This window comes from Hemitrygon akajei, chromosome 7 (genome assembly GCF_048418815.1).
Source record: "Hemitrygon akajei chromosome 7, sHemAka1.3, whole genome shotgun sequence".
NCBI classification, from domain to species: Eukaryota; Metazoa; Chordata; class Chondrichthyes; order Myliobatiformes; family Dasyatidae; genus Hemitrygon; species Hemitrygon akajei.
In genome coordinates this window covers 80,758,656-81,047,013 of record NC_133130.1, presented here as the reverse complement: position 1 = coordinate 81,047,013, position 288,358 = coordinate 80,758,656, and the positions used below count along the sequence as shown (strand labels likewise).

At 40.8% G+C, this 288,358-nt stretch overlaps 5 protein-coding genes across 9 annotated transcripts; 1 reads left to right on the top strand and 4 right to left on the bottom strand.

Annotated features, from left to right (window-relative positions):
- Window positions 1-47,068: 47,068 nt before the first annotated feature.
- mkks (MKKS centrosomal shuttling protein) lies at window positions 47,069-58,412 on the bottom strand. The gene is made up of 4 exons (XM_073051285.1): window positions 57,426-58,412; window positions 54,500-54,681; window positions 49,897-50,007; window positions 47,069-49,003 (listed from the first exon to the last, which is right to left on the bottom strand). Exons 1-4 carry the CDS (start codon window positions 58,408-58,410, stop codon window positions 48,563-48,565), a joined length of 1,719 nt encoding a protein of 572 aa, XP_072907386.1. The 5' UTR covers window positions 58,411-58,412; the 3' UTR covers window positions 47,069-48,562.
- A 37-nt stretch (window positions 58,413-58,449) lies between these two features.
- Window positions 58,450-58,827, bottom strand: LOC140730609 (uncharacterized). Its single transcript, XM_073051292.1, has one exon. The coding sequence runs from the start codon at window positions 58,825-58,827 to the stop codon at window positions 58,675-58,677; it is 153 nt and encodes a 50-aa protein (XP_072907393.1). The 3' UTR covers window positions 58,450-58,674.
- Window positions 58,828-60,280: 1,453 nt separating this feature from the next.
- Window positions 60,281-67,392, bottom strand: LOC140730608 (uncharacterized). Of its 3 annotated transcripts, XM_073051289.1 has the most exons (3): window positions 67,257-67,382; window positions 60,905-60,964; window positions 60,281-60,494 (listed from the first exon to the last, which is right to left on the bottom strand). In XM_073051289.1, the coding sequence occupies exon 3, from the start codon at window positions 60,473-60,475 to the stop codon at window positions 60,281-60,283; it is 195 nt and encodes a 64-aa protein (XP_072907390.1). In that variant the 5' UTR covers window positions 60,476-60,494; window positions 60,905-60,964; window positions 67,257-67,382. The 3 variants fall into 3 exon arrangements, with proteins under 3 accessions (XP_072907390.1, XP_072907389.1, XP_072907392.1); XM_073051288.1 differs by lacking the exon at window positions 60,905-60,964 and having other exon boundaries at window positions 67,257-67,392; XM_073051291.1 differs by lacking the exons at window positions 60,905-60,964; window positions 67,257-67,382 and adding an exon at window positions 67,141-67,227.
- A 224-nt stretch (window positions 67,393-67,616) lies between these two features.
- On the top strand, window positions 67,617-210,538 carry slx4ip (SLX4 interacting protein). 2 transcript variants are annotated; one of them, XM_073051287.1, is made up of 8 exons: window positions 67,637-67,768; window positions 95,421-95,476; window positions 122,626-122,715; window positions 145,847-145,976; window positions 170,226-170,303; window positions 175,876-175,964; window positions 203,100-203,206; window positions 209,320-210,538. In XM_073051287.1, the coding sequence occupies exons 2-8, from the start codon at window positions 95,450-95,452 to the stop codon at window positions 210,173-210,175; spliced, it is 1,377 nt and encodes a 458-aa protein (XP_072907388.1). In that variant the 5' UTR covers window positions 67,637-67,768; window positions 95,421-95,449; the 3' UTR covers window positions 210,176-210,538. The 2 variants fall into 2 exon arrangements, with proteins under 2 accessions (XP_072907387.1, XP_072907388.1); XM_073051286.1 differs by lacking the exon at window positions 95,421-95,476 and having other exon boundaries at window positions 67,617-67,768.
- Window positions 210,539-239,193: 28,655 nt separating this feature from the next.
- LOC140730605 (protein jagged-1-like) lies at window positions 239,194-288,149 on the bottom strand. Of its 2 annotated transcripts, none has more exons than XM_073051283.1 (26): window positions 287,883-288,149; window positions 287,320-287,622; window positions 277,896-277,944; window positions 273,939-274,193; window positions 273,212-273,272; window positions 262,321-262,451; window positions 261,613-261,732; window positions 259,006-259,119; window positions 258,702-258,815; window positions 257,795-257,908; window positions 257,347-257,393; window positions 256,806-256,979; window positions 256,121-256,271; window positions 254,915-255,079; window positions 254,308-254,421; window positions 252,340-252,453; window positions 252,125-252,238; window positions 251,919-252,035; window positions 249,413-249,440; window positions 249,243-249,328; window positions 244,808-244,921; window positions 244,103-244,212; window positions 242,520-242,756; window positions 241,879-242,007; window positions 241,639-241,789; window positions 239,194-240,169 (listed from the first exon to the last, which is right to left on the bottom strand). In XM_073051283.1, exons 1-26 carry the CDS (start codon window positions 287,946-287,948, stop codon window positions 239,712-239,714), a joined length of 3,636 nt encoding a protein of 1,211 aa, XP_072907384.1. In that variant the 5' UTR covers window positions 287,949-288,149; the 3' UTR covers window positions 239,194-239,711. The 2 variants fall into 2 exon arrangements, with proteins under 2 accessions (XP_072907384.1, XP_072907385.1); XM_073051284.1 differs by having other exon boundaries at window positions 239,194-240,166.
- Window positions 288,150-288,358: the final 209 nt, after the last annotated feature.

Below are 288,358 nucleotides of genomic sequence, written 5' to 3'. Positions count from 1 at the left end.
GTTATTCACTACCTCCACCAACACATCTGCTGAGCCAAAATCAGAAGAGAAACATTGGAAGAACTCAGCCAGTCAAGCATGATCTGTGGAAAGAGAAACCAGTTAATATTTTGAGTTTCTTATTTATTAATACCAGCTAGGTCTCTGTGTTTGCCAAATCAGAAACAAAATCAGGTTTAATATCACTGGCATATGTTATGATTTTTTTTTGCAGTAGCACTACTCTGCAATATATAATGAGAAAGCTATTAATAACAATAAGTATATATAAAAAGATTAAATTAAATTAGTGCAAAAAAGGAAGAAGTAAAAACCGAGGCAGTGTTATGAGTTCATTGTCCATTTGGAAATCTGATAGTGGAGGGGAAGAAGCTGTTCCTGAAATGTTGAAAGTATGTCACCAGGCTCCTGTACCTCCTCCATTGATGGTAGCATGACAGGGGTCCTTAATGATGGATACTGCCTTTTGAAAGTGTCCTGGATGCTGGGGAAGCTGGTGCCCATGGTAGAGCTGACTGGGTTTGCAACTTTCTACAGCTTTTTCTGATCTTCTCCAGTGGCCCCTCCATACCAGATGGTGATTGAACCAGTTAGAATGTTCTCCTCTTCGCATCTGTAGAAATTAGTGAGTGTCTTCAGTGACATACCAAGTCACCTCAAACTCCTAATGAAATACAGCGCCTGTCATGCCTTCTTTGTAATTACATCAATATGCTAGGCCCTATAGATAGATCCTCAGAGATGTTGACACTCAGGATCTTGATGTTGCTCACTCTTTCCATTTCTGATCCCTCCGTAAAGACTGGTGTGTGCTCCCTCGATTTCCCCTTCCCGAAGTCCACAATCTATTCCTTGGTCTTACTGATGTTGAGTGCAATGTTATTGCTGTGACACAGCTTAGCCAGCTGATCTATCTTGCTCTTGTATGACTCATCATCACCATCTGAAATTCTGCCAACAATAGCTGTGTTGTCAGCTGATAGTTGTGCAGGCCACCTGATTCTCCCCATCTCCAGTCTTCATTTCTTAGCAAAAATTTGTTAAAGCTCTGCTTGTCTAATCTTACCAGTTAGTCCTAACCAAAGTGATAAGTAGCTTCCAGTGTGTCCATAAACATAGCATACCAATCATTTTTGTTCCACTGGAGCTTTCTGCAGTCTTTGACGGGCAGGAAAACCTTTCCTTAATTCCTTATCTTTGTAGTCCAGCTCAGAGGGATTTCACTTATATTTGGCTTTAGTCTTTAATACATGTTTTGCTTGAATCATTGTACTTCTTACTAGTGCAAGCAACTGGTTGAACATTGTACTAGTGTCCTCCAACTACTCATCCTTGTTCCCTTCTCTTCCTTACCTGATCTTTTGAATACATGTAGTGAGCTTCCACATGTACAGTTACGACACCCAACTCTATCATTACTTCTATCAATTATTTTCCTTATCTCTGTCACTTCAAATGGGCTGCTTTGACATTCAGTTGTGAATGAGATATAATTTCCATGTCCTTAGCACTGGGAAGATTAAAATTCTTTGTGTTTCACCCACATTGATACTTTCCTTATCTCTGTATTTCATCAGCTGTGAATGAGATATAGCTTCCTCATGTTCATTACGGGGAAGATTTGGATGATGGAATTGATGGCTTTGTGGCCAAATCTGCAGATGATAGAAAGATAGGTGGAGCAGAAGGTAGTGTTGAGGAAGCAGGGAGTCTGCAGAAGGGCTTGGACAGCTTGGAAGAATGTGCAAAGAAGAAGCAGATGGAATATAGTGTAGGGAATTGTATGTTCTTGCACTTCGGTAGAAGGAATAAAGGCGTAGACTATTCTAAGCGGAAAGAAAACTCAAAAATCAGAGGTGCAAAGGAACTTGGGAGTCCTCGTGCAGGATTCTCTAAAAATTAACTTGCAGGTTGAGTCAGTGGTCCGGAAGGCAAATGCAATGTCAGCATTCATTCCAAAAGGACTAGAATATAAGAGTGATGCTGAGGCTTCAAGAGGCATTGGTCAGACCAATTTTGGAGTACTGTGAGCAGTTCTGCGCACCTTATCGAAGAAAAGATGAGCTGGCATTGGAGACGTTTCAGAGGAGGTTCATGAGAATGATTTTGGGAATACGAGGAGTATTTGATAGCTCTGGGCCTGTACTCACCGGAGTTCAGAAGAATGAGGAGGGATCTCATTGAACCCTATCGAATACTGAGTGGCCTAGACAGAGTGGATATGCAGAGTTGTTTCCTATAGTAGGATCATCTAGGTCCAGAGGGCACAGCCTCATAATAGAAGAACGTCCATTTAGAGCAGAGATTAGAAGGAATTTCTTTAGCCAGAGGGTGGTGCCATGGATTGCTGTGCAGGCTAAGTCATTGAGTATATTTAAAGCAGATTCTTGGTTAGTCAAAGGTTATGGGGAGAAGCTGTGAGAATGGGGTTGAGAGGGATAATAGATCAGCCATGGCGTAATGGTAGAGGTGACTCAATGGGCCGAGAGGATGCTACTCCAATGTCAATGTCTTATCGTATCTCCTTCTTGGTGAGAACATCTGGCTGGAGTTTGAATGTGCAAAAATGCCAATGCTACTGGTCATTAACAAAAGAAAGTGCCTAATTAGCAGTGTGATTTCCCAATCAGGCCATTTAGTGAACAATAGCAATGCCCAGTACTGTAATTGGAATGGCTCTTCCCCAACATGACTGTGTGCCTTCCAAATAACTTCCAGACCTCCTGCCTGCTGATGAATGGTGGGGGAGGGGTGGGAAGGAGAAACTGCAGTTGTTATTTCTCCTTGGCAGATGCAGGAATTTCTCATTTATAAATAACACTGAGCGTCTGATATTGCAGACATACCTGTACTGATCTTGCTTTGGCTTCGGTAGCAAGCAAAGAAATCCTCCACTTCCATACATCAAGTCAGTTATGGGTAACCTAAAACTACCATTGATTTTCTCAAAATTTTCTCATGGACACACCATCTGGTTCGACTTTCTCACTTACACATAATTAGACAGTAATTTCCTTGTTTCTTACTAAAAGATCTCTCAAGATAAAAATTGATACAGGGAATTAATACAAAGGAAGATGGTGAGCTTGACATGACCCCTGTCTAAACCGATACTGAATAGAATGAAGTTGAGTGACACTGGTGCCATTATTTAAGGGATGTCTGAGTACTCATAACTTCACCTGCATTAAGCATCTTGGTGAGGCCTTTACAGTATTTAAAGTATTTCTGCCAATCTGCTTAGTTTCTGGCATGGATTGGCAGTGTGGAGTGGGGAATGACTGCACTATAATCTCTCCTCAGAATGCATGCATACTCTTTTCCAGGTACTTTCCCCCCAAAAAGGTTTTTTCGTCTATTTGTCATTTTCTTTTCCGAGTCTTCATCACAGCTTGTTGACACAATTTGACTTTTTTCATTCCTGACTGGATTGCTGACTCTTTAAGCAATGCTGCCCTTTCAACCATTTTAAATTTGCTTCAGAACCAGAATCAGGTTTATTATCACTGACGTATGTCGGGAAGTTTGTTGTTTTGTGAAAGCAGTGCAGTGCAAGACACAAAAAATTACTGTTAAGTTACAATGAAAACAAATAAATAAATAAGGTCGTGTTCTTGAGTCCATTGTCTGTCAGAAATCTGATTGTTGAGGGGAAGAAGCACTCCTAACATATTAAATGTGTATCTTCAAGGCTCCTGTACCTCCTCCCTGATGGTAGTAATGAGAAGACTACATGTCCTAGATGGTGATGGTCATGGATGCAGACTTCTCTTAGATGATGTCCTCCATAGTGAGGGGACGTGTGCCTGTAATTGGGCCGGCTGAGTCTACAATCCTTTGCAGCCTCTCTTCGATCTTGTGCATTGGAGCCTCCTTACCAGGTGGTGATGCTACCAGTCAGAATTCTCTCCCCAGTACATCTGTAGAAACTTGCTCGAGTCTTTGCTTACATACCAAATCTCCTCAAGCTCCTAATGAGGTATAGTGTTTCGAGCTGTAGTTACATTTCCTCTCTATTTCACCCTTATTCCCGCTGTCCCACCTTGCACCAACTTGTCCAGCTATCCATTAAATCACTGCAGCAAACTTTGATTAGCCTTGCTCATATAGTTTAAGCCAAAACATTAACAAACAGCCGAGCTGACAATTCATAGTACCAGGCTTGTGCTGATGTTACTGATGTCCTCGTCAGAGGGCCAAAGACTTCTTGAAGGCTAGGCCCACCAACCTGATTTGTGGAAATCAGGCAGCAAAAAAGAAACTCCTGAGGCTTTCTAGCCAAGGTTTGGTGGGATGTTTGGATCTGGGATAGACTGCAGTTTTCAGGCGGTGCCATTGCTGGAATTGGGTACGGTGGAGGTAACAGCAATCAGGGAGCAGCCCTACAGAAGGTATGTGGAGTGGGCTTGCTCTGGGAGAGAATCAGCAACTGGAGAATGGTGTTGGGGGGGGGGGGGGAGGCTAGGATGGGCTTGATAGGATGGGGAGAGGAAGAAGGCAGGGAAAAGGAGTAAGGAAGGAGGGAAAGGGGCTGAGAGTGAAGAAGGTGGATGGTACAGAGAGCGGAGGGTGAGCAGGAGTGGAGAGACTAAGGTAGCAAATAAGGGATGGGGGAACAGTAGGCTGCAGTGGGAAGGGAGTCAGGGAAACCAGAAAATGATGGTATGTACATAACACTGCCAGGGCAATCAGAAACCATGGCGGACAACAGAGGTCCTTGCTCTGCTTAGTGATTGGGGTGCTGCCTTCATACTGGGCAATAAGACGTCTCTAATGTCAGCAAGAGCCACTTTCTTCAAATGCCATCAGGAAGGCAAAGCGAGAGTACTCAGATAAAATTCACTGGGACATGCAACTCGTGTCAAAGTATACAAACAATAACAGATTACAAATCCATTCTACACATAATGACAATGACACTTCCCTTCCTGATAGGCTGAATGCCTTCTATCGACAACTTGATGCAATGGATGATGTAACATTGAGGAAAGCCCCCTCTCTTCCTAAGAAACAGACACCCTTTGGCCACAGCTGAATTGAGGAGGATCCTAGCCAGGGTAAACGCACACAAAACAGTAGAGCTGGACAACTTATTTAGTCAGGTGCTAAGGGATTGTGTAGCCCAGGTAACAGAGGTTTCAGCAGAGATCTTTAGCCTTGACCTTCCTCTCTGTCCAGTCACACCCAGGAAATGATGCCTCGAATATCAGGATGTTGTTCATCGACTTCCGGTAAGATGGTGGTACATGTGAACACTGGCCTCTATGGGGCCAACCAAAAGAGTTACTGTCTTTTTTAAATGTCTTTTTTATGATTGCAAGACACTGAGTCAGAGGCCAATCTGCAATAAGAAACGTGACAGGACGTTGCTCACTCACATTCGCCAATTGAGTACATGAGACATTGATTCATGACATTTTGGTGTCTCAACAGAGGCCAATCTGTGATTGGGATTGATTGGCAAGAGCAAATAAAATTAAGGTAAGGGCAAGTGGAGGGGCCTTTGCTGGAGTGGACAGTTTTAGAGTGGGGATTTGAGGCTTTAGCACTTCAAGACTTCAATGAGAGAAGGCAAAAAGTTGAAGGCAGATTTTTTTTCCAGTTTATTTATTGTTTCCTTATTCGTATTTGCAGTTAGAACAGTAGGGATGCCAGGCAGCATAGTTGAAAACTCCTCTTGTGTGATGTGGGAAGGCAGGGAGACCTCTAGTGTCCCTAACGACTACACCTGCAAGAAGTGCATCGAGCTGCATGTTAAGGAGATGGAGCTGGAACTGGATGAACTGTGAATCATTCAGGAGTCTGAGGGGGTGATAGATAGGACATATAGAGAGGTAGCTATACCTGAGGTGCAGGTCACAGGAGACTGGGTGACAGACAGGAAAGGGAAAGGGGTTAAATTGCCCAGTACCCCTGTCAACATCCCCCTCAACAACAGGTACACCACTTGGATACTGTTGGGAGGGTGACCTAACAGAGGAAAGTCACAGCAGTCAGGGCTCGACGCTGAATCTGGCTCTGTTACGCAGAAGGGAAGTGGGTAGAAGAGGAGAGCTTGGTGATAGGGGATTTGTTAGAGGAATGGATAGGAGGTTCTGTGGATGAGAATGAAATTTATGGATGGTGTGTTGCCTCCCAGGTTCCAGGACATCTCGAATCAAGTCCTCAGTGTTCTTAAGTGGGAGGTTGAGCAGCAAGAAGTCATGGTCCATGTATAAGGCCATAAGACCTAGGAGCAAAATTAGGCCATTTGGCCCATCAAGTTTTCTCCCACATTCAATCATGGCTGATATCTTTTCCCCTTCCTCAGCCCCACTCCTGGGCCTTCTTCGTGTAACCTTTGATGCTATGTCCAACCAAGAACCTGTCAATCTCTGCTTTAAATTAACCCAAGGATCTGGCCTCTACAGCTACCTGTGGTAAGAAAGTCCACAGATTCACCACCCACTGGCTGAAGAAATTTCTCCGCACCTGTCTATTTTAAGTGGACACCTCTCTATCCTCAGGCTGTGCCCTTTTGTCCTAGACTCCCCCACCGTGGGAAACATCCTTTCTACATCTACTCAGTCTAGGTCTTTCAACATTCGTAAGGTTTCAATGAGATCCCCTCCCATCCTTCTGAATTTCAGCAAGTTCAGAACCAGAGCCATCAAACATTCCTCGTATGATAAACCTTTCATTCCTGAAATCATCTTTATGAACCTCCTCTGAACCCTCTCCAATGCCAGCATATATTATCTTAGATGAGGAGCCCAAAACTGTTCACAATACTCAAAGTGAGGCCTCACCAGAGCCTTATCAAGCCTTGGCATCACATTCTTGCTCTTCTATTCTAGACCTCTTGAAATGAATGCTAACATTTAACATTGTATTTGTCTTCCTCTCTACTGACTCTCCCTGCAGGTTAGCCGGTAGGGTGTTCTGCACAAGGACTCTGAAGTACCTTTGCATCTCAGATTTTTGGATTTCCTCCCCAATAAGAAAATAGTCTGCACGTTTATTTGTGCTATCTAAGTGCATGACCATGCATTTTCCAACATTGTATTTTATTTGCCCATTCTCCTTATCTGTCTAAGTCCTTCTGCATCCTACCAGTTTTCTCAACACTACCTGACCTTCTGCTAGTCTTCATATCATTTGCAAACCTGGCACCTATTCCATCATTTAAGTTATTGATATACAGCATTAAAAGAAACAGTTGCAACACCGGCCCCTGTGGAAAACCACTAGTCACTGGCAGCCAACCAGAAAAGGATCATTTTATTCCCACTCACTGCTTCCTGCCAATCAGCCAATGCTCTAACCATGCCAATAACTTTCCTGTAAGACCATGGGCTCTTAAATTGGGAAGCAGCCTCATGTGTGGTACATTGTCAAAGGCCTTCTGAAAGTCCAAATATACAACACCCACTGCATCCCCTTTTATCTATCCTATGTGTAAACTCCTCATATAATTCCTACAGGTTTGTGATGCAAGATTTTCCCTTAAGGAAACCATGCTGACTTTGTCCTATCTTGCCCAGTGTCACCAAGTACTCCAACATCTTCCCAAACACTAATTGATCTACAATTTCCTTTCTGCTGTTTTCTTTCTTAAAGAGTGGACTGACATTTGCAATTTTCCAGTCCCCCGGCACCATGCCAGAGTCCAATGATTTTTTTTTAAAGATCATTACTAATACCTCCACAATCTCTACTGCTACCTCTTTCAGAACCCTAGGGTGCAGTTCAGCTGGTCCCATGTGACTTATGGACCCTTAGGCCTTTCAGCTTTTCAAGCTCCTTCTCTCTTGTAATAGTAACTGTACTCGCTTCTCTTCCCTCACACCCTTCAACATCTGGCACACTGCTACGGTCTTCCACAGTGAAGACAGATGCAAAATATTCATCTGCCATCTCCTAGGCTCCCATTATTATTTCTCCAGCCTCATTTTCTAGCAGTCCAAAACCCACTCCCATCTCTTTTTTTTCCACATACTTGAAAAATCTTTCACTATCCACTTGGATATTGTTTGCAAGCTTGCTTTCATATTTCATCTTTTCCCTCCTAATGATTCTTTTCGTTGCTCTCTGTAGGGTTTTAAAAGCTTCCCAATGCTCTGTCTTCCCACTAATTTTTGCTTTGTTGTATGCCCTCTCTTTTGCTTTTACTTTAGCTTTGACTTCCCTTGTCAGCCACAGTTTTATATTTTGCCATTTGAGTACTTCATTTTTGGAATGCATCTTTCCTGCACCTTCCTCATTTTTCCCAGAAGCACACGCCAATGCTGTTCTGTTGTCAACCTTGCCAGTAGCTCCTTCCAGTTTACTTTGGCCAACTCCTCTCAGACTACTGTAATTTTCTTTACTCCACTGAAAAACTGCTACATCAGACTTTACTTTCTACCTTTCAAAGTTCAAGTTGAACTGAATCATAGGTACCAATGACATAGGGAGGAAGAGTGATGAAGTTCTGCAAAGTGAGTTCAGACACTAAGTTAAAGGACAGGATCTCCAGGGTTGCGATCTCAGGATTGCTATCTGTGCCATGTGCTAGTGAAGCCAGAAAAAACAAGATCACACAGTTTAACATGTAGCTGAGGAGTTGGTGTAGAAGGGAGGGTGCCAGAATTTTTTTGATTTTTGGGCTCTTTTCCAGGGAAAGTGGGACCTGTACAGAAGTGGTTTGCATCTGAACTGGAAAGGAACTAATATCCTAATGGGAAGGTTTGCTGATGCTGCATGGTGAGGTTTAAACTAGAGTTGCTGGGGTATAGGAACCAGAGTGCCAGAACAGATAGTGGATAGGTTGTGGAGATAGATGTTGCTAAGTCTTCAGACAAAGTCAGGAATCAAATAGTTGAGCATAGTACAACTAACGTTCATTGTATATTTCAATGCGAGAAGTATTGTAGGAAAGGCAGATGAGCTTAGGGCATGGATCAGCACATGGAATTATGATAATATTAGCCATTGGTGAGACTTGATTGAAGGAGGGGGAGGACTGGTAGCTCAATATTCCAGAGGTTCTGTTGCTTTAGATGTGACAGAGTGGGAGGGATTAAAGGGGAAGGGGTGGCATTACTAGTCAGGGAAAATGTCACAGCAGCGCTCAGTCAGGACAGACTGGAGAACTCATCTAGTGAGACTTTATGGGTGAAAATGAGGTATAAGAAAGGTATGTCCTCATGAAGCACCATCCAGAGACAGAGAAGCAGTTTCAGCGACAGGTTACTATCGATGCAATGTTCCTCAGACAGGATGAAGAGGTCAATACTCCCCAATGCCATTAGGCTTTACAATTCTACCGCCAGGACTTAAGAACTTTTTAAAAGCTATTATTAATGCTTTTTGAGATAGTGATTTAGATGCATATCATATTTTTTACTGAGTTAAGTATTGTATGTAATTAGTTTTGCTACAACAAGTGTATGGGACATTGGAAAAAAAGTTGAATTTCCCCATGGGGATGAATAAAGTATCTATCTATCTATCTATCTATCTATCTATATAATAGACCACTCAACAGCCCAGGTGATTTAAAGGAACAAATCTGGAGTTTGGTTACAGACTTGTTGCAAGAAACTTAAGGTTGTTATAGTAGGTGATTTTAACTTTCCACATATTAATTGGGACTCCCGTACTGTAAAAGGACTGGTAGGGATAGATCTTGTCAAATGTCTTCAGGAAAGTTTCTTTAATCAATACATAGAGGTCCCAACTAGAGAGAGTATGTGATATTTGATCTCCTATTAGGGAATGAGATAGGGCAGGTGATGGAGGTTTGTGTCAGAGAACAATTTGTAGCTAGTGATCATAATGCCATTAGTTTCAGAAAAAAACATGGGAGTAGGAAGGTCTAGTCTGTCGGTTGAGATTCTAAATTGGAGAAAGGCCAATTTAGATAATATCAGAAATAATCTGGCAAGTGTAGATTGGGACAGAAACAAGAGAAAATCAAAGCAACACACACAAAATGCTGGAGGAACTCAGCAGGCTACACAGGCCAGGAGAGACCCAGTACTCCTGGTGTGGCCTCCTGTATGTCGGTGAGACCTGACGTGGATAAGGAGACTGCTTCGCCGAGCACCTACGCTCTGTCCGCTAGAAAAAGTGGGATCTCCCAATGGCCACTCGTTTTAATTCCACTTCCCATTCTCATCCCAATGTATCTATCCATGGCCTCCTCTACTCTCGTGATGAGGCCACACTCAGGTTTGAGGAACAACACCTTATATTCCGTCTGGGTAGCCTCCAACCTGATGGCATGAACATTGATTTCTCAAACTTCTGGTAATGACCCCCCCTCTCCTTCACCATTTCCCATCCCCTTTTTCCTCTCTCACCTTATCTCCTTGCCTGTCCATCGCCTCCCTCTGTTGCTCCTCTTCCCTTTTTTTCCTTCTATGGCCTTCTGTCCTCTCCTATGAGTCTCCCCCTTCTCCTGACCTGTATCTCTTTTACCAATCAACTTCTCAGCTCTTTACTTCACCCCACCCCACTCCTGGTTTCACCCATCACCTTGTGTTTCTCTCTCCCCTCCCCCCACCTTTTAAATCAGCTCCTCATCTTTTTTTCTCCAGTCCTGCTGAAGGGTCTTGGCCTGAAAAGTCAACTGTACTCTTTTCCATGGATGCTGCCTTGCCTGCTCAGTTCCTCCAGCATTGTTTGTGTGGGTTGGGACAGGCTGTTTTATGGCAAAGGTGTACTCGGTTAGTGGGAGGCCTTCAAAAATGAAATGTTGAGAGTACAAAGCTTGTATGTGCCTGTCTAATAAAAGGTAAAGATAACAAACCTTGATTTTTGAGAGATATCGAGGACCTGGTTAAGAAAAAAAATAGGTGTGTTGCAAGTATGGGCAGGTAGGAACAAGTGGGGTACTTGTGGAGTACAGGAAATGCAAAAAGAACACTTAAGAAGGAAATCAGGAGGCCAAAAGAAGGCATATGGTTGCCCAGGCAGACAAGGTGAAGCAGAATCCTAAGGGATTATACAGATAGGTTAAGAGCAAAAGGATTGCAAGGACAAAATTAACCTTCTGGAGAATGGTAATTGTGGAGCCAAAAGAGATGGGGAATATCTTAAATGGATTTTTTGCATTTATATTTACTCTGGAGATGGACACAGAGTCTATAGGTGTGAGGGAAAGCTGCAGCAATGACATGGACCCTATACAGGTTACAAAGGAGGAGGTGTTTGCTGTCTTGAGACAAATTAGGGTGGATAAATCCCCTTGGCCTGACAAGGTCCAGACCCTATGGGAGGCAAGTACAGAAACTGCAGGGACCCTAGTAGAGGTACTTAAATTATCCTTTGTGACAGGTGAGATATAAGAGGATTGGAGGATAATTAACGCACACAAAATGCTTGTGGAACGCAGCAGGCCAGGCAGCATCTATAGGCAGAAGTACAGTCGACGTTTTGTGTGTGTTGCTTGAATTTCCAGCATCTGCAGATTTCCTCGTGTGTTGAAGGATAATTAATGTTGTTCTGCTGTTTAAGAAAGGCTCTAAACATAAACCAGGAAATTATAGGCTGGTGAGCCTGACATCAGCAATGGTAAAGTTATCAGAAGGTATTCTAAATATATGAGTACTTGGATAGGCAGGGACTGATTAGGGATAGTCAGCATGGCTTCATACGTGGTAGGTTGTGTCTAAGAGTTTTTTGAAGAAGTTAGCAGAAAAATTTAATGAAGACAAGGCAATGGATGTTGTCTTGCATGGGAGGTTGGTCCAGAAGGTCCAGTTCCTTGGCATTCAGGATGAGGTATTAAATTGGATTAGACATTTGCTTTGTGGGAGAAGCCAGAGAATGGAAGTAGGTGGCTCCCTCTCTGACTGGAGGACTGTGACTAGTGGAGTGCCCCAGGAACCAGTGCTAGGTCTGCTGTTGTTTGTCTTCTGTATCAATGATCTGGATGATAATGTGGTTAGCTGGATAAGCAAATTTGCTGATGACACCAAGATTGGGAGTGTAGTGGACACCAAGGAAGTCTATTGGACGTTGTATCTGGACCAGCTGGAAAAATGGGCTGAAAAATGTCAGATAAAATGTAATGCAGACAAAAGTGAGGTATTGCACTTCAGTAGGACCAACCAAGGTACCTGAGGAGTATGGTAGAACAAGGGGACTTGGGAATACAGGTCCATTTCATTGAAAGTGGCATCACCAGTAGATAGGGTCATAAAGAAAGCTTTTGGCACATTGGTCTTCATAAATCAAAGTATTGAGTACATGAGATGGAATGTTATGTTGAAGTTGTATAAGATGTTGATGACGCTTAATTTTAGTATTGTGTGCAGTTTGGGTCACAGACATACAGTAAAGATGTAGTAAGGTTGATAGAGTACAGAGAAAAGGTACAAGGATGTTGCCAGGTCTGGAGGATCTGAGTTATAAGGAAAGATTAATAGATAAGGATTTTATTCCATATGACCATAATACCCTAGGACATATATGTCAAACTCAAGGCCCGTGGGCCAAATCCGGCCCGCGGTGGAATTATCTTTGGCCGGCGAGATAATATCTAATTACTATTAAAGCTGGCCCCAGTAATCGAAGCACCTATGGCGTATGATATGGCTAATGCTGAGTTTATTCAGGTACCAGGTTTTCAGGGTTTTTAGTGTTTATTCGGCAGTCTTGCTCGGCAGTCTTCTTCATAAGAAACGGAATTTGTAAAGTGAAACACTTTGTAGTTATAGCAGAGACTGAGACACATGAGAGCAGGCTGGAAAAACGGAGGCAACGAAAGCTGCGTTCGCACGCGTCCGACTGATCCGGCCCACATGAAGCTGCATTTTGCTCAATCCGGCCCGTGACCTAAGATGAGTTTGACACCCCTGCCCCTGGATATAAGAAACAATTAGGCCATTTTGTGCATCATGTCTGTTCCACTATTTCATCATGGCTGATCCTTTTTTCCCTTTCAGACCCAATCTCCTGCCTGCTCCTGTCTCCTTCAAGTCTTAACTAATCAAAGATTTATCAACCTCTGCCTTAAATATACCCAATGACATAACCTCCAGAGGTGGCTGTGGCAACAAATTCCACAGGTTACCAGTCTCTGGCTAAAGAAATTTCCCCTCATCTCCATTCTAAAAGAATACCCCTCTATTCTGAGGCTGTACCCTCTGGTCTGAGACTCCCTCACCAGAGGAACGTAAAAGATTGAGGGAAATTTGATAGAGGCCTAGACAATTATGAGGGGTATAGATAGGAGTGCAAGCAGGCTGAGGTTGGGTTGGACTACAGCTAGAGATCATGGGTTAAGGGTGAAAAGTGAAAAGTTTAAGGGGAACATGAGGGGAAACTTCTTCACTCAGAACAAACTGCCAGGGCAAGTGAGGTATGTGAGCTCGATTTCAACATTTAAGAGAAGTTTGGATCGGTACATGGATGGCATTGTTATGGAGGGCTATGGTCCTGGTGCAGGTCGATGGGACTAGGCAGTTTTATTGGTTCGACACAGACTAGATGGACTGAATGACCTCTTTCTGTGCTGTATTTTACTATGACTCTATTAAGAACTTCAAATACTGCTGGTTTACCCCATCAGTGAGTTTCTAGTTGGTGGAGGAGCTGGACCTGGTTCGGACCATGTTGCTGCCTGCTTCAGGGAGGCTCTGGTGTCAGTTTGCAAAATCAGTGTGGAGTCTAATGGTTTAGATGGGGCAGAGTTTGTCAAGTGTGTCCAGACGGATTCCTGTCACAGTATGTTGACAGGCCAACTAGGGGGAATGCCATTCTAGATCTAGTATTAGGTAATGAACCGGGTCAGGTCACAGATCTGTCAGTGGGTGAGCATCTGGGGGACAGTGACCACTGCTCCCTGGCCTTTAACATGATCATGGAAAAGAATAGAATCAGAGGGGACAGGAAAATACTTAATTGGGGAAGGGCAAATTATGAGGCTATAAGGCTAGAACTTGCGGGTGTGAATTGGATGATGTTTTTGCAGGGAAATGTACTATGGACATGTAGTCGATGTTTAGGGATCTCTTGCAGGATGTTAGGGATAAATTTGTCCTGGTGAGGAAGATAAAGAATGGTAGGGTGAAAGAACCATGGGTGACAAGTGAGGTGGAAAATCTAGTCAGATTACATGAGCATACGTGAGATTTAGGAAGTAAGGATCAGATGAGTCTATTGAGGAATATAGGGTAGCAAGAAAGGAGCTTAAGAAGGGGCTGAGGAGAGCAAAAAGGGGGCATGAGAAGGCCTTGGCGAGTAGGGTAAAGGAAAACCCCAAGGCATTCTTCAATTATGTGAAGAACAAAAGGTTGACAGGAGTGAAGATAGGACTGATTAGAGATAAAGGTGGGAAGATGTGGCTGGAGGCTGTGGAAGTGAGCGAGGTCCTCAATGAATACTTCTCTTCGGTATTCACCACTGAGTGGGAACTTGATGACGGTGAGGACAATATGAGTGAGGCTGATATTCTGGAGCATGTTGATATTAAGTGAGAGAAGGTGTTGGAGTTGTTAAAATACATTAGGACGGATAAGTCCCCGGGGCCCGACGGAATATTCCCCAGGCTGCTCCATTAGGCGAGGGAAGAGATTGCTGAACCTCTGGCTAGGATCTTTATGTCTTTGTTGTTCACGGGAATGGTGCCAGAGGATTGGAGGGAGGTGAATATTGTCCCCTTGTTCAAAAAAGGTAGTAGGGATAGTCCGGGTAATTGTAAACCTGTGAGCCTTACGTCTGTGGTGGGAAAGCTGTTGGAAATGATTCTTAGAGATAGGATCTATGGGCATTTAGAGAATCATGGTCCAATCAGGGACAGTCAGCATGGCCTTGTGAAGGGCAGATCGTGTCTAACAAGCCTGATAATGTTACGAACCCCGTAACTGGGTGTCTTACCAGCAAAGATAGGAGTATCCGTTGGAGTCTGATGATACTATTTTTAACAGTATTTATTAGTAAAAATACACAAAAATAATATCAATGCAAATATACAGATAATATACGACATCAATACTAAACCTAAAAGTGCAGGTGTAATAATAATCAATAAGAAATCAGCTCTATCGTTGTCTAGGGGATAATGAATTGTCCGATGGAAATATAAAGTTCAGTTCAGTTCATGCAGGCTGTGGTAGTTGTAGGTCGCTGTTGCAATTGTTGAAGAGTGAGAGAGTAACAGCTATTGACTTGCCAACTTTCCTTTATGATCTTGATCCGTCGATGCGTTGTTGTTGTGGCCATTCACGTATGACCCCCTCCGTCCTTTAGCTAGACCATTCTTCCGTGGCGGACTCATCACCCAGGCAAGGGTGGACACACACACAAGCCCCCACCGGTCTCGTAGCATCTCTCCTGGTGCGTCTGAGGGGTGTTCCCCAGACCTTACTTTTATCCCCACTCACGGGGTCTCAGGTGTCAATCAGGTTGGGATGATGCAACCCATCAACCAGACCACTCTGGTTGCCCCTGAGGGGTTTCAATGAATAGAACAGTACTCAATACACAATTCCTTCTCCAAGAGACAATAGCAGTAATCAGTGGTTCCATTCCGCTTTTGTTAGGAGGAGCCATTCCACTTTTGTGTATCTCTGCGTTGTCTCTCTCTCATTTCCTTGGTATCAGACCCAAAATAGTAGCGATTTTGCAATTCTCAAAAGGGGGGGGGGCGACTTTGCACCCTTCTGCCCATCAGAGTTGCTCCTCATTCGTAACACCCCCATCCTTCTAAGAATTTTCACCCAAAAGGGGAAAATTAACTAATACAGAGTCTTACAGAATTATAGAATCTAACACAATACAAAAGAGTTTTTCACTACAGAGTAATACAGATATACATTCAACTTAGCATCTAAACAGTTAGCGATTACATTGTCACTTCCTTTAATATCTTAATATCTTGTACCTTAATAAATTCCTGTAGCATCAGACTCCAATTTAATAACCACCCATTTTTATTCCTTTTTCTTCAGCAAAAACAAAACTAAAGGGTTGTGATCTTAAGTATATATTATAAAATGTGAACCAATACATGTGTGATTATTCTGTAGTACATTACAAAAGTTTATGCAAATACTAATCTTTATTTTACTTTTAAACTCAACAGTCAATCTTCCATGATGTTGTCTTTATTATTTACATGCTTTGTCAAAATCCCTCAAAACCAGATCCTGCTATTTAAAGTGGCATTTTGTCAACCTTCGCCTCTTTTCCACTTAACTCTCACGGGGTTAGCTTGCTCACCAGTGTGGAATAGGCTTTTGCATGCTCCTTTCATAGGAGTTATTTTATCAACAATGGTTTCCAAACTTAGCCCATCTTCTGAACTTACACACAATTCTTTATTTTTAAGCAAGTCGTTAGTTTTATCTTCAGGACCCTTCATTCTATTAGTTTTCAGTTTAACATCTGCAAGTGATCCCTCTTTGTCCAAACAACATTTCAAATTCTGTCTCTTCACAGCACACCCTTGAATAACATTAACGAGTAGGGCACCTTTACATTCCAAATCAAACTGTAATTGATTCACAGGCACCTTGTTAACAAGCCATTGTTCCTTCAGCCTGGTTACTGCTTCTGACACCAATCCAGACTTTAAATTTTCTTCATTCAATTTAGGAACTACACTTTTCCCTTCTCCTTCAATAATAATATCCACATCACCACCTTTTATCTCCTCACTAACTTTTAACACACCTTCTAACACAAACAACTGGGAATTCTCACTTCCCACTAGTACCAAGGTTAACCCTTTCTTCACTGAACCAAGTCCATCTGACCCAAAAGGACTGCATTCCTTTTCAACTAAATCAGATACCTCAGACTTTTCCTGAGTTTCATTACTAGGTTCAGTACCACGTGCATCCACATCTTGAACACACTCAAACGGGACATCTGCCTCTTCCAGGCTTTCAATACCCATCCCCTTTTCAAATTCTAAGTTCCCCTGATCCTCCCAGTTACTCTCTGGGCAACTCCCTTCCGGAGTAAACTCAACCCTGCAGGTTAAAACAATTTCATCTGCTAATCCAGCAGACTCCTTCAAGGTAACGGCATCCTTTTCATCTAGGACTGCCCTTATATCATTATCGGGAACACATTTAAATTCTTCAACTTCTTCAAACAGTTCTGTCAAGCCAGACAGATCATCCATGTCCAACCCTGGACCTTCTAACAGCCTTTTCTGTTTCTCATTTTTACTCCGTGCCTCTATAAATTCCCTCTTGGCTAAGGGTAGGTCAACCTCCTCTCCTTTACTCTCTTTCACCTCCCTATTCTCCGTTTTACCACCCTCTAACCCCTCTTGGTACAGGGTCGGTAAAAATGTCTCAGCTAAATCAACACAGGACTCATTTAAACTGGTCTCTTTCTCAGCTGCCTTACTCGACATGTTGCGAGTGATCGCGCATGCGGGATAGATCTTGGAACCTAGGGGCGGGTCCTCAGCCTTCACAGGCTTGCTCGTCAGCTTCATTGCTGAACACACGTCACCACCTGCTAAATCATTACCAAGAAGGACGTCCACGCCAGCTCTCGGTAATTCTGATCGCACCCCTATTTCAACTGGTCCAGATAACAGATCACAATTTATAATGATCCCATGCAAAGGTACAGCTTCTGTCCCTTTTCCTATGCCTCTCAAAACTACCTCTCCAGTCTCAGGACCAAAATCTAGTACCTTACCGAGAATCAATGACTGCTCAGCTCCAGTATCTCTCCAGATCCGCACTGGAACTGGTGTTTCTCCCTCTTTCACAGACACGGTCCCTTCTGAAATAAATTTCTCACACCCCTCTCATATTTTATCTACCTGGGGCTTTCTCGTCGATCTGCTGATCGACACAATACACCCTGTAGGGACTTCTGCGTTCCCTTTTCCTGTCTCCTTCCTCGGAGCAAAGCACTTAGACGCAATATGACCAACCTTTCCACAATTAAAACAGGTCAAGCCAGGAACCCTCCTGCCAGCTTGCCTTTCTTCCTCCTTACTTTTACCACTAGCTCCCGGCTGAATTTCTGCCTCAGCCGGTGGGCTTTCTCTACCGTTCCTACGGTCTTTCTGGTAACTCTTATTTGAGGAAAACTTTGTCTTGTGGGTTAGGGCATTTTCATCTGTGAACCTGGCAAATTCTGATATGGACTTATTCGGCTTCTCGTTCAAGTACATCCAGATATCATCCGAAACACAACCTTTAAATTCCTCAATCAGAATTAACTCTCTGAAACGCTGAAAATCCTCTTCCACCCTTTCTGACGCACACCAGCGATCCAAGAGCACACCCTTCTCATAGGCAAACTCTGCATACGTCTGATTCCACACTTTCTTTAAATCTCTGAACTTTTGTCTATAGGCCTCAGGTACCAATTCGTAGGTCCGAAGAATGGCCTGTTTTATTTCCTCGTAATTCTCATACTCCTCCTCTTCCACAGACAACGCCGCATATGCCCGTTGTGCCTTCCCTTTTAACACACTTTGTAACAACGCCACCCACTGATCTCTGGGCCACTTCTGATTCACTGCCACCTTTTCAAAACGCAAGAAATAACTATCAACATCCGTCTCCTCGAATGGAGGTACTAACCTAAACTCCCTACTAACATTAAACCTCTCCTCTCGGTCTGACCCTTGGACCCTTCTCTCTTGCTTTAACTTCTCCATGTCCAGCTCATGCTGCCTGTTTCTCCTTCTCCTCATATTCCCTCTGTTTTTCAGCTCTTTCCTTCTCCTTTTCAGCTGCTTCCAGCTGTTTTAACTTAATTTCATGCTCCCTCTTCACCTCTAACTCCTTTAGCTGGAGCTCATACTCTCTTTTCTTCTGTTCCAACCTTAACTTTTCCAACTCTAACTGAGCCGTCCCAATAGCTGGTACCTTTTCAGGGATCTGTTCCAATACCTCAGTCGAAAACACATTCTTCTCAATATAATACTAAGTTATGGCCCTCCACATCTCCCACTTTTTCATTGACGACCTCACCTCTGCGAGATTTAGTCCTTTCGCAATATTTACCAAGTCCGTCTTTGTGGCCTCCTCTAGCGCCTTCAAAGTCGGGTTTTGTGTAAATTTGTCTATGTCCATCTTTGCTGGTTTCCCGTCTGGTTACCCGCGCAACCAGATCCAAGTCTGGACTTAAAAGCCTGATTCACTGGCCCTCCAATTTGGTATCAAATCTCGAGACGAGGCTCCAAGTTGTTACGAATCCCGTAACTGGGTATCTTACCAGCAAAGATAGGAGTATTCGTTGGAGTCTGGTGATACTATTTTTAACAGTATTTATTAGTAAAAATACACAAAAATAATATCAATGCAAATATACAGATAATATACATCATCAATACTAAACCTAAAAGTGCGGGTATAATAATAATCAATAAGAAATCAGCTCTATCGTTGTCTAGGGGATAATGAATTGTCCGATGGAAATATAAAGTTCAGTTCAGTTCATGCAGGCTGTGGTAGTTGTTGTTCATGGTGTTGCAATTGTTGGAGAAAGACAGAGAGAGAGTAACAGCTATTGACTTGCCGACTTTCCTTTACGATCTTGATCCGTCGATGCGTTGTTGTTGTGGCCATTCACGTATGACTCCTCCGTCCTTTAGCTAGACCATTCTTCCGTGGTGGACTCGTCACCCAGGCAAGGGTGGACACACACACAAGCCCCCACCGGTCTCGTAGCATCTCTCCTGGTGCATCTGAGGGGTGTTCCCTAGACCTTACTTTTATCCCCACTTACGGGGTCTCAGGTGTCAATCAGGTTGGGATGATGCAACCCATCAACCAGACCACTCTGGTTGCCCCGAGGGGTTTCAATGAATAGAACAGTACTCAATACACAATTCCTTCTCCAAGAGACAATAGCAGTAATCAGTGGTTCCGTTCCGCTTTTGTTAGGAGGAGCCATTCCACTTTTGTGTATCTCTGCATTGTCTCTCTCTCATTTCCTTGGTATCAGACCCAAAATAGTAGCGATTTTGCGATTCTCAAAAGGTGGGGGGCGACTTTGCACCCTTCTGCCCATCAGAGTTGCTCCTCATTCGTAACAATAGAGTTCTTTGAGGAGGTGACCAGGCATATAGATGAGGGTAGTGCAGTGGATGTGATCTACATGGATTTTAGTAAGGCATTTGACAAGGTACCACGCAGTAGGCTTATTCAGAAAGTCAGAAGGCATGGGATCCAGGGAAGTTTGGCCAGGTGGATTTAGAATTGACTTGCCTGTAGAAAGCAGAGGGTCGTGGTGGAGGGAGTACATTCATATTGGAGGGTTGTGACTAGTGGTGTCCCACAAGGATCTGTTCTGGGACCTCTACTTTTTATGATTTTTATTAACGACCTGGATGTGGCGGTAGAAGGGTGAGTTGGCAAGTTTGCAGATGACACAAAGGTTGGTGGTGTTGTGGATAATGTTGAGGATTGTCGAAGATTGCAGAGAGACATTGATAGGATGCAGAAGTGGGCTGAGAAGTGGCAAATGGAGTTCAACCCGGAGAAGTGTGAGGTGGTACACTTTGGAAGGACAAACTCCAAGGCAGAGTACAAAGTAAATGGCAGGATACTTGGGAGTGTGCAGGAGCAGAGGGATCTGGGGGTACGTGTCCACAGATCCCTAAAAGTTGCCTCACAGGTAGATAGGGTAGTTAAGAAACCTTATGGAGTGTTAGCTTTCATAAGTCGAGGAATAGAGTTTAAGAGTTTCAGGGTAATGATGCAGCTGTATAAAACTCTAGTTAGGCCACACTTGGAGTACTGTGTCCAGTTCTGGTTGCTTCACTATAGGAAGGATGTGGAAGCATCTGCCTGGTTTAGAGAGTATGGATTATGATCAGAGATTAAGAGAGCTAGGGCTTTACTCTCTGGAGAGAAGAAGCATGAGAGGAGACATGATGGAGGTATACAAGATATTAAGAGGAATAGACAGAGTGGACAGCCAGTGCCTCTTCCCCAGGGCATCACTGCTCAATACAAGAGGACATGGCTTTAAGGTGGGGGGGGGGGGGGGAGTTCAAGGGGGATATTAGAGGAAGGTTTTTCACTCAGAGAGTGGTTGGTGCGTGGAATGCACTGCCTGAGTCAGTGGTGGAGGCAGATACACTAGTGAAATTTAAGAGACTACTAGACAGGTATATGGAGAAATTTAAGGTGGGGGGGGGTTATTTGGGGTTTAAGGGTCGACACAAAATTGTGGGCCAAAAGGCCTGTACTGTACTGTTTTGTTCTTCTAACAGACAGTGATTGCCTCAGTCAGTTTTCTTGTGATTGCTAGATACTATTGGGCATTGGTCATGTGTAGTGCTGCAAGTCTGGCTCACTGGCTCATTGGTGATGTAGTGGTGTGCTACACACAGCGCTGGAATAACGACACGCAAACGGTGAGATGCAGTTGCGTAAAAGATTTATTCAAACTTCGCGGCCTCGCTTTTAAGCCTTCCCGTTTCCCCCCTCCCCGGGCGGGAATGCTGTAGGGGGCGCATATTCACAGTCCCTTCCCACGCACAGGCTTTTCCTCTTGCTGGTGAAGAAGGCCTGGCGCCTTTTTGGGGCCGGCCTCCCTGCTGGCGTGCACCATTTTGTGAGCTGGTTCAAGTGCGCTGGAAAGTGGGTCACCACAGTGGGACTGACGGCAGGATTGCTGCGTAGCATTGGTTGTAGTGGGGAACTGGGCCTCATGCATGGGGTCGCTTATTTGCAGCCACCAGGAGAAAGGCATTAGAATTGGTACCCAGAGGCAGAGTGGCACAGCATCCACGCTGGCCTCAGTGCTGCCCTCTAATGTTCACTCAGTGTAAAACAAGCTTGATTGCAATTGTCTGCTGTGGGTTTGCTCTTGCCAACCACCTTGATGAACTCAATGACTTAGACTATACTGTATTATATTTTTTGTGTAACTGTATGTTTACTGCTATTTTTGTGCTATACATGTCTTATGCTGGGTATCACTATCGGTGCTGTGTTTTGCACATTGGCCTCGGAGGAATGCTGTATTGTTTGGCTGAATTCATGGGTATGTTTTCATGTATTCTTCAATGACAATTTAACTTGAACTTAAAAATCTCCCTGTAATAGTTCACTGTCCCTGCAGGCTTCAAGGTAGCCATCATCATTCCAGGAGGGTAACCAGCCTAAAATAATACTGTTCAGTGGCACTGACCTCAACAATCACGAAGTGCTTTGAGCAGCTGGTAATGAGTCGTATAAAATCCAACCTTCCAGTTACAATGGATCCTTTCCAGTTCCTCTGCTGCTCAAATTGCTCCACTGATGATGTCATAGCCTTGGCCCCCTACTTAGTCCTGTTCCACTGAGAAAATGATGCCTCATATGCCAGCATTTAACATGATCATCCTTCAGAGGCTGGTGGGTGAACTGTCCTTGTTTGGATTTATCTGCCCTCTCTGGAACTGGGTCTTGGACTTTTTGATGGAAAGACCCCAACTCACAGAGTTGACAGAAGATCTTAAGCTCCATCATGCTGAAAGCTGATGCCCCCTGCCCCGGGATATGTGCTCAGCCGGCTGCTGTTAATGCTGCTGGTTTCCGATTACAGGGCCAGACCCAGCTCAATCCATATCATCAAGTTTGCTGATGATAGAGCAGCAACTGGTCTCATCGGCAAAAATGCTGTATCGGTCACCATACAGAGAGTAGAGGATTGTCAAATAGTGAGATCCTCAACAAGGAAAAGACAAGAGAAATGACTGTGGGCTTCAGGAAACTGCAACTCAGCCACTCTCCATTGCAAATCAATGGTTCTTCCATGGAGATAGTGAAGAGCACAAAGTCCCTTGATGTGCACACAGCAAGGCTCCCTGCCCCCGTTCTAATAACTTTCTTCAGGAGCACCATCGAGTGTGTCCTGTGTGGCTGCATCATAGCGTGGCATCGGACCTCAAGACACTACAGAGGGTGGGGAAAAACTCCTGAGAGGATCACCAGGGATTCCCTCTTCCTTATTTGTGACATTTACCGGGAACAGCTTCTTCCCCCAGTCTGTGAGATGAATGAATACCCTACCATCACCAAGGTCTCGTCACTAGGACAGCGAGATAACTCCTTACCTGTGCTGTGCACTTCACATACATATTGAATTGTATTTTATTAACTTATTTATGGTAATATTCTGGTTTAAAATTGAAACACTAAAGGAAGCTCGACAATTGTGGCAGGCCTCGAATACTATTGCCTCTTACAAAGTTAAATCACATGACACAGACAACAGCAGGTCGTCACCTCCAGATGAGCTGAATGCGTTCTATGTTCCCTTTGGCCATCAAAGCATGGAGAAACCATTACGAACTCCCACAGGCCCCTTGTGATAATATGATTTCAGTCTCTGAGGCTGACGTGCGAGCAGTCTTCAGAAGGGTGAACCGACAAAAAGCATCTGGCCCAGACACGGTACCTGGCCCAGTACTAAACCCTGTGATGATCAACTGGCTGGCATCTTCACTGAGATCTTTAACCTCTCACGTCAGCTGAGCTGAGCTACCCTCCTGGTTCAAGCAAGCTTCAGTTATACCACTGGCCAAGAAGAACATGGCAACCTGACTCAGTGACTACAGTATCATCCAGTAGCATTTACATCCACAGTGATGCAGTGTTTTATGAGGCTGGTGATGAACGTACCAACCCTTGCCTGGGAACCAACTTAGATCCACTCCAATTTGCCTACTGGAGCAATAGCTCCACAACAGATGCCATCTCATTGGCTCTTCACTCAACCCTGAAACATCTGGACAGCAAAGGTGCATATATCAGGATGCTCTTTATTGACCACTGCTCAGCATTTAATACCATCATTCCCTCAAAGCTAATCTATAAGCTCCTAGACCTTGGACTCAATACATTCTGAAGCAAATGGATCCTCAATTTCCTCACTTACAGTTCAGATTGGCAACGACATCTCCTCTGCAATCACCATTAGCGCAGGTGCATCACAAAGCTGTGTGCTTAGTCATTTTCCACTTATGACTGTGCGGCTAAGCACAGCTCCAATGCCATATTCAAGTTTGTTGATGACACCACTATCACAGGCTGAATCAAAGGTGGTGACGAATCAGCACATAGGAAGGAGACTGAAAATTTGGCTGAGAGGTGCCATAACAGTAACCTCTTACTCGATGTCAGCAAGATCAAGGAGCTGGTAATTAAGGATGAGGTCTCAGGGTACCTGGTGGTACACAATAAAACAGGTCATAGTCAGCATGGTTTCCTTAAGGGAGAATCTTGCCTGCCAAATCTGTTGGAATTCTTTGATGAAATAAGCAGGATAGACAAAGGAGAATCAGTGATATTGTGTACTTGGATTTTCAGAAGGCCTTTGACAAGATGCCACACATGAGGATAGTTAATACACGAGTTTGCGAAGATTTGGCATGAAATCTAAAACTTTGATAAACTTCTATAGAAGCAGTGGATTGACTGGCTGCATCGCAGCCTGGGATGGATAACTCCAATGCCCTTGAATGGAAAATCTGACAAGAAGTAGTTGATAAGATTCTGTCTATAACAGGTAAAGCCCTTTCTACATTGAGCACATCTACACGAAACACTATTACAGGAGAACGGCATCCATTATCAGGGAGCCCATTACCCAGGGCATGCTCCCTTCCCTCTACTGCCATCAAGATGAAGGCACTGGCTCCTCAGGACTCACACCACCAGTTTCAGGAACAGTTACTACCCCTCAACCATCAGGCTCTTGAACCAAAGGGGATAACTTCACCGAACTTCACTTGCCCCATCATTGAAATATTCCCACAACCAATCGACTCACTTTTAAGAACACTTCACCTCATGTTCTCAATACTTATTGCTTATTTATGTATTATTATTTCTTTCTTTTTGTATTTACACAGTTTGTTGTCTTTCGTACACTGGTTGAATGGTCTTTAATTGATTCTGTTATGGTTAATACTCCATGGATTTATTGAGTATGCCCACAAGCAAATGAGTCTCAGGGTTGTATATGGTAACATATGTAATTTGATAATAAATTTACTTTGAACTTTTATATGCTATGTGTGATATATGTATTGAGAGTGCACTGTAGTCTGGAGGGTTACTGTTTCATTTGTCTGTATTTTTGTATGGTCAGATGACAATAAATGTGACCTTGAACTTGAACTTGGATGTGCAAGCATGTGTGTGTTTGAAGTGCTTCTACGTGGGCTTAACGAGAGAGTGTATATCCATGCTAAATCTGTGTAACAGAATGTTTTAAGCCTCTTTGCTCTCGGACTAAGACTTGGCTCCATTAAGACCGAGGTAACTGATGTACAACAGCCATTTGATGTTAAGATTTTATGTGCAAGCATCTTCTACTCCTCAAAACTAGAGTGGAAGCAAGTCATCATTGAAGGTTTGCTAAAGAAGACGACATTCGTGAAATGCTGAGATACCTGCACTGTCAGAAGCATTGTCCTGAAAAACAAATGATAAAATTGATTTAATAGAAATTTTCCAGCTTTCTTTCCAATTAACTGCTTGAAAACCAAATTAACTGGTCGTTTGAATTTGTTTCTGTGCATATGAGCAGGGCGAGTACAAAATAGCTATTGTGTTTCCTTGCATATCAATATTGCACCTATTTTAATCTAAAGAGCAATGTGCATTATATATGTATTATGTCTATTATGCCATGTTTTTGGACATTTCTGAGAGAAATGCATTTGTGGTTCTGAAGATGATAGTAAATCTAATAGAAAATATAGACTTTTCTTCAACAAAACAAAATAAAATCTGATTGTTAAAGCTTTAACACCTCTAATTAACTTCCCTTTATGTTAAGGATCTGTTATGATGTTTTGCTGTACTGTCAGAACGAGAAATTATACTACACAGACACTGGTGGTGCCCTCTGCTGTCTGTTACCCCTCATGATTCCTTTAAGTGTTGAATCTTGGTCTAAGTGCCTTCGTTTGCCATAACACACAAGATGCAGAATTAAGCCATTTGGCCCATCAAGTTTATTCTGCCATTCTTTCATGGCTGATTTATTTTCCCTTTCCCATAACCTTTGATGCCTTTACTACCTATCAACCTCCACTTTCAATGTACCCATTGAGTTGGCCTCCACAGCCATCTGTGGCGATGAATTTATCATTCCCTCGCAAAATAAATTCCTCCTCATCTCTGTTCTAAAGGGGTACTCTTCTATTTTTAGTGAGTGCTCTCTGGTCCTGGATTCTCCCACTCTTGGAAACATCCTCTCCACGTACACTCCAAGTAGACCTTTCAATATTCAGTAGTTTTCAATGAGGTGCCAAACCCCCTCCTCCATTCTTTTAAACTCCGGTGAGTAAAGACTAGAGGCATTAAACGTTGCTCATGTGTTAATCCTTTCACTCTCAGGATCATTCTCATTAACCTTCTCTGGACCCTCTTCATCCCAGGACCTTTTTTTCTTTAAGACTCACAATATTCCAAATGTGCTCAGACCAACTCCTTATAAAGACTCTGCATTACTGTACATGCTTGGTTTTATATTCTAGTCCTTTGAAGTGAATTGCACGTTAACCTTTAGGACAAGGGTGGTGAACATGTAGCATACATTCCCAGGATGGTACATGCAAAATCTCGTTGGCATATGACATGACCCTTAATTCTTTAAACCATAACCATAATAAAGGGATACATAATGGCTGAAACTGAAGAAGTGAATGATTTTGGAAACCGGAAAGCAGTGAGGTATTTTCACAAGATAGTCTTGCGCCACTTGGCATCAGCTAGATAGTTAAGAGAACATCTAGTATACGATAATAAATTTTGAAATGCTCGCAGATATGGTATACACATGAGTATTTTGATCATAAATGGTTACAATAGCAATACTATTTTGAAATTGTTATTTTTCAATTGTCTTTTAAAAGACGAATATTAATAATTTTTGAATAGGTTTCCTAAAATGTTTCATTTATTTCAATCTGTCTCTGTTATATTTTTATTAATAGTAAAATGATGAATATTTATAAATAAGAAACAGGACTCATCCTTTTCCTTAAAAAAATCCTTAATTATTACTAATTCATTAATCAATTATAATCTCTGCTGAAAACTACAGTGCCATGTCAGAGAATCTTTTATAAGACTGAGGACATGCTCCCAAAAAGGTTTGCCACCCCTGCTTTAGGGAATCCTGCACTAGGGCTTACAAATACCTTTCCAATTTCTGAATTTGCTACCCATTTTGAAAATAGTAGAATTACTCCTTTTACAAAAGTGCATGACCATACACTATATTCCATCTGCCAATTCTTTGCCCATTCTCATAATCTGTCTAAGTCCCTTCAGCAGACTCCCTGTTTCCTCAACACTACCTGCCCCTCCACCTATCTTTGTATCATCTACAAACCTGGCCATAAAAATATCATTTTCATCATCCAGTTAATTAACATAGTGTGCAAAGTAGTGGATCCACATCAATCCCTGAGGAACATCATTCGTTACTGGCAGCCAATGACACTTTACTATGTGCACCGGGATCTTCAAACCCATCATCTGGCTTAATCAAGCCCTGTGCAGTTTGCAAACCCAGGCAAGGGTTGATCAAAAGGACGGCTACAGCAGGTTACAGCCCTGATACTTTGATTTTATAATTAAGACTGTAATCAGTGCTAGAACAACCAGTGTCAATATCCCAAGCAATGAAAAAGGAACTGGCAGATGCTGTATTTAAGACATGAATACCAGAATGGGAATGCCTGATGTCTCATTAATAATTTGTATATGGTGACATATGTGTACTTTGGTAATAAATTTACTTTGAACGTTACCTCTTTCAGCTTCCCAAACACCTCCTTCTTAGTAATAGAAACTACACTCAATTCTGCCTCCTGACATTCCTGAGTTTCTGGCATGCTGCTGGTTTTTTAAGCATTGAAGACAATGTAAGCTACTGATTGAGTCACACATGTCTGACCATATGGCTTAAAGGGAAGCATCATAGTCAAAGCATAGAATGAGTCAGAGGAGAAGAACCCAGGAGCAGGGGTAGGCTACTCAGCCTCTCAATCCTCCTCAACATTCAACGTGCTCGTGGCTGATATATGCTGACCTCACCTCCAATGTGCAAGTTCCTTAATCTTTCAAATATTTGCCTATCTCCACCTTAAGTACTTAATGATCTAGTCTTCAGTGACAAAGAATTCCAGAGACTCACTATTCTCCGAGAAAAGTTTCTATCCTGTTCATTTTAAAATGACTGTCCCCATTTTTGTAACAATGTCCCCTTGTTCAAAACTCTTCCACTAGTGGAAGCATCTCAACATTGACCAGGTCAAGCCCCTTCAGATCTTACGTGTTTGAATAGGTCACTGTTTATTTTTCTAAATTCCAAGGAATAAAACCAACTAGCCTCACTTGACAGGACAACTCTCTCATCCTGGGAACTAGCTTGGTGAATCTCCTTTTGCCTACAATGCTATTATATCCTTTTTTATGCAAATAGCCCAGAAATGAGTATATATTTCCAGGTGTGGCCTAACCAACACCCTGTACAAACTAACAAAACATCGTTATACTTAAAAACTCACCCTTTTATAATAAAGATCCATGTTGTTTTTCTTCTTAACTACTTGCTGGACCTGTCTATTAACTTTTGTGATTCATGTACAAAATATGGATGAACTTCTGTCATCCAAATTTTGCTGATACAAATTTTCCAGAAGATCAAACTTTATTTCTCTTTTACAATACATGTGAACTGCACCATTTTGAGCTTTGAGTTTATTTTTTTCAACTAAAATCAATAAAAGTGAGTTGAGGGAGATTTTGCTTATGGGTGATATACAATATAATACAATGCACTGGTTGATCTATGATGACTTTGAACTTGATCTAAACTCAGTGTTAGTAAATGCTTTCTTCCTATTCATTAATTCTTTTTCACTGAGGTATCACTATTACATTGTCTGACACATTGTAATTGCTTCTGTCTCACACGCACCTTTTAGATGATTTAGCTCAATGAATCTCTAGAATCACAAGAGAACTCAGATGGGCTAATTTTGAGATGTTAGCACATTATATATTTCCAGCATCTGTTATATTGTGATTTTCATCAACTATCATATTTTGGCACTGATAGTTGATGAAAATCACAATATAGCAGATGCTAGGAATCTTAAACAATATGCAGGAAACACTTAGCAGATCAGTCAAATGTTCAGATCCAGAAACCTTCATCAAAACTTGTAAGACAATAAACAAGTTGGCAGAAGTGGTGAAGGTGTGGTAGAAAAAAGGGAATACCCGTGAGAGGGCAAAACCCAGCGAGTCAAAATATTAGGAGTAGAAACCAGGATCGGATGATGTTTTCTTGTTTCTGTTGCTAATAGCGAGGTTGTGGGACATGCCTCACAGCCTAATTGCATAAAATAGTGAAATAAAACTGGGCCAATATGATGATAGGCAGAAATGGCTAAATCTGAAAAAGAGAAAAAGAGTGAGATACTTAAACTTGGAGAATTTTATGAGTTCAGAAGGTTGCTATATGCTCAGATGGAAGATAAGGTGTTGTTCCTTAAGTTTGTGTGAGGCTTCATTTTGTGGAAAATGTGTGGAAACACACAAGCAGAAAGGTCAGGGTTGAAGGAAAATGCTAAATTAAAAGGCAGGCATCAGGGTCTCTCCAGTGGATTAAATGCAGGTGCTCCAGAAAATGATCACAAAAATCTGGACTCTATAATCTAGATGCAGTTAAATGAATAACTCCATCATGGACAGACCCGAGCCTGGCTGTGAAAGGAGGAGGGTTAAACATGAGGTTGACAACCCATTCTAGTGGGATAGGGTGATGGACAGGGAAAGAGAAACTAGGAGCTGGAATGCTGGGTGAGGGTGTCTTGGGAAGGAGGGTGTTTCTGAGAGAGTCAGGAGTGGCTGTACACCTCTTTCATCATTACCATCTAGGGATTTAAATAGCCCAGCTGAGGCAGAGACTTACCAGCACTTCTCTAACCTTCTCAGTCACATTTGGTGCTCTCAATGTTACCTACTTTTTGTTGCAAGGACAAGGCTGAGGATGAACCCAGGTGCAGGACACAGGCACGGAGACAGAGTCGGGAGGCATTCTTGATGTAAGAAGCGTGGAATCGGTATCCAGGAGCAATGCTGGACTTGGAACTGGCAGTCCTAAGAACCATGAAACAAGGTTACTCACATCAGAATCAACCAACAAACTGGCAGCTCCTTGTTGTAATCATAGGGTTTTTATACTGCATTTGCTGATGGAAAGCAGGTGTGTGTAGTTCGTGGAAGCTGGGAATGATTGGAAACTAAACGAGGGGATTGAGGCCCAATTCCTGAGGTAAATAGCCAGGTGGGGGATTGCCAGAAGGGACCGTGACAACTTTACATTAGTAGGGTTAAGGACAGATAAGGCAGCTGTTTTGCTGAGTAAGGGAAATGTTGGTGCTTCAGGTCAAGAACCTGATTGAGGAGTGTATTGTTACATACCCCGTAACTGGGTGTCTGACCAGCAGAGAAAGAAGAATCCGTTGGAGTCTGGTGGTACTATATTTAAAGGTGTTTATTAATAAAAATAAGCAAAACCATATCAATAATGCAAATATACATATAACACAAGGTAGCAGTAATAAACCTAAAAGTGTAGGAATAATAATAATAAGCAATAATAAACAAGCTCTATCGATGTCTAGGGGTAAATGAATTGTCATAGAATATAAAGTTTAGTTAAGTTCATGAGTGCTGAGGTAGTTAATGCTTGTTGAGTGGTAATCGTTGGAGAGAGAGAGAGAGAGAGAGATTAAGCAGTTGCAGTCAGCAAACCTTCCTGTTGCCTTTTGATTACATTGCACCGTTGTTGTGGTGGTCATTCAGCTATAACCCCTCCGTCCTTCTGCTAGACCGTTCTTCTGTGGTGGGCTCGTCACTCGGGCATGAGTGGACACACACACAAGTCCCTACTGGCCCTGCTGTAACACTATGAGTTTTACTGACCGATCTCCTGGTTCGGTCTCTGAAGCCCCCACCTTTCTTGTGGGTTTCAACACTCAATCAGTGTCCACTGGCGTGTCTGAAGGGTGTCTCTCCAAACCTATCTTTTTATCCCTACTAATGGGGTCTCAACTATCCATCAATTCTGAATGACTGTGTCCATCAAATCATGCCACTCCTACAGTCCACTGAGGAATGTTAACGAGCAAACTATTGTCCTTGCAGCCAAACAGTAAATAATTCAAAAGGAGTCACAATACAGTTAATCAGCAATCTCCCTCTCTCTCTTATCTGTCGCAGATGTTCTTGCCTGTTTTTGTCTCTTTTTCTCATGGTCAGCATAGCAACAGTAATAGTTTGTGGTTCTCAGGGGGGGGGATGGTTAACTCTGTACCCCATTGTCCATCAGGTCTGTTCATCACTCATAACAGTATGAAGGAAGATAGCCAGTATGTAGAAGTGAGAGGAAGGGCAAAGATAGAGGCTGGTAGGTGATAGGTGGAATCAGATAAGGGAGGGATGAGAGGCAGATAGAAACAGGAGGGAGAGGGGAGAGGAAAGATGAACCAAGGGAGAAGAAACCAAGGTAGTCAGCTACATGGGTGATTGTAGTGTATTTAATATTTCAGCAATATTTGAATTAATTGAAAATATCATGTTTGATTAAGAATTCTTTGTTTACATAATTCATTCTGGGTTGTACAATACATAAGAAGTACAGGAATGATATACCTCATTAGGCCACGAGGTCAAATGTGGGCACCTCATTAAAAAAAAAGGTAAAGAAAAGCTAAGTAGGCAAGTATTCCAGCTTCTGTGTTTTTCTTTTGATTAGTTTCTGGAGTTACAAAACGTAACAGTGGCGACAAGGAAGTCTTAAAGTGAACCCAAGATGACTACCTACTTGTTGAAGCACAGACATTTCTCTTTGGAAGGGAAGAGATATTCAAGTAAAAGCAAAGGCAGAAATTAACAAGCAACGAGTACAGCCATGGGTTCAAAGTCCCGCAAGGGGAGCTGGTCAAGAAAGTCCAGTTCACTTGGCATTCAGGATGAGGACGTAAATTGGATTTAACATTGGCTTTCTGGGAGAAGCCAGAGAGTGGTAGTACCCTCTCTGACTGCAGGCCTGTGCCTCATGGTGTGCCGTAGGGATCGATGCTGGGTCCTTTGTTGTTTGTCGTCTATATCAATGATCTGAAAGATAATGTGATCAATCGGATCAGCAAATTTGCAGATGACACCAAGACTGGGGCTGTAAGTGAACAGTGAGGAGGGCTATCATGGCTTGCAGAGGGATCTGCATCAGCTGGAAAAATTTGTTGAAAAGTTGCAAATGGAATTTAATGCAGGCAAGTGCAAAGTTTGCACTTCGATAGGACCACCCAGAGTTGATCTTGCACAGTGAAAGGTAGGGCACTCAGGAATGTGGTAGAACAAAGGGTTCTGGGAATACAGATCCATAATTCGTTGAAAGTGGCATCACAGGTAGATCGGATCATAAGGAAAGCTTTCGGCACATTGGCCTTCATAAATCAATGTATTCAGTACAGGAGACAGGATGTTATGTTGAAGTTGTACAAGATGTCAGTGAGGCCTAATATGGAGTATTGTAGCAACACACACAAAATGCTGGTGGAACGCAGCAGGCCAGGCAGCATCTATAAGGAGAAGCGCTGTCGACGTTTCGGGCCGAGACCCTTTGTCAGGACTAACTGAAAGGAAAGATAGTAAGAGATTTGAAAGTAGGAGGGGGAGGGGAAATGCAAAATTATAGGAGAAGACCGGAGGGGGTGGGGTGGAGCTGAGAGCCAGAAAGGTGATTGGCAAAAGGGATACAGAGCTGGAGAAGGGAAAGGATCATGGGATGGGAGGCCTAGGGAAAAAGAAAGGGGGAGGGGAGCACCAGAGGGAGATGGAGAACAGGCAGAGTGATGAGCAGAGAGAGAAAAAAAGGAGGGTGAAAAAAACTAAATATATCAGGGATGGGGTAAGAAGGGGAGGAGGGGCATTAACGGAAGTTAGAGAAGTCAATGTTCATGCCATCAGGTTGAAGGCTACCCAGCCGGTATATAAGGTGTTGTTCCTCCAACCTGAGTGTGGCTTCATCTTGACAGTAGAGGGGGCCATGGATAGATGTATCAGAATGGGAATAGGATGTGGAATTAAAACGTGTGGCCACTGGGAGATCCTGATTTCTCTGGTGGACAGAGTGTAGGTGTTCAGAGAAACGGTCTCCCAGTTTGCATCGGGTCTCACCAATATATAAAAGGCCACACCGGGAGCACCGGACGCAGTATACCACATCAGCCAACTCACAGGTGAAGTGTTGCTTCACCTGGAAGGACTGTCTGGGGCCCTGAATGGTGGTGAGGGAGGAAGTGTAAAGGAAGTGTAAAGGCAGGTGTAGCACTTGTTCCGCTTACAAGGATAAGTGCCAGGAGGGAGATCGGTGGGAAGGGATGGGGAGAACAAATGGACAAGGGAGTCGTTTAGGGAGCGATCCCTGCGGAAAGCAGAAAGGAGGGGAGGGAAAGATGTGCTTGGTAGTGGGATCCCATTGGAGGTGGTGGAAGTTACAGAGAATTATACGTTGGACCCGGAAGCTGGTGGGGTGGTAGGTGAGGACAAGGGGAACCCTATCCCGAGTGGGGTGGTATACTGAACGAATTGAGCATTATGTTGAAGCAAATGAAACAGCCAAAGGAAAACCAGTGCCAGTGTTGCTGTGTGCAATAGGTGGAACAGCATACAGTTTGCTTAGAGGTTTAACTGCAGCAGCCAAACCTGCCAAAATGAGCTTTGCTAATATCATGACCATAATGCAGGAACATTTAGAACCAAAAGCATTGTTGATTGCAGAAATCTTTGGGTTTCATAAGTGGAATCAAATTGAAGGAGAGTCCATTTCAGCATATGTGGCTGAATTGAAGAAATGTTTTGAGCATTGTCAGTTCAATGACGGGCTTAAACTAAACTAAGATTCATTTAGTTCACAGAATCTTACAAGGAAGCATTCAAGAATGGCTCTTAACTGAAGAACAATGCACATTTAAAAGAGCAGTTTAAATCTCTGTATCAATGGAAACAGCAGCCAGAGATGCAATTGAGATGCAGTCAGGAATGAAAGTGAGCATGAACAAAATTGCAACGTCTCACAGAAGCCTGCCAGGCTGAACAAATTGTGTTACTGTTGTGGCAGGGGCTCACATACTCCAGATCAATGCAGAATTAACGGCAAAAATTACAAAAAAAGCAACAAAGTAGGGCACATACAAAGAGCTTATCGGGCAGACAAAAAGTAAATGACAACACAGGGAAGAAATAAAGATAAAAAGTCAAGTTGCTGTTTCAAAAAGAACACTAATCTGTATGCTGTTGATGAAAAATCTGATAAGGATGACAGTGACACAGCACTATGTAGCCTTGAGATTTACAATGTGAAATCTAACAAGGGACAAGAAATATGGCAAATTAATGAAAATGGAATTGGTCACTGGTTCAGCTGTTTTATTCATTCTACAAAATGAGCTTGAATGGCATTTCAAAGATACTGAACTGAAGCCTGCAGATATCCAACTAAGAACTTATACTGGAGAAAAGCTAACTCCTGTGGGAATGGCATTCATAACAGTGAAATACAACAACCAACAAGAAGGCTGAAGGAATTCTTTTGAAGGTTGAATGGAGGCCATGGGCAGTGCTAGCGGTCCCAGTTGCCAAGAAGAATGGGTCTGTCAGGATCTGTGGTGATTTTAAGGCCACCATAAACCTAATACTAAAAGTAGATCGACCAAAAGAGGATACTGTATTTTTGCAAACCTTTTAGAGGGAAATACTTCAGCAAAGTGAACTTAGCTGAGGCCTACCTACAGATTGAGAAGGAAGAAGAGTCCAAGGTGTTTCTCCCCAGAAACACTCATAAAGAGCTTTATCACTTATTTTTGGAGTATTGAACTGACTTTATTCCTTACATCCTTCACATACATGAGGAGTAAATATCTTTATGTTATGTCTCCATCTAAATGTGCAATCATACTAATTTATAATAAATAGAACTGTCAATAGAGTAGACTCAAGTCAGTGTGAGTTCATCAGTCTGATGGCCTGGTGGAAGAAGCCTGTTGATCCTGGCTTTTATGCTGCAGTATCGCTTGCCGGATGGTAGCAGCTGGAATAGATTGTGGTTGGGGTGACTCGGGTCCCCAATGATCCTACAGGCCCTTTTTACACACCTGTCCTTGTAAATGTCCTGAATCTTGGGAAGTTCACAACTACAGATGTGCTGGGCTGTCCACACCGCTCTCTGCAGAGTCCTGTAATTAAGGGAGGTACAGTTCCCATACCAGGCAGTGATGCAGCCAGTCAGGATGCTCTCAATTATGTCCCTGTAGAAAGTTCTTAGGATTTGGGGGCCCATTCCAAACTTCCTCAACCGTCTGAGGTGAAAGAGATCCTTGGTGATGTGGATGCCGAGGAACTTGAAGCTGTTTACCCTCTCAACCCCAGATCCATTGATGTCAATAGGGGTTAGCCCATCTGTATTCCTCCTGTAATCCACAACCACTTCCTTTGCTTTTGCAACATTGAGGGTGAGGTTGTTTTCTTGACATCACTGTGTTAGAGAGATGACTTCTCAGTAGCATCTACACCTGCATGCTGGTGGACATCTGTGGACCAGGTGCTGCAAGGCTGCCCAGGCACTCAGTATCACCTGGATGACATCACTGTTGCCGGTGAGGATGACAAGGAGCATCTCCAAAATCTCAGTGTTAAAAAAGATAAGAAGATTATGGACTTAGAGCACAACACGACAAGTGTGAATTCTTTAAACCAAACATCACTTAGTGTGCTCACACCATTGATGAACAAGGTTTACACAAGTGTGCTGAGGAAATTCAAGGCCAAAGGGCGTGTCACAGTTGCGGTCCTTTTTAGGATTTCTCAATTACTATAACAGGTTTCTGCCAAACCTGGCTACTGTGCTCCAGCCCTTGAACTCATTACTACAAATCAGAAAGAAATGAACGTGGACAAAGCAGTGTGAGGTGGATTTCCAAAAGGCAAAGGAAATTGTAATGTTAGACACTGTACTCCCACATTATGATCCACATCATCCAGTGAAACTCGCCTGTGATGCCTCGCCTTATGGTTTAGGTACAGTCATGTTACATGTTATGAGTTGCGGAAGTGGATGCTCCAAACGCAGTCTCAGAAGGAGTACGCAGGACAAACAGCTGAGACAAATCGAGGGCTCCTCAAACAAGGAGTTTCAATCTTTCACTCTTGGACAAGCAGTCCTAGGCAGGAACTTCAGAGATGATCAAAAATGGGTACTTAAAAGATTAGGGACAGAACTGGACCATTCTCTTACACAGTGAGTTTGAGTTTGATGTCAACTGGAGATGATGCATTGATTAGCTGAGGAGAACAGAGTCAATTGTTGGAGAAGGTGTCCACAGCTGTTAGAACTTCTTCCTGTAGTCTCAGAGTCGACCCCTACAACCACTACAGAGGAGGGCCCAGAACATGAGATTGTTTCACAGCCACAAGTCTCTCCCCACCCCCTTGGCAGGAAAGACATTATCCCAAAAGAGAAAGAAATCTTCCACAGCAATTAAATCTTTAGGCCTGAATGGGACAATTTAAAATTTACAATTAAGTGGATATAGTAGTTCTATTATATAATATACTGTGCATATGATGACTGGAGAGCAATACGTTACATACTTGAGTTGAGATGCATTCTAATTTGAATTGGAGTATTTAATTAATATTGTAGATATAGAGTTTGATTGAACATTCTTTTTTGTTTACCTAGTTTATAATGGGTTACATGGAAGAAGTACTTGAATGGCATACATCATTATGCCACTACATCATATGTAAGCACCTTACTAAAAAAACAGGATAAGGAAAACTAAGTAGGCAAGAATCACGGCTTCTGCGTTTTTCTTTTGATTACTTTCTGGCATCACAAAACATAACCGTGATAAGCAGATAGTACAAGCTGGGAGATGGTGGAGGGAAGAGGGGAGATGGAATATGAGAAGAGAAGAAAAGGAGAGACCCTGGGTAAACTGATAGAGTGGAAAAGGAACACAGAAGGGAAGAGTAGTGAAGCAGGAGTCTCCCTTTATTTCAAAATTACCTCGTTTTTGAAACAAAGAGGACTTGTAGATTAGTAAGTTACTCAAACTTTAGAAGAGTCTGACTCTGACAACAATTTTGAAGGATCATGAGCTTTGAAATTTTATAGTGACATGTTTGAGGTTTGAGAGTTCTGGAGATATAGGTTGTGCTTGGGAGTAAAGAATTGGAGGATAATATTCTGCTATAATATGACCAAGAGAGCAAGAGTCTGGGAAAAATGAGGATCTGAATTATAGCATGGCTTGAAATGTAGAGCTGGGAAAGGGGAAAGCAATGTTGAGACAAAATAATCAGAAATTTAAGTGTGAAATGAGTTCTGGAAGTACACTGCAGGGAAATAAACATTGAGAAATCTCAGTAAGAAACTGGGAGCAGTGGGGCAGCATATGAACATAACAGCTTGAAGATAAGGACACAGGGGAGAGTATATTAATGCCTACCTTAAATTGTTCACATAATTGTCTATATTTTTGTTTCTATTTGGCTCTGTATCACTTCAATGCAATTGCTATTAAAACCGATAATTTGAAATTTGTCTACACTTCTTTACAAACGTTCCTTTGCCTATCTCTACCTTACTATTACTGCGACTTAAAGTTGTCTTCTCACTTTTCCAATTCCAACAAAATGTCCTTGACCCAGAACTTTGATTTTTATCTTGCCTCATTGATGCCACTTTAACGAGTGCTTCGTTAATGCATTTTATAGTAAGGAGCAGCTTCTGAATTTGCTTTTCAAATCAGAGACCTGCTTGTTATCATATAAATCAGATATCAAGGCACAGCGCATGTGCAAATTTCCAGTAGGAATTGTTCACAGATAAGGCTATTGTTGGAAGGAGAAAGCTGGATAGTTTTCTCTTAATATAAGAAAACATAATTTGCTGGAAACACTCAATGAATCAGACAGAACGTCTTGATGGAGCACAAAGTTGACAGTTCAGGCCAACAAGGTTAGATCACAACACATTTATACTGTCTGATTCGCTGAATAGTTCAAACATTCTCTGTTTCTATTTTCATTACCAACTTCTGTAGTATTTGTTTGATAAATGTTCTCACAAATATTAATTGCTTAAACAGCTTTCTTTTTTCAGTTGTCTGTATTCCTCTGAGGCCTATCATATTACATTTTGAGTCTGCAATGAAACTGTCAAGGTCACATAATAAAAGTGTAAATTTCTTAAATGAAAAGAATTGAGGAATTGCTTTATGTTCTGTCATCTGTGCAAGTTTATCTCACTCCCTGGTTTCTTATTAATAATTTTAGACTCATCACTTTAATTCCACTGCCCTTGCTGTTCTCAAAATTTCTCACAGGGATTTGATGATTCGTTTATTTCACATGCCAAAATGGTGCATTTTTTTCCACAGAATTTTGAACATTCTGCCATTAACATTGGTAATCTTTAAATTGTTGTTTTATTTTAGTAATCATGCTATTGAAGATATCAAGAAATGTGCTGCTTCTTCTATTGCCAAATTCATTAAACTATTTTAATGTTTGGTTTCTGTTTAAATAAGGTTTAAATTAGCTTTTTAAACACTGGAAGGGTTGGAAAGTCCAATCAAGTTGCTCCATGGTGGTGAGTTAGCTATTATAAATACAATAGAGGAAAAGTAATTCCAGAAGAATTCTAAGAAGGGTAAGGTAGATTTCTCTATGAAATGCTTGTAATGGTGGCAGAGAAAGCTAGAAAGTGACCAAGAAGAAACAACAGGAAGAAAGGTGGGAAAATTGTAAACCATTCTTTTTCACCAAGCTGCTGTACTTATTCTACAATATTTGAACCAACCATACTACAAAAGACAGATTAGTACATTCAGTTAAGTGAACCTTGATTCAACCAAGCAGCTATCTGTTACTATAATTTCAAAATAAAAGTCAGAAGACTGTCAAATATTACCATAAATATGCCTAGCGCTGTCTCCACCTAATATTTATACAAAAGCATTTCAATCAGGGGGTTAATGAAATCAACAAGCACTGTAAATACTTACAATACTTAGAAATGCTGATACCAACTGTGGCATTGCACTGACCCTAGGCTGAAATCAGCTAATTCTGCACAGACTGAGGATCAAACTGGGATCCTGCCAATCTCCATGGCTCAGCACCTCAACGTGTAAAACTGACGCATTGGGGGAAGCTATAAGCTCTCAAGCATTTCAGCAAAAGTTCAGACACAATTTTGACAATTCACAGAATACACATTTATAAACAACCATGACAGGAAGTTGCTTCTCTAGTTGTTTAAGATCTCAATTAAACACCTTAAGTCACTTAGGCAGTTAGTCAAATATTTATGGATGCTCAGACACATAACACAGAGTTCTGAACGTGCTCAATTTGAAAACAAACAGTGTTTGATGACAGGAAGTCCATTACGAAGGTTAAAACACCATGTCTTTTGAAGTTAATGGCCTGGAAAGTCAGAGTTGGTGGATATATACAGGTTTTGGCATGCCCACTTATCGAAGAAACTTACTGCTTCATCAGCTATTCATTTATGGTTAAGAGTCTGACAAAGCATTTTAACTATTTGTGACCAGTTAGTCCATAGCATGGTTGCCCAATCTGATGGAAGGGATAGTGTCCTTTTTAGACCTGAAGATGTATATAATACCTAAAGTACAAAATTATATCTGAAGGGATATTCTAATTTGTTTTCTCTCAGGCTTTTCATAAGTTGTGCATTTTGTGTTATGAATATCAATGTTATGTTCTGCCAAACAGTGACTCTTCTGGATTACCATGTAACAATTCTTGTACTTCAGCCATCAATTACTCATCCTCAGACAAAGTTCCCACACTTTTTCTAAAATTCATTGAAGCTTGTACCGTATAAATCATTTAGTTTTTTTTTGGAACATGGCCTCTGCGTTACAAAAAAAAACTGTAAAAAAAAAGTGTGGTTGTCATGTACCAGACAGAAACAAATCCAAAAGGATTAGGCATTTTTAATAGTGGCAGTCACTTGTGAAACACACTGCATGTCAGAACATAGTTTGAAAAAAGAGCTGATACAAGAGTTTTCTTCACAGCCATTATATCTCTACAACATTTCTAGGGGGGAAATTATTTATGCAATTGTTGGAGATTTTCATTCACATTATTTCTGAGAAATTTGAGATTTAGAATAAAATCTATTGAAACCTTATTCCCTACAAATGGACAGATTTATGAATAGGTCACATATTTGGGTATCATGATCTTAATGCATTAATCCTAAGAAACTTTTTTTTAAAATTGTTTGAATTGGAGATAACTTCTTTCTAATGTTCCCACAGTTCTGAATGGCAATATGTTTTCCATAACAAAACATGGTTCTCACAAATAAATCATTTGTGAGCTATACACATTGTCATCTGTAACAAACACTGACAGATCACACTATCCCAGCAGGTCTTTCAGGCATGATGTGATTTTTGTATCTAAGAAATTCAGAAGTGCTACACATGACTGATCAGTAGAAATATCGGCAGAATGCATCTGTAATAAAGAAACCATTATAAGATACAAGCAACAGGGAAAACATAAAATTTACTGTATGTGTTGAAGCCCCCAATAGCATATTTTTTCCATCAATTCAAGTATTTATGAACTTAGCAGCTCTCATGAAATTGTTCTCTTTCATTTTAGGCATAATCTTAATGGCATGTTGAAAAGAAGCACTAGAATAGTGCGAAGATTATTGTTTTGGAATACTGATAAAAAGTGGAAATATATTAAGAGTTGATACAAAGGAAGTAGCAGGTTAACTGAAACTTAAAAATAGGCCAGCTAAGGAAGCCGATACAGCCAGAAGTGAGATAAAAACCAAAACAAAGCCAAAGGAAAAGCCTTTGATAAAGTGCTGCAGAACAGTTTTGTTGCAAGAATTAAGTTTTAAAAAAGGGGCAGGAGTAGTACTGGTAGGGAATTGGCTGTGTCAGAAAAGAGTAGTGATGAACATTTGAGTTCTCCTTGATGGAAGTGGCAATGGTATTAGGACAACTCTCTTTCTTAATATATATTAATATCTTTGTTATAGATATACTGATCACAATTTCCATGATTACTGGAATGAATGGCCATGTAGCAGAAACAATTCAGCATGGAAAATGTCCAGAATCAGGTTCAATATCACTGGCAATCAGTATATCATGAAATTTGTTGTTTAATGACAATACATAATAATAAAAATTATAAGTAGATATAAAAAATAAGTAAGTAATGCAAAAAGAGAGGAGAAAAACGTGAGGTAGTGTTTATGGATTCATCGTCTGATGGCAGAGGGGAAGAAGCCATTTCTGAAACATTGTGTTTCTTCGGACTCCAGTACCTCTTCCTTAATTGTAGCACCAAGAAGAGTGCTGGGTATCCTGGATGATGGAGATCATTCATGATGGATGCTGCCTTTTTGAGGCATTACTTTTTGAAGGTGTCCTTGGCGCTAGGAAGGTTGATGCCCATGATGGAGCTGGCTGAATTTACAACTTTCTTCAGCTTTTTTTGATCCTGTGCAGTGCCCCTCTGTAACAGGCAGTGAATCAAAAAGTTAGAATATTCTCCATAATATATCTGTAGAAATTTGTGAGTGTCCTTGATGATATACCAAGTCTCCTTAAACTCCTAATGAAATATATCCCCTGTCATGCCTTCTTTGAAATTGCATCAATACGTTGGGTCCAAGAGAGATCTTCAGAGACGTTGACACCGAGGAACTTGAAACTGCACACCCTTTCCACTGCTGACCCCTTGATGAGGACTGGGGTGTGTTACCTTGCCTTCACCTTTCTGAGGTCTACAATCAATTCCTTGTCATTGAGTGCAAGGTTGTTCTAACAACATTACTCAATCATCTGATCTATCTTACTCCTATACGCCTCCTCTTCACCATCTGAAATTCTGCCAACAATGGTTGAATTATCAGCAAATTTATAGATGTGTTTTGAGCTGTGCCTAGCCACAGTTGTGGGTGTAGAAAGAGTAGAGCAGTGGGCTAAGAACACATCACATTCTTGAAGTGCACCAGTGTTGATTGTCAGTGAGGTTGAGATGCTCCAATCTGCACAGGCTGTGGTCTCCCAGTGAGGAACACAAGGATCCAGTTACAGAGGCCCAGGTTTTAGAGCTTGTTGATTAGAACTGAGGGTATGATTGTGTTGAACATTGAGTCGTAATCAATAAACAGCAGCCTGACATAGGAATTACTATTGTCCGATTGTCCAGGTGATCCAAGGCTATATGGAGAGCCGGTGAGATTGCATCTTCAGCAATAGGCAAATTGCAACGGGTTCAGGTCCTTACTTAGGCAGGAATTGACTCTAGCCATGACTGACCTCTTACAGGACTTCATGACATTAGGTGTGAGTGCCACCAGGTGATTGTCATTGAGGCACAGTTCACCCTTCCCTTCTTGGTCTCTGGTACCTCTTTGAAGCAGATGGGAACTTCTGACAACAGCAGTGAGAGATTTAATAAGTCCTTGAACACTCCTATCAGTTTGTTGGCACAGGTTTTCTGGGTACACCATCAAGGCCTGATATCTTATGAAGATTGAAAAATGTTCTGACATCAGCCTCTGAGACAAAGATCACAGGATCACAGGATGCTGTAGGGATTCACAGGTGTAGTTTTACTCTCCCTTTCAAAGAGTGCATAAAAGGCTTTGAACTCATCTGGGAGTGAAACATCACAGCCACTCACGATGTTAGGTTTCGTTTTGTAGGAAATAATAGCGTGCAAACCCTGCCAGAGATGATGTACATACAATTCCATCTCTAACCTCCATCAGAATAGTTTTTATCACTCCTACCTGGACTTCTTGTATAGTTCTGGATAACTGGTCTAGAATGCCAGAGAACTGTCCCTCAGGAGGTTACACCTCTCCTGGTTCATCCACAACTTTTGGTTTAGAAAATATTAAAATCTTGCACGTTAGTAGGAGGAATGCGAAGAAGCAATATAAACCAAAGGACACAATACTAAAAAGGGCATTAAAACTGAGATCTGAAAGCATATATGCAAATATTATTAAGTATGGCACTGGTGGTTCAAAAACCAGGTAAATGAGATTCTATGCTTTGTAATGCTAAAGTAATCACAATGAATTTTTATAAGATGCTGGTTCAGTCACAACAGAAATTTAATTTAGCCTAGTACCCAGCACCTCAGTCTAGGACAGATGAAGACTTTAGAGATGGTGCAGATGTTCTGCAATATGATGATGAAACATGTTGGTTACTTGGATAGATCAGAGAAGACAAGATTGTCCTCCAGGCAACGAAGGATAACTGATAAAGGTATTTAAAATCATTAGGAATCTAGTCAGAGCAGACTGAAACTGTTCCCATGCTCGAGGTGTCAACAGCAAAAGTGAAGGTGATCAGCATAAGTCCTCAGGGGCAGGAAGGTTAGTCATTCAGTGAGTGGTTGGATTCTGAAATATATAGTCAGAAGGAGCAATGAAGGCAGATTCAATGCAGTGTCCAAGACAACTTTAATGAAAAGAAATACAAGGGTGTGAGTGTGGGTTTTGTTTAATTACTCTTACAGAGCTGAAGCAATATGTTATGATTGAGAACATTATTTTATTACATTAATTAAAGTAATGTGGATTTTGCAGGCTGAACCAGCATCTAATCGCCCATCTCTAGTTGTCCTTGAGAAGATAGTGGTGAACCACCTTTTAAGCCACACAAACCTTGAGGAGTTCCAGGATTTTGATCCAGCAGCAGTGAAGGAATGGCGATACATTTCCAGTTCAGCATGGTCTGAGGCCAGATGTTAGTGTTTCTACGCTTTTACTGTCCTTGTTCTCCTAGTTGTTAGAGGTAATGGGATTGAAAGGTGCGGTCTCAGGTGTCTTAGTAAGATGCTACATTCCATCCTGTAGATTGTATAAACTGCTGTTACTGTGTTTTGATGTAGTGTGAGCAAATGTTATTGGATTGGGTTCCTATGAAGCAGGCTGCTATATAGTGTACAGCTTCTTAATTGCTACTTAAGTTGCATTCATCTAGGCAAGTAAAGAGTATTCTATCACACTTCTAACCTGAGCTTTGTAAAAGGTTCACAGGCTTTCTTGAGTTAGGAGTTGAGTTACTTGGCACACGGTTCCTAACCTCTGGCCTGCTCTTGTATCTATATTTAGTTAACACTTACAGAAAATTTATGAATTATAAGAGATTTCTGAATTACAGAAGATTTCCAAACACAGGTAAAATTCTTCCAAACTAAAAGAACATACCAAGAAGTTGCAGATGAATGTTGCCCATTGCAGAAACTGAAGAATGAATTCTAGTTCTTTTCTGTCACCCTGTCTTTCTGTTATTCTCTGTCATTTCTAACTGTTGCCAATGCTTTCTAAAATGTGCATTTGGTGTTTTCAAGATATTTTTGCTGGCCCCTGGAAAGTGAATATCCATCACACTATCAGCCCAGGTCTAGATATTGTCCAGGTCTTTCTGCATTTGTTTGTGGCTTGCTCCATTTCTGAGGAGCGTGGAAGGTGTAATCGTCAGCAACTATCCTTACTTCTGACCTTTTGAAGAAAGGTCATTGCTGAAGCAGCTGGGCCTAGGTCATCACGATGAGGAATTGCTGCAGAGGTGTTACGTTGATGAGAGGCTTGACCTTCAACCATATGTCATCTTTGTTATGTGCTAGGTACGATGACCTGCTTGAATAGAAATGGGCCCCCTTTAAGTAGCAACTTTTAAAAAGGAATTACCATCTTTGGAAAAAAAGACAATGAACAAGCAAGGAAATGTGAAGAATGGGAAGAGGGCCACAGAAAAAATGGACTGAACAACCATCTTCTGTGCTATGTTTTAAAAATATTTACATAAAAACAACTTCCTATAATTCCTTTTCTGTTTACTTTCTTGCTCTAATAGCAGATATAAAAATGCAAGTAATCTGTCACCCAACCTATCATAATTTCAGAAGTTTTTAGTTCATTATTGTAATAACTGCTGTGCAAGTAGCATGTGTTCTACTAATGGGAACTTAATCTAAGACTCTTACTGTTTCATCTGTCTCAGATCCACATCTCATAGCAATATTTACAACAGGCTGGAGGAACTCAGCAGGTTGGGCAGCATCCGTGGAAATGAACAGTCAACCTTTCGGGCCCAGACCCTTCGTCAGGACTCATGAGTCCTGACAAAGGGTCTCAGCCCAAAATGCTGTCTGTTCGTTTCCATGGATGCTGCCCGAGCTGCTGAGTTGTTCCAGCATGTTGTGCGTGTTGCTTTGACCCCAGCATCAGCAGAGTATTTTGTGTTCATAACAATACTTAATTTGTGATATGCTTCATAAGAAGCATTACACCATAAAATAAAATGCAATGCAAAATTACTGTTGTATTTTTTCAGCATACGCTCAAATAAAGTGTAATTTAATTGTTGATTGTTCAAAAAGCTTTGCAAGTTTTACAGATATTGTAAAGATTGTCCTGAATTTTGAGAACATTCCAAATTTGGGATGAATAGTTATTTCATGATTTGTTTGAATGTGAACTGCAACAAATATCCAGGATGTTCCCTCAAATTCAGACTTACTTATCAAATATATATCAAGCATACAAAGGAATGTGTTGTTTGCATTAACAACCAACACACCTAAGGGTCTCCTGGAGGCAGCCCGCAAGGGTCGCCACACATTCCAGTGCCAACGTAACATGCCCATAATGATCAGCAGAACAACACAGAAAATATCAGATTGGAACACAACGAGCAAGAAAACAAGTCCCTTTCCTCTCCTACCCACACACACGGACTGTCCTCCAATTTCAAGGTCTTCAGGTTTCAGCCATTGTGCTATGACTTTTGATCAATATTCACGCTTTGATCTCAATATTGACCCCTGAACTAGCTGATGAAGGGACCCCATGGGGCAAACTACGAGTTGACTGGCCCCGTACTTCCTCGTGCTTCTTACTTGCACAGGTATGCACTGACTGACCTGGGACAGCCCGACAGCCACAGGTATCCCTTCATCCCCTATGTCCACATCATTGGCCATTGAGCAAGGAGTGGAGATCTGGAACTCCAGATTTCTTTTGTCCCAAATCCACATCGTCGGCCTTTTGACCATGGAGTAGAGGTCTGGACTCCAGATATCTTTCATCACACATCCACATCACTGGGCTTTTGAGCATGGAGCAGAGGCCTTGACTCATCACCCAGCCACATCGCTGGCCGTTGTACACAGAGAAGACTCCTGTCTTTTCACTTCTTCACATCCCTGTCCCTAAACCTTTGACCCTTAACTCTCTTCTCTATCCACAAAACCATCCTTATGAACTTAAAAAGTCTGAGTGACAGCTCAGTGCCACCTTGAAGCCCTAGAGGAACATGAGCTATAAATTCTTGTATTACAGCAAACAGGAAGTGCATTACAAGTATAACAATTCCTAACATGTGTTGCTATTGTGATGAAGCAAGGAGGACAATGTGGAGAATTAGCATTGGCATTGGAAGACAAACCAACTCTCTATCTCTCTCCCCAACTCTACTCAAATCAAATTCCAGAACTGAATTGATTACTTACTATACCACCGTAAGACTGTATCACCTAATCACCTGAGCTGGGGAAGCTTGGGAACCTTATTTACTCACCTACAAACATGCATATACTTTGCTAACCTGTTACCTTATCTTGTTTTATATCACTTTATTCACGTAGTTACTAATAAAATAGAGTCAATAACGGAAGACTCAGACTCCAGGTGTGCCCATTTCTGCTGGTTCATTTTAACCCGTTACAGGGTTCATAACACTATTTACAAAGTTCAGGGAAGTTGCAAGCTAGGGCCATTGAATATTGTGTCAGTTCTTCACTTAGTTTAAATTTTCCTTTATTATTAGAAGTACTTGGGCATTATTGTTGTAGATACATTTTGATTGATATGTATAAAGGAGACACAACAATTGAACACAACTTCTTACATGTTAAATCTTACACAAACTATTGCTTTTGAAAATATTCCATGATAAAGATAATTGAAAATTTAAGCAGATTACTTCATGTTTATTCAAATTTATTTTGCACCAAAAGTGGAATTTAATTAATACTAAAATACCAATAAATTGATAATCTAATCACTTTCTGGAATCCTATTAGAACACAAACACTGCATTTCCCTTTCAAAAATAGCTGTATTTCAAATGTACTTTGTTGACAATGAAGTACTTGGAGATATTCTGATTTTATGAAAGGCACAATTACAAATGACCATTTTCTTTTAATAACATTCTAAAGCAAAAGAATATATATTTCACATCTCAGACAGAACAAGTCTTCACATTTTCTAATAATTGTGCATTGTTAAGTATGAAGTTCTTTGTTCATAATTACAAGCCATTTGTTCAAATGTGTTGATCTCTTCCTAAGGTAATCCTTTCACAATAGATAAGTTTAAAGAGCCTTTTGGCTCTTATCTACATTATAGAACAAAGAACTAATAATCAACAAACCATCAAAGGGATGTGTAGTTCCCTAGCTGATCTGTGTTTGAACATAGTGGCTAAACTTGCTAAGAGTCAATTTTTGGATGGTTGCCCACTATTAGGTCTCGAAATATGAAAAACACAAAAGGCAATGAATAACAAAGATTGACTTTATCACAATTAAATTAAGGTAGTCAATTAAAAGACAGTTATGATTACAATTAGATTTCAGTCAACAAGCTTTGACAAGATAATTTTACATGTTGAAAGTGTAGAAAGATCTGCTAAAATCAAATTTTAAGTTTGTGAACATTATAAAATCCTTGTTAAACATAAACAAATCAACAACTAATAAGCAAAGAATTCAGATTTTTCCCAATGCATTTTTCCAACAACTTGTATGCAAAATTAGCATAGTATCTCCCACATAAGTACTCCAATTAATTTAAACCAACAATCACTGGTATGCTATTTCCAAAAATACAGCTTAACTGTATCTTGTCTAGCACTTTTGCACAGTACTGTAATTTTATGTATTGCACTGTACTACTGCAAAAAAAATTTGTGACATGTGAGCAATGACAAACCTGATTCTGATAAGCGTCTTGAATGCTGGCAGGGAGTGGGAAGGGGGCAGGGAGAGGGGAATCATGGCTAGGAGAAGGGAGAGGTGAGGGAGCAGGAAGCACCAGAGAGGCACTCTGTAATGATGAAGAAATTAATTGTTTGGAATTATATGACCTTGCCTGGTGTCTCAGGGCTGAATGTGCCTGCACCCGTGCCAGGCCCTGGCACTCCTTCTTTACCACCTGTTTCAGACCCCTCCAGTGGCACTCCACCCTCACCATTCCCAACATCTTTTCTCCCTCCAGATTTACAAACTCGCTCTCCACTCCACGTTGGCAAATACAGTAATGCAAAAACATGCATAATTTCCCCAGTATTTATCCACAACTTTATCAGAACGTTTTAACTCATTACAGCTATGACACTAGGTTGAAAGCTATATCTTAAGTCTGAAATTGAGTAGGATAGAAAAGAGGCTTTAATTATAGAAGGTATGCAAATTTAATTCTGATCTTGAATAACATATTGCAATTCCACTAACAAATTAGCGGTTTCTACTGCTACTTGTACAGCATTAAGTTTTGTACTGTACGAGTCCAATATTGATTGATTTGGGGAGTATTCACTAGGCTTCTCAAGCGATGTTTCTAAGCTAAATTTTGTTGACTTATTACCTAAAATAGTCCAGTTCAGGTTTTGGTGTGCTGTATAAAATCCACAAGCACATCTAGAAAATACTTCAGACCAGTGAATATGCAGAGGCATATTGGGCAGGACTAACCAACGATGGCCATATTTGGCATCAATGAAGTTTTGTCCACCATCATGTTCCAATGAAGATGCAGTACGTGCAAGTGAGTGACAGAAACCATCAGCAACAACTCTGTATTCTGTTCTGGAGCAGCCCAGCTCTGCTAATTTTTCATCAGTCACATAGCGGCTCTGTGAAGAAAGTTCAGCTTAAAAAGTATTCCAGTGTTCCATTAAATCATGGTTTACATGCGTAAGTGCAACAATCATATAATTAGCAAAACTCGAACTCATTGATGATTTCTCGTCTCTCTCTCTCTCTCTCATACAGTTACATTCCACCTCTCTCCTCCCCTTCCAAATTCTCAAGGTATCTCATTGTCGGTGTGTCCCCCTTTCTCTCTGACCCACTTTATCTTCCTCTCATGCTTTTCTTTCTGCATTTCTGCCTTTTCCCTTCTCTTTTTCTCTCAGTTCCTTCTTGCTCTGTGACTCTGTCAATACCCATCTGTATGTTTCCCTCCCTCACTGTCACAATTGCTCCTTCCCTTTCCATCCACTGTAACTCTCATGTGTCTCTTTCTCTCTACCTCCCCGTTGCCTTCCTCTATTCATCCTCCCCTCTTTCTCCCTCTGCTAATCACTTTACACATCCTTCTCTGCCCTTCACTGTCTGGAGACATAAGGGGCATAAACGCTAGCACTGATAACAAAAAAATTCAAACTGCTGAAGGAAATTTGGGGTCAGGGCAGAATCTGTGGGTGCAAAGGGGTCAGGTCCTAATACAGCTACCCTATTGCCACTACTGATGCTACCTGACAGCAGCTTGCTTTTGTTTCCATGCCACATGAATACATGTACGAAATGGTGGTATACCATATACAGGCAGAATGGATTAGTTTAATTTGGCAGCGTGCAAGGCACAGACAACGTGTGTCAAAGAGCCTGATCCTGTTCTGTACTGTTCTATATTCTATGTATAAACCTTTTCCACTGTTTTGTATTTCAATGACAATATTATGAAAAAACTTTCATTAAAGGCAACAAACAGTTAACTTTAATGAACTGCAGATACAGCACAAACCTTATATTCTATGGTAGAAGCTAGATGATATTCAGTGCACCCTCCTCCAAGGAAGGCAAAAGGCTCCTTGAGCGCCAGTTTCAGGACACATTCTGCTGATCGACAGACAACCTAAAACAAACAAATAGATAATCTTTGTAAGAGTGCATACAAATGTAATAAAGGAAATCATGATATACTTAACTGTCCATTGTAACAACTGCCCTTTATATTATTACCACATTCAGATAGGTATATTTGAAAAAAAATATACACTGCATCATAATTACAAATAGAAAATCACATTATATTAGAAAATGTTTAATTCAAATAATCAGCATCAGGTACAATATCACAGGCATATGTTGTGAAATAAGTTGTTTTGCTTCAGCAGTACTATATATATATATATATATATATAACTTATTGCAATTTATTTTTTTATTACTATGTATTATAATTTTTCCCCCTCCTTTTGTACATATATATATATTTAAAACAATATATAAATGAATTAAGTAAGTGATGCAAAAAGAGGAGAAAAATACTGAGGTAGTGTTCATGGATTCATTGTCCATTCAGAAATCTGATGGCAGAGGGGAAGAAGCTGCTCCTGAAACATTGAGCCTATGCCTTCAGGCTCCTGTACATCCTCCTTGATGACAGCAATGAGAAGAGGGTTTGTCCTGGGTGATGAGGATCCTTAAAGAAGGATGTGGCCTTTTGAGGCATCGCCTTTTGAAGGTGTCTTGGGTGCTGCAGGGAATAGTGCCCGTGATGGAGCTGGCTGAGTTTATAACTTTCTGCAGCTTCTTCCAACCCTGTGCAGTGGCCCCTCCATACCAGACAGCGATGAAACCAGCTAGAATGCTCTCCATGGTACATCTGTAGAAATTTAGGAATGACCTTGGTGACACTAAAGTCAGCTGTATCAGTATTACAATGGAGTAAAGAAATTACTGAGGCATGAGAGAGGAGTTGGCCAGAATTGATTGGAAAAGAACACTGGCAGGGATGACGGCACAATGGCTGGAATTTCTGGAAGCAATTCGGAAGGCACACGATATGTACATCCCAAAGGAAGAAATATTCTAAAGGCAAGATTTTACAACCGTGGCTAACAAGGGAAGTCAAAGCCACCATAAAAGACAAAGAGTATTGGAAAGCAGGCAACTAAAATGTCATTGCGAAGGTAAGGATGGAATATGAAAGTAACTAGCCAATAATATTAAAGAGGACACCAAAAGTTTCTTCAAATACATAAAGAGTAAAAGAAAGGCGGGAGTGGATATTGGTCTGCTGGAAAATGATGCTGAAGAGGTAGTAATGGGGGAACAAGGAAATGGCAGGCAAATTGAATGAGTATTTTGCACCAGTCTCACTGTGGAAGACACTAGCTGTATGGTAGAGTTTCAGGTGTCAGGGGTCATGGAATGTGTGAAATTACCTTAATTGGACAGAAGGTTCTTGGGACACTGAAAGATCGGAAGGTAGCTAAGTCAAATGGAGCAGATGATGTCCATGTCAGGGTTCAGAAAGGGGTGGGTGAAGAGATTGTGGAGGCAGTAGTAATGATCTTTCAATAATCACTAGATTCTGGAATGGTTCTGAAAGACTGGAAAATTGCAAATGTCACTCCACGCTTCAAGAAGGGAGAGAGGCAGAAAAAGAAAAAAAAATGTCTGACCTCAGAGGTCAGGAAGATGTTGGAGTCAGTTGTTAAGGGTGTGGTTTCAGGGCACTTGAAGGCACATGATAAAATAGGCCATAGCATGGTTTCCTCAAGGGAGGATATAAAAGCAAGGATGTAATGTTAGGACTTTATAAAGCACCAGTGAAACCTCACTTGGAGTATTGTGAGCAGTTTTGGGCTCCTTATTTTAGAAAGGATATGCTGGAACTGGAGAGGGTTCAAAGGAATTCATGAAAATTATTCCAGGATTAAATGGCTTGTTTTATGAAGAGCGTTTGATGGCCCTGGGCCTGTATTCACCAGAATTCATTAGAATGAGGGGTGACTTCATTAAAGTCTATTGAATAGTGAAAAGCCTTGATAGAGTGGATGTGGAGAGTATGTTTCTATGGCGGGAGTGTCTAAGACCAGAGGACACATCCTCAGAATAGAGGCGTGTCGTTTTAGAACGGAGGAGGAATTTCTTTAGTTAGTGAGTGGTTAATCTGTGGAATTCATTGCCACAGGCAGCTTTGGAGGGCAAGTCTTTATGTATATTTAAGGCAGAGGTTGATAGATTCTCGATTGGTCAGGGCAAGAAGGGATATGGGGAGGAAGATAGAAGATTGGGGCCGAGAGGAAAAATAGATCAGCCAAAATGAAATGGCAGAGCAGATTCAATGAACCAAATGGACTATTTCTGCTCCTATATCTTATGGACATTCCAATTGTTCTCAAGTTTCTAACAAAACATATCCACTGTTGTGCGAACACAACAAAATCTGCAGATGCAGGAAATTCAAGCAACACACACAAAATGCTGGTGGAATGCAGCAGGCCAGGCAGCATCTACAGGAAGAAGCACTGTCGACGTTTCGGGCCGAGACCCTTTGTTAGGACTAACTGAAAGGAAAGATAGTAAGAGATTTGAAAGTAGGAGGGGGAGGGGGAAATGCGAAATGATAGGAGAAGACCGGAGGGGGTGGGGTGAAGCTGAGAGCCGGAAAGGTAATTGGCCAAAGGGATCCAGAGCTGCAGAAGGGAAAGGATCATGGGACCAGAGGCCTAGGCAGAAAGAAAGGGGGAGGGGAGCACCAGAGGGAGATGGAGAACAGGCAGAGTGATGGGCAGAGAGAGAAAAAAAGAGGAGGGGGGGAAAAACTAAATATATCAGGGATGGGGTAAGAAGGGGAGGAGGGGCATTAACAGAAGTGAGAGAAATCAATGTTCATGCCATCGTAGCCTCCAACCTGATGGCATGAACATTGACTTGATGGGCCAAATGGCCTAATTCTGCTCCAATGTCTTATGGTTTAATCATGGGAAAATTTGCAATGGCCAATTAACCTACCAACCAGTACGTTTTTGGCCTCTGGGAGGAAACTTGAGTATCTGGACCAAACCCATACTGTCACAGGAAGTATGTACAAACTTCTTACAGACAGCATCAGAATTGTACTCCGACGTCCCAAGCTGTAATAGTGTCAAACTAACCATTACGATACCGTGGTATCCTGAGATTCTCTAATTATTTCATAACATGAGAGCAGCTGTCTTATTCTCTATCCTTTGCTATTCCTCTGCCCCACTGATTTACTAATTGTTAGTTTCCACTTCATCTGATTTTTGTATGCTAAAAATTCCATTATTTATTTTACAAAGAGAATATTTTTATTCTCTTAATGTGTCATCAGATCTGAATGGTCCAAAATATTATTATAGCTTTATACTTCTTTCTAATGGAGAATTCTCCACTGGAGATCTGTTGATTAACTTTGGATACAACCATTTAAGCAAGGTTTTGTCAGCATATTACACAGAACTAAACAGACTTCCTAAAAAAAAATTATACCCAAAATTTTAAACTTTGCTACATCAATCAACAAAAGTAAATGGTTCTTTTTCCTATAGTTAGTTCTTCATAATAATAAAAATTGGCTACTGTTTGTCGATATGAGGAGCACCTCTAAATATCTCAGGTAAGCTCAGGTAAACATTCAACATCCTACACTTTAAAAAAAATAATTTATCAGCAAATTTGAAAATTCTAATCTAGCTCATTCGCTTATTGTTAAGCGTGTAAATCAAATCACTGGGCCATGGCATTGTTCCCTGGACATTTCCCAGATCAAATAATACATTCATAAATAGTCTGAGTTTCCTTTTGTCTAACCAATTTTCTGTTCATTTTTTTTTGTGTGCCATACTCTGTCAGAACCTCGGCAACTGCTTTTTTTTCCCCAAGTGGTCGTCTTGGACAAAGATTCTGTGAGTGGTCCCCCACGTCCTTCTCACAGCGCAGTTTTGTTTCGAGGCTGAGTTGCGAGTTCGACACTCAAGCCGGCACAGATGGAAAGAGTGCCTGGGAGCAGCTTGACTGGATTCGAACTCGGGAACCTTCGCTCCGGAGTCCAGCGCCGATGTCACTGCGCCACCAGCTGGCTTTCTGTTCATTACTTCTGTAAATACTCAATTTTCTTAAGCCGCTAAAACAAATGTTTTTCAAAATCAAGAAACTTAGTTCCACAGGGTGCCACACACTCTAAAGTTAATATCACAGGTCACTGATTTTTCATCAGAGAAAATTTAGAACATTGTTTTATTTTTAAGCCTAATTATGTTACTCTCAATGACATCTCAATTCAAAGATTTTCAATATATTTTTCATGCTTATATGATCCCTTTCTCTATCCTTTGCTATTCCTCTGCCCCATTGACTTACTGCTATTTTGGCTCAATTTCTCGGTTATCTTTCTAAGTTTGTTTTAAACAATTAAGAAAATAAAATACACCCAGAAAACAAAGCTGGTTTTGCAAACTGCAAAATTTGGATTCACTTTTAATTAGAAATTTAGTAATGGGTGCTCCTTGTACTAATATAGTTGCTATGAAAAGGTATGATATCATTGGAACTGAAAAATTCCATGCTGGTGTGGAAAAGATGGGGCTTACCTTTAACTCATTCAGTCCAGCTTCACTCCTATTGCAGAGTAATAAACTACATATAGGCTTGTTCTCATTTGGAATGAGATGCAGAAATTGCCTGGAACCACACTTCATAAACAACAGTTTCTTAATATTGCCATAACAGCTTGGTGAAATGGGATGATAATACGAACTAATAGGCTGTGCACCTGGTAAATTCAAAGAGGGCAGAAATTACAAATTGTAGGCAATACAAGTGGATAATCACATTAAACATATTACCGGTACATTTGGGAAAAAAGTCCAACTAAACTTAGCACCACAAACTTTTTATTGTCAAACTCTTATCTTTTTGTATTAATATACAAGGCCAGAATATTTGGACTGTCTCAGAAATGTACCTCAACTTCAAAAAAATTTCCCTGCCATAACTTAATCAACTTTATATGAACATGTGTTTTGGACAATGTTTAAGAATATTACATTTTAATTATCAATAAAGTAATACATTTATTCTTCCTCTAATGAATTAAGTTTCAAAAAATGTTCTGAAGTTGACAGTACTCAGAATACTCATGGTTAGCAATGTATAGGCTTGAATAACACACATTTGGCTTGAGTAATTGCACAAACTTTGTTTTTCTAGATTTCAGAAATATACTATTTCTCCATTATTGACAATGACCTGGATTTTGAGGGAAAATTATGTCATAACTCCTGACATATCCCCATAAAGTTGTTAGCAACTTCAGCATTTTCATATGTGAGCATGCGATTTAAGAAGTTATAATATAAGCCATTCTGCTGACTGTACTTTAATGCTCATTTCTTTGACTTCAGGATGGGACATGGAATATATTCACCATTTAGTGGGCAGAATTTGATTCAGGTCAAATGTTTTGGAGAGCATTTCCCCAATCTTTTTAGTGAGTCTCAAGTTACTGGCCTCCAAGAGGACCAAACCTTGTCGTCATTTGGATGCTTGCGTGCCTCAGTGACCTAGAGAACTATGTCGGCTGGAGTCAGGGCTTTACGTGATGGCTTTTGGTAGGGTCACCCATACCAAACAAGTCAAAGGATAGAGGCCAGACTAAGAAAGGTCCACCAGTGCTCCAGGTTTGGGGTTCGTGAATTGTTATGGAAACAGCAATGAAGAATCCTTCTACATCTGAGTGCGATGGTATTCCTGAGTCTCCCCCCGGGACTTAAATGTCTGACAGTAGTGAAAACAGAGAGGAAGCTACTGACGTGATGAAGGAAGCCTTGAACACCACCAGAGATGGAGGACCTTCATCGCTGAACTAAATACCAGTAGCATAACGGTCAGTGACACACAAGTGACTGGAAAAAGTATTTATTAATTTAGTTATTTTTAAAATTATTACATATTGAATATATCCTTAATAGTATTTATCACATCCTGGGAAGATAATCAAACTTAATTTCAAAGTTTTCAGAATCTGATGCAAAAAATAATGACTTGCCATTGACTGCAAATTCTGGCTCAATGACCTATATTTAAAGTCAGTTACTATTGCTTTATAAGTAACTGAGACATCCAGTGTTGCACCCAGATGAAATCTCGAATCAGGTGAAAGCCTCATAACTTATGGTATCCATTCTTGAATTAATGTCAAGATTTTCTATTCCATCACTATTTGTACTTTTATCTATTACTTTTACTATATTTAATATTCAAATATATGAAAAGCATTCCAGATCAGATTTTATACATATCTGGAGCAACTTCAATGGTCCAATTTAATATCAGACAATGTATACAGTATACAACCTGAAATTCTTACTTCTCACAGAAATCCACAAAACAGGAGGAAACCCCCAAAGAATGAATGACAGAAAAATGTTAGAACCTCAAAGACCTCCTCCCCTTCCGTCCCCAAGCAACGGCAAGCATCAACCCACCCCCTTCACCTACCAGCCTTAGCCAAAGCATCAGCCCCCACCACCCACCATGCAAGCAATAGCAAAGCTCCCAAAGAGACCATGATGTACAGTCCACCAAAAAAACTGTCCATCTCAACACTTCGACATTCCACAGGCTCCCTCTCTCTCACTAAACATGGGAGAGAGAGAGAGGCATCATCTGCTCTAGTAATTGTAGAGGTCTACAATATATTTCCTTTGAAAGTAACATAATTCATTCCAATGTAACATTTCTATATTGGAACTATTAGCTCAATTCATATTTCAACCCCTCTATTTCAGGGGTTGCCAACTTTTTTTTACACTGTGGACCAATATTACAGATCTGGGAACCGCTTCTCTATTTAGATTCATTCCTCTAACATATACACAGCTGCATAACCAACTGCCAAGAATCTCTGTGCTGGTCATGGGTGTTATGAACTGCAAGTATGATTAACTTCATAATGTTGGCATGAACACATTGTCATTGGTTGCAACTTAAGAATTTACGACGTAGGCTGCAGTAGAGGAACTTGATAATTATCTTGTCGTGGCACTTGGGAAATATTTTAAAATATATTTATTCAGTTATACAAATATGAAATTCTCTAGACCACAACTCTGGATTGCAATTGCCTTGATAAATTTTATTTATCAAACAAGGTCATGTATGTGAATTCTCTAAAAATTACCATTTTGCACAGCTGAAATAAAAATTGACTGCTGCATTTTCTACAGAAGTTACAGTATTTCAAAAGTACATTTACAATATCTTTGAGTCATCTTGAAGTAATAAAAGGATAGCTGAATGAACATTAATTTCTTAAAACTGTCACATTAGGAGGTAGATTTCCACTCACCTCCCCACACCAGTCATCCCTCAATACATCACCTCATAGCTATGTCATCTTGAGAGTTTAAGAAATGCACAATTGAGTCAACTTTTGTATGCTTTCTAAGAAACAATATGTGCATAACATCACATCTTAGCGTTAGACACTAGAACAAACGTGCACATCATTCTGACCTGTCATTTGGGCCAGTGGCTCCATTAGGGCAATTCCGAGGCGATCTTCCACTATTACATGTTGCTCCTGGAGATATTGTTTTAGAACTGGATGAATTACTTTCTGGCAGACCACAAGATGAACTTGATCACAAACAAGCTGTTCTCCCACCTTCAGTAGCTGTACAAGCGATTCATCTTCTGGGCAAAAACCCGATGCCACCTCCCAATGCCCACTCCCACTGTCAACAACATCTCCTGACATGGAGACACTGAATATTGCAATCTTAATACAACCAAATGTCAACTTTGCAGTATCAATTTTCATTGAACAAGATGTAAAGATTTCTATAAGGATTCCATGAAGTACACAGGAGTCAGTAACATTTTGTCCCTCAATAGGAACAATCAGCATCTTTCCCAAGGTTATGTTATCTCCAATTACCGAAGGAATTGTATGGAAGAATGCTTTTAACACCATTGAACTGATGTAGTCAGTTTCTTTGATGGTCAACATGCAAGTGGGTTTATTTATCACTGTGCCAACAAGTGAAAGCAACATTTTTGTGTTACTAAAATCTATTTGTATTTTGCAGCTACAATCCTCAGAACTCAGATAGCTGATGCAAATATCCAGAAGATCTTTCTGGATTTTGACTATGTGATTGGTTGGTACATTAAGTTGTTTTGCACTTTCAGTCAAATTGCAGCATAGAATTGTTGCAAATAGTCCAGAATCAGTAAATCGAGAAATGTGATTCAACATAGAAGCTATTAGCAGCTTTATCACAGGATGGGACAGAGAAAGATTACTCAAAAGGACTGAAGAGTGTGATGTGGTTATAACGTTGCCTCCAACAGCATTATGTATTAGTTTTAGTCTACCAAAAGGGCCGTAACAGGATTCCACAATTCCTCTGACAACAGAAAGTGCTTGACAAAGCACATTGCTATCTAAGGGTCCAGAACTACACGTGGATGATACTTTCGGTACAATGCGGGACATTGTTCAGGTGGGGCAAAGGTTTATAGACAGAAATCTGTGTTAAAGAATGACTCTTTTATTTTTATGAGGAAACTAAAGTTTACATACAATATTTCATATCTGATTTATAAGCATGATGCTTATATCTTTGCTGCATAGGGCAGTCATATTATTAAAGTGATGAATAATTATTAGCAATTTCTAGATGCAGATTTCCATATTAACTGAACTAGGGAATAAAATCTGGACACAGATGTGACAAAATCTGGACACAGATGTCCTGTATTATTTATCACCAATCTTCTTCTTAAGTTCTATATTTGATTGAGTTGATTTCTTTACAAACTTCTGCATCAAATAGGTGACTGAATGAATTCCAAATAAGGACAGTCCTGCCACAAGAAGCCAGTTTTGCCGTAACCACCTTTTATTCTTCATTCTTCAATCAGGATTTTGCAATTAAAGTACCTGTAACTGGAAAATACAGGAAGTTAAAAAATTTTAATTATACAAAGAATCAAATAAGCTTTCAGCATTTAGCTCACTGCACCTGTGCTAGCTTTTAAAAATGTTTCCTTTTTAAGTCATACTTATTTGCAAATTATTCCTCTTTAAGTACATGCCTTTTTAAGGTTGCTGTGAAATCTGAATGTGTTAACCTTTCAGATAGAGCATTCTAGAGGACTTCTTTATATCCTCTCTTGTTCTCAAGCCATTTATTTTAAAACTATGACATCTGGCAAACTATCAACTTTCCAAAAGAAACAAGAAATCGTCTCTTCCTATATGGTCTATCAAAACCACTCATAATTTTAAATACAACACGAGTGAATCTGCAGATGCTGGAAATAAATAAAAAACAAAAAAACACAAAATGCTGGCAGAACTCAGCAGGCCAGACAGCATCTATGGGAGGAGGTAATAACGACGTTTCGGGCCAAAACCCTTCATCCCGAAACGTCGTTATTACCTCCTCCCATAGATGCTGTCTGGCCTGCTGAGTTCTGCCAGCATTTTGTGTTTTTTTAATAAATTTAAATACCTCTTCTTTGTCTCCTTATAGTCTCTCTTATAAGAAAAGATTCCAGTCACTCACATAACTGAACTTCCTCATCCCTGGTATTTTCATGGTAAACCACCTCTGTTCCACTCAAGTGTTCTGGCATCCTTTATGTGGTACCCAGAATTAGAGATAATTAAAGCCTAATCATGTAGCTCTAAAGGTTTAGCAGACTGCACTCTTTTACTTAATATCACTATTTACTAAGCCCCATACCTTACATGTTTTAAATGCTATTGTAACTTAATGCCTTCATTATAGATTTGTAAATATTGTTCTTGTAATCCTATAAAAGTTGTATCAATTTGCTTCTGCGTGTTTTAGTTTCTAAAGTACACTCCGACTTAGCTGCACTGAACTGAACTCTGCTGTTATCATGCTATTTATTACATTGCCAAAGTTAGTCTTAGCTTCACATACAAAATGCTGGTGGAACGCAACAGGCCAGGCAGCATCTATAGGAAGAAGTACAGTCAACGTTTCGGGCCGAGACCCTTCGTCAGGACTAACTGAAAGAAAACATAGTAAGAGGTTTGAAAGTGGGAGGGGGAGGGGGAAATCTGAAATTATAGGAGAAGACAGGAGGGGGTGGGATGAAGCCGAGAGCTGGAAAGTTGATCGGCAAAAGGGATACAGAGCTGGAGAAGGGAAAGAATCATGGGACGGGAGGCCTAGGGAGAAAGAAAGGGGGAGGGGAGCACCAGAGGGAGATGGAGAACAAGCAAGGAGTGATTTTTCTCTCTCTGCCCCTCTCACAGTCACTCCTTGCCTGTTCTTTGAAATACAAATTGTTTTATGTAATTAATGGAACACGTTACCTAACAAATCCAGTTACTGTTTTCTTTCAGGCTGATTTTCCTGCTGTATGATGTGTGTCACAATTCCAGGTTCTGGAATATAACTTTCATTTTTGTTCTTGAAAATTTCACTAGACTTGATGTTATACCATCCCCAATGAATCATTGCAAGACTTGTTCCCATAACAATTAAAAACCTGTAATTCTTCCACACAGTTTTAAGGCTCATGTTGAATTTAAACAATTACCTGCAGATAAAATAATATTCATTCAATTAATATATAGAACATATTGCTTAAAGCTATTTTCTTCTCTAAAAGTTTCATAATGAAACTCTTAAACTAATAGTTACAAAACATTAAACAGAGAATATAATAACAAATAGCTGAAAAATTCCATGCTAATATTTATACCATGGGAACCTCCATCCATCTCTTATCAGGATACCCTTCATTGTCTTTTTTCCTTGTACAGTACTCATCTAGCTTACCATTAAATGTATCTTGACATTTAAAACAAAGCAAAACAACAAAACAATTAAAATAGAATTCTTACAAAAACACTATTTGCTTATAATTGTGTGTTGTGAAATTTCTTGGTTAAGGACTACATCTGCAGCATGCTACCACCCACACTGGATCCCCTACAATTCGCCTACCATCACAACTGATCGACAGATGATGCAACGGCCACAGCTCTACACACTGTCCGGACATACCTAGAGAAGGAGGACGCTTATGTGAAAATGCTGTTCTTGGACTACAGTTCAGCATTCAACACCACAATTCCCTCCAGGCTCAACAAGAAGATCAGGGACCTAGGCCTTCACACTGCCTTATGTAGCTGGATCCTGGACTTCCTGTCAGATCACCAGCAGGTGGTTAAAAGTGGGCTCCTTCATCTTTGTCACTCTGCACCCTCAACACAGGAGCCTCTCAGAGCTGTGTCCTAAGCTCCCTCCTTTACTCTCTGTATACCCATGACTATGTCACCACCCACAGCTCCAATCTGCTAATTAACTTTGCTGATGATACTACATTGACTGGCCTTATCTCAAATAATAACGAGGTAGCATACAGAGAAGAAGTCATCACTCTGACACAATGGTCAAGAAAACAGCCTCTCCTTCAATGTTGTGTAAACAAAGGAGCTGGTTGTGGACTACAGGAAGAATGGAGACAGACTAACCCCTATTGACATCAATGGATCTGGGGTTGAGACGGTGAACAGCATTAAGTTCCTTGGCAAACACATCACCGAGGATCTCATTTGGTCTGTACATACTGGCTGTGTGATGAAAAAAGCACTACAGTGCCTCTTTCATCTCAGACGGTTGAAGAAGTTTGGCATAAGTCCCCAAATCCTAAGGACCTTTACAGGGGCACAATTGAGAGCATCCTGACTGGCTGCATCACTGAATGGTATGAGAACTGTACTTCCCTCAATAACAGGACTCTGCAGACAGTGGTTCGAACAGCCCAGCACATCTGTAGATACAAACTTTCCACTATTCAGGACATTTTTACAGAGACAGGTGTGTAAAAAGGATCATTGGGGACCAGATTTACCCCAACCACAAACTGTTCCAGCTGCTCCCATTCAGGAAACGGTACCACAGCATTAAAGCCAGGACCAACAGGCTCCAGGACAACTTCTTCCACCAGGCCATCAGACTGATTAATTCATGCTGATGCAATTGTATTTCTATGCTATATGACTGTTGCACAGTCAATTTATTGTTGTACATACAATTTATTACAAATTACTATAAATTGCACATTGCATATTCAGGCGAAGATGTAACGTAAAGATTTTTACTCCTCATATATGCAACGGATGTAAGAAATAAAAGTCAATTCAATTCTTGTATGCTACATAATTGTGACACCATTTCTTTTTGAGTGAAGAATGATTTGAGAACACAATGTCTTAAAAATTGAGATTTTCTTCTTTCAGAATCAGAATCAGATTTAATATCTCCGGCTTATGCTGTGAAAGTTGTTAACTCAGTGGTAGCAGTACAATGTAATACGTGATAATATAGGAAAAAAAAGAAAATCAATTACTGCAATCAGTTATGGTATGTAGTTACATTAAAACGAGAACAGAAAAACAGAAATAATAAAGTGAGATGTGCAGTAACACATGCCCCCCCCTCATTCCAGACAGTGATGCAGCCTGTCAGAATGCTCTCCATGGTACATCTGTATAAGTTTTCGAGCATCTTAGGTGACAAACCAAATCTCCTCAAATTTCTAATGAAATAAAGTTGCTGTCTTGCCTTCTTGATAGCTGCATTGATATGTTGGGACCAGGTTAGGTCCTCTGAGATTTTGACACCCAGGAACTTGAAATTGCTCACTCTCTCCACTTCTGATCCCTCTATGAGGATTGGTTCATGTTCACTCATCCTATCCTTTCTGAAGTCCACAGTCGACTCTTTGGTCATACTGACGTTCAGTGCTACGTTGCTGCTGCAACACCACTCAATTAGCTGGTATATCTTGGTGCTGTACACCCTCTTGCCTCCATCTGAGATTCTGCCAACAATGGCTGTATCATCGCAAATTTATAGATGCCATTTGAGCTATGCCTAGCCACACAGTCATGTAGAGCAGTGGGCCCAGCACACACCCCTCAGGTACAGCATTGTTGATCCTCAGGAATGAGACTTAGAAAGGGTATTTGCCTTTTCTACCTTTGAACAACCTTTCTTACAAAGTCAGGTTATTCAGATTTCTTCAAACAGAAATATTTCAATTTGACTATCTTCATACCAGCTTTATCTATATACTACTAAAACTCTCACGCTCTGTTTGTCTGTTAGTGACCTCCAATTAGCACAAACGGTGCATTACAGCGGTACTATTTTTGGCTAAATCGACTTAAAATGTGCTAACTTACAGAATGCAAGTAAAGTTCAGGGTTATATATTTGTATAAAATTGATCACTCGCCAAAATCAACAGCCCTGCTTTCACCCGAGAGCCGATGTCAGCCATGATGGAAACAGCGATGCGACACCAACCGGAGCAAAAGGGCAGGGCAGCTCTATTTCAAGCGGTCACATTCTGCTAATCACCATCAGCCTGTGCAGGATTGGTACAGATCTAACTGCCACCCATCAATAAGAGATAATTAAATCTTATTGTAATGACGTACTTCGAGACACCCATCAAATCCTTTGCTGCAGTCAAAGGACAGCGGTGTCTATATCACGTCCATTTAGGACAGCGCCAACCACATCATCAAGAATAATCAGCATCCTGGAGGCTTTGGTGTTACTGCTTCATACTTTCTATTTAGCATTAGGGTAAACAAAAATATGGTCAGCCTAATTATGCCGTGTGGAAAGAGAAGGGGGACATTATAGTTAAGAGGTGACGCCAAACATCGTTGGGAAGCAGCAAGGAGAGGGAGAGAACAAGGATCAGATGAGGCCAGGGCCGCACAACTCCAGGATCAAAGAGCCAGGACAAAAAAGATGAGAGAAGAAGAGACAGAGGAGAGGCATGCACGTCTCTAGAATGACATCTGGCATAGAAGGAGGAGAGAGGAAGAGACAAAGGAGCTGAGAAATCCACATCTCCAGGATCAGAGACAGACAACAAACAGCAGAAGAAATGAAGAGACGGGGGATGAAAGGGCGGTGCATCTCCAGAATGACAAAAACAGGCACAGAAGGAGGAGAGAGGAAGAGACAAAGGAGCTGAGAAATGCACGTCTTCAAGATCAGAGACAATGAATAAACAGTAGAAGAGATGACAAGGTGTATGGAAGGACTGCACGTCTCCAGAATGACAACGAGGCACACCCTTGTCCCTTGGCAGATCAACCAGAAATGATGCCATCAAAAGTGTCCTTTGTTAAATGAGGAGGAGCTATATTTGCCTTGCTACGCATCGTTCTTCTTTAATAAACTGAGGTTTTCTTCAATTTCCAAAGCAAAGTGATACCAATAGCGTTCATGAAAATGTAATGTTCATTCTGGTCACATCAGACTGCACTACCTGTTGTCTAGTTTAATATAAACCCGCAGTTCAAAAAGTCAAGAATGTTTCAAATTTCCTCAATTTTCTGTATTCTGATTTTGGGTCATTAAGTCTTGATTTTATGATATAACTTGTAGAAGAGTGTGCAAGTAACACATCCAGCAAAGCTTTGGCCAAATACATAAGTAAGAAGATTTGGAAAGGCATTGTGGTTATGGACAGTGAGCATGGCTTTGTGCAGGACAGGCCATGCCTTACAAACTTAAGTATTTTGAGGAGATGACAAAGGTACTTGATGAAGGCAAGGCAATGGATATTATCATTTGGACATTTGAAAAAGTCCCTCGTGGTAGTTTAATTCAGAACACAGAGATGCATGGGAACCAGGGTAAACTACAAACTTGGATACAGAAACGGCTTGCCTACAAAAGACAGAGTAGGGGTGGAAGGTGTTATTCTGGCTGGAATTCCATGAACAGCAGTGTTCCAAAAAAACACTGGGCCTCTATTGTTTGCAATGTTTAGCAATGATTTCTATGTAGAAGGGTGGATTAACAAGTATGTGGATGACACCAATATTAGTGATATTAGTCTCCCAAACCATCGCAGAAACCAAAACAATTTGGTACCAGTAGCGTTGCAGGAGTTGCCAGTCAGCATTGAACTCAATGTAGGACTGCCTTAGGGATTCCAGCTCTGGATTTACTCCTGAAGCCTTCCCCATGAGTGGGTATAGCCGCAAGGCAACAGAGGTTTGAGACAGAACTTTCCTTCTGCTAGGTGAGCTGCCAACCATGGCTAAGGAGCCCAATATGCTCTGGTATTAAGGTGCCAATATCATGTCTTTGCCCCTTCTTTTGTCAGTACAAACAGTTCTGTGCGCTTAGTAGCTAAGCCACACGTGAAGGCCAGGAACTGGACTTGGTTGTCAGAGGCTATTTGAGGCACATACTATTGGGAGCATTTAATAGGTACTGGGAGCTTATCCCCATTACCACACCCCACTATAACAACCTTAAGGAAAAATGTAAATAAGGTTGAAAGAGTTCAGAGAAAATTTACAAGGATGTTGCTGGGTCTGGAAAAATTATAAGGAAAATTTGAATAGGTTAGGACTTTATTCCTTGGAACGTAGAAGATTGAGAGATTTGACAGAGGTATACAAAATTATGTAGGGTAAAGATAGGGTAAATGCAAGCAGGCTTTTTCCAATGGTGAGGTGAGACTACAATCAGAAGTCATGGGTTAAGAGTGAAAGGTGAAAAGTTTAAGGGGAAAAGGAGGGGAAACTTCTTCACTCAAAGCGTAGTGAGAGTGTGGAAGAAGCTGTGGCACAAGTGGTGCATGTGAGCTCGACTTCAAAAGAGGTACGTGGATGGTAGGGGTATGGAGGGCTAAGGTCCCGGCGCAAGTCGATGGGAGTAGGTAGCTGAAATGGTTCAGCACGGACTAGATAGGATGAAGGGCCTGTTTTTGTGCTGTACTTTTCTATAACACTATGAACTTGAATGACTTACGTAATTCCTAACAGGAAGACCATACTCTGTGCAGGTTGGTGATAACATCTCCTCCTCACTGACCATCAACACTGGTGCACCTCAGGGGTGTGTGCTTAGCCCACTACTCTACTCTCTCTATACCCATGACTGTGTAGCTAGGCATAGCTCAAATACCATCTATAAATTTGCTGACAATGTAACCACTGCTGATAGAATCTCAGGTGGTGACGAGAGGGCGTACAGGAGTGAGATAGGCCAACTAGTGGAATGGTGTTGCGGCAACAACCTTGCACTCAACATCATTAAGACCAAAGAGCTGATTGTGGACTTCCGGAAGGGCAACTCGAAGGAACACATACCAATTCTTATAGAGGGATCAGAAGTGAAGAGAATGAGCAGGTTCAAGTTCCTGGGTGTCAAGATCTCCGAGGATCTAACCTGGTCCCAACATATTGATGCAGTTATAAAGAACACAAGACAGCGGCTAGACTTAATTAAGAGTTTGAATAGATTTGGTATGTCAACAAGTAAACTCAAAAACTTCTATAGATGTACTGTGGAGAGCATTCTGACAGGCTGCATCACTGTCTGGTATGGGGGGGGGGGGGGGGGGCTACTGCACAGGACCTAAATCAGCCGCAGAGGGTTGTAAATTTAGTTGGCTCCATCTTGGGTACTAGCCTACAAATTACCCAGGACATCTTCAAGCAGTGGTGTTTCAGAAACGCAGCGTCCATTATTAAGGACTTCCAACACCCAGGGCATGCCCCTTTCTCGCTGTTACCATTGGGTAGAAGGTACAGAAGCCTGAAGGCACACACTCAGCGATTTAGGAACAGCTTCTTTCCCTCTGCCATCCGATTCCTAAATGGACATTGAATCATTGAACACTACCTCACTTTTTAAATATATAGTATTTGTTTCTTTTTTGCACAATTTTAACCTTTTCAATTAAACGTCTACTGTAATTGATTTACTATTTTTTTTCTATATTCTGCATTGCATTGAACTGCTGCTGCTAAGTTAACAAATTTCACGTCACATGCCGGTGATAATAAACCCGATCCTGATTCTTCCCCTTGCAGCTTCAAGTGTACTCTCCACATAGAATATAAAAGCCAAATTCCAATCAGACTGGCTTAGTTCCAGATGTATGTCTTGAGAGACTGTTTCTTCCTTTATATCTATTTTGAAATAAAAGCAGTTCTACCTTACTCTGCAGCTTGTGCTTTAAAGGCAGGTGTTCTACAGGCCAAATAGATTATGAAGATGTATATTGAACATTTCACGTAAAGCAGAAAGGTGGGTGGGTGGGGGTCACAATACACCAGAGGAACTCAGTGGGCCGTGAGGGGAAGGACGAGGCCGATTGGCAAACAAAGTTCAGCGAGTACTTCCGCCTACCGTTTTCCTTCACCTTTAACAAGCACACCAAGCGCCTTTTCCTAACACTACAGTGCTCAGATCGATGGTTGGGAGATTTCGGTGCCGAGGTTAAATCCCATGCAGGCTTGACTCACCTTCAGTCACGGCAGACGCTCGCCATGGAGCAGCGTGTCGGCCTCGGCCCTACAGCCAGATAGCGGGGGTGGGGGTGGCGGTGGCGGGCCTTACACCTTGGGGCCGTCCGCTACATTCCCTCCTGCCCTATCCAGGCGGAACGCTTCAAATCTCTCCAGGGCTTCGTACGAATAGAAATGGGGCTTGTCATTAAATTGCACTTTCTCGCCAATTCACAGGCGGTACTTTATTTTCATAATTTTAATCCGGCGTCACTGCAGCCCAACCCTGCTATCACTCTTTCTCTCTCTCTATATATATATATATATTATATATTTGCGAGTGTTCGTTTGATTTTGATGATGAGGGAAGAGTGGGAATTATGTTGGGATTTCGACGGCGGCAGCGGCGAACAGGCCCCGCCGTAGCCAAGGACCGGTGGCGCATGCGCGCTGGATTTGAACCGGGCGGCGGTTTGATCGTGCGGGTTAGCTTGGGAGCCGGGGGCGAAACTTCAGTGGACGCGCGGCTGGTAAGTGGACTGCTGCTGCCGTGGGCGAGGGGAAGGAAGGAAGCAAGCAAGCGGCCCGTCTGCTTCTGAACGGACGGCTGCGTGTGGGTACCAATCTAGACTGTGTGCACTCTCGGTCGGAAGATGGGGAAAATTGGACAGCACACCAATCTAGGTTGATTGATTTCCCCCACCCGAAATAGATTTTAGCCATAAAATATGCACAGAACTTGTCATTATTTTAGTTCCCTATACCAAACACTTCACTATATTTACCTACAATATTGTCAATGTCACTGTTTCAGCCCAAACGTTGCATCGGTGAGAGGCTGCTGTACTTCAGAACTTCAGACGGGGTTCTGCCCCTACAACCGTGGTGGTACCTGTACCAAACTTCCCACCTCATGTACTCCTTCACCTTGAAAACTGCTGGCTGTGGGTGCCTTCTTGTACTGGAAAGCCCAAAAAACTTTGGGCGGAAGAGTGCATCTTTATACTAACTGACTTAATAATCATTCAGCCACAGTTGGCACCTGTCTCAGAATGTGATTCTGAGATCATTTTGTGGAACACAAAGTCTTGTATTATTGGGCTGCACATCAAGAAAGACCATTGCTTTCTAAAGAAGTCTCCCAGAACTTCCTCCCTAAAAATAGATGCACAGGTTGAAAGGGTGGTAAAGAAGGCATATAGCATGCTTTCCTTTATCATTTGGGGCATTGAGTTCAAGAGTCTGGAATTTATGTTGCAGCTTCATACAGTTTTGTTTAGGCCGCACCTGGAATATTGTATTCAATTCTGGTTGTCTCATGATGGGATGCAGAGACTTTGGAGAGGGTGCAGAAGAGGTTTACCTGTACATTGCTTGGCGTGGAGGGTGTGTGCTCTGAGGAGAGGCTGGACAAACTTAGGTTGCTTTCTCCAGAGTGATGGAGGCTGAGGGGGAGACCTGATAGAAGTTAATAAGATTATGAGGGTCATAGAGTAAACAGCAAGTATCTTTGTGCCAGGATCTAGTGTTAATTTAGGGCGAGAGTGGGTAGGTTCAAAGGAGGTATGTGGGGCTTTACACAGAGTGTAATGGGTGCCTGGAATGTGCTGCCGGGGTGATACTGGAGGCAGATATAAGATGTTCCTAAATAGACACATGAATATAAAGAGAATGGAGGGATATGGACTCAAAAACAGTTACTTTCCCCAAGCTATAATGATGATCAACACCCCCGCTCACTAATTCCACCACTACTTCATTATTTCCGGCCAGTCACCTTATGTATAGCCTAGCGTCTCTTTATGGACATGCAATCAATCTATTTATATAAGCTATCTTGTGTATTCATACTTTTTTAAATCATCATTGTGTTCTTTATCTTTCATGTTTTGTTTTGTGCTGTATCAGATCCAGAATAACAACTATTTTGTTCTTCTTTACACTTGTGCACAGGAAATGACATTAAACAATCTAATCTTGAGTAAGCAGAAGGGACTACCTCAGTGCACTGTTGTAATTAATTGCTCTGTATGGATTGTAAGTTTTTCACTGTACCTCAGTACATGTGATAATATGAACCAATTTTAATTACTAGTTTAATTTGGCACAACATCATGGTCCAAAGGGCCTGTTCTGTGCTGCACTGTTCTATTGCATCTATTTATGGCAAACTTACAACCTACGAAGCAGTGATTGACTTCAACCACTCCACGGACACCGTTAAGAGCAACTTGCCATATGATTGAAATTCCAGCTGTGCATGAATAATCTTATGGGAAGGTCCTTTCTCTTCATCAGCAGAGCGAGGTTTTGCAATTGTTTATGAGTTCTGGAGATGAAGCCAAATGACTTTGGAAATCAGTCCACAGCAACCACCGCAGGGTCTTGACTGAAGTGCAGACATCTGCCTATATGACTTGTCATCAATCTCCAACTTCCTGCTGCCTTAAAACTGATAGAGTTCCTCCTGTCCTTACACACCACTCCATCAGCCTCTAACACATACTCTGCATTTTCCACTATCACCTAAGGGATTCCACCACTAAACATATCATTGCCACCCCATCACTCTCCACTTTCCTCAGGGATCACTCCCTCCGCCATTCCCTTGTCCATTCATTCCTCCCCACTAATCTTTCTCTTGGCACTTATCCTTGTAAGCAGCCAAAAATGCATTCAGTTCTCCCCCCCCCCCCCCCCCCCCCCCACTCAGGGCCCAAAATAGTCCTTCCAGGTGAGGCAACACTTCACCTCTGAATCTATTGGGGCTGTCTGTTGTGTCTGGTGCTCCTAATGTGGCCTTTGTTACATTGGTGAGACCCATTGTAAATTGGGGGAACCGATTCATTGAGTGAACAAGTGAAACTTTCTTGTGACCAGATATTTTAATTCCAATATACAAAATGCTGGAGGAACTCAGCAGGCCAGCCAGCATCTATGGAAAAGGGTACAGCTGACGATTTGGGCCGAAGCCCTTTGCCAGGCCTGCTGAGTTCCTCCAGCATTTTGTGTGTTTTGCTTGGATTTCCAGCATATGCAGATTTTCTCGTTTGTGATTTTGAATTCAGATTCCCATTTCAGTTCCAATGTGTCAGTCCATGGCCTCCTTGTGCCAAGTTGAGGCCAGCCCAAGGGTGAAGGAGCAACACCTTGTATGCCATCTGGGTAGCCTCTAATCTGATGGCATGAATATCAATTTCTCCTCTGATTTTAAAAAAAAATTACTCTTAAGCCCCCCCCATTTCCACTCTGACCTTTTACCTCTTCTCACCTGCCTGCAACTTCTACTGGGCCCTCTCCTTCCATTTCTCTTGTGGTCTCCTATCAGATTCCTTCTTTTCCAGTCCTTTCCCACCCACTCACCTGGCTTTACCTATCACCTAGCAGCTAGCTTCCTTCCCCTCTCCCCACCTTTTTACTCCGGCTTCCTCATGGGTGTAGCGTTAATGTGACTCGGACACTGCAGTGTTAAACACACACGCTTATTTACCAGACTTCCATTTTACAAAATCCCGCGTTCTGACGTCATACACACTCTGACCTACGAATACTTACATAATACATTACATCCCCCTTCTCAAGTTTTTTTTTACAATACTATGAATTACCAAAACAATGCCTCTAGGTATGACTTTCTAACATTACAACAGCCATGACATAAACTAATAAAAATCTTAACTTCTTATATTGTATTCTACATTGTATCTTACAATACTAACAGCAGTATATTTTCTTTTACTAACATAGACAAATAAACTTTTTATTTCACACCTTGTAACTTATAACATGTGTGATTTTGTCTCAAACTGTGCGAGACTGTAGGTAGATCTAGTCTCTGTATCTCGCTGGAAGTTTGACTTGTCTCCCAGACCTTGTGCGATAGAACTGTGACTGTGCTTGTCCTTCAGAGTCAGTCTCTCAAGCAACCTCTGTGTCTGCATTTCCACCTCGGTCTGTCTGCGCCGAACTTTCACCGTCATTGCGTCATGGGGTTTCGTCACACCCCTCACTGGTTTGTTTCCATGTCTGTATCTGTGGAAATGTCCTGTGTATCTGTACGTGGAAACGCCCTCTCACCTGTCTTCAGCAGATGCTTCCTGTTCCTCCTGTAGACTCTTCCATCTGGCGTGCGAACTATGAAGGATCTTGGTTGCTGATGCCTGTTCACAACCACAGCTGGTTGCCAAGTGTCTCCTCTCTGTATTCTGACATTTTCACCTATATGCAGACTGGACTGCCAACACAGATGCTTTGTGCAGGAAGGCACAGAGCCGACTGTACTTCCTTAGAAGGTTGGCGTCATTCAATGTTTGTAATGAGATGCTGAAGATGTTCTATAGGTCAGTTGTGGAGAGCGCCCTCTTCTTTGTGGTGGAGTGTTGGGGAGGCAGCATTAAGAAGAGGGACGCCTCACGTCTTAATAAGCTGGTAAGGAAGGCGGGCTCTGTCGTGGGCAAAGTACTGGAGAGTATAACATCGGTAGCAGAGTGAAGGGCGCTGAGTAGGCTACGGTCAATTATGGAAAACCCTGAACATCCTCTACATAGCACCATCCAGAGACAGAGAAGTAGTTTCAGCGACAGGTTGCTATCGATGCAATGCTCCTCAGACAGGATGAAGAGATCAATACTCCCCAATGCCATTCGGCTTTACAATTCAACCGCCAGGAGTAAGATATGTTAAAGTGCCGGGGTTAGGACTCAATGTATTTAAGTAAACTACTTAAGAACTTTTTAAAAGCTATTATTAATGCTTTTTGAGAGGGTGATTTTAGATGCATATCATATTTTTACTGAGTTAAGTATTGTATGTAATTAGTTTTGCTACAATAAGTGTATGGGACATTGGAAAAAATGTTGAATTTCCCCATGGGGATGAATAAAGTATCTATCTATCTGGTAACTGTCTTGTATGTCTGTCATAGTAGCTCTTTTGCTTTATTTGCTTGTACTTTAGCTTGTCATGTACTTGAGCATTACCTTCAGGAGTCAGTAGAGTTGTGGATGTTGGCAGCTTGGACTTCAGACGACGTCCCATCAACAGCTGTGCAGGAGAGAACCCCACACCTTCAATTGGTGTGTTGTGGTATTCAAGTAGAGCAACGTACGGGTCACTGTTGCTGCTTTGTTCCTTCTTGAGCATGTTCTTCACAGTTTGTACAGTTCTCTCTGCTTGTCCATTAGACTGAGTGTGCCCAAGACTGGAAGTAACATGTTGAGATTCCCAGCTTTCTGAAAACTCTCTAAACTCACCACTGGCATATTGTGGACCATTGTCACTGACGACAATATCTGGAATACCATGTCTTGCAAATGTCGACTTCATTGCGGTAATGACACCTTGACTGGACGTGTCACTTAACTTGGTGATTTCCGGATATTTTGAATAGTAGTCAACACAAAGCAGATATTCTGCACCATTGTAGCGAAAGAGATCTGTGCCAAGCTTCTCCCATGGTCTTCCTGGTAGTGGATGGGGAAGCAAAGGCTCTCTTGGATTGCTGTTTTTATTTTCATTACAAACAGCATCCTGAGACATACGCCAGTGATCCATAGTGCTCGTGATCCATACGCCACAGGCCTCCCATCCTGCAGTAAAACAGCTTCTATTCCTTCCGAACTGGCATCCACAGACATTGTCACCGGTTTATTGACATCATAGAACTTGAGTGCTGTTGCATTGGTAACCAACTGCTTCAATGTGTCAAAACTTTTCTTTTGTTCATCTTCCCAATGCCATTCAGTGTTGCTCTCTAGTAGCTTTCGAAGTGGAGCACTGACCTCCGATAAGTTGGGAATGAACTTGGCAAGATACTGTATCATGCCCATGAACCTCAAAAGTCCTTGCTTGTCTTCAGGTGGTGGTAGCTGTACCACAGCCCTGACCTTTTCATTATCTGGTTTTAGCCCATCAGCGCTGAGTACGTGACCTATGTATTTGATCTCTGTAGTTCTGATCCTACATTTACTTTTGTTCAGTTTTAGGTTGTACTCACATGCTCTCTCCAGAAGCTTCCTCAATCTCTGATCATGCTCCTCAATGGTGTCACCCCATATCAGCAAATCATCAGTGATACTGACCACTCCATCCAGGCCTTCAATCATTTGTGCCACTGACCTCTGGAATACCTCTGATGCAGAAGAAATCCCAAAGGGTAGATGCAGGAAATGATATCTCCCTATGGGCATGTTGAAAGTGCATAATCTGGAACTTTCTTCATCTAGCTTGATCTGCCAAAAACCTTGATTTGCATCCAATACTGAAAAGTATTTTGCATTAGGCATGCGGGAGACAACCTCTTCAACCGTGAGCAGCGGATAGTGCTCCCTTTTGATGGCTCGGTTGAGATCTTGTGGATCCATGCAAATCCTTTCTTTTCTTTTTAAATCTTTTTATTAATTTTAAGAAAAACATTAGTGAACTATGAATACAAAATGTTTGAGAGTACATAATTAATAGTTTAAATAAACAATCAGATATGTAATAATCAATATATAAGGCCTCCCAAACTCATAGTATTAATGTAAAAGAATCGAAAAAGAGAAAAAAAAACCCCAACAATAACTAAAAGAAAACTTTAAAAAAACTAACCAACATGGGCAATTGCATAATGTTAAATACATACAGTAGTGCCGATAACTCCGAACCTCCATCCAAATAATTAAGGATATTAACAGTAAGGTTTAGGATCAGACCATTTAACTCATATGAAAATGTTGAATAAATGGTCTCCAAGTTTCCTCAAATTTAACTGAAGAATCAAAAACCACACTTCTAATTTTTTCTAAACTCAGACAAGAAATAGTTTGAGAAAACCACTGAAATACAGTTGGAGGGTTAATTTCTTTCCAATTCAGTAAAATAGATCTTCTAGCCATTAATGTAACAAATGCAATCATTCGTTGAGATGAAGCGGATAGACGATTATTATCTATCATTGGTAAACCAAAAATTGCAGTAAAAGGATGCGGTTGGAGATTGATATTTAAAACTCTTGAGATAATATTAAAAATATCTTTCCAATAATTTTGTAAACAAGGACAGGACCAAAACATATGAGTCAGTGAAGCAACATCAGAATGACATCTGTCACAGGTTGAATTAACATAAGAATAAAATCGAGCAAGTTTATCTTTAGACATGTGAGCTCTATGTACAACCTTAAATTGTATTAGGGCATGTTTAGCACAAATAGAGATCGAATTTACCAATGATAAAATTTTTTCCCATTCCTCAGTAGATATAGGACAATGCAATTCTTCTTGCCATTCCTTCTTAATTTTTCCTGATACATCTGGCTGTACACTCATAATCATATTATAAATGATAGCTGCTAAACCCTTTTGACAAGGATTGAGGGCTAAAATTCTTTCTGTAATGTCCAATGGACATTCTTTCGAAAAAGACTTTAATTCATTATACAGAAAATTTCTGACTTGCAAATATCTAAAAAAATGTTTTAGGTAAATTATATTTATTAGATAGCTGTTCAAAGGACATAATGTTATCATCCAAAAACAGATCACGAAAACATGTTATACCTTTTGTTTTCCATAAAAGAAAAGCTTGATCTATAGATGAAGGCCGAAAAACGTAGTTAGATATTATAGGACATGACAGCATAAACTTATTCAAGCCAAAAAATTTACGAAATTGAAACCAAATTCGTAATGTATACTTGACTATAGGATTAGTTATCTGTTTATTCATTTTGAATAATGAAAAAGGAAGTGAAGATCCTAAGATTGAGATCAGTGAAAAATCTTGCACAGATTTACATTCCAAATGTACCCATTGTGGGCAAGCAGCTGTAGTCAATTCTTGTGTCCAGAATATTAAATACCGTATATTAACTTCCCAATAGTAAAATCTTAAGTTTGGTAGAGCCAAGCCGCCCTCCTTCTTAGGCTTCTGTAAATATTTTTTGCCTAGTCTAGGATTTTTGTTCTGCCACAAATAAGATATTTTAGAGTCAACCATATCAAAAAAAGATTTAGGAATAAAAATTGGTAATGCTTGAAATAAATATAAAAATTTAGGTAGTATCATCATCTTAATGGCATTAACTCTGCCTACCAAAGACAAAGATAATGGAGACCACCTATTAACCAGTTGCTTAATTTGATCGATTAAAGGTAGAAAATTAATTTTAAATAAATCTTTGTTTTTTAGTAATTTTAATACCTAAATAAGTAAAATAATCTGTAACAATTCTATATGGTACATGATTATAAATTGGAACATGCATATTTAATGGAAATAGTTCACTCTTATTAAAATTCAATTTATAACCAGAAAAGTTACTAAATTGAGCAAGCAAAGAAGAAATAGCAGGAATAGATCTTTCAGGGTCAGATATGTATAATAACAAGTCATCCGCATATAACGATACCTTATACGTTGTCTCCCCACGGGTAATACCAAAAATATTGGGTGATTCACGAATAGCTATAGCCAAGGGTTCTAAAGCAATGTCAAATAATAAAGGACTTAAAGGACAACCTTGCCTTGTACCACAAAATAGCTGAAAAAAAGGGGATCTTTGATTATTGGTAAAAACCGAAGCTAAGGGTTTATGGTATATTAATTTAATCCATGAAATAAATTTTGAACTAAAATTAAAATGTTGCATTGTATTAAATAAATATGGCCATTCGACTCTATCAAATGCTTTTTCGGCATCTAAAGAAATGACACATTCTGGTATTTTAGATGAAGAGGTATAAATATTAATTAATTTTCTAATATTAAAAGATGAATAGCGATTTTTAATAAATCCAGTCTGATCTTCAGAAATAATTCGAGGTAATATATTTTCTAATCTAATAGCCAAAATTTTACTAAAAATCTTAAAATCCGTATTCAACAATAGGCCGATAAGATGCGCATTCAGTAGGGTCTTTATCTTTTTTAAGAATTAAAGAAATAGAAGCTTCATAAAAAGATTGTGGTAGTTTACCTATACTTAATGCATCTTTAAAAATTTTACAAAGCCAAGGAGAAAGTATGGAAGAAAAAGATTTAAAAAATTCTGCAGAAAAACCATCTGGACCAGAAGCTTTACCCGAATTCATTGAAAAAATAGCCTTTTCTATTTCAGACTCCGTAATAGGTGTGTCCAAAAATACACTATCCTCAACAGTTACTTTTGGAATATTCAATTTCCTTAAAAATTCATTTATTATAGAAGAGTCCTTAGTACATTCTGATTGATATAAGGAATTATAAAAATCTTGAAAGGCTTTATTTATCTCTTTGTGATCGATCGTCAAAGTACCATCTTGTTTACGAATCCTAATAATCTGTCGTTTATCCGAAACAATTTTCAATTGGTTAGCTAGTAATTTACCAGACTTATCTCCATATACATAGAATTGGGCTTTTGATTTAGTTAACTGACTTTCAATCGAGGAGGATAATAGTAAGCTATGCTCCATTTGAAGTTCCACTCTTTCTTTATAAAGTTCTTTGCTAGGGGTCATTGAATAAATCTTGTCAATTGCTTTGATTTTATCAACTAGTGTTAATATTTTAGAATTAGTTCGTTTCCTAACTCCAGCAGAATATGAAATAATCTGTCCATGAATATATGCCTTAAAAGTATCCCACAAAGTTCCACTAGAGATCTCTGCTGTAAAACTTGTTGAGAAAAACAAATCAATTTGCTGTTTAATAAAGTTGACAAAGTCAGGATCCTGCAATAAAACAGGATTAAACCTCCAACCTTTAGTATTAATATATGAATCCGTCGTCTTAATAGATAACTTCAAAGGTGCATGATCAGATATGGTAATAGAGTCATATTTACAATCCATAACATCTGTAATTAAATGGTGATCAATGAAAAAGTAATCAATTCTTGAGTAATTATGGTAAACATGGGAAAAATATGAAAATTCTTTGTCGTTAGGGTGTAAAAAACGCCAAATTTCACAAATAGCTGAATCAATCATAAAAGAGTTAATGAGAGAAGCCGATTTATTCGGAAGAGTTTGGGTGGGCTTGGATCTATCCATCAAAGGGTTTAAACAACAGTTAAAATCCCCACCCATTATCAATCTGTATTGATTCAAATTAGGAAAGGATGTAAATAAACATTTAAAAAATTCAGGACAATCAGTATTTGGAGCAGAAACATTAACTAAAACAACTTTTTGATTAAAAAGTAGACCAGTAATAAGCAAAAATCTACCTTACGGATCTGAAATTGTTTCATAATGTATAAAAGAAGTTGATGAATCTATAAAAATAGAAACACCTCTTACTTTGGCTTGCGAATTTGAGTGATACTGTTGACCCTTCCAAAACCTAAACAACCGTTGACTATCCACCTTCCTTACATGAGTCTCTTGTACAAAAATAACATTAGCATTCATTCTATGGAATACTTTGAATGTTTTTTTCTGTTTGATCGGATGATTTAAACCATTAGTATTCCAAGAAACAAAGTTAATAGTCCTATCCATATTGACAATATTTATTACAATTAACACATAAGTTTGAAAAAAAAGTGAACTCATGAACCCGGAAGAAGGAAGTAAGTTCAAGGAGAAACCGGAAGTCACAGCACTGCGACCATTTTTGTAGTTTCATATAAGCCCATGAAATAAAACTAAGCAGAACGCAGGCAAAAAGAAAAGAAAAAAGAAAAATCCCCCTCCTTCCATCCTCAGAACCCCAGGAAAAAAGCCAAAAAGAGACAAGCGAGCAATCTAATACTAAAATTACCCCCGTGTCTCAAGACGGCAACTCAGACATAACAAAGTTACAAAAAAATACGAACAACCCACATTATAAGAAAGGGTTGGTATAACAAAAGTTAAAATATAAAATTAGTATTATAAATGTATATAAACAAAAGGGTTAAAAAAGAATTAAAACGATAAAACCCATAAATGACTAATACTGGATTGGTATTTTAAATGAAAGTTTAGAACTTTCAAACACATCAAAACAGATATGACGTTCCAAGCACTAAAGTCTGTCGAGAAGAAGAAACGACATTTTATTTTTTTTTAAATCTTAATATTTAAATGTTAAGAGTATAAAAAAGCATATATCAGCTTAAAAAGAAAAGTAAAGAGAAAAGTAAAAAGGAGAAAAAAAAGAAAAACCCTAATAAGTTATTTTCAACGCTAATAGATTAGTTATATGGAAAAATAATAAAGTCAAAATAAACCGAGCAAAAAAAAAGCTTTAACCGTATATAAGAAATACATGTAAGCCATACCCAAAAAAAACCCAAACATCATTCTGTAACAGATCCAAATCTATAGGCTAAATTACATTAGTCAGCCCGATAGAATGTCATTGTTCCAGAAAACTTTGAGCATCCACTGGAGATTTAAACAGCCGAAAAGTTCCGTCGTCAAGAGTGACTCTCAAGTGTGCTGGAAATAACAGCGCTTGCTTGCAGCCTTTCTGGTGAAATTTCGACATAACCGATCTAAAAGCCATTCTAGCCCTTAAAACTTCAGGGCTATAGTCTTCCAGAATGCGAAATTTAAACTCTTGATAGCAAATCATACCCTTTTTTCAAGCCGCCCGAATCAAACGTTCTTTGGTATGAGGGTAATGGATCCGAAGAATTACATGTCGTGGTTTCAAACTTGAATCAGACCGAAAACGGGAAACACGGTGTGCCCGATCGATTACCGGGGGAGAGTCCAGTACCTCTGGACCCAAGACGTCCATTAGAAATTTAGAGAAGAAAACGGTAAGATCACCGCTCTCAAATTTTTCTGGAATCCCAATTAATCGAAGATTTTGTCTTCGAGAGCGATTTTCCAAATCAGTCATTTTAACTTTATAACGATCCATCTGTTGAGAAGTCGAAGTTTGCTCTTCTTGTATTTTTTCAATTATACGATCTTTCTTGCAAGCGGCTTCTTCAAGAACCAAAATACTTGCTTGTTGTTTTTGTGATTCCAATGAAAGGGTCTGGAGCTTTTCTTCAGCTAATTTCAAACGTTCGTCAAACTGAAAAAACTTTACGGTTATTTTTCTCTCCAGTTCTTCAAATTTGTCTTCTATAAGCTTCACAATTGTTTCTAAAGTTATCGGTTCTTTCGTCTGTTTCGATTCTTTTGCTCTAGACATTTCAGCAAGTTGAGAATAATTCAAATTGTTAAAAAGAAAAATTCTGTATGTTTAGACCCCTTTAGAATAAGTATAAGAAGATCCCTTAAGGGGTGTTTGTAGGTTAAAAAGACGTAAAAGGTTTGGAGCAAAGCCTAGAAGCGGTTTACTCCATGAGCGCCATCTTGAGACCCATGCAAATCCTAATCTTTTTCTCTGTGACCACTGTCACCATACTATTCACCCAGTTCTATTTCTCTCGTTATGACTCCCATCTGTTCCATTCTGTGTAGCTCCTCCACTAATCGATCCCTGAAAGCTACTGGAACCTTCCTCGGAGCATGCACGACTGGTGCAACAGTTGGATCAATCTGGATATGGTGTTTCCCTGGTAAACATCCTAGTCCAGAAAACAAGTCAGTAAAGTCTTTGAGAAAGTCATTTTCTTTCTCAACACCATAGATTCGCTTCACCAGGCCGAGCTCTATGCATGTTGCTCTGCCTAGTATTGCCGAAACATGCTGTTGCACAATCTCACACTCTATCTTGTGTTTTTGTCCTTTATACACACAGGTGAGTGTTTTCTTTCCCAATGATGCTGTCTTGTGGCCAAAATATCCAACAAGCTTGCAGGTGGATTTTCCAAGTTTTCCTCTGATGTCCAGTGAGTTGAACGTTTCTGCTGACATTACATTGCACTTTGCCCCAGTGTCAAGTTTAAATGTCATATTCCTCCTGTTTATTATCAGATCTTGAGTCCATTCATCTTCAACATCCATCTCTGCATTATCAATATTCTTGATGCATACCTCCTGTTCCACTTCAATTGTTCCAATGAACATGTCACTGTTGCACTCACTCTGTTCCACAGCATGCATTATCCTTGCTTGCTCCTACAATTTGCACATCTTTGCAAAGTGATTTTTTCCCTGCATAATTTGCATGTCTTACCAAAGGCTGGACATTTTCTGTATCCATGTTTATAACCACATCTGTTGCAGTTAACTTCCTTTTGATTATCCTGTGGAGCTGGCTTTGTCCTACTCTTGTCAGTTTTCACAGCTTTTATTTTGCATACTTCAGTCTCTTCATTAAGCACTTTAACCTGACTCGACGTGATCTCGCTAGCACGGCACATATCAATCGCTTTTTCCAATGTAAGCTCCGCCTCTCTCAATAGCCTGCCTCTCACATGATCATCTCATATGCCACATACAATCCTGTCGTGTATTAAAGAATCATGCAGTTGTCCGAACTCACAGTTTTTTGCCTTGTTCTTCAAATCTGTTACGTAGATGTCTATAGTCTCTGTCGGTCCTTGAGCCCTCGTAAAAAATGTGTCGAATGTACGGTAGGTTTTTTCTTGGCTCGCAGTAATCTTGAAACTTTTTCTTCAACACTTCAATTTTATCTCGCTCACCTTGGAAGACAAACGTGTTGCAAACCTTTATTGCCTTTGCTCCAGCCACATGCAGAAACGTAGCACATTGCACTTTCTCCATCTTGTCATCTACGCCACTAGCGGTGTAAAACAGCTCAAACTGCTGGAGCCGTACCTTCCAATTCTCAGCAATATTACCTCGTAGGCTCAAACTGCTGGAGCCGTACCTTCCAATTCTCAGCAATATTACCTCGTAGGCTTAAACTCGATGGTGGTTGTAACTGTGACATCTTTTTACGTGTCTTCTCTTCCTTTCCTTTCCGCTTTCTTCTGACACCATGTAGCGTTAATGTGACTCGGACACCGCAGTATTAAACACACACGTTTATTCACCAGACTTCCATTTTACAAAACCCCGCGTTCTGACGTCATACACACTCTGACCTACGAATACTCACATAATACATTACAGTGGGGATGAGTATTTGAGGCTGCCTTCAAGAGAGTTAATCCAAGGAAAGCATCCAGTGTACCTGGCTGAGTACTGAAGACCTGTGCTGACTAGCTGACTGGTGTGCTCATGGATATCTTCAGCCTCTCGCTATGGCAATATGTAGTACCCACTTCTTCAAGCAGGCATCAATCATACCGGTGGGCAAAAAGAACGTGGTAACCTGCCTCAATGACTGTCGCCCAGAGGCACTTACATACACAGTGATGAAGTGTTTTGAGAGGCTGGTGTTGAAACATAATCAGCTCCTGTCTCAGTGGCAACTTGGCTCTGTTCCAATATGCCACAGCAGATGCCATCTCATTGGCTCTTCGCACAACCGTGGAACGTCTGAGCAGCATAGATGCATATATCAGGATGCTCTTTATTGATTACTGATCGGAATTTATAACCATCATCGCCTCAAAACTAATCAGTAAACTCTTAAGACCAGGACCTCAATATCCCCTTGTGCATTTGGATCCTGGAGTTCCTCATTTGCGTACCCCAGTTAGTTTGGATTGGCAAAAATATCTCCTCCTCAATCTCCATCAGCACAGGAGCACCGCAGGATGTGTGCTTAACCCCCTGCTCTTCTCACTTTACAGCTATGACTGTGTGGCTATGTACAGCTCCAACAGCATATGCAAGTTTGCTGATGGCACCACTGTTGTGGGCCATATCAAAGGTGGTGATGAATCAGCATACAGGAGGGTGATTGATCATTTGGCTGAGTAGTATAATAACAACAATTTCCCATTCAATGTCAGCAAGGTCAAGAAACTGAATGTAGATTTCAGGAGAGGGAAACCAAAGCCAGTACTCATTGGAGGATCAGAGGTGGACCGAGTCAGTAACTTTAAATTCCTGGGTGTCACCGTCTCGGAGGACCTGTCCTGGACCCATCATATAAATATGATTGCAAAGCAAGCAAGGCTGTGCCTCTACTTCCTCAGGAGTCGGTGGAGATTTGGCATGTCATCTCATCAAAAACCTTGGCAAACTTGTATAGATGTGACGTGGAAAGTGTATTGACCAGCTGCATTGAAGCCTGGTATGGGAACACCAATGCCTTTGAGCAGAAAATCCTCCAAAAGGTACTGGATTCAGCCCAGTACATCACGGGTAAAGCCCTCTAAACCATTGAGCACATCTACGTGAAATGTTGTCATAGGAAAGCAACATCCATCATCAAAGATTCTCACCACCCAGGCCATGCTCTTTTCTCGCTGCTGCCATCAGGTAGAAGGTACAAGTGCTTCAGGACTTGCAAAACCAGGTTCAAAAACAGTTATTACTCTTCAAACAGCAGGCTCTTGAACAAAAGGGGATAACTACACTCATTCTATTTCTGGTGTTCCCACAACCGAAGGTCTTACTTTAAGGACTCTTTATCTTGTTATTTCATGCTCTCTTTATTTAGTAATATTTATTTATACAGTCGGCCCTCCTTATCCGCAGATTCAACCAACCACGGATTGGGAAAACCCGGAAGTTCTCTTTCCAGCACTCGGTGTTTGAGCATGTACAGACTATTTTTTTCTTGTCATTATTCCCTAAACAATACAGTATAACAACTATTTACATAGCATTTACATTGTATTAGGTATTATAAGTAATCTGGAAATGACTTAAAAGTACAGGCAGTCCCCGGGTTACGAATGAGTTCCATTCCTGAGTCTGTCTTTAAGTCGGATTTGAAGTCAGAACAGGTACATCTGGTATTATTTAACATCAGTTAGTCAAACATTTTTCTTAGTATGTAGTACATATTTTACCTTTGTATGCATATAAAACACTTAAGAAACATACGTATTTCAATAATTAAACTACTGTGTTGCTTATTAATAATTGTAGCTTTCATCAGGGCAGGGCCTTTCACATGCTCCATTAAAATTGTTCCGATCGTTGACCGACTGTAGCCTAATGCTTTTCCAGTGACCGATGGTGTTTCACCTCTTTCCAATCGCTTTATTACTTCCACCTTATTTTTGATCGTGATCGTGGCTGCGCCACCGGGTCCTAATGTCCACCGCACTGAGACATGTTAAATAAAGTCCGGGATTCTGCTGGGTCCTAAAGACCACCGCCCTGAGACAGGTTAAATAAGGGACTTGAGCATCTGTGTTTTTTGGTATCCGCGGGGGGATCTCGGAACCAATCCCCCGCAGATAAGGAGGGCCGACTGTATTTGCATTTGTACAGCTTATCATTCATTTTGTTTAATAGTTACTGTTCTATGGTTTGCTAAGTATGCCCGCAGGAAAAAAGAATCTCTGGGTTGTTTGTGGTGACTGGTATGTACTCTGGTGGTAAATTTTACATTGAACTTTAATTCAGACTAATGGCAGATGCTGATGAACAGTCGATCTGGGGAAGCTCTAAAATGAGTGTTCCTGCTGCTTGGGATTCTCATCTCCCTTATATATGTGTCTTTCACATGTATTTGGCAAAAGACTTGGTCATACCAATATGACTGAATAGAGACAGCAACCTTGCCTGACTCTAGATTTGATGGGGAATCTTTGTGTACATATGGGATGTTCTGTTAGAGGCCTTGGGGATGTATCTACACTACCCTAACCCCTATTGTCCTGTGTATAGATGATTGTATTCCTGAGTAGCGCGAGGCTGTTAGAGGCATTTCTACTAGTTACAATGTAGGTCTGGTCTTGGTGAATCATGAGGTATAGAGCAGACTCAACTCAATGCCAACAGTCTTGGACAATCTTGTAATTTGCATTTAACCATGAGATAGGTTGCCAACTCTGATCTCCTCTGACTCTACTTCCAGCAGGTCACTTCTGTCTAGAGTAACACACACAGAATGCTGGAGGAACTCAGCAAGGTAGGCAGTATCTGTGGAAAGGAATAAAGAGTTGACGTTTTGGGCTTAGACCCTTCACCAGGACTGGAAAGGAGGGGGGAAGAAACCCAAAAAAGAAGGTGGGGGGGGGGGGAATGAGTACAAGCTAGCAGGTGATAGGGGTTAGGTGAAGGAGAAGGTAGGTAGGTGAATGATGGAGGAGGGATGAAGTGAGAAGCTGAGAGGTGACTGCTGGAAAAGGGCTGAGAAAGCAGGAATCTGCTAGGAGAAGAGCAGGCCATTGGAGAGGGAAGGAGGAGGGACTGCCTCGGAAGGCAGTAGAGGCCAATTCTCTGGATGCTTTCAAGAAGGAGTTAGATAGGTATTTTATGGATAGGGGAATCAAGGGATATGGGGACGGCAGGAACCGGGTATTGATAGTAGATGATCAGCCATGATCTCAAAATGGTGGTGCAGGCTCGAAGGGCCGAATGGTCTACTTCTGCACCTATTGTCTGTTGTCTATTGGATACCAGCGAGAGGTGATAGACAAGTGAAGAGAAGAGGTAAGAGGGGAGCCAGAATGGGAATGGAAAAGAGAGATGGGGGAAGTGGGGAGAAATTACCGGTAGTCATGCCCTCAGGTTGGAGGCTACCCGGATGGAATATGAGGTGTTGCTCCTCCAACCTAAAAGAGGCTTCACATGGCAGTAGAGGAGGCTGTAGATTGACATGTCAGAATGGGAATGGGGATTGGAATTAAAATGTTTGGCCCCAGGGAAATCCTTTGTATTTCGAGTCTCACTAATGTAGAGGTGGCCACTCTGGGAGAACAGAGTACTGCAACAGACCCACAGGTAAAGTGTTGCCTGACCTGGAAGGACTATTTGGGGCTATGAATGGGCAGATGTAACACTTTTTTCCGTTACAAAGTGTTTACTTCTATCCATTTCTACAGTGCCAACTGGAATTCTGGTGCCTAGCAGGCAATTTCCAGAGATCGGTTCCCTGAACAGAACTTGTCAGGTCCTCCAGGGTCAATGTCATTTCAGACTTGCTGTTGTCTCTCAACCTAGGCTGATGCTGCAGTGCAACAATTGAGGGAATGCTGCACCTTTAGAGATGCTGCCGGTGGCCTGTCAAGGGGGCACTGAAGATGCTATGGCACAATACTGAACAAGGCCTGTGGAGTCTTTCCCAGTATTGTAATTAATATTTATTTCTTAATCAGCTTCTCTGAAATGTCACATTATCTAGTAACTGGTGTACGTGGAAGCTTGCTGTGCTCAAATTTCGTTAAATGCATCCTCAGTGTAGTACACTGATTGTAGAATCTTCAGAGCTTATTAAAAACACTCTTTAAGAAACTGTGTATATTTTACCACCTTGCATTGAGGTGAGGTACATTCTGTATGTGTTAATGTGATGTGGATCAAAAGTACAGGTAGTTCTGCTATACCAGAATAATTGTGTTCCTTTTTCTCTCAGTTAATTTTTCAAGAATTACAGACACAGGAAAGGAGGTGGAAGAGGTTTCTGAGTGATGCAGGATGTGCATGGGGTCACAGACACAATGTGACCTCCTGTACAAGCATAGATTAGGCCACTGTTTCGCAAAGCACTTGCACTCTGCCTGCAGTGGCCATCTTCATTTTCTGGTGCATGTTAATTTAACTCCTTCCTGCTCCCATGCTGACCTTTCTGTCCTCGACATGCTCTTTTGACACAGAAAGGCAAAACGCAATTTGGAATAACAACATCCTTGTATTCTGCTTGGGTAACTCACAAACTGATTATATGAATGTTGACATTTCCCAGTACGGGTAACCAATGCCCTCTCTGCATCCTCCACTTGCTTCACCTGTCTACCCAGTTTTCTATCCCACACCACCTCATACTGCTAAATATTGGCTCTTTCCCTCTCTCTTAGCCTTGATGCACAGTCATGACTTGAAACATCAACGTTTCTCGACCCACTGAGTTCTTCTAGCATTCTGTTATTGCTTGGAAATTGTGTACATGGCTTTAACAAACCATGGGTATTTTTATGCAAGTTAATTTACCTGTTCTGACTGCTTAGATAGAGTTAATCAGAAATCCTTTGACATTACACTATATTTTTACATCAAATTATAAGTTTGATAGTTGACAGGCTGTAGTGGTGAAATGTAATTTGAGACAAGTTGAGACTTGATCAACTTGCTTTCAGCACATCATTATAAAAGTCATTGTATGTGCACTGAACCAGGAAAGGCCATTTCAACAGGAACTTAAACAAATGGGAAGTATTCTTAAGTTTTTCATTCTTCTAAGTGGTTCATTTTTCAATGTAACTGAATATTCAATTGCAGCACTGTCTGAGAAAATCTGAAATATGCTATAATATAGAATGTTATATAATCCAATTGTAAAACCAATTGCTGCCTTTGTTGTTAGTATGTTGCCATCTGAGACCAGAAGAAAAAAGGATTACCACAGTGGTAACTCTTATTTCATCCCTGGTCTCTTCTGCGTAAGTGGGAGGTAATCTCCTCTAAAATCTGGAGGTAAAAAGGCACCTCTAATTGAAAGTGTGGCTTTGAGCAAGTTGCTAAGGATTGCATTGTCAATCGTGTTCTGATTCATGATTGGCAAAATCCATAGGAATTAATGCTGCAACGTGAATGAAGAGAGAAATAATTTAGTACCTTGGTGACTAGTCAGTAATTTCAGAAAGGGAAAGAGGTTTGGAGATAAAGAAAATTACATAAAAATAATCACATGACAGTATTTTCTAAATTGATGTTGGTTACATTCAAGTATGTTATTTTCATTTCTCACAAATGATTTGTAATCAATTTTATACTAATGTAACTCTCGCTTCAGCTAGCGGCTTAATATAGTGGATGATAGCCCCCCCCCCCCCACCCCCAGCCCGGCCAAACTTAAGAAATCTCATTTGGGTGGATGCTACGCAATGTGTCTCCTGTTACAAATCAGTAACATGAAATAACAAACAGTACACAATATGCGATTAAACAATCGAGCTTTATAATTCTTAATTTGACTATATGGTTAGTAAAGAAAAGAAAAAGGGCCCATTCTCATGAAACAGTCTAATGCACAACATTGGAGCTCTCTGATAAGGCCGTTCATCCACCATCGACCTCCTCCAATCGTCGCTGACCTTTGAACCCTCGTTTCAAGTCCACTCCATCTGAGGTCTACCAACTCTCGCCATTCGAGTCTTCTCTCCTCATCTCTCCCTGGCAAAAGACCACGAATTCCTGGCTCCCAGACACACAATAACGAACAACAACCTGCTCATTGGCGAGCATGCCTCGTTATCTCTAGTCATAACCCAAACATTGCTGTTACAGAGAAACCATTACCTCAGCAGTGGAACGTTACAGAGAAGCCATTACATTAGCAGTGAAACCTTACAGCGTGTTACAGTCTCCCCCCCCCCACCAAATTTAGTCATGTCCTTATGAAGTTGAGATGATTCGCCAACCCTTCCTGCAAAACACAAAAGTCCAATCCAGGTCCACTAGGCAGTGACGTTGCTCCCCAAAACGGGAGGGGTCACAGTCTGCTCCCCTGGTGCTACATAGGCCCGACTATCTGGTGGTCTCCTAAATCTCTGAGACCTCAGCTAACTCTTCAGGTTCAGACACTACTGGGGATACTTCGGGTCTACCTGGCAAGGCCTCCCCCGACCTATCACTCCTACCCACCTGCAACCCGGACCCCTGTCTCGTGACCAAACCTGCTTCCTCCCTTTAAGAGTCCTGCTGCAACCCAGGCTGCCCACAGATAGCCCCTCCCCCCACTTCTCCTGGCTCAGCTCAGGTGAAGCTCAGCTCAGAAAGGAAGGAGGGAAAAGAGGAGAGCAGTAGTGATAGGGGATTCGATAGGGGGACAGATAAGAGGTTCTGTGAGAGAGATCGTGAATCCTGGATGGTCTGTTGCCTCCCTTGTGCCAGGGTCGGCGATATCTCGGATCGAGTTCTTGGTATTCTCAGGAGAGAGGGTGAGCAGCCAGATGTCGTGCTCCACGTGGGGACCAATGACATAGATAGGAGTAGGGATGAGGTCCTGAAGAAGGAATATAGGGAGTTAGGAAAGAAGTTAAAAAGCAGGAACTCAAGGGTGGTAATCTCTGGATTACTACCTGTGCCACGAGACAGAGAGGGTAGGAACAGGAAGTTATGGCAGATGAATGTGTGGCTGAAGAGTTGGTGTAGGGGGCAGGGGTTCAGATTTCTGGATCATTGGGATCTCTTCTGGGGAAGGTCTGACCTGTACAGAAAGGATGGGCTGCACCTGAACTGGAAAGGGACCAATATCTTGGTGGGCAGGTTTGCTAGAGATATTGGGCAGGGTTTAAACTAGTTTGGCAGGGGGGTGGGAATCAGAATGTGAGTGCAGAGATTACGGTAGAAGGACAAGGGCATGTTGCTATGTGTTCTGAGTTGGTGAGGAAGGACAGGCAGGGGACAAAACATAAATATAGCCAGTTAGAGGGGTTCAAATGAGTCTATTTCAATGCTAGGAGTATTAGGAATAAAGGGGATGAACTTAGAGTATGGATCAGTACGTGGAACTACGATGTCGTGGCCATTACTGAAACTTGGCTGGAGGAAGGGCAGGATTGGCTGATGCTGGTACCAGGGTTTAGGTGTTTTAAAAGGAATAAGATGGGAGGTAGAAGTGGGGGGGAGTAGTATTACTGGTCAGGGTAGTATCATGGCTATAGAAAGGGAGGACGCTGCAGAGAGAGTGTCCACTGAGTCAGAAATAGGAAGGCATCAATCACTGTGCTGTAGTATTTAGGCTCCCAAATAGCCCTCGGGACACCGAGGAGCAGATAAGCAGGCAGATTTTAGAATTGTGCAGGAAATACAGGGTTGTAGTTATGTGTGATTTCAACTTCCCTCATATTGACTGGCACCTCCTGACTGCAAGGGGGATAGAACGGGCTGCATTTGTCATGTGTGTTCAAGAAGGATTCCTGACACAGTATGTGGACCGCTGACGAGAGGAGAGACCATACTGGATCTAGTTCTGGGTAATGAACCTGGTCAGGTGGCAGACCTCTTGGTGGGGGAGCATATTGGTGAGAGTGACCTCAACTCCCATAGCAGAAAAGGATAAAAACAGACAAAATGGTAAAGTGCTTAACTGGGGAAGGGCTCACTATGAAGGGATGAGGCAGGAACTAGCGAGAGTAAATTGGAAACAGATGTTCAAGGGTGAAAGCACAGAAGTAATGTGGAGGAAGTTTAGGGACCACTTGTGCTGGGTTCAGAATAGGTTTGTCCCACTGAGACAAGGAAAAAATGGTAGGAAAAGGGAACCGTGGCTGACGAAACACATGAGGCAACTCGTCAAGAGGAATAAGGAAGCATATGTTAGATATAAGAAGTGGGGAGCAGGAGGGGTTCATGAGAAATATAGGGTAGCCAGGAAGGAGCGTAAGAAAGGACTTAGGAGAGCTCAAAGTGGGCATGGGAAGGCCTTGGCATGTAGGATTAAGGAGAACCCCAAGGCGTTCTATACGTATGTGAAGAAAAAAAGGATGACAAGAATGAAGGTGGGGCCGCTAAAGGATAAAGAAGGCAACATGTGCCTGGAGGCAGAGGAGATTGGGGAGGTCCTAAATGAATACTTTGCTTCAGTATTCACAAGTGAAAAGGACCTTGATCAGGGTGAGGTCGAAATAGAACAGGCCTGTGTGCTGGACAATGTGGAGATTAAGGAAGAAATACTGTTGGATCTTCTTAAAACATCAAGATTGATGTTCCTCAGGGCCGGATGTGATATACCCCAGGTTGCTGAGGGAAGTGAAAGAAGAGATTGCTGGAGCAGTAGCTATGATCTTTGAATTCTCTTTGGCTGCAGGGGAGGTGCCGGAGGATTGGAGAATGGCAAAAGTAGTTCCCTTGTTTAAAAAAGTAATAGGGAGAATCCTGGGAACTATAGACCGGTGAGTCTTACATTGGTGGTCTGCAAGCCATTGAAGGATAGGATGAACGAGCATTTGGGGAAGTACAGTCTACTCAAGGATAGTCAACATGGCTTTGTGAAGGGAAGATCGTGCCTCACAAGCCTAATTGAGTTTTTTGAAGAGGTAACAAAACAAATTGATGACAGTATGGCGGTAGATGTGGTCTACATGGATTTTAGCAAGGCATTTGACAAGGTCCCCCAAGAGAGACTCGTCCAGAAAGTCATGAGGCATGGGATCAGTGGAACCTTGGCTGTTTAGATAAAAAATTGGTCTACAGGAATAAAGCAGAGGGTAGTAGTGGAAGGGAAGTATCCTGCCTGGAGGTTGGTGACTAGCAGAGTGCCGCAAGGATCTGTCCTGGGACCCCTGCTCTTTGTGATTTTTATAAATGACCTGGATGAAGAGGCGGAAGAATGGGTGAGTAAGTTTGCAGATGACAGGAAGATTGGAGGAGTTGTGGATGGAGCTGTAGTTTGTCGAAAGATACAGACAGGATGCAAAGTTGGGCAAAAAAGTGGCAGATGGAGTACAATCCGGATAAGTGTGAGGTGATGTATTTTGGAAGGACAAACCAGAAGGCTGAGTGAAGGGTTAATGGTCGGTTACTTAAGAGTGTGGATGAAAAGAGGGACCTTGGGGTTCAAATCCATACATCCCTCAAGGTCGCTGCACGGGTTGATAGGATAGTTAAGAAGGCCTGTGGGATGCTAGGCTTCATTAATAAGGGGATTGAGTTCCAGAGTAGAGAGGTCATGTTGCAACTCTACAAATCTCTGGTGAGACCACACTTAGAGTATTGTGTTCAGTTCTGGTTACCTCATTATAGGAAGAATGTGGAAGCTATGGAGAGGGTGCAGAGGAGATTTACCAGGATATTGACTGGATTGGAAAACAATGGGGACACCCAAATTTCCCAGAGTGCCTGAGGGCGAGGCCATCTTAGTGGATACGCTGGAATACAACGAGGGGGAGTCGGGATTTCCTGCTGGGATACTAGTGAGGCCCAAATTGCAGAAGCCCTCAGTCGTACAGGCAAGCAGGATGGCAGTGATTGTCAAGAATGCTACAAAGAGGGAGGTCACCTTCAAGCGGGGGATGCCCCTTAGCGCATTTGTTCCCAGTGACGGTAATGTCTAATGTCCCTGTGAGACAAGCCAGGAAGAAACTATTGGAAAAAGGGGGAAGTTGACAGCTGAGTCATTCAACTTAATGGACTCTCCGGTTCCTGTGGGTTGGAAGAGGAGGTTGGTAGAAAAGATGTTGAAGCTGGAAGGTGTCTTTTCCACTGACGAGTTTGATGTGGGTTGTTCCAAGATCACGTGTCACTCTATCCAGGTGACTAAGGATACCCCGATCAGAGAAAGGTTGTGGCGACTGGCCCCTACAGAGGTGGTGAATGTTCTGCAGCATTTGTGTATGTTGACGGAAGCTGGGTTCATCACCGAGTCTCAAAGCTCCTATGTATCCCCAATAGTAGTGGCCCGAAAGAAGAATGGGAAGGTACAGATGTATGTGGACTATAGGACTTTGAACAGGTGCACCATCCCTGACAAGTCTACTGTCTTAAGGATTGAAATGCACTGGCCTGCCTGAGTGGTGCGAAGTGGTTCAGTGTGCTGGACTTGAGGAGTGGATATTACCAGATCCCCATGAGTGAGGTCGACAAAGGGAAAACGTCATTATATGTCCCCTGGGATTTTTCCAGTCCTGCAACCTTCCAGCAGGTCATGGAGAAGACGGTGGGGGATATGAACTTGCTTGAGGTATTGGTATATCTGGATGACCTCATAGTATTTGGATCCATCTTGGAAGAACATGAAGCGAGGCTACTGAAGGTGCTGGGCCGCCTGAAAGTTGAAGAGTTAAAACTTTCCTTGCATACGTGTCAGTTCTGCAAGATCTCTGTTAGCTATGTTGGGAATATAGTCTCAAGGGATAGAGTAGTTGCAGATCAATCTAAGATAGAGGCTGTCACCAACTGGCCAATGTCCCAGACTGTGAGCGCTCTGCACTCGTTCCTCTGGTTCTGTGGTTACTATCGGAGGTTCGAGAAAGGCTACGCAAAAGTGAGTCACCCGTTGAATCAGCTTCTGTGTGGTTACCCTCCCTTGGGGAAGAAAGGGAGGGGGAAAAAAGGACAGGAAGGTGGACAGTATCTTAGCCTGTCGCTCCTTGGACCGAGGTTGTAAAACGAACGGTACAACAACGTGACCTGCAACCTGGTGTTGAGTATGGCTTTAGCATAAATACCCACTATCCGTAGCGACACACTGGAGCATGGTCCCACTAAGCCTTCAGGAATTGGGCCTTTCACTTTGGGGGGAGTTTCCTTGGTACATTGCTGGCAACGTGCTCCCCCAGAGACACCAGGCCATTCCCTCACTGGGTCTCCTCTAAGTTTTCCCAATGACTCTCTCTGCTTAGGTACCCAGGGGGTCACTCTCCTTCTGGCGTGACACCTGCTGCCACCAGCCCTCCGCATTGTTCTTCCCCTTGGAAGCTCAGCTCCATCATATGGTGGGGAAGGGGTCACACCCGCTGAGAACAGCCGACCTATCTCAGTTCTCAACTCTGCCACAATCTCCTCTACCGCTCCCCGGGGCAGGCTATCCATGGTTACTGCACCGCAGGGAACCAATACCAAGGACTGTACCCTGCTGACGGAGTCCTCCCGTGCTTCCAGTGCATCCTCCTCTTCCCCTACCTCTCTGATCTGCTCAACAAAAGATGGAAGGGGTGCATCTTATGAGACTGTTGGAGGCCTCACGCAATCAGGTCTTGGGACTGGGCGCCCCTGGCTATCTGGTCGATCCTTAACTGATCGACCTCAGCTGCCTGAATGACCCCTCTGTGCTGCAAGCAATTTAGCAGCCTCTCTAGCTGAAAAATAAAAGCAGTAGGCTTCTCTCCCTTCTCCTGACACATGTTCTGAAACCCCACCATGAGCTCCATTGGGCTTCCTGTCGGGCCAAAAGCATTGTTCAGTGTTTGCACGTAATTGCCAGCTGTCGCTATGGGACACTTTAACCTGACGGTTCTCACAACATCAGCAGCCCACCCATTCAAACTTTAAACCAATCTGTGTCGCTTTATGTCATCCAAGCACTGTCACTCATCTAACAACTGAGAGGTCTGCTCCACCCAAGTCTCATACTCCTCCTCCCCTTTAAGGGTGAGCGCGCATAATTCCAGAGAATAGGCGGAGCCTATTGTAGCTGGGGCTTTGAACCTGATCTTTCCATTTATTCATCAGAGAGGTAAGGGCGGATACTAACTCAGAATTCTCACTCTCCCCTGGGGGATGTGGACTAATCAGACATTCCAAATCCGACCACTTCTTCCCCTCACTCCTCAGAAACGATAGAACCCTGTCTTTGAAACCTCTGCCCCCCCCCCCCCCCCCCGCTACTACTACGTTGCCACTGGTCTGCATTAAAACAAGAGCTGCGCCAGCCATTTTATCAAACCTCCGCCAACAATCACAACTTTAACAGTATTAACAGGCAAATTAACAATTCATCCAGAGTACGAATATCTACCCCATTCAGGATAATCACACAGCATCCAACGGAATCAATCCTGAACGTAGCCCCCACAATTGTAACTTGCTTTGGCTAGCAATTTAATATAAGGAATGATAGCCCCCCTGGCCCAGCCAAACTTAAGAAATCTCATTTGGGTGGATGCTGCGCGATGTGTCCCCTGTAACAAATCAGTACCATGAAATAACAAACAGTACCCAATATACGATTAAATGATTGAGCTTTATAATTCTTAATTTGACTATGTGGTTAGTAAAGAAAAAGGGCCCATTCTCATGAAACAGTCAGATATGCAACATTGAAGCTCACTGATAAGGCCGTTTGTCCACCATCGACCTCCTCCGATTGTCACTGACCTTCGGACCCTCGCTCCAAGTCCACTCAGTCCAAGGTCTACCAATTCTCTCCATTTGCGCCTTCTCTCCTCATCTCTCCCTGGCAAAAGACTGTGAATTCCTGGCTCCCAGACACACAAGAAAGAATAACATCCTGCTCATTGGCTAGCATGCCCCTGTTGTCTCTTGGCATAACCCAAGCATTGCTGCTACAGAGAAACCATTACCTCAGCAGTGGGACATTACAGAGAAGTCATTACATTAGCAGTGAAACCTTACAGCGTGTTACACTAAATTATTGAATAACTTCCTTTGAGTACAATTTGATCATTGTTGATGAGTTTGGCATATAATCAGTCTTTTTGGGATCATGTTGTCTCCAAAATAGAATTCCTGGTAGTGTTAGTTTGGAACTGAGTCAATCCTGTTTGGCAAATATCTGCTAATCTTAGTTTATCAGACCTTTAGTGCTTAAAGACTGTTGATGAATGAGCTGCCAGTCTGGCTCATTGATAAGCTTTGAAGTTGGGAAGGGTTAAGATTCTTCACACTTGGCTTCAGATGACTCTGCTGCAAGCCAGTGCCATTATTAGTAGTTAGGACTGATTCAAGTTAGACAAGCACCCTGTATGGATGGATACCATACATTCCATTATATGGAAAAAATAGTGTCTTGATCCATTAAATATGCTTGTGTAAAAGAGCATCGTGGATACTGTACTCATTGATTAAACTGCTCAGGTTTAACTGGCTAAATTCAGAAGTAACTTATACACTGTCTATTTCATAGCAATGATGGTCCATATTAAAAAGCAGAGATTTCAGATGCTGAATGTCTTAATTTCTTTCTTAAAATAAGATTGAGAGTACTAGGGTGTTCTTTATTCTGTGTAAATGCAAGCATGTTGACTACATCACTTATAAAACTTAATAAAAGTTAGTAATAAATTGATTTTCACTGGTTAGAAGCAAGTACCCTATGTGGCACTGAAATATCACCCCACCAGAGAAAAGTGATGCAGTTGATATTTTATTGTTTCTAAATTTTCCAAGACTCAAAGTATTTGAATTGTTTGACATAATTCAAAGGCTTCAGGGAGGAAACTGCTTGCACATATATTGCATCTTTCAAAACTTACAAGTAACAATTTTTATTTGCACATCTGGTTTCCACGAACAGAAAAAATGAACAGTTTGGGTTTCTTTTTTGATGGTCTTGATGAATAAGATAGTCTTGTACATGACTGTGAGAACTCCTTACTCATTAAAAAGAACTAAGTTCTTTTCACATTCATTCAACTACTAACATTCCATTCTCAAATATTGGAGTGGTTCCTTCACAACATTTCAGTTATCAGCCTGGAGCTTGTGCTGCTGTTTTAAAAGTGAAGTAAAATACCCAGTCTTTTTGACTAACAGATGAGTGTTGACTATGAGACAAATTGGCACTGTGTTTAATTAATATTTTGTTCCATCTCATGGTTTTTATGTCTTAACTGAAGTTGGTTGACTGATTCTGTGAATAAGATTATAGTAATTTATTAAACTATCATTGCAGGTTTAGCAGGATATGTTCCTACTGCAGTAATGTCCTCAAATAAATTTGTACTTAAGGTAAGTTTTTGCTTTTTTTCCCCTTGTGATACTTTGTAGCTTATGCAAGTAATCTTTGATTTAAAATTAATGCTGATCTTACCTCATTCTTGTTTCAAATCACATTTTTAGATTCTTTACACATAAAGTAAGTAGTAGTATTTTAAATTGCCACATAGAAGAGTGATTACATTTGTTCAACCCTTTGGCTATTAATTCTTCTAAATAAGAAAAATCTGATTTGGGTTTGCATGCTTTAATAAACTCATTGCAAGCAACTCAAATGGCATTTCTTTAGTTGAGAGCAAACATTGAGCTGGTGGAAAGGGAGAGGGAGAAAGGGATAGGCAGCAATGGAGGAGATTTTAAGAGATTAGCTTTATTTGTCACGTATCAAAACATCGAAGCACATAGTGAAATGTTTGTGTCAGTGACCAACACAGTCTGAGGATGTGCTGCAGGCAGCTAGCAAGTGTTGCCATGCTTCTGATGCCAACAAAGTATGACCTCCATGTACTAATCCTAACCTATATGTCTTTGAAAATGGGAGGAAACCAGAGCATCCAGAGGAAATCCATGCAGTCACATGAGAGAATGTACAAACTCCTTAAAGACATTGTTGGGAATTGAATCCCAATCACTGGCACTGTAAATTGTGTTAATTGCTACGCAACCATGCTACCCACGAGCATCAGCTCACAACTTGGGGCAGGTGCTAAATCTGTAGCATGAGATTTTATTTTATGATGAGACTGTCTATTTCAAGAGTCTGGTATCTTCAAGAGTCCAAGCTCTGCTGTGGTAAAAGACGGGTTGATGGATTAAGAAAAAGATTCAAGGATGTGGTCAAAGCCTCTGTGGGGGGGGGGGGGAGGTAAATGACTCCTGAGAATTTGGCCATGGTCAAGGAGGAGCATTTGGATAATATTGAGACATGAGTGGTGGAATGAGGAAACCAGTTCACAAATTATTCACTCCCCTGTCTGTCACTACTTCAAGTCTCATTTCTAGAAAACTCATTGGTTTCCACATTAGCTCCAATAGTCATCAGTTTCATCTTGCAGGAGAATACGAGAAGTTTTAGGAAATTAAAACGATTTAGGTTTTGGCAGATGAAGGCAATGCCAACAATGGTGGACCAATTAAATTTGGAAATACCCTAGAACTTAAAATTGAAAAGTGCGGGTATCTTGGAGTATTATAATGCTGGAGGATATTACAGAGAGAAGAAGGGAATACCATGGACAGATTTGAAATTAAGGATGATCGTTTTAAAATTGAGTTGTTGCTTAACTGGGAAGCAGTGCAAGTCAGAAAACATGCAAGTGTTGAGTGAACATGTCACAGATTTGAAGGTGTGCAGTTGAGCGTTAGATGGAGAACAGAAGAAAAAAGTGTAGCTAACAGTGAGAAGAAATAGTAATACTTAGAGATAACAAAGGGATGACAGTTTCAGCAGCAGATAAGCTTAGGTGTAGACAGAATTGGGTGATGTTAAGGAAGTGGAAGTTGACAGTCTTTGATTAAATGACCATGAGGTCAGAATGCAAGGTGGGGTTATGTAGAACTAAAACTGAATGGTTTGGATTATTTTAGGACAGTTGCTAGGGAGAAGAGTTAGTGGTAAGGAACAGTTTATAATCAGAATCAGGTTTAATATCACTGGCATATATTGTGAAACTTGTTAATGCAGCAGCAGTACATTGCAATATAATAATAAAAGTGCAAATTACAGTAAGAAGTGCATTTAAAGTTAAATAGAGAGAAAAATAGTTGTGAGGTAGTGTTCATGGGTTCAATGTCCATTCAGAAATCTGGTGGCAAAGGGGAAGAAGCTGTTGCTGAATTGTTGAGTATGTGCCTTCAGGCACCTATACCTCCTCCCTGATGGTAGCAATGAGAAGAAAGCATGTCCTGGGCATAGGGGTCTTAATGATGGATGCTGACTTTTTGAGATATTGCTCCTTGAAAGTGTCCTAGATGCTGGGGAGGCTAGTGCCCATGATGGAGCTGACTGAGTTTACAACTTTCTGCAGCTTATTTCGATCCTGTCTGGTGCCCCCCCCCCCCCCACCATAATAGGTGGTGATGTAGCTAGTTAGAATGCTTTCCATGGTACATCTGTAGAAATTTGCGAGTGTCTTTGGTGACATACCAAATTTCCTCAAATTCCTAATGGAATATAGCTGCTGTTGTGTCTTCTTTGCAACTGGTTCAATATGTTAGGCCCGGGATAGATCATCAGAGATGTTGACACCCAGGATCTGGAAGTTGTTCACCCTTTCCACTTCTGATTCCTCTATGGTTCCCTCGTCCTACCCTTTCTGAAGTTCACAATAAAATCTTTAGTCTTACTGACTGTGAGTGCAAGGTTGTTGCTGTGACATGACTCAACTAGCTGATATATCTTGCTCCTGTACGGCTTCTAGTCGACATCAGAAATTCTGCCAATAATACCAATCGTATTGTGTCAGTACTCAGTATTTAGGAGAAATTTTCTCTCTGATTTTGGATATTGGACGAATAATTTGCTGATTAGAGATGATGATGGTGTCAATTTGTAATGAGGTAAAGCTGGATGTCATCAACATGTATGTTGAAACAGGCTATGAAACAGCCTATATTCTCACTTGGAATAGTTGATCATAGAAACATAGAAAATAGGTGCAGGAGTAGGCCATTCGGCCCTTTGAGCCTGCACTGCCATTCAGTATGATCATGGCTGATCATCCAACTCAGAACCCTGTACCTGCTTTCTCTCCATACCCCCTGATCCCTTTAGCCACAAGGGCCATATCTAACTTCCTCTTAAATATAGCCAATGAACCGGCCTCAACTGTTTCCTGTGGCAGAGAATTCCACAGATTCACCACTCTCTGTGAAGCAGTTTCTCCTCATCTCGGTCCTAAAAGGCTTTCCCCTTTATCCTTAAACTGTGACCCCTCGTTCTGGACTTCCCCAACATCGGAAACAGTCTTCCTGCATCTAGCCTGTCCAATCCATTTAGAATTTTATACGTTTCAATAAGATCCCCCCTCAATCTTCTAAATTCCAGTGAGTATAAGCCTAGTCGATCCAGTCTTTCTTCATATGAAAGTCCTGCCATCCCAGGAATCAATCTGGTGAACCTTCTCTGTACTCCCTCTATGGCAAGAATGTCTTTCCTCAGATTAGGGGACCAAAACTGCACACAATATTCTAGGTGCGGTCTCACCAAGGCCTTGTACAACTGCAGTAGAACCTCCCTGCTCCTGTACTCAAATCCTTTTGCTATGAATGCCATGGAATTTTAATCATTCCTTTTTGTTTTCATTTTGACTTTTTAATCCATCAATTACTTTCACTTGGTGTAGCTGCACTTAAAGTGTGTGATAAATTTTCTGCAGTTGAATTTGAGTCTTGGATGATATGTCTATTATGAGGGAAATCCTAATTTACTGTACACTGCTCTAGCTTTGCACATTATTGATTAACCGGTGTATAAAGCAGCAATGTACCGAGATTATTGTTGGGGTTAGTTGTGATAGCACTCCAAATGTTTAATGTAACAGCCCTTGTTTCATAAATCAAGACTGATCACTTAGCTAAGGTACTGGAAGGCAACCATCATTTATGAAATCAAATTGTAATAGCTATCTGTCTTTAGAGCAGTGATTCAAAGATTCAAAGTATATTGATTATTGAAGTATATACATTACAGTATACAACCCTGAGATTCGAATTCCCACAGGCAGCCACAAAACAAACATCATGGAACCCATTCGAAGAAAACATAAAACACCAAACACGTGAAAAAAAACCAAATCAAGCAGATAACACAAATATTAAGCATCAAACTGCAGAGTCCTCAAAATGATCTAGGAGTGTTCAGTGTTGTTCAGTTCAATTTACCATGTGTCATTTGATGGCTGCAGAGCCATTCTGTGCCGAAGCACCCCAATCAAATCGCACAAAAAAAGAGTAACTAGATACCAGAGCATGAAGCCAAAGCCAGAACATTTTTCAAGAGGGTGAGCCCTCATATGGCATCAGGCTGTAATGGTGTACTTGATAGGGCATTTAAAACCTGTGCCATCCAACTGGCGGGGATTGTTTAAGAACATCTTCAATCTCTCAATACTGCAATCAGAAATTCCCACCTGCTTCAAATCAACTCCTGCCTAAGTTGACCTGGGCTTGCTATAATTTGCCTATCACCAGCATAACTGTACAGCAGATGCAATCTCACTGCCTTTCCACTTGGATCACTTGGACAATAGTAATACATTCCGTAAGTTGCTTTTTATTGGCTACAACTCATCGTTCAACACAATGATACCCTCAGTTTTAATCATTAAGCTCCAGAATCTGAGCCTCTGTTGCTCCCTCAGCAAATGGATCCTTGTCAACCTCAGCGGGAGACCCCATTCTGGGTGAATCAAAAATAACATCTGCTCCTCACTGACAATCAACACTGGCACACCTCAAGGATGTGTGCTTAGCCCACTGCTCCACTTTCTCTACACCCAAAATTATATGACTAGGTACTGCTCAAACACCATCTATAAATTTGCCAGTGACACAACCATTGTTGGCAGATTTCAGATGTTGATGAGGAGGTGTATAGGAGTGGAATAGATCAATTTGTGTCGCAATAGCAATCTTGGACTCTCTGTCAGTAAGACCAAGGAATTGATTGTGGATCTCAGGAAGGGGAAGTTGAGATGACATACACCAATGAATAAGCAGTGGAGCGGTGAGCAGTTTGAAGTTCCTGTGTGTCAACATCTCTGAAGACCTATTCTAGGTCCAACATATTGATGCAATCACAAAGAAGTCATGACAGCACCTTCCTATTTCTTTAGGCATTTGAGGAGACTTGGTTTGCACCAAAGAGTCTTGCAAATTTGTACAGGTATACTGTGGAGAGCATTCTAACTGGTTGCATTGCTGTCTGATATGGAGGGGCCACTGCAAGTCATGGGCACTAGCCTCCCAGTATTGAGGACACCTTCGAAACGCGACACCTTAAGAAGGTGGCATCTGTCATTGAGAACCCTCATTACCCAGAACATTCCCTCTTCTCGTTGCTACCATCAAGGAGGAGATACAGGAGCCTGAAGACACACACTTAATATTTTAGGAACAGCTTCTTCCCCTCGTCCATCAGATTTCTGAATGGACAATGAACCCATGTGTTGCATATTTGAGTAATATTGTACATAGATTGTTTGATTAAGTATTCTTTATTTGTTTAAATAATTCATTATGGGTTATATGTAATAGTACATGAATGGCATATGTCAACCTGCCACCACATCTCACTAAAGTAAAAAAATGAAACTAAGACATGTTATTCCCAGCTTTGTGTATTTCTATCAATTGGTTTAATGTTTTTGAGATGCAACACAACAGTGGTGACAAAGAAGTTATAAACGAACATGAGACAACTACCTACCTGTTGAAGCATAGCAAGATGTTTGAGTATTAAAAAAAGCACAGTGAGATGTTCAAGTTAAAACAAATTGCAAACTTTTTTTTCCTTGCAAGAGGAGAAACACATTTGAGTTTAAAAATAGGCAGAAAGCAATGAATTCAGGGTTCATAAACAGTGAGTTCTGTAAGATAATCATAAATAAAAAATGCAGAAATGGCTGGCTATATTGGAAAGATTGATACATTTGATTGCCCAACAGATTAATTGAATTGAGCAGTATGTTGAATAAATGAAATGAAATAGCCAATGAAAAGCAAGTGCCAGTTTTGTTGAGTGCATTGGGTTTAAAGGCATGCAGTTTGCTTCAACCAAACTGATATTGTGAAAGTAATGCAGGAACATTTATTACCAAAAGCATTGTTGATTGCAAAATGCTTAAGGTTTCATAAGCAGAGTCAAAAGGAAGGGGAGTCTATTTCAATATACATGGCTGAATGGAAGAAATTGAGCATTGTCAGTTCAATAATGGGCTAAGTGAATCACTGAGTGATCCTTTAGTTTGTGGAATTTTACAAGAAAGCAGTCAAAAACTGCTCCTTACTGAAACACAACTTACATTCAACAGAGCAGTTGAAATTGCTGTGTCAATGGAAACAGCAGACAGAGATGCAATTGTGTTGCAGTCAGGAATGCAAGTGAGCATGAACCAAAATGCAACTTCTAAATAGAAACTGGTCTGGCCAAACAAATTGTGTTACTGATGTGGCAGGGGCTCATGTACACCAGACTAATGCGGATTTAAAGGCAAAACTTGAAGAAAATGCAACAAAGAGCATGTCAGGCATGCAAATAATTGGACTGCACAAGGAAAAGAAAAAGATTTTAAAAAAAGTCAAGTTGCAGTTTCAAAAAGAGAATGAACCTGCATAGTGCTGATGAAATTTCTGATAATGATGAAAGTGACACAGGACTGGGTAGATTTGAGGATTATAATGTAAAAGCTAACATGAGACATGCAATATGGCTTACACCAGAAGTGAATGTCAAATTAATTAAAATAGAATTGGACACTGGCTTGGCTGTTTCAGTCATTCCACAAAATGGCATTTCAAAGACACTGAAGCCTGCAAATCTCCAACTAAGAACTTGTACTGGAGAAAGGATAACTCCAGTGGGAATGACATTTGTAACAGTGAAATTCAACAACCAACAAGCTACATTTGGCTTGTATGTGGCAAAAAACAGGAAGTTGGCATTGGCTGAGACAACTACAACTTGATTGGTGATTCATCCAGCATTTGTATGCCACATCTGTTGTGCATAGAGGCGGAAGGAGTTCTTTTCATGGTTGCATTGAGTCCATGGGTAATGCCAGTGGTCCCAGTAGCCAAGAAGAATAGGTCTGTCAGGATCTGTGAAGATTTTAAGGTCACCATCAACCCAGTACTGAAAGTAAATCAGTAATATTTTTTAAGGAAGTTACTGGGAAAGAGGGATGAAGGCAAGGCAGTGGATTTTGTCTACATGAACCTTAGTAAGGCAATTGACAATGTCCTGCATGGGAGCCTTGCCAAGAAGGTTTAGTCACTCAGTATTCAGGACGAGGTAGTAAATTGGATTTGACTTTGACTTTATGGAAGAAGTCAGAGAGTGGTCCTAGAGGGTTACCTCTCTGACTGGTGGCCTGTGATGTGCCGCAGGAATCGGTGCTGGGTCCTTTGTTGTTTGTCATCTATGTCAGTGATCTGGATTATAGGGTCGTGTTGTGCCGCAGGAATCAGTTTAAATAATTCATTATGGGTTATATGTAATAGTACATGAATAGCGTATGTCAACCTGCCACCACATCTCACTGAAGTAAAAAATGAAACTAAGACATGTTATTCCCAGCGTTTACCCTTATTACTGATCATCGACCGCTTGTGTCCATCTTCAAGCCACAGCAGTGTGTTCCACTAATCACAGTAGCACAAATGCAGAGATGGGCTCTTTCTTGGAGGATACAATTACAACATTGAATTCAAGAGGACAACTAATTATGGAAATGCTGATAGATTGTCCCATTTACCCTAGAAAAAGAAATACCTGACAAACTTACAAAAGAGTGCAGTCCTTGTCATATTCTCACCGAAGCAAATCAAAAGTCTCCCTATTATGGCAGAGATGTGTGTGTGTGTTAAATTCAATAAGAAGTGCAAAAATAGGAAATAACAAAAATAGGTAGTGTTCGTGTTTATGGATTCAATGTCCATTCAGAATTCTGACAGCAAAGGGGAAGAAGCTGTTCCAGGATTGTTGAGTGTGTGCCTCTGTACCTCCTTCCTGATGGTAGCAGTGAGAAGAGGGCAAGTCCTGGGTGGTGGAGGTCCTTAATGATGGATGCTGCCTTTCTGAGGCACTACTCCTTGACGATGACCTACATGCTAGAGGCTAGTGCTCATGATGGAGCTGGCTAATTTTACAACTGTCTGCAGCTTACTTCGATCCTGTGCATTAGTGTCCCCCCCCCCCCCCACATACCAGACAGTGTTACAGTCTGTCAGAATGTTCTCTACAGTACATTTGTAGAATTTTTGAGTGTCTGAGGTGGTGGTGACAAACCAAATCTCCTTAAACTCCTAATGAATATAGCTGCTGTCTTGCCTTTTTAATAGCTGCATCGATATGTTGGGACCAGGTTAGATCCTCAGAGATCTTGACACCCAGGAACTTGAAATTGCTTACTCTCTGCACTTCTGATCCCTCTTTGAAGACCGGTATGTGTTCCCCTGTCTTACCCTTACTGAAGTCTAAAATCGATTCTTTGGTCTTACTGATGTTGAGTGCAAGGTTGTTCCTGCAACACCACTCAACTAGCCGGTATATCTCCCAAATCTTGTATGCCCTGTCATCACCATCTGAGATTCTGCTAACAATAGTTGTATCATTGCAAATTTATAGATGCCATTTGAGCTATGCCTTGTCACATAGTCATGGGTGTAGAGAGAGTAGAGCAGTGAGCTAAGCATACATCCCTGATTGTCATTGAGGTGGAGATGCTATTTCCAATCTGCACTGATTATGGTCTTCCAGTTAGGAAATTGAGGGTCCAGTTGCAGAGGGAAATACGGAGAGGCCCAGGTTCTGGAGCTTTTCAATCAGAATTGTAGGAATGATGCTGTTAAACACTGAGCTGTAATCAATAAACTACATCCTAACAGAGTTGCTTGTGCTGTCCAGGTGATCCAGGCTGTGCAGAGAGCCAGTGAGATCATGTCCACCATAGACAATAGGCAAATTGCAGTGGATCCAGGTCCTTGCTGAGGCACAAGTTGACTCTAGCCATAACTAGCCTCTCAAAGCACTTTGTCATCGTAGATGTGAATGCTGCTGGACCATAGTCATTAAGGCAGCTCATCCTGCTCTTCTTTGAGCACTGGTATAATTGTTGGCATGGACAAAATATGTTAAGGGCCTATTTCTCTGCTGTATGACTTTTACTCTGTATTTGCTGCAACTGTAGATAATGTAAACCAAAAGAGGGAGCTGTAGAGCTGCATTTATTTATGATTAAGTAGGCAATATTCTTTTTCAAAATATGTAATATAACTTCATTTTGGAAGTACTTTACTTCTGTTTAACTACTTACTTTCAATATTATTTGTTTGAAATCACAAATTAATTATGTGCAACAAGTTTAAATTTGAGTGGATCCAAACTAGAGATGCATGTGAACAATCAGTCCAGGAATAATACATCTACACAGCAGTTCTGTTACACAGAAGTCCCAACTTCTAATCAACCATTGTTAACTTGGATTTGTCATAATTGCTAAATTCTGGTATAACTACTAAAAGTGCTATATTTACAATTGTGTCCAGTTTACTTTATAGATTCTGTTGCACTGTGGATTTTTTAAATATCCACAAAGTGAACAAACTCAATCCTGTCTGATAATTCAAGTAATGTTACTAAATTTCTTCATTTATTATTTCTGAAGAAAAGCAGATTAGTGTTTTCCGAACCGCCAGTTAGTTGTATTAAAGTTATGTTCCATTGTAATTGTGACACTTCTGCTTTTGGGTCAATCATCACTGTCAATTGTTGCTTGCTTCTGCTCATCAGAAGTAATGATTGACCAACCACTAAATCAAGTGCTTTTGATGGTGGGTTAATTGTTGATTAATAGGTGTTTGTTCACACTATCATTCATGTGCAAGCTATTGTTCAGTTGGTTCCAGCTGTGAAGCTGACTGTGGTTCTTCCCCCCACCCTTTTGAATTAGGCCTTGGTCTACTTATTAGCATTAGCTTGGCTCAGTTGACAAAGTCACATACCTCCAAAGTGCAAAGGAATCAGTATATAAACACATAATGGAGCCTATAAGAAGTAAATACTGGTTATTCATCTCACTGCTGAAACAGTATGCTTGCTCATAAGACATGGAACTCAATGGATATAATTAATTGTGGGAAGAACATTTGATGTATTTCAAACGTGCTATATAAATACAAGTACTTATTATCAATTGGTATTGTAAGGGCACAGCAATACTGTATGATAATTATTTTAAAGCAGCTGCCTTTATTTTGCCATAACAGTTAAATTAGTTCAAAAGAAATGCACACAATATGTTTTCAATCCATTTCTGAAGTGATTGATAACAGGAATTATCGATGGTTTACATTTCACCATTTGTCACATAAAATGTCACAAGGGTGGAATTCAGGTCCCCAGATAGGTCCTCCTATCCTATTTTTGGTACTTCCTTTACTTCTCCAGCAAGTTGTTGAATGTTCTGACAAATGGAATTGTTAATTTGATAAAGTTGTGCTCTTTCTTAACTTGCCACCTCCACCACCTTCATTTGGTGGATATTGCAGCTGTCTTTTTCTCACTTTCTTTCACTCAGCCCAAAATTTTAGTTGCTGGTGGCTTTGGCCCATGCTGAGTCTTTTAGTGGTTGCTTCGTCTGATCAACTGGACCCTTCTATTACTTCAAGATCCCTTGTATCCTGTTGAGAAATGATAGAACTGTAATTTCCACCTTGTCACAAGAAATCCTGCCAGTTACTCCATGGATAAAATAGATTGAGGTTGGATGGATCCAGTGACAGAAGTCACATCCTACTGGAACTCCAACCCAAGCCTCCCGTCCCATGATCCTTTCCCATCTCCAGCTCTGTATCACTTTCACCAATCACCTTTCCAGCTCTTAGCTTTATCCCACCCCTTCCAGTCTTCTCCTATCATTTCACATTTCCCCCTCCCCCCACTACTTTCAAATCTCTTAGTATCTTTCCTTTCAGTTATTCCTGACGAAGGGTCTCGGCCCGAAACATCGACAGTGCTTCTTATAGATGCTGCCTGGCCTGCTGTGTTCCACTAGCATTTTGTATGTGTTGTTGTTTGAATTTCCAGCATCTGCAGATTTCCTCGTGTTTGCTAGTAACTGTGCAACTATCCTTGCCTCTCCAGCTGGAAGCGGTTTCTCTAGATCTAGCCTGTGAAGGTATACATATCACTCTTTAAAAAAACACAAGAAATTCTGGGGATGCTGGAAATCTAGAACAGCACGCACAAAATGCTGGAGGAATTCAGCAAGTCAGGCAATATCTATGGATGGGGATAGACTGTCAAAAAGTTTTGGGCTGGTGAAGGTTCTCAGCCTGAAACACCAACCGTTTATTCTCCTCCATAGAAACTGTCTGATTTGCTGAGATCCTCTAGCATTTTGTGTGTGATGAATATCACTCTCATTGGTTTCTCCATAGTAGCTTTATCTACTTAGATCCCATTTATTAGAATTCTCTCCTGTAATCTTCACATCTCCTGCACCTAATTTTCTGTTGGTTGCAGAAAATTACCATGGGATAGCCAAAATACAGCAAATACTAAAGTGTGGCAAATGCATTGGCACTAGATTTGCCAGCTCCATATTCTTAACCCTGGAATTGGTTTATTATTGTCACATGTGAAAAGATTGTTTTGCATATTGTCCAAGCAGATTTAGGATGGGGTTGCTTTCGAGAGAGTTTTACCAGGATGCTGCCTGGATTGGAGAGCGTGTGTTAGGTGGGTAGATTGAGCAGGCTAAGGCTTTTTCTCTTTGGTGTGAAGGAGAATGAAAGATGACTTGATATAGGTGTACAAGATGATAAGAGACATAAATCGAGTGGACAACCAGAAACTTTTTTCTAGTGCAGAAATGTTGAATATGAGGGGTCATAAGGTAATTTGAGGAACGTATATAGGAGATATCAGAGGAAAGTTTTCTTTACACAGAGAGTGGTGGGTAGGTGGAAGGTCCTGCCAGGAGTAGAGGCAGATATGTTAGTGACATTTAAGAGACTCTTAGATAGGCACTTGGATGATAGAAAACCGGAAAACTATGTGGGAGGGAGGGATTAGATTGATTTTAGAGTCAGTTAAAGGGTCATCACAGCATCCTGGGCTGACCTTTTAACCAGATGTCCTGTAATGTTCTATGTTGTAAATCAAATTACTACTCAGTGCCCTGAGGTAGAACAAAGTAAAACAATAACGGTGCAGGATAAAGTGTAATAGCTACAGAGAAAGTGCAGTGCAGGTAAAAAATAAAGTGGAAGTTCATAACAAGGTCGACTGTAAGGTCAAGAGTCTCTCTTGTCATGAAACCATTTCAATAGAAGAGGAAGATACACGCACACACTCTCTCTCTTTCCCAGATCTGATAAAGGGTTCTTGATTTTAAATGTTCACTGTTTTTCTTTCTACAGACATTGCCTGACCTGCTTTAGTGTTCACCATACTTGCTCTGTTTTTATACCATGAAATTATATTTACAAAGCCACTTATTGATGCCATTTGCTATTTTGAAAAATTACCAGAGGCAGTCATTACATGCTTAATGATATTTCTGAAAATGTTTTAAAAATTGCATTTTCATCAATGTAGTGTAAGTACATTTTTGTATGCTATACAAAAATACTATAAAATAGTAGCATACATTGTACAAGTATATTTCCCATTAAAGTTGTCAAGGGTTGTATAGAGTTCAGAAACAAATGTATTTCTCATCAGGTATCTTATAGCTTTGCAAAGTAACTCTAAATTTTTCTGGCACATGAAAGTATGACCTAGGTATCAGATTTGAAAGCAATATACAAAGAGTTACTATAGTATTTCATTGTTGGGCTTGAAATTGTAAAGGTAAGTGAGTTGTTATAAATTAGGTGGTGTTATCTGTGAACTGTATTTTTCCTCTAGTTCTGTTTATTTGGATCTGTTTTTGGTTACTGGTGCTGCATACAATATGCTCATTATACTAACTGGTTGTGGTTTCTGTAAGACTTCTGACAGTGTGGCAGCCGAAATCCTGTATGTTGATAGTGGTGTCAAAGGGCTCAGAGGTGCTGAGCAATGCTTTCATTTATGTTGTGGATTACAACACTACAAAAACATAGCTTGGTAGTGGGAAACTAAGCCGGAGATAAGAGGTAGTGGAAAGATGCCTGAGAGCTGCGAGTGATGTAGAACAGAGCTGGGACGGGCAAAATGTGAAAAGATTTTTCATTCATGCTATAAATTTGTTTTGACAATTAATAGTGTAACACATAAAGCTGGGAGCAGATGGAGTGTGATCATTAAATATATCATGCAGAATCAAAATCCATTTAATGGGAATATGTAGTACTTTATGCAAAATAACATTATGGAAACTGATTTTGACAAATCTGTTTTTTGAGGATATATGTAGCAACGAAGATGGGAGATTACCAGCAGATCTGAATTCTTTGAAAGGCTTGTGATAATATGCTGTGGAAGAGGTTACCCCATAAGATGAAGTCACATAAATTTGGGATTATATATTAGTTTGATTAGGCCAAAAGTAGCAGATGAAATATAATACAGGGAAATACAAAGCTTCCTTTGTTAGAAAGACTGGGAAAACAGAAACAAATTTCACTCCCTTAATCCTATATACCCTTTTCCTTCTAAACTGCTGATCACCTAATGTTCTTGTCTATTTCACATTACCAAATACTGCTAATGGTTTTCTCTTTTCCGGTGCCTTTTCCAGACTTCTTGCCTTCTTTCCTGTCATTCACTAAACAGAAAATGCTGGAAATATTCAGCAGGTCAGGCCACGTCTATGAGAAGAGAAATAGAGTCAATCTGTCAGGTTGGAGACCCTTGGCCAATCTTGTCATTATGTGTTTCCACAAAAAGAACACTATTAACCCTTCTGTTCTTGCAAACTAACACCTCACCTTCAACTTGGCTATCCACCATGAAGTCCTTGAATGCACTGTGTCTCCCAAACCTATTCAGTTTTTGAATTCTTTCAATTATCTTTCCATCCCAAACAAACTTTGTTCCCTTTCAGACTGTTACTCGCCCTGGTAGGTGTTCTGAGCTTGAACATGAGTATACTCAAACCAGTGATTGATGGATTCTTGGGAATAAATTAAATAATTAGGGATGAGAAAATTAAACTGGGAAGTAATGGCCATGGCATTATAGTATTATTACTATTTCATTGAATGACAGGATAGACTTTTAGGAGGTGAATGGCCTGGACCTTATGCTTTTTTTTCTTTATAAAAAAATTTTTGTTGAATTTTCAAATAGGTTACAGAAGGAAAAAAAATAATAAAAAAAATAATACAAATTATCAACCCTTCCCCCCCCCCCAACATATCCCTGTAGAAAGAGAAAAAAAGAGAGAAGAAAAAAGAAAGAAAGAATGCCTGGATATCGGAAGGTCCCCACATGCTCCATGGAGTTCATAATAGCTTTAGTATATATATTATATACTTATAATAGTATATATATAGTACTTATTATAGTATATATATTTATATACCTTATGCTTTTGTAATGCAATATTAAAATGCTGCAGAATTTCCTTATCTCAATTCAGCAAATTCAGCAAATTATTCTTGATTTCAAGATGTCAGCTAATTGTTATTCCTTACTCAACACTGTTTCACTCATATCCAGAAACTGACTGGCTTTAATTTTAGTGGCTTTTAATTATTTTGTCTTGAGTTGCAGTGAGCATAAATATAGTTTCCAGTTAATAAACAGTACAGTATGTTGTCTCAATGTTTTAACATGAAACATAAAGGACTTGCATCTCTATTGTCTATAGGAAGACAATAGATGGAGGGGGATTTCTCTAACTTCCTTTAATACCCCTCCTCTCCTTCTTACCCCATCCCTTATATATTTATTTATTTATTCATTTTTTTTTTCTCTCTCTGTCCCTCTCACAATCACTACTTGCCTGCTCTCCATCTTCCTCTGGTGCTCCCCTCCCCCTTTCTTTCTCCCTAGGCTGTCCCATGATCCTCTCCCTTCTCCAGCTCTGTATCCCTTTTGCCAAAGAACTTTCCAGCTCTTAGCTTCATCTCTCCCCCTCCTGACTTCTCCTATCATTTCGGATCTCCCCCTCCCACTTTCAAATCTCTTACTATCTCTTCTTTCAGTTAGCCTTGACGAAGGGTCTCGGCCCGAAACGTCAATTGTACTTCTTCCTATAGATGCTGCTTGGCCTGCTGCATTCCACCAGCATTTTGTGTGTGTTGCTTGAATTTCCTGCATCTGCAGATTTCCTCATGTTTGCTTATCTATTGTGCTCATTTTAAAAACATCGGTCTAGAATCAGATCTTATCCACACTATGGGCCGAGGATGCATTCATCACTAATAGACTTATTTGTAGAAATTTGAAGAAGCTTCAAAAAATAAGTTCCTTAGTGCATAAGGATAAAAGTACATAGAAAGCAAAACTTCCCAACTCAGTAATATATTCCATTCTATAGCTAAAATATTTCGTGTTTTAGTGTCACTTCCTGTTTTTTAAGCTGTCTACAGTTGAGGATAATCACTGTGATTAAATTTTTGTTTCATTTCAGCTGCATTAATCAAGCTTTGCCCAGCTAAACTCATTATTTCAAGAAATACGTCAAAAGCACAATTTTGAAACAGCTTTCCAACACAAGTGCAATCTGGGACAGTTCGTATCAGAATCTTTGGATACAGTCTGTCGACTGATATCTTTTGTAAACCCACTGATTCCCACAGGTACCTGAACTATACCTCTTCCCACCCCTTGTAAATATGCCATCCTGTTCTTTCAGTTCCTCCTTCTCCACCTCATCTGTTTTCAAGATGAGGCTTTTCATTTCAGAACTACTGAGATGACCTCCTTCAAAGAAAGGGGCTTCCCTTCCTCCATCATCAACACTGCCCTCACTGCATCTCTTCCATTTTGTGCATGTCTGCCCTAAGCCTACACTGGGGATAAGGTTCATCTTGTCCTCACCTAAAACCACCCCCACTAGTCTCTGCATCCAATACATAATTCTATGTAATTTCTGCCATTTCTAACAGGACCCCACCACCAAGCACGTCTTTCTCTACCCCCCCCCCCCCCACCCCAGTTTCTGCATTCTGCATGGATCGCTCTCTACACAACTGTCTTGTCCACTCATTCCTCCTGCTGGTACTTTAAAGTGGAACAAGTGCTACAACTGCCTCTACACCACCTCCCTCACTACCATTCAGGGTCCCAGATAGTTCTTCCAGGTGAGGCGACGCTTCACCTGTTAGGGCCTGTGATTCTGTTAGGGCCATCTACTGTCTCCAGTGCTCCCAGTGTGGCCTCCTGTATCCTGAGATCTGACATAGACTGGGAGACTGCTTCACTGAGCACCTACGCTCCATCTGCCAGAAAAAGTGGGATCTCCCTGTAGCCGCCTGTTTCAATTCCACTTCCCAGTCCATGGTCTCCTCTATGGCCGCAAAGAGTCCACACTCAGATTGGAGGAGCAACACCTTATGTTCTGTATGGGTAGCCTCCAACCTGATGTCATGAACATTGATTTCTCCAACTGTCCATAATTGCTCCCCTTTCCTCTCCTTCACCATTCCCCATTCCTGTTTCCCTCTCTCACCTTATCTTCTTACCTGCCCATCATCTCCCTCTGGTGCTCCTCCCCCTTCCCTTTCTACCATGGTCTTCTATCCTCTCCTATCAGATTCCCCCTTCTTCAGCCCTGTATCTCTTTCACCAATCAACTTCATCCTCTTCCCTTTTCCTGGTTTCACCTATCACCTGCCAACTTGTACTTCTTCCTCCCTTCTCCCCACCTTCTTACATTGATTTCTCCCCTTCGTTTCCGGTCCTGGAGAAGTGTCTTGGTCCAAAACATTGACTGTTTACTCTTTTCCATAGATGCTGCCTGGTCTACTGAGTTCCTCCAGGAGTTTGTGTGTGTTGCTTTGCATCAGAATTGCTAATCATGGTCAATTGTTCTTAGCATTTACAATTGCATAAACCTGACCAGTTTAGATTGTTTTATAACTAAAAAAGAAAAGAAGTAATCGTTCAGTTGGAGGTTTTGTTAAATAAACCTATCAGATTTGACTTGTTTTCCTTATTGTTGATAGGGAAGTTGCTCTTTTAAAGCCTACAATATGCAGGCTCATTAGTGCTTGTTAAGAATGTAGCCAATGGTGATTTGGTTCATTTTTATGCACAGTATACTGTTATACATTTCTAGTGTAACTCATGCACAGTTTGATTGGAGCATTAGACTATATGTCCCTCTTATATACTGGAAGTTTGCAAATCTGGGCAAAAAAAGGAAAATATCTAGTGGTTGGAATTATACTTATAAGAAGGGGGATGGTTGTGGTTCTTGAAGGTCATTCATTCCAGCCCTAGGATGTCACTGGAAGAGTTCCACAGGGCAGTGTCCTAAGTCTAGGCACCTTCAGATGCATTATCAATAACCTTTCCAAACAGTTGTAGATGAGTGTGTCCCACAAAATCATCCAGAGTCTTCCCCAATCAGAAGCCCTGGATGAAGAATAAAATTCTCAATCTGCTCTGAGCCAGATCAAAGACATTCAAGTCTGGTGACCGAGAAAGTTACAAGAGGTCTAGTACAATCTCTGGAAAGCCATCTCACAGGTGAAGTGGCAATTCCAGACTAAACTTGAATCAATGAAGGATGCTTGAAAGTTATGATAGGACTTGAATGCTATTACGTCTTATAAAGTTAGGTCAAGCTTCGCTTCCAGATGAGCACAGTGAGCAAGGTCCTCAATGAATACTTCTCTTCGGTATTCACCAATGAGAGGGAACTTGATGACGGTGAGGATAATATGAGTGAGGTTGATTTTCTGGAGCATGTTGATATTAAGGGAGAGGAGGTGTTAGAATTGTTAAAATACATTAGGATGGATAAATCCCCGGGGCCTGATGGAATATTCCCCAGGCTGCTCCACGAGGTGAGGGAAGAGATTGCTGAGCCTCTGGCTAGGATCTTTATGTCCTCATCCACGGAAATGACACCGGAGGATTGGAGGGAGGTGAATGTTGTCCCCTTGTTCAAAAAAGGTAGTAGGGATAGTCCGGGTAATTGTAAACCTGTGAGCCTTACGTCTGTGGTGGGAAAGCTGTTGGAAAGGATTCTTAGAGATAGGATCTATAGGCATTTAGAGAATCATGGTCTGATCAGGGACAGTCAGCACGGTGTTGTGAAGGGCAGATCGTGTCTAACAAGCTTGATAGAGTTCTTTGAGGATGTGACCAGGCATATAGATGAGTGTAGTGCAGTGGATGTGATCTACATGAATTTTAGTAAGGCATTTGACAAGGTTCCACACGGTAGGCTTACTCAGAAAGTCAGAAGGCATGGGATCCAGGGAAGTTTAGCCAGGTGGATTCAGAATTGGCTTGCCTGCAGGCAGGGGGTCGTGGTGGAGGGAGTACATTCAGATTGGAGGGTTGTGACTAGTGGTGTCCCACAAGGATCTGTTCTGGGACCTCTACTTTTCATGATTTTTATTAACGACCTGGATGTGGCGGTAGAAGGGTGAGTTGGCAAGTTTGCAGACGACACAAAGGTTGGTGGTGTTGTGGATAGTGTAGAGGATTGTCAAAGATTGCAGAGAGACATTGATAGGATGCAGAAGTGGGCTGAGAAGTGGCAGATGGAGTTCAACCCGGAGAGGTGTGAGGTGGTACACTTTGGTAGGACAAACTCCAAGGCAGAGTACAAAGTAAATGGCAGGATACTTGGGAGTGTGGAGGAGCAGAGGGATCTGGGGGTACGTGTCCACAGATCCCTGAAAGTTGCCTCACAGGTAGATAGGGTAGTTAAGAAAGCTTATGGAGTGTTAGCTTTCATAAGTTGAGGGATAGAGTTTAAGAGACACGATGTAATGATGCAGCTCTATAAAACTCTGGTTAGGCCACACTTGGAGTTCTGTGTCCATTTCTGGTCGCCTCACTATAGGAAAGATGTGGAAGCATTGGAAAGGGTACAGAGGAGATTTACCAGGACACTGCCTGGTTTAGAGAGTATGGATTATGAGATTAAGGGAGCTAGGGCTTTACTCTTTGGAGAGAAGGAGGATGAGAGGAGACATGATAGAGGTGTACAAGATATTAAGAGGAATAGATAGAGTGGCTTGCCAGTGCCTCATCCCCAGGGCACCACTGCTCAGTAGAAGAGGACATGGCTTTAAAGTAAGGGGAGGGGAAGTTCAAGGGGGATATTAGAGGAGGGATTTTTACTCAGAGAGTGGTTGGTGCATGGAATGCACTGCCTGAGTCAGTGGTGGAGGCAGATACACTAGTGAAGTTTAAGAGACTACTAGGCAGGTATATGGAGGAATTTAAGGTGGGGGTTATATGGGAGGCAGGGTTTGAGGGTCAGCACAACCGAAGCCCACAGCCGAAGGGCCTGTAATGTGCTGTACTATTCTATGTTCTATGTTAATGACTTCTATGCTCAATTTGACCATCAACACATGAAGGAACCATCACAAACTCCCACAGCCCCCAGTGATCCTGTGATTTCAGTCTCTGAGGCTGATGTGTGAGCAGCCTTCCGGAGGGTGAATCCACTAAAGACCTGTGCTGATCAACTGGCTGGAGAGTTCACTGAGATCTTCAACCTCTGGTTTCGTCAGTCTGATGGTATTGAGTGTTTTAAGGAGAGTTCGCTTATACCAATACCTAGGAAGAACATAGTAATCTGCCTCAAAGACTATCATCCAGTAGCATTTACATCTACAGTGATGGAAGTGTTTTGAGAGGTTGGTGATGAAGCAACTTGGATCCATTCCTCCCCTCCCCCAACCTTCTTACTATGACTTCTCATCCTTTTTCTACAGTTCTGATGAAGGGTCGCAGGCCAAAACATCGACTGTTACTCTTCCATTGATGCTTTCTGGCCTGCTGAGTTCCTCCAGCATTTTGCTGCTTGGATTTCTAGTATCTGCAGAGTTTCTCTTGTTTGTGATTGGATCTGTTCCAGTTTGTCTACTGGTACAGTAGATCCGCAGCAGATGCCATCTCTTTGACTCTTCACTCAACCCTGGAACATCTGGGCAGCAAAGATGCATACATTAGGATCGCAAACATGAGGAAATCTGCAGATGCTGGAAATTCAAGCAATACACACAAAATTCTGGTGGAACGCAGCAAGCCAGGCAGCATCTATAGGAAGCAGTACAGTCGACGTTTCGGGCCGAGACCTGTCGAAGGGTCTTGGCCTGAAACGTTGACTGTACTTCTTCCTATATATGCTGCCTGGCCTGCTGCGTTCCACCGGCATTTTGTGTGTGTTACACACGTTAGATTGCTCTTTATCGACTACAGCTTGGTATTCAATACCATCATCCCCTTAAAACAAATCAATGAGTTCCTAGACCTTGGCCTCAAAACCAACTTGTGCAATTGGACCCCAGTCAGTTTGGATTGGTAACAGTGTCTCCTCCACAATTTCCATCAGTACAGGTGCACCACAGGGCTGTGTGCTTAGCCCCCTGCTCTATTCACTTTACACTTATGACTGTGTGGCTGAGCACAGCTCCAATGCAGTATACAAGTTTGTTGATGATACCACTGTGAGAGGCTGAATCAAAGGTGGTGACGAATCAGCATATAGGAGAGAGATTGAAAATCTGGCAGAGTAGTAACAAAACAACAACCTCTTACTCAATGTCAGCAAGACCAAGGAACTGATTATTGACTTCAGGAGGATGAAACCACAGGCCCATGAGCAGTCCTCATCAGACCATCGGGGTGGAAAGGGTCAGCAACTTTAAATACCTCTGTTATTATTTTTGCAGGACCAGTCCAGGGTCCAGCACATGAGGGCAATTACAAAGAAAGCACGGCAGTGCCTCTATTTCCATGGGAGTTTTTGAAGATTCAACATGACATTTAAAACTTTGACAAATTTTATAGATGTGTAGTGGAGCGTATATTGACTGGTTGCATCGCGGCCTCAGCATGGAAACACCAATGCCCTTGAATAGAAAATCCTACAAAAAGTAGTGGATGTGGCCCTGTCCATAATGGGTAAAATCGTCCCCCCCATTGAGCACATCTACACAAAGTGTTGTCACAGGAAAGCAGTGTCCATCATCAGGGACACCCATCACTCAGGTCATGCTCTCTATTCGCTGCTGCCATCAGGAAGGTACGGGAGCCTTAGAACTCATGCTACCAGGTTCAGGGCATTACCCCTCAACCATCAGGCTCTTTAACCAAAGGGGATAACTTCACTCAACTTCACTTGCCCCATCTTTGAAATGTTCCCACAACTTATAGACTCATTTTCAAGGACTCTTCATCTCATGTTCTTGATATTAATTAATTATTATTATTTCTTTCTGTTTGTATTTGCATAGTTTGTTGCCTTTTGCACAATGGTTGAATGCCCAAGTTGGCGCAGTCTTTCATTGATTATATTATGGTTATTATTCTATTATGGGTTTATTGAGTATGCCTGCAAGAAAATGAATTTCAAGGTTATATATGTACTTTGGTAATACATTTACTTTGAACCTTTGAACTTTAAACTTATTTGACCAGGCTATTTCAAAAACACTTCTTTGACTTGGCTACCAAAAAGAATAAGATTCCAATACTAATTGGAACAGAGCTATCTGCCAGTTCTCCAAATCACACACCAGACTTTGAAATTTATAGATAGTTCTAAATGCAGGAAAAACTTCACCAGAAGAATTACAGCAGTTTAAAAAAAAGATGCATTACCTCATTTTTAAAGGCAATTGAAGATTGACATAAATGCAAGGGTGCAGTAGCATAGTGGTTAGTGTAATGCTATTACAGGTCCAGCGACCCACATTCAGTTCTGCTGCTGTCTGTAAGGAGTTTATACGTTCTCCCCATGACCACGTGTTTCCTCTGGTGCTCCAGTTTCATTCCACTTTCCCAAGAAGCATGGGTTAGTTGGTTAATTGGACACATGGGTGTAATTGGGCAGTGCAGGCTCATTTGGTGGAAGGGCTTGTTACTGTGATGTATCTCAAAATATATAATTTTTTAAAAATGCATTTTGACCAGCAATACTCAGACCCTAGAATTTTAGCCTCTGTTGGTCAGGGTCGATCATGGATGTTGCGTCCTAGCAGTCTAGATACTATGGAGAACAAGCTGTTGCCCATGTAGTAAGCTCCACCCCCCCCCCCCCCCCCCCCACATCTGATGAACCCAAAGGAATGGCAGAGGTTGTTGCTGGTGCCAAACTGCATCATCGAAAGACTTGTCAGTCAGCATTGATCTCAACGTAGGACTGCCTTTAGGATTCCAACTCTGGATTTTCCCTTGGGGTTTACTCCTGAAGCCTTCCCCATGACTGGGAACAGTCATAAAGCAGCGGAGGTTTGAAATCAGAGTTTTCTTTCTCCTAGTTGAGCTGCTAGCTGTGGCTAACAAGCCCTCTCAGCCTGAAGTGACTGATTTTAAGAAGCCAGTAGCTGGCCTTTGCCCCTTCTCCAGTCAGTAGAAACAGATCTACCGGGCTTAGTGGCTAAGTCACATGTGAAGGCCAGGAGCTGGACTTGGTTGTCAGAGGCTATTTGAGTTGCACACCATTAGGAGCATTTAATAGGTAGTGGGAACTTGTCCACACTTCCATTCCCTGTTATAACAACCTTAAGGAACCAGACCTAAGAAAGGATAAAAAGGCAGATAGACATTAATCAGTTTGTATGGCTAATTTACACCTGTAGTTGCATTACAACATGAGCTACATTTTTTCAAAGTACAGCATACAGCATACTGTACCACAATACCCCAAAGGCATGCTGGAAGCCATCCCAAAACCTGGGTTTTGGTGCTACCATGTGATTTTGATCCCTTTGGTGTGGGGCCCAAGAAATGGAGGTGCATGACCCTTTATTTGCTTCCTCCAATTGATATAGGCTGTTGATCGCACTCTTGACTGTGATAATCTTCAGTGGGACAGTGTATTGTCCTGAGCTGGTTGTCATTGGATGGTTGACCAGTGGTTGATAGTTTCATCCTGCTCTATGGATATTTTGCCAGGTTGTCCTTACCTGAGGGTCTGGAGTCTCAATGGCTGTGCAATTGAGCGAACAGTGATCTGCGTTCTTGCTGAATTGTAACCTTCTCTGCAGAATTCGTTTTAGAAACATCCTATTTTCTTTCTGGAATACACCCTCTTGTAGGTAACATGATCATGATCAAGTTTTCTGGTCATTAATTTAGTAAGCAAAGCTCAACTCATCAGGTCCAGTAAGTAAATGGAACTCATTGGTTTGAGGAACTCCAAGAGAACCAAGCTGTTAAGACAACTCTTGGAGTTTCTTCTGCTACTCCACCAATCACAAAGCTTTTTAAGAGAGGTTTTGGATATTGAAGCTTGAAAATACTGCTCTGTGCAAAGTTATAACCTACTGAATTTTCCCAACATTTTCAGATTTTATTTTATATTTTTAATATCTGCAATATTGTACATTCAATCTGGCTGTTTTGCCAGTGCACTATGCATATTTCGTGCAATTCTGGAGCCAAGAATTAATCTGCTCAATTTCCCTGGTCTGCTTTGGTTAATAATCTGTAAAAGTCTAAAATTAGTATTTGTAAAGAACTAAAGTGAGTATTGGATCTATTAACTAGCAGTTTGTGATAAGATCGCATATCAACATGGCAAATGTATATTTAAAGCTACATTTTTTTCCCTGTGAACTATCAGGATATTAGAAGTGCTCTCATTCTCCCTGACCATTAACTAAAATGTAACTTGAAGCAGCATCTGTTGATAATTTGAAACATTCATGATTATTATCAAGATGTTAGATAAATTCTGGAGAGAAATGCAAAACCATTTCACATGTTGATACATGTTGATTGCTGAAGTATCTTCTTTGCTCTTGTAATTTAGATAAAGCACAATTGATAAAGTAATGAAAATGATTAACAGTATGCAAATCAAAGATATCATCTGAATCACTGGATGAAGTTACTCTTGCAAAATTATTTCCTTGCATCCTTTAATTTTATGATTTTAAGATAAATTTAAGGAGTTTGTGACCTTTTTACGCCTTGAATTAGATGCTTTGTCAGAGATTTGCTATGATGCTTTCTTTAATTGGGGAATATTGACATCCTTTGAAAAATTTTAAAGTTTATTGAATTGTATTTTCAATCTATTAGATAATCATATTTATGCCTCCAACTAACCAATTTTTTTAAAATGTAGTTTTAATTGGCTCAGATACTCATGTAATTCAGTAATATACACAAAGAGGAAAGACTCTGAGCTCATTGTGTTTCTTTAGTTAACATTTTAAGTCTCCACAAACAACAATTTTTAAATAAGCAAATTCACCAATTCTGAAAAATGTGAAATAACTCACCAAATTTGTCATCATCTGTTGCTGGAGTTTATATAATACCATTTAGACTCCATTATTGTGGCTATTCTGCACTGCTGATGATCTGTTGGTTTCGCTCTGAATCTTTAACCATGTAGCATATATCTTAATTTGTGTGCCGTGCATGTGAACTTCAGTTTTCTCTAGCAACTTTCTCTAGCCACTGGACAGTAGTCACTAAGGCAAGTTATTGTTGCCCTTTTGGGCACTAGGATGATGGTGTCTGCCTTGAAACCTGCAGGGAAAGATCAACATCTTTGTTCCAGAAAGATGTTGAAGATGTCTGTTAGAACCTCTGTTGACTGGGCTGTACACTCCCTCAGCAGCCAACCAGGTGTGTTATCAGGCCCCAGATCTTTATGGGTTGACCCTGGCTAGGGCTTTCCTCACATCAGCTGCAGCCAGACAGAGTGCCTGCTCCTCGGGGAGAGCAGGGGCCTTCCTCGCTGGCACATCGTTCTGTACATCAAACTGTGTGTTATATAAAAAAAACACATTCAGCCTACTGGAAGAGAGGCATCACTGTCAGGATGGCTTGTAGTCTGTTATGGTCTGAATGCCCTGCCACACGTCACAGAAATGGCTGTATATTCTCTGTGAGTTTTGCCTTCCTGATGATGCAGAACAGTGCAGCTCTTGCTGACCTAAGAGCTGTCTTGTGCCTAAAGGCAACATCCTGATCTCTCAGCAGTGCCCGGACCTCTGCTGTCAGCCATTGCTTCTAACAGATTAGTTTAATTGCCTCACATAGATTAGTTTAATAATGATGTTTAATAAAATTGGGATGACCAGCACAAATGGTGGTTAATAAAAGCTCTAGTTTGGGATAAATGTTTGGGTCTTGAGCACTATGGATTTTAAGATATGTGCTCGATCATCCCCACAACTTCTTATCTTGCTTAACCTGATTAAATGGAATGGTGTTGGAAATTTATTAATATACAGTAGATACAACTAAATGATGTATCAACTAATGAGAATTCTATTTTTAAAGTGCCTTCATTACTATGGATAGTAACTAATCATGTACAGTATTTGAACAATCTGTCTTGGCTTGTCAAGTCTGCTGGCAAGTTCCCACACTGTCACTGAGTTGACTTCAGTACCATATGGAGGTTGTAAAGAGAAAAACTATCTGCTTGTCTATTGTTTTCTTTATTCTTGAGCACTACCTTCACAATTTTTCTTCTATCTCTGAGCATTGTGAAGAGCTCTTCATTTTTGAATGCAACCTAAATTATCATATGAACCTTTAATGAGCTGTGGGGAATACCATATGAGATGGTGCCAATATAGTAAAAAAAAATCTCAAGTGGAAGCCATCCCTCAAATTATTTCTTAGGCCATGAACCAGGTCTGGCTTCATTCCAGCTATGAGTGGAAATACTTTCTAGCCAAATAGGCTCTACAAGCTAGGTAATCTTCAAATATTTTATAGTTCATAACATGAAAGAAAAAAGGCCACCTAATATTTGGCTACACATCAGCCTGAGGAGTTTTTAAATATGAATAAAGAGAATATGGAGTATAACTTAGGATGTGAGCTACAATCAGCCTGACTTGCTTCATGCAGCATAAATGTTTCATTCTGCATAAGCTTAAATGGGTCCAGTTCATTTTCTGCCCTTGAGGTAGCTTCCAAGATAGATTTTCTGAAGACATCTTTTAGTAAAGCTGGCCTGGTGTAAGTTAAATATCAGGAAATGAGGATTAAGAAAGGAAACATGCCAGACACAACAGAACAAGGAGTTGGATAATGCACATTTTACGTTTAAGTCTGGTGGTTTTCTGGGAACAGATTCCAGGGAAAGCTGTAGGTGGTAAATATAAAAGAATCAGAGACTATTGCATTCCCGAAGAGAGAATCAACTGAGAGATTTAATGAGGAGTACAGATATTAAAGATAAAGATTAAATTTTTTTGTCACATATACATTGAAACATAAAAATTTACAATGAGATGCATTGTTTGCCCCAATGACCAACATGGTCCAAGGATGTGCTGGGGATAGACTGCAAGTGTTGCTGTACTTCCACCACCAACATAGCAAGCCCATAACTTTAGTAGGCCTAATCTGTATATCTTTGGAATGTGGGAGGACGCTGGATCACCTGGAGGAAATCCACGTGGTCATAGCGAGAACTTAAAAACTCCTGACAGAGAGCTGCAGGAACTGAAGCCCATTCATTGTAAAGCATTACGCTAACCGATTTGGTAGGTGGATAGAAGGTGCCTTTCTGTTTAAATTTTCATCATTCTGGTTTGGTTTGGAGTTGATAGTTAGCATTATTTCCTTTAATGTCCCTAAAGTGAAAATTCTTTATATAAAAAAGACTCACTGCAACATTGAGACGAAGGTGTTCATTTTACCCATTGTTTGGGGCTGATGGTATTTTGCTGAAGAGCTAAAATTCAATGCAACTGTATCAACAATATTCATTCACATTCGCTTATTTTTGTGTTATTGTAAGGAATAATTAGAGCGTGGTTTCAAAAGATTATACAAGCATTTTGTAGTGCAAGGAAGTACTGAAATGAACAGTAAATAATGGCACTGTGATCATTATGAACAAAAAGGTTTAAAGCAGCTTTGAAATACGAGATACAACAATTTGGGATTGTATTTCAGTGGGTGAAAGTAACTGAATAAAGCAGTAATGTATTATTCTCGTCTTAGAAGATCTTATGTCTTGTGTTTGCTTTGGTGCTAATCCGGATATACAACTAATTGTATTATAAATAAATTGAAATTTGTTAGCGTTGATTGACTTTGATATTAGTGCTTTGTATAGTTTATGTCTTAGTCTTGGTGCAATCTTATGATGGATATAGCTAATGCTTTATAGCTAATATAACACTTTTTGGAATTAAATTGATTTTCAGTGTATTCTTGTAAAAATTGTCCACTTAAAACATAAATCTTGATTTAAGTTGATGATTATCTAAGGCTAAATATTTTTTATTCAAGAAATCAGCTGTGATAAAGTCTGATAGTAATTTCTTCTATCTATAACACATGTTCTTACCAACAGTCAGTAACATTTCCTTTTGTTTTGTAGTGTGGGAACTTTGCAGTTCTGGTGGATCCTCATATTTTGCCTCAAGGAACAAATAAAGACACCAGCTGGTTTACTGAACACCACAAGGAGGTACAAAATCTGCTTTCCCGATCAAAAAACAGATAGCTGCAAGAAAAAAATGGAACACAATGAAGTATATAAATCTTGAGCATTGTTAGGAGGCTAGCTTGAATTCCCAACAATTCTTGCGATATCAAAAAGTTATGGTATATTTTATTTTGTCTTGTCATATAATACTTTTTAATATATTTAATATTTTGCAAAATGAGATTAGAATAGCAAGCTCATCTAATTTGGCCAATAATGTTTTAAAAATGATAATGATTTTAACTACACAAAAAATGAAAAATAATGGCATGAAAAACCATAGACCTTACTTTGCAGGAGTGAGACTTTTGACATCTATCCAGCTGGACTTTGAACATATAGGTTTGGAAGAAAATTAAAAAGTTGCTGTTTGTGTAAGGTGCTAACATTGCAACAAGGACAACAAAGCATCTGTGTCAAGCTGTCTTTCTTAACCAGTGATTGTAAGAATTGGAAAGTAGTCATGGAGAGACAAAGACTGAGTGAAATAGCTGAAAATTAATGTTAACCATTGTACAAGAAGAAAAGTAAATAATAGCCAGGCTTTTAAAATAATCCCAAATGGTCATCCAGTCAAAAGAGTAAAATTAGAAGCATGAGATCTAAAGTAAGTTGGATCCAGAACTGGTTTAGTGGCAGGAAGCAAAGTAAAATGTTGGCAGTTCTGTATGTTACTGGAAGACTGTTATCAGTGGTGTTTCTTAGTGTTCCTTTTAAGACCATAAAACCATAAGACATAGGAGCAGAATTAGGCCATTTGGCCCATCGAGTCTGTTCTGCCATTCAAGCATGGCTGATCCTTTTTTTTCTCCTCCTCAACCCCATTTTCCGGCCTTCTCCCCGTAATCTTTAATGCCACATCCAATCAAGAACCTATCAATCTCTGCCCTAAATACATCCAACAACCTAGCCTCCACAGTTGCACAATACTTAACTGTACACAATACTTAACGTGAGGCCTCACCGATGTCTTATAAAACCTCAGCATCCCACCCTGTTCCTGTATTCTAGTCCTTTTGAAATGAATGCTAACATTTCATTTGCCTTCCTCAGCAACCTGCAAATCAACCTGCAAATTAACCTTTAGGGTGTTCTGGACAAGGACTTGTGACGGACTTATGCATTCAGTAAACACACTACACTCACTCACACTCTCTCACTCACACTCGTTATTGTGCTGCTGTTGCGTTCAGTGTACACACTTCAATGTCTTCCCTTGGTATATTCTCATAATGGGTCCTAAACTGAGCTGATACTCGGGTTGGCTTTAAAGTGCCTTTCCCATCATACATAGCAGATGGAATATTCCTTTTCTTTAGTGATGGGGATGTGTAAATGTTGTTTGTATATATTATGTAAGGTAGATCATTCTGTTTATTTTGCAATATGATTGTAACTACATTGTGGGGTTACATCATATTCTAATTAACATTTAGTCTTAAGGGAACTTTGGGGGTAATTAAAGATGGTATGTCCTGGTGCCTAATAAAATGGGGTTCTTCACCCTCACTCAGTATGACAGAGAGATCAGGGCTTTCAGGAGTTCACACTGAACAGGTATGGAGCAATAATTTTTTCTGGTATATATCTTTTTGTAAATATTGGCAGTTTTCTTTTCACTATTTTTGCAAGTTTGAATTTTGATGTACCTAACAAACCCACTTGCACTTAAATGCTAAGTGACTCCAGCCACTTTTCCTTTGGATTTAACCTACATATCTCACACCTTTGGTTTTTTTTATATAAATTTATGGCTTAGTTCAAAATGTTAGGATCATAATAAAATAGTTTGCATTTGATTCAGAAATTGGCAGCATAATTAACTGAGAGGAAGAAAACTGCAGAGTGCAACATTGTCTGCCAAATGAAATTTAATCTAGAAACATTTTACTGTAATGAATTTGGGAGATGAAATAAGGGCAGCGTTCGGAGTGAGAGGTGGCAGAGTGATAAGGCTTTGGCTCAGTGGGCTTAAGCGGTAATGGGACGAGCCGAGGTAGGTTTAACTGTGTTAATTGCAGAAAGGAAGTAGTATGTGTGTAAGGCCAGTTTTCTGTGCTCGGTGTCAGATGTGGGAAGTCCTGGAAGTCTCAGTCTCAGTCTCAGTCTCTCTCTCAGTGTCTCTCTCGCTCTCTTCCCCCTCTCTTCCCCCTCTCTTCCCCCCCTCTCTTTCCCCCCCTCTTTCCCCCCTCTCTTTCCCCCCTCTCTTTCCCCCCTCTCTTTCCCCCCTCTCTTTCCCCCCTCTCTTTCCCCCCTCTCTTTCCCCCCTCTCTTTCCCCCCTCTCTTTCCCCCCTCTCTTTCCCCCCTCTCTTTCCCCCCTCTCTTTCCCCCCTCTCTTTCCCCCCTCTCTTTCCCCCCTCTCTTTCCCCCCTCTCCTCTCCTCCCCTCCCCTCCACCCCAAAAAGAGGTGTCCCTGTTTCACAGTGGGAGGTGAGACATAACAAGCAACTCGCTGATTTATTGTGTTAAAATTCTGTTGCGTCGCTTTTTCCAAATTCTGTGCCCAAAGAACTCGGCTGTCTGGACACACAGCCCTCAAAAGCTAGCCCGTTGCTTCCAGTCTTCTGTGTTCTCCCATGATAGACCAGTTTCCTGTGGTGGCACCGACCTCGAGTCCATCTGCCTCCAGAGCCACGAAATCATGGAACACTGAAGGCATGCTAGTCTTCTAGGCTGCGTCCTTGGCATATTGAATATCGGTCAGTCGTGAGACTCAGAGTAGATCCCGTTCCCACAGAACCAAAGTCAGTGTGTAACTCCAGGTCAGGGTCTTCAAGGAAATCTGAAAGGGAAAAATAGAGATATTAGAGATAGAAATAGAGCTGTTTCCAAAGATGTCGCCGTTAGGCACCATCGTTCTCCTAAACTTGTTATTTTGAATATTTTGCACCTTGGCCCTAGAGGCAAGCTGTTTCGTTCAGTTGTATCTTGTATGGTTTGAATGATAATTAAGCTTGATTTGATTGTCAACTGAGATTCTGCCAACAACAGAAGTGTCATTAGCAAGTTTATTGTTAGCTTTTGAGCTATGCCTAGCCATGCAAATATCTACCGTAGATTCCGGATTATAAGCCGCTACTTTTTTCCCACATTTTGAACAGCTTTGAACTCTGCGGCCTTTAATCCAGAGCGGCTAATACATGGTTTTTTTTTCATGCCGCCTCGTAAACATTTTGCCTCGTAACAGTAGACCAATAAAATTGATGAGTAGTTCACAGAGGTCCAATGAAATTGTACGATAAATCAAGCACACTTTCACAATTAAATTATTGTAAATCAGTCATTTGTACTCACCCTCATCAACATGGAAAACACTCGAAGAAAAGCATTGTGCTGCCTTTATGGCAGTTACTTAGTTTATAATATTTTCACTTAGTAATTCATTTGTTAGTTAAAGTTAGAAGTGTTTTAATTATATTTGTTTTCTGTACTACATCCCGGGATGCTATGACGTCACACCCGGTTTCGCCGCGTCTTGTGGGAAAAATACCGGTTTGCGATAAACGGGAAGGTGGGGGCATTACGCGAGCACATCAGACCCGAGCACATTAGCCGAGCTCATTAGACCCGATTAGACCCGATCGCGTTACGCGAGCTCATCAGACCCGAGCACATTAGCCGAGCTCATTAGACCCGATTAGACCCGATCGCGTTATGCGAGCTCATCAGACCCGAGCACATTAACCGAGCTCATTAGACCCGATTAGACCCGATCGCGTTACGCGAGCTCATCAGACCCGAGCACATTAGCCGAGCTCATTAGACCCGATCACGTTACGCGAGCTCATTAGACCTGAACACATCAGACCCGAGCACATTAGCCGAGCTCATTAGACCCGATTGCGTTACGCGAGCTCATCAGACCCGAGCACATCAGACCCGAACACATTAGCCGAGCTCATTAGACCCGATCGCGTTACGCGAGCTCATTAGACCCGAACACATCAGACCCGAACACATTAGCCGAGCTCATTAGACCCGATTAGACCCGATCGCGTTACGCGAGCTCATTAGACCCGAGCACATTAGCCGAGCTCATTAGACCCGAGCGAAAACGCTGCTTTTAAGTTAAAGGCGATCAATAACTTTTCCTGGTAGGCTGCAGTATATATATTTTTACCAGTCGCTAGGAGATATTGGAATGTTGTTCGTGCTGTTCAGTAAAAAAGTATATGCAGCGTAATTTGTGTTACCGATACGTATGTATATTTAAAAGTAGCCGTATTACAAGCACGGTTCGAAAAAAAGCATTTGCAATATATATTTGTTTGTTACCATATGGATTTAATTAAAAGTTAAAAAATCCTCACGTGTAATATCTTTCTGTGTAAATATCTCATATTACAACGTGGGACACCTGCGGCCGAAAATCCGGTGCGGCCTAAAATCCGGTGCGGCCTGTACAAGTAAAAAATTGATTTTATTTCTAAAATTAGAGCCAGCGGCTTTTAATCAGGTGCGCTCTGTAGTCCGGAATCTACGGTAATTGCAGAGGGATGTGAAGCTTTTTGATTCGTACTGAGGGAATGATGGTGATCTGGGTAACTGAGTAAACCACAAATTTCATAAATATACATAAGTAGTCTGGTCAGTACCAGAGCAGTTCAGTAACCTGTCTATTTAAAACTGACAATTGAGGGTGTTGGGGATTAAGATGTTATGGAATTATGTGAATATAGCAGATATTAATTCAAACGAGCCAGTCTTTAGTGTTTAATGTAATTTGCAAGCAGTAATCATTTTGATTTAAACAGCTTTGTTACGAAAGCCTCTGAGGTCTTATGTTTCCCATGACTATCCCATTGACACATGGCATCTTGCGGAAAGATAGACTCCTTGGTTGTGTGGCTATTTTGAGTGATGGTAGAATCAAGAATGTGAATCACAGCCACTGCCGTTTCACTAGGTTCTGCATCTGTGGCCCCAGCATGAAAGCTGGTCTGATAAAAGCCATGTGCTCTTTTAAGGCCTGAGACAGTGCTGCAAGTATCAATGCTGCTGTGGCCTCAAAGCCGGTACACAAGACTATTACACCGAGGAGTAGAATTAGGCCATTTGGCCCCTTGAGTCTACTCCGCCTTTAAATCATGGCTCATTATTATCCCTCTCAACCCCATTCTCCTGCTGTAACCTTTGATGCCCTGCCTAATCAAGAATCTATCAAACTCTGCTTTAAGTATATTCAATGACTTGGCCTCCACAGTTGTCCGTGCAAATTAATTCCACAGATTCACCCACCGCACCCCACTCATCCCCCATCCCAGCTAAAGAAATTCCTCCTCATCTCATTTCTAAATGGACGGCCCTCTAACTGTGCACCTCTGGTCCCAGACTGCTTCCTACTGTAGAAAGCATTCTCTCCACATCCACTCTAGAGTTTAGGCCCTTCAATATTCAATAGGTTTCAATGAGATTCCCCTCCTCATTCCTCTAAACTACAGCAAGTACAAGACCAGAGCCTTCAAACGCTTCTCATACGTTAACCCCTTCATTCCTGGAATCATCCTTGTGAACCTCCTCTGGACCCTCTCCAATGTCAGCACATCTTTCTTTTAAATATGGGGCCCAAAATTGCTCACAAGATCTGTCAATTCTTTATTGATCCCAGAGCCGAAAAGAACAGTGTCAAGATGTGACTCGAGCCTCAGATTAGGAGAGACTGTGTTACTGGTTTTGAGAAGCTCTGTGTTTGACTAGTAATCAGAAGGATTTCATGACATTGCCACAAAGGGAAACTCTAGACCTGAAAAGTGAACCTGTTTGTTGTACAACCGCAGAGATTAATCTCTGAATGTGTACGTTCACCTACTGTTTTTTGAAGATCTTGTCATGTAGAGTATTGCCTATATAGTTTTGCCTCGTGAGTTTGAATGAGTTAGCACTCTCTTGTCTTTTGTGAGAGTGTTGTGTTTTCTGCATAGTGCACCAGTACTATCTATGCACCTCAGGGTAAATTAAACTGGTACCCACAAGTACTGATAGTTTGGGGCAGAAAAGTAAAAGAGAAGCAAATGGAAAGATAAACAGTATTTCTTGTATTGCCATCACTCTCTTTGTTGACTATGTCGACATGAGCCATGCGACCATCTCCTCGATAGAGCCAAGAGTCAGCATTTGGTCTTCTTTGCAGAATAAACCAGAAACAAAGGAGTAAAGCTTTACAAATCCAACAAATGCCTGTTAAACATGAGTAATTGTGGTTTATCCTTTCCAGTTAATAAAATGTCCAGTGCGTGCTTAAGGGTGAGGCTCTGTAATATTTAGTTAATCCTAATGTAAATTAGACAAACTTAACTAACTGGAAGACTGTTTACTCACTTCTCACTTCACTAATGTTTTGACGGAGATTGTACTTTTTTTATTGTATGTGAATTGTATTGTCATGATAAATATGAACTTTATAAATTGAAGTTATTTGACTTTTAATTTCAAATTAACTTCCTTTGCTTTCCCATTAGAACTTTAACAATCCTAGAAAAAAATGTCTGTTGTAATTTAAATACAAAAACTTATATGCCAAAACTAAATTGCAAGAAGTTTATTTTCAAGTTATATTAAAACCTATTCCAGTGTCATTTGTTGGTTGATAATTGTCCAATTCCCCACTCAAGAAAGTTTTAACACAACATTGCCTGAAACTAGCAGGTACTTCTGAAGTGTATGGATAAACTGTTTTTAAATTTTGTTTTCATATCATTTTTTTCTCTTGGTGCTATTTCAAAGTTATGTCCATTCCAGAATCACAGATAGCCCCTCCCTTGTCCCAAGATTGTTGCTGGACTGAGAAATCTATAGAAGGGACCATGTTCCACTTTGCAAGATGTTGCCAAAGACTAGAAACCAAGATAAGACGTAATCTAGAAAACATAATTGGGTTTTATTAAGTAAATGTTTGAACATCTGTAGATTGTAAATGACAGAGGGAAGTTGTGTGCCTGGGAAAGAATGTATTGGAAGTGGTGGAGGCTGGGGAGTTGATTGGGGTTTGACATTCCAAGGCATTTCAATGCCAGTAGGGGAAAGAAAGAGAAAGTGTTTGATGGCATGTTTGTAGTTTAGCGTAAATAGCAACAAAGTTAAAAGGAGCACTGCCTGTAGAGTAGTCAATATAATAAAATGATCATGGTTACACAGAGCGAAAGAGATTTGGGCAACTAACTTCCTTCAGCGGTTCCTCGGTGCTTAACAATAAGCATTGTATAGCATCACAAAATGCATGGTTCAAACACGAGGAAATCTGCAGATGCTGGAAATTCAAACAACAACACACACAAAATGCTGGTAGAACACAGCAGGCCAGGCAGCATCTATAGGGAGAAGCGCTGTCGACGTTTCGGGCCGAGACCCTTCGTCAGGACTAACCGAAAGGAAAGATAGTAAGAGATTTGAAAGTAGTGGGGGGAGGGGGAAATGCGAAATGATAGGAGAAGACCGGAGGGGGTGGGATGAAGCTAAGAGCTGGAAAGGTGATTGGCGAAAGTGATACAGAGCTGGAGAAGGGAAAGGATCATGGGACGGGAGGCCTCAGGAGAAAGAAAGGGTGGGGGGGAAGCACCAAAGGGAGATGGAGATCAGGCCTCCCACTACTTTTAAATCTCTTACTATCTTTCCTTTCGGTTAGTCCTGACAAAGGGTCTCGGCCCGAAACGTCGACAGCGCTTCTCCCTATAGATGCTGCCTGGCCTGCTGTGTTCTACCAGCATTTTGTATGCATGGTTCAGTACGTTTTCAAGTTCAAAGTGAATTTATTATCAAATAATGTATATGTTACTGTGTTGCCTTTATGGCATTCGTTTAGTTTATAATATTTTCGCTTAGTAATTCGTTTGTTAGCATTTTCTAGTTAAAGTTCGGATTGTTTAAAGTAAATTCGTTGTCTGTGATATATCGCGGCATGCAATGACGTCACATCCGGTTTCGCCGCGTCTTGTGGGAAAATACCGGTTTGGAGAAACGGGAAGGAGGGGGCTCACATGTGCAAGATCAGCGCAAGAAAAGTTGTCTCTCTACGCATTAGAAACATAGTGAAGCAACGCCGTAAGTTCATGAGATAATCGATATGTTGAATTAAAATGTTAACGCTGATTCCGTTAATAGTAATGACGGTTGATAAGGTTTATGTTTTCGTTAGTTAAAGAGTTGCGGATAGTTTGTGTTGAAGTGTATTTAAAGCAGTCAATGGCGTAGGTAGATTCCGACTGTATGCTGCATTTTAACGTAATGTAGTTGTTGTAGTTTACTTTTGCAAGTATTTACGATGTAAATGTGATATCAAGAAGGAAACAAATACTGTACAAATCTTGTATTGTTTTATCAACAGTTTTCACCATACGTTAATGTGGAAGAGTGAACAGTAAACGGTTAATCTTACTGCGGTCCTGTTTTCATTGACGACGGTTTACCTTGGTGTTTAGTTCAGCGTTCTCTTACACCTGAGTGAGAACACTACAGTGAAAAGGCGGCATTATCAGGTGTTTCAAGTGCTACAATGACAACTCGATCCAGCATCAAGTCGTTGCCATCCAGCGACAGGGACAGTAGGGCATCATCAAGTAAAGCCGTCCATGCAAGAGCTAAAGCAGAATCCACCAAGGTGTGAGCGCTCTACGCCAAACAAGAAGCAAAATTGAAAATGAAAGCGGCTGCCAGAGAAGCCGAAAACCCAGAAGGAAGCGGCTGCCAGAGAAGCCGAAAACCAGAAGGAAGCGGCTGCCAGAGAAATGGAAAAGGCTGCCAGAAAAGCCAAAAACCAGTTGGAAAGGGCAAGGATAGCGTCAGAGTTAGAAGTGCTGACGCTAGAACGAGAAGCAGAAGCTGCCAGGGTGGAAGCAGAGTTCATAGAAGATGCTGAAGAAATGCATGATCTGGTTGACGTAAAATCTACTTCAGAAAAGATTAGATTGGAACGCACAAGCGACTATGTCCATTCTCAAATAGACTGGAAGATTCGTTCTTCCTCCCCATACTTATTTGATAACGTCCCATATCATGAGGAGTCTCAGAGAGGCCCGATTGCATCACATCCATCCGAGGAAGACAATTTACCCTTGCAACTCCGCGATGAATTCAAGAATGAAAGGGCTCATGACAAGTACTTCTCGATACCAAACTTACCAGATTTGGTGAGAAGAGAGGCAAAGAACGAATTCAGAACAGCAAATTCCATAACAGATGTACGCCCTCAGTCGTATACCCGCCGACATATTTCCCCAGCCCGCATGCCACTTGCAGTTGAACCCATGGCACGGTATTTAGCACGACGGGATCTCGTCACTTCAGGACTATACCAGTTCAACGATAAACCTGAAAATTACCGTGCATGGTACTCCACATTCACCAACGCTATCGACGGAGTCCAGCTCAGAGCAACCCAAGAGTTGGATCTTATGGCGAAATGGCTAGGAAAAGAATCATGCGAACAGGTGAGACGCATATGCTCAGTGTACATCAACAACCCCAAGCTAGCCTTACGCAAAGCATGGGAGAGACTTCGGGAGGGCTATGCGGCCCCCGAAATTATTGAAGCGGCGCTATACCGACGTCTGGAAAATTTTCCTAAGGTGTCAGCCAAGGACCACACTAAGTTAAGAGAGCTCAGAGATTTACTCATGGAGATTCAAGGCGCCAAAGAAGATGGCTACTCAACTGGTCTAGTATACCTAGATACTCCACACGGGATTAGACAAATCGTGGTCAAACTTCCATTTGGGTTGCAGGACAGGTGGGTGTCTGTTGCCTCGGAGTACAAGGAAGACCACAATGGTCGATTTCCTCCCTTTGAGTATTTCACTAGGTTTGTGTGCAAGGAGGCAAAGAAGCGAAACGACCCTAGCCTCATGGGTCCAGGAAGCAGTACAATTTACACCAAGCCAGATAAATCCTCTTCAAATAATTTCAACATTAATAAACCCGTCTCAGTGCTTAAGACTGAAGCCTTTACCACTAACAACGACCCTAGCAAGAATTGTCCATTGCATAACAAACCCCACCCCCTCAAAAAATGCAGAACGTTTAGGGAAAAACCCCTTGAAGAGAGGATGGCCCTTCTCAAGGAGAAAAGAATATGTTTTAAATGCTGTTCCTCTACCTCTCACCTCGCTAGAGAGTGTCCGATCACCGTGAAGTGCCCGGAATGTAATAGCACTAACACGATGCGGCCATGCATCCCGGCCCGTTACCGCAAACCGACAACGCTCCTTCACCCCCACAACAGGATGGCGGGGAGGGAGAGGCTCACTCCAGGACAACTGTTGTCAGCTCGAGCTGTACAGAAGTTTACGGTCAAGCTCAGTCAAGCCATTCTTGTTCAAAGATCTGCCTCACTAAGGTGTACCCTAAGGGAGCCAAAGACAAGGCCATCAAAGCCTATGTAATTCTGGACGATCAGAGCAATCGCTCACTAGTCAGTCCAGAGTTCTTTAACTTGTTCCACATTGAGAGTAATCAGTTCCCATACTACCTTAGAACTTGCTCAGGCAGCGTGGAAACTTATGGAAGGAAGGCAGAAGGCTACCAGCTCGAGTCCCTGGATGGTAAAGTCGTCATCTGTCTCCCTCCACTCTTAGAGTGCAATGAAATTTTGAATAACCGCACTGAGATCCCGACACCAAGTGCAGTGCTACACCAGCCACATCTCCACCACATCGCCAAACACATCCCAGAACTGGATCCAAAAGCAGAAATACTCCTGCTATTAGGAAGAGATGTTCTCCGGGTACACAAGGTTAGGCAGCAGGTCAACGGACCACATGACGCCCCCTTTGCGCAACACCTGGATCTGTGCTGGGTGGTGATAGGAGAGGTGTGTCTTGGCAACATACACAAACCGACAGTTAACACACTCAAGACCAATGTGCTAGAGAGTGGCCGCCATTCAATTTTTCAACCCTGCACAAGTTTCATGTGTATCAAGGAAGCACGACAAGGCTTTAACAAATGTAAAGTAACCGACAAGACGCTGGGTCAGTCAGTCTTCGCTCAAACTGAGCATGATAATAAACTTGCTCCAACAGCTCAAGATGTCATTTTCTTAGAAATAATGGACACCAAGGTCTTCAGAGATGAAGCAAATAATTGGGTCGCCCCACTACCTTTCAGAGAACCACGCCAGTGCTTGCCAAACAACAAAGAGCAGGCAGTCAAGCGGTTCATGTCCTTGCAAAAAACCTTGAAAAGGAAACCTGAGATGCAGCAACAATAGTAGCATTTATGGAGAAGATCTTCGCTAACGGACATGCTGAAGTAGCACCGCCACTGAGGGAAGGCGGGGAGTGCTGGTACCTCCCAACATTTGGGGTTTATCACCCACAAAAGCCCAATCAGATCAGGGTGGGCTTTGACTCCAGTGCTCAGTGCGCTGGTATCTCCCTTAATGACGTGCTCCTTACAGGCCCGGACCTAAGCAATACCCTTCTCGGGGTCCTGCTGCGCTTCCGGAAGGAGAAGGTCGCAATCTTAGCGGACATCCAGCAGATGTTCCATTGCTTCTTAGTACAGGAGGACTATCGCGATTTCCTCCGTTTCTTATGGTACAAGGACAATGACATTAACAAGGAAGTCATCGAGTACCGGATGAAAGTCCACGTTTTCGGCAATAGTCCATCACCTGCCGTGGCCATCAGAGAGGGCGCACAGGAGCACAGCGACGACACCATTAAGTTTGTAGAAAGGCACTTCTATGTCGATGACGGCTTGCTATCACTACAGAAAGAAGAAGAAGCAATCGATTTGCTCCGACGTACACAAGCCTCACTTGCTGAGTCAAACCTCCGCTTGCACAAGTTTGCATCAAACTGTCAGGCAGTAATGGAGGCCTTTCCACACGATGACTGTGCTCCGGCAATCAAAGACCTAGATCTGGATGGAGAAACCATACCCACACAAAGGAGCTTGGGTCTCCTCTGGGAGATTACGACTGACTCATTCACATTCTCCGTGCCAACCGTGATCAAGCCATTTACCCGCCGTGGAGTTCTCTCCACTGTCAACAGTGTTTTCGATCCCTTGGGTCTACCGGCACCAGTTACAATCCAAGGAAGAGTCCTTCTCAGAGAACTTACCTCTGAGCTTTCTGACTGGGATACCACCCTACCGGAAGACAAGCTAAGCAAGTGGGAGGCTTGGAGAGATTCACTTCAAGATCTAAAACAGCTTCATATCCGACGTAGGTACACTGCAACCTCACCCACCGAGGCAGCGCACACAGAATTGTGTGTTTTTTCGGATGCGTCTACCAAGGCCATCCGGGCTGTGGCTTACTTGAAAGTGGTCAGGAAGGATGGTCAAGTCGAAGTAGGATTTGTAACTGGTAAGGCGAAGCTCACTCCCCAGTCTGAGCCGACAATTCCAAGGCTTGAACTGTGCGCAGCTGTCCTGGCTGTGGAAATGGCAGAGCTTATCCAGGACGAGCTAGACCTAGAGTTCGACGATGTCAAGTTCTACACGGATAGCAAAGTAGTACTTGGTTATATTTATAACGAATCAAAACGCTTCTACGTGTATGTTCATAATAGAGTTCAACGTATCCGCCTGTCTTCAAAGCCCGAACAATGGTATTATGTACGTACCAAGGATAACCTTGCAGACCATGCATCGAGATCCTTACCTGCATCCTGCCTGGCTCAGACATCCTGGTTCACCGGACCCCCTTTTCTGTATCAGCCACCAACGGAAGAGACTCAAATGAGCGAGACATTTGAGCTGATCGAACCCGAAAGAGACTCGGAAATTCGGCCGCAAATACAAACAGGAGCCACCTACCTCGAAGAATCGATACGTATTAATGAACGCCTTCAACGGTTCTCCACTTTGCATTCTTTAGTGAGAGGACTTGCGTTCCTCATTCACATGGCCAGATCACACAAACGTTCATCTGGAAACAGTAAAAGTAGGGGATGGCACAAATGTAACTCACCTCGCACTGTGGACGAATTGGCCCAGGCAAAGGACGTCATCTTTAAAGCAACTCAAAGAGCGGCTTTTGCAGGGGAGTTTTCAGCTCTCCAAGTTAATAAACCAATACCAAAGGACAGCCCTTTGAGGAAATTCAGCCCGATCCTGAAGAACGATATCATCTGCATTGGAGGCCGGTTAATCCACTCCCAACTTCCAGCTGCAGAAAGGAGTCCAGTAATCCTGCCCAAAGACAGCCATGTGTCCTTACTGCTCACTCGCCATCACCATGAACAGGTAAAACATCAGGGCCGTCACCTGACGGAAGGAGCAATACAGGCAGTGGGACTGTGGATCTTGGGAGGTAAAACACTGATCAATTCAGTACTTTATAAATGTGTAACCTGCAGGAAACTGCGAGGCAAGTTGGAAGTTCAACGTATGGCGGACCTCCCACCAGAACGCCTCGAAGCCTGTCCTCCTTTTACATATGTGGGGCTCGACGTATTTGTTCCCTGGACTATCACTACGAGACGTACCAGAGGAGGACAAGCAGAGAGCAAGCGGTGGGCCATTATGTTTAGCTGCATGAGTTCAAGAGCGGTACACATTGAGGTCATCGAATCTTTGGATGCATCCAGCTGCACTAACGCTCTCAGGCGCTTCTTTGCGCTAAGAGGCCCTGCAAAACAGTTAAGGTCTGATTGCGGCACGAACTTTGTTGGAGCATCAAAGGAGCTGGGGATGGACAAAATGGTGTAAAAGTACCTCAGTCAGCAGGGATGCAACTGGGAGTTCAACACACCACACGCCTCTCACATGGGAGGCGCATGGGAGCAGATGATTGGTATCGCCAGAAGAATTCTTGATTCAATGTTTCTGCAGCAGCGCACCCAATTGACCCACGAGGTACTGTGCACACTAATGGCAGAGGTCACAGCCATTATAAATGCAGGACCACTCCTACCTGTGTCTTCTGACCCGAAAAACCGTTCATACTCTCGCCATCAATGCTCCTTACGCAGAAGGCAGGAGCCCCCCCTCCACCAGGGGACTTCTCTGATAAGGATTTGTACACAAAGCAATGGAGACAGGTCCAGGCTCTGGCAAATCGGTTCTGGTCTCGTTGGAGACAGGAATATCTACCTTTGTTGCAACACAGACAAAAGTGGACAGAACCCTGCAGGAATCTTCAAGTTGGAGATTTAGTCCTGCTCAGGGACAAGCAAATCGCCCGCAACAGCTGGCCAATGGCCAGAATCACTGCCACATTCCCTAGTAGGGATGGACATGTCAGGAAGGTTGAGTTGAAAACTACCGACCAAGGTGATGTGAAAATTTACCAAAGGCCAGTTACAGAAGTCATTCTACTTCTGCCTAAGGACTGATCTAGAGACTGAAGTTTGTATTATGTTCATTGTGACCTTACGAAGGTCAAGCGGGGAGTGTGTTGCCTTTATGGCATTCGTTTAGTTTATAATATTTTCACTTAGTAATTCGTTTGTTAACATTTTCTAGTTAAAGTTAGGATTGTTTAAAGTAAATTCGTTGTCTGTGATATATCACGGCATGCGATGACGTCACATCCGGTTTCGCTGCGTCTTGTGGGAAAATACCAGTTTAGAGAAACGGGAAGGGGGGGCTCACATGTGCAAGATCGGCGCAAGAAAAGTTGTCTCTCTACGCATTAGAAACATAGTGAAGCAACGCCGTAAGTTCATGAGATAATCGATATGTTGAATTAAAATGTTAACGCTGATTCCGTTAATAGTAATGACGGTTGATAAGGTTTATGTTTTCGTTAGTTAAAGAGTTGCGGATAGTTTGTGTTGAAATGTATTTAAAGCAGTCAATGGCGTAGGTAGATTCCGACTGTATGCTGCATTTTAACGTAATGTAGTTGTTGTAGTTTACTTTTGCAAGTATTTACGATGTAAATGTGATATCAAGAAGGAAACAAATACAGTACAAATCTTGTATTGTTTTATCAACAGTTTTCACCATACGTTAATGTGGAAGAGTGAACAGTAAATGGTTAATCTTACTGCGATCCTGTTTTCATTGACTACGGTTTACCTCGGTGTTTAGTTCAGCGTTCTCTTACACCTGAGCAAGAACACTACAGTTACCATATACTACCTTGCGATTCATTTTCTTGCAAGCATTTACAGGGAAAAAAGAAATACTGTAAAGTTTTAATAGAAGCTGTACATAAAGATTGACAAACAGCAATATGCAAAAGAAGACAAAATGTGCAAATAAGAATGATACTGGGAACGTGTGTTGTAAAAAGTCATTGAAAATGAACACACTAAAATTCAGGCACTGCTCAGGCACTGCTGAGGCCCTGTTGTAGAAGAAGAAAGTGTGATCAAATTTTGAAGGCAAAGAAGCAAGTTATGACAATAGTACAAATTAGTTTGCAAATACAAGGTATAGAGTTTAGAAAACAGCATCCGCTTTTATAGAAAAAAAATTGAAATTATAGCAATTGATTGACTGGACTTTTGCAGGTAATATTATATGCTATAATTGATTTTTTAAAAGTTTTTTGAAGTTATAGAACCATAGAACACTACAGCACAGTACAGACCCTTCAGCCCTCCATGTTGTGCCGACCCATACAATCCTTAAAAAAAAGTACTAAACCCACACTACCCCATAACCCTCCATTTTTCTTTCATCCATGTGCCTGTCCAAGAGGCTCTTAAATAGCCCTAATGTTTTAACTTCCACCACCATCCCTGGCAAGTCATTCCAGGCACTCACAACCCTCTGTGTAAAAAAACAAAAAAAAAACAACACCCCTGATGTCTCCCCTAAAGTTCCCTCCCTTAAATTTGTACATATGCCCTCTGGTGTTTGCTATTGGTGCCCTGGGAAACAGGTACTGACTATCCACCCTATTTATGCCTCTCATAATCTTGTAGACCTCTATCAAGTCCCCTCTCATTCTTCTATGCTCCAAAGAGAAAAATCCCAGCTCTGCTAATCTTGCTTCATATGACTTGTTCTCCAAACCAGGCAACATCTTGGTAAATCTCCTCTGCACCCTCTCCATAGCTTCCACATCCTTCCTATAATAAGGTGACCAGAATTGAAAATACTCTAAGTGTGGTCTCACCAGAGATTTGTAGAGTTGCAACATGACCTCTCTACTCTTGAACTCAATCCCCCTGTTAATGAAGCCTAGCATCCCATAGGCCTTCTTAACTACCCTATCAACCTGTGCAGCAACCTTGAGGGATGTATGGATTTGAACCCCAAGGTCCCTTTGTTCATCCACACTCTTAAGTAACTGACCATTAATCCTGTACTCAGTCTTCTGGTTTGTCCTTCCAAAATGCATCAACTCACACTTGTCCGGATTGAATTCCATCTGCCATTTTTCTGCCCAATTCTGAAGCCTGTCTATATCCTCTTGTAACCTTCGACAACCTACAGCTCCATCCACAACTCCTCTAATCTTCGTGTCATCCGCAAACTTACTCACCCATCCTTCCGCCTCTACATCCAGGTCATTTATAAAAATCACAAATAGCAGGGGTCCCAGGACAGATCTCTGCGGCACTCCACTAGTCACCGACCTCCAGGCAGAATACTTCCCTTCCACAACTACCCTCAGCTTTCTTTCTTTAAGCCAATTTTTTATCCAAACAGCCAAGGTTCCACTTCTCCCATGCCTCATGACTTTCTGGATGAGTCTCTCATGAAGGACCTTGTCAATTGCTTTTCTAAAGTCCTTGTAGACCACATCCACTGCCCTACCCTCATCAATTTCTTTTGTTACCTCTTCAAAAAACTCAATCAGGCTCGTGAGGCACGATCTTCCCTTCACAAAGCCATGTTGACTATCCATGAGTAGACTGTACTTCTCCAAATGCTCGTAGACCCTGTCCTTAAGAATCCTTTCCAGTAGTTTGCATACCACCGACGTAAGACTCACCGGTCTATAGTTCCCAGGTTTCTCCCTATTACCTTTTTTAAACAAGGGAACACATTTGCCATTCTCCAGTCCTCCAGCACTTCCCCTGCAGCCAAAGAGGATTCAAAGATCATAGCTAATGCTCCTGCGATGTCTTCTCTCAATTCCCACAACAACCTGGGGTGTATTATATCTGGCCCTGGGGATTTATCAATCTTAATGTTTTTAAGAAGATTCAGCACTACTTCTTCCTTAATCTCCACATTGTCCAGCACACAGGCCCGCTCTACTTCAACCTCATCCTGATCAAGATCCTTTTCACTTGTGAATACTGAAGCAAAGTATTCATTTAGGACCTCCCCAACCTCCTCTGCTTCCAGGCACATGTTGCCCTCTTTATCCTTTAGCGGTCCAACCTTTGTTCTCGTCATCCTCCTATTCTTCACATACGCATAGAACACCTTGGGGTTCTCCTTAATCCTACATGCCAAGGTCTTCTTATGCCCCCTTTGAGCTGTCCTAAGTCCTTTCCTTTAGCTCCTTCCTGGCTACCCTATATTTCTCATGAGCCCCTCCTACTTCCTGCTTCTTATATCTAACATATGCTTCCTTTTTCCTCTTGACGAGTTGCCTCACGTGTTTTGTCAGCCACGGTTCCCTTTTCCTACCATTTTTTCCTTGCCTCTGTGGGACAAACCTATCCTGAACCCAGCTCAAGAGGTCCCTAAACTTCTCCCACATTACTTCTGTGCTTTCCCCTTTGGACATCTGTTTCCAATTTACTCTCGCTAGTTCCTGCCTCATCCCTTCAAAGTTAGCCCTTCCCCAGTTAAGCACTTTACCATTTCGTCGGATTTTATCCCTTTCCATAGCTATGCTGAAGCTAAGGGAGTTGTGGTCACTCTCACCAAAATGCTCCCCCACCAAGAGGTCTGACACATGACCAGGTTCATTACCCAGAACGAGATCCAGTATAGCCTCTCCTACCGTTGGCCAGTCCACATACTGTGTCAGGAATCCTTCTTGAACACACCTGACAAATTCAGCCCCATCTATCCCCCTTGCACTCAGAAGGTGCCAGTCAATATGAGGGAAGTTGAAATCACCCATAACTACTACCCTGTATTTCCTGCTCCATTCTAAAATAAGCCTGCTTATCTGCTCCTCGGTGTCCCGAGGGCTATTTGGGGGCCTATAGACTACTCTCAGCACAGTGATTGATCCCTTCTTATTTCTAACTTCCACCCAGATTGACTCCGTGGACACTCCTTCTGCAGCGTCCTCCCCTTCTATAGCCGTGATACTATCCCTGACCAGCGATGCCACTTCCCCCCTCCTTTTCTACCTCCCATCCTATTCCTTTTAAAACACCCGAACCCCGGGACCTGCATCATCCAATCCTGCCCTTCCTCCAATCAAGTTTCAGTAACGGCCACAACATTGTAGTTCCACGTACTAATCCATGCTCTAAGTTCATCCTCCTTGTTCCTAATACTCCTAGCATTGAAATAGACACATTTCAAGCCCCTTAACTGGCTACAATCATGTACTGTCCCCTGTCTGACCTTCCTCATCAACTCAGAACTCTTAGCATCATGCCCTTGTCCTTCTACCTTAATCTTTGCACTCACATTCTGATTCCCACCTCCCTGCCAATAGTTTAAACCCTCCCCATCAGTTCTATCAAACCTGCCCGCCAGGATATTGGTCCCCTGGGACCCAAGTGCAACCCATCCTTTTTGTACAGGTCACACCCGCCCCAAAAGAGGTCCCAATGATCCAGAAATCTGAATCCCTGCCCCCGCTCCAATCCCTCAGCCACGCGTTTATCATCCACCTCATTCTATTACTATTCTCACTGTCGCATGGCACAGGCAGAAATCCCGAGATTACTACCTTTGAGGTCCTGCTTTTCAACTTCCTTCCTAACTCCCCGTAGTCTTCTTTCAGGACCTCTTCCCTTTTCCTACCTATGTCATTGGTACCAATATGTACCACAACCTCTGGCTGTTCTCCCTCCCACCGCAGGATATCTTGGACGATATCAGAAACATCCTGGACCCTGGCACCCGGGAGGCAAACTACCATCCGAGTTTCTTTCCTGTGTCCACAGAATCACCTGTCTGAACCCCTGACTATAGAGTCCCCTATCACTACTGCCTTCCTCTTCCTTTCCCTACCCCTCTGAGCCACAGGGATTGACTGTGCCAGAGGCACGGCCACTGTCGCTTCCCCCAGGTAGGCTGTCCCCCCCAACAGTATTCAAACAGGAGTACTTATTGTCAAGGGGTACAGCCACAGGGGTACTCTCTAGTACCTGACTCTTCCCCTTCCCTCTCCTGACTGACCCATTTCTCTGTCCCCTGTGGCCCTGGAGTGACCACCTGTCTGTAATTCCTCTCTATCACCTCCTCACTCTCCCTGACTAGACGAAGGTCATCGAGCTGCAGCTGCAGTTCCCTAACACGGTCACTTAGGAGTTGCATCTCGATGCACCAGGTGCAGATGTGGCCATCCAGGTCGCTGGGAGACTCCAGGACCACCCACATTTGACACCGACCACAGAAAACTGGCCTCACACACATACTACCTCCTTTTGCAATCAACAACTGCCTCACCTCGTCCTGTTATCTCCGAAGCCCATGGAGCCAAAGCCCTATCACTCTGCTGCCCGCTGGATATGGCTGCCTTCTTTTTAAACTATTCGCGCTCAACTGACTGACGTCACGCGCCTGCTCAGTCTGGCCTCTCTCTTCCCCTGAGAACTCAAAATGACTTCCCGCTGGAAATCCTTAGGTGTTCACCCGCTGCCTTCTTGTTCCGAATTATGTGTAAAAGTTAATGAAAAAAATAAAACAAAGAACTCCCCCATTCAGGGCCTCAGAAAGCCCTTCAAGGTGAAGCAACATTTCACATGCAAGTCTTTTGGGATCATCTGTTGTATCCAGTGTGAGACCTGACAGGGATTGGGATACTACTTTGTTGAGCACCTTCATCTCCCACGGCTACCCATTTCTATTCGACTTCTCATTCCTATTCTGACATGTCTGTTCATGGCTGCCTGACAGTATTGCCACAATGAGGTCAAACTCAGGTTGAAGGAACAACACCTCGTATTCTATCTGTAGCCTCCAACCTGGTGACATGAACATTGATTTCTCTAGCGTCCCTTAATTTTTCCTCCCTCCTTCTCTCTTTTTCCATTCCTTTTCTGGTTCCCCCTCACCCCTTATCTTCTCCTCACCTGCCGATCATCTCTCTATGGTTCCTCCCTTCCCTTTCTTCCAAGATCCACTGTCCTCTTTGATTATATTTGCTCTTAGACCATAAGACGTAGGAGCAGAATTAGGCCATTCAGCCCATTGAGTCTGCTCTGCTATTCCATCATGGCTGATCCCGGATCCCATTCAACCCCATACACCTGTCTTCTCACCATATTCTTTTATGCCCAGAGTGACCAGGAAGCGATCAAATTCTACCTTAAATATACCCACAGACTTGGCCTCAACCGCAGTCTGTGGCAGAACATTCCACAGATTCACTACTCTCTGGCTGAAAAAAAAAATCCTCCTTACCTCAAGTTCACCCCTGAATTTTGAGGCTGTGCCCTCTCGTTCTGGAAACCCCCACCTGAGGAAACATCCTCTCCACATCCAATCTATCTAGTCCTTTCAACATTCGGTAAGTTTCAATGAAATCCCCACGCATTCTTCTAAATTCCAGTGAGTACGGGCCCAAAGCTGCAAAATGTTCCTTGTTTCCTAACCCCCTTCCTTCCCAGAATCAACCTCGTGAACCCCCGCTGGACTCTCTCCAATGACGACATATCCTTTCTGAGATATGGGTCCCAAAACTGGTGACAATACTCTTCTTTAGCCTTTACTTTTTCCACCTTCCCCCTCACTGTTTCTCATTTTACCTCCCCTCCCCATCTCTCCCACCTTCACGTATCACCTGCCTGCTTGTACTCCTGCCCTTCTCCCCCCCCCCCCCCCCCCCCGACCTTCTTATTCTGGCTTCCACACCCTTGCATTCCAATCCTGATGAGGGTCTCTGTCCAAAACATCGATAGTTTATTGCCCTCCATAGATGATGCCTGAACTGCTGAGTTCCAACATATTGTGTGTTTTGTTGAAACAAGGAACTTGAAGTTATGCAACAACTTTAATGACTTCAGAACATCTAGTTTGTTTTGTAGATAATGAAAGAATGTGGTTATTGGGAATTGAGTGGGAGGATGCATAATTAAGGTACCCAGGTAAGTTTTTGAGTCTCTGCTAGGACTTAGTAGCAAGAACATAACTAGGTAAATATGATATAGCAAGGAAATAAAAAAAGGTAGTTTCCTAACCAGGATCAGAACCTTGTTTAGAGTAGGGAGGGTTGGATGGTGGTTGGGGTCTCAGCTGAGTTTTAGAAAGGGGTCTTGGGAATGTTAGGTCAAGACCAGAGCCAGAATAAGAGCAGGAAGGAAGCCTACTCATGGGGATTTCAGCCCTGTAATCAGATATGAGTGGCAAATGATATTCTTAAAACAAGCTTGTTCTGAGAGTGCTTAATGACAGTACATTTCAGAACAACATGCTTTTCTGTTTTTAGGCAATACTCTGTACAGGTGTTCCTTGAAGAATTGTATTACTCAATGTTACATTCTGCTGATGCCCATCTTTGAGGTTTCTGATCATAATTTATATTAATTTTACATCTTTACACTGTACTGCCACCTCTAAACAACTGATTTCATGTCATATAAGACAATGATAATATTCGGATGCTGCCCACTTAAGCAGTACTTTGACATATGTACAATAATGTACCCAACCTTTTGCAAAATTTTTATAAAAGTGTAAGTGCATTTTCTGACTTGGTATTTTCCTGTTCCATGTTTTATTCCCTAATGACTTCAAATGTATTATTTATTTTAGTTATGAAGATATTTAAGAAACTGCTTGAACTGCAAAATCAAACCTGATATGTGGAGACTGTAACTGACTGTTTTAGACTCTGGGGTTCCCAGTCCTAAACCCATTGCTATGAAAGGCAATAAATGAAGCCCAGTAGCAAGTTTAAGGCAACTGTACCATTCATCTGGACATTCTCCAACACATTCTGAAGCAGATTGTGTACGATTTGGGAAGATCAAAATGAAACAAGTGAAGTACAATATTAATCATGTGTATTGAAATGTTTAGCAGTTTTAATCATTGACAGGCCAGGAGCATTGTGTATTTGATGATGATTCAGCATGGTGATCAATAAATACATCACGATTTCTGTTGTACTGTCCTTTCTAATATTATGATGCAAGAAAATCAAACCTATTATTTTGCTATTCAGCTGTGAGTTTTATGAACTGAACATTTGACATTTGGAGTAAAAATTTTGTGCATGAATCGCAGAAAAGTTGGCTTGCAGATACGACAGATTATTAAGAAGGCAAATGGAATGTTGGCCTTCATAGCTAGAGGGATTGAATTCAAGAGCAGGGAGGTCATGCTGCAGCTATACAGGGTACTGGTGAAGTCGCACCTGGAGTACTATGTGCATTTCTGGTCTCCATACTTAAAGGATTTACTGGCTTTGGAGGCAATGCAGAGGAGGTTCACTAGGTTGATTCCAGACATGAAAGGGTTAACCTGTGAGGAGATATTAAGTTACCTGGGACTATACTCTCTGGAATTCAGACGAATGAGAGGGGATCTTATAGAAACATACAAAATTTCGAAAGAGATAGATAAGATAGAAGTAGGAAAGTTGTTTCCATTGGTAGGTGAGACTAGAACTAGGGGACATTGCCTCAAGATTCAGTTGAGAAGATTTAGGATGGAGATGTCATGACGAAGGGTCTCGGCCTGAAACGTCGACTGTACTTCTTCCTATCGATGCTGCCTGGCCTGCTGCGTTCCACCAGCATTTTGTGTGTGTTGCTTGGAGATGAGGAGAAACTGTTTTTCCCAGAGAGTGGTGAATCTGTGAAATTCACCACTGCCCAGGGAAGCAGTTGAGGCTTCTTCACTAAATATGTTTAAGATACAGATAGATAGATTTTTACATAGTAGCGGAATTAAGGGTAATAGGGAAAGGTAGGTAGATGGAGCTGAGTTTATGGACAGATCAGCCATGATCTTATTGAATGGCAGGGCAGGCTCAATGGGCCGGATGGCCTACTCCTGCTCCTATTTCTTATGTACTTATGTTAACTACAAATTTCAATGTTTTTTTCAGGGCTTGTATTGGGTATAATATTTTGGATGCTAATTTTAAGGTATAATTGTACCTAATTATTTTCTCTACAGGAGATAAGTGCACTTTTAAAGGAAAATATTGATTTAAGGATCAAGCAATATCTTGAAGCAAGAAAACGTGGAAATACACAAACTAAACCAAAGAAAGAACTCACACCCAATAGTCCGGTTTACATCAAAGGTAAAATAGAATCTGTATTAATGTGTTCATTAATGAAAGTAAAATTTCTGTTGAAATTAAGCTATTGCCAAATCGTAAATCAAAAGCACAAATCTGAGTCCACCAAATTGAAAGAGAAATCTTCTTTTAGGAAGAAGCAGGTTAAATGTGAGATGTTTGATAGGCTGATCCATATTTTGTTCTGGGGCATGCCACTGTAAGATTCCTTTAAAGGATCCAACAAGCTTCAGCACTTGATGAATGGCCTAAAGGGTGGGGTGGGAGGATATATAATTCAGTTTTTTTGACTTACAATGTTGTTTGACAGGACAGGAGACAGAACTTACAGAAGAGAAGGCAGAGTTAATGAAATGCAGAAGTAAAATAGGAGAAAAAGATTTGTCAGAGCTGTATCATTTTTTTCTAAATGTAATATGGGAAAATGGTGATCAGCTAAAACAATTTAATGATGTAAGAGGTTAAAAGGGCTTAAATGGTCAATTCATTTTCCTCTGTCATACTTCTTTCTGCAGTCTATTGGAACCAAGAGTGGTTACTTTGTGTTTCTGTCTGTTGTAGCTCCATAGATTTATTTTATGTGAATACACCCAAAGATAGCCAGCTTTTTAAAGTATGCACTTTCATTCGAACAAAATTCTAATAGCTCATTAAAAGGGCATGGGACTTGTCCTCTCAGATAACATCCTAGGTGATGAAGACAGTCTTATCTGTAAAGGCAGTTTAATCAGCAATTCCCAGTTTAGATGTGCTGATTTTGTAGTGAAATTTATTGCTTTGAAAAAACTTTTTGGCAGCAATTTCTCCTGTGGAATCTGAATGTCTGAGTTTTGCAGTCAGTATTTCTTTTTCATCTTGAATTCAGTATTAGTTTTTAATCTCTAAGAGATGTCAGTTGGAAATAGTGGGACAATCTATCTAATTAATGCTTGGTACATTGTTCCCTCACTATGCTCTGTGATTCTGATTGTTGACCATTGCTCAGTTTACAATACTTCAGTCTCTGTGTTGGAGGGATTTTGGTAAAACTCATACTCAAGAGAGTTGATCTCAAAATTCTTGACTGTTATTTCATTACAATTTTGAAAGACTGCTATAGTGTTGGATGAGATATTAAACCTAGGTTCCATCATTCTCTCAGGAGGGCATAAAAGGCCCAGTACCATTATTTCAAAATAAAAGGAATCTCAACTAATATATTTCCCTTATTCAATATCATTAAAACAGATAATTAGTTACCATGTTGCCATTTCTTTACAACTTGGCAGTATCCTGTTACAATAGTGACCATGTCAAGAACTTAAGTGACTTTGAAGCACTTTGGTATGTATTGTAATATCGCAATGTGTGCCTTAAATGGAAGTCTTTCTTTTTTATGCCTTGGACTTCATGGGAAAAAAACCCTAAAAGTAAGTAGTCTTGGTCATGACAATTGATATAATCTTTTAAAGATAATTTATTCTAAATTGACTAATATGTGATGAATTACTATGCTAGTGCAATGTGTACTCTTATTTGTATGATGCCACACATATGCTAATCTAACCCAATTCTTCTTCACCGCTAGTTCTATTTACTCCACCATGCTTCTGATCTGTTATACTGCTTGCTCAATATTCATTAAGAGACACTGACAGTGAGTGGCCACTTTGTTAGGTACACCTGTACACCTGCCTGTTAATGCAGATATTTAATCAGCCAATCATGCGGCATCAACTCAATGCACGCAGATGTGGTCAAGAGGTTCAATAGTTATTCAAACCAAACATCAGAATCAGAAAGAAATGTGATCTAAGTAACTTTGACTGTGGAATGATTGTTGATACTAGACTGGGTGGATTGAGTGCCTCAGACACTATGGACCTCCTGATACACAACAGTCTAGAGTTTACAGAGAATGGTTCGAAAACAAAGAAACTTCCAGTTGGTGGCAGTGGCATGGGTGAAAACACCTTGTTAATGAGAAAGGTGAGGGTAGAATGGCCAGACTGGTTGAAGCTGACGGGCAGGCGGTAGTAACTTAACTAACTGTGTAACTGTGGTGTGCAGAAAAGCAACTTTGAACATACGTCAATCCTTGAGGTGGATGAGCTGGAGTAGCAGATCATAAACATACACTCAGTGGCCATTTTATTAAGTGACTGAATGTATGTCTTAAGTTTGATAGTTCTTGGGAATGTTATCCGGGTGTACAAATAAATAGAGCCCGAGAATTGAATTTGTTTAGTTGATTTCAGGGGCTACACAGGCAAGGCCAGATTTTGTAGCCCAAACCTAATGGTTTCTGAGGTAGTGGTGGTAAGTTGCTGTTTTGAATAACAACTGGATTGGCAACAACACACACAAAATGTTGGGGGAACTCAGCAGGCCAGGCAGTAACTATGGAGAAGAGCAAACATTTGATACTTTGGTCCAAGCCCTTCATCATGACTGGAAAAAAAGATGAGAAGTTAGAGTGAGAAGATGGGAAGGGGGAGGGGAGGAAGAAGTACAAAGTAATAGGTGAAGCTGGAAGGGGGGAGAAGTGAAGTAAAGAGATAAAGGACTGGAGAAGGGGGATTCTGATAGGACAGGGTAGAAGAGAATGGAAGAAAGGGAAGGGGGAGGAGCACTGGGGAAGTGATGGGCAGGCAAGGAGATAAGGTCAGAGAGGGAAACAAATGGGGAATGGTGAAGGAGAAGGGGGGCAATTAGTGGAAGTTGGAGAAATCAGTATTCATGCCATCAGCTTCGAGGCTACCCAGACAGAATATAAAGTGTTACTCCTCCAACTTGAGTGTGGCCTCATCGAGGCTGTAGAGGAGTCTAAGGACTGATGTGGGAATAGGACGTAGAATTGAAATGGGTGGCTACCAGGAGATCCCACTTTTTTTGGCAGCTGGAGAGTAGGTGCTCCATGAAACGGTCTCCCAGTCTACGTTAGGTCTCACAGGAGGCCACACCAGGAGCACTGAATACAGTAGATCATCTCAGCAGACTCACTTGAAGTGTCACCTCAGCTGGAAGGACTGTTTGGGGCCCTGAATGGTAGTGAAGAAGGAGGTGTAGGGGCAGGTGTGGTACTTGTTCCACTTGCAATGATAAGTATGAGGATGGAGATCAGTGAGGAGGGATGAAGTGAGAAGGGAGTTGTGTAGGGAGCAATACCTGTGGAAAGCAGAAAGTGGGCTGGAGGGAAAGATGTGCTTGTTGGTGGGATCCTGTTGGAGAAGGTGGAGGTTACAGAGAATTATGTGCTGGATGTAGAGGCTAGTGTGGTGGTAGGTGAGTACAAGAGGAATCCTATCTCTGGTGTGGTGACGGGTGAATGGGATGAGTGCAGACATGCGTGAGGGTAGCATTGATGGTGGAGGAAGGGAAGCCTTTATCTTTGAAGAAGGAGGACATCTTTATTCTGGAATGAAAAGCCTCATCTTGAGGGCAGATGTGATGGAGATGGAGGAATTGAGAGAAGGGGATGGTGCTTTTACAAGTAACAAGGTGGGAGGTAGCTGTGAAGCCCATGGGTCTGTAATTGACATCAGTAAATAAGCTGTCTCCAGAGATAGAGACAGAGAGATTGAGAAAGGGGAGGGTGGTGTCGGAAATGGACCAGGTAAATTTGAGGCAGGGTGGGGTGGAAGTTGAAGACAAAGTGGATGAAGTCGACGAGTTCAGCATGGATGCAGGAAGTAGCACCATTGCAGTCATTGATGTAGCATAGGAAAAGTGGCTGATTACCAGTGTAGGCTTGGAATATAGACTGTTTCACGTAGCTGACAAAAAGGCAGGCAGGCATGGCAGTCCAAATACTCTTCACATTTCACCAATTCTTTCATATTCTGGAATTGCATTACTGTACGGATAGCAGCAGTGCCTTCAGCTGCTTTAACACTAAGCTTTGGCATTTGTCTATAAACCTCTCTGGCTCCCTTCTCCCTCCCTAAACCTCTGGCTCTATCCCTCCCTCACTTCCTACATGGGTCTTTACTTCGAATTTCTTTTACCGTGCTTCCTTTAAAATAATTGCTTTCATATCTTATGCAGCTTAAATGTATTTAGTCTATAAACACTCCTGTTATGTAATTTAAATTCAGTTTGTGTAATAGTGGCATAGCAGTTAGGGAAGTGTTATTACAGCTCAGGGCGTTGGGGGTCAGAGTTCAATTCTGGCATACTCATTAAGAAGTTTGCACGTCCTTCCTGTGAGTGTGTGGGTTTCCTCCTACATTCCAAAGATGTACCAGTTAGCAGGTTAATTCGTCATTGTAAATCATCCTGTGATTAAGCTAGTGTTAAATAGATGGGTTGCTGCGTGGTGAGGCTCATTAGATCAGAGCGGCCTGTTCCGAGTTGTATCTCTACATAAAATAAAGAAAAACTTGCAAAGCAGTTCAAACACCTTTATTTTGGCCAGTACTTGAATATGGTTGGTGTTTTATATTTTAAAAAATTGTTTCCTTTGAGGATTAGAAAATTAGAAAACAAATCCGTTGAAATATTTAAGTCTCTTTGCTAAATGAAATTTTGTGATGTGTTCAATCCGCATACATACATCCGCACAAGCACACACACACACATTTACTGCCTATCATAAATTGGCATGTGTGGTCCACTCTCCAACTATTCTATCTGTTCAGACATGACTGATTCCTTCCACAATACAGCATTGCAGAGGTGGAAATCATCAAGTTTTCTATCCTGAGAGAAGTCTTTGGCAGCCCATGCTATACATGTATTGTGATTTCCTTTTCCTGAGATTGTTAACACTGGTTAATCCATTGGTGTACCGTTGCTTTCCTGTCCTTGGTAACTATGAAAATTGTCTGCACCTGTTCTTAAATTATTTGATGTTTATCTGTTGGTGTTTCAATGATACAAAAGGTGCGATGTCTTCAAAGAAGGAAGTTCAAAGTAAATTTATTCTCAAAGTACGTATGTATTACCATATACTACTCTGAGATTCATTTTCTTGCAGGATTCACAGCAGACCAAACTAATACAATAGAACATTGAAAAACTACACACAAAGACTGGCAAACAACCAACATGCAAAAGAAGACAATACCAAAAAAATAATAATAGTTAGAATCAGAGTCTTACAAATTATATAGCGACTGATCCATTATTACAGATAGGGCAATCTATAATAACAGGATTATATTACAGGATAAACAAGGAAGAACAACTTAATCAATATAGTCATTCCAAACACACATAACGTAAAGAAATCAAGAAGTGAAAAACACCAGAAATTGTTGAATTGAAAGAGGGAATTGTTCAAGGTATACATTGTTTACAACTGATAGCATCCCAAAGTCACTACACAATAGCATTTAAACAATTAGATCTACACAGCAATATTTATGTACATCTCCAGAAAGCCGCAATATTAAACATCACTAGAATAGTCCAATTGTTCCTAGCAATTGAGAAATGGGTGTACCTGACTATGGCTGTACCCCAGGTTTTACCAACTTGAGTTGAGAAAAAATAAAAATACAACAATAATAATAATAAATAATACTGAGAAGACGAGTTATAGAGTCCTTGAAAGTGAGTCCATAGGCTGTGGAATTAGTTCAGTGTTTAGGTAATGAAGTTATCTACACTGATTCAGGAGCCTGATGTTTTAAGGGGAATAACTGTTCCTGAACCTGGTGTGTGAGATCGAAAAGAGAGCTTGGCTTGGATGGTGAAGGGTCTTTGATGATGGATGCTGCTTTCCGGTGGCAGCGTGCCATGTAGTTGTGCTCAATGGTGGTGTCATGTACTCTTTAGACCAGTGTTGGGTGCTGGAATGCGTCGGGCCTTGGCGCTCCGACGCACCTGAACATCATTGATTTGTCTTAACTAGAATTGTTACGTGCCTAGTGTAGTCATTATGTTTTCCTTGTGTTTTTCATGATGCTTGTCTTTTGAATGCGAATTCTACGTGTATCCTGCTATTAGTTTACTGAGTTTTGATTTCTGATACACACGGAGTTCCCTTGCTGTGTGCACTACTTAAGTTCATCACAACTGGCGTTCATCGCTGAGTCCAGAATTTGTGTTCCAGGTGCACTAACATTCTGTGTATTGTAGCTCTTTTGAGTAAGTACGCTCTGAGTAATTTGTTACTCCTCTGTTCTTCGATTGAATCCTCGGCATTACTTTCTACGTTCGAGTCTTGAGTTTACTCTGTGCCTAGGTTTGTTTGCCTGAAGATCTAATTACAGATGGAGAGAGCCTTTCCTTTGATGGACTGGGCTCTATCCACTACTTTCTGTAGACTTTACCATTCTTGGGCATTGGTGTTTCCATACCAAGTCATGATGCAGTCAGTCTGGATACTTTGCACTGCACATCTACAGAAGTTTGTCAAAGTTTTAGATGACATGCTAATGCTAACTCTGTGCAAACTTGTGAGAAAATAGTGTCGTATGATATTCAATTATTGTTAAGTTTCATGAAATTAGATTTTGTGTTATCTTACAGATGCTACATATCCATGATGTACAAGTTGTGATTTTTTTTCTTGTTTTATTTACTTGACACCCAGATTCCCATAATTTACTAGTACAATGGTACAATCAAGTAACACAACCTGTCCAAAAGTGTGTGGTGACTTTTTAAAATGGCAAATTACCTTATTCCATACAATTTATCAATTAGATAAATTAAAACCTTGATTTTGCTGTAAGTGACTATGGAAATTTATATTTTTTCTTGTCATGGACAATTGTGATTCATTTGTGGCATTTTATGGTGTGTGGAACTGCGCATCAAAACGTAAATGAGAATTATTAATTTCTTAGTGAGAAGAGATTTGTGAAACAATTTTAGGTAAAATTATTTGAGTATATTTTATAGATGGATTCTATTCTACTCTATTGATTTTTATTTTGTTAAATATTTGCCAGTTCCATAAGAGTAACTGATTAGTTTTTTGTACTGGTTATATTAATGTAAGAGAGCTACAGTGGTTTCTGGCGTCTGTTTGAAAGCCAGTGAGAGAGCAAAGACCAAAGTAAATGTTTGATGTGGTGTGTGGTGCTTTTAAGGTATACAGGGAGATAGTAACATGTTACTGCAATTATTCTAATGGACAAGCACATTTTGATTAAATAATTGATATTGATGGGGCATCCCTGTAGAACTACCTCATATTTTAAGCCTTTTCTCATGGTCTGCGATAGATGTGACCACTTTTTAAATCAGATCTAACAGCACCACAGGGCTTTCAGGCAGCACAGATTCAGCTGCTGATGATATTTGAGCTGTTTTTCCTGGTACTTACCTTGTAAGTAAAAATAAAGAACTAGCTAGGTGATCTTTGAATAGCACAAGCCTAAGTTCTGTCTGAAGTCACGTGATTCAGACTTGTATCCATAATATCCTTACTACATTCTTCCCATGTTTCTGTACATGGACAACAGAAAAAGCAGATCTTTTCAATTCAGAACCTAGAACTTCCAATTCCCTCCAATATATACCAGTTTCTGATATTGAAATTATAGTACATTTTATTTGTATTATTAGTGTTCCAAACTTAATCTTTGAGCCAGAAGAAACTTCTACAGGCCCAAATTTTGGTGACCCAGTTTATAAAATGGAATATAGGTTATGATGGTATAACTTGACTTATTGAAAGCTTCTCCTTATCCTCTCTATCAAAATAACTGTAGATGGATGGTGTAGAAAATAAACTGAAGTGAATTTAATGTTCAGAAACTTGTGTTTCTTTTTCCTTTCTTCATAAAATTAACAAATCAGTATTATTGTGTTAAAACATAAGGCATGGGATGTTTTTCTTCCATCAGACTACCTTAAACTTTGGGATATTTGATTTCTTTTAAACAGGCTTCCACTTAGGTGGTATCTTGGCACTATAGTTGTAATTAATACAAATGGTATCTCTATTTGTAACTTCTTATTGCATCCCTAAATTTAATGCTCAGTATATATGGCTATGCCTAATGAAGTTCAGGTTGAGGAAAGAATGTACTTGATATTAAATAATCTGTTAATAATTGAGGTAATATTACAAAATCTATTGGCGTGTGGCCAAGTGGTTAAGGAGTTGGTCTAGTGATATGAAGGTTGCTAGTTCGAGCATCAGCTGAGGCAGCGTGTTGTGTCCTTGAGCAAGAGACTTAACCACACATTGCTCTGCGACGACACCGGTGCCACGCTGTATCAGCCCTTGCCCTTCCCTTGGAGAACATCGGTGGTGTGGAGAGGGGAGACTTGCAGCATGGGCAACTGCTGGTCTCCCATACAACCCTGCCTGGGCCTGCGCCCTGGAAACTTTCCAAGGCGCCAATCCATGGTCTCTCGAGACTAACGGATGCCTATTACAAAATCTAGGAAATGCATAATTTGGTGTATGAAATTTTCTTGTAGTTTTTTTTTCTCCGCTTATTTAAAAGATTGTGCATTAAAGTATCAGACCAGGAATCTAGGTTAACACATAAATGCAATAAGAATAGAACACAAATTGCTAAAGGTACACTTTTTATGATAAAATGTCAACCAGGCTTCCATATTGAAAAAAGGCAACCTGTTCTTAGGCTACATCCACACTAGACTTGATGATTTTGAAAATGCCAGTTTCGCGTAAAAACGATAGGCGTCCACACTATGCGTTTTAAAAAATATCTCCGTCCACATAGAAACGAAGATTTCAGCGAATCTCTCCTACTGCGCATGCGCAGGACACATCCACCGAAAACAAACGACGTTTGGTGTTGAATCTCGCAGTGAAAGATGGTGCGTGTTTGTTCAGTTACAGACTAGGAAAACTTTAAAAACTTAAACGTTTGTTGGCTCTCATGCAGGAGGATTTAAAAGTAAAAACAAACAAATACTGAAGCTTGTGGAGGCAACCGACAGGGAGTTCATGGACTGTATGACCCGGCTGACAACGAACATTGAAAAATTGACTAACTCTGTTGCATTAATAAAGCCCCTTGTTAAATGTGTAAAACATGTCTGCATCAGTATTATCCTGTATTTCCATACAATGCTACATTAGGCTGTTACACATCTATTGTCAGAGAAGTACTTGCATAAATAGGTAAACCACCTTCATACAAGCAAGGACAGAAAACAGGGCAAAGTGAGTATACTTATTTATTCAGTAAGTTATGGGTCAAAGTATTTGGTGAGTATATTTCTAACTCTTCTGGCTTCAGTCTCGTTGCTGTCTGTTCTGAAATTATTAGGTTGCATTCAAGAAAACAATTAAATGGCGTGCTGCCGTCTGACAAGAGTTTTCAGATTTCTCCGATTACCCCGTCCACACTGATCTGCCCGAGCAGTGTTTTCAAAACTACCCACCCTGGAAAGTGTTTCTGAAAAGCTCTGGTTTCAGGGGACGAAAACGCCGTTTTAGTGTGGACGGAGGGTAAAAACGAAGAGAAAAAGCTTCGGTTACGGATTTATCCGGCGTAGTGTGGATGTAGCAAGTCTACCGGAGACTTTTGAAAACGCTATCAGATAGCAGGGCGCTATTTCATTGTTTTCTTGAACGCAACCTAACAATTTCAGAACAGACGGCAATGAGACTGAAGCCAGAAGAGTTAGAAATGTACTCACCAAATACTTTGACCTATGACTTACTGAATAAATAAGTATACTGTACTCACTTTGCCCTGTTTTCTGTCCTTGCTTGTATGAAGGTGGTTTACCTATTTATACAAGTACTTCTCTGACAATAGATGTGCAACAGCCTAATGTAACATTGTATGGAAATACAAGATAACACTGATACAGACATGTTTTATACATTTAACAAGGTGCTTTATTAATGCAACAGAGTTAGTCAGTTTTTCAAAGTTCGTCGTCAGCCGGGTCAATCTGTCCGTGAACTCCCGGTCGGGAGCCAACAGCTGTCTGCCATTTAAGTTTTTCTAGTCTGTAACTGCACAAATGCGCACTTTTATGGCAAGTTTCGACACCAAACATCGCTTGTTTTTAGTAGATGTGTCCTGCACATGCCCAGTTGGAGGAGATTCACCGAAATCTCTGTTTCAGTGTGGGTAGAGATATTTTCAAAAACGCATAGTGTGGACGCCTATCGTTTTTACGCGAAACCAGCGTTTTCAAAATCATCTGGTCTAGTGTGGATGTAGCCTTAGTGTTCTGGCCAGCAAACTGCCTTGGAAAGTAGAGAATCAATTAGTTGGTCATTTACTGTATTTAGAACCTTCTCACAATTTAATTAGTTGTCACTGTTATCCAAGTGGCAAAGGTGATTGCATTTCAAACGTAACACATGAACATTCTTTTTCGTTTCTGTTTTTACTGATGTTTTTTTCCTTTATCTTTCCCTCTCCCTATTTTTCTTTCACATTTCCTTGTAAACATCAAAAGGAATAAAGTTGTAAGTTTTACCCCCGATTTTCAGAACGGTGGCATAATCTGACAAAGGTATCTTCGCAACCTCAATACAAGTAAGCGTTTTTGCAAAAGTGGTCAAGTGGTCTGAAAACAGGTTCTAGAACAAATCATGAAACAAGTGCGCAGGAGAAAAAAATTTGTATACTCCAAGAGAACTATTTGCAGTGCATCTCATAATTAGTTTCCGATATGTGAGAATCAACAGCAGTTTGAAGATGTCAGTTGGTGGAACAGATATAGATTGGGCATTAAAGTATTTGGGAGTAAGTTGGCTTTAGGCCCCTTGTGTTAATTTCCTTCTGTTGTTGATATTTAACCCATCACAGAAAATTTCTTTCAGAATCATTTAGGTAGCTGTAGGTTGCATGTCATTGGGGAATTTAATTAAAATATTTTTCAAAGCAAATTACCTGTATATCATAAGAAATCATGCAGACTAAGCCTATAATTAAACAGTGGAAAAAATGATTGCTTACATATTTTGAAGTTACAAGGAATTTTGTTTGAAGTAGAGCTGATGGAATTGAGGTAGAAAACATCGAGTAATGTAAAGATGTGATCAAGGTTTGGGGAAAAACCTGCAGAAGTTTTAATCTGAGGTGTATGTTGCTGATACATACAGTAGCTACACTCAACACATTTTTTTCCCTAAGGTTTCAAAATGCTCTGGACAACTCTTAAATTCTTTTCTTGTGGACTTATTATTAAATTTCATTTTCAATTGTACATTGACTTTGTTTCATCTTGTGTACTGTTTTTTAATTGTATCTTGTAGTTTTCAGAAGTAGAAACATTTGCATATGTGTTGATCAGAAAGAAGAAACTTGATAATGATTTTTGGGCATAATTAAAACAAAAAAGATGTGCCATATCATTTTACACTTCACTATGTAATGAGTAGTGTTTATTCTGTAACTAAATTAATGCTGTATTGTTTAGCCACAAAATTAAATATTATTATATATTTTTTTAAAAGGATTAATTTAATCTTTCCACAAGTGACCGTAACATTGGCTTTTTTTAGTCTGAGGGAAAAGCCACTATTCAGTCATCAATTTTCCAATTGCTTGAATAATAATTTTCCAAATCATAGGTTGCGCATTTTGAAATCACCAGATTCAATTCTTTTGTAAGTAATGTGTACTTCAGATTCAGGTATGTCATGATATTCAATACATTTTTCATCCCTGGATGTTGTGTGTTGGCAGACCTTTTGACCTGTAGTTAATACTGATCATATTTTAAACTTCTATCCTGATTAACAAAGACAATTGCAGCATTGTGCTGACTGTGGTCATCTAAAAGGGAATGACTGGAGTTCAACCACTCCCTCCTAACTAAAAGTATTGCAGTGAGACTGCTGTGTTAGGTGGGGAATTGATCTCTGTTCTGCAGCCAGTAAGGATTTGAGTCTTTATTCGCTTGAGCATTAAAAACTAAAAAGCAGGAGGAGGCCACTTACCTTCTTAAATCTACCTTTTCATTCAATCAGTTCATATAATGGCTGAACTGCACCAAGCCTCAACTCCTTTACCATTTTCCTATAACCTCAATTCCCAGATCTTTCAAAAATTTACCTACTTTCTCTTTAAATATTCCCTGTGAATTCTCACTATCTTTTACAAGAAAATGTATCTACCTTTCTCCACTTTCACATTCAGTCCTCCAACTTAAGCTCATTAATGCTCCTTATGCATTCCAAATATATACATTAACAGATTGGCTTATGCACTATGAGCTATACTGAGTGAAGATATTTGCAGTTGCCAAATTTTGGGTGCAATGGGAATAAGACAACCACATTATGTGGTTAACTAGGAAGGCTAGGGTGACCCAAAATAGAGCTGTGGATCTCGGATAAGTCAAAAGTTGACTGTCTGTTGCTCCGTTACAGGCAGTTTGTTCTACAAATAGGACTCTTGAGCATTTGGACTTGCTAGCAGTGGCTTTGGATAAGTGTAGACATTTTGAAGTACAAGAGAAAAGGAATGTTTCATGTCGGGGTGCTATTAGAAACTGTATCTCCTTTTCTAGCTGCATAGCAAAACGAAAAAATGTTTTTACTTACTTTACTGGTGGTATACACTTGTTGGTCTGAATCCAAGTGAATAAAAGGTGAGTGGAGCAGACATCCGATAGATCTATATTCCTAAGAGGTCTTAAAGCTGGTGTTACTCCCTTATTAGGTTTTCTGCATATGTTAATGTCTGTTTAATGTGGCTTCCTCAATGCAACTTGAAAATCTGAACCATGGGTATTGTCCCCGATCAACTTCCTCTGAGCAGGGAATGGTTTTTTAATACAGACAGTTCCAAGGTCACGTCGTCTCTGAGGACTATTGGTAACCTGAAATTACTTTAAAGTTGGAAATACTCTTGGCTGAGATGACAAATATTGTACTGGAAGGTTAATTAGCCTCAGATTAGCAACTGTCTTAATTACTTTTAGCTCTTAGTTAGAATTAATCAATTAGTATTGATTTGTTCTACAGATTGAAAACATGCTGGACCACCAGAGTTGCCAGATCATCAAATGCCGATCAGGAGTTTCAATCTGTCCTACAAATTTCAGTATTGGAATAGAAAGAGCACATCTGTTTCTGAACAAACTTTATGAGAAGAATTCCCAGTCAGGAGTTCATTGCAACTTACAATTTTATGCAGAACACGATTTACATATAATTTGTGTACGTTTAGTATTTGAATGGGAATCCTTTTTAACAGAGGTTAATGAAATTTGGGGTAAAATCTGAGGTCATTTAAATGATTGAAATGCAACATTATTATTTACAGATGGACAGCTTTGTAACGTAAAGCACTTTCAAATCCACACATGCTTCTCATTCTCAAGGGAGATTAAAACCAGGAGCAAGACTGATAGCATAGGCCAGCTTCAGCCATCTAGTTGTCACTATGCCATTTTCAGATTTTTAGTTATCAATTAGAGGATGCCAACCAACAATACGCAGGACACTTTTTATCCATGGCAAAGAGCCACAGAAATTAAGCATGGGGAGTGATTAGAATGATAATCTTTCCAGATGTGCAAGATGTTTGAGGTGGTTTTATCAAAGCACATCTGCTTTATTTCTAGAATAACTTAATATCTGACTGCATGAACTCCATTTTAAGAAAAGTGGTTTTAATTTTCAGCCACCACTTCAAGAAAGCAACTTGGATACCTGTCGTGTTTGCACTACTTCATTCTTGTGTAAGATTTTCAGTACCCTGAGGCTGAAACCTGTTTTTATTCATGATGTTATTTAAGTTAATGCTTAATATACAACTAATAGTTTTAAATCTTGCATGCTAAGCTTATATGACTTTGAAAAAGAATCTGCTGAATTTTGTTTCTGTAATTTCAGCTAAGATGTTTTCAGGAAAACAATGTACCTCCCAAAGTCTGATACGTAGTTCTGAGAAAATATCACTAGTGTTCGTGGTAGAGTTATGCAGGTGCCAGATTCAGTTGGGACAAGAACACCTGCCAGGCTGCTCCAGATAACTCAGCAGCTTTAAGGCATTTTCCCAGGCTCCCAGATGAATGGTCACTAATAGCCGTGGGAGAGGGCTTCCAGTGTCGCATAGTGTACCACATTCTCCACTTGGCAGTGTATGTAGCTGAAGTCTGCTTGGCTGTGATTGCAATTTTTTTAAGAAGTACTGTAGAAATATGTAGCCATGGTTTTTGCTTTATATCTCAAATTATTCTTGAATTCAATAAGCAAAACACAATGATCTAATTTTAAAATGGTAATTTTAAAATGCAAGCAACAGCAGTATCGCCTAAAATGGTGTAACTTGATTACAGTCTGCATATCAGATAAGTATGCTGCTGGAAAAAGGATGAAGGTAGCTGCCAAAAAATGACTCAAAGTAATTGCACATCATTCAGCAGTTGGTGAAGTTATTTTGAAAGTTTACAGGACTTGAAATGCTCAGACTTTCTTGACCACTTCCCACATTCAAGTGGAGACATGTAACTATGCTATCTCCTGGGAAATAAAGACATTCACTGAAAATATTATTACCAAATCCCAGTGTGGTCAGCATTTAAGATTTGTTGGTTAGAGCCATTCTTCATAATTATATTCAGAAATGCATCCTTTATGTTTTCCTGGCTTATTAGTGTAACAAACGATACAGTTTACAGAGTTCTGTTTACCATTGAATAGTGAGGTATATAATTTCTTTCTTAACAAATTGGTAACAGCTTTTTATGTTACACATTTTTGAGGTTGCTAACTTGACTGCCTTGAAAGATGTGTAATATTATGTATGATAATAAAATGTAAAATTTCTCTCCTGAAACCACAGTTGCAGGGGCATCTTCTTCTGTCTCTGTAAGTGTTCCTACTATGATTTTTGTTTTGACCATCTTTCTTACTATGATAATTTTCTAAAAATAATTTTGAGGTAACAGAAATTGGTTTGTAGGGATTCTGGGAATTGTTCAATATAGCTTATGCTATAAGTATTGATTCCTTATTGGGAAAAATGTCTTATTGGTTGATACAGGTTCAAATTGTAATGAGTGATTGGTGAAAGCCTTTTAAATTCTTCTCTCAGAGTGCTTTTGAAGATGATGAGGTTTGAAGAATCCCTAGGGGCACTACCTCCTTAAATCTCTAAGTTTCTCACATGAATGAGTCTCTTGGGGGAGCAGCTAATAAAATCAGCTACAATAGCTTAACTTCTCCCTTACAGCAGACCAACTTGATAACGTGGCTAGACTTAATTCTGTTTACTTCTCTCAGTGGGATCAACGCTGACTGCCATTATACCCATGAGACTAGAGAGGTTATTAAAGGCTCTGGCCTAGAAATTCGGACATGAAACCTTTCAACATGAAATATTTCAACACAATATGTGTGAACTTTTTTTTCCCCAAAGTGGAATCTGATTGTGACTATTTTAGATCAGATCATACCACTCCACACACAGCCAGTTATATTTAAGATTCATTCTTTCACATCTTTTGTGAACCCTGTCAAATCCTAGTTAAATGCTGTTATTTGTCTTTGAACAGTTTTTTTTATCCCGTTATGTATTTGGCATGGCAATTGCTTCTTGTTTTCATTTTAAAATATTCAGAACTCTTCTCTCTCACCTGGTTTTATTTTTTATATGTAAACTAAATTAAGTTTTTAAATGTTAAATTTTTCAGCTAAGTGTCCACTTCATTTTGTTATACTTGTGGGACTTTTGTTTGATGAACCCATTGTGATGTTGTTTGATGAACCTATTTAAATACAGTCCAGTGTTTCAACTTAGCAAACTCTAAGCTGAGATTTCCTCTTTACTCCTGTTTTAGAGGACTAAATACATGTTTTAAATATCTATTTAAAGTAATAAAATAATTGTACACCTTTTTATAAGTATACTTAATATCTTCACAAAATCCTAAAATCCCTTGGGGTACAATTCATGGTAAGGAATGAGTTGCACCCATATGTTGCAGATACATAAATAAGATTTGATCTTACCTTGGCAATCGAGTCAGCTAGCTGGATCCTTTGCAGTGAGAACCCATGTATTACGTCTTCACTGTAATGGAATCGTGGTGATGGAGAGGTAGTACAAGCCCCACCTATAAAGGTGAGGTTTCAGCTAGCACACAAAATTTTGGAAGGACTCAGCAGGTCAGGCAGCATCTGTGGAAATGAGTAACTAGTCGATGTTTTGGGCCGAAACCTTTCTTCAGGACTGGAAAGGAAGGGGGAAGAAGCCAGAATAAAAAGGTGGGGAAGGAGGATAGCTAGAAGGTGATAGGTGAAGCTGGCTGGGTAGGAAAGGCAAAGGCCTGGAGGAGAAGGAATCTGATAGGAGAAGGAGAGTGGGCCGTGGGAGTAAGGGAAGAGGGAAGGGCACCAGGCAGAGGTGATAGGCAAGTGAAGAGAGGAGGTAAAAGGCCAGAATGGGGAGTAGAAGAAGAGGGAAGGGAGGTGAAGAAGATTACTGGAAGGAGAAATCAATGATCCTGAATCAGGTTGGAGGCTACCTAGAGGGAATGTGAGGTGTTAATTCGCCACCCTGAATGTGGCCTCATCGTGGCAAAAGAAGCAGCTATAGATAGACGTGTTGGAACGGGAATGTGCATTGGAATTGAAATGGCTGGCTATCAAGAAATTCTACTTTTGGCGGATGGAGAAGTGTTTGACAAAGCAATCCCCCAGTTTACGCTGGATCTTTCCAGTGCAGAGGAGGCTGCGTCAAATGCACCAGTTGCAATAGGTAATCCCATCAGATTTGCAGGTGAATTTTGCCTCACTTGGAAGGATTGTTTGGGGTTCTGAATAGAGGTAAGGGAGGAGGTGAATGGGCAGGTATAGCATTTCTATTGCTTGCAGGGATATGTGCTCCAAGGGAGTTTAGTGGGCAGGGACGAATGGACCAGGAAATCATGGAGGGAGTGATCTCTGTGGAGATCAGAGATGATGGGGAAGTAAAGATGTATTTGGTGGTAAGACCCTGTTGAAGATGGTGGAAGTTACAGAGAGTGATGTTTTGGATGCAGAGGCTGATGGGTGAGGACAAGAGCGGCAGGAAGAAGGGGTGAATGCAGATGGCTGAGAAATGGAGGAAACGCAGGTGAGAGCAGCATCAATGGTGGAAGAAAGGATACCCTGTTCTTTGAAGAAGGAAGACATTTCTGATATCCTGGAAAGGAAAGCCTCATCCTGGGAACAGATGGAAGACAGGGTGGTATGATGATGAGTTATAGTCAAGATAGCCATGTGAATCAGTGGATTTATAAAAGATCTTGGTAGACAGTTTGTCTCCAGAGACCAAGAATGGGGAGAGAAGTGTCAGAAATGGACCAAGTAAAATTAAGGGCAAAGTGGAAGTTCGAAGCAAAGTTGATGAGATTGATGAGCTCAGCATGGGTACGTGAAGCAGCACCAATGCTGTTGTCGATGTAGTACAGGTAGAGTTGGGGAGCATTATCAGGGAAGGCTTGGAATGTGAACTGTTTTACGTAACCAACAAAAAGGCTGGCATAGCTGGGGCCTATGCAGGTGCCCGTGGCTACCCTATTGAGTTTAGAAGTTTGAAACCCCTTGAGGTTTCATCTGACTAATCTGTGCCTCCTATTTTGTGTGGCACTGCAAAAGTAGTTAAAAACTAACGATTTCTGAATTGTTTCATTCAAAAAAAAGTGTTCAATACTCAATTTTTTCTCTTTATTAATAAAACAAAATACAAATTTATTTTTGAATGTTTTTGTTCCTTTTAAATCCCTCATAATTGTTCCTTTCCAGCAGTGATAACTCTCAACAAGATGTTCATGTGATGGTCTTCTTTAAGTGATTAAGAATTAACACACCTTTGACCCTGTTGCTGCACTCCATGAATCAGATCATTGGCATATGTTGTGAAATTTGTTAACTTTGTGGCAGCAGTATAATGTAATACATGAGAAAAACATCAAAAAACTGAATTACATTTATATTTCTATTAAATAGTTAAATTAAAATAAGTAGTGCAAAAGCAGAAATAAAAATAAAAGAGTGAGATAGTGTTCATGGGTTCAATGTCCATTTAGAAATGGAATGGCAGAGTGGAAGCTGTTCCTGAATTGTTGAGTGTGTGCCTTCAGGCTTCTGTACCTCCTTCCCAATGGTAACAATGAGAAGAGGGAATGTCCTGGGTGGATGGGGTCCTTAATGATGGATGCTACCTTTCTGAGGCACCACTCCTTGAAGATATCTTGGATACTATGAAGGATATGTGCCATGATGGAGCTGGCTAATTTTACCATTCTGCAGTTTACTTCCATCCTGTGCGGTAGCCCCTCCCCCACCCCCCATACCAGACAGTGATGCTGCCACTCAGAATGCTCTCCATGGTACGGCTGTAGAAGTTTGAGTTTTTTAGGTGATAAACAAAATCTTCTCAAGCTGCTAATGAAATATATTCACTGTCTTAACCATATAACATATATAACCATATAACAATTACAGCACGGAAACAGGCTATCTCAACCCTTCTAGTCAGTGCCGAACGCTTACTCTCACCTAGTCCCACCTACCTGCACTCAGCCCATAAACCTCCATTCTTTCCTGTCCATATACCTATCCAATTTTACTTTAAATGACAATATCGAACCTGGCTCTACCACTTTTACTGGAAGCTCATTCCACACAGCTACCACTCTCTGAGTAAAGAAGTTCCCCCTTGTGTTACCCCTAAACTTCTGCCCCTTAACTCTCAACTCATGTCCTCTTGTTTGAACCTCCCCTACTCTCAATGGAAAAAGCCTATCCACGTCAACTCTATCTATTTCCCTCATAATTTTAAATACCTCTATCAAGTCCCCCCTCAACCTTCTATGCTCCAAAGAATAAAGACCTAATTTGTTCAACTTTTCTGTAACTTAGGTGCTGAAACCCAGGTAACATTCTAGTAAATCTCTTCTGTACTCTCTCTAATTTGTTGATATCTTTCCTATAATTCGATAACCAGAACTGTACACAGTACTCCAAATTTGGCCTTACCAATGCCTTGTACAATTTTAACATTACATCCCAACTCCTATACTCAATGCTCTGATTTATAAAGGCCAGCATACCAAAAGCTTTCTTCACCACCCTATCCACATGAGATTTCACCTTCAGGGAACTATACACCATTATTCCTAGATCACTCTGTTCTACTACATTTCTCAATGCCCTACCATTTACCATGAATGTCCTATTTTGATTATTCCTACCAAAATGTAGCAACTCACACTTAACAGCGTTAAACTCCATCTGCCATCTTTCAGCCCACTCTTCTAAATCTCTCTGCAGGCTTTGAAAACCTTCTTCATTATCCACAATGCCACCTATCTTAGTATCATGTGCATACTTACTAATCCAATTTACCATCCCTTCTTGCCTTCTTTATAGCTGCATCAATATGTTGAGACCAAATTATATATGGATATTGACACCCAGGAACTTGAAATTGCTCACTCTCTCCACTTCTGATCCCTCTGTGAGGATTGGTTTGTGTTCCCTCATCTTACCCTTTCTGAATTCCACAATCCGTTCTTTTATGTTACTGACTCTGAGTACCAGATTGTTGCTGTGACTACTCAGTTAGCTGGTACATCTTCAACACACTAGCATTAGTCAGCAGTCTGAGAAATAGCAATGAACCATTGACCAAAATTTGGAGATTTCCATGTTTTAATTTGCATTCACATATATGTGAAATTCAGATGTTACAGTTGTATATTGAAACCTTATCATTTAATTCAAGAAGGCCATAATTGTCTATGAATGCTTACAGTCTGCTGACATTATTTTTTCTTCCTGATGCCAATCCCAGTGGTATTTCATTATTTGCATTTGGATCTCAGCTCATCCCTTACCATCATATTTTTATGCCTTGCTATTTAAGACCATCCTTATGCTTTTTACTTCCAGATTGTATTCTGTATAATAATTAACAAGTAAATCTTGGACAAATTGTTAACACAAACTACACTGCAGATGCTGTGTACAAAGGGTCTCGGCCCGAAACGTTGACTGCTCTTTTTAACAGATGTTGCCCGACCTGCTGAGTTCATCCAGCTTTTTTACATGTTGATTGGACAAATTGTTGCCTGCCCTATTCAGAACTCTGTATCAGAAGATCAGGGTTGGGGGGTGGGATGGAGTTGCCATTTTGTTTCAATTACCATAGAATGAGGTGCATCACCCCACTCACATTTGATAATAGCCCAAATAATGTATAATATTTTGGATGGCATTTTTGATAATACTTGGCCAGCATTCCTTGGTTTATACCGCAGAGGAACACCTTTATATCAATCAATAGTTGTTCTTGAAAAGGTGTTGCTAAAAGTTTGGAAAAAGGGGCCTTCTAGGAAGATTTTTAGAGAAAGAGCAACTGACGTAGGCAGAGATGTTATAGAAAGAAATCTCTGATCTTGGATATACTGCTGAAGACATGGTTACTCATGAGTGATGCCTCAGAAACTGGAGTCAGGGCAGACTTTTCAGAGGAATATATGACTAGAAAAAGCTATGGTTTTAGATGTTTAAACGAGGATAAAAATGTTTAAGTGTAAGGTACAATTTTTTAAAAATGGTATTATTTAACATTAATCATGATCATCAAAGATATTGGATGTACCATTTTCTTAAAATGTTTGCAATGCTCTAATGTAATTAAACATGTTTTATATGCAGTGAAATTTCATCTTTCTCCACTAAAATGCAGTTGCATAATGTACTTGCGTAAATCTAATGATTTGCATACAGATATCTTTTGTTGTCTTAATTCAACACCAACTACACATCATAAGACTATAAGACCATAAGATATGGGAGTAGAAGTAGGCCATTTGGTCCATAGAGTCTGCTCCGCTATTCAATCATGGGCTGATCCAATTCTTCCAGTCATCCCCATTCCCTTGCCTTCACCCCATACCCTTTGATGCCCTGGCTAATCAAGAACCTAACTATCTCTGCCTTAAATACACCCAATGACTTGGCCTCCACAGCCGCTCGTGGTAACAAATTCCACAGATTTACCACCCTCTGAAGTAATTTCTCCATATCTCAGTTCTAAATGGACGTCCTTCAATCTTGAAGTCATGTCCTCTTGTCCTAGAATCCCCTACCATGGGAAATAACTTTGCCATATCTAATCTGTTAAGGCCTTTTAACATTCGGAATGTTTCTATGAGATCCCTCCCATTCTCTTGAACTCCAGGGAATACAGCCCAAGAGCTGCCAGACGTTCCTCATACGGTAATACTTTCATTCCTGGAATCATTCTTGTGAAGCTTCTCTGAACCCTCTCCAATGTCAGTATATCCTTTCTAAAATAAGGAGCCCAAAACTGCACACAGTACTCCAAGTGTGGTCTCACAAGTCACTTATAGAGCCTCAGCATCACATCCCTGCTCTTGTGGTCTATACCTCGAGAAATGAATGTCAACGTTGCATTCGCCTTCTTCACAATTGACTCAACCTGGAGGTTAACCTTTAGGGTATCTTACACAAGGACTCCCAAGCCCCTTTGCATCTCTGCAATTTGAATTCTCTCCCCATCTAAATGATAGACTGCCCGTTTATTTCTTCCACCAAAGTGCATGACCATACACTTTCCAACATTGTATTTCATTTGCCACTTCTTTGCCCATTCCCCTAAACTATCCAAGTCTCTCTGCAGGCTCTCTGTTTCCTCAATGCTATCCACTCTTCCACCTATCTTTGTATCAGTGGCAGATTTAGCCACAAATCCATTAGTACCGTAGTCCAAATCATTGACATACATCGTAAAAAGCAGCAGTCCCAACACCGAACCCTGTAGAACTTGTTAACCAGCAGCCAGCCAGCATAGGATCCCTTTATTCCCAATCTATGTTTACTGCCGACCAGCCAGTGCTCCACCCATGCTAGTAACTTCTCTGTAATTCCATAGGCTCTTATCTTGCTAAGTAGCCGCATGTGCGGCACCTTGTCAAAAGTCTACTGAAAATCCAAGTACATCACATGTACTGCATCTCTTTTGTCTACCCTGCTTGTAATTTCCTCAAAAAACTGTAGTAGATTTGTCAGGCCGGATTTTCCTTTCAGAAAACCATGCTGGCTTTGGCCTATCTTGTTTATGCCTCCAGGTACACCGTAATCTCATCCCTAACAATCGATTCCAAAAAGTTCCCAAGCACTGATGTCAGGCTGACAGGATAGTTTCCAATCTGCTGCCTCCCACCCTTTTTTTTTTATTAGTTTTTCAAAACATTTTACAAAATTAAAAACCCCAAATCCCAATGAGGAGCATTAATACAGTGCAAGATTAAGCATACAATAACAATATGCTACAAAGGAAGAGAATTTAACAAAAAAGCACCTATATTAAAGACAAGTGAGCTTAGTGTCCTCCCCAAGCCCCACAACACAAGAAAAAAACAACAACTCCAGACCAACCACCACACAGTATAAAGAGTATAAGTCCGAACAGTCAAACTCCCAGACTGTGAATACACTTAGCAACAGAGGATAATAATGCCTACTACCAGAAAAAAAAAGGGAGCTGAAAGCAAGGGACCGAAAAGAAGAAAAAAAAAGAAAAAAAAACCCTAGTCAAGAGGAAGGTTATGAAAGTACTCGATAAAAGGTCCCCAGACCTTATGGAACTTTAGATCCGAATTAAGAACTGAATAATGAATTTTTTCGAGGTCCAAGCAGGCCATAATGTCGTTAAGCCATTGCGCATGAGTGGGCGGGGCAACATCTCTCCATCTAAGGAGGATCAAGCGTCTCGCCAGGAGAGAGGCAAAGGATAGTATTCGGCATTTGGTCGGACCCAGACATAAATCTGTCTCGCCCCAAAAACCGAACAGAGCAATTAAGGGGTTAGGTTCTAGGTGCTGATTCAGAATACCCGATAATGTAGTGAAGACATCTTTCCAGAATTTCTCCAAGCTAGGACAGAACCAGTACATATGGATGAGAGAGGCCACGCCCCTCTTGCATTTATCACAGAGCGGACTAATGCCAGGGTAGAATCGAGATAGTTTAGATTTAGACATATGGGCTCTATGAACAATCTTAAACTGTAAGAGGCAATGGCGAGCACAAAGAAAGGTTGAGTTAACCGATTTGAGAACTGAGTCCCAGCTCTCCTCGGATAAGGAGATATTTAAATCCTGCTCCCAGGCCATTTTAATTTTATCCACAGGGGCCCGTCGTAAGGCTGCTAGTTTATCTCGGATAATTGAAATAAAACCTTTCCACTCTTCTTAAATAGCAGAGTAACATTTGCAATTTTCCAGTCATCTAGTACAATGACAGAATCTATTGATTCTTGAAAGATCATTGTTAATGCATCCACAATCTCGCCAGCTACTTTCTTCAGAGCCCGATGGTGCATTCCATCAGGTCCAGGAGATTTACATTAAGCTTCCTGAGCACCTACTCAGTCGTAATTTTCACTGTACAAACTTCACTTCCCTGACACTCTTGAATGTCTGGTATACTGTAGACATCTTCCACTGTGAAGACTGATGCAAAATATGCATTCAGTTCCTCTGCCATCTCAGCATCTCTCATTACAATATCTCTAGTGTCATTTTGCGTTGGTCCTATATCTACTGTCGGCTCTCTTTTACCCTTTCTACACTTAAAAAAGCTTTTAGTATCTTCTTTGATATTAGTCACCAGCTTCCTTTCATAATTCATCTTTTCCTTCCTAATGGCGTTCTTAGTTTCCTTCTGCAAGCTTTTATGATCTCTCGAATTCCAGCACTGACCTGGTTTTCCCAATCCACTTTCATGTTAAAAGCCCCAGTGATTATCATGTAGCTATTGCAACTTTTCTCCCCTTATTGAATTAATGCCTTATTTTTCTCTGTGAACTTCAATGACAATTTGTTAACAAATGTTAGAATCTCATCTTATGGTTGTCTGTCACAAGAATGGGAAAAGGATTTTCAGTCTTCTGTTCATGCTAAGCAAAACAGCTGTGGCAAGCGTTTGAACATGGTATGCTGTCCCCATGTCTTTTGATGAAAGAAACTACTGCATATTAGAATATAATTTCTGAAAGGCAGAGTTTCCATACCATTTGATGGAGAAGAATTTGGTAATGAATGGATATTAGCATCATTTTGTCCTCTTCAAAGAACAACATTTTTTAATGTGTGAGTTAGGATAACTTCACCCACCTACTGCAATGCACCCCTCCCCAAACCCTGTTGTCATTACTGTAAGCTGGATGTCAATAAGTCTGCCATTTCTACTGGTCGTGTATCCTAATATTTGGAATGCCTCACTAAACTTGTTGCCTTCCAGACATACATACAAATAGAAACATGTAATAAGCATGTGATCATTTGTTCAAATGAAAATATATTTTCAAGGTGCACTAATTTGCATAATTTATTTTGTAGGTCAAAATTTCCGTATTGCAGCTTATTTCATGAAGAGGCATGCAAACCTAAGATGTGTCACAGAACAGAAGTTATGTGGTAGGTACTCATTTTGGAATGGTTAAAAGCTAAATCACTTTTAAAAACCCCAAAATATGTATTACTTTCATGCTTTTACCTTTAAGATTGAAAAAAACTAGTTATTCTTGAAAGAATAGCTTTTGTAATCATCTTCAATCATTGTTTTTCCTAATATATTTAATGTATTTTACATAATATTATATTCTCCTTGTAGTTTTGACACAATGGAAGGAAAAGGAATAACTTCAAGAACATAAACTATAAAGAAATAGAAAGGATAACCATTGAATAAAATGTCATTTTGGTGATAGCAGTGCAGACAACATCAAAACATGGCTCTGTATGGAAATAAGAATTGGTTCAGAGCAACCCAATAAACTGGAGGACCACCATTTAGAGGCACAAATAACAATGAAGATTTTGAGGGAAGGTGCAGCTCAGATTTAGGTAGAAGCCCAACCAGGCTAGGTTTTAAAAGACTTAACGTACTCATCACTACAAAAGCTGATGCCAGATTACCAACAATTTTTTACAAAAATTGCTGAAAGCTTGCAGTTAATATTTTAGATTAAAGGCCTATCAGCAAAACTGGAGAAGAGAGAAAGCAAATTTATTTGAAGTTACAGAGATGACATGCATGGGATGGATAAGATGAGGAAAATATAGGATGAGATCATGTTTGTATTGGGGTGAGCTATTGAATTAAACCGCTGATAGATTAGTGAGAGCAATGAGAGAGAGAGATAACACAAACTATGAAGCTATGATATGATGCCAGTGGGGAGAGAGAGAATAAAAGAATGTAATATCTGCTAGTTACAAAGCTGTAAGGAATACTAAGCAGAAACAAGAAAAAAACCTGCAGATGCTGGAAATCCAAGCAACACATACAACATCCTGGAGGAACTCAACAGGCCCACCACCAAGCACATTTCTCTCCACCCCCCCCCCCCCCCACCCACCCACTTTCTGCTTTCCGCAGGGATTGCTCCCTATGCTTTTTCCTTGTCCATTTGTTCCAATCCCACTGATGTCTGGCAGTAAAAGTGGGATTTCCCAGTGGCCATCCATTTTAACTCCAGTTCCCATTCCCATTTCAACATGTCAGTCCATGGCCGCCTCTATTGCCACGATAAGGCCACAATCAGGCTGGAGGAGCAACAGCTTATTTTCCTTTTAGGTAGCCTCCATCCTGATGGCATGAGCATCGCTTTCTTGAATTTCTGGTAATGGCATCTCTCCCCTCCCCCCCACTCACTATTCCCCATTCCCATTTCCCTCTCTCACCTTATCTTCTTATCTGCTCATCACCTCCTTTTGGTGATTCTCCACCTTCACTTTCTTCCATGTCCTCTCCTATCAGATTCCCCCTTCTGCCGTCTTTATCTCTTTCACCAATTGACTTCCCAGCTTTCTACTTCACCCCTGCCCCCGTTTCACCTATCATCTTCTACCTTGTACTTCTTCCTCCCCTCCCCCACCTTCTAGCTCTGACTTCTCACTTTTTTTCTGCAGTTCTGCTGAAGAGTTTCAGCCCAAAACGTCAACTGTTTTACTCTTTTTCATAGCTGCTGCTTGGCCTGTTGAGCTCCTCCAACGCTTTGTATGTGCTGCTAGAAATGCTAAGCAGATTAGGTTATACTAATGAAGAATGAAGGCTGAGACAGTATTATAAAGGAAAGACTGACAGAACTGGATACTTTTGATGTAGGGTGCAAGTTATTTGAAATTATTAAATTCATTATTGAGTCCAGAAAGATGCAGCTTGCCCAAATAGAACATCAGGTGCTGTTCAATGAGCTTACATTGTTGCAGTGTAGGAGGCCATGAAAGGATAGGTTAGAGCGAATAGCCTGCTAAGCTGAGAAGGGTCTGTTTATCCTTGCTGTTTGGTTTCTGTCCAATAATCAATTCCAATTTAATTCAGTATATTATCCCCCAGTTTTGTGTGCTCTAGCCTTGTTGACTGATCTGTTCTGTAAGATCCCACACAAGATGTTGGTCAGCAAGGTTAGAGTACACAGAATTTATTTGTTTGGATTTTCAGAAGGCCTTTGACAAGATGCTGCACATGAGGCTGCTTTACAAGAGCCTATGGTATTACAGGAAAGATGCAAGCATGAATAGATTGGCTGACTGACAGGAGGCAAAAAAAAGTGGAAATAAAGGAACCTTTACAGGTTGGTTGTTGGTGACTAATGGCGTTCCACAGGTGTCAGTACTGGGACCACTTCTTTTTATATTATATGCCAATTATTTGGATAACAGAATTAATAGTTTTGTGGTCAAATTTGCAGACAATACGAAAATAGATGAAGGGGAGGTAGTGTTGAGGAAGCAGGGAGTCCACAGAAGAAGGACTTAGACAGATTGGGAGAATGGTCATGCACTTTGGTAGAAGGAATAAAGGCATAGGCTATTTTCTAAATGAGGAGAAAATTCAAAAATTGTAGGTGCTAAGAGACTTGGGAATTTTCGTGCAGGATTCCCTAAAAGTTAACTTACGGGTTGGGCCTGTGGTAAGGAGGGCAAATGCAATGTCAGCATTTATCTTGATAGGATGAGAATATAAAAGCAAGGATATAATGCTAATGCTTTATAAGGCAATGGTCAGACTGGATTTTAAGTATTGTGAGTAATGTTGGTCCCGTTATCTCAGAAACAATGGGGGGGGGGCAGGGGAATCTCCTTGAAACCTATCAAATATTGAATGACTTAGATAGAGTGGATGTGGGGAGGATGTTTCCTATAGTGGGTGAGTCTTGGACCAGAGGGCATAGCCTCAGAATAGAGGGATACCCACTTAGAACAGAGATGAGGAGGAATTTTAGTCAGAGGGTAGTGAAACTATGGAATTCCATTGCTGCAGATGGCTATGGAGGCCAAGTCATTAGGTTTATTTAAAGCGAAGGTTGACATGTTTTTGATTAGTCTGGGCTTCAAAGGTTACAGGAAGAAGGCAGGAGAATGGGGTTGAGAAGGATAATAAATCAGCCACGATGGAATGAGAGAGCAGACTTAATGGGCCGAATGGCCTATCTCTGCTTCTATGTTTTATGGTCTGATGAATCCTTTCAATCAGAAGTTCTGACTTGTTATTGAAGAAAAAGTGTTCTTTTTCAGTCTATTTAAGGCATTTTAAACATTAACCAACACTCTAATTTTACTTGAAATAATTCCCATAGAAAGCTTAAAATACAACATGATACAAATTTATACCACTAGCCCAAAGCGGTTAGGGGGCAAACATCATGGTATGCAAAAGATAGCTTGTAGAATGAGGAACCTCATAATGATAAGCAATTTTAATTTCTTACTCATTTTCAATATTTCACATACTGTGGGAGTAGGACTGAGCAGTTCAAGAGGAGGATGGCCTGCTTCCTTAGTTACAACAGACCCAATGAAATACAGATTATTCTTGGCTCAAGACTCCCAGACAGCATCTGGTAAAAGAATACTTTTTTTCTGATATGGCAAGCTGAACAGCAGCATTCAACTCCAAATGGTCTAATTCTGCTCCTTGGTCATTGTAAATTGTCCTGTGATTAGGTTAGGTTTAATTGGGGTTTATTAGGGCAGTATGGCTCAAAGGGCCAGAAGGGCCTATTCTGTGCTGCACCACGAAATAAATAAATATAGAGTTTGAAAAAGGTGGGAAAATGGCTTTTGGTGTACGGTACTTTAAGTGTTTTTCACATAAATCGATAATACAAAGTTCAACAGTAAAGTAAAATTTGGATCCATTTATTCAAAAGTGGGATGACAGTAGGAAATGTAGTAGTTATATATAAAGGTTTTGCACAGTGTGCTTAGAACTGTAATCTCAAAGAATATGCTGCACTACTTGATCTGATCTGATTCACTGAATGGAGAAAGTAGGGCCTAAAAGTACAAATGGGAACCAGTGAGCAGAATTATAAGGTTCAGTGCAAGAACAATAAAAAAGAGTAAAAAGAGAGCAAGGGCTCTTGACTAAAAGAAAGTAAATTAGAGCAAAATGAATCAAGGATCTTGCTCATATTATCAAAAAGCACACCTTTGCAAATAAACTTTGCAAATAAACAAACAACATCTACTGACCCTCCTTTGTCTATCCTGATTGTTATTTCCTCAAAGAATTCCAACAGCTTTATTAGGCAAGATTTCCCCTGAAGGAAACCATGTTGTCTTTCTATCCCAAGTACGTCAAAACCCAAGCCTTAATAATGGACTTCAACATCTTCCCAGCCACTGAAATCAGGCTAACTGGCCTATAATTTCCTTTTTTCTGCCTCCATTCCTTTTTAAAGAGTGGAGTGACATTTAAAGAAATGACACCATCTTCTGAAATGAAGTGAACTCTTTGTCGTATTCTGACAATGAAATATCTGTTTGTATGGAAATGTAAGGATGTGTGGAAATGTTATAAATTCCCATCAAATACGTAGCCTAACTGAGAAAACTGATGCTAAATAATCTATGTAGTTGTTATTCTAAAACAACAACTTGCAAATGATTAGCAGTTTTAACATGATTGTTGTCAAATGATATTTGATGCCGTGTATTAGGAAGATGAATAATAAAACCAGGTGAATTTAAGGAATGTCTTAAAGGAATAGAGAACTAGACAAATTTCAGGAGTGAATTACAGAGTTTAGAGTTGAGGTAAATATTTGAGTGCTCAAGATTCATACTGGAAGAATGGAAAGATCTTTGGAAAGAGACGAAGGTTGCTGGAAATTGATTAAAAGTGGAGAGATGTAGGATTAGTGCTGGTTGGTGTTGCTGGTCTGGAGAAAGTCAGTAAAATGGAGGGGGTTAAGACTGAGGCATCATGAGCGGAAACAGTGCTACATTTATTTTGCATGCCTTTTATCATTGGCTAGTTCTACAAGAATTTTTTCCCTTTCCTCTTTCCCCCCTTAATGATCATAATTATGTTTCAGGATTGAAAATTACTTTTAGCAGCCAAGACTTTGAGAACAGAGTTTGCACATCTTAATTTAAAGCTGCTTTTAAAGATTAGTATGGTGCATTGGAGAAGCATAATTTTGCAAATACCTATAAATAAGTCCAAATATGGTCTCTATGCATTAACGATCATACTCGAGATCTTTGATAAAATCGGTACACAGTATGATGGTTAATTATTTTATAACAGTACATTTTATTAAAGGTGATCTAAGTGATGTCATATTACTTTCTGACTGGTAAAATAATTTGTTATTTCAAGATACAGCAATGTGATTTTAAGTCTTTCCTTAAAATATAATGTGCCCGTTATTGATTTTTAATACAAATACTTAAAAACAAAGGTCCTCGTCAGTTTATGAATGCGTAACTTGTGTCTAGCTTGGATGTATGAACAAGCATTTGAGAGATGGGGGAGATGTTTGCAGGTTGATGCCCTGCTGCAGGCATCTTCCGCCATGTGAGGATTCTGTTCCGAGCAGTACTTCTAAGTTGTGAACTGTTAGAGTCATAGACTGTTTTTGGGATCAGAATGCTATCATATCCTGGGAAGAATCTGTATTAGTAACACCAGCAAATTTTGGTGCAGAAATTTAACTTAAACATTAAATAAACAAATGAATCTTTTTCTTTTTAGGACTTACCATGTTACCTGATCGTTTTGTAGTATGTTTGACACCCTGTGAAGCTGGTCCAAAGAAAAGAATGGCTGAGGAACAAATCATTGTATGTATCTTTAATTCTATCAATTGAAATGATAAAATCTATTATCAATCTGTTTTGTAAAACTTCAAAATATTTAGTCATATTTGCCATCATCCCGTAGGATTTTCAATAAGTTGTATCCTGGTAATGAAGTTTAATATTAGAACAAGTACAAAGAAGCAAGGTATTTTCCAAAACGTGGATCCCAAATAACAAACAAGAGAAAATCTGGAAATCCAAACAAAACTCACAAAATGCTGGAGGAACTCAGCAGGCCAGGCAGCATCTACGGAAAAAAGTACAGTCAATAAAAAGGCTAAGGAGTATATTTAAAAGGTGGGGGGAAGGGAGAGAGAAATACCAGGTGATAGGTGAAACCTGGAGAAGGAGGGATGAAGTAAAGAGCTGGGCAGTTGATTGATAGATAGATAGATAGATAGATACTTTATTCATCCCCATGGGGAAATTCAACTTTTTTTCCAATGTCCCATACACTTGTTGTAGCAAAACTAATTACATACAATACTTAACTCAGTAAAAAATATGATATGCATCTAAATCACTATCTCAAAAAGCATTAATAATAGCTTTTAAAAAGTTCTTAAGTCCTGGCGGTAGAATTGTAAAGCCTAATGGCATTGGGGAGTATTGACCTCTTCATCCTGTCTGAGGAGCATTGCATCGATAGTAACCTGTCGCTGAAACTGCTTCTCTGTCTCTGGATGGTGCTATGTAGAGGATGTTCAGAGTTATCCATAATTGACCGTAGCCTACTCAGCGCCCTTCGCTCAGCTACCGATGTTAAACTCTCCAGTACTTTGCCCACGACAGAGCCCGCCTTCCTTACCAGCTTATTAAGATGTGAGGCGTCCCTCTTCTTAATGCTTCCTCCCCAACACGCCACCACAAGAAGAGGGCGCTCTCCACAACTGACCTATAGAACATCTTCAGCATCTCACTACAGACATTGAATGACGCCAACCTTCTTAGGAAGTACAGTCGACTCTGTGCCTTCCTGCACAAGGCATCTGTGTTGGCAGTCCAGTCTAGCTTCTCGTCTAACTGTACTCCCAGATACTTGTAGGTCTTAACCTGCTCCACACATTCTTCATTAATGATCACTGGCTCCATTGGTGAAAGAGACAGAAGGCCATGGAAGAAAGAAAAAGGTGGGGGGGAGGAGCACCAGAGGGAGGCGATAGGCAGGCAAAGAGATGAGATGAGAGAGAGGAAAAGGGGAATTGAAACAGTGAAAAGAGGGGGTGGTGGCAATACTGGTAGTTTAGGAAATCGATGTTCATGCCATCAGGTTGGAGGCTACCCAAACGGAATATGAGGTGTTGTTCCTCCAGCTTAATTTTGGCCTCATCAGGACAATGGAGGAGGCTGTGGATGGACATATCAGAAAGGGAATGAGAAGTGGATTTAAAATGGGTGGCTACTGCGAGATCCTGCTTGTGCTACACTTGCCTCTACACTACAGTTCAGGGTCCTAAACTGTCCTTCCCGTTGAAGCAACACTTCACCTGTAAGTCTGTTGGGGATCATATACTGTGTTCGGTGCTCCTGGTGGTTTCCTGTATATCAGTGAGATCCAATGTAAATTAGGTGACTGATTCGCCAAGCATCTATGCTTTGTCCACCAGAATAAACAGGATCTCCCAGTGGCCACTTAGGACTGTACATTTTTCCATAGATGCTATCGGGCCTGCTGAGTTCCTTCAGCATATTGTATGTCATCCCAAATGACATTTGCTGTCGCTGTTTGAAGGTAAAGGAGGCAGCTCCGTTTGAAGATAGAACTATATTATGTCAGAGCTTTTCTACATTCTGACCCTGCAAAATTTCAAGTTGGGAAGGAGCTGTGTAATATATCTTTAAATGTATCTCATTCTTTACATTAATTAATAAATTGATATCAGAAGCTAAATGATATCAAGGAAATATAAGTGTTATTCCGGCTATATATAGAACATAGCACAGTAGAATAGTAGATTGACCATTCAGCCCGTGCTGTGTCAGTTCTGATGCTAATTTATCTAAACATCATCCTCCTCGGAGTCCTGCCATGTGCAGAAGTTCGCTGATGACACGGCCATAGTGGGGTGTGTCAGGAATGGACAGGAGGAGGAGTATAGGAAACTGATACAGGACTTTGTGATATGGTGCAACTCAAACTACCTGCGTCTCAATATCACCAAGACCAAGGAGATGGTGGTGGACTTTAGGAGATCTAGGCCTCATATGGAGCCAGTGATCATTAATGGAGAATGTGTGGAGCAGGTTAAGACCTACAAGTATCTGGGAGTACAGTTAGACGAGAAGCTAGACTGGACTGCCAACACAGATGCCTTGTGCAGGAAGGCACAGAGTCGACTGTACTTCCTTAGAAGGTTGGCGTCATTCAATGTCTGTAGTGAGATGCTGAAGATGTTCTATAGGTCAGTTGTGGAGAGCGCCCTCTTCTTTGTGGTGGCGTGTTGGGGAGGAAGCATTAAGAAGAGGGACGCCTCATGTCTTAATAAGCTGGTAAGGAAGACGGGCTCTGTCGTGGGCAAAGTACTGGAGAGTTTAACATCGGTAGCTGAGCGAAGGGCGCTGAGTAGGCTACGGTCAATTATGGAAAACTCTGAACATCCTCTACATAGCACCATCCAGAGACAGAGAAGCAGTTTCAGCGACAGGTTACTATCGATGCAATGCTCCTCAGACAGGATGAAGAGGTCAATACTCCCCAATGCCATTAGGCTTTACAATTCTACCGCCAGGACTTAAGAACTTTTTAAAAGCTATTATTAATGCTTTTTGAGATAGTGATTTAGATGCATATCATATTTTTTACTGAGTTAAGTATTGTATGTAATTAGTTTTGCTACAACAAGTGTATGGGACATTGGAAAAAAAGTTGAATTTCCCCATGGGGTTGAATAAAGTATCTATCTATCTATCTATCTATCTATCTAATCCATAAGGCTAAGGAAAAGAAGGGTACTAGCTATCTACTCTTATATATACCTCTCATAATCTTATAAACCTGTCTCAGATCTTCCTTCAGCTTCCACTGCTCCAGAGAAAACAACCCAAGTTTGTCCAATCTCTCTTTATAGTACATGTGGACCAATCCATGCAGTAATCTAGAAAACCTCTACTGCACCTCTCTACAGCCTTAGCATCTATAATAGGGGAAGCAGAACTGAATGCAATACTGCAGGAGTGGGCTAGCTCGAGTTTATAAAGCTGCAGCATAACTTTCAGACACTTGATCTCAATTCTTCTAATAAAGGCAGGCATGCCATATGCATTTTTAACTACCCTATCAACCTGTGTAACCACTTTCAGGGAGCTGTGAACTTGAACAACAGGATCCCTCTGCTCTCATCAACACTGTTAAGGGCCTTGTCTTTAGCCGTGTACTGTCTCCTTATGTTTGATCTCCCAAAGTGCAGCACTTCACTTTGGCTGGATTAAGTTCCATCTGCCATTTCTCCACCTCTGTCTGCAACTTATCTATATCCCACTGTGTCCTTTGCAGTTTTCTCCGCAATCTACAACATAGATAGGATGCTTTCAGATTCTCTTTAATCCTAATTGCCAAGGACTGTTCGTGGCCCCTCCTGGATTTTTAATTCCCTTCTTGAGTTCTTTCCTGGAATCTTTATAATATTGAAAACCTCTGGTTGATTTCAAATTCCTAAACCTTACATATGCTTCCGTTTTCTTCTTGAATTAAACTCACCACCTCTCTTGACTCCAAGGTTCCCTTACCTTGCTGTCCTTGTCCTTCTTACTGGAAAATACCAATTCTGTACTCTGTACAATAAGTCTTTAAACATTTTCCACATGTCCAAAGTGCAATTTCCCAACTGTTTGCAATTAACTGTCCCTGGTAGGTGAGAATAGAACTGGAGGACCTAGCTTCAAGATTCGGTTGAGTAGATTTAGAATAGTGATGAGGAGGAACTGCTTTTCCTTGAGAATAGTGAATCTGTGGACTTCTCTATCCAGAAAAGCAGTCAAGGCTATTTCGCCAAACATATATAGTATTTACTTATTTATTTGGAGATGCATCATGGAACAGGTCTTTCAAGGCCAGTGAGCTGCACTGCCCAGCCACTTGGATATAAGGCACAGATTATTCCACAGTTGGGGAATTAATGTGATGGGGAAAAGGCAGGTAGGTGGAGCTGAGTCCATGTCAAGATCATATTGTGATCTTATTGAACAGCAGAGGAGGTGCAGGAGCAGATGCAGCACTTGTTCTGCTTGCAAGGATAAGTGCCAGGAGGGAGATCAGTGGAGAGGGATGAATGGACAAGGGAGTCGCGTAGGGAGCAATCCCTGCGGAAAGCAGAAAGTGGGGGGAGTGAAAGATGTGCTTGGTGGTGAGATCCCGTTGGAGATAGCAGAGGTTTTGGAGAATTATTTGGTGGTGGTGTGGGAGACAATGGCCTGGTGTTCCTTAGTGGGGTCCTGTTTGAGGGGTAAGTAAGAGGAGGTGTCTGAGAGTTGGCACTGGGCCTCAGCAAGGTAGAGGTCAGTACACCAGACTACTACAGCACCTCCCTTACCTCCAGGTTTGACGGTGAGGTTAGGATTGGTGCGGAAGAAATGGAGAGCTGAGCGTTAGGAAGGAATGCGGTTGGAATTGTAGAGAGGTGTGTTGAAATCTAGGCTGTTGATGTACCGTTGGCAGTTAGCAATGAAAAGGTCTAGAGCAGGCAGAAGACGAGGGTGGGGTGTCCAGGAAGAGGAGGAGGGTTGGAGATGAGAGAAGGTGCAGGGTGGAGAGTCCTTGCCATAGAAATAGGCTCAGAGAAGGAAGCGGCGGAAGAAGAGCTCAGCATCATGGCATGTGTGGAACTCCCTGAGGTGGGAGTGCATAGGGACAAAGGTGAGGCCCTTACCGAGGACAGAATGTTCTGGCTCAGAGAAGGGAGAGTTGGAGGGGATGTTGAGCTGGATGAGAGCTGGGATTGGAGGGGGGAGGGGGTTGGTAGTGTCTGAGGGGGAGGGGGGTTTGGGCTGTTCAGGGATAGTGGGGTGACTGGAAGATGGAGTCTCAGGGCCCAAGAGCTGGCAGTGGGACCTGAGAGCAGGATTATGGAGTGCTGGTGGGGGAAGAGAAGACGGGGATTCCAGCGGCAGCACGTGAAGATCCGGCCTAGACGTCAAGGCTGGAGTCAAAGTTGGAGGTTGTGCATTGGGCACTTTGGGGGTGTTCCAGGTGATTGGAACCTGCATTGATGGCAGTGGTGTCCGGATTTTGAATCTGCTTTGCCCTCATCAAGTTCCTTTTTCACCTTCTCAAAAGACTCGATTTTTTTTTTAAAGGTATAACCTACCCTGCATGATGCCACACTGACTGTCCCTAACAGGCCATGCTTTTTCAAATGCATATAAATCCTATACCTGCGAATCCCTTCCAGTACCTTCCCTATCCCTGATTTGAGGCTCTCTGCGTTATAATTACCTAGATTATCCCTATTTCCTTCCTTGAATGAAGTTATAACATTTGCTACTCTCCGGTCCTTTGGTACCTCAACCATTTCTCATGAGGATACAAATATCTTTATATGTTTTATTTCTTAGTGTTTTTTGTCTTAAATTGCATCCATGTAGAAACACATTTTGGTGTGCTGGGTAGCAGTTTATGGCAAATCAGAGAACATGTGGGAATGATGTGGAGTATGAAACTGGTATGATTAAAAACTAATTGGTGATGCTCTTATGTAAGGGTCATTAGTCCAATAGTTTTAATTTGTTCTATTTTTAACATCAAAAGAGGAAGTTATGATGACCTGTGCGTTTTGAAGGCAAAAGAATGTTTAGTTTTAAATAGAAACAGCTGTCCCTGTTTATTCATGACATGCATAATACTAATACATAAGCTGTTTAGGCCTCATTCTCTAATGTAACTGGAAGAGTATACTTAAGAAAGGTCATCAAGTATATATGGAAATTACTTCATTTGTATATTCAAGGATTATACCAAGATTTTTAAAAATAGTTTTACACAATTGCAAATATCATAGTAGAAGTTTATCAGTTACAAATGCATAAGGGCATAAGAAATACAAGCAGGAGTAGACAATTCTATTCAACAAGGTCTTGGCTGATCTTTTATCCTAGGACCACTTTTTTTTGCACTAACCCTATATTCCTTAATACCAAAAGAAAATTAATCTCTGTCTTCAATGCATCCAGTGACTGAGCACCCACAGCTCAGGGCAGATAATTGTAATCTCTAGCCTCAACATGAAGAAATTTCTTATTACCTCAATCCTGAATGATCTCTTAGTTTGAGACTTAAGCCTGGTTCTAGGTAATCTAGCCAGGGTGAACATTAGTCCTGCATCCATCCTATCAAAACCAATAAAAATTTGGCTCATGTCAATAAGCTCATTTCTGATTTTTCTGAACTCCAGAGTTTAAACACAGTGTGCACATACTCATATTCCAGGAATCAGTCAGTCTGTGAATCTTTGATTCAGTCCTATTAACTAAGGTATGGAGGTTAGACCTGCATGTTGTATTCTAGCTGCAGTCTCCATTAATAGACATTTTCCTAGACCTTGGTTTCTTTCTGATTTTCTTTAAGCATTCATAATGGTAACAGTTGCTAAAAATCCTTTGCCTTTAAACAATTTTTTTCAAATATCTGAGTCCCCATTTAAACTTATTAAGCCTACGTTCATATAACAATTTTTAGATTTCATAATTATAGTGAACAAAAATAAATACATGAAAGTAATGTTTCTGTTTACACTGTTCTGTACAGGTTATATAATCCTCATTTTTTTAAAAGCATTGGAATTAGTAACTCTTAAGCAAAAATGCATTTTTATTTACTTGTATTAAGAGACAAATAATGAAATTATTTTTCCTTCCTCGTGTACATGTATTATATTTAACTATGCTTTGTCTAACTCTAATCTGCTTGGTAAACTGCATAATGAATTATAGACCTAGAAATTAGTTTCTATGAATAAACTGCAACAAAACTCCTTGTTTGAGCTAAAGCCCACTGCAGTGCTATCATCTGCAGACTGATAGATGGGGTTAGAGCAGAATCTGTCCATGTAGTCATGTGTGTACAGGAAGTAGAGTAGGGAGCTGATAACATAGGTTTGTGCACCATTATCGTTGCTGTCTATCCTTACTGATTGTGACCTGTTGGTCAGGAAGTCAAAGATCCAGTAGCAAAGGGAGGGATTGACTCCCAGATTTCAGAATTTGAAGATGAGTTTGATGTGCAATTTTGCTTTGAAGGTGGAACTGTAGTCAATAAACAAAGTAGTCTTTAATGTCCAAACGCTCCAAAGAAGAGTGTAGGGGCAGAGAGATTTTATCTGCATTAGTTTGTTTTAGCAATAGGCAAATTGCAGTGGGTCAAGATTGTCTGGGAGACTGCAGTTAATGCATGCTGTGACCAGCCTCTCGAAGCATTTTATGATTATGGATTTCAGAGCCACTGGGTGGTAGTCATAAAGGCATGTTACTTTGTTTGTCTTAGGTACCAGGATGATAGTGGTCTTCTTAAAGTAGGTGTAAACCTCAAGAGTTAAGCAGGGTGAGGTTAAAAATGTCAGCAAATACACACAGCAGATGATCTGCACAGGACACAACCGGGGACTATCTGGGCCAGATGCTTTCAGGGGGTTCACTCACCAGAAGTTGTAGCTGTGGGTTGAAGTGCATTTGAAGCTGTTGTGCTGGATGGTGACATTCCAGTCCTCTTCTGTTCAAAATGTGCATAGAATGTATTAAGCAAATAGGGAATACTGTTGTCAGCAATACTACTTGCCATTATTTGATGCAGCACATATAAGCCATGTGACAACTGACAGCTGGTCTGGCATTCAATTTTGGGCTGATATTGTCTTTTAGCATCCCTGATAGCTTTATCGAGGTCATATCTTAGTTTCTTGTAAATATCATTGTCATGTGATTTGAACACCACACTCCTAGATTTCAGTAGGGTTATTTGATGGTTATTCCAGACCTCTCTCCTAATCTTTCTGCTTCACTTCCTGCTTCATCCAAAGTACTATGGAGTATTTTCTCTCATGAAAGATATTAAATAAATATGCATTGATACCAGAATTACATTTTCAAATATTCAACAATTCTGAATAATTGAAGTGAAACTATAGACAATTTCTGTTCTTTAATTTGTCATATGTTATTTTCCTCCTGTCCTGATAGTGGAGTCATCTAACTGGGGATTTCCATGAGCATCATTTCCCTCCTGATTGTTAAATAACCCTTCCTCCTGTACAATCCCATGTCGTCACATCTCCTGTTGTGACTTCAGAGTAGAATCTAATTTTGTTTATGCCTGATATTGTGGATTCTCCTTGTGTTTCTTTCCACAACAGGAGTTATTGGGTCAAGAGATGAGGAAAGTCAATGACTCTGAGGCTTCAGCCAAAACTGTCACTGCATTTGCTTGTTGAAGCAGTGTAAGAAATATTCTTTGTTTGTTGAGATACAGCGCAGAATTGACCCTGCTAGCCACACCAGCCATCAATCCCCCGATTTAATCCAAGCTTAATTATGGGACAATTTACAATGACCAATTAACCTACCAACTGGTACGTCTTTGGACTGTGGGAGGAAACCCATGCGATCATGGGAGAGTGTACAAACACTTTACAGGCAGCAGTGGGAATTGAACCCATGACGTCTGTATTATAAAGCATTGTGCTAACTACTACGCTACCTTGCTGCCCAAATATGGGATTATTACTCTGTCTTCTTTCCTCACACAATTTCTTCAGCAATCTCTTTATCAAGCTCCTGTCCAATGTCGTATATTGAGAACTGTAACATATGTCAGTGGATTTGTATCTTACTTCTATACCTACAATTTTATCTCCTTTGGTCAATGTAAAGAACATGGCGGAACTTTAGTTCAAAGAGGGTGGAGAAGGTCTGGATGGGAGTCTGTAATAAGCTCACTGGTGCTAACAACATCAGCTGTCGTTCTCAGGTCAGACAACAGATTGATGAAGCCCGTGCTTTTTGTGCGCTAGTGCTGGCTGCCAGAGGAATGACTCCTTTGATCGTATGTTTATCTCGAATCACGTTATTCAAGCTTCCTTAAGGCAGAACACTCAGGAGAGGTTCTTTTTAGTCAAAATTTTTGCTTGAACAGAAAATGTCAGATCTGTTGAGTGCCATACTTGTCTTTTTGCTTTTTTTTTAAAGAAAATCGTGTGTTCAAATAATGTTTTTGAGAACAGACAAAACCACAATGATGTATTTACTATTACTCGAGTTCAGTCAGAGAATGTTTAAATCAACCCTATTGAGCTACAGTTATGCATGTGGCCAGTTATCTTTCAGGGGAAAAAAAACAAAAATAAGCTGAAATTACTTGCCTTTTGCTAAAACAAGCGTTCTCCGAATGATTATCTCTTCAAACATCTCTGAATTATCACTCTTCTTAATATGTGCTCTTTTAATCTAGAGAAACAATGTGGTATGAAAAATCAGTTTGCTGATTAATGCCCAAGGCAAAATGGACCTGGAGCATTCATCAGGTGATGCTATGCATTTTCATGACTAAATATCCACCTATATACTCGGTGATGGTGACATAGCTCTATACATCTGGATCTTTATAAATAATTGGCAGGTCAGCAGAATATTTGTCATCCATTATGCTTGGCGTAAGGCCTTGCCAAATTCAGCACTGGACCTCATCTGCTTTCACTCAGTGAGCTGTGGGGGTGGTGGGGCACTTGGAATATGGAAGCAGCTTGCTCATGCCATCAGTTTGAGTTGTTATGACATCATCAGCCACTTTCAAGTCAAACTAAGGAATAGTGCAGGCAGTGTTTAGTGGGAACTGATGGTGTTTGTCAGAGGAATGACTGCTGACCCAGTGGAAATTGCATGGTCACCCATAGCAATGTGATAACATCACTAAACCTCTCAGAGAACAATAACAATTTTTGAAATTGGAAGTGTCAGTAATGCAGCATCTTATTTCAGCATTCTCCCTTGGTCATGTTTGCTTATTATCTAATCTTTTGTATGTAATCTAATGTATTAAAGAATATGTTTTGCCTTTCCAATTCTAATTGTTTAAACATGGATGTTATATTGGTTATATTTCAGGAAAATGTCAGTTGAGTAGTAAAAAAATAATATATTTTCCATCCTGTGGAAGATCCTGGGTTAAATTAGAATAAGCAAAATCTGTTAGACTTCAGTTGGTAATGCTGAAAACACCTTGCAACACACACATGATACTGGAGGAACTCAGCAGGCCAGGCAGCATCTATGGAAAAGAGAAAACAGTCAACGTTTCAGGCTGAGACCCTTCATCAGAACTGGGAAAAAAAGATGAGAAGTTATTGCAAGAATGTGGGGGTAAGGTTGGAAGAAATACAGCTTAGTAAATGATAGGTGAAAGAGATAAAGGTCTGGAGGATAGAGAATCTGATAGGAGTGGGTAGAAGACCATGAAAGAAAGGAAAGGGAGAGGAGCACCAGAGGAGGTGATGGGCTGGTAAGGAGATAAAGTGAGGGGGGGAAACAGGAATGGGGAATGGTGGGGCAGGGGGATGGCAATCACTGGAATTTGAGAAATCGATTTTCATGCTACCCGGATGGAATATAAGCTGTTGCTCCTCCAACCTGAGTGTGGCGTCATCGTCGCGGCAGTCGAGGAAGCCATGGACTGACATAATGGAATGGGAATAGGAAATAGAATTGCAATGGGTGGCCACTGGGAGATCCCATTTTTTTGGTGGACAGAGTGTAGGTGCTTGGGGAAGTGGTCTCCCAATCTACATCGTCTCACCTGTTACGGATTCAAGCAACAATAAATATATGAGTTAGGCAGGGGTTTTTATAACAAATAACATGTTTATTAAACACTGAAAACAAACCCCCCCAAAAGTAAACAAATCACTAACGTAACCGGAAATCAGCTGCTCTACGGCAGCTTAAACAGTTCTTAAAGCAATGAAGCTTAAACAGTTCTTAAAGCGATGTTGCAAAAAAAAAGTTCTTCAAAGTAGTATTGCCAAAAGTTCAAAATGCTCACGGTCCATTTAAGGGAGAGACTTTTTAAGACGATTTAAATTCTCTTTCACGTCGTGTTGTTTCGGTTCCCAAATCAAACTTTTCCCACGAAGAATTTACGAAACGAAACGGCTTAAAGGCACTGACCTTTCCTTTACAACACTGTTCCCAATCCTTTCTGATATTTCACAGGGAGTAACACGAGAACAGTCAACGAATTCCTTCCGAATAAGGATCAAACAAGGTCGAACCTGTTTCACTGTCGAAATCGATTCTCCTCCATCTTTTATCTCCCGAACTCCGATCTTCACTCTCCACTGAATCTCAACTAGCAGTGTTATAAAGAAACTGCTGGCAATGACCTTTTAAACTTTAGGCATTAAATAAAACTTCATCTTTCAACTAAACTGCGTCATAACATTAAATCACGCAGTGGCATGAAGTCAACATGGCAAATCCAGCCACGAACTGCCCCTCCTCACAGGGAGGGGTCCTCCTTTTATACCCTGTAAAAAGAACCTGTCACATGACCTCTACTGGCGGGAAAATGACATCACTCCACCATCACAAGACCACTACCTCAAGTCCAGTATAGCTTCAACCCCAGTTACGTGACAAGGGTACCACTGTCACGTGCCACGGGTACGTAACACACCATTATACGGAGGCCACACTGGGAACACCGGATACAGTAGATGATCCCAATGGACTCACAGGTGAAGTATCGCCTCACCTGGATGGAATATTTGGGGCCCCGAATGGTAGTGAGGTAGGATGTGTAGGCACCTGTTCTGCTTGCAAGGATAGGTACCCAGGATGGAGATCAGTGCATAGGGATGAATAGGCAAGGAGTACCGTAGAAGCAATCCCAACAGAAAACAGAACGTGGAGGAGCTTGGTGGTGAGATCCTGTTAGGGATGGCGGAGGTTACGGAGAATTATGTGCTAGATGTGGAGGCTATTGAGGTAATGGGTGAATACAAGAGGAACCCTATCCCTAGAGGTGTGGCAGGAGGATGGGGTGAGGGCAGATCTGTGTGAAATCACTGATTGTGGCTGAAGGATGATTGTAGTTGGGAGCTGAATGTCCAAGGTGACATGTTGTATTGGAGGGATAGGAAAGTAGGAGGTGGGGGTGGCGTGGCTCTGCTGGTAAAAAATGGCATCAAATCAGCAGGAAGATGTGACATAGGGTCAGAAGATGTTGAATTTTTGTGGATTGAATTAAAAAACCGCAAGGGCCAAAGTACCCTGATGACAGTTATATACAGGCCTCCCAACAGTAGCTGGGATGTGGACCACAGATTACAATGGGATATAGAAAAGGGCAATATGATAGTCATGGGAGATTTCAACATGCAGATCGATAAGGTTGGTAATGGATCTTGAGAGTAAGTTTGTTAAATGCCTACAAGATGGCTTTTTAGAGCAGTTTGTTGTTGAGCCTACTAGGGGATCACCTCTACTGGATTGGGTGTTATGTCATGAACCAGAGGTGATTAGGGAACTGAAGGTAAAAAAAACGCTTAGAGATCAGTGATCACAATATGATTGAGTTCAACTTGAAATTTGATAGGGAGAAAGTAAATTCTGACTTAGCAGTATTTCAGTGGAGTAAAGGAAATTACAGTGGTATGCGAGAGCAGTTGGCCAAAGTAAATTGGAAGGAGATGCTGGCAGGGATGTCAACAGAGCAGCAATGGTATGAGTTTCTGGGGGAAATGAGGGAGGTGCAGGATAGATGTATTCCAAAAATGAAGCAATATTCAAATAGCAAAATAGTACAACCATGACTGACATGAGAAGTCAAAGCAAAAGAGAGGGCATACAACAAAGCAAAAATTAGTGGAAAGACAGAGGATGGGGAAGCTCTTAAAAATCTACAGAGAGCAACTTAAAGAATCATTAGGCAGGAAAAGATGAAATATGAAAACAGGCTAGCAAACAATATCGAAGTGGATAGTAAAAGCTTTTTCAAGTATGTAAAAAATAAGAGAGATGAGAGTGGATATAGGACCACTAGAAAATGAGGCCAGAGAAATAATAATGGGGGACAAGGAGATGGCAGATGAACTAAATGAGTATTTTGCATCAGCCTTCACTGTGGAAGACACTAGCAGTGTGCCAGATGTTGAAGGGTGCGAGAGAAGTAAGTGCAGTTACTATTATAATACTCTTTGCATTGAAATATACGTAATATTAGGCCCTCAATGCTCAACCTTTTGATTCATGACATTGTATGTAGCCTAACTACATCTTTCTCCTTAACCAATTCGCTATTGTTCTAGCACTCTGTTTATCACTCCCCTGCAACTATAGTTTAACCCCCCACTGTGCAGCACTAGCAAACCTTCCCACTAGGATATTAGATCTCTCCAGTTCAGGTACAAGCCATCTCTTTTGTACAGGTCCCACCTTCCCAGGAAGAGAGCCTAATGATCCAAAAATATGAAGCCCTTCCTCCAGCACCCTCTCCTTAGCCACATGTTAAAATGTATGATCTTCCTATTTCTGGTTTGTTTCAGGGTTAATCCAGTTCCAGCTCCAACTGGATGTACTTCTTGCACATCAGGGACACTGGAAGTCTCCCTGCCTTTGCAAATGGAGCACTTCACTATCCTGCTGGCATCCCCACTGCTCTAAAGGTTCAATAGGAAAGAAAAGATGCATACATAATGAAAAGAATTACCTATGGCCTACGCCTCTCCTTGCCTAAGCCTCAAATTCCCACTCTAACAATCGCCACTCCGCTTAAACCTAACCTATTTTTATTGGATCATGCCAAGTGCCTAATTATATGAAATCCAATGTCTCCTCTGGAAGTATGGTACGCAAAACATACTGACTGTCCCCGCTTGTTCCTTTTAAATTCTCTCTTTCTCTCTCCCTCTGCACCATCTAATGTCTCCATGGAAACTGTGGTGCACAAAGAATGCTGATTGCCACTGCTCGCTTCTTTTAAATTCTCTCTCCCTCTACGCAATCCAGTGTCTCCTCGGGAACTGTGGCATGCAAAATGTGACAACTGCCCCGCTTGATTCTTTTAAACTCTTACTGTATGCAATCCATTGTCTCCTTGGGAACTGTGGTGTGAAAAATTTAAGAGGTTCTAAGAAAGGCACAAGAATGAAAGAGAAATGGAGGGTTATGGGCTATGCATGAGGGAAGGATTAGATGGGCTGTGGAGTAGGTTAAAACGTTTGCACAACATTGTACGCCAGAAGGCCTGTACTATGCTGTATTGTTGTATGTTCTAACTGAGGATAAATAAAAACAATTAGAAAAGCATGAGATTCAATTGGAAGTAGGGAAAAGGAAGGGAGGCTACAAAATGTACTGTCTCTATTGGCTGTATTTTCACTGCCAGATTGTTCATCAGCAATACAAGGTCAACCACACTCCCCGATTTATCAATTGTCTTTCTTTCTTTGCCTATCTCTTGTTACCGCTGATCATGTTTCTGCCAATAAAAGAACATCTGTAAATAGATGTTAAAACCTGATGTAATACACTCAGAGGCCACTTTATTAGGTACCTCTTCTGCACACCACTATTGTAACATGTTTTTTTATGCTACTGTGAACTTCTTGTCAGCTTAAAACAGTCTGGCCATTCTCCTCTGACCTTTCTCATTAACAAGGCTTTTTCGCCCAACAAACTGCCACTCACTGGATGTTTTTGTTTGTTTTTCATACCATTCTCTGTAAACTTTAGAGCAGTGGTTCCCAAATATTTTGGGGTTACTGCCCCCAGAGCACATTCCTAATGCCCCCTCTCCCTTTCCAGCCATTACATAAAAACTATAAAGAATTTTGTTTTACAATGTACATTGGCAAATAATTGCAAAAATTCTTTAAATTTATTTAAAGGTATAACATTTATTTATTTAATTGCAATAAAAATAAGTTTCATCAACAAGTTTAGAGCTTACATTAATAGTCCAACTATTCACGTGGAAATGAACAAACAGTTGAAGTTTTGGACCAAGCACTTTGTCAGGACTAGAAAGGAAGGGGGAAGATGCCAGAATAGAAAGGTGGGGGGAGGAGAAGGAGGATAACTAGAAGGTGAAAGGTAAAGCCAGGTGGGTGGAAAAGGTAAAGGGCTCAAGATTAGAAGGAGAAATCAATATTAGAAGGCATCTGGTGCCCCATTGTGGCCTCTTCTACATTGTCATAAATTGGAGGTCTACTTTGTCAAGAACCTCTACTCCATCCACCTAAAGTCGAACTTCCCAGTAGCCCAACATTTTAATTCTCATTCTCATTCCCATTCCAGTACATCGGTCCATGGCCTCCTCTTGTGTCACGGTGATGCCACCTCAGGGCAGAGGTGCAACTCTTTATGTTCCTTCTAGATAGGCTCCAACCAGATGATAAGAACATTGATTTCTCCTTTCTAAAAAAAAAATTAACATTCCCTCCCCTTTTCTTCTATTCCCCACTCTGGCCTATTATGTACCTCTTCTCATCTGTCTATCACCTCCCCCTGGTGCTCCTCCTACTTCCCTCCTTGATCCACTCCTCTCCTATCAGATTCCTCCCTCTCCAGCCCTTTATTTTTTCCACCCACATGGTTTCACCTATCATCATCTAGCTATCCTTCTTCTCCTCCCCCCATCTTTTTATTCTGGCATCTTCCCCCTTTCCTGTCCCAAAGAAGGGTCTTGGCTTGAAATGTTGACTATTCGTTCATTTCCATGGATGCTGCCTGACTGCCGGGTTCTCCAACGTTTTGTGTGTGTTGCTTCGGATTTCCAGCGTCTGCAGAATTTCTTATGTTTATATTCACTACATTGATTTTTCATCTATCAATGAGATGGATGGGCTTGGTGCAGTTTATTTACAGATATCTTTTGCAAACCCACTGATTCTCATAGCTAAGTGGGAGATTATACCTCTTCTCACTTGTAAAAAATGGCATCCCCTTCTCTCAGTTCCTCTATCTCTGTTGCATCTGCTCTCAGAATGAGGCTTTTCATTCCAGAACTAATGAGATGTCCTTGTCCTTCAAAGAAAGGGGCTTTCCTTCCTCTGCCATCAACGCTGCCCTCATCCGTATTTCTTCCATTTCGGGCATGCTTGCGTTCATGCCATTCTCCTGCCACCCCACCAGGGATAGGGATCCTCTTGTCCTCACCTACCAACTGTAGTCTCCGTGTCTTGCGCATAATTCTCTGAAGTATCCACCATCTCCAATGGGATTCCACTACCAAGCGCATCTTTCCCTCTCCTCCCCTCCCACTTTCCATTTTCCACAGGACTGCTGCCTGCACGACTCCCTTATCCATTTATCCCTTTCCACTGATTTCCCTCCTGGTACTCTCCCTCTCTCACTACCATTCAGGACCCCAAACAGTACTTCCAGGTGATGCAGCTCTTCAACTGTGAGTCTGTTGGGGTCATCTACTATACCCAGTGCTCTGGGTGTGCCCTGCTGGATATTGGTAACACCCAACATAGATTGGGAGATCGCTTTGCCGAGCACCTACACTCCATCTGCTTGACAAATCAGGATCTCCCAGTGGCCACCCATTTTAATTGTACTTCCCATTCCCATTCAGACGTGTCAGTCCATGGCCTCCTCTACTGCCATGATGAGGCCACACTCGGGTTGATGGAGCAATGCCTTGAATTCAGTTTGGGTAGCCTCCAACCTAATGGCATGAACATTGATTTCGTGAACTTCTGGTAATTGCCGCCCCCCCAACCCCCTTCACCAGTCCTATTCTCATTTCCCTCTCTCACCTTATCTCCTTACCTGCCCATCAGCTTCTCTCCCTTCCCTTTCTCCCATGGCCTTCTACCCTCTCCAATCAGATTCCCCCTTCTCCAGCCTTTTATTTCTTTCACCTATCACCTACGACCTTGTACTTCTTCCTACCTTCACCCCAACTTCTGGCTCTTACTTCTCATCTTTTTTCCTAGTCCTGATGAAGGGTCTCAGCCCAAAATGTCGACTGTTTACTCTTTTCCATAGATGCTTCCTGGCCTGCTGAGTTCCCCCAGCATTTTGTGTGTGTTGCCCAGAATTTTTTTCAGTCCACATTTCTCATGGTATACCAAGTACAGAAGTGTCATATTGCTTTTCAACAACTATAACAAGCTTCAAGCTAAGTCTAAGAGAACTGTGGGTTAGCAGGAGGTGCAGTGATTATGTGATCATTGTAATCAATTATGAGGCACTGAGGATCAAATATAATAAGTAATTCACTTTTTAAGTTAAGCCTGTAATCCTTCATCTGTCCCCCTTGCTACTGAGCATCTCTTCCCCCCCCCCCCCCCCCGCCATGCTCCTTTTATCTTATCGTCCTCTTAGAAACTCTCACCACCCCCAGTGGGAAGATATCACCCACTCTGAGAACCTCTTTTCTAGAGACAATTGAAAATTCCAGGTTTTTTCCAGGTGCTCCAGTTTCCTCCCACAGTCTAGTTCGCAGGTCAATTGATCATCATAAATTGTCCTGTGGTTTGGCTAGGGTTAATTTGGTGAATTGTCACGTGGTGCAGCTCAAAGGGCCAGCAGGGCCTGTTCCATGCTGCATCTCTAAATAAAAAATAGAAAATCTTAGAAGCTGAGCCCTCTTGAAAGAAAGTCAAAAGCAGTTAACATACAGAACTGCTCTGGTGGCCATTTTTAAGTAGCATTGACTAATAGTGCATTCTGTGATTTATAGAATATTCAATTGATCTATTCAGTGATGCAAGCAAGGCAAGTTGTGTGCATCAATCATTGAAATAAATAGGTAATCTTTAATATTTTGCCTTTAGTGCAATGAAAAATTGCTGGTTACTCAGATGGATTGGTCTCTACACCGGTTTTCACATCTTAGCTAGTCTTTAGTCGCACCATAATTCAGTAGTTTAAAAATAGCCAGTGTTAGTTGCTGCATGTAGTGTATTAAATAACAATGGCTGTTACTATTGCAAAGACCATCTGAGTTGGGAGCACAGGGTGATGCTCTGTTTTTATTTCCTTAACATTGAATTTGAAATCCATGAAAAGTATGTGCTTGGATCTGAGAATCTGTTTTAGGTCATTATACTAACCAACCTTCACTTTCAAATAAAATGTAATTTTAATTTCCTTCTGAATATTGACTATTATTTAGTTTTTAAAAGTATGTTTTGCCCTGGCACTTACAGAAATGTGTACAGAAAACAGTAATAAATTAAAGATTCCCTTTCAACATTTATGTTGAAGTTGAGAAGTTGCTGCAGTTTATAATTAAATGTATTATAATGCATATATAGAATTTGTTCCATCATATTCTTTTACTGTTAGTATCGTGTAGCTTTTTTTGTGCTGTGTCACATATGAAATTAAGCAGTTAAAGCTGTGACAAGCCTCAGCTTGCTTTGCATAATCATTGAATGCCAAGCCCAAATACCATACACTTTTATTAATGCAAAATAACTTTTGTTTTATGCACCCTCTTTAGATTTCCTCCTCCTACCTTTTTCGAATGTTGTTTTGTTCATCGCACTTCAGAGGTATTATGATCTGATTTATAGCTGTCCATAATCCTTTGCCATTGTATGGTTTTATCCTTGTAGGTTCAGCTAGAACTATATGACATGCAAATTATTTAAAAGCTCCTAATATATTCATTATGTCAACTAGACATTTAAACTGTGAAACCTCTTTTATTAAATGTTGAGGATTGGACTATTTTGCAAACAATATTTATTTCAGGTTTTTGTATTTGTTAAATCACCTTTGCTATTTTCTTGGAGAATGATTAGAGATTTCATAAATTAAAGCAAAACTACCTGTTCAATTTTGTACTTGATGCATTGGCAATAGGTTAGTTACTTTGCCTGTTTAGAAGTTATGTCTATTTACTTTTGTGGTCCGGAATTTTACTGTCAGCTATAAGGCTATGGTGCTCTCTGTTGAAACGGAATAATAATCCCCATTAAGATCTTGTACCCTGTGTGCTGAGAGTTTAAAATTTGCCAGTGCCACTGCAGTATCAGGTGTCGGTCAGTTTGGTGGGAATTCCTAATGCCTAGCGACTAATATCACCAATCTACTTTACCAATTACATTAACTAATTTTCACAGACTGGAAGGAGTTTTTTCATTAGCTTTTTAAGCTTTATAAAGAGTACCACCTAAAGACTGCATTATGCATATAATTTATTTAAAAAATAGAGGTTAAAAGACTTAAACTTTTTATAAATTGTTAAAATCCCTTGTACTTGAAAATGTAAGAAATAAAACTATAGGTAAAGTCTAGTTCTTTCAGAGTCAGGTAATTTGTCAGAAAATAAAATGTCAATTAAAACTTAAACATTTACAATGAGACTAGATAGCTTAAAGGGCTTAAATTCACATTGTTTCCAGTGATTCTAGTTTGCATCCTTTGAGGAAGACTGCTAACAGCACAGCTTGTTAAGGGTTTTTGGATCTCTGACTCCAGCTTTAATATTTCTGTGTAAAAACACACGCAATCTGCTGACAGTTGATGAAGTATTGATTAAAAAAGCCAGAAGCTTTGCTCTTAATGCTGGTGTAAATTCTGGGCCATGTGACATTTTTATTTGTTTTATTACATTTGATGTAAACTCTAGAATCTGTTGCATTTTGACTAGAAAAATGCTAGTAGAGTTTATTTTCCTTCTTTTTAGTTACCTTGAAGTGATGATTCCACTCTCATCTGAAGCGATTTTAACACCTTGTTGCTATAGTTTTTACTGTTTGGTTAAGAGATTTGAAATGAATTTGTGCTGCCACATAGGACAGATAGCACAATTGAAACAAATGATGGTGGATTCACTTAGGTATTGTTCTTTATTTTATTCGACATTGTTTTCAATAGAAATAAATCTTTTTTGAGAAGAGTACTACTATAGATTTTGTATGAATACGAACAATGCTGTAAAATATGCAAAATGTCACTGGAAAATTGGTATAATAGAAGTTTTGTGGTACAGAATTATATGGTCTAAAAATAGATGCTGACCACCTAATTATGAGATCTAATATTTAGCACATTGCCATATTTTTATCATATGAAGTAAAAATAGAACTTTAAGCAGAACAGTGCATTCCTTTTAATCAACAAACATCTGTGCCCATCATTGTGCTGTTTTGTTTCTTAAAGTTGCTTAATTAATGCTTAGGGGAAGGATTACTATAACAACCAAACTGTTTGTAAAGTTATTTGTTTTGTAGTATATGAGACAGTTGCAGATACTCCAGTTTCATTTATGCATTGGCTATTCTAAACAGTGTCTGATTAAGCTTGAGGAAGATCACAAGATATAGATCCTTATTAGTTCAGTGATTGCATTGACTTATATTCCATGTCATGTCCTTTGACTTTCCTTGCAACAGCTTCCCTTTGTGGCTCTTTTCCAGCCTGAGGGAGTTTACATAATTCCTTCAGTAGAATTTTCAGCAGTTCCCACAGTGTCAAGGGCTGACTCATACACCAGGCTTTTAATTGAACAATTCTGCATCTATTTTGTGTGTTTGTTTCATGTTTTGTTTTGTTTTAAAACTACTCTGGGGAATCAGGAGAGAGAAACACTTTTGACCTACCCAGACTGTGACCACTTGTTTTAAGAACTTGTCTTTGTTAACGCTTTCAGAACTATAGAAATGTTACAGGATTTCTCATTTATAACTTATGCTATAAGTTCACTGCGAATCACTAAGAATTAAGAAACATGCCACATATTTCCTTACGTTCTAAGTTTAGAATTGAAGGAAATCTCATTTTCACTTCATTAAAAAAAGTTTTTGAAGCTGAGCTCAAACTCTGGAAAAGAGCACTTGGAGAATTACAATTGCTCTTTTAATTAGAATGGGAAAAGATACAAGAAACATTTTGAGTTAGTGAGTTGTTGAATGTTGGCGATTTCCCATGACTTACATAGACAAGTAATGGAATAAATAGTGTAACAAGTATCATAGTACGGTGTCGTGTGATTCATTACATAATGTTCAGTGAGAGATTTTGGATGTGAAATGCGTATCACAGTGAGAGGTCACCTGATATTTTAGGTGCATTTAAGAGCCAAAAGGGCATATATGCACAGACTTCAGCTTCAGATGCTAGGAATGTTACATTGATGAAGCCATTAGTAGTTGCTACATAAGAAACGCAGTATGGTGTCTGTATTCCTTAGGATTTCAGATAGTCTGATTTGGCACCAATGCTGCCATTTTAGAGCTCAACTTTCCTAGCCATGCCTTCCCTTAATTTGATAATGAAACATATTTAAGCAGTAAAGACTTATCCCTTGTTTCACCAAGCTTATTCCCTCCCATCCCCAGCACTGTATCCCTCTCAGTCGGAGCAGTGCAAGCTAATGTTGCCCTGATATGGTCTGATTTTATCCAGGTTGGAGCTGGATATATTTCGAGAATCTCGTTATTTGGACCCAGACTGTACAAGGAAGATAATGGGCTCTCCATTTGAAGAAAATTAACCATATTACCTTCACTTACCAAAGATCAAGCAAGAGAGATCTTGGGTTTCCCAATGGTGCTGACCACCTAATTATGAGATCTAATATTTAGCACATTGCCATATTTTTATCACTTGCAGCATGCTGCATGTTGATTGCTATGCACCAGAGCCAAAAGAGATTCCATTCTCTTTGCGTTCAACTGGTGTTTAATCAAAGGCTGGGAATTGTGCAGGTAAGATACCAGGCATTTACCTGTATGATCCTCTAGGCTTGGTCACACACCAACTGAATGTTAAGGGAATTGAATCCCTTTGGATTTGGTACACAAGAGTCAGTGTGTGTGTGTGTGTAGTTATTAATACCATTGTTCTATGGCAGTTCATTGCGTCAGCTGCACTGGAACAGCCATGTCATTCCTCATTTGCTAATGATGTGACAAATTAGAGCACTGTGCATCCCAGGCATACATAGAGGTTGATACATTAAGTACTGTGTGGTATGCAAGCCATTGGGATGCTTTCCTTGCATACACTACTAATTCTGCAAATATGCATAGTGAGCTCTACGATTCACGGTGAACTCTACAAACTGCAAAATCATGCTAGTTAGATGGTCCTTAACATAAGCTTAATAATCAGAGTTCAAAAATAAATTTATTATCAAAGTACATATATGTCACCATATACTATCCAGAGTTAAATTTTCTTGCAGGCATTCACAGTAGAGCAAAGAAATTCAATAGAATCAATGTCAGACTGACAAAGAACCTATGTGCAACAGAAGACAAACTGTGCAAATGCAAAGTAAATAAATTTTACTGAGGACATGAGTTGTAGAGTCTTTGAAAGTGAGTCCATAGGTTGTGTAATCTGTTCAATGTTGAGGTGAGTTATTCACGCTGGTTCAGGAGAGTAATAACTATTCCTGTGTGTGATCAGGAAGGAGGTAGTGCAGGTGTTGAACCATCTTTCTGCCTTTTTCACCTCCAGAGTGTGTGAAGAGCCATTTGAAATAATTCAAGATTCAAAGTTGTTTATTGTCATTCTTCAGTACTCAAGTGAAAAGGAGAACATATTGATTGTTACTCTGGTCCAATGCGGCATAAAAAAGTACAATAAAAATATTTTAAAATATTATTTGTTATTAATTATATGTTATTTATTCTATTAAACATGATTAATCTTAAATTAACTCCCTGTAAGAGGAAAATCTTGCCTGACAAATCCCTTGGAATACTTTGAGGAAATAACAGGCAGAATAGACAAAGGAGAATCAGTGGATGTTACTTATTTGGATTTTCAGAAGGCCTTTGACAAGGTGCCACTCATGAGACTGCTTAACAAGAAAAATGCCTATGGTATTACAGGAAAGATACTAGCATGCGTAAAGGATTGGCTAACTGGCAGGAGGCAAAGAGTGGGAATAAAGGGGGTCTTTTCTGGTTGACTGCCAGTAACTAGTAGTGTGCCGCAAAAGTCAGTGTTAGAACTGCTTCTTTTCATGTTATATGTCAATGATTTGGATGAAGGAATTGATAGCTTTGTGGCCAGATTTGTAGATGATATGAAGATAGGTGGAGACACAGGTAGTGTTGAGGAAGCAGGGTGTCTGCAGAAGAGCTTAGATAGATTTGGGGAATGGCCAGATGGAAGTGCATAGTGTAGATGGAAGTGTAGAGAAGTGTAGAGAAGTGCATAGTCATGCACTTTAGCAGAAGGAATAAAGGTATGCACTACTTTCCAAATGGGGAGAAAATTCAAAAATCAGAGGTACAAAGGAATTTGGGAATTCTCTTGCAGGATTCCCTAAATGTTAATTTGCAGTTTAAATCGATGATAAGGAAGGCAAATGCAATGTTAGCATTCATTTCAAGAGGACTAGAATACAAAAGCTTTATAAGACATTGGTCAGATCATATTTGGAGTAATGTGAGCAGTTTTGGGCCACTTATCTAAGAAAAGAGGTGCTGACATTGGAGAGGGTCCAGATGAGGTTCATGAGAATGATCCCAGGAATGAAAGGATTAACTTAAGAGGAGCATTCAATGGCTCTGGGCCTGTACTCGCTGGAGTTTAGAAGAATGAGGGGGTATCATTAAAACTTATCAAATATTGAAAGGCCTAGAAAGAGTAGTTGTGGAGCAGATGTTTCTCATAGTGGGTGAGTCTAGGACCAGAGGGCACAGCTCAGAATTGAAGTATGTCCATTCAGAACAAAGATGAGGAAATTTTTCTTTGGAAAAATCTGTGGAATTCATTGCCACAGTCACCTGTGCAGGCCAAGTCATTGGGTATATTGAAAGCAGAAGTTGACAGATTATTGATTAATCAGGGTGTCAAAGGTTACGAGGAGAGGACAGAAGAATTGGGTTGAGAGGGATAATAAATCAGCCATGATGGTATTTCAGGGCATGCTCGATGGGCTAAATAGCCGAATTCTGCTCCTACATCTTATTTATTTACAATGAAAAAGTAAAATACACCATAAAATAAATATCTTTAAACAAATATAAGGATGCAATCATGCCTTTTTGCTTTTAAGCATAAACTACATCATATAGGGCATTCATTTAATTTCTCTTAGCAATGCTGCTATGTTTTATATTTTGCTATCCTAGCAGCCTCATCATTTCTACTGCAAGTCACTAACTATTAGTGGAGGAGACTGTTGATGTCCTTGGAGAATGAGCTCCAGTGATTCTAGCCTTGTAGACCTTGTTTCAGATTGTACTGTCCTGGCATGCGCAGCAATAGCCTAAGTTGACCATTGAATTGGTTGAAAGACTGATGGCAGTCAGCAAAAACATCAACAAAGTAGCTCAGATATGATTTTGTGTTTCTCAGAGATTGAATACTGGCATTGAACTCCACAGTTAACTCCTCACACTACCTTTTCAATTGTGCATCTGGAAGGCCTCCTGTTGACACGGGACATCAGTCCTAATATCTGCCGCTTGTTCCTAGGATGTATGTGCAGCCTCAGGAAACTCACCCTCTCTTGGGTTCAGTTATTTGCATTGGTTCCCAGTCTGATTAACTTCCTGTATGATTGCAGTTACCTGCTGCACCCATAGTGCACTTCCCCTTTAAGAGACATATGCTAAGTTTAACTAATGCTGGCAAGTTATAATTTTCAGTTTCCTTATGAAGCCTGCAGTCAATCAACTGTTTATGCTGACTGCATGCAGAAATCATTATAATGAGTATGTAGCTGGCGTATTGCCTACAATGCAATCAATGGACATTGGTTGGTAGCATCTAGTCAGATTCATGCCTGTTCTCGTGTCCAATTTAGACATCAGTATGTTGATGGTTTTGTAGCATATGCTAAGCCCAATCAGACATAATATTGTTGAGATAATGCAAGTCCCGAGAAGTTGTTAAGAAGTATTTCCGTAGTGATGGAGTAAGGATGTAGCCTAATGTGGAGTCCAGTGGAAGCTTGAAATCATTGTGCTGAGCTGACTGTGTGATTGAATTGAGATCTTTTACCACTAGGGCATATTCTATTCTACTAGACAGGAACATTTTGATACGCTCATAGACCTAAATATTTCATGCTTTCCCAATTGGGTCCTACATGAATGAAGTCAGAATTGATCTGAATGACTTCTGAGTGGACCTAGCCTGGCAGCACGAAGTTTCTCCTAGTTGTTTACTAATTGTTCATTTGGTTATTATTTGTTTCCGAGAGCATATACAATGTGGTTGATGTTCAAAATAGGAATCCCAAGTTGATGTATTTCCATGCTCTTATTAGATGGGCATTGAGACTGAGTTTATGTCATCTGGAAAATAAGGATATCAAAGATGCATACATCAGGATTATCTTTATTGACTACAGCTCGGCATTCCATACTATCATCCTCTCAAAACTAATCAATAAGTTTCAAGACCTTGACGTCAATACCTCATTGTGCAATTTGGATCCTCAATTTGCTCACTTCCGGTCTCCAGTCTGTTCAAATTGGCAACATCTCCTCCACAATCTTTGTAAGGACTGGTGCACCACAAGACTGTGCTTAGTCCCCTGCTCTACTCACTTTATACTAACGATTGTGAGGTTAAGCACAGCTCCAATGCTTTGAGATTGCAGACTCCTCACTGGTGTTGGCCAAATCAAAGGTGGTGACGAATCAGCATATAGAAAGGAATTTGAAAATGTGGCTGAGTGGTGCCACAACAACCTCACACTTAATGTCAGCAAGACCAAGAGCTGATTATTGAGTTCAGGAGGAGGAAACCGGAGCTCCCTGAGCCAGTCCTCATCAGAGGATCAGATGTAGAGAAGGTCAGCAGCTTTAAATTCGACCACGTTATCATTTCAGAGAATCTGTACAGGGCCCAGCATATAAGTGCAATTATGAAGAAAGCACTACAGTGCTTCTACTTCCTTAGAAGTTTGCAAAGATTCTAAAACTATGACAAACTTTAATAGATGTATTGTGCAGGATATATTGACTGATTGCATCACAGCCAGGTATGGAAACACCAATGCCCTTGAATGGAAATGCCTACAAAATGTAGTGGATATGGCCAGTCCCTCTTTACCATTGAGCACATCTGCATAGAGCGCTATCACAGGAAGTCAGTATCCTTCATCAAAGACCCCCTCCATCCAGGCCAAGCTCTCTTCTCGCTGCTGTCATCAAGAAGGTGGTACAGGAGCCTCAGTACTTATACCACTGGGTTCATGAACAGTTATTACCCCTTAACCATCAGGCTCTTGAATCACAAGGGCTAACTTCACTCACCCTGTCGCTGAACTATTCCCACAACCTATGGACTCGCTTTCAAGGACGCTTCATCTCATGTTCTCAATACTCATTATTTATTTATCTTTCTGTTTTGTATTTGCACAGTTTGTTGTCTTTTGCACATTGGTTGTTTGCCCTTTTGGGTGTGGTCTTTCATTGATTCAATTATGTTTGGATATACTGAGTATAGCCACAAGGAAATCATTCTCAGGGTTGTATATGGTGACATGTATGTACTTAGATTTTGCTTTGAACTTTGCTTTGAACTTTGATGTGCCTAACTGTGCCTCACCCACATTTAGTATGTTTACTTAACGTAAATGGCAATTGTAGGTGAAATTTGAGATGATGCATCTTGGTAAGAATAATTGTTTTTGTATTAAAAGCAAAATCAGTTATTCTTATCAAGATGATTATTGCACTATTAGGAATATTTTTTTACTCTGTGTCTAGCAATAAACTTAAATTCTTTGAAGATAATGGAAATGTGAAAATTGGGATCAGCTGGGTTTTTATAGTGGATCAGCTCGAGCTGTGGTATGGCGTGCGGCCAAATAAAATTGATTTAGTAAAACGCAGCCAGTTTACTCTGATGCCAACATTCAAGAATTTTAATTATCTTTTTTTTAAAAAGGCACAATGTAACAAATGTGTAGATGGAATATATCCCACTCTAGTCATCACATCAAAGTGAGTGCTACAGGAGCAGTTAATTTTTTTACATTAGTTTGATCATCCCTTTTGTCGATTTTTAAAAAATCTATAATATGACCTCAGCTGTTCTTGACCATACCTGACCTGGGAGAGCTAATGCTGATTGTAGGCGATTTTCCTTGATGGTGCTATGGACATCGCACAGTGTGATAAACAATTGTTTTGTCGATGTTGGTGTAGTTTCTATCAGTTTGTGTTTTTTAATGAAATGCTTTTTTTTTGATAGATTACCAAACATGGAGCTTCAGAATATTTTACCGGTGAATCAGAAATGAAAGAGCCTTGCAATGTCTCTGCCTCAGTTCAGAAGAAGAAAGAAGCTTTGAAACAAATGTACGTATTACTATGTGATTGGATGAGAATTGTTCCTGACTGTAAAATAACAAGCCCAACAATTTGGTCCTTTGCTCAAAGGAAATGTTAAATTATGCAGTTGTTGAAGTGAAGCATAAATTGTTTATTTTAGAATCTGTGCAAATAAGCCAGCATTTTCTGCTCAGTTGAACGAATAAACTCTTCTCAGGCTTCAGGCCGGGTACAGGTATCGATTATAACTGACATTTCAATGACAAACTCTGCCATCTTCTTCAGGGATGAAAGCACTAGATCCTTTTTTTAAACCCTGTTGAATTTCATTCATTTGAAAACACTGTTTTACTAATTCATGTTAGAGATTTAGTTTTATCCTTCTTGGCAAGTATATCAGGTCTTAGATTTTTTTGATCAATAGTTATTGCAGTTCTGTTTTCTTTCCTGATACCAAAAGCAGAGAACGTTTTTCTATATACCCTTTTGCATTTATTGAGCTGTAACTTTTTCATTCAGATAATCTCATCACCTTTTGACCCTTTGAAAGTTATTGTTTGAAATACAACAACTTGAACTTTATGATGCTTCAATGAAATGCTTAATATTTCTCAGCGTTTTGTTCAGCATATTCATCTGCATTTCACTCAGACAAAACCTAAGTCAAATTTAATTTTACTGCCAGCAGGAGTGATAGAACACAATTCTAAATTAATATCTCTCCTCTGCATATTCATTTACTGTTTGACAAATTACAGTACACACTAAGGTCAAAGTATTCCACTACCATGAAAGCTCTTGGAGAGATAACAGCAGTATTATACTCCATTCCCAATTTCACTTGTGTTTAATGTTGTATTGACTGGAAAATGCTTCACCTCCCTCACTACCTTTAAGATTCTCAAAGCTCACCATTTGAGTACCACTCCTAATATTTCCTCAATTAGATTGGCATCTAATTGATTACCTGGGGGAAGCAACAGTGGTCAAGCCTCTGACAGAATCTGGCCCTGTGGCTCAGAAGGGTAGGGAAAGGAAGAGGTTGGCAGCAATGATAAGGGACTGTTTCGTTAGGGGGTCAGACAGGCTATTCTGTGGATGCAGGAAAGAAACATGGATGGTAGTTTGCTTCACAGGTGCCAGCATCTGGGATGTTTCTGATCGCATCCACGATATCCTGAAGTGGGAAGGTGAATAGCCATAGGTCGTGGTACATATTGGTACCAACGACATAGGTAGGAAAGGGGTGGAGGTCCTGAAAACAGACTACAGGGAGTTAGGAAAGAGACTGAGAAGCAAGATCTCAAAGGTAGTAATCTTGGGATTACTGCCTGTGCCATGAGACAGTGAATATAGGAATAGAGTGAGGTGGAGGATAAATGCGTAGCTGAGGGTTTGGAGCAGGGGGCAGGAATCTGAGGGGGACCAGTATCCTGGCAGGGAGGTTTGCTAAGGCTATTGGGGAGAGTTTAAACTACAATTGCTGAGGGATGGAAACCGAGCTGAAGAGATGGAGGAAGGGGCAGTTGGCTCACAGATAGAGAAAGCTTGTAGGGAGTGTTAGAGGGAGGATAGGCAGGTGATAGAGAAGGGATGCGCTCAGACTGATGGTTTGAGATGTGTCTATTTTAATGTAAGAAGCATCATTAACAGAGCAGATGAGCTTAGAGTGTGGATCAGTACTTGGAACTATGATGTTGTGGCCATTACAGAGACTTGAATGACTCAAGGGCAGGAATGGTTACTTAGAGTACCAGGCTTTAGATGTTTCAGAAAGGACAGGGAGGGAGGCAAAAAAGAGGTGGGGGCGTGGTACTGCTTATCAGAGATAGTATCACTGCTGCAGAAAAGGAGGAAGTCATGGAGGGATTGTCTATTGAGTCCCTGGGTGCAAGTTAGGAAAAGGAAGGGGTCAATAACTCTACTGGTTGTTTTTTATAGACCACCCAATAGTAACAGGGACATTGAGGAACAGATAGGGAGATAGATTCTGGAAAGGTGTAACAATAACAGGGTTGTTGTGGTAGGAGATACTAATTTCCCAAATATTGATTGGCATCTTCCTAGAGCTAGGGGTTTAGATAGGGTGGAGTTTATTAGGTGTGTTCAGGAAGGTTTCCTGACACAATATGTAGATAGGCCTGCAAGAGAAGAGGCTGTACTTGATTTGGTATTGGGAAATGAACCCAGAAGTCAGGTGTTGGGTCTTTCAGTGGGAGAGCGTTTTAGAGATAGTGATCACAATTCTTTCTCCTTTACCATAGTATTGGAGAGGAATATGAACAGACAAGTTTGGGAAACGTTTAATTGGAGTAAAGGGAAATAAGAAGCTGTCAGCCAGGAACTTGGAAGCATAAATTGGGAACAGATGTTCTCAAGGAAATGTATGACAGAAATGTGGCAAATGTTCAGACGATATTTGCGTGAGGTTCTGCATAGGTATGATCCAATGAGACAGGGAAAGGATGGTAGGGTAGGAGAACCTTGGTGGACAAAGGCTGTTGTAAATCTAGTCAAGAAGAGCTTAAGAAAGGTTCAAAAAAATAGGTAATGATAGAGATCTAGAAGATTATAAAATTAGCAAGAAGGAGCTTAAGAATGAAATTAGAGAGAGCAAGAAGGGGCCATCAGAAGGCCTTGGTGAGCAGGATTAAAGAAAACCCCACGGCATTCTACAAGGATGTGAAGAGCAAGAGGATAAGATGTGAGAGAAGTGTGACAGTGCAAAATTGTGTATGGAACTGGAGGAGGTAGTGGAGCTACTTAATGAATACTTTACTTCAGTATTCACTGTGGAAAAGGACCTTGGCGGGTGTAGGGATGACTTACGACAGACTGAAAAGCTTGAGCATATAGACATTAAGAAAGAGGATGTGCTGGAGCTTATGGAAAGCATCAAGTTGGATAAGTCACTGGGACTGGACGAGATATACCCCAGGCTACTGTGGGAGGTGAGGGAGGAGATTGCCAGAGGATTAGCAATGATTTTTGCATCATCAATGGGGAAGGGAGAGGTTCCGGAGGATGGAGGGTGCAGATGTTGTTCCCCTATTGAAAGAGAGTAGAGATAACCCAGGAGGTTATAGACTAGTGAGTCTTACTTAAGTGGTTGGTAAGTTGATGGAAAAGATGAAGAGGCAAGATCTTTGAACAATTGAAGAGGCATAATATGATTAGGAATAGTCAGCATGGCTTTGTCAAAAGCAGTTTGTGCCTTATGAGCCTGATTGAATTTTTTGAGGATGTGACTAAACACATTGATGAAGGTAGACCAGTAAATGTAGTGTATATGGATTTCAGCAAGGTATTTGATAAGGTACCCCATGCAAGGCTTATTGAGAAAGTAAGGAGGCATGGGATTACAGCAGGACATCAATAGGATGCAAAACTGGACTGAGAAATGGCCAATGGAGTTCAACCCAGATAAGTGTGAGGTGGTTCATTTTAGTAGGTCAAATATGATGGTAGAATATAGTATTAATGGTAAGACTCTTGGCAGTGTGGAGGATCAGAGGGATCTTGGGGTCCGAGTCCATAGGACACTCAAAGCTGCTGCTCAGGTTGACTGTGTGGTTAAGAAGGCATACGGTGCATTGGCCTTTATCAACTATGGTATTAAGTTTAAGAGCCGAGAGAGAATGTTACAGCTTTATAGGACCCTGGTCAAACCCCATTTGGAGTACTGTGTGCAGTTCTGGTTACGTCAGTACAGGAAAGATATGGAAACTATAGAAAGGATGTAGAGGAGATTTACAGGGAAGTTGTTTGGATTGGAGAGCATGCCCTAAGAGAATAGGTTGAGTGAACTTGGCCTTGTCTCCTTGGAGCAACGAAGGATGAGAGGTGACCTGATAAAGGTATATAAGGTGATGAGAGGCATTGATCAGAGGATTTTTCCCAGGGCTGAAATGGCTAATATGAGAGGGAACAGTTTCCCTCCAGTAGACTAAAGTGCTTGGAAGTAGGTACAGAGGAGATGTCAGGGGCAAGCTTTTTACGCAGAGGGTGGTAACTGCGTGGAATGGGCTGCCGGTGACAGTGATGGAGGCGGACATGATAGGGTCTTTTAAGAGACTCCTGGATAGGTACATGGAGCTTACAAAAATAGAGTGCTATGGGTAACCCTAGTTAATTTCTAAAATACGTACATGTTTGACACTGCGTCGTGAGCCGAAGGGCCTGTATTGTGCTGTAGGTTTTCTATGTTTCATCCATTTTTAAATTTTATTCAGAGTATTTCCCAGATTACAAAATTCCTTTATCCCGTTGCCACCCTCCTTGTTCCATGTTTTATTTTATTTTAGAGATACAGTGTGGAATAAACCCTTCTGACCCTTCAAACCACACTGCCCAACAACCCACCCAATAACTCCCAGTTTAACCCTAATCTAATCATGGGACAATTTGTAATGCCCAATTAACCTGCCCTGTACATCGTTGTACTGGGACTGTGGGAGGAAACCAGAGGACAAGGAGAAAACCCACACATTCCACGGGGAGGACATAGAGACTCCTTACAGAGGACAACAAGTCTGAACTCTGACTTCCTGAGCTGTAATAGGATCGTGCTAACCACATATGGCCGCCTAGACTACGGATAATGATAAAATTCATATATATATTCATTGAATCAGTGATTTCTTTAAACCATAGGTTGCACTCATTGAGGTTATTTTGGCTATACTCCCAGATGTGAGTGGGGGGAAGAAAGCTATAAATCATTTAATATCTAAATTACTCTGACCAATGATTAATTAAGTATTTTGGGACTTTTGGTTGTTTTTTTTTTTGGAAAGAATTTGAAAGTTAGAGTTGATTAAAAGTGTTCGTGGTTTAGAAATGTTATTCCAGTATGGATTTGCTTGTACAAAATTGGAATTTATATATAATCAAGCCTTAAATCTTACAGAAGGATAGAGGCTGTTCATAAACCTCTGCTCAATCTACACTTGGAAAATTCAGAGCAAGTACCTACAAAGGCATGTGTAGAAAAAGAGCTATTTCCATTTATGATCACAAGAAAGTGCTATTGCCTCATTTCCCAATGGCAAATACTGCAGCTCACTTTTAGAATATCTTGCATTCAAAAGAATACTTACAGTAAAACACTAAATTTGTAACAGTTGCATACACAAGGATCATAAACTTGACAATAGACTTAAAATTATCAAATCTAAGTATCCACCTATCACCTCAACTATTTCTAGCCTAATATCAACATATTAATATACAATTTCTTGAATTTCACATGAAGTGGCATAATAACTAAAGCAAAAATAATGATAAGTTGCCTTTTTATTCCATTAAATTGAACTGATAAATGCAACACAGAAGATGTACCCATCTTTACCTTGTGGTTGCGGAGCTTTGAGCTCCCTAGCTCCTGATCTCAGGAACTTGAGCTTAAGATATTTGTATTGTCCTTCCATTGCATTCTGTAATTTTTCTTCTGAGGCTTCAATTATCTTGGTTAATTTCTCTCCCAGCTGCATACCTCTTACTTTTGTTGCTCCTTTGTAAAGTGTCTTGGGGCATTTTCTCTGTTAAAGGCATAATTTAGATACTTGTTATTGAAATACTATTCATCAATAAGTATGTGAAGCAACTTGTCATTGCTTGAAAGGCTCATCTGAAGTAGATGAGCCAGGAAATAGGCTTGTCCCATGGATGACTACACAATGCTGTGCACATATATCAGGACTTCTGGTTTTATCAGAATCAAACTTGGTCTCTTCTCTATGGGAGCATAACTTTCCAATAGGGTTTTAAAATGTTTGACTTCCTAATTATCCAGCTGAAGGAAGGAACGTAGTCATTCTTTTAAAAAAAGTATCAGTTTGAGCAGGCAGTATGTTACAGGAAGCATTCTTTTTGGCTTATTTCAGAATTAACCTTTTTCTTATTAACTCTACAAACTGTACTTCCTGCTTTTGCTTTTGTGCTTAATATAAAATTTATGTGAATTCAGGATTAGTTTTCTTAGCTGGAAACATCTGAACTACTTGCAAGAGAGAATTAAGATTGACATATATTTTGGAGGGGAACATTTTACTTATACAAAATGTTTCAATCCATATTCATAAATACTGACCAGTTATGAACCTCTTCATTCATACTGGATTTTTTGTTTTTGTTCCCAGTGTTAAAAAAAGTTGCTGCACAAAGATGGAAAACTGTAACAAAGCTGACTCTGGTGATTTCTTAATAAAAGCTCAACCTGGTGTAACAGAAGATGAACAGAATGTAGCTCAACCTTTTGCAGGTTTCAACCATGAGATTCAGGATATAAATACTGGTAGAAGAGAAGATTGTATGAACTCAGTTCAAAGCAAGTTATTACTTCCTGCAATAAAACTGGAAAAATACATTAACAAGAGGCAGCCAGCTCAACAGAACTGCCAACAACAACCTCAATCTATTGAACAGCTGAAGGCAGGTTTGAAAAACATTGCAGACAACAGTGAGTCAGCACTGCAGGGTCTCAACCAAAATGAAGCAAATGAAAAAGTACATACTAAACGCAGGAGAGTCTTCTCTCAAAATGGAGCTAATACTGCTGTGAAGATCATTTCTGGAGAGAGGCCTGCAACTTCAATTGAAGTTACAATGGTGATGAACTCTCCTGAGTCCTTAAGAAAGCCAATGAAGAAAAAGACACAAGTAAAACATAATTCCCATTCTGAAAGGTCAGTCAAAGGTAAACCAGACAGCCTTGTCCACACCAGCAGAGATGCAGGTGGATACTTGTTTTCCACAGGGAATTCTCCCCAAGACTTCTGCCATGTAAATAAGCATAAAAAGAAAAGATTAACAGTACAGACTAATTCGACAATAAAGTCAGAGGTGGCACCTTCAAGTCCTTCTGGTTTTAAGTCTCAGAATTCTGACACAATATTGATAAAGGACGAATCAGAGAAAGAAAATATGCCAAGAAAATCAAGAATTCAAAGACTGAGGAGGGTTGGAATTTTCAAGAATGACAATATTTCTGTGTGATAGTTTCTAGTGTTTGGCAGTGTTCACATGCTACAGACACAATTAAAGTTGTGCACCTATGTTATTTTGTAAAAGCACATTATTCTGAGGTTTGACATGTAATCTAATAATAAACTCGTGTGGATAAGTTACTCATCTTAATTTAGTCCAATCATCTTTTGATAGTCTTGATTAGTGAAAGGAGGTCATTATTGGCATCTAGAGCACTGTCAAATTTGATTCTAGTCCTATTAATATTAGATTACAAAAGATTGGCTTCAGTGTATGTATTATAATATTTTTAAATTTTAAGATTTATTCTTTGCTATATTATTTAGCATATAATTGCCATTTCAAGATTGTTCCAACTTGTATTTCACAATAAAAGTTTGATTAAATTTGCAAACTGTTTCCTCGTTCTGTCCTTCGGCTTTCACTTTCAGAAAATCAGGGGTATCAATATTTAATTATCAGTGCTCATTCTTAAAGCCATGGAGGTTTGATAAAATCATTGTACATTCTATCATGTTATCAAATTAACAAAGTAATGTTTAAATAAATAATATGTAAGGCATTAATTGAAGGTAATTAAAGTCATAAAGGCACAAAACATTCACCACTAAGACCTAGCTTTCCCTCTCATTTTCTGTTATATACACATTAATAAGTAAAGACTTTACACACATTAATAAGTGCCACACCTGCCAGATATAAGGGTACAAAAAAAGTAAGAAATTCTATTCATACTTTGATCGTAAAATGGTAGATTCAAATAATTGTAGTACAAATCACAGTTCCTATTTATGAAAGAGGTAGTTGTGAAAGAAAGCATAATTATAAATCTGATGATCATGTTAAGCTTAGAAAATTGTAGAAAAAATTAGCGTTAATCCTGGAGTAGTTTTGACAAAACCTACTTTATTTTGTTTCCAATGGTAAATTGTTTGTTTTCCTTCAAATTAAACCTTTCAACATGTATGTTTTATATTGTTTAAATGCAGTGAGTTTGATGTTGGTTACAGATTAGAAAAGTGTTTTGTTTGCCAACAATAAGTATATTTAATCTACCTTTAACATGGAAGGATGTATTAGAACAGCTTACTGAAACTTTGGTAAAAAAGGTAGGCTTTGGAAGTGTTTCAGAGAGGTTAAGGAAGATATTTAAAAGCTTGGGAACCAAGTAGTCAAGGCAGTTATTAATGGTTGATTCAGCTGGGAATGTTAGGACAGAGTCACACATGGAAATCTGATGTGGTTGGTACCTGTGGCAATGGCAATGAGATTTTAGGATTTGACAACATAACAGAGATAAAGAACAGTGAGGCATTAAAATATTTGGCAATAACAATTTCAAAATTGACTCCTTGCCAGACCTGTTTATAATCCTGGGCTTTGAGCATAGTGCTGATGGGTGAACAATATTCAGTGGAAGTTAGAGGAAATGGAGTAAGAAGAAGCTCGGGTTTATGGAAGGTAGGAGTTAGCAGCAGAGCACTGAGAGAGCTTGGTTTAGAGATAACAAAGCCAGAAGTTAGAATTCCACAGGAGGTAGATTACATCAGAAGTAAAGGAAATATTGATAAACAAAAGAGGTTGCTGAAAATCCAGAGTAACACATACAAAACTCAGCAGGTCAGGAAGCATCTATAAAGAGCAATAAACAATCAACGTTTTGGGCCAAGTCCTTTCATTAGGACTGGAAAGGAAGGAGAAAGAAGCCAGAATAAAAAGGTGAGGGAAGGGGATGGAGTACCAACTAGGAAGAGGTGATAGGTGAAGCCAGGTGGTGGGGAAGGAGTGATGAAGTAAGAAGCTGGAGGTGATTGGTAGAAAACATAAATGGCTGGATAAAAGCTTCTGGCTATCCAGATGATCAATGCCTCTCATCATCTTATACACCTCTATCAGGTCACCTTTCATCCTCCGTCGCTCCAAGGAGAAAAGGCCGAGTTCACACAACCTATTTTCATAGGGCATGCTTCCCAATCCAGGCAACATCCTTGTAAATCTCCTCTGTACCCTTTCTATGGCTTCCACATCCTTCCTGTAGTGAGGTGACCAGAACTGAGCACAGTACTCCAAGTGCGGTCTGACTAGGGAGCTATACAGCTGTAACATTACCTCTCGGCTCTTGAACTTAATCCGTCGGTTGATGAAGGCCACTGCACTGTATGCCTTCTTAACCACACAGTCAACCTGCGCAGCAGCTTTGAGTGTCTTATGGACTCAGACCCCCAAGATCCCTCTGATCCTCCACACTGTCAAGAGTCTTACCATTAATACTATATTCTGCCATCATATTTGACCTACCAAAATGAACCACCTCACATTTATCTGGGTTGAACTCAATCTGCCACTTCTCAACCCAGTTTTGCATCCTATCAATGTCCCGCTGTAACCTCTGACAGCCCTCCACACTATCCACAACACCCCCCAACCTTTGTGTCATCAGCAAATTGACTAACCCATCCTTCCACTTCCTCATCCAGGTCATTTATAAAAATCATGAAGAGAGGGGGTCCCAGAACAGATCCCTGAGGCACTCCACTGGTGATCGACCTCCATGCAGAATATGACCCGTCTACAACCACTCTTTGCCTTCTGTGGGCAAGCCAGTTCTGAATCCACAAAGCAAGGTTCCCTTGGATCCCATGCCTCCTTACTTTCTCAATAAGCCTTGCATGGGGTACCTTATCAAATGCCTTGCTGAAATCCATATACACTACATCTATGGCTCTACCTTCATCAATGTGTTTAGTTACATCCTCAAAAAATTCAATCAGGCTTGTAAGGCACAAACTGCCTTTGACAAAGCCATGCTGACTATTCCTAATCATATTTTGCCTCTCCAAATGTTCATAAATCCTGCTTCTCAGGATCTCCATCAACTTACCAACCACTGAAGTAAGACTCACTGGTCTAAAATTTCCTGGGCTATCTCTACTACCTTTCTTGAATGAGGGAACAACATCTGCACCCTCCAATCCTCTGGAACCTCTCCTGTTACATTGATGATGCAAAGATCATTGCCATAGGCTCAGTAATCTCCTCCCTTGCCTCCCTCAGTAGTCTGGGGTATATCTTGTCCGGTTCCGGTGACTTACCCAACTTGACGCTTTCCAAAAGCTCCAGCACATCCTCTTTCTTAATATCTGTATGCTCAAGCTTTTCAGACCACTATAATCACCAAGGTACTTTTCTGAAGTGAATACTGAAGCAAAGTATTCATTAAGTACCTCCACTATCTCCTCCAGTTCCATACACACTATTCCACTGTCACACTTGATTGGTCCAATTTTCTCATGCCTTACCTTGCTCTTCACATACTTGTAGAATGCCTCGGGGTTTTCCTTAACCCTGCTCGCCAAGGCCTTCACACAGCCCCTTCTGACTCTCCTAATTTCATTCTTAAGCTCCTTCCTGCTAGCCTTATAATTTTCTATATCTCTATCATTACCTAGTTTTATGAACCTTTCATAAGCTTTTCTTCTTGACTAGATTTTCAACAGCCTTTGTACTCCATGATTCCTGTACCCTACCATCCTTTCCCTGTCTCTTGGAACGTACCATGCAAATATTGTCTGAACATTTGCCACATTTCTATCATACATTTCCCCGAGAACATCTGTTCCCAATTTATGCTTCCAAGTTCCTGGCTGATGGCTTCTTATTTCCCCTTACTCCAATTAAACTCTTTCCTAACTTGCCTGTCCCTATCACTCTCCAATACTATGGTAAAGGAGATAGAATTGTGATCACTATCTCCAAAATGCTCTCCCACTGAGAGACCCGACACCTGACCTCTGGGTCCATTTCCCAATACCAGATCAAGTACAGCCTCTCCTCTTGTACCTTAGCTGTTCATTTAAGAAATGTAAATTCTGTATTCTCAATGTTTTCTTTTCAAGGAGATACAACACTGGGCTAGGAGTTCTGTCTTTTTGGATATGTTGAACTGATGCTGCCTGGGGAACATTTTCTGTTTAAGCTGATCTCACTGAGATGTGGTTTTCAGTTGCAATTGAAGTGTAAATATGTATTGAGCAATGTATTGTTTGACTTACCACTGCATGTTGAGTGCTTATGAATAGTCGAAAACTGCACATCAGTGGACAGAGTACTTCATTAACTGAAACTAATTTTCCAGGATTTTCAGGGGCACCTGACCAGCCTATCGTCACAATAGGTCAACAGTAGATGCTATTTCATTGACTCTTCACTCCATCCTGGAACATCTGGTCTGTGAAGGTGCATATATCAGGATCCTCTTCATTGACTAAAGCTTCACTTTGAACGCTATCATTTTCTCAAAACTAATCAATAAGCTTCAAGACCTTGGCCTCATCACCTCTTTGTGTAACTGGATCCCCGATTTCCTCACTTGCAGACACCAATCAATTCGGATTGGCAGAAACATCTCCTCCACAATCTCCCTTCAGCAGAAGTGCATCACAAAGCTGTGTGGTTTGCCCCCTGCTCTATGCACTTACAACGGTGAGGCTGCAATGCCATCTTTAAGTTTGTCGGTAATACCACCGTCATGGGCTGGAGGAAAGGTGGTGCTGAAGCAGCATGTTGAAAGTCTGTCTGCATGGTGCACAACAACGTCCTCTCACTATCAGTAAGATCAAAGAGCTGATTATTGACTATATGGGGAGGACACCAGAAGTCCACAAGCCAGTCCTCATCAGAGGATCAGAGAGGCTCAGTAACTTCAAATTCCTTGCTATTATCATTTTAGAGGAGCTGACCTGGGTATTGCACATAAATGCCATTACAAAGAAAGCACAGTGCCTTTACTTTCTTAAAGTTTGCGAAGATTCAACATGTCATCTAAAATCTTGCCAAACTTCTAGAGATGTGTGGTGGAGAGTATACTGACTGGTTGCATCATGGCCTGCTATAAAAACACCAATGCCCTTGAATGAAAAAGCTTACAGTTGTAGTGGATACAGCCCAGTCCATTACAGTTAAAGCCCTCTCAATCATCGAGCACATTTACAAGAGTGCTGTTGCAGGAAAGCAGCATCAACTATCGAGGACCTCCACTATCCAGACCATGCTCTGTTCTTGCTGTTGCCACCAGAAAGGAAGTCCAGGAACCTCAGGACCCACACCACCAGTTTCAGGAACAGTTATTACCCCTCAACCATCAAGCTCTTGAACCTGAAGAGATAACAACACTCAAGTTCACTAAACTGTTCACACGACCTGTGGACTCACTTTCAAGGAATCTTCATCTCATGTTCTCCATATTTATTGCTTATTTGTTTATTATTGTTATTTTGTATTTTTTCTTTTATAGTTTTAAAGTTTGTTGTCTTTTGCACATTGGTTGTTGACTAGCTTTTGTATAGTTTTTTTGATTATTATGTTTTTTTTCTTTGCTGGGAAAGTTCACATGAAAATAAATCTCAGGGTTGCATATGGTGACAGTGTATATGTACTTTGATAATAAATTTATTTTGAACTTTGGCCTTTTAGAACTAGTTCATACACAGGCTGCTACAATGTGTATAAGGAAGTTCAAATGGACATGGTAAATTGCCCCAGCTAGCAATTCAGTGACAACTGTCTGCTTTAGAGGCAGCAGCAGTAAGATCATTTGATCATGTATGCTGGAATAATAACACAAACTGTGATGAGCTTGCTCTATCAGTTAAATGAGTGCAGGTACAAAACCACCTAGGGCCTGTCAACAATGCAGAAAAAAAATCCCAACACATCATTCATTTGATCAAAGATAAGTGTTTCAACATACCCCACAGTTCCATTGTTTTGGATAATGGGGCAAAAATATTGGCTCCCGTTTTGTAAAATAGCCAGCATCATTATTAGATACTTAACCCTGAGTAACCTTCCTGGTGTCTAAGGATGGATAAGAATGGAGAAGAGGGATGCAACCTTAATAGAATTTGTGCAGATAAGTATCAGTAAGGATGGGTGTATTTGGCCGTAAGGAATCTATTTCTATGCTGTATGTTTCCATGATTCCATGAGCCTTATGGCTAGCTGTATGCATTATTGAATCTTCCAGGAATGATATGGAGTCTTCAGGCTGCCAGATAATTCTCTTCTCATTGATTTCACGTCCAGACTTAATAATATTGTATACCAGCGCAATGGATTGGTAAGAAAATGATGTCTTAGCCACAAGAGAACAAGCCCTTCCAGCTCGATGAGCCCGCACCACACAATTAACCCACTAACTCATATGTCCTTGGAATGTGGGAGGGAACCCACTTGGTCATGGGGAGAATATACTAAGTCCTTACAGGCAGCGGCAGAATTGAACCGGGGTTGCTGGCGTTGTATTAGTGTTACACTAACTGCTGCACTACGGTGCCGCCCCTCTGTTCTGTGTTAATGGTCAAGGCACTCTAAACCACATCTGTAGTGGACGTTGACCATGGCTTAAAGAAGCAAAGATTGAACTGAAAAGAATGAACTTGCTCTGGTAATTTGACCAAAGGATTTAAAAGACAAGGAATGTCAAAATGGGCCGATACTGTCCCTGTCCCTTCCTCACTGCAAAGGTCTGGAGATAGGGATGTAAGGTTGTTGAGATGACAGGCTCTCTCCCAGCATGTCCAGAGAGGCATTCATTCACCACAGTCTGCCAGTGAGCTGCTGTTTTGACTGTCACTCCAACTCTTTCTCCTACTTCTTAATACAGTGACTGAACTCAGATTATGGCTATGTGGTGGAGTCTATGACTGACAAAATCTTCAATTAGTAGATCACTGCAGCACTAGAAAGCTAACTGATACCATCTAAACAAAGAAAAAACACTTTTTCGTAAACAAACAGAAAGCAAATTTGTGACAATTGCTTTTTGGCTGGTAAGTTCATGAAATGATAGACACACAAGTGCAGTTTATCACTTCCAGAATGTATTAGAGAAAGTGCAATCCTCACAAGAATACTTACTGCAGAGCACCAATGAAGTGGAGGTGGTGCCCCTCAAATCTCATTTGGAGGATCCCAGTAGCACTATCCATGTGTTGTGTTGTGGATGAAGATCCACTCAAAGAACAGAGAAGCAAGTGGGCCATGCCGAAGGGTTTCGGCCCAAAACGTCGACAGTAATCTTCTCCTAGATTCTGACTGGCCTGCTGAGTTCCTCCAGCATTTTGTGTGTGTTGCTCGGATCTCCAGCATCTGTAGATTTTCTCTTGTTTGTGAGAAGCAGATGCTACAAGCTTTCATTTAATTTCAAGCATAAAGAGGAAATTTCTGTGGGAGAATCTTCAGGAGAGTCAAAATATGTTGTGTTTTATGCATGATGGTTATAGTGATGATGTGTGACAGGTGACTGGCAGCAGATCAAAAATAACTGTGACTATTTTTGGTGGAGGATGATGCCTAAGTAGCTATCTTTATCTCCCATGATCCTATGCGCAAATTTGAGATGCAAAACCATCTTGGTATTTCTATGTTGCAATAGTACCAGCTGCTTTTAATTCTCAGATGTACTATGTCTCACATGGCTGATGTCATGTATACCTTGTCTGCTTCCTATCGTTAGCTCTTCTCATTTTGCACCTATTTGCAGTACAAATCATCAGTTGCTCCCCTTATCTCTGTTCATGGGGCTTAGATTTCCAATGTTATGAATTCCAGTCAGATTCAGAATCAGATTTACTTATCACATGTACATTTAAACATACAATGAATTGTGTCATTTGCATTTGCAACCAACAAACCCAAGATGTGCTGGTTGCAACCTGCAAGTGTAAGACTGTTTCCCACCCCATCACACACACACACAGACAGGCCTCCAGCCCCAGGAGAGGTCGCCACTGGGCCTCCAGACCTTGCCAGTCTTGGTTTCCTCTGTCTTAATGTTCCCTATTAGATTAGGCTAAGTATCCCACAACGCCTCATCGTTGTGTCTCATTTGCAATCTGTCCTAATACTGAACAAACGTACGTATTAATATACATATTCAAGAGAGATGTCTTGCTGTGAAACTTTATTATGGTCAGCCCAGTTCTGTATAAATACTGTGGTTAGTTTTGAGAACCAGTTATGTCATGGGGCTATACTCTGTATAAACACTATGCAGCTGCCATTGTAATCAATAGCAGTCTTTGTTGACACAGATGTCTCTGAGTGATTTCAATTGTCATAGAGTATGAATCTATGATATTAATACAGGATACAAGAGAAATAGGTTGAAGACTAGTGCTTGCTTATTGTTCTTGTTTTCTTTATTAGCTATATACACTATTTTTTTCTCCCTCACTCTCTCTGCTTCCTAACTGCTGCTTTGCAAGACATCCAGATGATTGAGAGGCCAAAGAAGAAAAGGATAACAATTGGCAAGGTGGCATTGCATATATTACTGCTACAATACCTCTTAACATCAGTGACCTGGCTTCAGTCCTATGTGGTTTCTATGAAGTGTGCATGTTCTCCCTGTTTCTATTGGCTGCTCCAGGTTCCACACACATCCAAAAGAGGCAGTGGTAGGTTAACTGGCTACCATAAATGGCCTTCAGTGTTGGTAACTGGCACATAAAGAATCCAATGAAGACTAATGGATGCATGAGAATGCATAAGTTCCAAGGGGTTAGAGGGAAATAATAGGGAGAAATGGACTGATGGGATTGCTCCTTGGAGAATAGGTATGGACCCAATGGGCCAAATAGCCTCCTGTCTTGCAATGAAGTCACCAAAGAACTAGCCCTTTGTGTTAGCAAAGAGATTAACAAGTGGCTGCCTGGGAATAAATAATTTGAGTTCCTCAAAAGAATGGCAGACACAGTGAAAATGTTCTTGTTTTCATGCACCAAATCTGGGAGTGAAAGCCCTTGTGATTCACATAGAGACTGAGGTTTACACGGAGAATATTAATATCTATGAGTGTAGTGCAGTTCACCACAGTCTGAATTTATTAGAGATCGCAAATTTTCTTTCTGTCGCTGATAGACTTTGCTCTAGAAAGAGAAAACATCCCTTTTCCTTGTTTAGAAAGCATGTTACCTTCCTTGTATTGCAGTGATCTGCTAACTGCTTCTGGTGCCTGGAACAAACTGGAAGCCAGGAGGTTTGGGGTGACAGTTGACCTTCACCTCTACAGGCAGGGTGTACCACGGATGAGGGCATGGCTGAAGCTTTGCCTGTTCAACTTGGCTGATTTTTGCCACCCCTGACTTAGCCTCATAGAATCAGAGAGGCATGCAGAATAGGAACGGACCCTGTAGCCCACCAAATAAATCTGTGCTGACTACCAAGCACCCATTTACACTGTCTGGTTTTATTCTCCCCACATTCATCTTGGCACATCATTCCTGGAAAAGATGTGCATAAGAAAATGACAGCCTGAATATCTTGGGGGATTGAGTACAGGGATATGAGCCCTTTGAAGGCAAAGTCGAAGTAAATTTATTATCAAAGTATGTATGTGTTTCCCTATACATACTATATACCCTGAAAAAGAACCTCAGGGTTGTATGTGGTGACATGTTTGTACTCTGATAATAAATTTTACTTTGAACTTTGATTCTACCTTGAGGTACATTTTCTTGTAGGACCTTTCGGAATGCTCACCCTTCAGCTTGATTGTGCAGCTCCGAATGTACGACGCACCCAGCAGGATTACGACAGAAGCAATCATATGAAAGAGTTGATAAGCAGGGAAACAACGCTGATTCTCAAAGTCTCCTGAATATGGATATGCCACCCACCTACAAAAGTAGAGATTTGCTACTTTTACAGTATGTGCTTGTTTGTTTATCATTATATTTCAGAAAATCAGCCCGGACGCTAATCAATGAGTTGGACCTGGCATGGTATGTAATCGTTAGTTATTTATAACTATAGGTGTTGAATGATATTTTTCCAGATTTCTTTCCATTAACTTCCTCATATTATGGGAATATCTGCTGATCCACTGGGAGGGCTGTCAAAGGAATAGTTGTTCATTTATCGGATTCCCTTGGACCCAAGTTATGTGAAGTTCTTATTTGCTATTTTTAAGCTGCTAGTAGGATTTTTTGTCTCTGTCTTCCTACACTAACATACTACACTTAGATCACCTTACAAAATTAAGAAACAAATTCTCCGACTGTATTGTTTTTGTTTACAGTCTGTAAGCTTTAAAAATATTTTACTAGCTTCAGCCGTGACTCACTTCTGTAAAGAATATGAATAATGCCAAATAATGATTTCATGCAGTGCCCCTTCCTTAATAGTTCAGTATTTTCTCAAGAATTTCACATGTGGCTGACTCAAGACTATCCATTAATTATGCTGGACAATAATTATTTTTCAAAACTGTTGCTTCCTCAGTGTTATTTGTTTATGATAGACTGCTTGAAAGCTGAACACAAATATAGTTTCAGACTCTTTGTATTACATAGGAATTTGGAGAAACAAGAAGTTAACTCTTATTGAATATAATGTGGTTAATTGCATAACAGCACTGACGCTTCGCAATAGTTCAACGAAGCTAAAAATGTTGATGATTTTCGTTTGTACTCGGTGTCTGAGGCTTCTCGCTTAAGTGTCCAACAGTAATCTGGCAGCATTGATGGATTCCAGTTGCCCTGATACCCTGACCGCAATGTCTTGGTGAAACCTTTCACCATGATCATTACTGGTATCGCCAAGATTTGCAGGGAGGAAGTTTAAAAGTGACATGTCGTGCTTCATGGTTTTAGTGCGTTTGAAGCATGTTACAAACCAGCTGCATGTAGTTTGGTGTTCTGTACTTACCAAGAACATTTTCAACAATATCCTTGAATGCTTACCATGTGATTTTCTCCATCTCACTAGAATTTCTTCGAATCATCTGTCATTGATGACCTCTGATTTGTGGACCAGCAAAAATGCCTTCCTTAATCTTGGCATTAGTTATTCTGACATAAATTATGAATTGAAATAACAAATATAGGCAATTGTTTAAAAAGTGGTGTGTGATAGGGAAATTTTATTGTGATTTTCGTGATCAGCAGCAATCTAAATCCATAAAATACACCAAAAAGTATTCAGGAATCAAAATCTTTGTTGTCCAGTGATATCAAGGAGTTGCATGGAGGAATTCAACAAATGTGAGCTGACTAAATATGAAAATCTTGTAATGATTTTTATGTATGAAACAGGTGCAGCTGTTCCAAAGGTCCAGCTCTTCATCTTTCCTGTAAAGACAAAAGGTGGATGAGGTTTGATGCCCTCTGCTGAAATTCTCCTCCAAGATGTCCAATTTGCCTGTAATACTGAGTAATTAATGAAAAGATAACATGACACCAATAGGGAATTAACACAATTGCTCAGCTTTTTTCATTTTTAATTTTAATTTCCTATTTCACAATTGCTTCGAAGAAATTCAGTTTTAGCCCAAAAAAAATTTTTAAAAGCAAAATTCGCACTCTGGAGATACCAAAATCTTGAGCCACTGTAAGAATGCTTTATTCATTGGTGAAATGAATAAATGCACACACAGAGGTCAGAGTTTTATATGTAATATTGCTTTGTCTAATGATTGTACTAAACAAGTTGCGTAATGCTATTACAGTGCCAGTGACCTAGGTTCAATTCCACTGCTATCTGTAAGGAGTTTGTACGTTCTCCTTTAAAGGTTAGTTTTCAATTGATCACAGGGGCAGCGAAGGCTTGTTGATCCAGAAGGTTCTGATACCATCCTGTATCTCTAAATAAATATATATGGCCACTTTCTAATTTGATGACATGTTGCTTTCATTGAATTTTGTCTTTTCCTTTTGGGACTTATTTTGTGATGCCAATGTTTAGTACTGTAGTTTTAAAATAATGACATGATGTGGTTGTTAGTTCTCATATATCTTGAGATTTATGTTGTAATTTCTGTTTTTATGCTTCACGGAGGCAATTGGGTGCTGAGTAATTGTGTAGAGTTATAGATCAAGATTAATTTCCTACCAGATATTTACAGTACACTGTAAAGAAATGTAATAGAATTTATGAAGTATACATAAACAAAGACATATCAAATAAGACTGATACGAAAGAACAATTACTAAAAGAGCAGAGAGATGGAAAATTTGTTCTGCCATTCGTAGGAGGGTGATTCTTCAATCGGGGCACTTCTGACTACTTGAAATGAAACCTCTTGAAATTATTGCATCCTTTATTTTAAGCTCTGGAATGAAGACCAGATCTTGGCAGTGATCAACCTTTAAAGAAACCTTTATATTTTAAGGCGTTTTTGCAAAGTTTTCACCGCTGAGTGTCATTACCATCACACCATCAAAATACTGAATTTAATTTAAAATGAAATGACAAACAAAGATTTCAAAGTCAATCCTGAAATTAAAACCATGCTCTTTAATAAATTTGTTTCAACTTAGTTTTAAGTACATTTAGAATATATTTTTGAGACACATTTTCTTAAGCATGTCAATATTTTCCTTGGCTAAAAAATGAAACATTTGTTTACTGATTGGACTCTTGGAATTTTAACCCTTTTTGTCAGAATGCTGATTTTGGCATCAAAGCACTTGACTCCAGCAAATGAGTTCATACCAATATTACTAAATAAAACTTTATCTCCAATCAAAATAGACACTGTGATGGTAATGACAAAATACTTTTGACATTGGCAAACAATGGTTTTAGTTTAACGTTGATTCTGACAAAACATCTGTCCGACTAAAAGAAGCAACACTTACAATTAAAAACGCATCCTTGCAATCTGCACTATTTATCAAAATTCCTTAAGTGATCACAGTTTCTAAGGCAGGCAGCTAGAGAACTTTGTTTAAAAAATCCACATGAAACATGAACATAAGCAGCCCGACTAAACTAGGCAATGTCTAGTCTTGTTCGAATAAAACAATAATGCTTACAAACATCTGTCTAACCCTTCCCAACTCTGGAATAAGCAGCCATTCAAACATTTCAAACAGATTATAGAAATCATAAGTAAGAGGAAATCTGCAGATGCTGGAAATCCAAACAACCCACACAAAATGCTGGAGGAACTCAGCAGGCCAGGCAGCATCTATGGATATACATATATCAATATTTCAGGCCCAGACCCTTCAGCAGGACACTACAGAGATGATTATTGTACAACTACCCACGAGAGAGAAAACTTTTTAACACCGACAAAACATTTACTCAACCCTCTACACACTTGTTTTTATGAGTAGGACTTATGAAATATTCACAGAAATCTCAACACTTGAAAAAACAGCACTTGAAATTTAAAACACCTTCTTATAGTCTCCATTAGTGCATAGTTGAAGCATTAGGAAGATGGAGGTCATTCTTGTCTTGTTGCTGACCTAAGGGAGATTTTGGTGGGGTATTCTCTGCTATAAAACTTTGTACTTTTCTTACCAGCAGCCCTTTTGTTTCCTTGATTAACTCTCCACTGTCGTCTCTTCAGTCTCTGTTTGCGTTTATGTAATTGTGAGATGAGTTTTGTTTTTCCTGTCACCCTTCTCTTTCAAGTCACTGGGTCTTCATTAATTGCGTCTCTGAAATTTTTTGATTGGTCTGCTGATAATTTTGGGGTTATCTTGACAACTTCACCACCACTTGTGTGTTGCTGAAGATGTAATAATAACATTTTTCACTTTTTAAAGGAAAAGTTCGCTAAGTTTCATACTTGCTAACTCAGCTGGATAGCTAGCTTGTAAATGTAAGTTAAATATACAGAGATAAGGTAAAGTTATTTATTTCGCAATTTAAAACACTCAAATAGTAACTTGTTTGGTAATGACATGTAATAAGCATACACTCAGATCAGAAAGTATAAATCTTTAAATTACTCACGTTTCTGGACATCAGAATATCAGTCTTCTGCCATGAGAGCCACATGCTCCCATGTCACTTCTCATTTCCATGGCAACCACAGAAGCAGTTGTTTCAAAAAAACTTGACTGGTCTCTAAAATGTGTTGTGTGTTGGTAATGACAGAAGTTTTGGGGACAGTAGTTCTTTGTCATAAAAAATGTACAAATTGTATAAAGAATAACCCACATGAATTTGACACGTGTTTTAAAAGTTCTTGTAAGAAATTACAAACTTCAAGTTTCATGAATTTAATACTCATTATTACTTTATTTTGAAGACAAAGTACAGAGACTGGGTAGGGGACAAGCACAAATTCTGGCACATTCAAGTTTTTAATTCACTTAAAAATTAAGAAAATATTATTTATGAAGCATACTGAAAAAAGCTTTGAGTTACTATTACCTAACTTTTAAAATCACAGTACTTGTTTTTGTAAAATCTATTTTTTTCTAGAAAATCTACCCCAGGGACAGAAAAGCTACCCTAATTAAAGAATCACCCAGGAATGCATGTACATTGGACTTCTGGATTTAATAAAACCCATGGCAGCTAGTTTGCATATCAGCGGTAGCCATAACCTGGACACAGCATGTACATTGGAAAGCAGGAGGGATTGTGTCACGTCATACAACATGGAAATCAGCCAGCCTACTGAGTTGATGCTCACCAACCAATGCTACTTCCAAAGCAAAATGGTTGAGCAACTCAGCAGGCCAGGCAACATCTATGGTAAAGAGTACAGTCGACATTGTGGGCAGGACTGGAAAGGAAGATGAAAAGTCATAGTAAGAAGGTGGATGGAGGGGAGGAAGAAATACAAGGTGGTAGGTGATTGGTGAAACCAGGAGAGGGGGAGGGGAGAAGTAAAGAACTGGGAAGTTGATTGGTAGAAGAGATAAAGGGCTGGAGAAGGGGTATCTGGTGGAGAGGGTAGAAGACAATGGAAGAAAGGGAAGGAGGAGGAGGTGATGGACAAGCAAGGGGATAAGGTGAGAGAGGGAATGGGGAAGGAGAGAGGAGGGGGCAAGTACTGGAGGCTCAAGAAATTGTTGTTCATGCCATCAGGTTGGAGGCTACCCAGACAGAATATGAGGTGTTGCTCCTCCAACCTGAGTGTGGCCTCATCACGGCTGTAGAGGAGGCCATGGATTGACATGTCAGAATGGGAATGGGAAGTAGAATTAAAATGGGTGGTCACTTGGAGGTCCGGCTTTTTCTGACAGATGGATTGAAGGTTCTCGGTTAAGTGGACTTTCGATCTATGTCAGGTCTCACAGGAGGCCACACTGGGAACACCAGGTACGGTAGATGACCCCAACAGACTCACAGGTGAAGGATCACCTCACCTAGAAGGACTGTTTGGGGCCCTGAATGGAAGTGAGGGAGGAGGTGTAGGGGCAACTGTAGCAATTGTTCCACTTGCAGGGATAAGTACCAAGAGGGAAATCAGTGAGGAGGGATGAGTGGACAAGGGAGTCACATAGGGAGTGACTCTTGTGAAAAGCAGAAAATGAGATGAAGGGAAAGATGAGCTTGGAGGTGGGATCCTGTTGGAGATCGCAAAAGTTACGGAGAATTATGTGCTGGATCTGGAGGTGAATAGGGTGGTAGGTGAGGACAAGTGGAAACCAATCCCTGGCATGAGGGCAGATGTGCACGAAATGGAAGAGATGTGAATGAGAGCTGTGTTGATGGTGGAAGAAGGGAAGCCCCTTTCTTAGAAGAAGGAGGATTTTTCAGTTGTTCTGGAATGAAAAGCCTTATCCTGAGAGCAGATGCACTAATGATGGAGGAACTGAGAGAAGGGGATGGCATTGTTACAAGTGACACGCTGGGAAGAGATACAGTTTAGATACAGTGCCCATAGAAAGTATTCACCCCCTTGAAAGGTTTCATGTTTTATTGTTTTATAACAATGAATCACAGTGAATTTAATTTGTTTTTTTTTTGACACTGATCAGCAAAAAAAGACTCTTTCATGTCAAAGTGAAAACAGATCTCTATCAAGTAATCTAAATTAATGACAAATATAAAACACAAAATAATCAATTGCATGAGTATTCACCCCCTTTAATATGACACATCAAGCCATCACTGGTGCAGCCAATTGGTTTTAGAGGTCACATAATTAGTTAAATGGAGATCACCTGTCTGCAGTCAAGGTGTTTCAATTGATTGTAGTAAAAATACACCTGTATCTGGAAGCTCCAACTATTGGTGAGTCAGTATCCCGGCAAAAACGACACCATGAAGACAAAAGAACACTCCAAGTAATGCTGTAAAAAGGTTATTGAAAAGCACAAGTCAAGAGATAGATACAAGAAAATTTCCAAGTCACTGAATATCCCTTGGTGTACAGTTAAGTCAATCATCAAGAAATGGAAAGAATTTGGCACAGCTGTAAATCTGCCTAGACCAAGCCATCCTCAAAAACTGAGTGACCGTGCAAGAAGAAAACTAGTAATGGAGGCCTCCAAGAGACCTATGACAACTCTGGAGGAGTTGCAAGCTTCAGTGGCTGAGATAGGAGAGACTATGCATACAACAGCTGTTGCCCAGGTTCACCAGTTGCAGCTTTATGGGAGAGTGGCAAAGAGAAAGCCACTGTTGAAAACAACTTGCAAGGAATCTCGGCGAGAGTTTGCCAGAAGGCATGTGGGAGACTCTGAAGTCAGCTGGAAGAAAGGACTATGGTGTGATGAAACCAAAATTGAGCTTATTAGCCATCAGACTAAATACGATGTTTGGCAAAACCAAACACTGTACATCATCAAAAACACACCATCCCTACCGTGAAGTATGGTGGTGGCTGCATCATGCTGAGGGGATGCTTCACTGCAGCAGGCCCTGGAAGGCTTGTGAAGGTAGAGGCTAAAATGAATGCAGCAATATATAGGGAAATCCTCTAGAATCCAGCAAGAGAACTACAACTTGGGATAAGATTTGTTTTACGGCAAGATAATGACCTCTAGCATAAAGGCAAAGGTACACAGGAACAGCTAAAAAACAATGAAGTTAATGTCCTGGAGTGGCCAGGTCAGAGTCCAGACCTCAATGCAACTGAGAATTTGTGGCTGGACTTGGCAAGGGCTGTTCACTCACCATCCCCATGCACTCTGACAGAGCTTGAGCAGTTTTGTAAAGAAGAATGGGGGGAAATTGCAATGTACAGATGTGCAAAACTGATTGAGACCTATCCACGTAGACTCAAGGGTGCAATTGCTGCCGAAGGTGCATCTACTAAATACTGACTTGAAGGGAGTGAATACTTATGCAATCAATTATTTTGTGTTTTATATTTGTAATTAATTTCGATCACTTTGTAAAGATCTGTTTTCACTTTGACATAAAAGAGTCTTTATCTGTTGACCAGTTTCATAAAAAGCCAAATTAAATCCACTGTGATTCAATGTTGTAAAACAAAGTATGAAAACTTCCAAGGTGGGGGGGGGAGGGTGAATACTTTTTATAGGCACTGTAGCTATGAGAGTCAGTGGGTTTATAAAATACATCAGTAGATAGGCTGTCTCCAGAGATGAAGACACAGAGATCGAGAAAGGGGAGGAAAGTGTCAGGAATGGACCAAGTAAATTTGAGGGCAGGATGGAAGTTGGAAGCAAAGTTGATGAAGTCGACAAGCTCAGAATGGGCGCAGGAAGCAGCACTAATGCAGTTGTCGATGTAGCTTAGGACAAGTTGTGGAGCAATGCTGTAGGCTTAGAACATAGACTGTTCCATGTAGTAAACAAAAAGGCAGGCATTGCTGGAATCCATGCGAGTGCCCATGGCTACGCCTTTTGTTTGAAGGAAGTGGGATGAGCCAAAAGAGAAATTATTGAGGGACGAAATGATAGGGGCTAGGGAGCTTAAAGTCATTGAAAAGATCAAGAGCATGTGAAGTGTGATGGATGTAGGTAGGAAGGGACTGAATTGGGGGAGAAAACAGAGTCGAGGAATGCAGATATAAGTTCAGTGGGGCAGGAACAAGCAGAAACAATGGGTCTACTGGGACAGTCAGATTTATGGATCTTGGACAGCAGGTAGAGATGTGAGGTGCTGGGTAAAGGAACTATGAGGTTGGTGGCGGTGGATGGGAGATCCCCAGAGATGATAGGATCACTGATAGTTTAGGAGACAATGACCTGGTGCTCCTATGTTGAATCCTGTTCAAGGGGTAAGTAAGAGGGGGTGTCTGAGAGTTGCTGCCTGGTCTCAGCAATATAAAGTCCAGTCTACCAGACTACTACAATGCTAATTCCATTTTATTCTTCCCACAATCCTATCAGCTCCCACATCTTTGTAAGGTGGGGGGAACTCTGAGCACCAGGAGGAAAGACACATTCTCATAAGGAGCCTGTAAACTCCACACAGACAGCACTCAAAGTGCTGGAGCAGCTCTCTCAGCGGTACCATTTTACTACATAAAGCTCAAAAGGGATGGTGATGCTAGCTGAAGGAGGCTGGTAAAAGCTACGGAAAAGAGGCATCTGTGCCTGGGAAGGCAAGTTATTCAATTAAAAATATGAAGATTTTTAAAATAGCAAAAGTAACAAAACAAAGTTATTTTGAAAGAGAATTCCACCAAGTTGCTTGACAGACAGAGGGGAAATGAGGAAGTTACAATTATGGGAGATCAAATGAGAAACCTTAAGTCAAAGAAGAGCATTTAGGTTAACAAATGTTGAAAAATCAGAGGTACTAAATAAGTAGACCAGAAAAGGGGAAACAGAAACAAATAAAGCGTTCTTAGAATCCTCCTTTCTAAGTCTGAGGTGGATTGGAAAGATCCAATGCTACAATGTCAAAAGAAAACAAAGATCCTGTTCAATCCTTGGTTTCTGGTCCAATGTCTATTACTCAACTACCATCTCACAACCAACTCAAAACTGATGCAGGATCCACAAGATAATTCCCTAGTAGAAATGCTTTATATGTGGACACGAGATTATTTGTCCAGAGCTTTACGTGCCTCTTCTGTCAGACAATGACTCATGATTGGATCCTCATTTTAATATCATCATTGCAAATTTAAAATAATTAATGATTTTTCTTCTAAATATAAATTAATGTCTTCATTTGTTTGAAAGCAAGACATTCAAAGTTCAAGTTCAGAGTAAATTTATTAGCATAGTACATATATGTCACCACATACAACCCTAACATTCATTTTCTTGTATTCAATAAATCAATAGAATAATAACTATAACAGAATCAATGAAAGAAACAATAATAGTAAATAAATAAGCAATAAATATCAAGAACATGAGATGAAGAGGCCTTGAAACTGAGTCCATAGGCTGTGGGAACATTGCAGTGATGGGGCAAGTGAAGTTTGGTTCAAGATCCTGATGGCTGAGGGGTAGTAAGTGTTCCTGAACCTGGTGCTGTGAGTCCTAAGGCTCCTGTATCTTCTTCCTGGTGGCAGCTGCAAGAAGTGAGCATGAGCTAGGTGATGGGGTCCCTGATGATGGATGCTGCTTTCCTGCAACAATCCTCCTTGTAGGTGTGCTCAATATTGGGGCATACTGCATGAAACACTGTACCTGTAACAGTGTAAATCAATAATATGTATATGTTAATGAGCATGAGAAGAAGCAGAATGCTAAAAAAAAGTACAAACCTTTAGTGAAGAAATTCTAGGGCTGAGAAAGGCACGGTGGCAAATGGTGTAGTGATTAAAATCTGGATGCACAAGAGACCAGAATTAGAATATAAATATCAATGAATTTTAGGACTCCAGAAAATTAGGATTGGGGAATATTTATAGTTAACAGAGAGATTTGAAAGAAAAGAGATTGCTTTTAAATCGATCTTATTTGACCAGGAACTAATGAACATCAATAATAGGTTGATGAGTGAGCAGAACTTGTGTTTATAGGCAGCAGAAGCCATTGGAAGAAGGAAGCCCAGCTAGACATGTATTGGAATAGTCTAGAGATAACAAAGCGATGGATGAGAACTTCAATGCTGAGGCAAAGGTAGATTCAGATTCAGTTGAGTCTTAACAGTGGTAGATATATATAGAGCAGCGGCTAATCGAAGTAATTCACTCAGGTTCACTGATCAAGTGTAAAAGGCAGCAACTCGTGGCAGTTTTGGAGCTTTGAGCAGCGGCCGGTCGGAGAGGTAGTTACATCCAAGGTGAAGGACACAGGAAACTGGTGACCATCGGGAAGGAGAAAGGGCTTAAACAGCCAATGCAGGGTACCCGTAGGGCATTCTGTCTCAACAACAGGAAAATCGGCATTGGTGAGGCCGAATTTAGAGTATTGCGTGCAATTTTGGTCACTGAGTTACAGGAAGCATATTAATAAGGTTAAAAGAGTGCAGAGAAGGTTTACAAGGATGTTGCCGGGACTTGAGAAACTGAGTTACAGAGAAAGGTTGAATAGGTTAGGACTTTATTCCCCGTAGCGTAGAAGAATGAGGGGAGACTTGATAGAGGTGTATAAAATTATGATGGGTATAGATAGAGTGAATGCAAGCAGGCTTTTTCCACTGAGGCTAGCGGAGAAAAAAACCAGAGGACATGGGTTAAGGGTGAAAGGGGAAAAGTTTAAAGGGAACATTAGGGGGACTTCTTCACACAGAGAGTGGTGGCCGTGTGGAATGAGCTGCCAGATGAAGTGGTAAATGTGGGCTCACTTATAACATTTAAGAAAAACTTGGACAGGTACATGGGTGAGAGGTGTATGGAGGGATATGGTCCAGGTGCAGGTCAGTGGGACTTGGCAGAAAAATGGTTCGGCACAGCCAAGAAGGGCCAAAAGGCCTGTTTCTGTGCTGTAATGTTCTATGGTTCTATCACTTTGGAACCTGTTTGGGGGTGGTGGTGAGTAGCAGGGGAAAGTCACAGAGTCTCTGGCACTGAGTCAGACTCTGCGATTCAAAAGAGATGGGGACAGAAGAAGCAAGCTGTGGTGATGGGGGATTTGTTAGTTAGGGAAACAGGTGGTTCTGTGGATGAGACCGAAATTCCTGGATGGTATGTTGCCTCCTGGGTGACAGGGCCTGGGACATCTCGGATAGGATCCTCAACACTTTTAAATGGGAGGGTGAACAGCCAGAGGTCGTGGCTCATGTGGGTACCAATGGCATATGTAGGAAGAGTGATGAGGTTCTGCAAAGTGAGTTCAGGGAGTTAGGTGCTAAGTTAAAGGGCAGGACCTCCAAGGTTGTGATTTCAGGGTTGCTACTTGTGTCACATGCTAGTGAGGCCAGAAATAGGAAGGTTATACTGTTTAAGGAGTTGATGTAGGAGGGAGGGCATAAGATTTTTGGATCATTGGTATCTCTTCCAAGGAAGGTGGGACCTGTACAAAAGACACACCTAGACTGGAAGGGGACTAATATCCTAACGGAAAGGCTTGCTAATGCTGCATGGTGGGGTTTAAACTAGATATGCAGGGGGATGGGAACCAGAGTGACAGAACAGTTAATGGAGAGGTTGTGGAGACAGATATTGGTAAGATCACAGACTAAGTCAGGAATCAAAAGGCTGAGCATGGTGTGACTATGTACTGAGCTGTGTAGAATTCAATGAAAGAAATATCATAGGAAAGGTGGATGAGCTCAGATCATGAATCAACTCCTGGAATTATGACATTGTGGCAATTAGTGAGACTTGGTTTCAGGAGGGGCCGGACTGGCAGCTCAGTGTTCTGAGGTTCCATTGTATTAGACGTGACCAAGCATGAGGGATTAGAGGAGGAGGGGTGGCATTACTAGTCATGGAAAATGTCACAGCAGTGCTCAGTTAGAACAGACTGGAGAACTTGTCTTGTGAGACGTTATGGGTGTAACTGAGAAATAAGAAAGGGATGACCACGTTAATGGAACTGTATCACAGACGATCAAAAGTCTAGGGGATTTAGAGGAACAAATTTCTGGAGAGATTGCAATATGTTGCGAGAAACATAAGGTTGTTATCGTAGGTGATTTTCACTTTCCACATATTGACTGGAACCCCCCATACTGTAAAAGAACTAGAAGGGATAGAGTTTGTCAGATTTGTTCAGGAAAGTTTCCTTAATCAGTACGTAGAAGTCTCAATGATCTCAATGTGATCATACTTGATCTGGTATTAGGGAATGAGACAGAGCAGGTGATAGAAGTTTGTGTAGGGGAACTCATTACATCTAGTGAGCATAAAGCCACTAGTTTCAAAGTAAGTATGGAAATAGATAGATCTAGCCCACAAGTGGAGATTCTAAATTGGAGAAAGGACAATTTTGGTAGTATGAGAAATGATCTGGCAAGTATGGTCAGATAGTATTCTTTCAAAGGTGTACTTGGTAAATGGGAGGACTTCAAAACTGAAATTTTAAGAGTACAAATCTTGGATGTGTCTGTCAGAATAAAAGGTAAAGATGTAGGGAACCTTGGTTTTCCAAGATATTGATGCCCTGGTTAAGAGAAAATAGAAGATGCATAGAAGGTATAGGCAAGCAGGAATAAAGGAGGTGCTTACGGAGGATAAGAAATGCAAGAGAACACTTAAGAAAGAAATCAGGAAGGGTAAAAGAAAGCATGAGATTGCCCTAGCAGATAAAGTGAAGGAGAATCCTAAGGGATACTACAGATATGTTATGAGCAAAAGGATTGCAAGGGATAAAATTAGTCCTCTGAAAATTCAGAATGGTAATCCATGTGTGGAGCCAAAAGAGATAGGAGATAACTTAAGTGGATTTTTTGCATCAGCATTTACCCAGGAGAGGAACACAAAGTCTATAGCAGTGAGGCAAAGTGGCATCAACTTTGTGGATAGTATACAATTTACAGAGGAGCAGGTGTTTGCTGTCCTGAGGTAAATCAGGTGGATAAATCCCCAGGGCATGACAAAGTGTTTCCCTCAGACCCTACAGGAGGTAAGTGCAGAAATTCTGGGGCCTCAGCAAAGACATTTAAAACATCCTTAGTGACAGGAGAGGTTCCAGAGGACTGGTTGATAGCCAATGTTGTTCTGCTGTTTAAAAGACTCTAAACGTAAACCAGGAAATTATAGACTGGTGAGTTTGACATCAGTGGTGGAAAGTTATTGGAGGGTATTCTAAGAGAGTGTATATATAAGTATTTGTGTAGATGTGGACTGATTTAGGATAGTTACTATGGCTTTGTGTGTGTAGGTCATGTCTAACCAATCTTCAACGAAGTTACCAGGAAAGTTGAAGGCAAGACAGTGGATGTTGTCTACATGGACCTTAGCAAGGCACTTGACAAGGTTCCCCATGGGAGGCTGGTCAAGAAGGTTCAGTCTCTCAACATTCAAGAAGAGGTATTAAATTGGCTTTGTGGGAGAAGCCAGAGAGCGGTAATAGATTATTACCTCTCTGACTGGAGGCCTGTGACTAGTGAAGCGCTACAGATATCAGTGTTGAGTCTGTTATTGCTTATCACCTATATCAGCAATCTGGATGATAATGTGGTTAACTGGATCAGCACAAGATACCAAGTTTGGGCGTGTAATGGACAGCAAGGAAGACTATCGTGGCTTGCGGAGGGATCTGGATCAGCTGGAAAAACAGGCTGAGAAATGACAAATGGAACTTAATTCAGACAAGTAAAATGTTTTGCACTTTGATAGGACTGACCAGGGTAGATCTTGCACAGTGAACTGTAGGGCACTGAAGAGTATGGTAGAACAAAGCAATCTGGGAATACAGGTCCATAATTCATTGAAGATGGCATCACAGATAGATAGGGTTGTAAAGAAAGCTTTTGGCACTTAGGCCTTCATAAATCAAGGAATGAAGTATCAGCCTGAAACATCAACTGTTTACTCTTTTCCATAGATGCTGCCTGGCCTGCTGTATTCCTCCAGCATTTTGTGTGTTTATGGACTACAAGGGAAGTTATGTTGGTAGAGGACATAGGTGAGGCCCTGTTTGGAGTACTGTGTGAAGTTTTGGTCGCCTTTGTACAGGAAAGATGTAAATAAGATTGAAGAGAAAATTTACAAGGATATTGCCAAGTCTGGATGACCTGAACTATAAAAGATTGAATAGGTTAGGACTTATTCTTGGAACGTAGAAGACTGAGGGGAGATTTGATAGAGATATCCAAAATTATGAGGGGTATAGATAGGGTAAATGCAACCAGGCTTTTTCCACCCAGGCTGGGTGGGTCCATAATCTGAGGTCATAAGTTTAGGGTGAAAGGTGAAAAATTTAAGGGAAACATGAGGGGAGACTTCTTCACTGAGGGTCATGAGTGTGGAATAAGCTGCCAAAACAGTGGTGTATGCAAGCTTCATTTCAATGTTTAAGCAAAGTTTGGATAGGTACATGGATGGTAGGAGTATGGAGAGCTATGGTCCTGGTGCAGTCAATGGGAGTAGGCAGTTTAAATGTTTTTGCCATGAACTAGATGGGCCAAAGGGCCTGGTTCTGTGCTGTTCTTTTCTAGGACTTGATAAAATCTTCATCTTGGAGTTATATGTACAGTGGCATGCAAAAGTTTGGGCACCCCTGGTCAGAATTTCTGTTACTGTGAATAGTTAAGTGAGTAGAAGATGAACTGATCTCCAGAAGTCATAAAGTTAAAGATGAAACATTCTAAGCAAGATTGTTGCATTATTTTTGTTTTGTATAATTTTAGAGTGAAAAAAAGGGAAGGAGCACTATGCAAAAGTTTGGGCACCCCAAGAGATTTGAGCTCTCAGATAACTTTGACCAAGGTCTCAGACCTTAATTAGCTTGTTAGGGCCATGGCTTGTTCATGTTCATCATTAGGATAGGCCAGGCAATGCAAATTTCAAAGCTTTATAAATACCCTAACTCCTCAAACCTTGTCCCAACAATCAGCAGGCATGGGCTCTTCTAAGCAGCTGCCTAGCTCTCTGAAAATTAAAATAAATGATGCCCACAAAGCAGGAGAAGGCTATAAGAAGTTAGCAAAGCGTTTTTCCAGGTAGCCGTTTCCTCAGTTCGTAATTTAATTAAGAAAAGGCAGTTAACAGGAACGGTGGAGGTGAAGTTGAGGTCTGGAAGACCAGGAAAACCTTCCAAGAGAACTGTTTGTAGGATTGCAAGAAAGACAAATCAAAACCCCCTTTTGACTGCAAAAGACCTTCAGGAAGATTTAGCAGACTCTGGAGTGGTGGTGCACTGTTCTACTGTGCAGCGACACCTGCACAAATATGACCTTCATGGAAGGGTCAACTGAAGAAAACCTTTCCTGCATCCTCAACACAAAATTCAGCGTCAGTAGTCTGCAAAGGAACATCTAAACAAGCCTGATGCATTTTGGAAACAAGTCCTGTGGACTGATGAAGTTAAAATAGAACTTTTTGGCTGCAATGAGCAAAGGTATGTTTCTTATCATTGTGGAGGATCTGTCCTGGGTCCAGCATGCAAGTGCCATTACAAGGAAAGCACGGCTGCGCCTCTCTTTCCTTAGAAGTTTGTGAAATTTCGGCATGCCACGTAAAACTTGGCAAACTTCTATAGGTGTGTGGAAGAGTACATTGACTGGTTGTCTTACAGCCTGGTACAGAAACATCAAAGCACTTGAACAGGAAAGCCTCCAAAACGTAGTGGATATGGCTCAGTCCATCTCAGGTAAAGCCCACCCCACTGAGAACGTGTACATGGAACATGGGAAAGCAGCATCCATCATCAAGGACCCCCACAATCCACACTATGCCCTTCTCTTGCTGCTGCTATTATGAAGGTGGTACAAGAGCCTCAGGACCCACACCTCCAAGTTCCAGAACAGTTCTCTCAACCTTCAAGCCCTTGAACCAGAGGGGATAACTTCACTCATCTTATCACTAAACTATTCTCACCACCGTTAGACTCACTTTTGAGAACTCATCTCATGCTCTCTATATTTATTGCTCATTTATTTGTATTTGCAATTTGCCTTTTGCACATTGGTTGTTTGTCCATCCTGCAGTCTTTGATTATATTGTTTCTTGAATGTACTGCGATTCCCAGTAGGAAAATTAATCTTGGGTTTGTATATGGTGACATACGGTTCTATTTTGATGACAGAAGGTATTCAGTATACAACCTTGAATTCTTACTCTTCACAGATATCCACAAAAAAAAACCCCAAAGCCCCCCCCCGCCCAAGCAGCAAAGCATCAATCCTCTCCCTGCACATTTCAACAGAAAACTTCAGCACCCAACAGCAAAGCCCCCAAAGAGAGACCATGATCTGCAGTCAACAAAAAACTGTTTACACAACAGTTCCACATGCCTCAGGCTCTCTCTCTCTCTCTTCTCTCTGAGGTATGTACTTCAATACTAAATTTACTTTGAACTTTCAACATCTGAAGTGCAAATAAAAGTCTCTACAGGTATCATAGGAGTTAAAAATGTACTTTTAAACAAGCTTACAAAAACTGCAGTCTTACTTCACACTACACAATCTCTTAAAGAGGTTTATTCTGGTGATGTTAAACTGTGGAGATGTGTGCCCAAGGCAGCAACAAAGTGGTTTAAGTTTGAACTGTATGTTTAAAAACACAGAACTAGACAAAGGATTGGTCCACGATACAGAACATGCATTTGTAACAGTAATTACTTTATCAGGTTACAAATCACTAGTCTTTGATCAGAAAACAAACTCTATGCTGATCAATTACAGGAGGAAAACTGCATACATCAGCAACCCTGACTAACCTAGCCATAGTATAAAGCCAAAAACCACATTCAGAATTGGGACACTGACTTCTGTCAGGATAAACAATTGTATATTAGTTTATGGCTTCTCTGAAGAAAATTTTTCATCAAGTATAGAATTTTATCTGCCAAGGTCAAATTTAGTAATCTATTTTGTTTTCCTTCGTTCTGAGGGCCCCCAAGTTAACAGTCTGGCAAAGAACATACACATGTGGCACATACGGTCTAAATTCTCTCAGCATCAGGACTCAAACCAAAGAGAATAGGTTAAGAGGCAAATGCCTTTGCAATACTGCCAAAATGTTGAATGCAAATGGAGTGATTTTCATTTCTCCAAGCTATTGCAAATGTCATCTCACTACTAATGGTTGCAATTGAGGGAAACCTGGATTATTAATCTGTATTAACCAAAAAGCTACTAAGACAGATAGAAACATTCAAAAGTACTTTAAATCTTGGCAGTCTTCAGCCCAGTAATTGTTGCATTGCTCTTACTTGCCTGAATTACTTGGGAGTGCTTTCCTGCCTGTAAACTGCACAGCCTGTTCTGTTCAAAAGCATAACTTTGAATGTTTATAACTGGCCGTAATAGATGGCTCTGCTCACTAATAATCTGGAATTGTTGCCAGAAGTAATTTGGTCACATCCAATGTCAATTTTAATAATTAAATTTACCTATTCACTAGCACCAAATATTATTATATCAATCATCCAATACCAGATTGAATTGCCATGTTGTTTTTGAATTAGTGTCACTACAAAGTTTTTAGTCCAGAGATGAGTTGGATTAGAGATTTCAGTTGTTTCCTTTCCAAATAGTCTCTCACATCACCCCAATTCCCCCCTTCACCCCAACCCACAAAACAGACTGGACAAAGTGAAAGCTTCAAGAGTAATGTTTTTCATAAATCAGAATTTTCTGTTCAAAACTTTATTGGGATTTTCTGAAAAGTGGGCACAATGAATCATAACATACAGACATTTACAAAAACTTAAACACTTGTCATTGTAGTGACTACACATTCAAATTGGGAAAACCTGGAGAGCATGAACTAGAAAGTAACTGTTTGACAATACTTATGCAACTACAGACAATGGGAGGCTGGGTATTACACTGTGCAGTAACAAACACTTGTGGGTGGCTTCTAGAAACAAAAAAAACACTAGACAGCTTGAGTTACAGCAGCATCCCCCACTTTAGAAATCGTGTCTAGTCTTAAATTGGTCAGAACAAGCAACAAGTCACAATTAACTGCAGCCAATGTAGTTGAATGCAAATAAGAGTTTATCATGCAGAAAATCAGTATCAAGTCATCTACACAACTGATTTGCTTGACAAAGCTTGTTAACATCCCAGAATTTATAATACAGTTTGAAAAGGCAGTGTTTGAGAGAATAAGGGATTTCGTACTGGGATTGCCAACGTAATTTTGTAATCTAATCATAATTTGCAAAGATGGATGAATCCAAGTGGTACATTTTAGAACCAATTACGTTCATGTTTTAGGAATAGATGCATGGTTTTAAAATAAATCACACAACAGTAGAACATTGTTGTATCAAAATATTTAATAAATATTAATTTCCAAAATTTATTGCCAGGAGCAACACAAAGATGCATCCTCATGTTCATATAACACTAATGTCACAATACACAAGAAAACATCATGACCAAGATTTCACCAATGAGATGACCATTTTGAAGAGCCTTTCCAGGCCTGCGTGGATTAACTTTTTTTTCAGAACTTGGATTTTCTTAGGCAAGGTAGGCATTTCCATGGCATGGGAATGACATGGCAGTTCCACAGTAATCTCACTGGCAAAATCTACCATTCAAGTATTCAACAGCTAGCTTATTATTAGAATACTTCCTAAATGCAGGTATGTTATCACAAAAATCAAATCTACAAGTGGTTCAATATTATATCCAAGGTGAAAGATCAGGATTTACAAAACAACGTTGTGCTGTGCTTTTAACTCAAATGCACTATCTAGAGATATACGATTTTTTTCTATTTTTTTGTACATGCAACCACTCACATTTCAGGTACACAAAAGTAAATAGGTTGATTTGTTCCCTTACATTTGTATTTTGTTGCAGACGGTCCGCCCTGTCATTCCAATGTTTTCAATTCTAAAGCAGCAATTACCAAAGCATTCTAGTCTAATGCTCTCCGCATGTCTGTTTGATGCGTACAAAAAAAATCTTGGCCAAAATAAAGAGCTTGAAATGATACTATAGAAATTGATCCAAAATGTCTGACATTGTACAAAACAGTTTCAAGGCACACGGCCAATTCTAGTGTTAAAAAATAATCTATTCTGCAACTACAGCACACCTCAAATTTGGCATGTAGGCAATATTACTGAAACACAAAGAAACAATTCATCAAAAAATAAAGGAGCATAAGCTTACAAAGCTATCAAAAACCTTCAAATCTAAACATATAAATAAAAGGAATGGTATTTAAGGCTCTTGATTATTTAAGTTATTAAATCAAATATACACAGTGATTAATTAAAAAAAGTATTTACATTTATACAAAATCATAAACACTTGGCCTTTTATTAAATTCTTCATCTGAACAGCATCTGCTGACACGTGCCCACCCCCCCCACCCCCAAAAATGTATCTGGGATTATGATGATTGCTGTGGTTTTCAGCTGCAAAGGCACTTTCAATTACAGAACTAGACTAACAAATTCAAATCTACTATACATAACTTAACAATACTGAGAAATTTTGAGCCAGTAAAATAAATAAAAATTCACCATCTTAAATTAAATTGGGGCCAGGCAAACAGCTACAACTAGATTTCAGTTCAAAAGGGCACGGAATTCCTAATCAGACTGATATAATTGGAGAATGGTTCAGCAACGCACAAACTGTAGCTGAATTCCTGTTAGGGCACTCTTGACTAGTTTTGCATAGACACGAGATGCAGCACATATAGTCTCAGCCAACCACAGCAACTACCAACGCCAGGGTAAGTCAGTTTGTCTCAAGTTGAACGAACATAGGGATTCTTGGCAGATAATACCCTTTACATAATATTACAGAACAATTTAGGAACTATGACTTTGAGCCTTCAGGGATAGCAAAAGGCTGTGCATCTGTTATATTAAATAGGCATCACTGCTGACTGCTATACAATGTATTCCACGTGACTTAAGCTCTGTGCGCTTTCTAAGTCTCTGTTATCTTGTTTGTTTGTCCAATTGGGATTTTTAGTAGGAGTGCCTTGTATAGGTTTTTCATCTCTGTCTACCAGTGTATAGGCCGACTGTTTGGAAAACCTCGTCTTCTGTTGGTGCTTGTCTACATCCACTTCTTCAAGCTCTGAATTATGCGTCCTTATTTTGGCAATTTTCAAATTTTTGCTTTCATAGTCTTTGCTGGCAGAACTGTTTGTCCCGTGCTTTTCGATGGGATTTTTTATTTGATGCAGTTGCTCTCGGACATTGTTTGTGGTGTCATCAGACCCGGTAGGAGTGGGACTGCTCTGCTTTCTTCGCCGTCGTATCCACCAGAAGAACAACATTACAAAGCAACAGATCCAAACTACGGTAATTACCGAGCTCAGCAAAGGGACCAGGAAATCTGCTGGGTGAGAAAAAGGCAGGATAAAACTTACACAAGAATAAACCAGAGATGCTGGAACTGAACAGACAACACTGCCAGCTAGGCTACCAATTAAACCAATCCCATTAACTTGGTATCCAGAGGGTTCACGTTCTTCATCACCAACCAGTGACACCTGCTAAACATGCACTCATTTGAAATGAGGGGGCAAGTGACACTGAAATATAAACGTGGAGCACGCTTGGTGCCGTGGTATTTCCCTTGGCTTGGAAACAGACCACAGAGGAGATGGAGGATGTGTGGACAGTATGCCAAATATAGCTTTGGCATTTTAACTCAAAAGGGGAAATTTCTTCACTCAAAATGATAATAAATTTTCAATATTCTCTACCTCAATAAGTTCTGGATTCTCACTGGTGGTTAAATCCAAGACTATTATAGACCAGAGAAACCAGCTTCCTCTCTGTGAACACCTGCTGCCTCAGCCCGACTAGTCAGACACCACCCAACCCAATCTCACTCCTGTCTTCCATCAGGAAAATAGAAACAGCTGAAAGCAGGTAGCATCAGGCTCAAGGATAGCTTCTTGCTCTTATAAAATTATCAAAATGGTTCTAATGTATATTAAAATGGACTTTTGACCTCAACGTTCCTCGTTATGATCTTGCACACTGTCTACCTGCACTGTACTTTCGCTGTAGCACTTCATTCTGAATTGTTAATGATTTATCTTGTACTACCTCAGTGCACTTGTGTAGCGAATTGGTCTACATGTTCAGTATGCACGACAAGCGCCTCTGAATGTACGTGTGACAATAATAAACCAATACATCCCTGGAGAGCAATTAAGCTGTGTTTGATCACCCACCATCTTTCTGAGTGACAGATCAGGCTCAAAGAAACAGTGTGATTTACCACTGCTTTGATTTAATTTGTAATGACAACGTTCAACTTTATATAAAGCTACCTACAATCTCCATCATGCAGCACAAAGGCCACCTGCCGTCCGGGAAGTGGCGTGAAAGATAAGACAGCGAGGGGAGAAATGCCACTCTGCCGAGACTGAAGTCACAAAGGGCTTGGAAGAACAAGTCTACACAGCAAAATACAAGCAACTTGTTCTGTAGAGTGGGAGCAGGAGAGCAAGGGGGGAGGGTGGAGAGAGAAGGATGATTATCTCTGAGTAAGATGTTGGCAACGACTCACTGTTCATTAAACCTTGATCTTATCTAATTGCATAACCACATCTACAGGTTTGTCTGGCAAATGCCAAAGCCCTTTATTTGGTGCCAAGGAACATTTTTACATATGACACCATTCCTTTTTGGAAAAGGGCTTCAGACATATAGCTCTCAACTGATTCCAATTCACCATTTAGGATGGCAGTAATACAAGCTGATATGACTGTTCATCTGTCCCATTTCCTAATGGGGGAAAATAACTCAAACTATCTCCCTTTTGCTAGGCTTTCAATTTTCATTGTATCTTACCTGGCTTCAGTGATTCAGGCATTTTCTGCACTCGAACCTCTGCAATAGCTGCAAGAATCGTGCTGTTTCCATCACGTTTACTGATGACATCAGTAATTCTCTCAGTTAAATCCTTGATTGGATTAGCTTCCTGCTGTGAATTTTCCACTGACTGTGGGGGGGGGAGAATACAGAAGTTAAAGTCATCGAAGTTGTTAGAACTAGATCCATTCAAAATTTTGCTGATAGAGAAATGCTTACTATTGCCACGTTAATCTCATTGGCAGAGTGGGTTTGTTCGCAGACAAGGTAAAGCGAGTATTCCATTGACAGGTTGCGCAAGACTTGAAGACGTCTCAATTCCACACAAATTTGTTCAATGGTAACACCCTAAAGTTAAAGCAAATCAAATGTAAAACCAGGCATTTTGGTGAAGCAAGAATGGACACAATGAAAAGTAGAACCAGTCAATAACACTGCAGAACTCCCAGAATTTGGGGGACAACACAGCTTCAGAATACCACAAGGTATACAGGAAGCCACTTCACAGTGGTGGGTTAAGTCGAGGACACACCGACAAGAGAATGAATCTCAAGTTTGTAGTGACATACACATACTTCAATAATTACTTTGAAACTTTAGGACATGGGAAACATTAGGAATCACATCCAATTTCTACAGACGGAAAGGTAAGGGATATCCATTTCTAAAGGCAATGAACTTGCCAAGTGCTTAATTAACTTTAAAATTATGTTTTATAGACAGGAGTGTCAAGTGAGAAGAAACCAAGGATGGAAAATAGTTTCAATGCGAACAACCAGTTTCCAATTAGAATAGCATCCACTTGATTTTCCATCATATTAGAGAAATTTCAGAAAGCCACCAAAATAATGATTACGTACCGGACGAAGCATCTCTTTGTTAATAGCAAGCGTGATCTTGGCACAAGTACCATCAAGGAAATCTGAGTTGGGTTGACATCCGGGTTTTTTTAGTGGCCGATTCGATAAGCATTCACCCAAGCCCACACACGGAGGAACAAAGCAGTGGTTCTCGCTCACAGGAAGGCACGTTTGCCAAGCTGGACAATCGCTGCGGCCTTTAACACGGACTCGGCAGGGTTTAGGACCACACCACATCTATGAAAGATTGACACAATAAACTCGTTAGCCACTTACAGGGCAAGTAAATTCTTATTACTGAACTCTTGCATGCATCCTTTAAAAGATCAAGCTGAGTTTGCTAGATGGTCAGGTGGAATGAAAATCACTTGCAGCAGTATCACAGGCTCAGAGAAACACCCAACAGTGAACTTACACAGGTTTATTAATCTCAGTGTCAATAAAACTATAGACCACTATTTAAAGTTCTTTCACAATAGACCAGAGGAGATAGTTCCATCTTAAGTATGACCCGAATTACCCAAATTCAATTCTCCAGACAAGCCATCTGGGGAAGAGAATATACAATGCCTGATTGAAAGATAAGAAATCACTCAAACATGTTTTCACTGCCCCTGACAGGGAGCCACTGAATGATCCTTCGTTAGGACAGATGCAAGTCAAATGCAAATATGCAATTCAAAGGATACTTGAAATTCCAGAATCTAATAAAGGGCAGAAATTCTCAGCTGGCTACAAGTAGCTTGACAATGTAGAATACGACTAAACGCTCACAAAATGCAGCAGAGCTTAGCTGCAATTTTTGTTTCAATCTTGTTTTAGGCCCCATCAACTTTCATTTAAGCTTTTTCCACCAATACATCAATATTGCATACTTGTAAATTCATCCTGTCTCCCCATTAGCAGGCTAACAGGAAGCAGTAGGTATAAATGGCCCTTTATCTAGTTGGCAAGATGCAAGTGGCATGCCACAGGCGTCATTGCAGGGGCTTTTTTTAAAAAACACTTGCAAGACACTGAAGACCTGATTGCTAAATTTGTTGTGAAGCAAAATGTGAGAACAAAGATTAAATAGTTAAATGAGTAGATGAAAATCAGGCAAATGGTTTTTAAGAAATATGTGAAATTGTCCAAGTTGTCAGGAAAAATTGAAGTATACGACATATAAAATAGTGAGTTTGTGAGATGTAGAGGGATCTGGGCATAATGCATGGTTCATAAGTCTACAATATAGGTACAGAAAACAAATTCAAAAACTACAGAACCTGATTGTTTGTTGCTATGGGAATAAGTGGTTATGCTTCAGTCATGTAGGGGAATACATCTGGAGTACTGTGTACACTACTGGTCTTAACAGATGTTAATATGCTGACATTTATTGAGCACAGTGCTGAGCAGTTTTCTGGTTTAAATTGCTAAAGCCAATTTCTTATCCAACAATTATAAGCTTAATCCAAATGAGCAGCAAGCTTCCTGCATGGAAACAGCCTAATCTTTAAAAAAAAATCACTATTACTCTGAACTCCCTGCGCTCCACAGCCCCATTTAATTTCAGTTCAGTGCTCAAACCTCAGTTACCATACCTTTGTACATGTAACTCTGCCATTGTGACACTGACACCCATTGCAGTCTTCTTCCCATTTGGCTCCATGCGACACAATGCTATCTTTCAGAATGCAGGCTCTTCCGGTAACTATACAAAAGCGGGAAGATTAAATCAATTCCAGAAAAGAAAAGGGTTTGGAAATTCTCCAGAGCAAGAATCAGTAATCCAACTATCAACTCATGCACCATGACCCCTTTTAAACACATTCTGCTGTGGATTAATTAGAAATCCTTTTCACTGCGAAGTTAACTTAGCAGCAAAACTAGAAAGATGTGGCTAAGTCGAGGAGCGGGAGAGGGCCATGTGGCCTTTTGCTGTGTTCTTTTATTCTGAGATTAGAATCAATATGCATTTAAACTCCATCTATTTGCCCTGTTTCTTTAACACCCAAGAAAAGTTTCTGAAATTCTTAAATAACTTTGGACTAGAATAGATTTTGTTTAGGATGTGGGATAGTGGCAGGACAGAGACCATGAATAACAGGTTCCACTCATCAGTAACCATTGTAATACAAACACTTCCCGTCATAACCAATGAGACTGACCACATTAAATTCATTGTTGACTCTCCCAGAAGAAAATGGCTTCTTGGAACACTAAAGCAACTTAATTTCAATCAAATCTCCCTTTTGTGTTAAGTATTCAATTGATTACATTTGTTTTAAAGGTAAGACATAGTTTACCTTCTTGACACCTTAAGCCACTTTGTCCAGGTGGGCAGATACATCGAAAGCCATTGATTTCATCCACACATGTGGCTCCATAGGCACAAGGTGAAGACTGGCATTCATTGATATCTGAAAATTCAGTTATAGCACAACGATTAAAAAGGCACTTAAAAACTGTGTACTACATTCAAGTCAAATTTAAAGTACTGCAGGAAATATGGAACAAGTTATTCAGATTTGGCAACATTTAAGAGAAACCAAGTTCCAGTTCAATAAACTTGCTTTAAAATCTGCTGCTTCTCTTGCTGAGTATTTCAATATTGTTTTGAATTTCTAAATTTCACTGCTGGAACTACATTTTAGTCTAAATGATCTGACATTTTTGCAAGAATGCAATTAAAATTTGCTCAAATACTTGAAAAAGTATCCCTGCAAGACTTTTCCTTACTGTATCTTGCTAGGTCCAACAGACAGACAGACATACTTTATCGATCCCGAGGGAAATTGGGTTTCATTACAGCCGCACCAAGAATAGTGAAGAAATATAGCAATATAAAACCATAAATAATTAATAATGTTAACCATGCCAAGTGGAAAAAAATAACCAGAGAACCTACAAGCTTATTATTGCTGAAAGAACAGTAAATATAATTGTAGGCAAGATAAAGAAACCCACCAGAGCATAAAGGGGAAAAATCTTGTTCTTTTGCTTGGGATGGGAGGCCACGACAATTGGATTTATGAAGCTCAATAGTTAGTAAAATACCAAATGTATTTCTAGCAAATTGAGCAAGATCCTTTTTTGGAGGATGTGGATAACTGAGGGCAAAGAATAATGACCGATAATCCACGGGGGCAACTAAAGCCAACAGGATTTTATTTTGAACAAGCCATATATACTCGACTTCCCTGAGCTTTTTTTGGAAACCATTTGAAACAGACAAATATTACTCAAGTACATTCCCCCATTTTAAATACCTATTACAATTAACCCATTAAGAGTACCAACTTGTTTTGGCATTACTACTTTCAGGCAAGCCTGTTGTGTGTCACAAGTCATGCCAGAATACACCAACATAAACACACCCCAACTTTTCTCTGCAAACTCAGTGATTGCGGAAGTACATCCAGCAATCCAGTTCAGTTAAAATGCTGGAGCCTATGGTCACTGTACTGCTAGCTTTATCTTCCTGAACTGCTATAACTAACTGAAGTGGAAAAATTGAGGTCATGCACTTAGCTGTAAAATTGACTTCCCACCCAAAATGGCGAGCGATTGAAAGGTATTGGTGTTTGGAGACCCATGTCCTTGCAATCTAGTCATTTAAAGTTAATGTGAAGCTACAGGAAGCAATTAGAAAGGCAAACAGTACATTGGCCTTTATTACAGAGGATATCTCATTACAATGACAGAAGGCCTTGGTTAACTACACCTGGAGTATTGCACATGGGTCTGGCCTCACTACTAAAGATACACCGACAATAGAGCCAGTGCATAAAGCATTCAACAGTTTGATTCTAGGATTGGGGTAGGTGGTCAGGGGCAGGGGCCGAGGCCGAGAAGCAGCTGTTCCTAGGAGAGATGAGGCAGAATCTAGGATTGAGAAATAAAAGGAGATCTCAATGAAACATACAAAATTCTTGAGTAAATGCAGAGATAGTCCCTTTGGTGGTGGTTGAGGAGGCAGGAGGTTAGATTCAAGTGACCAGCGATTTCAGGTCACAGCCGAAGGAATGCAAAACAATTTTTTTGTATATTAAGTATCAACTTAGTATGCCAGAATGGCAAAGGAGTTAAAGATCACAGTACAGCTGCAAGGGACAATTCTGGGTAATTCTATTTCTAACAATAGTCAGGGTTGTGCTGTTAAAACGCTTTTGTTATAGAAAAGATTAACTCTCCACTTATTTGATAATGTGGATAAGTAAAATAGTTTGCTTTTCCACACTAATCGACCACTTATCCACCCCAACAAAGTTCACCTCACCCCTTTTAATTCTTGTGCACTAAAGGCACAATTTGATAGACAGATACTTTGATCCCAAAGGAAATTACAGTGTCACAGTAGCATTAGAAGTGCACAGATATACAAGTATTAGAAGAGAATAAAAATAAGTTTGCTTAAAAATAAGATGTACAAGTCAAAGATCACGAGATCACTTCCCCACCTATAGGTTGACTCATTATACAGCCTGACAGCTGAAGGTAAGAATGACCTCATAGTGCTCTTTGGGGCAACACAGTTGTCTTAGAAAATGTCGCCCTAATAGCAGAGGTCTCAAGCGCCTAATTTCCTGCATGTGCTCTTATTAATTCACGTGCAAAGAAACAGCATCATGGAAAGCTAAGTGAACAGGACAAGTAACAGTGGATTCCAGTTAATTGGGTCATTGGTTAATCAGGGAACCTGCTCATCTGGGACAACTCTTAAAGAAAAAATAATTGAGAAAATAGCCAGAAGTCCCTTCATTTATTTGGGACACTGCGCCACTTAATTGAGACAGGAGATGTTGCTACCAGCTGTGTGCACGTGTATAGCCATTGAACACTGCAATGTGCTTAAAGCGAACAACTTCAACAGTTAGTTGCATGTTTGTATTCAAAAAGCAATGACCATCACTGATACTTTGACAGGAAAAAAGCAACAAGACAATTCCAAACTTTTGCTTTCAAGCCTTCAGGCTTGCAGATGCCAGAAATATTCAGGAGCAAAAATTAAATCATTTCATTACTTCAAGTTAGGAACCAAGAAGAATTAAGGTATTGACAATCATTTTGAATGCTGCAATGAAAATGAAGATTGAGGATGCAATCGTCAATAGCTATGTATGAAGGCAGCCCACTACCTGCACTGGGAGACTACACTGACTACAATCAAAAGCACACGGCAGGATACACTGGATGAATTCCTCTGCCAATAACTATTAGGAACTAATACAGTTTTATAGCATTGTAATAGCATTGATGTTCTAAATTGTTCTGTATTTCATTTAAATATAAAATATAGAAGCAGAATTAGGCTATTTGGCCCAGCAAGTCTGCTTTGCCATTTCATTATGGCTGATCCTTTTCCCCTCAGATTTCTCCCCATATTCCTTCATACCTCGATTAACCAAGAACCCACCAACGTCTGCCTTAAATATACCCAGTGACTTGGCCTCACAGTTACCCATGGCAATGAATTCCACAGATTCACAACTCTCTTGCTAAAGAAACTCCTCACCTCTGTTTTAAATGGACATCCCTTCATTATGAAACTGTGTCCTCTGGTCTCAAGACTCCCCCACCATAGGAAACATCCTCTCCATATCCACTCTATCAAGGCCTTTCATCAGTTGATAGGTTCAGTTCCAATGAGATCCCCTTTCATTCTTCTGAATTCCAGGCAGTGCACGCCCAGAGCTAAACTCTCCTTGTACGATAAGCCTTTCAATCCTGGAATCATTTTCACGAACCACTTTTGAACTCTGTCCAATGTCAGCACACTCTTTCTTAGACAAGGGGCCCAAAACTGCTCACAATGCTCCAGTGAGGCCTCACCAATGCCTTATAAAGCCTCAACATTACATCTTTGCCTTTATAATTTGGCACTCAGTTAAAACCAGTTCATCTTTTCTACCCCTTTTTAAAATTTCCCATGAGACTTCAGCTAACTGGAGCAGCTGCTTAATTGGGCCATGATGTACTGGTCCCAATTAAACGGAATCACTGTATTTAGAAATGAATTCAGTGTCAAGACAGATCGATTGTAAATATGATGCAATAATATCAAATATGTTAGTACTCAAATAGCTGGCTGATTAAAATGGGAGAATTTGCTGCAGTATTATTTTAATCTGCTTCAGTGTAGCTTTGGGCCCCTTATCTAAGAAAGGATGTGCTGGCATTGGAAAGGACCAGGAGGTGATGGCCCTGGGCCTGTACTCATATTTAGAAAACTGGTGGGGGTGGGGGAGAACTCCATTGAAACCTATTGAATATTTAAAGGCACATATGGAGCGGACATCGAGGATGTTTCCATTAATGGAACAGTATAGGACCAGAAGGCACAACTTCACAATGGAAGCACACCCCTTTATAACAGATGAGGAAGAATTTCTTTAGCCAAAGGGTGGTGAATCTGTGGAATTCATTGCCACAGGCAGTTGTAGAGTCCAAGTCATCACATATATTTAAAGTGGAGGTTGATACATTCTTGATCTGTAAGGGTGTCAAAGGTTATGGGAAGAAAGCAGTAGAATGGGGCTGAGAAAGAATAGTTCAGCTATGATCAAGTGGCAGAGTGAAATCGATGGGCCGAATGGCCTCCTCCTATATCCTTTCGTCCAATTATGGAGAGCTAAAATTGATGGGATACAATTCCTTGACCCTGCTCTAGCACATAAGTCCTGCAGGATTTACAGATCTTAAACCCTGAAAGAGCAATATGCAGTGACACTGGATACTCACTGATCCGGCAGTCTGGTCCAGCAAAACCAGGAGCACATTCACACCGATACCAGTTCTCACCATCCACGCAAGTGCCACTGTTGTAACTGTCAAATCAGAAACATTAACGTTAGATAGAATTTAAAGACCTGAATCAAACCCGAAAAAGATTTAAACAGGATCTCACTCACCATGGGTGTGGATTGCAGTCATTTGTATCTAGAAGGGAAATATTAGAAAGATTTTAATAATCGTCCAGGAGACTTGATGAACATCAAACTTCCATCGCGCTAGTGCCTAAGGTGGTGACTTGTTAATAGGCCCCTGATTAAAGTATAGGAAGTCATTTAATGTTTGTCAAATAGGTTGTTAACCTTCTGAATGGATTCCAGGCTTTAACCATAGGCTTTGCTAAATACTTTTTGACAGATGTGCACATAGGGAGGTAGTCCTTGTAAAGTTAGTAACAGGAAGAAATGAGTAGAAGCAGACATTTCACTGCCCAGCCAAGAACACTGGGAGCAGGATCACATCTGCCTTCATTTATATAATTTGCATCTCTCTCAGCCACAGGCGTCATACTGGGCAATAAAATGGATTGCTTTTAACAGTCACAGCTAAAATGCTTATTTTGCCAGGCTTCAGAGAAACAAATCGTAGAAGAGAACCCAAACCCATTGGGCCATAATTCACTGGATGAACAGTACTGTGCAAATATCTTGGGCAAATGTAAAAAGAAATTTTAAAGCAAAGATACTTTCAAAAATAATGAAGGTTCTAAATATCAAAAGAAATATAAAGAGCAGTAAATAGTAAAAAAAATCTAAATCAAGATTTGGTGATTTAAATATTTAAAATGCATCAATTCTCTTGGGTACGTTGTTGTGCAGTTTTATCAGAACTTGCCACAGTTCTTCTGCAGACCTTGGCTGTCCGACTTGCTTCTATCTCTCCAGGTAATCCCAGACCCCAGACAGCCTCGATGAGAGCAGGGCTCTGTGGGGTCATGCCATCTGTTACAGAGCTCGTTTTTTTAAAAACTGAAGATGGTGCTTTATGACCTTGGCTGTGTGCTTGGGGTCATTGTCCAGCTGTAGAATGAAGTTGGGATTGATCAGACACCTCCCTGGTGGTATTTGTGTGATAAGAATAGAATCTGCTTGTATTTCTCAACTTTGAGGTTTCCATTAATTGAGCTAATCACCAACTCCATTTGCAGAAATGCAGACCCCATCCTGCAGGGAACCTGCTTCACTGTTGACTGCAGCCCCTCATCCATGTAGCTCTTCTGCTCTTCTACAAAGTGCCTCCTGTTTGTGCCAAAAATGTCAAATTTTGACTCACCAGTCCAGAGCACTTGCTGCAATTGTTCAGTACCCCCATCCTTGTGTCTGTGTGCCAAGTCTTTGGGCTTTGTCTCCACTTCAGAGGAATGGCTTTTTGGCAGCAACTCTTCCATGAGGTTCTCCAGACTGTAGAAGGGTGTACTTGGGTTCTAGTGGTGCCTCTAAAGTTAAGAGCTGATAGCAGTGCTGGACTTCTGATTTAGAAGGGACATCAGTTTGATGCATCTCTCCTCTACGGCCGACCACTGCTTTTTCCAGTCTTCATTCTTGCCCATTTCTTTGTGCTTATTCAGAAGAGCTTGGACAGTACATCTTGAAACTGTCTGCCACAAAATTTCTGCTTCGGAGAGACCTTGCTGATACACTTTGTTGCTATGCTCACTCTTGCCACAGTGCAAAAACTGACCAACACCTTCACCTTTTAGCTTGCTTGTCTGCTGCCCAGTCTGTTCCTTCTACATCTGTTTGTTTCATTTAATCAGTTTAGCTCATTCCACTTGTTATGTCATTGTTAATTAGCACACTATTTGTTATTTCATTTTAATATGCAATGGGTTATATACCTAAAAAGCAAGTTTTTACTTGAAGTGGTCTATTACTTCATGTTACTCTCTTTAACAAAGTACAAAACTTTCTCTGTAACATATAGTTGTTGGAAAATGTTCGGAAATCTAAATTTTGTACTTTTCTACTGACATTAATGCAGAAGACAAAAATCTATTTAGAACAAAATTTACTAAGAAAAATCTAGGGTGCCTGAGACTTTTGCACAGTACCGTATGTCTGGTAGTATTTGCTGTGAGCTACATTTTCCCTTTTGTAAACCCGTTTTTTTAAAGAGCTGTTCATGCGTTCTAAGTGTTTATGTTGCAAGCTGCCGAAAAGGCAAGGTATACAAATAAAACAGAGCCTTCAGCAATTCAATGAACAACTGTGCATTACCTTAATGAGATGAAAGGCATTCAGGATTAATTGTACAAGGGACAAATCCACGGGGTTGATAGGTTTGAGAGCAAAAAATAAATTGCAGAAGCAATGGGACTGCTCAGAAAGCCGGCATCGATACAGTGGTCATCTCCCGCGTCTTTTCAGGCTTGACACTGTGCCAATATTCCCAATCAAACCAGGTAAGGGAAAGGGGTAACAATGTTTGGAGAACTGAATAAACACTCAGAACTTCCAAACAAAACCTCATCTGTGTCAGAGAGGAAACCTGCCTTCACTGAACTTATTGCATTCTTAAAATCTTAATTATTTTTTTTTAAAAAGTGTATTTGTTTTTAAGCATGTTGCCAAAAAGTTCCTTTTCCATCTTTTTGCAGTTCTTTGGTCATAAAATATATTTACTCACTCTGTGAACATGTGATTCCTTCCCAGCCTTCTTTGCAAACGCACGTATAGGAATCCCCATTGACCACACAAGTACCACCATTCTCACACGGATTTGGTAAACAGCTACTATTTCTTGCTGTGGGATGCAGGGTGAGACAAAAATATCATTACAATTCTTCATTATGCTTGTAAACATTAAAAGAAAATTAATAGGACTAAACCTACCTATGTTGCACGTGGCACCTTCCCAGCCAAGAGCGCACATGCACTTAAATGTATCGCCCTCATCATAGCACGTTCCACCATTGTTGCACGTTGCCTCGTCACATTGGCTGTCCCCTGCAAATCAACACAAGCTCTGAATTGTCTGCCCAAGGTTTTTGGCTCCTCATGCAAGTATCACAAGGCAGCTGAACAACTCAAATGAGACAAATACTCACGAGAATGGCAGGTTTTGCCTTTCCAGTCGTTCTGGCATTCGCAGTAAAAATCGTTGACCAGATCCTGGCACCTGCCTCCATTCTGGCACGGGTTTACACTGCAATCGTTAATATCTGCACAAAAGGGAAGTGAAAAACCAACTTTGACAGCTGCACTGTGAAGCTCATTCTGTACTGGGCCCTGAGACGTTGATATTACACACCAAATATTAAATAGATTTCCCTGAACTCATGCCACTGCTCAGCAACCCTACCACCCACTGAAATCCCCACTCTTCAATTATAACCCCTGCTTCACCATTGGCTGCTGAACTTTAAATTGCCTACACCCCAAACTTGAGGTTCCTTAGAACTCTCCATTTAAACAATTTTATACTCTTTTAATGTCCCTATGCCATTATGATGCTACATTTCAAAGTTCAAAATTTATTAAAGAACACATGTCTCACTATTTACAACCCTGATTCATTTTCTTGTGGGCATTCACAGTAAATACAAGAAACAATAGAATTGATGACAGATCACACCTGACCTGATAAGACAACCAAGGCAACTGTACAAACACATAAAAAATAAGCAATAAATAATCGAGAACATGAGATGAGAAAACCTTGGAGCCCTTTGTTCAATGATGGGACAAGTAGTCCCTTCTGGTTCAACAGCCTGATGGTTGAGGGGCAACAACTATTCCTGAACCTGGTGGTGTGGGTCTGAGGCTCCAGTATCTTCTTCCTGATGCAGTGAGAAGGGAGCATGGCCTGGATATTGGGGGTCCTTGATGATGGACACTGCTTTCCTGTGACGGTGCTCAGTGGCTTTAGCCACGATGGACGTTTTGTAGGATTTTGCGTTCAAGGGCAGTGGTGCTTCCATACCAGGCTGTGATGCAGCCAGTCGAAATGCACTCCACCACACAGCTGCAGAAATTTGTCAAAGTTTTCCATGTCTGCCAAATCTTCACAAACCTAGTGCCATACTTCACAAAGGCACTCGTGTACTGGGCCCACGACAGATCTTTTGAAATAATACTGTGGAATTTAAAGCTGCTGATCCTCTCCACCTCTGATCTCATGGCACCACTGAGTCAGATCCTCAATCTCCCTCCTAAATGCTGATTCATCCAAGGACAGTGATGTCATCAGCAGACAAATACGGCAGAGTACAGCTGAGCCTCACAGTGTTAAAAACAGAGCAGGAGGCTGAGCACACGGCATTGTGGTGCATCCGTGCCGATGGAGATGTTGTCGATCCCAACTGCCTGGGGTCTGTAAGTGGGGACATTGAGTATCCAGTTGCACAAAGTATTGAGGCCAATATCTTGAAGCTTTTTGATTAGTTTTGAGGGGACGACAGTATTCCTGAGCTGTCGTCAATAAACAGCATCCTGTTGCATGTACCTTCACTGTCCAGTTGTCCACAGTTGAGTGAAGGGCCAATGAAACGGCCATCTGCTATGGACCTGTTGCTCTGGAAGCCAAACTAGAGCAGATCCAGGTCACTTCTCAGGTAGGAACTGATGAGTTTCATCACCAACTTCTCAAAACAAGCACTACTGGACAAGGCACTGGTAAAATTGAAACCTGCTTGAACCTCAGACTGCCAAAGCGAGTGGTTAAAGAAATCCGTGAACACTCCAGCACAGGTCTTTAGTATTCTGCCAGGTACCCTGCCTGGGCTGGATGCTGACAACTCCTCCTTGTAAAAACCTCAAAACATTTTGCAAAGCTACTATACAAAGGATGACAATGCCTATCAAGTGAACACAATAGAAAATTTCCTGCTGTACACCTTTGGTACAGTGGTACATTCCCAAACCCACCCCCCAAATCCTGCTAAACTTGTTCCCACTAAACCTCTATTCATAATACAACCACAAAAAGAAACTGCTTTGGGGATAATTTAAATGTTTTGAACAGATGACAATCAAAATAAAAATCTCTCCATGGTATCCAAGTTAGCACTACTTACCGATCTGGCATAGAACACCTTCCCATCCTTCACGGCATATACACTGGTAAAAGTTAACTCCGTCAATACACGTCCCACCATTTTGACACGGATCACTTTCGCAGTCATTAATATCTGTACCAAGAAAACAATGTGTTCACCCAAAAAGCAGAGCTATTGGTAATCAAGGGAACAGCTCAAATCTTTCACCAACATTAAATGAGCAGTGAATTCCTGCTGCTTTCAGCTGGTATCAAAAACACTGACCTCACAGTGAAAGTGAGGATCAAGACTTAAATTTTCAATGTTGCCCAAGACTGGAATTTCTCAGCTTTAAACATAGTAATAGCAGGAAAATGTCTCAGGTTTAAAAACTGGCAGTTCCCTAGTGCGGTCTACCCACAACTTAATGTGAAAGCTCAGACGGCTTGCTGATTATTCAGATGCCACAAGGTCATAAAAGGGTAAAAACAACCTTTATGGTCAAGGGAAAATATCCAGGCTGCAGCAGACTTCACTAATGTTAAGCTTCATGCAGAGCTTGAGAGGGGAGAAGGGATGGAGAGTGTACAAGCTGGTTAAGGAGTGGAGCATGAATGGAAGAATACAGTGTTCATGCCATTCTTACTTTCATGACAGTAAGTGCCAGTGAATCCCTCGTTGCAATCGCAGGTGAACTTCCCCCCTGCTTGACTCCTGCACTTTCCATGAGGCCCACAAACATTGGAGGAGATGTAACGTATCCCATCAGGAGTGTTGTTGGAAGCCACAGCAACGGTACAGCTGTCAATAACTGAGCAAGAACAGGAAGCAAAACAGTTTTTCACTGGATCCTTGAGACCCATGTCAATTGACTCGTACAAAAATGGCAGACATACAGATACAAATGAAATCACCAATCTTTGAGTTTGAAAGGACAGTTCTATCACAGAAACAGAAAACCTACAGCACAATACAGGCCCTTCAGTCCACAATGCTGTGCCGAACATGTACTTACTTTAGAAATTACTCAGGTTACCCATAGCCCTCAATTCTTCTAAGCTCCATGCATCTATCCAGGAGTCTCTTTAAAAGACCCCATCATATCCGCCTGCACCACCATCACCGGCAGCCCATTCCACGCACTCACTACTCTCTGCGTAAAAAACTTGCCCCTGACATCTCCTTTGTACCTACTTCCAAGCACCTTAAATCTGTGCCCTCTCGTGTTAGGCATTTCATCCCTGGGAAACAGTCCTTTTTGTTTGGAGGGTGTGTCATGCTCCACTAATAAAGACTGCTTCGACTGAGTAGGACAGAGCACTGTACAAGGAACAATAATTTAGACATGTATACATGCTGTATACAACAGATGTATGGCAATAGTTGTATATAACTGCATTTCCGTTCAAGAATATACAGTTGGTGCAGGCACTTTGTAAATGGCAAAACATATCAAATCCAAGCCTCTGAACTGTGGTAGGTCTGACCTAGCACCCTCTACCCACACAAAACAAAATGCAAAAACCACTGAACAATTATTAGGCAGAACACACACAGCCTGTTAATGGTTAGCTAGCATCTGTTCTATTGAAAATAAGTGTCCTTCCTATGGAAATTAAGATTCCCAAAGATTCCTTAAAATGGCTTCAATCCAAAGAGCAGATTTTTTCGCCTCCTTGTTATGAGACTTACAATATTGAGCCAAGACAGTTGTGCTATGCCCATCTCAAGGATGTGGTACAAGTAATCAGAATAAAAACAGTTACCAGAGTAATTCTCTACATCTGCCGCTCCCTCCCCCGAGCACCTAAGATAATGACAGACGTTGCTTGAGCAAGCAGACGGGAAATACCTTCGCAGGGAGTAGTGCGACAGTGGTCTTTCAGATGGGAACAATTCTTCCCTTCGTAGTCTTCTGGGCAACTGCAGAAGTAATCGTTGGCCAGATTAAAGCACTGTGCCCCATTCCGGCATGGGTTGGGCTCGCAATAGTCAACGTCCAGCTGCAACATACACAAAGGAGAAACAGCTCGACACAGTGGGAATATACAGGCAATGTGACCAACAGGATCACTCAACAGTACACTCATCACAACTTTCCTCCACCAATGGAAGCCTACACCTGGATTTTCAAACTGCATTTGGGACTGCACTTGCTGATTGGTCCACTAGCACCAGCTCTGGAAACACTTGGAAGTCAAAGGTTTAAGCTGCACCCGTACACCTCCCTGTACTTCAACGCCCTCACTTACCAGGTTAGACAAGGCAATGCTGGTCGAAACCAGTCTCCCCAGTTTAGCAGCTAAAGGCAACTCAAGAGTCACATTCAGGTTCCAGGTCACAGCAACCTAGTTAATCCCCAGCCTGCAACTTGGGTAGTGTAATTAAACTTAAAGCCTTCAGGTTGAAGGGTTGGACATGAGGGGGACAAGGAAAATTAACTTGAGCTGCTGATAATTAGCAAGAGATCCCTTGGTAGGGGGGAAAAAAAAACGGCATCTCAGTAGTCCAGAATATACTTTATGTCGAGTGCTCACCTGACACAGGTTTCCAGAGAAACCAGCAGGGCAGAGGCACTGGAATCCATTGACTTCATCTTGACAGTAACCTCCATTGAGGCAGGGGCTGCTTTCACACTCATTGATATTATTTTCACAGTTCTCTCCTGTATAGCCCGGCAAGCAGCTACAGTGATAGCCATTAACTAGATCCTGAAAGAGAAGGGGTGTGAAAAATGTCAGTCAAAATATGATCAGATTAACTGCAACAAAAAATATAGCTCTGAATAATTATCCAGATGCTGAATCGTTTTCCATAATATTCTTCCATAAAGCAAGTTCTCAGCTTTACAAAGTTTAAACCCTTGAAGTGTGACACAGCCCAAAGCGCTCCATTTTTATTGCATCTGTGTGCCTGCCTGAGACTTAAATGTCCCTCTTTTAAACAAACCCCGCCAACATGGGATCTCACCATTAAAAAGCACAAACTTTGGCTACGTAAACTGTTCAAATTAATTTTAGTTAAAATGTACCAATTTAAATATCCAAAGTCTTTTAGAAAGGTAAAAGCCAGACGCACCTTGCAAATTCCCCCATTCTGGCACTGCTCGTGACAGTCGTTGATATCTGTAACATACAATTCAAACCATGAAGTACAAATAATAAAGTTACAGCATACAGACCTTATCAAGATGTTCATATCCAATGCTATTTTCCTCTCGTTTCTCCTCCCCCCCCCCCCCACCCCACTATCCCGAGGATGTTAGGGATTCCTCCCAATACAATAACTAAATCTTCAGCTTGATGTCACCTTTTTATTCAGGTAGTTGTTAAATTACGACCCTGATAGAATTTAATTACATTCATGATTGCTGGTTAATTCCCTCTGGAAATCCGTCTGCAGATGTGTCCTTTCCCAGTAACTTGCTCATAGTTAAATGAGCAACGAGTTCTTTAAACAGTTCTGAGTCAATGCTACAAAGCAAGCGGCAGTTCTTTTTGCTAGTTTCTACACAAATAATACCAACCTAATTCACAATTTTTGCCTGACCATCCAGGCAAACAGTTGCAGTAGTAGCCACCAATCAGATTTCGGCAAGAGTCGGCATTTACACAAGGCTTCCCCTCGCATTCATTGGCATCTGAGATAAGAAAAGGAATTTGTAAATAAATTCAAAAGGTAGCTCCAAACAGAGTTCATTCTCATCGTCAAGGCAGAACATAAGCACACTGTAGACCAATGTTTCTACCTACTGCCTTCCACTCCCAATTTAAACCCGACAAGTTCTCAATGGTAACATGGAGCAGCTTCATGCAACCACTACCTTTTCACCTTGCAAAAGAACAAACTTTTGCTTGTTCATTGTTAAACAATCTAGGGGAAATCAGAGTCACACCCCTTCAGTCTTTGGCAGCAATGAAGGGAGGAGAGGGTTTTTTTTGAAGGAAATGCAGTTCACCTGTCTGAAAACCCAAGGTGCAGTTTAGACAGATTAACTGATGGTCCCGGTTACTAATTAATAGTAAGAAAAGCAGGATTAAACACCAAAAAGGAGTTAATCAGGCATTTCCAAAGTCCAGAGGGACTTTGCTTGCCCCCGTTGTAGTCAGGCAGATTAAAGGATTGCAGAAGGAATGCAGCCAGCCCATTCTTTGAGATCATCCCCATTCTAAATCCAGCTGCAAGACTCCTGGCTTGTGAAAGTTCACATGACCGAGAAAGGTGTGGTTTCTTTCCCACAGGAACAAACACTGGCACAGACTTCCCATCTGGGTGTTTTATTTCCCTCCACACCATGCAGGAGAAGCAATTTTCACGCCCACAGTGGGAAAACCCAAGGTGACAAAGAAAGCATTATAAAGGGAACAAATAGTTGCACTAGGTTAAAATGAGCTAGTACCATAATTCACTGTATAAGCACAAACTACAATTACCTAATTGACATGTTTTGCCAGTCCACTGTTGTGGGCAAACACATTTGAAGCCATCTATCATATCTTGGCATGTACCACCATGGGCGCAGGGCACTGGAGCACAGTCATCAATATCTGCATAAAGAGAAAAGGCAAAGAACATTTTATGATCAACCCCAGAGTATGACAAAACTTAATGGCCAAAAGCTTTTAGCTCAATTTCAATTAACAATCTAATATACGCAAAATATTCAATCAAAACTCAACTTTATAAAGTGATCTGCCTGCCTCATTACCACTAAAAGAGTGACGAAAGAATACCCACCAACAGTACAAGTGGGGCCACTCCACCCCGAGGGACACAGGCACTCAAAACCCAATGCTGTCTCCGAACAAGTTCCTCCATGATGGCAGGGGTCAGAGATGCAGGCATGCTCAGCTAAGGTACAAAGCAAATTAAATCAGTATTACATTTTAATGATTTAATTCACACATCAATCTAATTCCAAGCTGTCTTAAGTTCTCCTTTTCACAGTCCGAGTCTGTAAGCAGGTAGCTTCCATCCTACAATTTCATCAGCACTCCAGCATCTAGAACAATTTGAGTCAACCTGAACAACAGATTGCTGACTCGAGTCAGAACAAAGGCCACCAGCTCTTAAAGTAATATGTACTTCTTTAAACTTTCAATAACTGGACTGTCCTTCAATATCAAACAGCTTCAACAGAAAGCTAAAAGTCTTAAGAAGCCATATGTATCAAACTTTGATACTGACTTTGTAGAATGGGGCCATCTTTGTACTCTAGTGAACTGCCACAAGACATTAAATTACTTGGAAATCAAATACAGCAGTTAATGTATTGATCAAGTATTTATCGGGTAAACAGATTTATAGAATCTATAGATCCCAAAGGCTGGTCGTAAATAGCAAACAAATGCATTAGTCTTTTTCTCAAAAGCTTTTGGAAAAGCAGGAGTAGGAATTGGAGTAATTTCTACAGACCGAACACATTCTAATTAATGCTTTTCCTTCCATGTTTGGCCATTTCTGGACTACAAGCTCTGTATCAAGATTATTTTCCCCATTTCCCCCCCCCCCCCCCGCCTTTTTGACAGCAACTTTCCCTTCTGCTACTGCTCCAGTCCCCATCTTTGATTCCTTCCTTGGAGATGGTTTCACATGCTGTCTTTCAATAGATTTAACTTACGTAACTATGTTGGCAAGTTAACCTGCTGAAGGCTGCGCCAGTAAACTCATCCACTCCAGATACAATTGATTTATACAGTAGGGACAATTTACTGTGGCCTACTGACCTTCCAGCCTGCAAGCCTTTGGCACATGGAAGGAAGCAAATACAATAGGGACAATGTGCAAACTCCCCACAGGTTGGGAAAATTCTACCTGTGTGCTCACTGCAAGGTGACTATGACCCTGTGGGAATATGTCACTCACTGTAGTCAGGTAGATAGATTTCTGAATATTAAGGGCTTAGCATAGGAAAGATCTATGACTTTATCCAAAGGCAGAACGTCAAAAGTTTTACCCTGTTTTCACATTCTCACAAACCAGTTATTTTTTGGGGGGCTTATGCTCAATGGATAACTAAACCGCCTTTCACAAGAGCCTTCAATAATAAGAAAGGTGACAAGGTCTTTAATGACTTCTAACTGTGCTGTCCAGACATTCACTCCCCAAAGCCCCACCCCCTCCCTCAAGCTGCTCCAGATCTGTTTGCCATGGCTCCAGCACCCAGAGCAGGTGAAAGCAGACAGCTAATGCAAACTACTGGACTCAGATTTGCACCTCTCTGCCAACCAATCTGCTTTGGAGGTGACACGTCCCCGACAGCAAGCTCAGGAGGCTCATTTATTTTGGAGCACTCAGTTTTAAATAAAATGCATGCTGGATCCTGAACGTTAAACAAGGAAGTCTCAGTGAACCTTGGTAAGATGCTGCACACTTGATGCGATTATCTTAGGGAAGATGTGCAAGCTTTAGAGGGTTGCAGAAGAATCTTAATTATAAGGACAAGAGATTTTAGTCATTTTACCACAAATCAAGAACCTGGTATTATTCTCTTTTAAAATGGAGGACCCGAGGGGATTATACAATTTAGAAGTGACTTTTTTAAAATTTACTCACTTACAGGATGCAGATGTCACCAGCTAAGCCAGCATTTATTGCCCATCCCTAGTGGAGAAAGAGTAACGACCTTACCGCATTGAAGAATGGAAGACAGAAAAGTAAATGGGATTTGAACCAAAGTGAAATGGACACGAGTTTAAGCACTGAGCAGTTAGGGCTCAGAATGCAATGTCTGAAGTAAAATAGAGGGAGATTCAATTGTCATGTTCAAAGCTGAACTGGACAAGTACTTGAGAGGGAGACTGTGGGGAAAGGGGCAGTGTGACTGCTTGTGCAGAGCTGGAACATACCCGATGGGTTGAATGTCATCTACTGAAACCAATTTGTGATTCATGCTTCCTTACAGAAAGGAACCAGAAAAATCACACTGCATAGAAACGGGCCCATTCACCCAATTCATGACGATCCTTTCCTACTACTCCCATTACCTAAGCATTTGGTCTCTAGCCTTCCTTGCAACCCAGCTTCAGCTCCTCTTTCAATACTGTATTTCAGGTACACAACATACTGGGTGGGGGAAGGTGCCCCTCTGTACCTCTTTCACCCACCTACACTCCAACACTCTGGTTTTATCTGAGGGAAATTTTTCCTGCAGTCCACCCTGCCTCAGACCTCAACTTTATGTACCTTAATCATGTCCCCACCTAGTTATCCATTGAGTATATTAGTGGAGAATGGAGCAGAGGGCCAGAATGAACTCTGAAGTAGTGATCCAGGAAAAAGGTACAATGATGAGAGATCTCCACGTCTCTTGTTGCCAGCCATTAGTAGGCAATTGATTCTCACCTATTTCACAGTTTTGCCCAGAATACCCATCGGAGCAGGTGCACTGGTACTTATCCGGCCCAGTGTTGCTGCAGGTTCCACCATTCAAACAAGGCTGGTGCGTCCCACAGTAGTTCAAATCTGGAAATGAGAACACGCCACGTTAAAACACCAGAAAAGCATGAAAGCATACAAGCAACACACACAAAATACTGGAGTAACGCAGCAGGCCAGGCAGCATCTATGGCAAGGAATAAAGAGTTGACATTTCGAGCAGAGAAGCCCTAGCAAAGGGTCTTGGCCAAAACATCGACTATTCCTTTCTATTGATATTCATCCAGCGTGCGTGTGTGTTACTCTGGATTTCCAGCATCTGCACAATCCCTTGCGTTTATGAAAACTTCAGATGCTGGACATAATGATTGCAAAAATAGTATACAAACTTATCCAAAGAGATCGGTTTAGGTCATAGTGTCAGTATTATCCTCTCATTTTCAGGCATTTGCCAATTGTTTTTAAATTTCTCTGGTAACTACACAAATATTGTTTATACCATGAGTAAAATAAAATCTTATATCCTAATTATTGCTGCATGTAAAGCAACTAAGTACTTACTCAAATGGTTCAAGTTTAATGAATGCACACTTGTGACAGTTAACACAACCAATGCATCCCATCTGCATTTCAGAACATTAGCAGCTCACCAAGTATTTATAGAGCTTAGTTTACCTTTGTTACAGAGCTGACCACCCCAGTTGGTTTCACAGAGACACTGCCATGGTTCAATGCAGGTACCATGGACACATCCAGGGTGAGGAATGCATTTATCACAGTATACTCCTTGCCAGCCATATTGGCACCTGTAAACATACAAAATGTTAGCTCGGTGTTTTTTTTTTGAAAATTACCATTGCAAAGTAACTTCTCTAAAGAATAGAGTTTCTAGAAAGGTATTCCTTTTTGCTTTGTGTATTGATGCTCTTGTTACTTATAAATAAACATTAAGGCAGACTTTCCAATGTTTGAAGCCAACTTTCACACAAAAGAGTAACTGTTCAGAGGGACACAGCATGGCTCCACCAAATACAATATCATCTTATTTTCAGACCCAGCGTAACCGAGTCAGAAAGGGTGTATGTCAAATCCTTCCTCGGACAGCATCACACTCAATTTCCACGATGAATCACAAGATGCACTGAATTATAGATTGACATAATTTACTACTCTTAACATACCATCTTAATCTTCATTTCAAAGCGCATACTGAAGTTGCGGGCCAGTCAGCTTATTGCTCCGAAAGATACCAACAGTGCTAAGCCACTTCTTGTGATCCCACAATGAATGCTGGAATGCAATTTACTTTCAACTATGATCTGCCCAACAGTAAAGGTTAAGCGATCAGCCTGTTGTATTTTGGTAGCTGTTTTTCATTGCACTGGTCTATTTTCCCATACCCTCACATTCCCTCCCTCCGTACTTTTTTCCCAGCATAACAGGATTCTGGGGGGAAGGGCAAAGGAGAAAATATTTTTAACTAGCTATGAAACAGAATTTAGCACAACTACAGCTTAACATCTGGATACAAAGTTAACTTTTACAAATCTTGATAGTTTATATATTTTTTAAAAAATCAATGGAAGATGTGAGAGGTAAACAATAAGTGACTCATTTTAAAAAAGTTATTTTCAGGACTTTTGGCAATTTACTGGTGCTTGATTAATTAATACAAAGAAAGCTGTAAGCAGTGATTCAGCATCAGTGATGAGGATGCATTTAATCCAAGACAGTTACTAATCCTAAAAGAATCCTAAAACTTCTCCACACAAATTGATGTAAAGGCTCATTAATTGGAAGAAAACTAGTTAACTATTAGTAGCATACCTGCAAAAATACATCAAATGCACAAACAAATTGTGCCTTGAAATGAGTTACAGGTTACACTTGCAATATTATTTTTCCATTTTGCAAATAGATCCAAATTTTTGATAGCAGTTTGTTTTCGATAACTTTAGTTCCAAAGCAAGATTAATGCCCAGTAAATTCTAAGATTAACTTCTATATACACTTTATAAAATGGGAGTGGTGGGATGAAATGCTAGAGGATCACTGTTTTAGGTCTAATCTGCTCAATTCAGAACCTACTTTAAAGTCTCAACAAATTAAATCAAGCAACTGAGTATTGTCTAGAAAGAAAAATATTTCATCATTTTAGCTATTAGTTATTCCACATAGTCCTGCATATTTAAAAATATACTGTATATAACTAGTTCTCATGGGAAATTCTTTAACTACTTCCATCAGATTTGCACAGATGAGCAACCTTAGCCTAGCCAGCAAAATCCAAGCTGTAGTTAGTACAGCGGAGTCAGTAAACTGCCCAAGTGCAAACTAACCATTAAAAGGCTTTGCCAATAATTGCATTAGAATGGAACCAGAAAGTCGACTTTGCAAACCTTCCAAACAACCAACTCGATTAGTGCAAGAATGCCACTCCAAACAGCAGATGCACCAAAATAAAAAACTTAAAGGCACATCTCCGTAGTGCAGGCTTCTGCAAAGTAAAATTTTTTGACGGCAAAGCCTAAATTCCTCGTAGTATCTTCAGTCCTAACCCACAAACAGGTCAGCCAGCTGTGGAATAAAGTGGTGAAGCCATTGTAAAAGATACAAATGTTCAGTATAGAACTGCGCAGCCATGCAAATTAACTGTGGGAAAGTTGCACCTTAAGTAAATAATCACTAGCGCATGTCCAGACAACGAGTGGGAGGTGAGTGGTTAAGACAGTTTAGAACCTAGAAACAAAGCTTGCTGTACTAGCATGATTCCAGCAACCCCTACTAGGCATGTTTATTTTGATGACAGCAGCACAAATCTACGCTGCTGACAGATTCTGCCTTCCCTGATACAGATCTCAACTTCTATCCAGTCATTTTCATCAACAGCTATTCCGATCTGATCCGGACTGCAATTAGCAAAAAAAAATTAGTCTACTTCAAGGATTTGGCACTAAAAGAAACTGTCTAGCCGATCACCATACAATAACAGTGTTTTAACACACGAGTCTGATTCATAACATTACGCCTCGACTACAGCTCAAAAGTTAAACCCAGAAATGGACATTGCAGTTTGGACAACTCTGCATTATCTTTTGGAATGGTAATGATGTTTTCATCCTGTTCCTTCCTTTACCAACCCCCCCACTCCCGGGTCATTTTTACACAACAGTATGCAGTACTTCCACTAAATAGAAACTTCTAAAAATCACACTTCAATCCAATACACAATTCACTGCCAATTAAGCAAATATTACAACTGAAACAATAGTATTCAAAGTTTTGTTTTCATCAGTAGCTTCCAACAGCCAGTAACCTCTCAACATTCAATGCAGACAGAAACTGAGATTTGGTTAATCTCGTTTTAAAGAATGCCATGCTTCTGATCATGTATTTGCTCTCCACCATCAGATGGGGGGGGGGGGGGGGGGGAAGAGATGGTAGTGGGAGCATGGGAACGAAATGAAAGCATTAGAAGTGGGGCCGGGGACAGTCACATACTACCTTTAACTGGCTTATGGTTTCAGAGCAACTGGTAAACAATACTGTCAAACACAAGCACCATAGAATCAACTTGAAGTCATGGCACAATCCACAATTACAACTCCCAATTTGAAGAGCAAGGAACTTTAAAGCTGCTCTTATGTCTGCAACTTCAGTTTTGTTCAAAACCATTCTTAGATCAAGTCTATTTTTATTTGATAGATTATCCAGCCTGCCATTGCATTTTAAAAAGCAGCTTCAGAGCATTGTATACTACAGCACAGGCTCTTTGGCCCACAATACTGTGCTGACCCTTTAATCTACAATAAGATCACTACTTTCCTCCTCCTCAACCCAACTTAACACTGTTATGAACCCTGTAACTGGGTCACTTACCAGCAAAGATAGAGAGGTCTGTTGAAGTCTGATGGTACTTTTTTTTTTTTTTTTTTAAACAGTATTTATTAATAAAAATACACAAAAATAATATCAATGCAAACATACAGATATTATACATCGTCAATACTAAATCTAAAAGTGCGGGTATAATAATAAATAAGAAATAGCTCTATCGTTGTCTAGAGGATAATGTATTGTCCGATGGAAATATAAAAGTCACTCAGTTCATTCAGGCTGCAGCCTTTTGGTTGTCGCTGTGTTGCACTTTGTTGGAGAGAGAGAGAGAAATAGGAATAGAATGGGAACAGTTACTGCTACGGGTTTTCCAACCTTTATGATTTCGATCCTTCGGGAGTCCCGCTGGTGTGGCCATTCACTTGTGGCCTCTCCTTTAGCTAAGCCGTTCTTCCGCGGTAAGGCCGCCAATCCCAGGCAAGGAGAAAGGACACACGCGAGCCCCACCGGCTGTCGCTATTAAACGCTGTCACGGGATTTCTAGCGTTTCTCCTGGTGCGTCTAAAGGGGTTGTTCCCCAGACCCTCTTTTATCCTTACTCACGGGGTCTCAGATGTCAATCAGGTTGGGATGATGCAATCCCTCAATCAGCTCACTCTGGTCATCCCAAGGGGTTTCAATGAATAGTACAGTACTCAAAATACACAATTCCGTCTCCAAGAGACAATAGCCGTTATCAATGGTTCCGTCTTGCTGAGGCCAGGACACATTCCAAACCCTGTGTATTCTGGACGTCTCTCTCTCATTTCCTGGGTTCCAGACCCGAATTAATAGCGATCTTGCGATTCTCAAAAAGGAGGGGGCTGCTTTGTACCCTTTGGCCCCTCAGAGTCGTGGCACCTTCGTAACACACCCTTCCTTCAAAGATTTTTACCATCGGTAAAAATGAATTAATACAGAGTCTTACAGGATTTTAGAATCTAACACCATACAAAAGAGTTTTTTTCAATACAGAGTAATAGTTATACATTCAATTCAGCATCTAAATAGTTAGCGATTACATTGTCACTTCCTTTAATATCTTAACATCTTGTACCTTAATAAATTCTTGTAGCATCAGACTCCAATTTAATAACTACCTATTTTTATTCCTTTTCTTCAGCAAACAAAAACTAAAGAATTGTGATCTTAGCTTACGTGTATACTACAAAAGTTCATGCAAATACTAATCTTTATGTTACTTTCAAACTTAAGTCAATCTTCCATGGGGTTGTCTTTATTATTCACATGCTTTGTCGAAATCCCTTAAAACCGGATCCTGTTATTTAAAATGGCATCCCGTCAACCCTCGCCCCGTTTCCAGTTAACTCCCATGTGGTTAACTTGTATACTAGTGTGGAATAGGCTTTCGCATGCTCCTTTCATAGGAGTTATTTTATTAACAATGTGTTCCAAACTTAGACCATTTTCCGAATTTCCACACAATTCTTTAATTTTAAGCAAGTTGCTAGTTTTCTCTTCAGGACCCTTCATGCTATTAGTTTTCAGTTTAAACTCTTTGTCCAAACAGCATTTCAAATTCTGCTTTTTCACAGCACACTCTTGAATAACAATAGCTTGAGGGGCACCTTTACATTCCAACTCAACCTGTAATTGATTCGCAGGCACCGCATTACCAAGCCATTGTCTCTGTAGCCTGGTGGCTGCTTCTGACATCAATCCAGACTTTAAATTTTCTTCATTCAATTTAGGAACCACACTTTTCCCTTTTCCTTCAATAATATTCACCTCACCACCTTTTATCTCCTCTCTAACTTTTAACACACCTTCGAACACAAACTGGGAATTCTCACTTCCCACTATTACCAAGGTTAACCCTTTCTTCACTGAACCAAGTTCATCTGACCAACAAGGACTGCATTCCTTTTCAACTGAATCAAATACCTCAGACTTTTTCCTGAGCTCCATTACTAGGTTCAGTACCACGTGCATCCACATCTTGGACACACTCAAATGGGACATCTGCCTCTTCCAGGCTTTCAATACCCGTACCCTTTTCAAATTCTAAATTCCCCTGATCCTCCCAGTTCCTCTCTGGGCAACTCCCTTCCGGAGTGAACTCAACCCTGTGGGCTGAAACAACCTCATCTGCCAACCCAGCAGACTTCAAGGTAATGATAGATAGATACTTTATTCATCCCCATGGGGAAATTCAACTTTTTTTCCAATGTCCCATACACTTGTTGTAGCAAAACTAATTACATACAATACTTAACTCAGTAAAAAATATGATATGCATTTAAATCACTATCTCAAAAAGCATTAATAATAGCTTTTAAAAAGTTCTTAAGTCCTGGCGGTAGAATTGTAAAGCCTAATGGCATTGGGGAGTATTGACCTCTTCATCCTGTCTGAGGAGCATTGTATCGATAGTAACCTGTCGCTGAAACTGCTTCTCTGTCTCTGGATGGTGCTATGTAGAGGATGTTCAGAGTTATCCATAATTGACCGTAGCCTACTCAGCGCCCTTTGCTCAGCTACCAATGTTAAACTCTCCAGTACTTTGCCCACGACAGAGCCCGCCTTCCTTACCAGCTTATTAAGACGTGAGGCGTCCCTCTTCTTAATGCTTCCTCCCCAACACGCCACCACAAAGAAGAGGGCGCTCTCCACAACTGACCTATAGAACATCTTCAGCATCTCACTACAGACATTGAATGACGCCAACCTTCTTAGGAAGTACAGTCGACTCTGTGCCTTCCTGCACAAGGCATCTGTGTAGGCAGTCCAGTCTAGCTTCTCGTCTAACTGTACTCCCAGATACTTGTAGGTCTTAACCTGCTCCACACATTCTCCATTAATGATCACTGGCTCCATATGAGGCCTAGATCTCCTAAAGTCCACCACAATCTCCTTGGTCTTGGTAATGGCATCCTTTTCATCTAGGACTGCCCTCATTTCATTATCGGGAACACCTTTAGAATTTTCAACTTCTTCAAACGGTTCTGCCAAACCAGACAGATCATCCATGTCCAACCCTGGACCTTTTAACAGCCTTATCTGTTTCTCATCTTTACTTTGTGCCTCTATAAATTTCCCCCTGGCTAAGGGCAGGACTACCTCCTCACCCTTACTCTCTTTCACTTTCCTATTCTCCGTTTTACCACCCTCTAAACCCTCTTGGTACAGGGTGAGTTAAAAACGTCTCAGCCAAATCGATACTGGCCTCTTTCTCAGCTGCCTTTCTTGACATGCTGCGAGTGGTCGTGCATGCGGGATAGATCTTGGAACCTAGGGGCGGGTCCGCAACACTTACAGGCTGGCTCGACAGTTCCATGGCCGACCAAATGTCACCACCAGCTAAATCGTTACCCAGAAGGATGTCTACGTCAGTTCTCGGGAATTCTGATCGCACCCCTATTTCAATTGGTCCAGATACCAGCTCACAATTTATAATAATCCTATGCAAGGGCACTGCTTCTGTCCCTTTTCCTATGCCTCTCAAAGCAACCTCTCCAGTCTTGCGACCAAAATCCAGTACCTTATTGCTAATCAATGACAGCTCAGCTCCCGTGTCTCTCCAGATCCGCACTGGAACTGGTGTGTCTCCCTCTCTCACAGACACGGTTCCTTCTGAAATACATTTCTCTTTCTTTTCAAATCTTTTTATTGATTTTAAGAACATAACATAAGTAAAATATAAGTACAAAAAACATTTGAGAGTACACAATAGATTCATTAATAATCAATTATATATTATCAATGTAAAAAGTCTCCCAAACTTATAATATTAATATGAAGGATTTAAGATGAAAAGCACAAAAAAAAACCCCAAAAAGAAAAAAAAAACAAAAAACAATATATAAAAAAAAACTAACATGGGCAATTGTATAATGTTAAGTACACACAGCAGTGCCAATGACTCCGAACCTCCATTTATACAATTCAGGATGGTAGCAATAAGGTTCAGGATCAGACCATTTAACTCGCATGAAAATGTTGAATAAATGGTCTCCAAGTTTCCTCAAATTTAACTGAGGAGTTAAAGACCACACTTCTAATTTTTTCTAAACTCAAACAGGAAATGGTTTGAGAGAAATACATTTCTCAGACCCTTCTCATACTCTGTCTACCTGGGGCTCTCTCGTCGATTTACTGATCACCACAGCACATCCTATAGGGACTGCTGCTTTCCATTTTCCTGTCTCCTTCCTCGGAGCAAGGCACTTAGATGCAATATGACCCACCTTTCCATAATTAAAACAGGTCAAGCCAGGACCTCTCCTGCCGTCTTGCCTCTCCTCCTCAATTTTACCACTAGTTCCCGGCGGGATCTCTGCCTCAGCCGGCGGGCTTTCTCTACCGTTCCCACGGTCTCTCTGGTAACTTTTATTCGAGGAAAACTTTGTCTTGTGGGTTAGGGCATATTCATCTGCGAACCTAGCAAATTCGGAGATGGACTTATTCGGCTTCTCATTCAAATACATATGGATATCATCCGAAACACAACCTTTAAATTCCTCAATCAGAATTAACTCCCTGAGACGCTAATAAATCTTCTTCCACTATTTCTGCTGCACACCAGCGATCCAAGAGCACACCCTTCTCATACGCAAACTCTGCATACGTCTGATTCCACCCTCTCTTTAAATTTCTGAACTTTTGTCTATAGGCTTCAGGTACCAATTCGTAGGTCCGAAGAATGGCCTCCTTTACTTTCTCATAATTCTCAGACTCCTCCTCCTCCATGGACAATGCCGCATATGCCCGTTGCGCCTTCCCTTTTAACACACTTTGTAACAATGCCACCCACTGATCTCTGGGCCACTTCTGACTCACTGCCACCTTTTCAAAATGCAAGAAATAACTATCAACATCCGTCTCCTCGAATGGAGGTACTAATCTAAACTCCCTACTAACATTAAACTGCTCCTCTTGGTCTGACCCTTGAGCTCTTCGCTCTTGCCTTAACTTCTCCAGGTCCAAGTCACGTTGCCTCTGTTTCTCTTTCTCTTCATACTCTTTCCTTCTTGGCTCTCTCCCTCTCCTTCTCGGCCCTTTCCTTCTCTTTTTCGGCCCTATCCTTCTCCTTTTCAGCTGCTTCCAGCTGTTTTAACTGATTTTCATGCTCCCTTTGTTTTGCAGCTCTTTCCTGCTCCCTCTTCACCTCTAACTCCTTTAGCTGGAGCTCATGCTCCCTATTCCTCTGTTCCGCGTCCAGCCTCAATTTCTCCAACTCTAACTGAGCCGTCCCACTAGGTGGTACCTTTTCAGGGATATTTTCCAAGACCTCAGCAGAAAACACATTCTTCACAATATAATACTGAGTTATGGCCCTCCGCACCTCCCACTTTTTCATCGACAACCTCACCTCTGCGAGATTTAGTCCTTTCGCAATATTTATCAAGTCTGACTTTGTGGCAGGCTCTAGTGCCTCTAGAGTCGGGTTTTCTATGAATCCATCTACGTCCATCTTTGCTGGTTTCCCGTCTGGTTACCCGCGCAACCAGATCCAACTTTTGACTTAAAAGCCCGATTTACTGGCACTCCAATTTGGTATCAAATCCCAAGACGAGATCCCCACTTTGTTACGAACCCCGTAACTGGGTCACTTCCCAGCAAAGATAGAGAGGTCCGTTGAAGTCTGATGGTACTATTTTTAACAGTATTTATTAGTAAGAATACACAAAAATAATATCAATGCAAACATACAAATATACGTCGTCAATACTAAATCTAAAAGTGCGGGTATAAAAATAATCAATAAGGAATAGCTCTATCGTTGTCTAGAGGATAATGTATTGTCCGATGGAAATATAAAAGTCACTCAGTTCATTCAGGCTGCAGCCTTTTGGTTGTCGCCGTGTTGCACTTTGTTGGAGAGAGAGAGAGAGAGAGAAATAGGAATAGAATGGGAACAGTTACTGCTACGGGTTTTCCAACCTTTATGATTTCGATCCTTCGGGAGTCCCGTTGGTGTGGCCATTCACTTGTGGCCTCTCCTTTAGCTAAGCCGTTCTTCCGCGGTAAGGCCGCCAATCCCAGGCAAGGAGAAAGGACACACGCGAGCCCCACCGGCTGTCGCTATTAAACGCTGTCACGGGATTTCTAGCGTTTCTCCTGGTGCGTCTAAAGGGGTTGTTCCCCAGACCCTCTTTTATCCTTACTCACAGGGTCTCAGATGTCAATCAGGTTGGGATGATGCAATCCCTCAACCAGCCCACTCTGGTCATCCCGAGGGGTTTCAATGAATAGTACAGTACTCAAAATACACAATTCCGTCTCCAAGAGACAATAGCAGTTATCAATGGTTCCGTCTTGCTGAGGCCAGGACACATTCCAAACCCTGTGTATTCTGGACGTCTCTCTCTCATTTCCTGGGTCCCAGACCCGAACAAATAGCGATCTTGTGATTCTCAAAGGGGGGCTACTTTGTACCCTTCGGCCCCTCAGTTGTGGCGCATTCGTAACAACACAAACGACGTGTTTCACTTTAAATTGCAACATACACATGACGAATAAAATTGAATCACGAATCTTTAAGATAGTATTATTTGTTATTGATTTAAAGAGTTAAGCAATAATTTCAGTTTGATCTTTTATAACAGTTTAACAGTTCTGGCACATCAGGCAGCAACCTTGTCATTTCTTTAGCATTTATCTGTTTTTTTAAGAAGACGAGGCAGCGTTGCTAGCTCAACCCAGCACGGATGGGAAGTGTGAAAGGAGCTGGCCGAATTCGTCCCAGGTACCACTCGCTTTGAAGACTGGTGTGGATGTCATTACACCACTGGCCAGCATTTATAACAAAGTCCAAATGAAAAACTCTTGCCCTCCACTGGAGTGCAGGCCTGGCGATCTGCCTTTGCACAGGTACCTTGGGACTGTACTGAATGGCCTTCCAAAGATCCCACAAAACACTACATCGATAAGTGAAACAATATGAGCACTATTTAACATGAAAGAGGGTGGAAATCCCTCAGACTGAAAATAGCTAAATAAAATCTGGCAATTTTTATTTAAATTCTCAAGTTGGATGGATATACCAATTTTTGTTTTGACGTGCATATTCTTGCTTACAAGTAAATCTGTTTCAGCAATTTTCATTTGAAAGAACTTTACTATGAAACATTACTGATGAGTAATAAGCTAAAGCAACACTTACAGTGTAACCTTGTGAAGTAAATTTTGCTTTAGCTGAAGGACAGATATTTTGCGTATTTTCTGGAAAAGTATTATAGCCAGACATGGGTCTGGATGCACCAATGCTCCTCCAGAAACTACATAGAATGACAAGCGAGATGTGCCCGAGGACTGAAGTGGGATTTGAACCCATATCCGTGACTCAGAGGCTGGACAATGCTACCAAATCAAGTTGAAACACATGACAAAGAACATTCTCAGCATTTCAGTCATTTAAATTCTGACATGTTAGCTCAGATTTTAATGTTGTGCTTCAACAGGAAACTCAAGGGTCTGAAACTAGCCTCCTAATGCTCAAGCTGCTATCGAGTGCTTGGGGAAGCAGGTACGGGGGAAAAAAAGGATTAAGATCGATCTAGCCTAAACCTTGATGTTCTTGGTTCAGAGCAAAGTTTTAATAGGCAGTAACATTGGACACACATTTCTTCTGGGTACATACTTCCATTGTGCAGCTTTAGATCATTTTATTGTTAATTATGCTCACTGACTCGCATTTAACACATTCAGGAGGGACTAATGTACTTGCCTGCAATCGCCAGGTGTCTTACAGGAACCGTGTTCAGGGCTGCAACCCTGACGGCAGATAGCTGGAAAAGAATGGCCAAATGTTACCATTAACTAGTACATTTGCTCTGACTTAACAGAGGAATAACTTATGAACTTCAGTTCACAAAGCAGTGTTTGTAGAGAAAGGCCTAACATTTCAGGTCAATTATCTCTTCTGCTTTGACGGAAGACCAAGGATCTGAATGTTAATTAGGTGCTTCTCCCACAGACACTGCTGAACTCACTGAGTACTTCACTGGTCGTTTATTTTAGTTTCTCTACCATCTTCAATATTTTGCTTTCGGATTTTATATTTAAACCTGTCAACATTATAATCTGAAAGTCGGTATAGAATTCAAATTTAGAAAATCACTGATAAACAGAGCACCAAAATATTAACAGCATACCTTCAGTAACAAGAACATTTGGAATAGGCTTTATTTCACAGCCAATGCTTGGATATCAGAAGACACCACTTCAACACCTGTCCTATCATTTGAAGGATTTTTCCAAAAGTGAGGGTTACAGTATCCCATTTTCTGAAGATTACATTAAATTCCTGTCACATGTATAAGGTCAGTACAGATTTTCTTTCCATTCTACATCCTGAATGCAAATCCAGCATTTGGAAGTTTTTTTTAAAAAAAAAACAATTACTTTGGACGAATCATTGCATTGCATCATACAAGTGAATTCCTAGCACAAACCTTTATTGCAATCACTTCCCATCCAGCCTTCTAAGCAGGTCTTGTTGCCATTGTGATCACATGTGTAGTGTCCAAAAAAATCATCCCTTGGCCTGCAAAACTTGTTACATCCGAAGCCATAGTAATATTCATCACACATCACTCTGATCTGGTATTCAAAGTGTGCCACAGCACCATTGTGTCTTAAAGTCTGCCACTGATGGCTAGGATTGATCATCCCAGAGTAGACAGCCTTCTCTATTGTGTCTCCTGGACCTGTGTTCAAATAAGAGAGAAAAAAAATCACTGCCATGTTCACACAATAGTTGCTTAGCTACAATATTTCTTAAACTTTAATTCTCAGGTGATATTGCTATAGGCTCTCAAGCTTTGATGACAATAAGAACTGTTAGCATCAAAGCAATTATGCACTGGAAGGGCCAAATAGCCACACCTTCCACAATGAAGTAGAACAACATGAATCAACCAGCCAAATCAGCCGAGTAGCTTTCATGCTCTTCATGAGTTTATTTATATTGACTAAAAGATCCCTCAGCTACTTCAAATTTGACTCAACAATGTTCTTCATATTAGGAAAGCTGCCATTTGACATTTTGATCTTAAAATCTCATTAGGATTGGCCAAGTTTGTTCACAACAGCAGATGACAGGAAAATATACTAAAAGACTACCTTGCTGCAGATCAGCAATGATATATCAGTAAACAGTTGAAATTAAACCACTCCTGCACAGACCTCATCCCCTTTAGACAAGCTTTTACATTGTGATTAGATTTTGTATTCTACACCAGCTCTTAGATGTTATCTATTATTAGCCATCATTTCTGGCTTCAAAAACAACCTTGAAACTATCTCTTTACATTATGCCGGCAAAATAATATTTCACAACTGTCTGGCACATCATGGAGTTCTGTGGCATTTCACGATGCTTTTCGAATTCAACAACTGACCAATTTAACGCTTCACTTAAACCTGATACCAGTAACAAGTGGTTAGAAAGTGAAGATTTATCATGAAGCATTAATATCTCAGCATACACAAATGCCAACAGCCAATCCAAACTCAGGACATTAAAATGATTCAAAGAATAAACTACCACTATTGCACAATCTAGAAACATGATTAGAGTCCAATCATTAACTGAATTTTGATGACATTTAACATTAAAACTTTGGTAATGAGACTGCAACACACCAACAGAAAATACAATATACTATTTTATATATTTTTATTATCGCTCTTACTTGACGTGGCAGTTATGCAAGCTAAGCAGTAATATTCTGCAAAGCATATGACAAAAAGAACTAGAGTTTCTAGTCTGTGGAGCTTACCACCATAACACTAAATAAACTTGTGACCTATAAAGCAAGCCAGCCAACTCAACCGAAACCAAGACTCCTATGTCAAACTGTTACAAGCCTAATTTCCTTTCTCTGGCAGCTTGATGGATTGGGACAATTTTATTAACAGGAATTGTATATGTGATTGCAAATAATTATTAACCCCAGTTACACTCGCACCCAAAATTCTTTATATGCCTTCCCCAGGTTCAGTATCAGAGGAGCTGCAGATTTTCAACAGCTATTCATTTGCATTGTATTCACGGTAGTGTTAAAAAGTATTTTGGATAATTGAAAAGCCAACCATCAAAATGTATTAAAATCTACAGCATCACCCAGGCAAGCCACATACTCAGAATAGTAATTCTTGCTTTCCTACAGCATCACCCAAATGCCACAAAATGAGCTGTTTCCTTTTGAAAGTAAAAGCAGGTAAATCAACAACAGTAACCAAATAGCACTGAAGTTATTTCTTTATCACTTTTACCAACTTGTTTAGAAACTGTAACTAGGGACTTTATCAAGCCCAACCCATCATAATTGTAAATCCTATTACAGTTCATCAGTTGTATATTTGAATAAGGAACTTGTAGTTCACCGGCAAATTAATTCTGAATACTTTTTTGTAATAAATCCAGAACATGACAGTCATGCAGATACATCAAAACCCAAATACATGGAAATATGAACATGAACATTTTAACTGAGACACAAATGAGAATGAAGCAGAACCAGACTACTCCTTGTTAAAATAGACATCTTCAACATGAAAAATGCCTTGTAGGCCTTAATTTTATTACAACGTATTTGGCAGAAAGCAGTGCAGTAACAATGGTAACACTTCCACTTAGTGGCCAATTGTCAACCAGCTTTCATGACTGCCCCAACATGGCCAGCACCAAAATACAACCTCTTGGGCCAAGTACCAACTCCACGGTCAAGGTAATGAAAGGGCTAACATTTACTTCACATCTTCTGAAGGTCTCGGGATGTAATCACCGATGTAATGCAGAAAACTGGACAATACAGCAAACTCACAAAATGACCAGTGGCCCATTATGTGATACCGAGGAGGACAATCTGTTGTCAGTGGACAGAACTGCCTGCTCATCCAAACAGTACCACAGATCTTTACATTCACCTTGGGAGGCAGGAGTGGCCTCAGTTCAATGTCCCCTCAAACAAAACCTCCAACACTGTAATACTCCCTCAAGTCAGCCTAGACTATGCGCAAGTTCACAAAAGGTCAGCTACCAGAATAAAAAAAAATTCAACCACAGTTGGCCTAATATTGAACCAGATTAATTTGTGCAATTGCATATCACAATCCTGGAGGTGAGACTAAAACTGTGTCCATTAGAATAATCTTTTCCTCTCCCAATCTTGCACCAGTTTTCAGACGCTCTTGAAATAGCTACATATCAACTTTATAATCAGGGTGATGTCAGGGTATGTATTTTTAAGGCAACATTTTAAGCAAGCAGAGATAGAAAGCCTTAAGAGCTCCTAACCTTTTATGTCATGGACCAATACCATTAAGGGACCTACGGACCCCAGATTGGGAACCCCTGCATGATGAGTTACAAGTACAGCTATTGAAAGTGTGATTAAAATCAAGGATCCTCAAAGGGCTAGAATGAGAGTGTGTTGCAGGGCTGGATACCTCAGGAGGGCAGGGCTAGGCTGGGCTATGTGTAAATTTGAAAACAAAGGTCTTAACACAGAGCCAGCAAGCACAAGGCTGGTACAGAATAAACAAAAGTTACCGCATTTCCTGTGAATAAATGATGTCTCACAGGAACAATTCTACGCCTTAATTGTGACTGAACAACAAGTCCTCCTCAGTATCATCCAAAGCCCATCTCAGAGTCCGGAGGTCATCTGAATGTCAACTTCACAGGGGAGCAGAATATAAAAGCCTGGCAGAAGCTCAACTAAATGTGATTGTACAAGTTTACAACTCATGTTCACCTGATATTTGAAACAGGCAAGTCATTTATTCTGATTTCTGAAGCATTAAAAATAAAAAAACACACATTTTAGAAAATAGAGGAAATCCTAAGCTAGGGTCAGGAGTTGATGCAGATGCTTGAAAACTCAGCACTAACTTGAGTAAATCCAAGCTTCACATACATTACAGGTTTGAGATATGCAGTTGTGCATATTTACTCCTGGTCAAGGCTGTAGAGGCCACCAGGACCTTAACACCTGCCATTACCCATCAGTTGTATAAAAACATTTTTATTTCCAAATAAGGCATGTTACGCTCCAGTTCCCCTCCCCCCAACCCACCTGTCTGCAATCTCATGGGGAGAGCCACATTTAAGGGGAAAGAAAGTGGCAGCTAGACTCACCCAGGTTAACGATGCAGTAAAGCCCACAAAAATCATTAAACAGATTTCACTTGATTGTGGGCAAAAAGGAAGAATCAATTCTCTCGATCAAATATCCATTAGGTTACAAATTATAACACAAACCAAGCCTTCGAACTGGAACTACCTACAACCCCTCCTTCATTTCCGAAGTCTTTCTGGTTAAGCTGAAGAGACAGACACCACTGAGTGTGCCAGTTCTAATTATACCGTGCGTAAATCTGTAGCCCAAGTTTTGTGAACTTACTGGTGTCATTGTTGTAGTCACAGGCTTCCACAATCAATGTGTAGGACCTCTGCAAAACAAAATAGAATGCATTTTTAAAAAAAATTGGGAAGCAAATTAAGACTTTTCAAAAGAAACCCCTTTTAAGTACTTGCACTACCCTTTGTGGTATTTCAACAAGTCTTTCAAACGCAGAAAAGTACTGAGAATCTAGTGTGCTTTTCCATCCATCCCCCCCCCCCCCACTGAAAGGTGGGCAGAATATAAATTTCATATCTTTAAATGAAAAGGTTCTTGTCTCCTGAACAATCACAAGTGCAAAGGACAGATACTATTACAATTCCCCACCCCCACCGCCTCAAGTTAATTTGACCTTTCATTTCCACCTATTTTCCTAGCCCGTAAAAAAAGTTTCATGTTTAGAAGAGTAAAACCTAAAGCAGCTGTCAATTCTGTTTCTCTGGCACAATGGATGTCAAGAATGCTTTTTTCCCCCCTCCTTGCTGTTTGTAAGCGAAGATTGTTGTGAAGTGGAAGAGTTAAACCCAGCAATGCAATCTCCTGGGCTTTCTTCATTTCAGCACCCTGTTCAGATAGCTTTGTCTCTCTCAGGCCATCACTGCTCCCACAAGTATCAAATATCCAAGGGCAGATCTTATGATTCCCAGAAGAAAGGAACATTTTCCTGTCTGCACAACAAAAGCTGGTGCTAACAACCATCCTGGGACATCACACACCTATTCGTCACATTTACACATGCTATCCCATTTTGAATAATCAGCAGAGCTTTGCAAAACGCAAATTCTCATGATAAATTATGATTTGCACAATATTATTTAAATCATCACAAATCCACAGGTTCAAAATTGATTCTAGGGTTTTAGTTCAATGACTTTTAGGGAAACAAGGCCAGCTTATTAGAAAGAATACGGACAAGTACAGCGCAACAAAGCCTTAATCTCTATAGTCACAAAATAATTGAAAACAAGGCGTGATAAACAATATTTTTGGATCAAGATTCAATTATACGTGTCATATCAAGAGCCCAGTGAATCTTTAGTTTCACTCAATGACAGCTGTGGGAAAAGTCTAACTTGAACAAAACCAGGCAAGCCCAGACAAATACCTCACACCTCAATTTAAAAGACTCAACCTTCAATCTCAAAACAAAATCGCTTGTCAGGTGAAAGGATCACAGCATTAGCTAGATGTCTTCAAAAATCTGATTAAGTGCGGAAGCAATTGGGAGGCTTGCTTTCAAGTGCAGCATCAACTAACTTGCATCAATTAAACCCAAAATGCAAGGAATTCAACACCCACCCTTCATCTTTAATAGCAAATTCACTTATGCTAGCTGAGGGTATATAGACCAAGCCAGGCATCACTAAGCATTGATCATGCATCACCAGAGGCTCAATCCAAATAGAATTAAATACCAAGGATAAATTGTATTTTAAAAAAAGCTCGATTAAATATCCCAAGGCACTTCACTGAAGATTTACCAAAGTAAGTTTGACACCAAGCCACCCAATGTGATTAAGGCAGCCAACCAACAGCAGAGTTAAAGAGGGAGCACTTCAAACATAAGACAGCAAGCCTTAGCCCGAGCAATTGGTGTCTGGGCAGTCAAAAGCATGGTCAATAACGACAGAGGAAATTTGGTAGGTGCACAAAGGGGCCAGAAAAGAGGATTGGTGGCTAGAGCAAGACCACTGGACAGATTGGGGAATAAAAAAAGGCCTTAGCTAATTTACATGCAGTAATAGGGAAGAAATTTAAGAAATCAGCAAGTTTGCATGAGTTTATGAAAGGTTAGGCTGCAGAATGTTGCAATACAGCAGCTGAGAGATTAAAAGCTGCTGGGAAGGTGTCAGACAAGTTGAGGCAGGAAGAGGTTATCCAACGTCACAGAAGTGGTCCACCTGGATAATGGCATATTTCACAGCTAAATGCGACACCAGGGTTGCTGCAAATAATTTGATTCAGTCTCTGGTCAGATAAAGATGGAGGCATGAAAACTATCAGGGACCACAAACTTTCTAACCAATAAATAGCTTTTAAAGGAAATATAGAGTCATAATTACCAAATTTGCCCATTAGAATAAGATAGCCACATGCTTAATACCTAACTGTGCACCCCAGTAAAAGGGATAGTGGAAGACAGGAACAAAAGGGCCACTCATTTAGTGACCCATGTTGGGAAAGTGCGAAGGCACATAAATATCAAGTGCAGAGTGTACCTGGGCTTAGCTGCAGGCTCCTAATTGCTAGACTGGGTTAAAACTGACATTTATCAATCCTGGAGGTTCTCAGTCCAAAACACTGACTGTTTTATTCATCTCCAAAGATGCTGCCCGACCTGCTGAATTCCTCCAGCATCTTGTGTGTGCGCTGCTCGAGATTTTCAGCACCTGACGAATCTGTTAATTCATCCTTTCTGGGCTTCACTTGGCAAACAAGCCATAGGGCCAAGGTAAAAGATGCCAGCAACCCCTTTCAAACCACATTTTTCTAGGGGCAGTTGGGTATTTAAAGTCACCTTGGTGATCACATTGCAAGGACTGGAATTACTTTTGAAGAAATGAATTCCAAATGTGGCCAAATCCTGTTGCATTACCAGATAGCTTATGTACAAGACATCATTATATTTTTTTAAAAATCACTTGTTAATATTTTATAATGTATAAACTTGCTCTGTCATACTTTAATAGCTAATGTTAACACATACAAGCCATTAACATTCTCAATGATTCACTGCCAGCTTATCCGTAATGGGTAGATATCAGCAAGCCATTTATTTTTCCCATGCTCAGACTTGACCTATGCTCATCACTGAATTAATGGACAGCTCAAAACAGTGCACTTATTCAGACCAATACATCCCACACAAAGAAATCATTCTGTCTGTCATTGTAATTACTCGGGCACCCAGACCGTGGATCTACCTGCATGTGCCAGTAAATACAATCCTTTGGCAGTGTAATGGTATCACTAAGCTACCTCTGCTCAAAAATTAGACACAGCTCAGGGAAACTGCAAGTCTTAACTTTATTCCCATGTGATTCCAGTTCTATTTGGAACTGGATTTTCCATAAATTGTATTTAAAATTGCACTCTCCCATCTCCAACAGCTCCAGAATAGTTATTGGAACATTTATAATGTTACACCACCAGCTCTTAAGTGTAACTAAAAAGTGAATTGAAATAATTACTCAGTGGAATAAATAGATTAGCTAAAGTAACATGGACTTGTGAAAGCTTATTTTCAACTACAGTTCAATCCACATGAAGCAAAGACAATTGTTCTTCAATTATACAAAAGGATATGGGTTGGTTTTTTAAAATAGCATTTAAGCTGTAAACAGCAACAACAGCTTGTACCTTCTACATCACTGTCCCAAATACACTGTGCCATGAACTAATGGGAGGGGTGGCAAAGGGTTGGTGGGTGGAGAAAGGATGACATGATAAATGGATATTTTACTTTCCAGTACAGACAGGACACAAATAGCACTGGAAAGATCAGAGGCATTTATACAACGTCCTCCTTGATGAATTTAGTGTTCTTGCATCACTTAGTTATGCATCACCTTCCTTAGCAAAGCAGCCTCGTCAGCACTTCCCTTGTTTAAATACCTAACCCACTTTAAATATCTTAAAGGAAAATCCCAAGCAGTCACAGGGCTGCCCAATAAACACAAAATAAAATTACTTATAATATGTTCATTTATGGACTTGCAGAAGGGAAACTGCAACATTCCATGAATCTACAATGACTTCAGTTCTGAAATGATACAGGATTAGCAAATTCAAAAGAGCTCATAAATCTACAATTTTCAGTGTTAAGGCAATTCAACGGGCTGGAAGAACTACATTAAAAACCTGCTGAGATTAAGGGTTGGTTGATCAAATGTTCGATCCATTCCTCCTCCCCCCCCATCCCCACCCCACCCACACAAATTTCTTCTCTCCAGGAGTTTTTCCACCTTTTCATGGATACTAGTGAATCTGTTTCTGCTAATCAATCTTCACATTGCAAATCCTGACCGCATCCTGCGCAAAAAATCTGCACTCAAAATCACCTCAGGCTAATTTGCCCATCAATGCGAACCCGCACTGTGGTTATCCAAACAACCAATGGAACAATTTCTCCTTATTTACTTTACCCAAACACTTCCAAGATTTTAAACACCGCTATCAAACAGATGCTAGAATTTAACTTGCTCATTGGAGTGTATTTGTTAATCCCTTCATTAAATTCCAACACACCCAAGCAATTTCTAGGCATTCAATTATAGCAATTAACTTGAGTGAATTAAAGTGTTAATTAGCAATGTTAAAGGACTCTTGCCTTCTAAAAATGAACCTCTTAAAGCTCGTCAGCAGCCCTATTGGATGCCTTGACTCATTAGAATTTAGCCCAGCATTTTACAAGTGGCATGGCTCCAATACACTGCCTGCAGCTTCAAAGAGGAAGAGACTGGATACAGCACGGAAGAAATGGTTTTGTTTCACCAACAGGAGCTAAGTTAATAACCTGTGGCTTTGGAACAGAAGTCAAGCAGTCAACTGCCACATTAAGTTGTGACGTTAAAAAAAAATTGATGGTATAAACAGCTGCTGCCACCTTTCCTTGAGACATCAGTGGTCAGACTGGCAGCTGAAGGCCAGCAAGCACCCCTGTATTTCAGCAGCTGCCCTTCCACTGCCAAATGATGAAAGGCAGAGGCACCGCTATCTGAACTGGCGCGTACAACATCCCACAGACAGAGCTCAAGTCCAATCTGGCAGGCTTGCTGGAATAATTAGCATCCTACAAATCTACAATGTGCCAAAGTGGCCACTGCACAAAGTTCTGGTGTGTGTCTAGAAGCCGAGCAATGCTGAGTGTACTGGTGTTTCCTGGTGCTTCCCCTGTATTGGCATTATTTCTCGATGCGTCCATTATATTCTGTAATCCTCATTGCAGTCACTTTGCTTTTGCTATTGTTCTTGGTTAATATTAGCAATCCCCTCCTCTGTCTGGGTGGCCACAACACCACTTCCTGAACTCCAAAAGCAGATAAGCCAAATGGATTTTTTTTAAAGGGGGGGAGGGGAAACATACAAAGCCTTGCACAAGGCAGCACTGGCCAGATTATACTTTACTTCATGAAAAACATACTAAGAAGCAGATTTAAACTCGGCTTGACTACAACTCTTTTTTAAAAAAAGGTAAAGCTTCACAAGCCTTGTGCTATACGTTCCCCACTGTAAAATATAGACTTTTCTAACACTCATGTACAACCTAAACATCACATCTGTTTTTGTGAATGCCATCCCCTGCACAAGCCCATTAAAAGCACAAGAGGTGAAAAGTTAATAAATCCATCAGCCTTACCCACATTATGAAAAGGCAGGTCTGGACAAGGTGTGGTTATTTAGGGTAAAAGCAAATAAAGATACACTTCTAACACTTCAAACGTACACAACAATTTTCCTGCCAAAAGTAAACCCACATGCCTGTTACTTTATCGCTCCAACAAGATACTGACAGTCTTGGAGTCAATGACCAGTTTAATCCACCTACCTACTGAACTTTAATCCACACAAAATGGCTTCCAAAATAAATTGTTATTCCTCCCCTCCCCAAACACATTATGGTTTACTGATGATGGTACTATTTGTGGATAGTGCGCATCCCTACGAATGGCAAAAAAAAATTGAAAAACATACTGCTACCCTGCAAAGTTACACTGAACTACTCTGACATTAATGCCAGGAAGCAAAAAGTCGTCATTACATTTAATCCTTTGCATTCTTCGCTCAAGAATAATCACACACCAAATACAATTTTCCAGTTGTTTGATTAAGTTGGTATTCAGAAGTGGTCAGTGAATAGGAATAGAGCATTAAACTGAAATTTGATCACATCAAAAGGCAGTGACAAAATAAATTACTTTCCAGAAAAAGCGCAGCAAAGCATAACCACCTCTGCTGTTTAGCAAGCACATTTTCCGTTAGACAAAACCATTAAATATTGTGCCTGCAGGAATTAACAGATTTAAATCAACTTTATCCCCCTCAAAAAAAAGTGGGGTTTCTTCGAAGAAAAACCCACCCAGCATCTGAAGTTGATTACCCTTCTTTCATTTTGCCAGAAGGCAAAGTTAGTGCACTGACTGAATAGCCAGAGATTTCCCACACACTTTCACACAAAGTACCAGGTGCAACTTCACTTATGCTGCCTGGAGACTACAACTGCACATCAAAACCATGGGAGTTCTAAAATGACAACAGCCAAGGGATATGCAGCGCTGGAAACATTATAGTTTTGTTTAGTTGTACCTTTGCCTATTTCCTCAATCTCAGCTGCGATTCCTTCCTTTGCTAATTACCATCATTTTGCCAAACATTAGGAAAGCTTGTACACTATCAATTATTAAAAGTCTTGCGTTTCTTATTTCCTAACCCTATAATAGTTTAAGCAATGCTTTCAGCTTATTGAGAGACCTCCTGACAAATCAGCTTTCAAATCTGTGATTAGTACAAGTTTATCGCCAATGCTTGTGCATAACAGCTATCAACTGATAACCAAAGGCAAGCCCAAGTGTTAGGCTGCTAAACTGCAATTGATCTTGATATACCACAGGGAAACTCACTTCAAGCCCAAGTTCAAGACCAGCAATAACTGGACAAGTCCAAACAAAGCATTAACTCAGCTTCCAGAATCAAGGGTACAGGCAAGGTGGCTGGACTCGCACTGACTGCAAAGTTTCTTAGACTTGGTCAAAAATTTAGTCTATCCAAATTCTAGCCAAAATTACATTACACTGAATCTCAGTAGTCTGCACTCCTATCAAGGTTGAGGCACCTAGGGCAGGACACATTTCCTGTTTGCATTCAGTTTAACTGCTCTACTCCACCACACACAAGAAAGTGGCCATGCTTTCCTAGATAACTCTGCATCAATGGTAGAGGGCGGACGAACTAGGGAGAGAATACATTTTTGAGCCACATATTTAAGAATTAAAACTTACTGTTTTGCAAGCAGAAACCTCCCTGTAAGCATAACTAACAGTTGTATTTCAATCATGATACACAGTTTTGTCATTAACAAACCATTGTGCCGACCAGTTCCGATGCAGGTGCAGCTCTGATGCACTTTAGTTATTCCACTGTGCTGCACCGTTTCCTAGCAACCCATTCAACCTTCCAATCATCTATACAAATTTACAGCCCACCATCTCCACACTCGATTACTTACATTTCCCCAGTCAACTTCCACACATCTCTACTGGGCTATTGGTGCAAAAGCATCACCAATTCATATAATCTGCAAAAATATTCCTGACATTCCTCAACGACTGCAGGAAAATTCACTATTATAACCAAAATTCCCAAGTACAAGCTCTTTGAATACGCAAGCATGCAAGATGACAATGTTCAATTAGAGCCCACCTTTCATTAATGAAGGAAGAAAAGGAAGTGTCAATAGTTGTAGTCAAGGCAACACAGCTTTTTAAACGATATACCCCCAATTACAAGGAATGTGCTCCTTTGTATCGGGTCATCTATAATACTAACCCTTGGCAAGGAACTAAAAACCCTAAATGGCGATAGAATGAAAGACTAGTATGCTAAGGTCCAAGTTCAGGGGATGCAGTTAAATAAGGCATTTCCAGGACTTACTGTCACCTCCCACATGCTTCTTACACCGCAGACTCAAAAGCCATTCAATAATACTTCAATTACTTTTAACATGCTTTTCTTAAGGCCCAATACTAAAAGGGCTCCAGGGTGGTTGATTAGCCAGTACAGAGTTGGCTTCTGCCTTAACAAGTCACAAATATTTCATCTCATCTTTTAAAGGGCCATGTATAAATCATGATAATCCTCTACAATCTCCCACTTAACTGAGAGTGATAAAGCCATTCAGAAAAATAACTTTTGAGCATGTGCTTAAGACGTGCATTTCATACTAGGGTTAAAGTAAGAAATTTCTCTTCTACAAAACTTGGTGCTTAAAATTTGCTCATTCCTCCCACAAACAAGCTTTCCCATTCTGAAGTGAAAAGTTATGATTCGAAAATAACCACAGAATTCAGAATTTGGCATATATAACTCAAACACAACTGCCCAATGACGTGTGCATTGAAAACACAAAAAAAAAGCAATAAAATATCAACAATTGAATTTTGTGGAAACAAAGGCTGCATCAACTATAATCTCAGATTAGCATCAATGAGCTTGCTCCCTGTGTGTCCTGGGGAAGACAATAGTCTTTATTTAGGAGCAAATACCTATATTCATAGACTCGAGTTTAATTCTGATCCTCTTCTCTCCTTCCTCCCCATCTCCAAAAATCAAATTCTTACAGTTAAACTCGTTTCACCAACTTTAATACTCTAAACATTTTATACATTCAGAGACCACTATAAACCGTTCACTTATTAACACAACAGGTTTGGAATATTCCCAGTGCCATTACATACAAATGCAATTTAACAGGACATGCGAAATTCTTCATTTTCACTGCTACAATGCTAACAGTTTAAATTTCCTTAAATGAAAATAAACTTTAAATTGTGCAGGGCATTTAGAAGCTAATTTGAAAAGAACTTCAGTTGAAAATTACTCACGGGGGGGGAAGGGGGCACGTTTTAAATCTATATCGCGGTTACTGCTAAACACACCCTAAATCAACCACTGAACTGGCGGCTGAGAAACAAGTTAAACGCAAGGGTGACCAGTCTTGGGCTACACTGCATCCTACAGCAACATTCATCGACATTGCACATCGTCACAGCGGCAAAAAAAAGGTCCTCAGGTTAATATTATGATCAGCCTCCCATTGCAGAATGATATCCTGCTATTCTTCCTCGTCTCCGAACCACCTCACACCAGAAAGAGCGAGTAATTAACAAACCGGCATTGCCCACTTGGAAAAATACAACATAGTATCCAGATACTGCATTTGAATTGATAACTACTAACAGTCCCTAATAAACGTCGCTATGAAATCCACCAATAGACACGATTGTTATTTTTTAGACTAAGTGAGCTTTAAAATCTTAGAGCGTCTTAACTACAAAGCACTGCTTTTAAAAAGTAGGAGAAGTCCTTGAACCACTGGAACTAGCGTTATATAATAGTGAAGTACCCTTCTGCAAAGGAAGAGCACTGCTCTAACACAAATTGTGTAGAATATCTCTAAACCAGTGCAAAACGAAAGTTCTGGGTGCAAGTCGGGTTTGGAAAAAGTACACGCGTCTAAAGGGAGTTAAATTACTCTGAAACAAGTGTAAGTGCTACTTCCTAACAAGTGTTCTACGGAGTGTGAGCTAACAGAAGGCACTAGGCTAGGAGCGCAGAGGCAGAGGCAGAGGCGGGTGCGAACAGCCGGCTCCCGGAGGCTGCAGCACCCTCTCCCCGCCGCACCAGGGCTCACAGTCCCGCGACTCACCGGCCACGCGAAACTGAAGGGCAGTACGATCCTGCGCTCGCTGCCGGCCGTTTTCAGGTTAAAGGTGTTGCCTCCGATCACCGGGGTGGATGAGAAGCCGTAACTGCAAGGTCCGCCGGGCGAGACTCGGGACTGGTATTCCTTCAGGCAGACTTTGAAGAAGGTGTCACATTGGGCCCGCACACACTTGCGGTCCTGCGGATTCCTACTACCGCCTTCACAACAATTCCCATTCTGCAACTCGCCGTTAATGTTCTGCATAAAGTTGATCTGCAATTCGAACTGGCCCGATGCTAGGGATAACTGGTGGTGGAAAAAGAAACAAGGTTTTTTTTTAATAAAAAAAATTGCAACGACAGCAATTAGAGGACAATTCTCGAAACTAACGGAGTAGAACACCGTAAAATGCATTAAACAGGGAATGAAGTCTTAAACAAGGTTCAATTGCTACAACGGCTCAAGTTTGCAAATTGTAATACAGGTCCTAAAAATAAAGCTAGCATTTTTTTTTGCATATATAAACAAAAATGCCACCGCGGAAGAACGATCCGCACAAAACCTACCTGGCTCCGCAAGACGAGGAGGAATAGAGCAGCAAAGAGTGAAATCCCTCTGCAAACCATGCCCATGGCTTCGGCTTGCCTGCACTTGGGTGAACTGAGGGTGGAGCGGGCCGCCGCACAGCAATATAGTCCACCGATTCTCACATGCACGACTGGAGAAAAGACTTGCTATATATAATTTTTTTTGAAAAGAAAGCGAATCATCAATGCAAAAAAAGTCCTCTTTTATTATTCTCCTTTTATTTTCAAAGTGCGTCTCTTTCCCCCCCTACTCTCCACCCCCCTCTCCAAAAAAAAATCTCCTCCTCGATCCCACACACAACAAATCCCCCCACCCCCCAACATACACACAAAACAAAACACCCGTCTAGTGATAGTGACTGCTTCATCTAGACAGGCTGAGAGAAGGAGAGACAGACGTATGCGTTCATTAATATTCATTAGCGGGGTTGGACAGGGGCACATTCAACGCCCAC

What these genes read in the sequence shown, in the direction of transcription:
- mkks (XM_073051285.1), bottom strand. Translation starts at nt 58,410, where the DNA reads ATGTCCCGCATTGTACCGAAAGTATCATCCACGTGTAGTTCTGGACCC. An exon ending in GCCACTGGCCCAAATGACAG is followed by an intron (nt 54,682 to 57,425) that starts GTCAGAATGATG and finishes TGAATTTACCAG; the next exon opens with GTGCACAGCCTATTAGTTCG. An exon ending in CTGGACTGAATGAGTTAAAG is followed by an intron (nt 50,008 to 54,499) that starts GTAAGCCCCATC and finishes TGTTTGTTTTAG; the next exon opens with GTTGTCTGTCGATCAGCAGA.
- LOC140730609 (XM_073051292.1), bottom strand. Translation starts at nt 58,827, where the DNA reads ATGAAGAATAAAAGGTGGTTACGGCAAAACTGGCTTCTTGTGGCAGGA.
- LOC140730608 (XM_073051288.1), bottom strand. Translation starts at nt 60,475, where the DNA reads ATGAGCCTTAAAACTGTGTGGAAGAATTACAGGTTTTTAATTGTTATG.
- slx4ip (XM_073051286.1), top strand. Translation starts at nt 67,619, where the DNA reads ATGTTGGGATTTCGACGGCGGCAGCGGCGAACAGGCCCCGCCGTAGCC. An exon ending in TTACTGAACACCACAAGGAG is followed by an intron (nt 122,716 to 145,846) that starts GTACAAAATCTG and finishes TTTTCTCTACAG; the next exon opens with GAGATAAGTGCACTTTTAAA. An exon ending in TGGCTGAGGAACAAATCATT is followed by an intron (nt 175,965 to 203,099) that starts GTATGTATCTTT and finishes TTTTTTTGATAG; the next exon opens with ATTACCAAACATGGAGCTTC.
- LOC140730605 (XM_073051283.1), bottom strand. Translation starts at nt 287,948, where the DNA reads ATGGGCATGGTTTGCAGAGGGATTTCACTCTTTGCTGCTCTATTCCTC. An exon ending in TGGCAAAACATGTCAATTAG is followed by an intron (nt 257,909 to 258,701) that starts GTAATTGTAGTT and finishes TTCTTATCTCAG; the next exon opens with ATGCCAATGAATGCGAGGGG. An exon ending in TGGCACTTACTGTCATGAAA is followed by an intron (nt 254,422 to 254,914) that starts GTAAGAATGGCA and finishes TTCTTGGTACAG; the next exon opens with ATATTAATGACTGCGAAAGT.